The 288,358-nt window shown below is 47.3% G+C and overlaps 1 protein-coding gene across 3 annotated transcripts; it reads right to left on the bottom strand.

The window, feature by feature from the left end:
- Positions 1-121,934: 121,934 nt before the first annotated feature.
- On the bottom strand, positions 121,935-258,196 carry OCRL (OCRL inositol polyphosphate-5-phosphatase). Of its 3 annotated transcripts, XM_068249990.1 has the most exons (24): positions 258,100-258,196; positions 254,056-254,138; positions 252,504-252,583; positions 246,960-246,998; positions 224,137-224,250; positions 218,837-218,950; positions 212,629-212,752; positions 202,949-203,110; positions 187,046-187,147; positions 174,155-174,269; positions 169,372-169,488; positions 168,541-168,722; positions 165,730-165,841; positions 163,993-164,102; positions 156,424-156,559; positions 151,937-152,047; positions 147,076-147,241; positions 145,541-145,776; positions 141,861-141,884; positions 135,281-135,400; positions 133,835-133,919; positions 127,939-128,066; positions 125,706-125,817; positions 121,935-122,773 (listed from the first exon to the last, which is right to left on the bottom strand). In XM_068249990.1, exons 1-24 carry the CDS (start codon positions 258,142-258,144, stop codon positions 122,649-122,651), a joined length of 2,742 nt encoding a protein of 913 aa, XP_068106091.1. In that variant the 5' UTR covers positions 258,145-258,196; the 3' UTR covers positions 121,935-122,648. The 3 variants fall into 3 exon arrangements, with proteins under 3 accessions (XP_068106091.1, XP_068106092.1, XP_068106093.1); XM_068249991.1 differs by lacking the exon at positions 141,861-141,884; XM_068249992.1 differs by lacking the exons at positions 246,960-246,998; positions 252,504-252,583; positions 254,056-254,138; positions 258,100-258,196 and adding an exon at positions 228,423-228,501.
- Between the last annotated feature and the right edge of the window lie 30,162 nt (positions 258,197-288,358).

Raw genomic sequence — 288,358 nt, 5'->3', positions numbered from 1 at the left:
TAGCCTAATAGTTTGGTAATTTACCGAAAAACTGCATAACAACTGTCATAAGATGTTTACCTCATGCGGTATTGCATTCAGTATTTTCTGGATGGAGGTGCGGTCCATCAGGTAGAACGCATTCCTCTCTTTCTCAGCCCATCCTAAACACTGGCACGGATCTGGCCCTCCAGGCCTGGAGTTCAAGCAGTGTTCCCTAACCCTGTCCTCAAGGCCCACCAACAGTGCATGTTTTGTGGAAATCCACAGAGGTAGATAATTAGCTCTGCTGAGACACTAATTACCCCACCTGTGCATGATTGTGGTTTTCTGCAAAACATGTACTGTTGGTGGGCCTTGAGGACAGGGTTGGGAAGCAGGGGCGTAGCAATAGGGGTTGCAGAGGTTGCCACCACACCGGGGCCCTTGGCCAGAGGGGCCCCGAAGGGCTCTCCCGGGTCTCCCCCAACTACAGTATTAGTTCTCTTTTGGTCCTGTGCTGGTAATAATCACTTCTATAGATACTTTGAATAGTGGTAATCAGTAACAAACTGCTCCCCATCCCCTTCCTGCACCTCTGACACTGTAGTTGCCATCAGGGCAGGGCCGAGGCATAGGCTGGAGAGGCTCCAGCCTCAGGGCGCAGTGTAGGAGGGGGCGCAGAATTCATTCAGCTGTCATTCCTAATTGTGTTTGAAGCAGAGAGAAATAATAAAAGGGGATACATAGCAGTGATTGCAAGCCAGATATCTAGATATTAAGGTGTTGGGGAGGTTGTGGGCAATGTAGCGCCTCTTAGTCTAATAGCAATCAGTGTGTGATGGCTGGGGAGGCCGGGATGGAGGGGCGCACTTTTCTGTCTCAGCCTCGGGTGCTGGAGGACCTTGTCCCGGCTCTGGTTGCCAATGCCATTGGCAGGTTTTGGTGCGCCGTATCAATTGCTATGTATAGAGTGATTGGGGGACCCCATTGTAAAACTTGCATCGGGGCCCATAGTTCCTTAGCTACGCCACTGGTTGGGGAGCTCTGATATAGGCCCAGTGCAAACCAAAAACCGCTAGCAGATCCGCAAAACGCTAGCGGTTTTTGAAGCAGATTTTAGAGTGATTCTAGGCATGTTTAGGGCCCGTTCACACATATAATCGCAGAACTTGCGGGAGTGATTTTCCCGCGATTAGCGCGGAAAAATCACTGGACACTGCGGCGGTTTTGGAGCGATCGCGATTAGCGTGCTTTGCATGCTAATCACGTTCGCTAATCGCGGAACGCTCGTCGCCGGCAAACCGCTGCATGCAATGAGAACACTGACCCTCACTACATTGTGTAGAGGTTTTTGCAGAACCACTAGCGGTTTGCCGTGAGCGGGAATCGTGCGATTCCCGCTCAGGTGAGAACAGGCCCTTAGAGAGGTTTTCTAAACATGCCTAGCGGTTTTGTGCAGCAGATTACAAATATTGTTACAGTAAAAGATGTTCCTGAACAGCTTCTGTAACAAAAACGCCTGGAATACCGTTCTGATCTAGCGTTTTTCAGAGCGGTTTTCCACTTTCCTATACTTTAACATTGAGGCAAAAACGCCTCAGAAATCTAAAATATGCTGCAGACCCGGAGTTTGCGTTTGTGGAAAAAACTAACCGCTCTGGTGTGCACTGTCCCATTCACTTTCATTAGCCAAGTGGTTTTCCACCTGCAAGCGTTTTAAACAACGCTCCATAACTGTTCTGGTGTGCACCAGCCCGCAGAGAGTTTACCCTGTCTAATTCAGCCTCATCTGTGACTAATCACCAGTTGTAATTTGATCTCTCAGCTGTTTAAGTTCGGGAATCTCCTCTGCAGAGCAGTTAATATGTAACCACAGGATGTTAACCCTATGTCTGCTTCCATGAAAGCAGGAAGTGGACACATTGGCGATTTAGTGCAGGATTTTTATCAGCTGTAACAAAGAAATGTTTTTCTCTAAAGGTTATTCTGCTGTTGCTTATCTTAGAGCAGAGAGGAAGTTCTGAGTTCAGGTCCACTTGAACTGACACTATTTTCCTGAATAGTGTTATTAGCTTCCCTTTTCTCTGTTGTTTCCTCCCTTCTATAACCTCCTGAATGGCGATTACTGTAGTGATTGGAAACAATCGATTCATCACCCGCTGCATTGTATTGTTAATGGGCATTCTTAGTGGATTGACATTTCACAAAATGCTCAGTAAAATCAGTCATTTGTTGCTTTACCGCAGGCAATAACGCTCAGTGGATTGAAGCCGATGCTTTCGCCCATCATTGGTTTATCGACAAACATGACACAGCCATACACACACTTGGTTCTTAGCTAAGATAGCACAAATCGATCGTTTTTTTCACGGTTTCACCAGCGGGTGTAGGACACTTCGCTGCCACCCTGAATAAGGGCCGGTGCACACCAAGAGCGCTTCTGAGCGCTTTTGAAAATGCTAGCGCTTCAATAAGCGCTTGGCTAATGTATTTGGATGGGATGGAGCACACCAGAGCGATGTGATTTTTTCCCAAATGCAAACTCGGGTCCTGCAGCATTTCTGCTGATTTTTGAGGCGTTTCTGCCTCAATGTTAAAGAGGAACTCCAGTGAAAATAATGTAATAAAAAAGTGCTTCATTTTTACAATAATTATGTATAAATGATTTAGTCAGTGTTTGCCCGTTGTAAAATCTTTCCTCTCCCTGATTTACATTCTGACATTTATCACATGGTGACATTTTTACTGCTGACAAATGATGTAGCTGCTGCTTGCTTCTTTAGCAGTTGGAAACAGCTGTAAACAGCTATTTCCCACAATGCAGCAAGGTTCACAGACAGGAAACTGCCAATGTGTACGTACTCAGAGTTTCTTGTGGGAGGGGTTTCACCACAATATCAGCCATACAGCGCCCCCTGATGGTCTGTTTGTGAAAAGGAATAGATTTCTCATGTAAAATAGGGTATCAGCTACTGATTGGGATAAAGTTCAATTCTTGGTCGGAGTTTGTCTTTAAGTATAGGAAAGCGGAAAATCGCTCTGAAAAGCGCTAGATCAGAGCAATTTCCCAAGCGTTTTTTTTTTATACAAAAGCTGTACACTCCCAGCTCTGCTGTACAAAAAAAATAAAAGATTGCTGCACCAAAACGCTCCAAAAATCGATAGACACATGCCTAGAAAAATCACTTCTAAAAACGCTGAGCATTTGCGATGACGCCAGCACTTTTAGGTGTGCACTGGGCTGGCCCTGAGACATGATTGAAGTGGAGCAGTGACTGTAGATGCAGTCACATCAGAGGCTGGGATAATTGCTGCCATTGTCACAGTAAATAGTCCCTCCTCCAGTGGTGACCGCATCATGATGGACAGAAGGTGCTGTTTGAAGATCACAGGCTGTATGTGTCCCTCTCAGCGGGGGTCATCCTCTCTGGCCCACAGATAAAAGTCCTGTGAGGAAGGGGGGCAATGATGTCACCTGGACATGGGACAACGTGGGGTTTCCTGTTGACTTTTCTCTTAAAAACGAGACATATTACTGACCCGAGAACCACTCTGGTTTCACCGGAGGTCATAAAATTAGCGCACAGCGGTGAGCACAACATCCTCCATGGTGGCGATCGTCCGAGGGGGTCTCAAAGCACCGCCAAAACGGGCCGTAAAACAAAAACCACAGCCCATCTGCAAAGCGTCAGATCTGCAGGCAGCCAATGACAGAGCTCCGATCCTGGAAACATTGGATTCTCCGATTGGCCGGAGAAAATCGACTGCAGGGATCAGAGCAACCAATCACAATAATTATCAGGGCGTCCGCGGAAGATTCGCCATTTAATGTTGTTAAGAAATGTTTTTTGCTCACATAACATAACATGAAAGGCTGAGTTTTATGTCATGTTTTCATTTAATGTTGTGTGCATTTTTGGTGTGTTTGCGTTTTTTTACAGCAGATGCGTTTTTCAAGTGTTTTGCGTGCGTTTTAATGCGTTTGACTTGTGCTCTCCAGGGCCCCCGAATGCTGCTGCCCCCCAACCCCGGGTCTCCCCCGACTCGTGCTCCCCAGGGCCCGCTAGCAGTGCCGCCCTCCCAGGTTTCCCCCAACTGGTGCTCCCCAGGGCCCGCTAGCACTGCTGACCCCCCAGGTCTCCCCCGACTGGTGCTCCCCAGGGCCCGCTAGCAGGTCTCCCCCGACTGGTGCTCCCCAGGGCCCCCGAGCACTGCTGCCCACCCAGGTCTCCCCCTGACTTGTGCTCCTCTGGGCCCCTGCAAAGTTTTATCAGCATAGCAACTCACCTGTCCAGGCACGCTGCTCCATCCGTGTTCCCAGTCTTAATCCCTGCAGGCTACCTCCTCAATCATTACGCAATAACATGTGCTGGATCACTAAGAAGAGGCGGCCCTGCAAGGGTGAGGAGGAGAGAACAGACTGGAGCAGTGCGCAGGACAGGTGAGTGAGAAGAGACGACCCTGCAATGGTGAGGAGGAGAGCACAGACTGGGGCAGTGCGCAGGACAGGTGAGTGACAAGAGGCTGCCCTGCAAGGGTGAAGAGGAGAGCGCATAGACTGGAGCAGTGCGCAGGACAGGTGAGTGACAAGAGGCAGCCCTGCAAGGGTGAAGAGGAGAGCACAGACTGGAGCAGTGTGCAGGACAGGTGAGTGAGAAGAGGAAGCCCTGCAAGGGTGAGGAGGAGAGCACAGACTGGAGCAGTGCCCAGGACAGGTGAGTGACAAGAGGCAGCCCTGCAAGGGTAAAGAGGTGAGCACAGACTAGAGCAGTGCGCAGGACAGGTGAGTAAGAAGAGGCGGCCCTGCAAGGGTGAAGAGGAGAGCACAGACTGGAGCAGTGCGCAGGACAGGTGAGTGAGAAGAGGCGGCCCTGCAAGGGTGAAGAGGAGAGCGCACAGACTGGAGCAGTGCCCAGGACAGGTGAGTGAGAAGAGGCAGCCCTGCAAGGGTGAAGAGGAGAGCACAGACTGGAGCAGTGCGCAGGACAGGTGAGTGAGAAGAGTCAGCCCTGCAAGGGTGAGGAGGAGAGCACAGACTAGATCAGTGCGCAGGACAGGTGAGAGAGAAGAGGAAGCCCTGCAAGGGTGAGGAGGAGAGCACAGACTGGAGCAGTGCGCAGGACAGGTGAGTGAGCAGAGGCAGCCCTGCAAGGGTGAAGAGGAGAGCACAGACTAGATCAGTGCGCAGGACAGGTGAGTGAGAAGAGGCGGCCCTGCAAGGGTGAGGAGGAGAGCACAGACTGGAGCAGTGCGCAGGACAGGTGAGAGAGAAGAGGAAGCCCTGCAAGGGTGAGGAGGAGAGCACAGACTGGAGCAGTGCGCAGGACAGGTGAGTGAGCAGAGGCAGCCCTGCAAGGGTGAAGAGGAGAGCACAGACTAGATCAGTGCGCAGGACAGGTGAGTGAGAAGAGGCGTCCCTGCAAGGGTGAGGAGGAGAGCACAGACTGGAGCAGTGCGCAGGACAGGTGAGTGAGTAGAGGCTGCCCTGCAAAGGTGAAGAGGAGAGCACAGACTGGAGCACTCAGGGGCGTAGCAATAGGGGGTGCAGAGGTAGCGACCGCATCGGGGCCCTTGGGCCAGAGGGGCCCCGAGGGGCCCTCCCACAACTACAGTATTAGCTCCCTATTGGTACTGTGCTCATAATAATCACTTCTATAGATACTTTTAATATTGGTAATCATTAACAAACTGTTCCCCATCCCCTTGTTGCACCTCTGACACTGTAGTTGCCATTGGCAGGTTTTGGTGCGCCGTATCAATTGTTATGTATAGAGTGCTTGGGGGGCCCCATGTAAAACTTGCATCGGGGCCCACAGCTCCTTAGCTACGCCACTGGGAGCAGTGCGCAGGACAGGTGAGTGAGAAGAGGCGGCCCTGCAAGGGTGAGGAGGAGAGCACAGACTGGAGCAGTGCCCAGGCCAGGACAGGTGCGTGAGAAGAGGAGGCCCTGCAAAGGTCAAGAGGAGAGCACAGACTGGAGCAGTGCGCAGGACAGATGAGTGAGAAGAGGCGGCCCTGCAAGGGTGAGGAGGAGAGCACAGACTGGAGCAGTGCTCAGGACAGGTGAGTGAGAAGAGGCAGCCCTGCAAGGGTGAAGAGGAGATCGCACAGACTGGAGCAGTGCGCAGGACAGGTGAGTGAGAAGAGGCGGCCCTGCAAGGGTGAAGAGGAGAGCACAGACTGGAGCAGTGCGCAGGTCAGGTGAGTGAGAAGAGGCGGCCCTGCAAGGGTGAAGAGGAGAGCACAGACTGGAGCAGTGCTCAGGACAGGTGAGTGAGAAGAGACGACCCTGCAATGGTGAGGAGGAGAGCACAGACTGGAGCATTGCCCAGGACAGGTGAGTGAGAAGAGTCAGCCCTGCAAGGGTGAGGAGGAGAGTGCACAGACTGGAGCAGTGCCCAGGACAGGTGAGTGAGAAGAGGCGGCCCTGCAAGGGTGAGGAGGAGAGCGCACAGACTGGAGCAGTGCCCAGGACAGGTGAGTCGCATTGCTGCCAAAAACAGTGGAGGGGCCCAGGAGAGCACAGTAAAGTTAAAAAAAGGCGAGATGTGGGGGAGTAGAGGGGTTACTATGCTTCAGGGGAGGGGCGAGGGGGCATACACCCCCCCTCCCCCCCCAGTAACTTTGACCCAGGGCCCCATTATGGCTCCGACCGGCCCTGGACACAAGGAAGGTAATATTGTCCTATTTCCGATCCTGATTGTTAGTGCTGATGGGAGGTATTTCAGGCCGGCGGGTGTAAAATGTCATATAACAGAGAGGCGCACATGACAAGCAAACGCCATTCTCTAACAGGGAAACATCAGAGGACGCTAAGGGGACAACAAAGACCCACCCGACTCCTCATCTCCCAACTCTCACCAAACACGTCAGTGCCGAACGGCTGATGCAGGGAACCCCCCGGGGGGCGGTCCAGGGGTGCTCAGCTCAAAGTCCACATAATCTTCATTTGGCATCATAATAACAATGCAAGAATCGTAATGCGCAAATTCCAGCAAATAAATAATTAACGTCACGTGTAACTTTAATTATGTTTCGTAATTTTAGCATTTTGTGAAATTACGTAGCAATGCCTTCCCCACCTCTTCCTCTTTCTCTGGATCATGTACAGCCCCATTTCTAGGGGCAGGCAAGGCGCAGGGAGTAGTGATGGGTCGTTCGCGAACGAGCCGGCTCTTTGCTGCGAACGACAAGAGCCGGTTCTCAGTTTGGAAAGAGCCGATGCCTCAGTCAGCCGCAACCCACACAGCTCTGATTTGCTGTGTAATAAAGGGCGCTGAGGCATGCTCTGAGATGTAGTCCTCCTCTTGCAGCTTGTAGGAGTGTATGGGGCGGAGCCAGGGCCGGATTTGGACTTCCCAGTGCCCTAGGCCCGGTACCACCAACCCCCCCCCCCCCCCCACCACCACACACACACACACACACACACACACACACACACACACACACTCAGGGTACATACACACATCAGACCATAGTCTTTTGAAAATGAAGGATCACAGACCAATTTTACCCCCTTCCATGTAGTATGAGGGCCATACCTACAAAGTCTATTCTATTGAGCTGAACTCCCCATCAGATAGAAATCTTTGCAAGATGCTGCACACAAAGATGCTGTACACATGCAACAGATCAGTATCTGCAAAAGATCTGTTCCTGCAAAAGATCAGTTTCTGCAAAATGCATTCATAGTCTATGATATCTGCAGATCCTCATACACACCTTGTTTAACAAACATTCATCTGCAGATCAGATCCACCAGGATGGATCTTCAGATCTGCAGATGATTGTCTGATCTGCAGATAATTGTCTGTTAAACAAGGTGTGTATGAGGATCTGCAGATATCATAGACTATGAATGCATTTTGCAGGAACGGATCTTTTGCAGGAACAGATCTTTTGCAGATATTGATCTTTTGAACGTGTTCAGCATCTTGCAAAGATTTTTATCTGATGGGGAGTTCAGCTCCATAGAATAGACTGTCTAGGTATGGCTCTCGGACTCCATGGAAGGGGGTAAAATTGGTCTGTGATCTTTCATTTTCCAAAGACTGTGGTCTGATGTGTGTATGAGCCTTTAGGAAAATTAAAGATCACAGACCAATTTTACCCCCTTCCATGTAGTATGAGAGCCATACCTACACAGTCTATTCTATGGAGCTGAACTCCCCATCAGACAGAAATCTTTGCAAGATGCTGCACACATGTAACAGATCAGTATCTGCAAAAGATCTGTTCCTGCAAAAGATCCGTTTCTGCAAAATGCATTCATAGTCTATGATATCTGCAGATCATCATACACACCTTGTTTAACTGACATTCATCTACAGATCAGATCCACCAGGATGGATTTTCAGATCTGCAGATGATTGTTTGATCTGCAGATGAATGTCAGTTAAACAAGGTGTGTATGATGATCTGCAGATCTCATAGACTATGAATGCATTTTGCAGGAACGGATCTTTTGCAGGAACAGATCTTTTGCAGATACTGATCTTTTGTGTCTGTACAGCATCTGTGTGTGCAGAATCTTGCAAAGATTTTTTCTGATGGGGAGTTCAGCTCCATAGAAAAGACTGTGAAGGTATGGCTCTCATACTACATGGAAGGGGGTAAGATTTCTGTCAGATGGGGAGTTCAGCTCCATAGAATAGACTGTGTAGGTGTGGCTCTCATACTACATGGAAGGGGGTAAGATTTCTGTCTGATGGCGAGTGCAGCTCCATAGAATAGACTGTGTAGGTATGGCTCTCATACTACATGGCAGGGGGTAAGATTTCTGTCTGATGAGGAGTGCAGCTCCATAGAATAGACTGTGTAGGTATGGCTCTCATACTACATGGAAGGTGGTAAGATTTCTGTCTGATGGGGAGTGCAGCCCCATAGAATAGACTGTGTAGAGTATGGCTCTCATACTACATGAAGGGTGGCAAGATTGGTCTGTGATCTTTCTTTTTCCAAAGACTATAGTCTGATATGTGTATGAGCTTTAACGATCACTTGTTTGCAGGATACCTATAAATGTTTTCTCTCTGAAAAATGATGAATGATTGTTTTTCCTGTTAGAGCAGTGAGTCCCTAATGCCTGGTACACACCAGATAGATGGGTTGAATCGATTTTCCGATCACTTATACAAAGTCGATTAGAAAAATGATCAGAAATCAGATTAGACCTGCCAGAAATAATCAATTTGAACCCATCTATCTGATGGCAAATTGCATGGTGTGTACCAGGCATGAAGTAGCAGAGCGGCATTCATCTCCCTCTCTGCTCTTCTGTAATCACAGATCTGTTGCATTTATTTTATAGTATTTATTGTACTGATTCTTTCACAGGTGTTTTTTTTACTGTTTGCCAACACGGTACAAATATATATTTTTTTAATTTTTAGTGTATGTTATTACTTTTGGTATACAAAACAGAATGTAACAATACAAAAGTATACAACAGTACATTTGTAATTATAATTATAGAGAAGTTGTCTATCTCATACTAGACTACTGCTGCCTTTAAAATGAGCCAGCAAGGGGTTAAGATTTAGCTTAGAAGGGGCTGCCATAAATCTCTCTAAGGAAAAAAAAACCCTTATCTGTTTAAGATTTACAATCCAGGGGGAGAGAGGAGAAGGAATGGCTCAAGTCATTAACAGAATCTGACCAGCAATACATTGTTTAGCCCAGCTTGAGTTGTAAAGTGGAAATAATTCTGTTAAAATGTTTACTTTTACTGGATCAGAAATTGTCTACATTGTGATCCATGTTTCTCTCACCCCTGGCAATAAACTGAAGCGTGTATGTTCAGTAGATAGCACTGTCTCATCGCACACCACGAAGTAAGGAAAATACACGGAGCTCTGGAATTCTGACTGTGTGTGTGCAGCAAAGCCGGGGCGCTTCGGAGCAGGAGAAATGATTTATTTTGACATGCAGCCTCTTATCTCTCTCAGGTCCTGCCGTCCTTTTATCCTTCTGATTTTTTTCCGCCCTAGGCCGTGACCTTTGTGGCCTTTGCAGAAATCCGGCCCTGGGCGGTGCAGAGCAGTAGCAGGAGGGATTGCCCCAGTCAGAGAAGCAGTCTGGAGTTGTCATGGAGACGGGGGCGGGGCTTTTCCTCCGATTCTGAGTGGTATCTAGTGATATTTAATTAAGAGCTGTAAGAGCCGGCTCTTTAATGGGAGCCGATTCAGAAGAGCCAATTCTCCGAGAAGAGCCGGAATTCCCATCACTAGCAGGGAGGGAGGAGAGCGCTCCCGGCGCAGTGATGGAAGGGGGTGCAGCGGCACACTGGAACGGGAGGAAGTAGTAAGAGTAAGCAGGGCGAGACAGAACATCGTGGCGGTAGCGAACCTCGCATGGAGCCTGGAAGGTAAGTCGTTACTACACCGCTCCCTCCTGCTGCCATAAATCTCTAATGGGAGGAAGGGGGAGGAGAGGGAGGGAGGAGTCAGGCCACTTTCCCCGCATCTGAGTCCCAGTGTACTACTGGGGGAGGGGGGGGGGGAAGAGAGGTGCACCCATAGCTGGCTAACCTATACTCGGGCCACCTATGCCTGGGTACCTATACTGACCTATACTGGGGCCACCTATGCCAGGCTAACCTATACTGGGGCCACCTATGCCTGGCTAACCTATACTGGGGCCACCTATGCCTGGCTACCTATACTGGGGCCACCTATGCCTGGCTAACCTATACTGGGGCCACCTATGCCTGGGTACCTATACTGACCTATATTGGGGCCACCTATGCCTGGCTAACCTATACTGGGGCCACCTATGCCTGGCTAACCTATACTGGGGCCACCTATGCCTGGCTAACCTATACTGGGGCCACCTATGCCTGGCTACCTATACTGGGGCCACCTATGCCTGGCTACCTATACTGGGGCCACCTATGCCTGGCTACCTATACTGGGGCCACCTATGCCTGGCTAACCTATACTGGGGCCACCTATGCCTGGCTACCTATACTGGGGGCACCTATGCCTGGCTACCTATACTGGGGCCACCTATGCCTGGCTAACCTATACTGGGGCCACCTATGCCTGGGTACCTATACTGACCTATACTGGGGCCACCTATGCCAGGCTAACCTATTGTTATGATCGCTTCTGCAGCGTTTACTGCTGACTGCAGTGGTATTGCAAACCAAGCAGTTCTAATGTCATTACATGCATTTGCTTGCATAGTTTGGTTTGCACTTAAACTAGTTGCTGATTCCATCTGCAGTCGCTCTGAAGTTAATGACAGTTTAATATGCTTTTGTGTAAACAAACATTGTCTGCTGCAATGGAGGGGCAATCCCTTTCCTGCAGGCTGCATATCATTGTCTGCCTTTTCCTGCTATCAGCCTGTGATTAATTACCATTCACTTGTGTGGGAATCTGCAGGTCTGCTCCCATTGGATGACCTCAGTATAAAGAACTGCTTCCTGCAATGCCTCATGGGCTACCATAGTCTCAGATTCTGTCTGTTACTCTGCCCGTGCCCCACCTCGTTCCTAGTCCGTGTGGACTGCGCTGACTCCTGCGAAGGGGTCAGCGAGTCCTCCTAGTTCTGCTCTTGTTCTAGAAGTTGTTACTCTGCTTGTCTTGTGTCATATATTGGTTCATCGCCAATATATACGCATACTTGCGCATTTTGTTATTTTCTTTGTATTCGTGTTACGTTGATACATCAGTGTCGCTGATATATACGTACACAAACTGTTTATTTCCTGTGTTCAGTCAGTCAGCCTTCCAGCACGCTTTGGTAGTTTGCGCGTATCGTGAGCACCCGTGCTGAGCTAGTATCCTGTTCCTGGTCCTGTTTGTGGATTGCGTTCATCTCTGCGAAGAGATAGCGAATCCTTCTGAGTCCTGTTCCCTGTATTACTCCAGTCTTAGTCAGAGTTCCTGCTTATGTCATATATCGGTTCATTGCCGATATATACATATGTTAGTCAGACGTTACAAATAGTTTCATTGATAGCTGTAATTGTAATACGCTAGGAAATCATACTTATTGTATATTTATCTGTGTTACGTTCATCTATCTTGATCCTATTTCCTGACTATCCTGTCCTGTCTTTGTGAGGCACGCCATTGCTGCAAACGCATTGGCTGCCTCATTCCAGTCTGTTTTATTGTGGACGCTTGCTGTCACTAAGTAGTGGCTAGTTAAGCAAGCGTTCATTCTGTCTACCTGTCCTGATCTCCTCAGTCCTGGTTTATGCGCTCAGCGCTACTTTGCGCTGAGACGTTATTACGAAAGTGTTGTTTGTGGCTGTTCGGCACCACAATCTCCTATTGGAGTCAGTCCTCTCCTCCACTAAACTGGGGATATCCTGATTCCTTGTGCTAGTGTGTGTACCTCCTTCACGTCAGCTTATGTGTTGCATGCTGACTGTGGAGAATACACCTCCAAGCTTAACATTATGGTAGCCCCATTACCAATCCCCATTGTGTGTGTGGGGGGGGGGGGGGTTTCCCACCAAAAATGACACTGTTTGTTATGGTTCCTGTTCCTTTAAGAAATTTGAGAAACTCAATTCTGAAACAGAAAATGAGTTTTTTTTCTGAATGTACCAGGTTCCTGGCCAATCCCAAGCTCCAGGCTACTCCTGTTTCAACGTGGGCCCCCCAGCTAGTTTGTTTTATTTAAGGGAAGATTGTTTCAGTGGGCCTACGATTTCTTGGATCATACCAATTTAAAAGAGAGACCACTGGAATTTCTAGCGTTTGTGATCCATAACTGGCTGCGCAAAACCGATTTGCCTAGCCCTTTTGATAAGCTCCTGGCAGCTTGTCAATCAGCTGCTCCTTCTACTGCCTACAAAAATAATCAGCAAGCAGATAATTGTTCTGATAACTTTTCTTCTGCTAAGGCAGTAGGGTCTAAAGCCAAACGTAAACGCTCCAAAAGAAAAGCGTTACAATCAGCGGAGTCGTTGCCCTTGGCGACTGCGCATCAGATCTGTAATGAGACTCCGCCAGTAGCAGATAATGAAATTCAGTCACCATTCAGGGGAGTCAAATGGACCTATGAAACTACTAATGAACTTTCATTGCTAGCCAGGGAAAATAAAAGTTCTTGTTTAAATGAATTATCTGAATATGATTATGAAGATATATTACAGAGTATTGAACAGATCAATTTATTCGTGCAGCAAGGGAAATTTGCATACACTACAGTTCAACACTTGCTACAGGTATTGGAGATCCTTAGGAATAAGAAATCTGCCAATCACCTGCTAAATAACCCAATGTATGTTTCTGCCACTAACACATTTGCAAACTGTGATCAGCCGGAATGCTCAGCTGTTAAATAATACAATACAATATACAATAACATTTCTATAGCGCTTTTCTCCCATAGGACTCAAAGCGCTTAGGCTCTCTCAGATTCAGTAATTAGTAGGATGAAGTATTCACACAACAAAAGTTATATTTCTGCAAATGCCAAACTGAACAGGTGGGTTTTCTGGATTTAAACACGTCCAGGGATGGAGCTGTCCTGATCTGTTGAGGTAAGGAGTTCCAAAACGTAGGGGCAGCATGACAGAAGGCTCTGGGACCAAAAGTTTCCAAGTGGACTCTGGGTATGACTAGATTATTAGAACCTGTTGATCTGAGAATGCGGGGATTGCTACGCAGCTGCAACATATCTTTCATGTATCCAGGGCCTAAATTATTCAGGGATTTAAATGTCAGTAGGCCGATCTTGAATAGGACCCTCCATTCTATAGGTAGCCAGTGAAGGTAGTGCAGGACTGGCATTATGTGGCAGTGACGGGGTTGGTTGGTTAGCAGTCTGGCAGCAGTATTCTGTATCAGCTGTAGTCGGTACAAGACCTTTTTTGGAAGGCCAGTGTAGAGAGCATTGCAGCAGTCCAGTCGGGATGTGATGAAGGCGTGGACTAAGGTTGGCAGATCTTCTGGGGGTATGAGGTGCTTGATTTTTGCAATGTTCTTCAGGTGAAAATAGGATGATTTCACCACAGCAGAGATTTGAGTTCTGAAGTTTAAATCCAAATCAATTAGAACTCCCAGGCTACGCACATGATCAGAGCTGCGCAGATCCGTGCCTCCTATTCCCAGTGGTGAAGACTGCAAGTTAAGTTGCAAATATGCATGGGATCCTCCATTTGAGAAAGGAGAGATGGAAGCCCTGGTCTATGAATGGAAGAAAGATGCAAGTTCATTTTGTCAGTTTTACAGTGCAAAAAGTGAATTAGTATTGAATGCATGCATCTATCTATATATATAAAATCGGATGTATGTGTGTGTGTGTGTATGTGTGTATGTGCCGCGATCACTCGAAAACGGCTGGACCGATTTGAACGAAACTTGGTATACAGATCCCTTACTACCTGGGATGATATGTTCTGGGGGTCTTGCGGCCCCCCTGCACACCTGGGCGGAGCTACAAACAGCAAATCAGATTTCACCCATTCAAGTCAATGGAAAAAATGGAAAAGGCTGCCATTCTCACAGTAATCAAGCCAGAGTCCCCACACTTGGCACAGTTGGTCACTTGGTGACTGAGGTTACAAAGCCAGGAAAAGTGGGCGGAGCATAAAACAGCCAATCAAAATTCAGCCATTCATTTTAAATGGGAAAATGTAAACTGCAGCCATTCTTACACTGTTAATCGCAGGGTTCTCAAACTTGCCACACTTGGTCACTGGGTGAATAAGATTACGATTTAGGAAAGTGGGTGGAGCCTACAACAGCCAATCAAAATTCACCTATTGCGTTTAAAGGGGAATATTTAAACTGCTGCCATTCTTACACTGTTTATGGCAGAGGTTTCAGACTTGCTGCAGTCAGTCATTGGGTGACTGGGGTCCAAATTCACTAAAGGGGCGGGGCCAAAAACAGCCAATCAGATTTCTTTGCTGGATAAACTGCTTCCATTCACAGATTGTTGATGCCAGGAACCTGAAAGCTTACAAAATTGGTCATTGAGTGACTGTGTGACAAAGTTACACAAAGTGGGCGGAGCCAAAAACAAATTTTACTGGGAAAATATAAACTGCAGCCATTCTTACACTGTTAATGGCAGGGTTGTCAAACTTTGCACAGTTGGTCGTTGGGTGAATGAAATTAAGATTTTGGAAAGTGGGTGGAGCCTCCAACAGCCAATCAAAATTCAACTTTTGATTTTCAAAGGGAATATTTAAACTGCTATCATTTTTATACTGTTAATAGCAGATGCCTCAACCCTGGTACAGTTGGTTACTGGGTGACTGGGGTTCAAATTCAGAAAGGGGTGGAGCCACGAATAGCCAATCAGATATACAAAGTATTGATAACAAGTACCCCAAAGCTGATAAACTTGGTAATTGAGTGACTATATGTCAAGGTTACAAAAAGTGGGCGGTGCCAGAAACTTAATTTTTTACATGGCAGGGTTCCCAAACTTGACGCAATTGGCCACTGGGTGCCTGGGATTATTATTCAGAAATGTGGGTGGAGCCTACAACAGCCAATAAAAATTCACCTATTGATTTTCATGGGGAATATTTACATTGCTACCATTCTTACACTGCTAATGGCAGAGGCCTTAAACCTGATACAGTCAGTAAATGGGTGACTTGGGACCAAATTCACTAAAGGGGGTGGAGGCACAAACAGCCAATCATATTTCTTAGATTGATTTCAGCCATTCTGTTATTGGCAGGGTTCTCAAACTTGACACAGTTGGCCACTGGGTGACTAGGATTAATATTCAGGAAAGTGGGTGGAGCGTACAGCGGCCAATCAAAATTCATCTTTTGATTTTCAAGGGGAATGTTTACATTGCTGCCATTCTTGCACTGTTAATGGCACAGATTATTATACAGATAAGTGGGTGGAGCCTAAAAAAAGCCAATCAGAATTCACCAGTTGATTTTCAAGGGGAATATTAAAATTACTGCCATTCTTGCACTGTTAATGGCACAAGCCTCAAACTTGATACAGTTGGTCATTGGGTCTCTGGGGTTCAAATTCAGAAAAGGGGATAGAGCAGGCACGGGCAAACTTGGCCCTCCAGCTGTTGAGGAACTACAAGTCCCACAATGCATTGCAGGAGTCTGACAGCCACAGTCATGACTCATAAAGGCAAATGCATTGTGGGATTTGTAGTTCCTTAACAGCTGGAGGGCCAAGTTTGCCCATGCCTGGGATATAGCCACAAACCGCCAATCAGATGTGTTTCATTTCACTGGGAAAATACAAATTATTGATGCCAAGGACCAAAAGCTCACAAAAATGGTCATTGAGTGACTCTGTGTCCAGGTTACAAAAAGTGGGCGGAGCCAAAAACAAATTTCACTGGGAAAATGTACACTGCAGCCCTTCTTCACTGTTAATGGCAGGGTTCTCAAACTTTGCCAAGATGGTCACTGGGTGACTGAGATAAATATTCAGGGAAGTGGGTGGAGCCTATCATAGCCAATCAAAATTCACCTGTTGATTTTCAAGGGGAATATTTAAATTGCTGCCATTTTTACACTGTTAATAGCAGATGCCTCAAACCTGCTATAGTTGGTCATTGGGTGACTGGGGTTCAAATGCTGGAGAGGGGCGGAGCCACAAACAGCCTATCTGATTTGTTTAATTTCTATGGGAATATACAAATTATTGATGCCAAAGACCCCAAAGCCAGGGGCGAAGCAATAGGGGTTGCAGAGGTTGCGACCGCATCGGGGCCCTTGGGCCAGAGGGGCCCCGAAGGGCCCTCCCTCAACTACAGTATTAGATCTCTATTGCTCCTGTGCTCATAATAATAACTTCTATGGATACTTTGAATAGTGGTTATCATTAACAAACTGTTCCATCCTTCTTGCACCTCTTCCATCCCCTTCTTGCACCTCTGCCACTGTAGTTGCCATTGGTAGGTTTTGGTGCGCCGTATCAATTGTTATGTATAGAGTGTTTGGGGGGCCCCATTGAAAAACTTGCATCGGGGCCCACAGCTCCTTAGCTACGTCACTGCCCAAAGCTCACAAACTTGGCCATTGAGTGTCCGTGCATTAGGGTTAGAAAAAGTGGGCGGAGCCAAAACCGGTCAAATACATACACGGGCAGGCAGTTCCAGGTCATTAGTGGGCGGAGACAAATACAAATTTCACTGGGAAAATGTATACTGCAGCCATTCTTACACTGTTAATGGCAGGGTTCTCAAACTTTACACAGTTGGTCACTGGGTGACTGGGTTTAATATTCAGAAAAGTGGGTGGAGCCTACAAAAGTGAATCAAACTTCACCTATTGCTTCTCAAGGGGAATATTTAATTGCTGCCATTCTTGCACTGTTAATGGCACAGGCCTCAAACCTGCTACAGTTGGTCATTGGGTGACTGGGGTTCAAATTCAGAAAAGGGGGTGGAGCCAGAAACAGCCAATCAGATTTTTTTTTCATTTCAATGCAAATTATTGATTCCAAAGACAGCAAAGCTCACAAACTTGGTCAGTGAGTAATTGTGTGTTAGGGTTAGAAAAAGTGGGCGGAGCCAACACTAGCCAAATACATTCCCGGGCAACGCCGGGCAACCAGCTAGTATATATATAAAATCGGATGTATGTATGTATGTGTGTGTGTGTGTATGTGTGTGTGTATGTGTGTGTGTATGTGCCGCGATCACGCGAAAACGGCTTGACCGATTTGAACGAAACTTGGTACACAGATCCCTTACTACCTGGGATGATATGTTCTGGGGGTCTCGCGGCCCCCCTGCACACCTGGGCGGAGCTACAAACAGCAAATCAGATTCCACCCATTCAAGTCAATGGAAAAAATGTAAAAGGCTGCCATTCTCACAGTAATCAAGCCAGAGTCCCCACACATGGCACAGTTGGTCACTTGGTGACCGAGGTTACAAATCCAGGAAAAGTGGGTGGATCATAAAACAGCCAATCAAATTTCAGCCGTTCATTTTAAATGGGAAAATGTAAACTGCAGCCATTCTTAGACGGTTAATCACAGAGTTCTCAAACTTGCCTATTGATTTTCAAGGGGAATATTTAAACTGCTGCTATTCTTACACTTTTAATTGCAGAGGCTTCAAACTTGCTACAGCCGGTCATTGGGTGACGGGGGTCCAAATTCACTAAAGGGGCGGGGCCACATACAGCCAATCAGATTTCCTTGGTGGATAAACTGCTTCCATTCACACATTTTTGATGCCAGGAACCTGACAGCTCACACACTTGGTCATTGAGTGACTGTGTGTCAAGGTTACAAAAAGTGGGCGGAGCCAAAACAACTTTTACTGGGAAAATATAAACTGCAGCCATTCTTACACCGTTAATGGCAGGGTTCTCAAACTTTGCACAGTTGGTCATTGGGTGACAGATTAAGATTTTGGAAGGTGGGTGGAGCCTACAACAGCCAATAAAAATTCCCCATTTGATTTTCAAAGGGAATATTTCATCTGCTACCATTCTCTTATACTGGTAAAAGCAGATGCCTCAAACCTGGTACAGTTGGTCACTGGGTGACTGGGGCCCAAATTCAGGAAGGGGGCAGAGCCACAAACAGCCAGATTTGTTTATTTTTCAATGGGAATATACAAAGTATTGATACCAAGGAACCCAAAGCTGATAAACTTGATAATTGAGTGACTGTATGTCAAGGTTAGAAAAAGTGGGCGGTGCCAACAACTTCATTTTTTACATTGCAGGGTTCTCATACTTTACACAATTGGCCACTGGGTGACTGGGATGAACATTCAGAAATGTGGGTGGAGCCTACAACAGCCAATCAAAATGTACCTATTGATTTTCAAGGGGAATATTCACATTGCTACCATTCTTACACTGTTAGTGGCAGAGGCCTCAAACCTGATACAGTCAGTCATTGGGTGACTGGGGTCCAAATGCACTAAAGGGGTGGAGCCACAAACAGCCAATCAGATTTGTTAGATTGATTTCAGCCATTCTGTTATTGGCAGGGTTCTCAAACGTGACACAGTTGGCCACTGGGTGGCTGGGACTAATGTTCAGAAAAGTGGGTGGAGCCTACAGCAGCCAATCAAAATTCACCTTTTGATTTTCAAGGGGAATATTTACATTGCTGCCATTCATACACTCTTAATAGCAGAGGCCTAACATTTGCTACAGTCAGTCACTGGGAGACTGGGATTTAAATTCTGAAGGGAGCGGACCAAAAACAGCCAATCAGATTTGTTTAATTTCAAAGGTAAAATGCAACTTATTGATGCCAAAGACCCCAAAGCTCATAAACTTGGTCATTAAGTGACTGTATGTCAAGATTAGAAATAGTGGGCGGAGCCAAAAACAACTAACTTTTTACATGGGAAAATGTAAACTGCAGCTTTTCTTACACTGTTAATGGCCGGGTCCTCAAACTTCACACACTTGGTCACTGTGTGACTAGGATTAATATTCGGAAAAGTAGGTGGAGCCTACAAGAGCCAATCAAAATTCACCTATTGCTTTTCAAGGGGAATATTGAAACTGCAGCCATTCTCACACTGTTAATAGCAGAGGCCTCAAACCTGCTACAGTTGGTCATTGGGTGACTGGGGTTTGAATGCTGGAGAGGGGCGGAGCCACAAACAGCCTATCTGATTTGTTTCATTTCTATGGGAATATGCAAATTATTGATGACAAGGACCCCAAAGCTCACAAACTTGGTCATTGAGTGTTTGTGCATTAGGGTTAGAAAGTGGCCGGAGCCAACACCAGTCAAATACATTCCCGGGCAACGCCGGATGTTAAGTGTTTGGGGTTCAAATTCAGTAAAGGGGCGGAGCCAAAAAGAACCAGATTTCTTTGCTGGATAAACTGCTTCCATTAGCACAATTTTGATGCCAGGAACCCAAAAGCTCACAAACTTGGTCATTGAGTAGTGACTGTGTCAAGGTTATAAAAAGTGGGTGGAGTTAAAAACAGATTTTTCTGGGAAATTGTAAACTGCAGCCCTTCTTCACTGTTAATGGCAGGGTTCTCAAACTTAGCATAGCTGGTTACTGGGTGACTGGGATTAATATTCAGAAAAGTGGGTGGAGCCTAAAAATGCCAATCAAAAATCACATGTCACTTTTCAAGGAGAATATTAAAATTGCTGCAATTCTTGCACTGTTAATGGCACAAGCCTAAAACCTGGTACAGTTGGTCATTGGGTCACTGAGGTTCAAATTCAAAAAAGGGGACAGAGCCACAAACAGTGAATCAGATTTGTTTCATTTCATGGGAAAGTACAAATTATCGATGCCAAGGACCCCAAAGCTCACAAAATTGGTCATTGAGTGACTTTGTGTCCAGGTTACAAAAAGTGGGCGGAGCCAAAAACAAATTTCACTGGGAAAATATAAACTGCAGCCATTCTTACACTGTTAATGGCAGGGTTCTCAAACTTTGCCCAGATGGTCACTGGGTGACTGAGATTAATATTCAGGGAAGTGGGTGGAGCCTATAATAGCCAATCAAAATTCACCTGTTGATTTTCAAGTGGAATATTTAAATTGCTGCGATTTTTACACTGTTAATAGCAGATGCCTCAAACCTGCTACAGTTGGTCATTGGGTGACTGGGGTTTGAATGCTGGAGAGGGGCGGGGCCACAAACAGCCTATCTGATTTGTTTCATTTCTATGGAAATATGCAAATTATTGATGACAAGGACCCCAAAGCTCACAAACTTGGTCATTGAGTGTTTGTGCGTTAGGGTTAGAAAGTGGCCGGAGCCAACACCAGTCAAATACATTCCCGGGCAACGCCGGGTCATCAGTGGGTGGAGACAAATACACATTTCACTGGGAAAATGTAAACTGCAGCCATTCTTACACTGTTAATGCCAGGGTTTTTAAACTTTGCACAGTTGGTTACTGGGATTAATATTCAGAAAAGTGGGTGGAGCCTACAAAAGTGAATCAAACTTCATCTGTTGCTTTTCAAGGGGAATATTTAATTGCTACCATTCTTGAACTGTTAATGGCACAGGCCTCAAACCTGGTACAGTTGGTTATTGTGTGACTGGGGTTCAAATTCAGAAAAGGGGTGGAGCCACACACAGCCAATCAGATTTGTTTCATTTCAAAGCAGATTATTGATACCAAAGACCGCAAAGCTCACAAACTTGGTCAGTGAGTAATTATGTGTTAGGGTTAGAAAAAGTAGGCGGAGCCAACACCAGCCAAATACATACCCGGGCAATGCCGGGCAATCAGCTAGTAACCTAATAAAAACTGGTGTGTGTGGGTATGACCTTGTGGCTCCATTGATCGATGTGTGGAAGATGATTTTGGACGATTTTTATGCGATTCAATCAGTTGATACCAGGGAAGACACACTGTCAATTGGAGACTGTCCCACTTCTCCAGTTACTGAGTCCCTGCCATGTCTTGTGAATGTTCCTGTAACTCCACCCTGTACCATGGATAACTCAGTGTTACTTCCCAGTAAAACAGAAGCCACTGATACTTTCTTAACTTTGCCGTGCACAAATTTCTCAGCAGAGAATCCAGAGGTCCTGCTGACTTCTGAGTCCAGCCTAGCCAGTACTCATGAGTCTTTGTTCAGTGAAACAGACATTAGAAAATCTTTGCCTGCCTCTGCAAACATTTCTGTAGAATTTACCTGTGTTAATAAAGTTCAACTCCTGTCTGATCCAGCAGATGCCAATAGATGCACTACATTAGTTTCTGAGTCCCAGCAATCCTGTCTAGAAACCTCAGAACCCCAGCATCTGAATTTTCCAATTTTACAATTGAATAGTGCTTCAGATGCACAAACTTTGTGTCTTGATCTTCCTGTCTCTACACCTCGCTCTAGTTTCGTGAAAAGCTCAGAGCATCTGCTATGTGAACCTGAAATCGTAGAATTATTACCTTGTTCAGAAAATGTTCCAGTAAATTTGCCCTGTACCATGAATTGTGCAGTAGATCTCTCCAATGAAACTCAGGTCACAGAATCATTATGCTGTCCAGCAGGTGCTTCCATGGTTGTGCCCTGCAATATGGACTGTTCAGTGATCCTGTCCAGTGAAGCTGTGGTCGCAGAGTCTTATGCTTCACCCAGTACTTTGGATACTTCAAACCCTCTAGCAGAGGAGTCTGAGGCACTGCTTACCTCAGTTGGTGTTGCAGTAATATTCACTTGTCTAGCAGCTGTTTTGGAATTACAGTCTGCTCTAATAAAACTTGATGAATTTCTGCCCAGCAAAGCAGAAGCCATTGAAATATTGTCCTCGTCAGCAAGTGTGTTAGATACCTTGCCCTGTACACAGTCTGATTTAACCAATATTGTTGAGTCCCTCTCCAGTGTTGTAACAGCCAAGGAACTCCAGCCCTGTCCTCTGAATGTTTCAGAAGTCTTGCCCTGTAACATGGATAATTCTGACTCGCTGGAAAAAATAGTAGAAATCTCAGAATTTCAGTCCGGGTTAATGAGTGTTTCTGAAACCCAGCCCTGTATCCTGGAAAATTCTGGTTTTCTGCCCGGTGTGGCAGTAGTTCCAGAGTCCCCTTCCTGTCCAGTGAGTTTCTCAGTTTTGACTAGTTCAGTGGGGATTGCTGCAATATTGACTTGTTTTGCAGCCCTTCATGAGCTCCAATCCAGTGTATTTGATGAGTCTCTTTCTAGTCCAGAAGAAGCTATGGGAACCCTGTCTAGTTCAGTGCATACATCAGAAGATTTGCCCTGTCTTGTAAATGCCCCTGAACATGATTTGTTAATAACCCTGCTGGAATCAGCGACATCTAAGTCTGATCCTGCAGTTTTTAGTGAGAATCCAGTAACTGTGAAGTCTAGTCATGATGAATTTTTTTTGCCCAGTTCTGGTTTCGGTCCTGTCTTGACTGACTTTGAGGTTCGCAGTTCCTTGACATGCCCAGAGGTTTCTCTTGTGCCGGTGTGCCCAGATGTGCTTCGTGTGCCAGAGTGCCCAGATGTGTCTGTGTTAGCGTGCTCACATGCTTCCCTAGTGGAGACATGTTCTGATGTTGCCAGTTGGCCTGCATGCCCGGAGATGGTTCTGGTCCCTAAAAGCCCTGATCTTGATGTTTGTCCTTGTGACCCTGACTCTGGAGTTGCCCTGGGTTCCATAGGGGTTCTTGATAGTTCTCCATGTGAGCCTAAGGGGCGTTCTGACCTGTGGGGATCTCTTTGGAGCTTCCAAGTGTTCTGGGAGATCTCTGAGCAAACTTGTCCTGGTACCTTGGACTGGTTCAACAGTGGGTTTTGTGTTGGTAAGGACAGTTCCGGTGGGCATTGCAAAGGCTTTGGCGTTTTTGGACAGTCCTTGGAAGGCGGTGGGTATCGCTCAGAGAGTTTCTTGGGGTTGTTTTCTGGAAGTCGTGGTTCTGATGGGTGTCACACTGAGGCTTGTAGTGCTGACGGGCATGGTTCGGTAGGTTCTGGTTCCAATTGGTCTAGTTTTGGTGAGACTGATTCGGGAATTTGGTTTTGTCGGGCTGATCCGACCTTCATGAATTTTCAGTCAGATCAGTTTGCTGGATTTCCCACTTCTGATTTTTTGGTTTGGGTGGTTCAGGAGAAATATGTCAGTTTTCATAGGCGTCCAGAGGCCGCGTTTAAGGGAGGGGGTACTGTTATGATCGCTTCTGCAGCGTTTACTGCTGACTGCAGTGGTATTGCAAACCAAGCAGTTCTAATGTCATTACATGCATTTGCTTGCATAGTTTGGTTTGCACTTAAACTAGTTGCTGATTCCATCTGCAGTCGCTCTGAAGTTAATGACAGTTTAATATGCTTTTGTGTAAACAAACATTGTCTGCTGCAATGGAGGGGCAATCCCTTTCCTGCAGGCTGCATATCATTGTCTGCCTTTTCCTGCTATCAGCCTGTGATTAATTACCATTCACTTGTATGGGAATCTGCAGGTCTGCTCCCATTGGATGACCTCAGTATAAAGAACTGCTTCCTGCAATGCCTCATGGGCTACCATAGTCTCAGATTCTGTCTGTTACTCTGCCCGTGCCCCACCTCGTTCCTAGTCCGTGTGGACTGCGCTGACTCCTGCGAAGGGGTCAGCGAGTCCTCCTAGTTCTGCTCTTGTTCTAGAAGTTGTTACTCTGCTTGTCTTGTGTCATATATTGGTTCATCGCCAATATATACGCATACTTGCGCATTTTGTTATTTTCTTTGTATTCGTGTTACGTTGATACATCAGTGTCGCTGATATATACGTACACAAACTGTTTATTTCCTGTGTTCAGTCAGTCAGCCTTCCAGCACGCTTTGGTAGTTTGCGCGTATCGTGAGCACCCGTGCTGAGCTAGTATCCTGTTCCTGGTCCTGTTTGTGGATTGCGTTCATCTCTGCGAAGAGATAGCGAATCCTTCTGAGTCCTGTTCCCTGTATTACTCCAGTCTTAGTCAGAGTTCCTGCTTATGTCATATATCGGTTCATTGCCGATATATACATATGTTAGTCAGACGTTACAAATAGTTTCATTGATAGCTGTAATTGTAATACGCTAGGAAATCATACTTATTGTATATTTATCTGTGTTACGTTCATCTATCTTGATCCTGCTATTTCCTGACTATCCTGTCCTGTCTTTGTGAGGCACGCCATTGCTGCAAACGCATTGGCTGCCTCATTCCAGTCTGTTTTATTGTGGACGCTTGCTGTCACTAAGTAGTGGCTAGTTAAGCAAGCGTTCATTCTATCTACCTGTCCTGATCTCCTCAGTCCTGGTTTATGCGCTCAGCGCTACTTTGCGCTGAGACGTTATTACGAAAGTGTTCTTTGTGGCTGTTCGGATCTGCACCGGCTCTGTGCACCACAATCTCCTATTGGAGTCAGTCCTCTCCTCCACTAAACTGGGGATATCCTGATTCCTTGTGCTAGTGTGTGTACCTCCTTCACGTCAGCTTATGTGTTGCATGCTGACTGTGGAGAATACACCTCCAAGCTTAACACCTATACTGGGGCCACCTATGCCTGGCTAACCTATACTGGGGCCACCTATGCCTGGCTACCTATACTGGGGCCACCTATGCCTGGCTAACCTATACTGGGGCCACCTATGCCTGGGTACCTATACTGACCTATACTGGGGCCACCTATGCCAGGCTAACCTATACTGGGGCCACCTATGCCTGGCTAACCTATACTGGGGCCACCTATGCCTGGCTAACCTATACTGGGGCCACCTATGCCTGGCTACCTATACTGGGGCCACCTATGCCTGGCTAACCTATACTGGGGCCACCTATGCCTGGGTACCTATACTGACCTATACTGGGGCCACCTATGCCTGGCTAACCTATACTGGGGCCACCTATGCCTGGCTACCTATACTGGGGCCACCTATGCCTGGCTACCTATACTGGGGCCACCTATGCCTGGCTACCTATACTGGGGCCACCTATGCCTGGCTAACCTATACTGGGGCCACCTATGCCTGGGTACCTATACTGACCTATACTGGGGCCACCTATGCCTGGCTAACCTATACTGGGGCCACCTATGCCTGGCTAACCTATACTGGGGCCACCTATGCCTGGCTACCTATACTGGGGCCACCTATGCCTGGCTACCTATACTGGGGCCACCTATGCCTGGCTAACCTATACTGGGGCCACCTATGCCTGGGTACCTATACTGACCTATACTGGGGCCACCTATGCCTGGCTAACCTATACTGGGGCCACCTATGCCTGGCTAACCTATATTGGGGCCACCTATGCCTGGCTAACCTATACTGGGGCCACCTATGCCAGGCTAACCTATACTGGGGCCACCTATGCCTGGCTAACCTATACTGGGGCCACCTATGCCTGGCTACCTATACTGGGGCCACCTATGCCTGGCTAACCTATACTGGGGCCACCTATGCCTGGGTACCTATACTGACCTATACTGGGGCCACCTATGCCTGGCTAACCTATACTGGGGCCACCTATGCCTGGCTAACCTATACTGGGGCCACCTATGCCTGGCTAACCTATACTGGGGCCATTATGCCTGGCTACCTATACTGGGGCCACCTATGCCTGGCTACCTATACTGGGGCCACCTATGCCTGGGTACCTATACTGACCTGTACTGGGGCCACCTATGCCTGGCTAACCTATACTGGGGGCACCTATACCTGGCTAACCTATACTGAGGGCACCTATACCTGGATAACCTATACTGAGGGCACCTATACCTGGCTAACCTATTCTGGAGCACCTATACCTGGCTAACTTATACTGGGGGCACCTATACCTGGCTACCTATACTGGGGGCACCATACCTGGCTAACCTATACTGGGGGCACCTATACCTGGCTAAGCTATACTGGGGGCACCTATACCTGGCTACCTATACTGGGGGCACCATACCTGGCTACCTATACTGGGGGCACCTATACCTGGCTACCTATACTGGGGGCACCCATACCTGGCTACCTATACTGGGGGCACCATACCTGGCTACCTATACTGGGGGCACCTATACCTGTCTACCTATACTGGGGGCACCATACCTGGCTAACCTATACTGGGGGCACCTATACCTGGCTACCTATACTGAGGACACCTATACCTGGATAACCTATACTGAGGGCACCTATACCTGGCTAACCTATTCTGGAGCACCTATACCTGGCTAACTTATACTGGGGGCACCTATACCTGGCTACCTATACTGGGGGCACCATACCTGGCTAACCTATACTGGGGGCACCTATACCTGGCTAAGCTATACTGGGGGCACCTATACCTGGCTACCTATACTGGGGGCACCTATACCTGTCTACCTATACTGGGGGCACCATACCTGGCTAACCTATACTGGGGGCACCATACCTGGCTACCTATACTGGGGGCACCTATACCTGTCTACCTATACTGGGGGCACCATACCTGGCTAGCTTATACCGGGGGCACTTATACCTGGCTATACGGGGGACACCTAAACCTGGCTAACCTATACTGGGGCACCTATACCTGGCTAAGTTATACTGGGGGCACCTATACCTGGCTAACCTATACTGGGGGCACCTGTACCTGGCTAAGTTATACTGGGGGCACCTATACATGGCTACCTATACTGGGGGCACCTAAAACCAAACTGCCCTGATTGTGTATATTGTATCTGTGGATTGCGTATATTGTATTTGTGGATTGTGTATACTGTATGGAGTGTGTATATTGTATCTGTGGAGTATGTATATTGTATTTTGTGGATTGTGTATATTGCTTCTATCTGTGTGCGCTCTAGTGGCTGCCTCGCAAGCGCTTTGAGTCCGACAGGAGAAAAGCGCTATACAAAAAAAGGAATTATACAAAAAAAAGGAATTATCTGTGGATTGCATAGATTAGTAGATGAAGCATTAGGAGTGTCTCCATCTCTGTCTGCATTCCGGCTCGCATTGTATTTACAGACCATCGGAGGAATTCGCAGTCTGACGCCCGGGATGCATTATCACCGCCGCTCATCACAGGGGCAGCGGGCCCACTCCTCGTCATATCTACAGATAGCATCATCGCTTATCCAGAAAAATAGAAACTTATGAAGGTATTTACATCAAGCAAATAACACAACCGGCTTCTCAGAGAGCGAGGAAGGATTTATCTGTTTGTTGTATTGCAAGCTGCTGAGTTCTGACCTGATTACTGGCCCAGCGCTGTCGTTGTGCAGCAGCCTACCGGGCCCGCAGGTAGGACTGATAATCCCCCTATCTGTTCCTGTGCACTGGGCAGACCCCGGACCATTGGCTCCACACCTGAGATTCCTTCTTAAGGCCTATACCCACTACGCAATTTTCCCGGTGATTTTTCAGATGACTGGTAATCGTTTCCGCGATCTCGTGACGTGGGTACAGCCACACAATCATGCAAACTACGCTTAGTGGCGTACAGCGATAATGGCCGTCATGGGGGATCGGATCTTTCAGATCCGCCAAGACTCCATGCAAGTTACCACTATCGCTTGCCTTCCCGTTCATGCCCGTCGTGTGCGGTCGCATGTACCCGCCGGACGGAAGATGGATCGTGGAACGTCGCTGGATCCATCTTACTCTGTCGGGAGGTCAGTATTTAGCTTTAGGAAGTGATTGATGGTGAGGATAGAGATACAAAGGTGAAGTGAGAGAGAGGAGGCAAGAGATGAAATAGAAGGAAGAGAATTTATGAGATGAAATATGAAGGGGGGGGGGGGGGGGTAACAGGACTCAGGAGGGAGAAATAAAGGAAAGGAGAGAGAAGGCATGGCATAGTGGTAGGAGATAATAATGCAGAGGGTACAAAAGACATGAAATAGAGGAAAGTGAAGAGAGAGATGAAAAGGAGATGAGAGAGAAGAAATAATATTCAGTCATGGCCCAAAAGTTTTGAGAATGGCACAAACACTGATTTTCACAACTTTTGTCTAAGACCACAGCCATGAAGGAAGAATGGTACCAAAACATCCTCTGAACTTCTTCCAACCATTGAAGAAGAGTTTGGTGAAGAACAATGCCTTCTCCAGCATCATGGAGCACCGTGCCAGAAGGCCAAAGTGATAACTCAATGGCTTGGGGAACATAAGATTGAAATGTTGGGTCCATGGCCAGGAAACTCTCCAGGTCTTAATCCAATTGAGTTGGTCAATCCAGCGCCGTTTCTTGGCCAGTGTGGGCAGGGCGACTGCACTGGGCACAGACCGGGAAGTAGAAGAAGGGGGGCGCAGGCAGAAGGACATTACCGCTAGGGAGCTGGTGACGCACGGTGCAGCCAAATGGAAGAAGAAAGAAGATTACCAGTGCGATCACCTTCCCTGACTCCTCCTAGGCTGCCTGCGTCAGACGTCAAGTCATCATCACGTCACCACCGCGTGATGTCACCTGATGTCCTGTAACGGTACTGCAGGCTGTCAGTGCGCAGCGCCCATGGATGAGTCGTCTTTCCGGGCTCTCTTCGCCTGTGTGTTCTCCTGTTCCCTGCTTCCTCCTGGATGAGTGGCTGGTCACTAGTAAGTAGGCAGATATACTTGTGACCTGTGGCTGTGTGACTTTCCCTAAAGAGTAAGAGTTCCCGAGTCCATGGGGGTGAGGGGGAAAGGGGCACAATTTTTACGCCCTCGCCCTGGGTGCAATTTAGCCTACAAACTGCCCTGGGTCAATCCTCAAGAGGCAGGTGGACAAACAAAACCTACAAATTCTGGCAAACTCCAAGCATTGATTATGAAAGAATGGGCGGCCATCAGTCAGGAGGATTTGGCCCAGAAGTTGAGTGACAGCGTGCCTAGGAGAATTGCAGAGACCTTGAAGAAGAAGAGCTAACACTGAAAAGATTAATGCTTTGCATAAACTTGATGTAATTATCAATGAAAGCCTTTGAAACATATGAAATGTTTGTACTTATACCTCAATACGCCACAGAAACAACTGACAAAAAGATCTAAAAACACTGAAGAAGCAAACTTTGTGAAACTGAAAACCAATATTTGTGCCATTCTCAAAATTTTTGGCCAGGACTGTAGAGGCAATGTCATTTCAATACTGCATGCTCTTGAACATTCTGGCTTGAATGGCGTTGTGCACGCCCGGCAAACTGCACGATATCTGCCCAACAGTTGTTTGAGTTGATCCGCCAGTTGGATCAGGCAAAATACCCGGTATCAGTGGTTCATCGTTCTCATTTTACATCGTTTTGCTACATTTTTCCCAATGATTAACCTCCGATAGCACAATGTCTCTCGTTCATTGGACGTTTCCAACGACTTTATTCTGGCATGAACAAGCCTTTAGATACCAGAACACTTTCCCCAGCGCTGATCGGGTTAAATAGCCTGGCTGATGCGATGCGAAGCTCTGTGGCTCGTGATAAGGATCAGTTTGCCTCGGCCACATCTGCGGTAAGCTGAGATCTTCCTGGGGACGGTATCGGGATAATTAGCGGCCCGCAAAGTGCATTGGGACAACTGTTATTCCAAGTTTTAATTGGTAGTAAAGCAGGGCATCCTTGGGGGAATTTCCGGACATTTCTGAGTGATAATAAAGAATGTAACAAGAATGTTTCTTAAGTCGGGGATGGAAGGAAAACTGAATAAGCTTTGTGACGAGACAAAAGCATCAACCGGGGCCTGGAGGCAAAGTCACTTTTAATCGTACAAATATAAAATGTTTCAGCAGCTTTCAAATACAATCTAAGAATTTTATTAAGTCATCAGTCAAAACAAGAGGTTGAAGAATCATGTGAGGTCCTTGGAGGACGTCTAAAGTTTGTTTAGCCATTAAGCCTCATACACACGTGTGAGGAACGACGCCTGGCGTTGGGCATTGCTACCAGGGTTGGGGGACATTGCAGTCCGATCCTGCTCCCGGGGGGATCGCCCGGGGAAGGAGTGCGTTTTGTGCTGACGATGAATGAGTTGGGCGCTGGGTGGTGCCACTAGTAAAAAATATTCGTCATTTACATTACTTGCAGTAAATATTTCTATGCACTTACCTGGCTGACACCCACTCTCCCTTTAAGGGTTCCTCCTAACACTAACCCTAACACACCCATTGGGTGACTGCGATTAATATTCAGGAAAATGGGTGGAGCCTACAACAGCCAATCAAAATTCACCTATTGATTTTCAAGGGGAATATTTAAATTGCATTCTTACACTGCTAATGGCACAGGCCTCAAGCCTGATACAGTCAGTCATTGGGTGACTGGGGTTCAAATCCAGAAAAGGGACGGAGTCACAAACAGCCAATCAGGTTTGTTTTATTTCTATGGGAATATTTTAATTATTGATGCTCACAAATTTGGTTATTGAGTGTTTCTGTGTTAAAGGGACACTCAAGGCAACCTAAAAAAAATGAGTTTTACTCACCTGGGGCTTCTACCAGCCCCCTGCAGCTGTCCGGTGCCCACGCAGTCTCGCTCCGATGCTCCTGTCCCCGCCGGCAGCCACTTCCGTTTTCGCCCACAGGCCTGGGAATGCGAGTGATTCTTTGCGTTCCTGCACGTAATAGCAATATAAAGGGCGCATTACCAGGCCTGTTGTCGAAAACGGAAGTGGCTGCCGGCGGGAACAGGAGGATCCAAGCGAGACTGCGTGGGCACCGGACACCTGCAGGGGGCTGGTGGAAGCCCCAGGTGAGTAAAACTCATTTTTTTTTAGGTTGCCTTAAAGAGACACCGTAACAAAAATTGCATCCTGTTTTTTATCATCCTACAAGTTCCAAAAGCTATTCTAATGTGTTCTGGCTTACTGCAGCACTTTGTACTATCACAGTCTCTGTAATAAATCAACTTATCTCTCTCTTGTCAGACTTGTCGGCCTGTGTCTGGAAGGCTGCCAAGTTCTTCAGTGTTGTGGTTCTGTGATGAACTCCCCCTTCCAGGCCCCTCTATGCACACTGCCTGTGTGTTATTTAGATTAGAGCAGCTTCTCTCTTATCTTTTACAAGCTGGATAAATCTCCTCTGAGCTGGCTGGGCTTTCACATAGTGAGGAATTACATACAGGCACAGCTGTTTGCAGGAAGAAAAGAGCAGCCTGAAACTTCAGTGCATGAGAACTGCAGGGGGAAAGAAACACACAAATGAACTCTTGAGATTCAAAAGGAAGGGTGTATACAGCCTGCTTGTGTATGGATGTATTTTCTATGTGTGGACATACTGTACATCAACCTACTTCCTGTTTTGGTGGCCATTTTGTTTGTTTACAAACAAACTTTTTAAAACTGTTTTTAACCACTTTTAATGCGGCGGGGAGCGGCAAAATTGTGACAGAGGGTAATAGGAGATGTCCCCTAACGCACTGGTATGTTTACTTTTGTGCGATTTTAACAATACAGATTCTCTTTAAGTGTACCTTTAAGGTTACAAAAAGTGGGTAGATCCAACAACAGCCAAATACATACACTGGCAACGCCGGGTCTTCCTCTAGTCCTATATAATAAAACCCCTGTCCCTGCATCCTCCTGAGGTGCATGCGCGGCACGTGGGCGGACTTCGGTCAGCGGTGGAGAGACACGTTCAAGAGTGTGCGGATATGTGCACGTGGGTAGTGGGCGAGTGCACAGGCATGCGTGGGTAGTAACCTTGCGTGTGCTGTGGGGAAGGGGGGGGCGCGGCTGTGGCCTAGTGCCCGTTTTTTATCGGACTTATTTATCATAAGTAAAATGTACATTTTCAACACAGAAAATAATTAATGAGTAATAATAAAAGCCTCCCCTCCTTCGATTTGTTCTTTATTAATAGTATTGACACCAAACACATTTGCTTCCCCGCTGCCGGCGGATTCTGCTAACATGCAGTGATGTTCCGGCGGACGCCAGTGGTGCTCAAATACCCCTTTTTAAAATTCGAGTTTGGTCGAATTCGAATAGTAAATTATTCGAGGTCAGTCGAATATTTGAGTCGAATAATTTTTACTATTCGATTCGACCTCGGACTTCGAGCTCACTATTCGAGTCGGTATTCGAGCTCATTATTCGAGCTGACTATTCGAATTGGCCTTAAATAGCTTCCAACACTTGTTTTAAGGGTGAATGATGCAAGAAACATCTTTTTTTCCAAGTAACAACAGCAAGTGATTATGTGGGGATGTTCCTTTAAAAAAAAAAGGTGAAAAGAGAAGTTGTGTCCAGAATTTTGTTCAGTACTGTATATACTTCTTCTTCTTCTTCTTCTTCTTCTTCTTCTTCTTCTTCTTCTTCTTCTTCTTCTTCTTCTTCTTCTTCTTCTTCTTCTTCTTCTTCTTCTTCTTCTTCTTCTTCTTCTTCTTCTTCTTCTTCTTCTTCTTCTTCTTCTATATCTTCTTCTTCTATATCTTCTTCTTCTATATCGTCTTCTTCTATATCTTCTTCTTCTATATCTTCTTATTCTTCTATATTGTCTTCTTCTTTATCTTCTTATTCTTCTATATTGTCTTCTTCTTCTTCATCATCTTCTTCTTCTTCATCTTCTTCATCATCATCTTCTTCATCTTCTTCTTCTTCTTCTTCTTCTTCATCATCTTCTTCATCTTCTTCTTCTTCATCATCTTCTTCTTCTTCTCCTTCTTCTTCATCTTCTTCTTCTTCTTCTTCTTCATCTTCTTCTTCTTCATCTTCTTCTTCTTCTTCTTCTTCTTCATCTTCTTCTTCTTCATCTTCTTCTTCTTCTTCTTCTTCTTCTTCTTCTTCTTCTTCTTCTTCTTCTTCTTCTTCTTCTTCTTCTTCTTCTTCTTCATCTTCTTCATCTTCTTCATCTTCTTCATCTTCTTCATCTTCTTCATCTTCTTCATCTTCTTCTTCTTCTCCTTCATCTTCTTCTTCTTCTCCTTCATCTTCTTCTTCTTCTCCTTCTTCTTCTTCATCTTCTTCTATATCGTCTTCTTCTTCACTTATTTCTCTTTTCAATTTTTTTTTTTTAAAGAAATGCAGCTATTTTTGAGTGTAACAAATAGCTGGTGGCGCACGCATGTTGGAAGCGCCATTGTATGTGCTCCCTGGCAGTGGAAACACACAGACAGCAGGAGGTAAATTCAGCAGCAGGAGGAGGATGAGTGTGTGGCAGCAGGCAGTCAATGAGGCAGGCAGCGTGACATAATAGCCCTGGTACCTAGCGGTGATAACAGGGCTGTAAATAAACACAGCAGGCAGGAGGTCCCAGACAGCAGTCGTGCAGCCCACATCGTGTCCAATACACAACTGGGACAACACAGTTTTCAACCCGGGCACCTCAGAAAAATTAAACCTTTTTTTTTTTTTAATGGTTTTTTGGTTTTGCTTGTACAACCAATTACACAGATATATAGCTATTGTTTGACGTAATAGCTGGTGGCAGAGTGGCAGCAGAATGTAATTCTGTGTACCCTGGCAGTGGGAAACACAGACCGACAGCAGCAGCAGCAGGAGGAATGGAGGAGTAATGTGAGCAGCTATTGTTTGACGTAATAGCTGGTGGCAGTGTGGCAGCAGAAGGTAATTCTGTGTACCCTGGCAGTGGGAAACACAGACAGACAGCAGCAGCAGGAGGAATGGAGGAGTAGTGTGAGTGTGGCAGCAGGCAGGCAGCGTGACATAATAGCCCTGGTACCTAGCGGTGATAACAGGGCTGTAAATAAACACAGCAGGCAGGAGGTCCCAGACAGCGGTCGTGCAGCCCACATCGTGTCCAATACACAACTGGGACAACACAGTTTTCAACCCGGGCACCTCAGAAAAATTAAACCTTTTTTTTTTTTTTTAATGGTTTTTTGGTTTTGTTTGTACAACCAATTACACAGATATATAGCTATTGTTTGACGTAATAGCTGGTGGCAGAGTGGCAGCAGAATGTAATTCTGTGTACCCTGGCAGTGGGAAACACAGACAGACAGCAGAAGGGCAGTACACAGCAGCCCACTGTAGGTGTAAAATGTGTGGCTGCAGGCGACGTAATAGTCAAACTGAACCAGGCTGGCTTAGTGAGCAGGAGCCAGGAGGTGGTAAAGGGTGGTAAGGCACATTAACGATGGTTCCGGCAGCCAGTTCATGTCCCCCTCTCGCCGACAACAGGGGCCAGGAACTCGCCTTCCACCCACGCCTGGTTCATCTTGAGAAACGTCAGTCTGTCCACAGACTTGTGAGACAGACGTGAGCGTTTCTCGGTGACCACGCCACCAGCTGCACTGAAGCAGCGCTCGGACAGCACGCTGGAAGGGGGGCAGAACAGCACTTCCAGGGCGTACTGCGCCAGCTCGCTCCAGATCTCCAGGCGCTTGACCCAATACTCCATGGGATCAACAGGGGCATCGCTGTCAAGCCCGCTGTAGGACCCCATGTAGTCAGCCACCATGCGGGTCAGGCGCTGGCTGTGACCGGAGAAGGATGCTGCTGCATGCACCTCCTCTCTAGTCACTGCTGCCTGAGCCTCTACAGTCCTGTAGAGCTCGTGGCTGAGAGACAGCAGGTCTGTGGGGCGCTTGCTGCTGGATGCAGGCACCTGCTGCTGCCTCTGTGCTGGCTGCTGGACAGTGGGGGTGGAAGGCTGGGGGAAGGCTTCCTCCAAGCGCTCAACAAGGGCCTGCTGCAAGCTCCTTATTTGTTGCGCTGGGTCTCCTCCTGCAGGCGGCAGGAACTGGCTCAACTTCCCCTTGAGGCGTGGGTCCAACATCATGCTGATCCAGATGTCCTCCCTCTGCTTCATCTGGATCACCCTGGGGTCCTTGCGCAGGCACGCCAGCATGTGCGCTGCCATTGGGAAGAGGCGGGCCACGTCTGCTGGCACATCGACGGCAGTGCTGCTGTCCTCATCCTCCTCCTCTGCCTCGTCAGCCTCATCCTCTCTCCACCCCCGCACCAACTCAGCTGCACTGTGCTGCTCCCCCTCATCAGCAGCAAGGTCAGGGACCTCCACCAAGTCCTCCTCCTCCTCCCCCTCAGAGGTGGACTGTGCAGCTGCTTGCCGCTCCTGCTGGTCCAAGGCTGCCGCTCCCTGTTCCAGCAAAGCATCGAGGGCCCTGTTCAGCAGACAAACCAGGGGCACCCACTCGCAGACCATAGCATGGTCCCTGCTCACCATGTTAGTGGCCTGCAGAAAGGGAGCCAGCATTAAGCACACCTGCTGCATGTGCCTCCAGTCATCATCGGGGACGATGGACGGGATGTTGCTGGTCTTGTCCCTTCTCCGAGCGGCGGAAACAGTGGCCAGGGCAAGGTACTGGTTGACAGCGTGCTTCTGTTCAACCAGACGCTCCAACATCGCCAGGGTGGAGTTCCAGCGAGTCGGAACGTCAAGGATCAGCCGAAGGCGTGGCAGCTCCAGCTCCTTTTGCACGTCTTCCAGGCTCGCACAGGCTGCAGCCGAGCGCCGGAAGTGACGCACAACGTTCCTTGCCGTTTCCAGCAGTTCGCCCATCCCCTGGTAGGTGCGCAAGAACTTTTGCACCACCAGGTTCAGCACGTGGGCAAGACAGGGGATGTGGGTCAGGTTTCCCCTGTCTATTGCGGCAACCAGATTGGCCCCATTGTCGGCCACCACCTCTCCGACTCTGAGGCCTCTGGGGGTCAGCCAAATCCTCTCCTGCTCCTGGAGTTTGGCCAACACATGGGTTGCCGTCAGCTTGGTCTTCCCAAGGCTGACCAAGTGCAGCAGCGCTTGGCAGTGGCGGGCCTTCACGCTGCTGCTGAGGCGGGGGGTTTGGCCAGGTGTGCCGGAGGATGGCAGAGGATCGGAGGAACCTGCTGCAGTTCCCCTGACCCTGCGGGGGGGCACCACCCACTGTGTTGCTGCTGCTGTGCCCGCTGCTGCTCTCCCATCCTCACCCCCTTCCACCAAGCTGACCCAGTGGACAGTGAAGGACAGGTAGCGGCCTGTCCCGAAGCGGCTGCTCCAGGAGTCCATGGTGACGTGGACCCTTTCACCAACCGCGTGCTCCAGCCCTCGCTCCACATTGGCCATCACAAAGCGGTGCAGTGCAGGAATGGCCTTGCGGGCGAAGAAGTGTCTGCTGGGGAGCTGCCAGTCTGGGGCTGCACAAGCAAGCAGCGCACGAATGTCGCTCCCCTCCTGCACGAGCGTGTACGGCAGGAGTTGGGAGCACATGGCCCGTGCCAGCAAGCCGTTCAGCTGCCGCACGCGACGGCTGCTGGGAGGCAGAGCCCTAACCACCCCCTGGAAGGACTCGCTCAAAAGGCTCTGGCGTGGCCTTTTGCTGGCACGGGAATCAGCAGACACAGCAGAGGAGGCCACTGAGGACTGGCTGCCACACCGGCCTCAGTGTCGGCGGCAGGAGTTGCAGAGGGGGGAGGAGCAGTGCGTTTCCGCACTCCTGCTGGTGCTGCTGGAGGAGCAGGAGGGCGGGTGGCTGCTGTTGCTGCTGCTGCTGCTGCTGAAGGCTGTGCAGTGATGGGTGTGGTGCCACTGCCAGCACCAGATGCCTTCAGCCTCTGGAACTCCTCATGCTGGTGGAAATGTTTCGCAGCAAGGTGGTTGATGAGCGAGCTGGTGCTGAACTTTAAGGGGTCTGCACCTCTGCTCAACTTCCGCTGACAGTGGTTGCAAGTGGCGTACTTGCTGTACACTGTGGGCATGGTGAAAAAACGCCAGATTGGTGACAAAAACAACCCCCTACTGCATGGAACCGCTGCTGCCTGTCTCCCTGTGGTGGTTGGGGGGGGGGGCTTGGGTGCGGCTGGTGGTGGTACTGGCAGATGCTGCTGCTGCTGCTGCTGAGCCTGAGACACCAGCAGGCTGTGGGACCTGCCTACTGCTGCCAATGCTTGCAATGATGCGCCTCCTTGCAAGGCCCACAAGCGCATCCTCCTCCTCCTCCTCAGAGCTGCTGAGGACGACATCCCCTGGAGGTGGTGGCACCCAGTCTCTGTCTGTCGCCGTGTCATCATCATCCTCCCCCTCCTGAAACATGTCCTGCTGGGATGATGACCCCCCAAACTCCTCTCCTGATGCATGGATGGGCTGCTTGACTGTCGCCACAGTCTTGCTGTCCAATCCCTCATCCCCCAAAGTGCCCATCAGCATCTCCTCCTCCAAATCGCCAACAACAGCAGACAATACCCTGATGGTGCCTGGGGTAAAAATACTGCTGAGTGACAGGTCGCCAACTTGTGACGGTGAACTGGCCTCCTCCCCAGGCCCTGCTGGGCGGCTGCTGCGAACAGGGGTGGTGGTGGTGGTGAGGGTGGAGGCCTCGGATGCAGAGCTGATGGCGGGCTGCTCATCCTCCGTCATCAGTTGCACCACAGTGTCTGCATCCTTTTCCTCAATGGGACGTTTCCGACCCGGCTGGAGGAAAATCGGAGCAGGTGCTACACGCTGCTGCTGCTGTGTCTCTGCAGCGTAAGTTGCAGATGCTCCTGCTGTGCGGCGCCCAAGGCGTCCACGGCCAGTGGCTATGGGAGGAATGTTAGCCACTGACGCTGCTGCTGCGGAACTGTGCATGGTGGCGCGGCCGCGGCTTGCCACAATGCTGCTCCCTCTCCTCCTGATTCCCTTGCTGCCCTTCCCCTTGCCCAAACCGCGCTGGCTGCCACTTCCAGACATCTTCGATGTTTTGGGCGTAAACACAAAAGTTTTTGAAAAGGGCGGGAGAAAAGTGGGGTACTTTGCCTGATGCCTGGTGATTGATCATTGTTGGTTTATATATAAATGTGCTTGTATTTTGTATCACTCATATGTCTGCACTTATCTGATGAAGGGGACCCTCCGCGGCCCCGAAACAATTGTCATGTTGTGCATTCAATAAATGTGCTTGGGAACTTGATTGGTGTGCCGACCGACCTTGAATCGATAGTACAGTAAGTAAGTAGAAACAGTCAGGAAGTACAACTAGCAGCAGTTACAATAATCAGTAGTAATCACAAGGAAATAGAGTGTGTGTACACTACAGACAGTGAGTGCACGCACGCGCAAACACGCGCAGGAGCTGGCCTATGAACAGAGAGTGAGTGAGTGTCCCTAGTACAGTAAGTAAGTAGTAACAGTCAGGAAGCACAACTAGCAGCAGTTACAATAATCAGTAGTAATCACAAGGAAATAGAGTGTGTGTACACTACAGACAGTGAGTGCACGCACGCGCAAACACGCGCAGGAGCTGGCCTATGAACAGAGAGTGAGTGAGTGTCCCTAGTACAGTAAGTAAGTAGTAACAGTCAGGAAGTACAACTAGCAGCAGTTACAATAATCAGTAGTAATCACAAGGAAATAGAGTGTGTGTACACTACAGACAGTGAGTGCACGCACGCGCAAACACGCGCAGGAGCTGGCCTATGAACAGAGAGTGAGTGAGTGTCCCTAGTACAGTAAGTAAGTAGTAACAGTCAGGAAGTACAACTAGCAGCAGTTACAATAATCAGTAGTAATCACAAGGAAATAGAGTGTGTGTACACTACAGACAGTGAGTGCACGCATGCGCAAACACGCGCAGGAGCTGGCCTATGAACAGAGAGTGAGTGAGTGTCCCTAGTACAGTAAGTAAGTAGTAACAGTCAGGAAGTACAACTAGCAGCAGTTACAATAATCAGTAGTAATCACAAGGAAATAGAGTGTGTGTACACTACAGACAGTGAGTGCACGCACGCGCAACTACAATACAAAATACAATCACTAAGTAGTAAAGGGACAGCAGAAATACTGTCTAATACTATCTAATACTGTCTAATACTGTCTAATACTAATGAGAAATAAACTAACAGAGGACAGGAGGACAGCTGCCCACACAGGCAGGCCCTGAGGCCTAAAGCTGTAAGCCTGCAGCAGCTGGCCTGTCTCTATGTAACACAAAAGCTACTAACTAAAATACAATGTCTATCTAACTAACAACAATATAGGTGTGTATAGGAGGTGTATGTGAGCAAAAACGCTAGGTAAATGACCACAATAAAGCTCTTGCTAAGCCAAAGCACAAAGGAGCAACTCTCTCTCTATGCAAGTCTCAGGCAAGGACGGAGAAACGGAACATGGCGGCCGCTATTTATAGGGTAGGGGCTGGCCAGGGTCCCCCTCTGTGATTGGCTGCCGTCAGAGGGCCTGGGAGCCCTCTGATTGGCTCTAAGGACATCAATCTGGGCTATGACGCTATTCGAGCTCGGTATTCGAGCTCGAATAGCGCCGTTTGCTCGAATAGCGCGAATAGTGAATGAGCTATTCGAGTTTACTCGAATAGCCCATTCGAATACCTGCAGCTATTCGGAGCTCGAATACCGAGCTCGAATAGCTGAAAAAGAGCTCGAATATTCGAGCTACTCGAATATTCGAGCTCTGCTGAGCACCACTGGCGGACGCTGCCTGCGAATGTGCGGTGACGTTATGTTGGTTGGCGGATGCTGCTAACATGCAGTGATGTTCCGGTGGATGCTGCTAACATGCAGTGATGTTCCGGTGGATTCTGCTAACATGCGGTGATGTTCCGGTGGATGCTGCTAACATGCAGTGATGTTCCGGTGCATTCTGCTAACATGCAGTGATGTTCCGGTGGATTCTGCTAACATGCAGTGATGTTCCGGTGGATTCTGCTAACATGCAGTGATGTTCCGGTGGATGCTGCTAACATGCAGTGATGTTCCGGTGGATGCTGCTAACATGCAGTGATGTTCCGGTGGATTCTGCTAACATGCAGTGATGTTCCGGTGGATGCTGCTAACATGCAGTGATGTTCCGGTGGATGCTGCTAACATGCAGTGATGTTCCGGTGGATTCTGCTAACATGCAGTGATGTTTCGGTGGATTCTGCTAACATGCAGTGATGTTCCGGCGGATTCTGCTAACATGCAGTGATGTTCCGGCGGATTCTGCTAACATGCAGTGATGTTCCGGCGGACGCTGCTAACATGCAGTGATGTTCCGGTGGATTCTGCTAACATGCAGTGATGTTCCGGCGGACGCTGCTAACATGCAGTGATGTTCCGGTGGATTCTGCTAACATGCAGTGATGTTCCGGCGGATTCTGCTAACATGCAGTGATGTTCCGGCGGATTCTGCTAACATGCAGTGATGTTCCGGCGGACGCTGCTAACATGCAGTGATGTTCCAGTGGATTCTGCTAACATGCAGTGATGTTCCGGTGGATTCTGCTAACATGCAGTGATGTTCCGGTGGATGCTGCTAACATGCAGTGATGTTCCCGTGGATTCTGCTAACATGCAGTGATGTTCCGGTGGATGCTGCTAACATGCAGTGATGTTCCGGTGGATTCTGCTAGCATGCAGTGATGTTCCGGTGGATTCTGCTAACATGCAGTGATGTTCCGGCAGACGCTGCCTGCGAATGTGAGGTGACGTTATGGCGGTTTGCAGACGCTGCTAACATGGGGTGATGTTCCCGCGGATGCTGCGAACGTGCGGCGGTGTTATGGCGGACACCTGTAACATGCGGCGGATTTATGGCGTAAAGCGATAGTCACTGTATATAATCCTGAGCGATCAGCACTGACATAAATAATCGCACGTTCTGCACATTCTCTGCTCACCTCGCATGTCAGGCAGACATTAAATAAGCTGCGATTTATATGGAAAACGATCCGCCAGGCAGAACCGTAACGCAGCCCAGATGTCCCCCAACACGGCCTATAAAACACGGATTACATGCCTGTCACGGGCAGGAAATTGTCAGCAATTCAGCGGAATTCAAATAGATCCTGAAGTTCTGGATTTATAAAGTTTATGATAAAGTCTCTGCTGAATAAAGAAATTATCTCGGTTTATGGCCTTGTTAACAGATACGTCCAATGCGGAAAGCTGGGAATATTTGTCTAACTCTCCTCTCTGTGCTGCTGGAGGACTCTGCTCCTTCCTCTAACTCTCCTCTCCTGATATACTCTGTGCTGCTGGAGGACTCTGCTCCTCTCTCTAACTCTCCTCTCCTGATATACTCTGTGCTGCTGGAGGACTCTGCTCCTCTCTCTAAAGGCTTGTTCACACTACAAGAGCTTTACTGAGCGCAATGTGATTTGAAAAGCTCTTGCTAATGTTATCCTATGTGTGTGTTCACACTGGAGAGATGTGACTTTGTAAAAATCCCCCACAGTGTTGCATTAGCAAGAGCTTTTCAAATCACTAGCGCTTAAACAGCTCTTGCAGTGTGAACAAGCCCTAACTCTCCTCTCCTGATATACTCTGTGCTGCTGGAGGACTCTGCTCCTTCCTCTAACTCTCCTCTCCTGATATACTCTGTGCTGCTGGAGGACTCTGCCCCTTCCTCTAACTCTCCTCTCCTGATATACTCTGTACTGCTGGAGGACTCTGCTCCTTCCTCTAACTCTCCTCTCCTGATATACTCTGTGCTGCTGGAGGACTCTGCTCCTTCCTCTAACTCTTCTCTCCTGATATACTCTGTGCTGCTGGAGGACTCTGTTCCTTCCTCTATCTAACTCTCCTCTCCTGATATACTCTGTGCTGCTGGAGGACTCTGCTCTTTCCTCTATCTACCTCTCCTCCCCTGATACACTCTGTGCTGCTGGAGGACTCTGCTCCTTCCTCTAACTCTCCTCTCCTGATATACTCTGTGCTGCTGGAGGACTCTGCTCCTTCCTCTAACTCTCCTCTCCTGATATACTCTGTACTGCTGGAGGACGCTGCTCCTTCCTCTAACTCTCCTCTCCTGATACATTCTGTGCTGCTGGAGGACTCTGCTCCTTCCTCTAACTCTCCTCTCCTGATATACTCTGTGCTGCTGGAGGACTCTGCTCCTTCCTCTAACTCTCCTCTCCTGATATACTCTGTGCTGCTGGAGGACTCTGCTCCTCCCTCTAACTCTCCTCTCCTGATATACTCTGTGCTGCTGGAGGACTCTGCTCCTTCCTCTAACTCTCCTCTCCTGATATACTCTGTGCTGCTGGAGGACTCTGCTCCTTCCTCTAACTCTTCTCTCCTGATATACTCTGTGCTGCTGGAGGACTCTGCTCCTTCCTCTAACTCTCCTCTCCTGATATACTCTGTGCTGCTGGAGGACTCTGCTCCTTCCTCTAACTCTCCTCTCCTGATATACTCTGTACTGCTGGAGGACTCTGCTTCTTCCTCTAACTCCCCTCCTGATATACTCTGTGCTGCTGGAGGACTCTGCTCCTTCCTCTAACTCTTCTCTCCTGATATACTCTGTGCTGCTGAAGGACTCTGTTCCTTCCTCTATCTAACTCTCCTCCCCTGATACACTCTGTGCTGCTGGAGGACTCTGCTCCTTCCTCTAACTCTCCTCTCCTGATATACTCTGTGCTGCTGGAGGACTCTGCTCCTTCCTCTAACTCTCCTCTCCTGATATACTCTGTGCTGCTGGAGGACTCTGCTCCTTCCTCTAACTCTCCTCTCCTGATATACTCTGTACTGCTGGAGGACTCTGCTTCTTCCTCTAACTCCCCTCCTGATATACTCTGTGCTGCTGGAGGACTCTGCTCCTTCCTCTAACTCTTCTCTCCTGATATACTCTGTGCTGCTGGAGGACTCTGTTCCTTCCTCTATCTAACTCTCCTCTCCTGATATACTCTGTGCTGCTGGAGGACTCTGCTCCTTCCCCTAACTCTCCTCTCCTGATATACTCTGTGCTGCTGGAGGACTCTGCTCTTTCCTCTATCTACCTCTCCTCCCCTGATACACTCTGTGCTGCTGGAGGACTCTGCTCCTTCCTCTAACTCTCCTCTCCTGATATACTCTGTGCTGCTGGAGGACTCTGCTCCTTCCTCTAACTCTCCTCTCCTGATATACTCTGTGCTGCTGGAGGACTCTGCTCCTCCCTCTAACTCTCCTCTCCTGATATACTCTGTGCTGCTGGAGGACTCTGCTCCTTCCTCTAACTCTCCTCTCCTGATATACTCTGTGCTGCTGGAGGACTCTGCTTCTTCCTCTAACTTTCCTCTCCTGATATACTCTGTGCTGCTGGAGGACTCTGCTCCTCCCTCTATCGAACTCTCCTCTCCTGATATACTCTGTGCTGCTGGAGGACTCTGCTCCTTCCTCTAACTCTCCTCTCCTGATATACTCTGTGCTGCTGGAGGACTCTGCTCCTTCCTCTATCTAACTCTCCTATCTCCTGATATACTCTGTGCTGCTGGAGGACTCACCTCCTTCCTCTAACTCTCCTCTCCTGATATACTCTGTGCTGTGAGATAATAGTGTTTATTGGTTGCAGTGAGAGATCTAAGCAGCAGTGAGATGATAAAAGACAGAATGTTTCTCTTAGATCGGTGCTCTTATTAAGGTAAACATTTCTGTAGAAGTGACAATGTTCGTGAAGAATGAATGGCATCAAGTAATAGGCAGCACATGGCTTCATGTTTCAGTGTATATATTTTATGAGGTCTTTAAGCATTGTCCGTTTGTCAGAACAGAATAAATATGAAGATGAAGTCTTCGTGGGAAGTTAAACAAGAAACGGAGTGTGAAAACTCTATATCGGAGGTAATTCCCAGCTAGGAAGGGCTGGAAGATTGATGATTAATGATGAAGTTCACATGCAACAGAGTCCCTCTATACCAGGGGTCTCAAACTCGCGGCCCGCGGGCCATTTGCGGCCCTCGATACAATATTTTGTGGCCCTCGCCGGCAAAAGCTTCCTTATAGTTCACTTCAGTGCTCCCAAATAATCCGCCGCATCCCGCCGCTAAACGAGGGCTGCAGAGCCCCCAAATCGCCCGGGGGGTAATCCGCCGGAATTTCCTGGAAGGGGCAGAGCTTTCAGCTTCAGCTCTGCCCCTCCTGACGTCAATCGCCGCATGGATCGCCGCCTCTCCCCGCCCCTCTCTGTGAAGGAAGAGTGAGAGGGGCGCGCAGAGGCGGCGATGCGCTGCGATTGTGAAATTCCTTATGCGGCCAGCCTGATCCTGACTTTGCCTCCTGCGGCCCCCAGGTAAATTGAGTTTGAGACCCCTGCTCTACACCCTCCGTAATCCACTCATAATATCTCGTTTCTTCTAAGGAGGCCATTATTGACAAATAACATCTCATCCCTTCTACACTCTCCAAAGTCCACCTATACCATTGTATCTATTCTAGGGAGGCCGTTATTATTGACCCATATGACCAACTTACAATAATGGCCAACACTTTCCATGGAACAAGATGATGGAACTGTAACAGACCAGGCCTTCCTGATGCTCTATAATGCATCTATTATACCCATCACTTTCCAGATTCATAATCACCAGTCCACCACACATTACAGCGTCTATATCCACCATCCATCTGTAACATCTCAGACCTTCTACCCCCTCCATGATTAACCCATAATATCTTGTAAGGAAGCCATTATTAACATATAACATCTCATCCCTTATACACTCTCAGAAATCCACCCATTATATCTAATATATTCTAGGGAGGCCGTTACTGACCCATAACATCTCATCCCTTCTATGTCCACCATATTCCACCCATAATATCTTGTTCCTACTAAGGAGGCCATTATTGACACATAACATCTCATCCCTTCTACACGCTTCAAAATTCACCTAATATATAACATCTTATTATGTTTTCTAGGGAGGCCGTTATTGACCCATAATATCTCATCCCTTCTATTAGAGTGACCAGATTTTTGTAGGTCCAATTGGTACAGGGAGGGTGGGTGCAGGGGGGGGGGGCGCGCGCAGCGAAAAGTGGGGAGGACTGAAGAGTGCACAGCGATGAAGACCGGGGAGGGGCTGCCGCGGTGAAAAATGGGCGTGGCCATGACATTGTATGGGCGGAGCTAACGTAATGAAGTAACACCGAGGCATAAGAAAGCAGTGTTTACGCCATGGTGTGGACAAACAAGACTTTGCATCATGGGTGTGCAGAAACTGTGTGATGCTAATAGTATACCGTAACCACAAAGCAGCAAACATAGCCATCTATGACCATTAAATAATAAATGCAGTAACAGTTACCCCGGACACCAGAAACTAAATGCAATGGGCAACATGTCAGCACAAAATAAACGCAATGCGGGCAAACAGGTCAGTACAAAATAAATGCAATGCGGGCAACATGTCAGTACAAAATAAACGCAATGCGGGCAACATGTCAGTACAAAATAAACGCAATGCAGGCAACATGTCAGTACAAAATAAACGCAATGCGGGCAACATGTCAGTACAAAATAAACGCAATGCAGGCAACCATGTCAGTACAAAATAAACGCAATGCGGGCAACATGTCAGTACAAAATAAAAACGCAATGCGGGCAAACATGTCAGTACAAAATAAACGCAATGCGGGCAACATGTCAGTACAAAATAAACGCAATGCGGGCAAACATTTCACCAGAAAATTATTGCAATGCGGGCAAACATTTCACCAGAAAATTACTGCAATGCGGACAAACATTTCACCAGAAAATTAACGCAATGCGGGCAAACATTTCCCCAGAAAAGAAACGCAATGCGGGCAAACATTTCCCCAGAAAAAAAACGCAATGCGGGCAAACATTTCCCCAGAAAAGAAACGCAATGCGGGCAAACATTTCCCCAGAAAAGAAACGCAATGCGGGCAAACATTTCCCCAGAAAATTAAACGCAATGCGGGCAAACATTTCCCCAGAAAAGAAACGCAGTGCGGGAAAACATTTCCCCAGAAAAGAAACGCAATGCGGGCAAACATTTCCCCAGAAAAGAAAGAATGCGGGCAAACATTTCACCAGAAAAGAAACAATGCGGGCAAACATTTTACCAGAAAAGAAACGCAATGCGGGCAAACATTTCACCAGAAAAGAAACGCAATGCGGGCAAACATTTCACCAGAAAAGAAACAATGCGGGCAAACATTTCACCTGAAACAGAAACAATGCGGGCAAACATTTACCTGAAAAAGAAAGCATTTACTCACCTGGCAGAAGTCTCCGGCCTCTGGCGCGCTGCTCCCGGGACCACATTCCTCCTGAAGTCTCCCGTGCTGACAGCCTGGCAGAGCAGGGCTACGGCAAGATGGCGCCCGAAGCCCTGTACTGTAGACAAATAGTCTCCAATACAGGGCTTCGGCAGCCATTTTGCCGTAGCCCTGCTCGCCTGCCGGTATCGGAACAGACACCAGAAGAGGAGGCTGGAGCGGGGCTGCGGGCAATGAACTGGCACGGCGTCTATAGACGCCGCTGCCAGTTCATAAGCATAGAGTGGCCAGAGTCCCGAGGCCGGGACGTCCCGCTGCTGAAAGCGGGACGTTTCCCGGGACCTCATGCAGCCTGGGACAGCGGACCCCGAATCCGGGACGTGTGCCGGGCAATCCGGGACGTCTGGTCACTCTACTTCTATGTCCACCATATTCCACCCATAACATCTCATCCCTTCTATGTCCACCACATTCCACCCATAACATCTCATCCCCTCTACAATCACTATATTCCACCCATAACATCTCATCCCTTCTATGTCTACCATATTCCACCCATAATATCTTGTTCCTTCTATGTTGTCCATCACATTCCACCCATAACATCTCATCCCTTCTATGTCTACCATATTCCACCCATAACATCTCATCCCTTCTCTGTCTACCATATTCCACCCATAACATCTCATCCCTTCTATGTCCACCATATTCCACCCATAACATCTCATCCCTTCTATGTCCACCATATTCCACCCATAACATCTCATCCCTTCTCTGTCTACCATATTCCACTCATAACATCTCATCCCTTCTATGTCCACCATATTCCACCCATAACATCTCATCCCTTCTCTGTCTACCATATTCCACCCATAACATCTCATCCCTTCTATGTCTACCATATTCCACCCATAACATCTCATCCCTTCTATGTCCACCATATTCCACCCATAACATCTCATCCCTTCTCTGTCTACCATATTCCACCCATAACATCTCATCCCTTCTATGTCTACCATATTCCACCCATAACATCTCATCCCTTCTATGTCTACCATATTCCACCCATAATATCTTGTTCCTTCTATGTTGTCCATCACATTCCACCCATAACATCTCATCCCCTCTACAATCAATATATTCCACACATAACATCTCATCCCTTCATGAGAATATATTTTATTTATGAACTCCAAATATGCAACGCGTTTCGCAGGTTTTTTTTTTTTTCCCCAAAAAAATTGTTTACTTGAAATTTGAATTAAACATTATTATTGCAAGATTTTATGTGAAAAGAATATTAACAGTTTTGCTCATCACTGCTCACAATTACCTTTTCCACTGTTTTTATCCTAATCACCCCCACTTTTTAATACCAATTTCACCTCTGATGTTTGATATTTATTTATAATTTTTATATATATTTTATTTTTATACAATTTAATGACTGTATGACTACACATGGGTTATGAGCCAATTATCTCTGTTTACAGCTATTGCTCCGTTGTTATTGCCTGATGAAGCGGGATCAAACCTGCGAAACGCGTTGCATATTTGGAGTTCATAAATAAAATATATTGACTGTGTTTACTACAGTCGCTGTGTGTCTACTTGGAGGAGGTAAGTCCACCACTACCTCCTTTATTTACCAAGAATTTGTTTTTTAAGCTCATTTAGCTTCTTTTTATCCTTTTGGCGCCTCTGTTCTCCTGTATAATATTGAGTCCACCCTGGGTGGAGTGTTGAACCCCCTTTTTTCTCATCTACAGAGAGCGACTTCTTATTCCTGAGTGGGGTCAGGAAAATCTCCCCACCTGCCTTTACAGTGGTTGCCTAATGGTAACCCTGGTGTGTGAGTATTAATATTTACTCTATCTAGTAACCATTTACCAGTACATATTACACTATTGGGGCTCTTGGTGTTCCTTGTTTTTATCTTCATGAGAAGCCCGCTATTGACCCATAACATCTCATCCCTTCTATGTCCACCATATTCCACCCATAGCATCTCATCCCTTCTATGTCCACCATATTCCATCCATAACAGCACTGCCTAATATGTTGGCGCTTCATAAATACAATAAATAAATAATAAATAAATAAACATATCATCCCTTCTACAATCACTATATCCCATCCATACCATCTCATTGCTTCTACACCTACCATATTCCACCCATAACATCTCATCCCTTCTAGGGAGACCATAACTGAAGTCTCAAGCGCTCTGGTATGGCTTCTTTTTAATGGATTTTGACCACCTTTGCCTCATAATATTCCAGGCACCTCCTAGGGGCACCATAATCCATCTCTGATGCTATACATCTTTTAAACACAACAGTCCACCCATAACATCTCATCCCTTCTTGGGAGATCATAAGCTCTCCATAACAACTCACACCATTAAGGTACAGCCAAATCTGCCCACAATGCCCAACACTTTTCAGACAGATGAAAATCTAGGAGCAACATATACTGCAAATAGTTAGGTTGGTCGGTCTCACATCCGCTGCTTGCTTTTGCCACCCTTCCTTGCTTCACTGTGTGTCACATTTTGATCAATAAATGGAAATATCTGAAGTCTCAAGTGCTCCAGTTTAGCTTCTTCTTGATGGATTTTGACCACCTTCTATGTGCCCCATAATCTGTCCTTCGTGCCAGACACCTCCTAGGAGCACCACAATCCTTCTCTGATAATAAGCATCTTCTAGGCACAACATAATCCATTTATATCATCTCATCCCTTCTTGAGAGCTTACAATCCATTTGTAACATCTTGTCCTGCCTTGGGAGACCATAATCCATCCAAAACAGCTCACACCAGAAGGGTGCAGCCATATCTACCCATAATATCTAAAGCCACATCAACACCATACCATTTTTGTCCAATTCAGTTCGATTTAATTTGCCATTGTTTTGCAACGAATCGAATCCCCATCGGACATGTCGGATTGAATTGAATCGGACAAAAAAAATTGTATGGTGTACATGGGGCTTAACACTTTAAAGTGAATGGGAACTGCATTTAAAAATATGAGACAGATACTTACCCAAGGAGAGGGAGGGCTCTGGGTCCTATAGAGCCTTCCCGCTCCTCTCCTGGTCCCCTGGTTCCGGTGCTGGCTCGCCCGGTAGCAGTATTTGACTAATTTTGTCAAATACTGCTTTACCCGGCTGAATGAGGCTTCAGAAGTCTTCAGGGAGCCCGAGTGCTCCTGAAGAAGGGCGGCCCTGTACTGCGCCTGCGCAAGCACGCTCTCTTGCACGCTCACGCCTGTGCAGTATGGAGCCGCACGTCTTCAGGAGGACACGGCTCCCGAAGACCTCCAAATACCCTTTCGGTGGGGGATTGAAATAGGGTGAGCCAGCACAGGATAGAGAGCACTGAGAGAGGAGACAGAAGGGTTCTATACGAGGTATTTGTTTCATTTTTTTTAAAATGCGGTTCCCATTCACTTTAAAGACAGACCGAAATCTAGAAGCAACATGCACTGCAAATAGTCAGGTTGGTGTGTCTCAGGACCAATAAATCAATAAATGGAGATAGGTGAAGTCTCAAGTGCTCCAGCTTGGCTTCTTCTTAATGGACTTTGACCACCTTCCAGGTGACCCATAATCTATCCTTCATTCCAGACACCTCCTAGGAGCAGCACAATCCTTCTCTGATGCTAAACATCTTCTAGACACAACATAATCCATCCATAACGTTTCATATCTTCTCGATGGACCATAATCCATTCATAACGTCCAACACCTTCCAGGCCCAACATAATCCCCCTCACAGGTGCATCATAATCCATGGGTGTTAAGGGTGTCCATTTAGAAGATGCGTAGATTAACTTAATGTGAGAAATGTGTGTTGGACTTAGCAGTAGAAGGTGAGGTAGACTATGGTGACTCCCCCCAGATCACTCTGCAGTCTTATATCTTCTCGGAGGCTCTCGTGTGGATTATAGGGTGAGCCCATTACACGGAGGGGTCACTCTCCACATACATGAGAGCAGGCAGAGCGTTACATTAAGTGGTGACTGATCACTGAGATATTACCCAGTGTGCAGACATAAAACACATTCTTCTACTGGAGAGCATTTTACAAAACTTGATTTATTTCCGTAAGGGCTGAGTCAGCATGGGAAAAATACATACATAATAATAATAATAAAGCTAAGAGTAAAAATAGACTGAGAAGTGATGTGTCTGGATAATCTCAACCTTTGTAAAGTGCCAAACCAAAGGAGGATTGGTGGTAAAACGCCTGATTCAGGCTTTGCAGCAAGATACCGAACAACGCTTTCCCCAGTTAGTCAGCCTGCTTTTCATATAGATCCAAATTCAAAGAAGTAGGTAAAGCAAAGGTTTTACAGGGTCTACTTGAAAAGGGCGCCTGGTGGAGCCCATATACCAACTTTGGTTACAAAGGGCACCTGGTGTAGCCCATATATATCCCGAATTCGGCTACAAAGGGTGCCCTTTGTAGCCCATATATGTCAAATTCAGCTACAAAGGGCACCAGTTGTAGCCTATATATGCCATATAGTTTTAGTTTATAAAAAGGATGCTGTTATAGGCAACATTTGTTGGGCTATAAAAGGGCTCTAGATATAGCTGAGAAAAGTGATTACTATGACCTAACTTCTCCCTACTCTCACACAGAACTCTCCCCTAACCCCCCCAGGTGGTGCCTAACCCTAAGACACCCCAGGTGGTGCCTAACTCTAAGACTCCCCAGGTGGTGCCTAACCCTAAGACCCCCCAGGTAGTGCCTAACCCTAAGACCCCCCAGGTGGTGCCTAACCCTAAGACCCCCCCAGGTGGTGCCTAACCCTAAGACCCCCCAGGTGGTGCCTAACCCTAAGACCCCCCAGGTGGTGCCTAACATTAAGACTCCCCAGGTGGTACCTAACCCTAAGACCCCCCCAGGTGGTGCCTAACCCTAAGACCCCCCAGGTGGTGCCTAACCCTAAGAATCCCATGGTGGTGCCTAATCCCCAGAATCAAAAACCTTGTAGTCGAAAATCTTGTAGCCAAATAAAACATATGGGCTACAAAGGGGCGTCCTACTGTAGCCCGAAAAAATATGGGCTACATAGGGGCGCCTGCTTGTAGCCTATATCAAAACTAGGGCGCCCTTTTCACCACCTTTTAGCCCATATTTCCAGAAATAACATTGATGTCTATGGAGGTGCCCTTTTCATACAGGCAGCTCAAGCGCCCTTTTCAACTGATCCCGTTTTACATGTGACAAAGTATTATTATTTAGTATTTATATAGCACCAACATCTTCTGCTGCACTTTACATAGTACCGTACATAGTCATATCCTCAGAGGTAGGGATGAGCGTAATGACCTAATTACGAATTTCCGAAATTTCGCGAAATTACTACAATTACGATTTCAGCAGTAATCGAAATTTCGTAATTTTCGCAAATTACGCAAATTTTCGTAATTACGATTACGAAATTTAGTATTTTAAAGTTTGAAAAGGTTTCTATCCCTCTAGATGCCTAAAATGAATAACCAACCTCCTCCTCTCTCTCTCTCTCTCTCTCTCTCTCTCTCTCTCTCTCTCTCTCTCTCTCCAGAGATCTGTAGTATTTCAAAACCATACTCACAGTCAGTGACATGACTATGTACTCTGTAATGTGCTGCAGAAGATGTCAGTGCTATATAAATACATAATAATAATATGGTAGGACATTAGACTATGACTATGGTAGGGATTAGAGTGTGAGCCCCTCTGAGGACAGTCAGTGACATGACTATGTACTCTGTATTATGCTGCAGAAGATGTCAGTGCTATATAAATATATAATAATAATATGGTAGGACATTTGATTATGATTATGGTAGAATTTGATTGTGAGCTCCTCTGAGTAGAGATGAGCCGAAATTTTCGAAATTTCGAACTGCTTTTATTACGAATGCGAAATTTAACATTACGACCCAAATTCGTAATTTCGTAATTAATTTTCAAATCGTAATTTACAATTTCGTAATCGAAATTTCACTCCCGTAATGACGAATTTCGTATCTCCAACCGAAATTTTACTTTTTCAGGTTTGTAAGGGTTTCTATCCCTCTAGATGCCTAAAATGAATAGCACAGCCCCCCTCCTCCTCCTCCTCCTCCTCCTCCTCCTCCTCCTCCTCCTCCCTCTCTCTCTCTCTCTCCAGAGATCTGTAGTATTTCAAAACCATACTCACATTCATGACATGTCCAGGGATCAAACCCAGGCCAACCACATGGAAGACAGCTATGCTCACCACCATACCACCAAACACACACTAAATAGACTGCTAACCTAAATCTTACTTGTAGACAGTCATATGAGACACATGCTGGGTGCAGGGCTTTGTGATTGGACCATGCGATAGAGTGAGGTGCAAAAATGAAATCATGCCTAGCAGAGGATGGTTTCACAGTGCTAAATGCTAGCCTGGCTGTGGTGCAATTGGTTAGTGTGTCTGGCTGGTAACAGCAAGGTTACAGGTTCGATTCCATCCAGGCATGTCTTTTCCTTTTGCGTTCAACAGTTGTCCAAACAGAGCCAACAGAGCCCCAGATAGCCATGTAGAGTTAGGTCACAGCTAGCCTGGCTGTGGTGCAATTGGTTAGTGTGTCTGGCTGGTAACAGCAAGGTTACAGGTTTGATTCCATCCAGGCATGTCTTTTCCTTTTGCGTGCGCGCGCTGCGCCATTGAACCCCATGGGGTATTTTGCGTGCGTAAAACTTTACGCATGCAAAACTTTGTGCTCGGTGTTTGGACAACTGTTGAACTCAAAAGGAAAAGACATGCCTGGATGGAATCAAACCTGTAACCTTGCTGTTACCAGCCAGACACACTAACCAATTGCACCACAGCCAGGCTAGCTGTGACCTAACTCTACATGGCTATCTGGGGCTCTGTTGGCTCTGTTTGGACAACTGTTGAACGCAAAAGGAAAAGACATGCCTGGATGGAATCGAACCTGTAACCTTGCTGTTACCAGCCAGACGCACTAACCAATTGCACCACAGCCAGCCTAGCATTTAGCATTGTGAAACCATCCTCTGCTAGGCATGATTTCATTTTTGCACCTCACTCTATCGCATGGTCCATGGTCCAATCACAAAGCCCTGCACCCAGCATGTGTCTCATATGACTGTCTACAAGTAAGATTTAGGTTAGCAGTCTATTTAGTGTGTGTTTGGTGGTATGGTGGTGAGCATAGCTGTCTTCCATGTGGTTGGCCTGGGTTTGATCCCTGGACATGTCATGAATGTGAGTATGGTTTTGAAATACTACAGATCTCTGGAGAGAGAGAGAGAGAGAGAGAGGAGGAGGAGGAGGAGGAGGAGGAGGGGGGCTGTGCTATTCATTTTAGGCATCTAGAGGGATAGAAACCCTTACAAACCTGAAAAAGTAAAATTTCGGTTGGAGATACGAAATTCGTCATTACGGGAGTGAAATTTCGATTACGAAATTGTAAATTATGATTTGAAAATTAATTACGAAATTACGAATTTGGGTCGTAATGTTAAATTTCGCATTCGTAATAAAAGCAGTTCGAAATTTCGAAAATTTCGGCTCATCTCTACTCAGAGGAGCTCACAATCAAATTCTACCATAATCATAATCAAATGTCCTACCATATTATTATTATATATTTATATAGCACTGACATCTTCTGCAGCATAATACAGAGTACATAGTCATGTCACTGACTGTCCTCAGAGGGGCTCACACTCTAATCCCTACCATAGTCATAATCTAATGTCCTACCATATTATTATTATGTATGTATATAGCCCTGACATCTTCTGCAGCACATTACAGAGTACATAGTCATGTGACTGACTGTCCTCAGAGGAGCTCACACTCTAATCCTATCATAGTCATAGTCTAATGTCCTTCCATATTATTATTATGTATTTATATAGCACTGACATCTTCTGTAGCACATTACAGAGTACATAGTCATGTCACTGACTGTCCTCAGAGGAGCTCACACTGTAATCCTACCATAGTCATAGTCTAATGTCCTACCATATTATTATTATGTATTTATATAGCACTGACATCTCCTGCAGCACATTACAGAGTACATAGTCATGTCACTGACTGTCCTCAGAGGAGCTCACAATCTAATCCTACCATAGTTATAGTGTAATGTCCTACCATATTATTATTATGTATTTATATAGCACTGACATCTTCTGCAGCACATTACAGAGTACATAGTCATGTCACTGACTGTCCTCAGAGGAGCTCACACTCTAATCCTACCATAGTCATAGTCTAATGTCCTACCATATTATTATTATGTATTTATATAGCACTGACATCTCCTGCAGCACATTACATAGTACATAATCATGTCACTGACTGTCCTCAGAGGAGCTCACAATCTAATCCTACCATAATCATAATCTAATGTCCTACCATATTATTATTATGTATGTATATAGCCCTGACATCTTCTGCAGCACATTACAGAGTACATAGTCATGTCACTGACTGTCCTCAGAGGAGCTCACACTCTAATCCTACCATAGTCATAGTCATATGTCCTACCATATTATTATTATGTATTTATATAGCCCTGACATCTTCTGCAGCACATTACAGAGTACATAGTCATGTCACTGACTGTCCTCAGGGGAGCTCACAATCTAATCCTACCATAGTCATAGTCATATGTCCTACCATATTATGATTATGTATTTATATAGCACTGAAATCTTCTGCAGCACATTACAGAGTACATAGTCATGTCACTGATGGTCCTTAGAGGAGCTCACAATCTAATCCTACCATAGTCATAGTCTAATGTCCTACCATATTATTATTATGTATTTATATAGCACTGACATCTTCTGCAACACATTACAGAGTACATAGTCATGTCACTGACTGTTCTTAGAGGAGCTCACAATCTAATCCTACCATAGTCATAGTCTAATGTCCTACCATATTATTATTATGTATTTATATAGCACTGGCATCTTCTGCAGCACATTACAGAGTACATACTCATGTCACTGACTGTCCTCAGAGGAGCTCACACTCTAATCCTACCATAGTCATAGTCTAATGTCCTACCATATTATTATTATGTATTTATATAGCACTGACATCTTCTGCAGCACATTACAGAGTACATACTCATGTCACTGACTGTCCTCAGAGGAGCTCACAATCTAATCCTACCATAGTCATAGTCTAATGTCCTACCATATTATTATTATTATTATGTATTTATATAGCACTGACATCTTCTGCAGCACATTACAGAGTACATAGTCATGTCACTAACTGTCCTCAGAGGAGCTCACAATCTAATCCTACCATAGTCATAGTCTAATGTCCTACCATATTATTATGTATTTATACAGCACTGACATCTTCTGCAGCACTTTACAGAGTACATAGTCATGTCACTAACTGTCCTCAGAGGAGCTCACAATCCAATCCTACCATAGTCATAGTCTAATGTCCTACCATATTCTTATGTATTTATACAGCACTGACATCTTCTGCAGCACTTTACAGAGTACATAGTCATGTCACTGACTGACCTCAGAGGAGCTCACAATCTAATCCTACCATAGTCATAGTCTAATGTCCTACCATATTATTATTAGCCATATTGACTTCCATGCATTTTCATAAAATTTCTCATGGTCGTAAACATTTGCAAAAATATCAGTGAAGGGAAAAGGACCCTTTTTTCCCCGCTCAAATGAAAAATTATACTGCTGCAGATGGAATAAATTTTTAAAGCTATTTTTTTTCACCTTGAGTTCTACTTTACTTAGGGCCTATTCCATTTTTTATCCTACCCAGAATTCCTTGCTGCAGACCCGTATAGAATCTCTCTCCCTCTCTAGCATTGTCATGATAGTTTATACAGATGGGCGATATTTTTAGACACACGCATTTCAGGAAACATATAAAAAAGGAAATTATGATGCGTAGGAATGCGGATAATGGTGATGCTGTGAGAGCGCGGGAAATTATCGAGCTGTTTCAGGCGCAGAGGAGCGAGCGGCCGGCGTTCTACAAACATCGTAACCGACACTTTCTTGGCTGGGTTTACACTGTGGCGGTTGCATAAACCTCTGGCGAGCTTTGTATAATTACACCTCTATGGACAGCCGTGCAAGCAGGACATGATTACACACCTAGAATAATGCAGATTACAGAGAAATGTCAGCCTAATAGCTGAATCACTGCATACACAGGTTCTCCCAAAAATTCTGTATATTGGGAAATAGTGCCAGGAGCTGGTCAGGGCAGGGAAAGGGTAACATAATACAGGTTTGTTCTGTTCCATCCTATAGCCCACTATGGAGCCAAAGTAAGTCTGGCCACACACGATACAATAAACGGATCCGATTTTATGGCAATTCAATAAAAACAATTAGATTTCCTGAAAAATCGAAAGCTTTTTTTATTCGAGTAAGAAATTCAGTCAGATTTCCTGTTTTTATTAGATAAAAGTTGATCGGAATGGTGGATTTTTCTGATCAATTTTTATGAAAATCGAATGGTGTGTGGTAGATTAACAATTTCCTTATATATACTCCCAAGCAATTCAGAGTTTTCAATCACTTTTTTTCCATAATTGGGGAAAGATTGAACATAGGTGTGTGGTAGTGGTCAGATTTTCGAAAAGTTACAATCAGTCAGTAAAATTGATTGCAATTTTAGAATTGAAGATATAGAAAAATTGTATGGTGTATATGTATACCTTTTAAAGTGGCCACACATGATACAATAAAATGATCCGATTTTACGGCAATTTAATAAATATGATCGGATCTCCCGAAAAAAAACGAAAGCTTTTTTTTCATTTGACTGAAAAATCTCATAGGATTTCCCATTTTTATCGATCTGGAATGCTGTAAATTTTTCCTCAATTTTTCTAAAGATTGTATGGTGTGTGTTAGATTGTCAGTTTATTAATATACACTCCCAAGCAACTTTCTCAGAGTTTCCAATCATTTTATCAAAATTGGGGAAAAATTGAACATAGGTGTGTGGTACATTGGTCATATTTTTAAATTGTTACAAGCAGTCAGAAAAATTGATTGCAATTCTTAAACTGAAAAGATATTTAATGGTATGTGTGGTGTGGCCACATTTAGGCTGGTTGCGCACCTATTATTAGTGGTGCAATGTACCGGTGCAATCATCACATTGCACTGCAAAAATCAGCCTACAGATGACCCTACGCTACGGTGTGGCTACAGGGTCATATGCACAGCACCTCCCTCAGCTCCTGACGTACTCCCGTCGGTCCTGCATGGACGCTACGTCGCTCTGCGCTCCCGTCATGCTCTCTTACTGCTTCACCCATTGACTTGCAAGCGGATCAATACTTTCCTCTAGATATATATTAAAATATACAACATTCCACCCCATATGTGACTTATTGATATTTCGAGCTCATACATCAGATGTATAATATCTCTTTGTTCCTAGGTCTCTGTTTATGATATTTTTCCGGCTTGTGTTTTGGGCGGCCACCATACCAGTCCATTATTCAGAATTATAGTCCATATTTATAGAAGTAGATCACTATTTTTACAGAAACCCTTCCTGATGGCGGCACATCCCGGTGGAGAGCTGTTTTATTTGAGACACTTTTAATTACTGCATGCTGTATTGAGCACTGTGTGCAATTTTAATGATAGGGTAATCCAGGTGCACTTCAGCTGCGATTTTGAATTACAAGTGTTTGGTGACTTTTTAAGTAGCCTCTGGATACTATCATTGGAGCGCAGTCTCTTCTACAAATTACAAGCTACTTTTTTATCCTCTGAAAAAAACCCTTCACACCGAGTGGGCCAATTACCATTATAGACAGCATGGTGGCGTAGTGGTTAGCACTCCCGCCTGGCAACGCTGGGTCCCCAGTTCCAATCCCAGCCAGAGTTTTTGTCATATCTGCACAGAGTTTGTATCTTCTTCCCCCCTGTGTTCATGGGTTTCCTCCGGGCTCTCCAGTTTCCTCCCACATCCCAAAAAAAAACAGACAAATTAATTGGTTTCCCCCTAAAATTGGCCCTAGACTTTGATACATACACTCTGTAACAATTCAATCATATAATACTTAAATTCTTACAGTCCCCCCTGAAAAGGCTTGATCTGCAGATCCCTTCTACTGGTTCAGACAGCACCAGTTTTCTTTTCTTTATGTTTCACTTTTCTTACACACTCCAGATACATACATAGACATAGGACTATGGGAGGGATTAGATTGTGAGCCCCTCAGAGGGACAGTTAAGGACAAGACAATATACTCTGTACAGTGCTGCGGAAGATGTCAGTGCTATATAAATACTAAATACAGTAATAACAATAATAATTCTTCCCCCACAGTGAGGGCCGGTTTTGCTTTTTTCTGCCTGAGGATGCCCCCACCCCCTTGATTTGGAATGATCGCACAGCGCCTACACAATATACTTGTTCTCACATGACATGCTGCAGCTCAACAATAGCACACTAGTTGGCTGTGAGTCTGTGACAAAAAACTGCTCACCCTCAGCCACTCCATTCCTCCTCAGAGAGGTACACACAGTACAAACATGCTGTCCCTGAAATCTCTGCACCTGACGCAAATGTTTCACCTTGCTTCATGACAGAACCGGCCCTGCCCCCAGTCTATGAGTTATTACATCCCATTGTCCTACTTCATATTTTGCCCCCCAAGAGTTGTGTTGACATAGCTTTGATATTATATCGGATAGATTTTTCCATTTCCCGTCATTAAACGCTCGGAATGCGGCCCGTGGCTTGCGCACAGCGTGGAACAATAGCTCCGCACCTGAGGATGAAGATGACGTGCAGCGGAGGAATTCAGGGCTGGAAGGAGATGCCTGCAAGTTATAGAGAGAGAGATCTTCAAGGATGAGATAGGAAACACATGGAAGTGTGGAATAGCTCCTCTGACGATGGCCTCATAGGCCGTCAGACAGGAAGTGGCCCTTTGACTTCCTGTGCCGCTGCAGGATCTCTGCACATGTCCCAGTGGAAGGAGATACGTTACAGGAAACAATCTCTATATAGAAAACGTGTTGCTTTAAATAGACTCTTTACCTTTAGCCAGTGATGTAATGCTGCAAGTCACACGTCCCGGAGATGGAGTATCGCTGAGGCAGACAAAACAAAAATCACCTCAACTCTCAAACGCTTGAAAACTTTTACTCAGTATTTCCTCTTTTGGTTAAAAATTGATGTGACAAATGCAAACAACTTGGAGTATAAGGGCTGGTTCAGACGGACGTTTGGAGGCGTCGCGTTCGTTGGCGTTGCGTTCGTGATGCGTTCAGGCTTTCAGCAGTGTTCGCATTGCGTTCGGATGCGGTCGCGTTTTTTCTTCCCCTAGAGGGACATTACCCGTCGCGGTTAACCGCCCCTGGAAGCAACATGTAGCTTCCAGGGGCTCCTTAAACGCCAGTGAAAATCGGGACCCGAACGCTGCGTTTGTGCAAACGCGCGTAAAAGCTTGGTACAAACGCGCCCATTCACTTGAATGGGAGCGTTTAACGCCAAGCCCCGAACGCTGGCGGTAGACGCTGCACAAACGTCCGTCTGAACCAGCTCTAAGTAGAACCTTTATTATTTTACTCTGCTAATTGTGAAGACACCTGGTGCCCATAAATGGTACCATTTTTTCATTTTTTTTTCTCGATTAGATAATTTTGTTCGATTATTCTGTTAAATCGAATAAAAAGATTTTTCCAACATGTCCAATCGGGTATTTATTGACAAAACAGGGTGATTGTTGGTTTTTTTTGATAAAAAAAAAAAAAAAAAAAAAGATTATTTTCAACTTTCATTGAATTGGATCAAACGAGATAATTGAATATTTTTATTGTACCATGTATGGGCCCCATAAAGGAGGAACTTTACCAAAATATTGTAGTAGGGGAAAAGAATGAAGACATTGCAAAGTGAGAAGTTAAAAAATGGAAGATAGACCAGGAAATGATTGATACTCGCCTTGTAATACTTTCATGTTGTTTAATCCACCAGGAGTCTGCAGGTCATCAACTTTACCTGCCCTTATGTATAACCACAGCCACTAACAATGGGATAGGCTAAAGTTTTATATAGACACAGAGGGAGATACTTTGGCAGTTGGAAACAGCCGTTTTCCGATGCAATGAGGTTCACTTAAAGGAATTTGCCATGGCCATGGCATGACATCACACTCTGTGTGTGTGTGGGGGGGAATTCACCATGATATCAGCCATACAGACAGGGGCGTAACGAGGTCCCACCAGGCCCCCCTGCAGAAATACGAAGCGGGCCCCCTCCTCAGGGCCCGCTTGGGGCCGTTTTGGGGGGCTGGAGGGGACACAACATGAGGGGGAAGCCATGCTGCACTTCGATGGGGAGGGGGGGGCGGTCTCCCTCCCCCCCCCCCCTCACCTCGGGCTCTCCCCTCTGCGCTCCCCTCCAGCGTTGAATAGTTTGTGTGTGCAGCAGCAGATGCTCCAGCGTGGACGTTCCTCTCTCTAGCCTCTGGCGCGACTTCCTGTTTACACAGGAAGTCACGTCAGACACTAGAGGGAGAAACGTCTGCGGAACGGACCGTCCCCCTCCCCGAAGTGCAGCATGACTTTCCCCTCATGCTGCGACCCCTCCGACCCCCCAAAACGGCCCGAGTGGGCCCCCCCGCGGGGGCAGGGGCTGCATGCCCTATTGTTATGGCAGTGCATACAGACCCCCTGTTATCTATTAGAGACAAGGTAAAGATTTATGGTAGTAATGGGGGTATCAGCTACAGATTGGAATGAAGGTCAAACTTGAGTTAAAGAAAAAAAAAACCAGATACGGAGAGGGAAGGCTCTGGGTCCTGTAAAGCCTCCCTGTTGTACTTATGGTCCCCGCATTCACTGGGTCGGAGTGCTGCCTCCCTCAGCAGCAGAAATGAGCAGTCTGCGACCCATTGGCGCTTAATTGCGGGGAGCATAGGAGGAACAGGAGGGCTTTACAGGACCCAGACCCTTCCCTCTCCTTAGGTGAGTATCTGTTTGTTTTCTGTTGACACTTCAGACACCATTCAGGCCTCTTTCACAGTGGGACGTTGCGTTTGACGTTAAAGTCGCACAACGTGCCCCTAATGCAGCGCATGCAGGTTATGAAATTGGACGTTATTTTGCACTACGTTATGTGTCTCTTGGTGCGCCATTTTCATTGCATACTGATGGAACGAAAACGGCGCATGCGTTACATTTAAAAAAACAAAAAACCTTACTGAGCATGTGCAACACACATAACGCAGCAAATTTATCGCTAAACTCACAGCATGCAGCACTCTCTAAATATTGCTACACGTTACACACAACACAACGTGAGCACTGTGAATGTCGCACAGACTTTGTGTTGCTGTGCGTTACTCTGCGTTATAATATTTTCGAACGTGCGACTTTAACATCCCGCTGTGAAAGAGGCCCTAATCCCCAAACTCATTGTAATAGACTGAATATGAAAAGCTCCATTACCGGAACCCAAACTAATAGCATGCATGTCATTCATATGTTCAAAACTTAGGGCTTACAGCACCGCCTGCTGGAAGGGTGGCCAAATGACTATGCTGAGCACATTGTGTTTCATGGAACTTCTAAAGGGAGCTCCTGGTTTATAGCACAATACTGATGATGATGAGATGATGATGAGCTAATATGGACTTTTTCATTTCACCATAACTGTTGCATTTTCACACAATTGAGAATATTCATAGAAATATATGGGCATGAGAAGACTCATTTTCAAGATAGTTCTATATTTGGCGATAATGTATCTCTTGCCGAAATTTCATTATATTTTTGTGAAAATTGTGTGCAAATGTTGGTGTGAGGAAAATGACTGTGGCTAAAATCTCAAGCTCATCCTCCCTATATGTCAGTAGAGACGAGGTGGAACTGCAGAGTAATGCGCTGCATTGGGCATGCGTTTGCGTTAGTACACGTTAGTGCGCTCTTAGGCTCGGTTCACATTTGCGTTTTTTCCGGAACGTATAATGTACAAACGGAACTGATGTGAAAGGATCCAATGTTAACCTATGGATCCATTCACATGCGTCCGTTGGTACGGATACGTTCCGTACGTTCCGGTCCCCGGACCTAAAAATTTCTGCAGGCCCTAATTTTTCTGACCGTTCTGCCCAGCGGAACGGATCCGGACAAAAATGCTGCAGCATTGGGGCAATGGGAGACGGAATGTTTATTCACACTAGTGAAGAAACGGACCATTCCATGGGGGAGGGGGGCATGAGCCGACGCAAATCTAGCGACGGGAGGGTGAGGAGAGGGGTGGGTGCAGCAGCCGGGCGGGAGGGTGATGGAGGGTGCAACAGCCAGGCGGGTGGATGAGGGAGGGTTTATACATACCTAATCTTCCGTAGCAGCCGGCGGTAGAGGCTTCTGTCTTCTTCCGCGTCATGTGACTACATGACGCGCCATGTGACTAGTCACATGACGCGCTGTGTAGTCACAGCGGAAGAAGAGGAAGCCTTTACCGCCGGCTGCTGCTGAAAATTAGGTATGTATTTGCTGAGTGAAAACAGATCCGGTCAATCATTGATCAGATCCGTTTTTACTATGTGAACCCGGGCCACGGACAGAGCCATCCGGATCCGGTGAAGTGGAGACCGGATCCGCTCACCGGATCCTTTTGGCTCCAAACACAGATTTGAACCGGGCCTTAGTGTACTCTCGTACTGTACTGTCGGCATGCCAGCATGTAGGGATTGCAACAAACAGGTTCTCTATTACATTTGGGGAAAAACGCGTACTAACACAAACGCATGCCGAATGCAGCGGATTAAGGGGCCTTAGTACAGGGCATAACAACGGCAAGACGGGCAATAACGCCCAGCCAGCCCAGCAGACGGGCCATAGCAGATAAGAGCAGACAGAGTCCAGGACGGTGGCCCCAGGTGCGGAGGGTGGACCATGTTTGGCCATCATACATTTTGGCTCCTGTCCCAGGACATCTCCAGGCCGCCGTATATCTCCCCCTCTGCACGCTCCTGTAGAAGGATCTAGGAAATCACATGGCTGGAAGCTTGTATGGAGCTGCATGTTGTACAGTAATACTCGGCATTCCTGGGCTCTCAGCCAGTTTACTCTCTCTCCATTCCACTGATTGCTCTACCTCAAGCAATGCCACAGCTTAAAGGAACAGCACAGTCTCTCCGATAATTCATACAACATATGGAACTGCTGGATCAGGCAATGTGAATGGCAGGAAACTGTGCTGTGTCCTTCTGAAGCCAACTGTGGCTCCTAACGACCAAGAATAAGATCTCATAGCCGGGTCATTGGGGCCAAATCTGCAGATTATTATCCCACCATCCACACTTAATACTTAATAGACATGTGTATGTACAGTGCCTAGCACACAAATAACTTTGCTAACACTATGTTTCTTTTTTACTTTCTCTGCCTGAAAGAGTAAAAAAATCAGGAATGCAAGTGACAGTTTCTGTTTGGGTCGCATTATAATGTGACCCTCGCTGATAAGGAATTACAGCCATAAAACACTTTCTTGGCAGAAAATGGCTTCTGAGAGCAGAAAAGAGATAAAAAGGGACAATGGTTCATACATTTTAGCTCTGGCATTCTTCAAGGAATGTGTAATTGAGAAGGGGCCACGAAACAGTAAAACTTAAAAATTAGATATTTAAGTATAAAATAAAACTGTGGGATAGCTAAAAAGTCATTTTTAGGAGAAAGAGGATTGATACAATTGATTATCTCATAATTTTTTTTTCAACTTGGGTGTCCTTTAAGACAACTGTACAGATACAACTATATAAAATTGTTTGTAGACATGTAGACAGTGGTTGATGTATTGTAAATATTCAGAGTCAATACTGACAATGATAATGAAATTTGAGGTAACAGTAACAATGAAAATATAATCCAGGGGCGCGACCATAGCGATCATGTGGGGGTGAGGGGGGGTGGGGTTAGGCAAGAGCTAGGAGGGAGTGGTCCTCCCAGAGCAGCAGTGGACCGACACTCGTGACCGATAACATTTCAGGCACTTCCATAGACCTGAGGAACAGGCCGCGACCAGTGAAACGCGTTGTCTATTGTGCATGAATGAATACCTTTCCCATTAATTATTGTTTTTTCCTTTTGAAAAGGTAAAACATTACATTTCCCACTTACAGTATATAGTAGTTTTAGTTATTGTCTATCAAGGGCGCAGCCTCTGGTGTTTTCAGCATGTGATCTGAGGCAACGCTGACAATGATCATGTGATCTGAGGCAACGCTGACAATGATCATGTGATCTGAGGCAACGCCGACAATGATCATGTAATCGGAGGCAACGCCGACAATAATCATGTGATCGGAGGCAACGCCGGCAATGATCATGTGATCTGAGGCAACGCCGGCAATGATCATGTGATCGGAGGCAACGCCGACAATCATCATGTGATCAGAGGCAACGCCGACAATGATCATGTGATCAGAGGCAACGCCGACAATGATCATGTGATCAGAGGTAACGCCGACAATGATCATGTGATCTGAGGCAACGCCGACAATGATCATGTAATCGGAGGCAACGCCGACAATGATCATGTAATCAGAGGCAACGCCGACAATGATCATGTGATCGGAGGCAACGCAGACAATGATCATGTGATCTCAGGCACCGCTGACAATGATCATGTGATCTGAGGCAACGGCAACAATGATCATGTGATCTGAGGTAACGCCGACAATGATCATGTGATCAGAAGCAACGCCGGCAATGATCATGTGATCGGAGGCAACGCTGACAATGATCTTGTGATCTGAGGCAACGCCAACAATGATCATGTGATCGGAGGCAACGCCGGCAATGATTATGTGATCTGAGGCAACGCAGACAATGATCATGTGATCTGAGGCAACGCCAACAATGATCATGTGATCTGAGGTAACATTGACAATGATCATGTGATCTGAGGCAATGCTGACAATGATCATGTGATCTGAGGTAACACTGACAATGATCATGTGATCTGAGGCAACGCTGACAATGATCATGTGATCTGAGGCAACGCTGACAATGATCATGTGATCTGAGGTAACGCTGACAATGATCATGTGATCTGAGGCAACGCTGACAATGATCATGTGACCTGAGGTAACGCTGACAATGATCATGTGATCTGAGGTAACGCTGATAATGATCATGTGATCTGAGGCAACGCTGACAATGATCATGTGATCTCAGATCTGAGGAAACTCAATCATCATGAGGTCTGAAGCAACTCTGACAGTCAATAATCATGAGATCTGAGCACCAATGAAGACATAAACTGCTATAGTTGGAGGGCCCCGCTGATCCAGAGGCCCCAGTGCAGTTTGGTACACTTGCGTCCCCTGTGGCTACGCCTTTGACAAAAGAGGTATAACTACAAATTGGGCCCCTGGATCCTATTTTCATTGTTGCTGTTCCCTCACATTTCATGATCATTGTCAGTATTGACTCTGAATATTAACAATACATCAACCACTGTCTACATGTCTACAAACAATAAGTGGAATGTGGGGAACCTTTGCTTCTTGCAAATCCTCCCCTTCCCAGGCCCCCCCAAGCTGGTCGCCAAACCCTCCTCCCCCCAGGTCTCACCCCAGCTTTATTGTGGTCCCCGAGGCCCTTGCAGATTTATCGGCAGTCCATTTTACCTGCTCGGTATTTGGTGTTTGCCATTGTCTGTATTATTATGTACCACATGTTTGCTTCTTACTCAGCTGTACAATGCCACAGAATATGTTGGCTCATTATAAATCAACTAGTAGACCTAAGCCCGTTTAAAAACCGCCTCTAGTGCACACATGCGTGCACGCGCACCTGCTGCACATGCGCGTGCGCACCCGTCCCCCAGCGCCAGCCCACCCGGCTAACTGGCCCCATCCTCCTGTCCCAACGGTCCGTGGTGCGCACATGCGCAGTGACAAAAAGCACGGACCCAAGGACACAGAGACAGGAGTATGCAGGGACAGTTAGGTTTTATTAGGTAGGATAATAACAAAAATAATAATTTTTCCTGCTGCTACCAGGGCTGCCATGAAGTCACATTAGCGGCAGAGCTATGGACAGGAGGGGTGTCAGAGTGATGCAGACAGATGGACCTCCCGCATATTCTGCAATGGTGGCTATCTGGGGGGACTTGGCCCCCAGAGCCCTTGTGTCTGCCGGCCCTCCTCCCCCCACTTCTTGTACCTCTCCATTCTCATGATCATAGGAGACGCTGTTCTTGCTTTATATGGCTATTTTCTTACGATTTATGATTTATCTCCATAATTATTGCGGTTTGAAGCAGATCTCGGTGGAGAGCCTGGAAATTCCGGACACACGAGGTTTGATTTGACCCAGACTGACCCGTAATCTGTTCTGTGACGAGATAATTGTCCCATCAGCATGGAAAGATAGAGCGCTACATCTCAACCGGCCAGCTTCCAGGAGAGCCGGGGATAAATGTGATCTCACCGGCCATCATCAGTCAGGAGGGGCCCCGTGGGGCCCAGACCGGGAACACGAGATTATATACAGGGGATAATGGTAGAGATTGGGGGAGGGGTGATCTCACCGGCCCTCATCTGTCAGGAGGAGCCCCTCGGGGCCCAGACCAGGAACACGAGATTATATACAGGGGATAATGGTAGAGATTGGGGGGAGGTCTGTAAGGAAGCCAAGACAAGGGGCTAATATTGTTTATCTGTGTTATCTCTGTTTATGTCTATTATACTTAGATAAGACATTTATTAGGTCATTATTTAACTATACATGAAAAATATTTATAAAAAAGAAAAAAAAATTGAAGCGTTTTCAAAGTAGAGGTACAAATACTTGCTTCGTCAACTCTTATTTCACCAGACGTCTGACCACTCCCCTTCAGTCAGTCTGAAGATCTGCTTCCTGATAGGCCATGAATCAGCAGAGCAGAGAGGCGTGTCTTCAGCTGAGAGAGCAATCACTCCTCTCCCTGCATGCCCATGTGACTGAAGAGGGCGTGTCTTGGGCTGAGAGTGAATCGGCCGCTGTGGGTTTCTGAGGTGGAGATCTCAGAAGCAGCGGTTCTCCATTCATATTTTATAATTTCATAATTCATTTTACATAGTGCCCCATTTCCTGCATTAAAAAAAGTAACTTTCACAGCTACATTCTTGTTGAGGTGAATAGTATAAAGTATAACGATTAAACTCTGAACTGCTTTTCTGCTCTCAAAGATATGCAACAGTATAATAACCTTTAAAGAAAAGAATGTATTTGTTACAGCTGATACAAATCCTGCAATACGTTTTAAGTTTGTCTACATCCTGCTTTCATGGAAGCAGACAAAGGGTTAACATCCTGTGCTTTCTAATGAGCTTATCTGCCATGGCAGTCAGCTGACACAGCCGAGGGATCAAATGGCAACTTGTGATTAGACACAGATGAGAGGGAATTAGACAGGATAAACTCCCTAAATACTGTACATACAGGGTGCATTTCTCTATGTTTCCCTTCTGTCCTGTGCAAGAGTTCAGGTTCACTTTAACAACCAAACTTTTCAAAAGGAAAAATCCTCTGTGCAGCTGTGTTCGCTGCAGTCATATAGTCTTAAAGAGACTCTGTAACAAAAATTTCATCCTTTTTTCTACCATCCTACAAGTTTTCCTAAACCTATTCTAATGTGCTCTGGCTTACTGCAGCACTTTCTACTATCACCGTCTCTGTAATAAATCAACTTATCTTTCCCCTGTCGGACTTGTCGCCCTGTGTCTGGAAGGCTGCCAACTCTTCCGTGCTGATCTGTTATGCACACCCCTCTCCAGGCCCCTCTATGCACACTCCAGTGTGTGTGTTATTTACATAAGCCAGCAGCGTCTCTGCTCTCTGATATCAGTGAGATAAGAGAGCTGGATAAAAATCCTCCTCTGTTAGGCTGTGAAAGGAGCTGGGCTGACACATACTGAGGAATTAGAGACAGGGCAGAGCTGTCTGCAGGAAGCCTGTCACTTCAGTGTGTGAGAGCTGCAGGGGACAGAAGGTAAACACACAAATGATCTCTTGAGATTCAAAAGGAAGGCTCTATACAGCCTGCCTGTGTATGGATGTATTTTCTATGTGTGGACATACTGTACATCAACCTACTTCCTGTTTTGGTGGCTATTTTGTTTGTTTGTTTTTTTGACTACTTTTAATGCGGCGGGGAGCGGCGAAATTGTGACAGAGGGTAATAGGAGATGTCCCCTAACACACTGGTATGTTTACTTTTGTGCGATTTTAGCAATACAGATTCTCTTTAAGACTTTCAGCCTTTTATTTCCTGTGAAAGTAGGTCTTATACCCACTTCCTGTGAAGTACAATTCCTTATGCAGACACAGTTGGGCCCTTATTTAATTCATTTTTTCTACAGAGTTTTCTCCAAGGTGATATATTCACTCCTTGTCAATAAAATGCCCTTTGAGCCACCAGCAAGCAAGAAAATACTCAGAATACATTTGTAAGTATTCGTTCACCTACCTTTTTGGTACTTTTTCAGCTTCAGAGGGCTAAAACGTTATTTTAAACACAGAAGATGAACAATTATCTCCTAAGGGAAAAGTAAATTGAATTTGTGCTCTGGTTTCTATAGTAACTGAGAAATGTAGACAGGCATCTATTGTTCTTCCTACCCTGAGTGTCACATGGTCACACCTGTATGCCCCTCCCACCAGCTGAATGCAGAGAGAAGAGGAAACACGCTGTACTGCAGTGACAGACACATCTGGCCCCAGAAGCGGACATTCTCTGCAGCGATGTGCTTTTATACTCTGTTTACATTCACTGGTCACTCTGATAGAATTTGCCTGGTCCTGTTTCGCAGTGATCACATTTGGCAGCTCCGCTATCAGATTATATTTCTGTCCTTGAACAGAATTGGGCTTCCAATGAACCGCAGAAGGGTCAGAAATTCGATAAAGTCCTAACTTCATTCCACCGGCAGGAACATCTGGCGGGCAAATTACCGCGGCGCTCCTGCCGGTGTTCCGACGTGATAACCTACACGTCGAATTTGCCTACATCCACTATCAAACGTATACCAGGAGGGTTAGGGGTTAGGGTTGGGGGAGGGGAAGGGATAGTAAAAGTCTATGGGATGTAGGTTAGTTCGACGTGTAGGATAAAGTGTTGGAGCACCGGCCCTCTCCATGTCACAGCTGCTTCCAGGCTCCCCGGCTGATGCAGGAAATCCAATTTATCTGCGAATAAAGAGAGCGGGATTGTCTGCGCTGCGGTCAGGCGATGTCAGTGTGATTTATGGCTACGAGAACGCAGCCGGGCGCACGATAAATTTATATATAGAAGAAGAAGAACGCGGCGGCAATCTCTGATCTACCCCAAGTCAGCCAATATTTACTACACGCCTGGTGATATATCAGCGTACTGCAGTGGTCTTTTTAGCATATCTCTTTTATTGATTTATTTTACTAAGTACTACAATTCACACTTTTAAAAGTATAAGGCTAGGGAAACACTAGGCAGAATCACTAGCCTTTTTGCCGCTAATTAAAAGCCTATGGGCCTCATGTAAAAATGCCTATATGTTCGTTTTACAGTGTACATTTTTGAAAACGCAGAACTTGCTGCGTACTTTCTAAAAATGCACATAATGTATCTCAATGGAGGCGCAGAGAAAAGTGTTTTTACATGCATTTTTTTAAATATGTTACTGCATTTTACTCCATTGATAAGGGAATAAAAAAAAAATGCAAACACGAAACGCACACAAAAATACAGCAAAAAAAAATAATGCACATAGCAGACACACGGTTTTCGGCACTGCCTAGTGTGCTCCCAGCCTTACAAAAACCTGTGGGGGGGGGGAATAAAGTTATATATACCTTCCTCAGTAGACGGGCGCTTATGAATGCTCCATGGGCGTCGCCGATCCTACTGCAGACCAGCGATGCTCGCTAGACCCTCCCTTTCTTTGCGGCTAGCCAATGGGTGGGGTGGGGTGGGGGGAGGTGCCCAAGATACAAAATAGGGTAAGAAAATGTATCGAAATAATCTGAGGAGAGATATCTTGCCCCTCAAGATGCAAAATCAAGACAAAGAAAGGGTTTAAGTGGATAAGATGTATTCAAGCACGATTATAAAAAGAGAACGCGTTTCACAGGTCCCTGCCTGCTTCCTCGGGTCAATAAGACAACAAGTGCCTATAAACAAACATAAGAATACTCAGCTACCATTCACTTTGCGGCCCCGCTCCCATCTGTAGTACGAGTGTGGTCGCCTGGGCCGGATTTGTGCTCATTACCGCCCAAGGCCACTGTCAGCAGCCGTCGCCCTCCAGTATAGGTAACCCATTGACCCCTCCCTCTAGTATAGGCAGCCAGATGACCCTTCCACCCACCTTTAGTATAGGTAGCCAAAAAACCCTTCCCCCTCCCCTCCTCCAGTTTAGATAGCCCCTTCCCTCTAGTATTAGAAGCCAGATGACCCTCCCCCACTTTCGTATAGATAGCCTGATGAGTGACTCCCCCCTCCCTCTACCATTGGTAGCCTGGTGACCCTTCCCCTCCAGTATAGCGTGCTACCCACCCGCTTTTGATCCTGTAGTGCACTAGGCCATGGCCTTTGGGACCTTGGCTTAAATTCGGCCCTAGTGGTCGCACTGTGCCGTGCCAGGAAGGAGGAATGGGCCTTGGACGAGTGGCTCCATGTGACTGCGCAGGCGTATGCTGTACTAACAGTGCAACTATGCTCCTACATGGACGGGAGTGCAGCTCTTGCCGGATGTTTGAAGGGTCCCAGCCAGTGGCGTAGCTAAGGAGCTGTGGGCCCCGATGCAAGTTTTACAATGGCCCCCATCCATCCCCACCCCCCAAGCACTCTATACATAACAATGGATACAGCGCACCAAAACCTGCCAATGGCAACTGCAGTGTCAGAGGTGCAAGAAGGGGATGGGGAACAGCTTGTTACTGATTACCCCCAAGCACCCTATACATAGCAATCCCTGCCAATGGCAACTACAGTGTCAGAGGTACAAGAAGGGGATGGGGAACAGCTTGTTACTAATTACCCCCAAGCACTCTATACATAGCAATCCCTGGCAATGGCAACTACAGTGTCAGAGGTGCAAGAAGGGGATGGGGAACAGCTTGTTAATGATTACCCCCCAGCACTCTATACATAGCAATCCCTGCCAATGGCAACTGCAGTGTCAGAGGTGCAAGAAGGGGGTGGGGAGCAGCTTGTTAATGATTACCACTATTCGAAGCATCTATAGAAGGGATTATTGTGAGCACAGGACCAATACAGAGCTAATACTGTAGTTCAGGGAGGGTTCTCTGGGGCTCCTCTGGCCCAAGGGCCCCGATGCGGTGGCTACCTCTGCACCCCCTATTGCTACGCCCCTGGTCCCAGCGCTGTATTGGTGCAGTGAAGGAGGATTATCTAAAGCCTACTGTAACTGAGGTAAGTATCTAGCGTTAATCTTTTTTTCTCACAAGTACCCTTTAAGATAAGGTACTTGGCAGAGAAAGCGATTGGACGCAATCGCACTGCTTGCCACAGTTTTCCTACAATTGGGTTTACGTTGCAGCCCATAGGAAATCACAAATGTGCCCTACATAATGACAAAAATCACACCGCAATGCACAGAAGGTCATGTGTGAAAGCAGCTGTAAATCGCTATTAAATCGCAGCACGGTTGCAATTTTCAGAGGGAAAGGGCTCTAAATGTACATTTTATAGTTTAACTTCATGTTTCTGCCTGGAACTTGCCTGTCACTCAGTTCCCAGATGCCCACAAGGCACAGCCATTCCGAAGGGTTCCCTCTGACAGCAAAAGTCCAGTCCTAGAGTAGTCGGTGCGATCAGCACTGAAAACATTCTCTGCCAGAACACCATCTCTGTCGTTCTATGAAATCTGTGCGGTCTCCTGTAAGCTAATCTCAAGCCTGGGAAAGTTGACAAAAATGCAAAGTTACCAATTACAAACACACAGAAGAAAATGGGCCAAAATGATGCGTTATTATCATAATGATCAGAGGGCAGCGCTGATTGCCGGTGCAGTGATAGAAGCGAGGACACAGGAGGGTAATAACTGCAATATAATAGCAATAACTATGAATGGTAGAGGAATGTGGAAGATTTTGTTACCTATGTCAGGTTTGACTAAAGTGAGAGAAATAGAGTGAGAGGGGGAGGGGGAGTTTCGATCTGGGCAAGTTGCGCTGCATTGTGACAGGCAGTGGGCTTGAAACTAATAACTTGCAGCAGCAGTGAATATCTACTAGTACAATATCTAGCCACCATTCCTGACCTCGGCCTGAGACCTAGAGCCTGCTCTGCTAACTGCCGGTCTTGACCTCGGCCTGAGACCAAGACCCTGCTCTGCTAACTGCCAGTCCTGACCTCGGCCTGAGACCAAGACCCTGCTCTGCTAACTGCCAGTCCTGACCTCAGCCTGAGACCTAGACCCTGCTCTGCTAGCCGCCAGTCCTGACCTCAGCCTTAGACCCTGCTCTGCTAGCCACCAATCCTGATCTCAGGCCATGGTCTCGACCCTGCTTTGTTAGCCGCCAGTCCTGACCCGGCCTGTGACCTTGAGCCTGTTCTGCTAACTGCCAGTCCTGACCTCGGCCTGAGACCTAGAGCCTGCTCTGTTAGCTGCCAGTCCTAACCTCGGCCTGTGACCTAGACCGTGCTCTGATAGCTGCCAGTCCTGACCTCAGCCTGAGACCTAGACCCTACTCTGCTAACTGCCAGTCCTGACCTCGGCCTGTGACCTAGACCCTTCTCTGCTTGCTGCCAATCCGGACCTTGACCTGAGACCTACACCCTTGCTCCTCTAGCTGCCAGTCCTGACTTCGGCCTGTGACCGTGAACCTGCTCTGCTAGCTTCCAGTCCTGACCTCTGCCTGAGACCTCGACTCTGCTCCTCTAGCTGCGAGTCCTGACCTCGGCCTGAAACCTAGACCCTGCTCTGCTAGTCCAGACTTCAGCCTGTGACCTCGATCCTGTGATCTTGAACCTGCTCTGCTTACTTGCCAGTCTGGACTTTGGCCTGTGACTTCAACCCTGCTCTCCAAGCTGCCAGTCCAGACTTTGGCCTAGATCCTGCTCTCCAAGCTGCCAGTCCAGACTTTGGCCTAGACCCTGCTCCTCTAGCTGCCAGTCATGACCTCGACCTAAGACCTGAACCCTGCTCCTCTAGCTGCCAGTCCTGACCTCTGTCTGAGACCTGAACCCTGCTCCTCTAGCTCCCAGTCCTGACCTCGGCCTGAGACCTGCACCCTACTCCTGTAGCTGTGAGTAGTGACCTTGGCCTGATACCTCAGCCCATAGGGAAGAGAGAGGCTGAAGACAGATAAGGGAGGACTAAGATAGAGGGAGGATAAGATAAAAAGAGAAATGAGAGGACAGGTATAAAGGTTGTTTCATACTCACCTCTCTGGGCTCTGTGTCGCACTCTGCTCTGGCGCCCCCAGACTGCTGCACTAGCTTCTTCTCTTCACTGTAAAGCTCTGCACAGAATTCATCAGCTGACAAACATTTATTTTATTACTCTGGAATCCCAATCACTGCAGCTGCAAACATCCAGATCATCCTGCTATTCCGCTACAGTCTGTTAGCTGACTAAATAAGATTTATTGTGTAATCAACAGAAACCCTCCTCCATTACTGGCCCCCCCACCGACTGACATCCCCATCTCTCCACAGCAGACAGGACCGGATCGTGGGGGGCTCCGGGGGAATGCCGGGGGGGATGGAAGGACGCTGGGGGGCTCCAGGGGAAGGGGGGATGGAGGGACGCCGGGGGGCTCCGGGGGAAAGGAGGGATGGGGGGACGCCGGAGGGCACAATGGAAGGGAATAGACTTGGGATGTACCTGCAGCTGCCTCATCAACAAGTCATTAGGTAACCCAATATGTGAGCCGATTTCTGTCTCCGCTCTGCGCAACTGGAACGTGACGACCGCCACAAATCTGCTTTTCCTGGAACGGCCGGCCGACTACCTGAGAGCTGCAATTAATTCATGAATTCAGAGCAGGTGCTGCCGCCTCGCACTGCGCAGGATAAATCCACAGCGGCCGCCATGCTGGGAACACATCGTCAGAGAGAACCAAACTCACCAATATATATTCATGGGGGGGGGGCAGGCTGGGGTTACAGAGGAAGTTCTGAACGCAGATTGCTATAGACATGTGGAGGCTGCACAATCATCTCTGCCACTTATTGCTTTTTCATCCACCTTTGCATCTGTAGCAAGCTGCGAATGCCCAGAACTGACTGCAAGAACCAAGTTGCATTACAGTGGCATAGCTAAGGAGCTGTGGGCCCCGATGCAAGTTTTACAATGGGGCCCCCAAGCACTCTATACATAACAATTGATACGGTGCACCAAAACCTGCCAATGGCAACTACAGTGTCAGAGGTACAAGAAGGGGATGGGGAACAGCTTGTTACTGATTACCCCCAAGCACTCTATACATAGCAATCCCTGCCAATGGCAACTACAGTGTCAGAGGTACAAGAAGGGGATGGGGAGCAGCTTGTTACTGATTACCCCCAAGCACTCTATACATAGCAATCCCTGCCAATGGCAACTACAGTGTCAGAGGTACAAGAAGGGGATGGGGAGCAGCTTGTTACTGATTACCCCCAAGCACTCTATACATAGCATTCCCTGCCAATGGCAACTACAGTGTCAGAGGAGCAAGAAGGGGATGGGGAGCAGCTTGTTACTGATTACCCCCAAGCACTCTATACATAGCAATCCCTGCCAATGGCCACTACAGTGTCAGAGGTGCAAGAAGGGGATGGGGAGCAGCTTGTTACTGATTACCCCCCAAGCACTCTATACATAGCAATCCCTGCCAATGGCAACTACAGTGTCAGAGGTGCAAGAAGGGGATGGGGAGCAGCTTGTTACTGATTACCCCCAAGCACTCTATACATAGCAATCCCTGCCAATGGCAACTACAGTGTCAGAGGTGCAAGAAGGGGATGGGGAGCAGTTTGTTACTGATTACCCCCAAGCACTCTATACATAGCAATCCCTGCCAATGGCAACTACAGTGTCAGAGGTGCAAGAAGGGGATGGGGAACAGCTTGTTACTGATTACCCCCAAGCACTCTATACATAGCAATCCCTGCCAATGGCAACTACAGTGTCAGAGGTGCAGGAAGGGGATGGGGAGCAGCTTGTTACTGATTACCCCCAAGCACTCTATACATAGCAATCCCTGCCAATGGCAACTACAGTGTCAGAGGTGCAAGAAGGGGATGGGGAGCAGCTTGTTACTGATTACCCCCAAGCACTCTATACATAGCAATCCCTGCCAATGGCAACTACAGTGTCAGAGGTGCAAGAAGGGGATGGGGAGCAGCTTGTTACTGATTACCCCCAAGCACTCTATACATAGCAATCCCTGCCAATGGCAACTACAGTGTCAGAGGTGCAAGAAGGGGATGGGGAACAGCTTGTTACTGATTACCCCCAAGCACTCTATACATAGCAATCCCTGCCAATGGCAACTACAGTGTCAGAGGTGCAAGAAGGGGATGGGGAACAGTTTGTTACTGATTACCCCCAAGCACTCTATACATAGCAATCCCTGCCAATGGCAACTACAGTGTCAGAGGTGCAAGGAGGGGATGGGGAACAGCTTGTTACTGATTACCCCCAAGCACTCTATACATAGCAATCCCTGCCAATGGCAACTACAGTGTCAGAGGTGCAGGAAGGGGATGGGGAGCAGCTTGTTACTGATTACCCCCAAGCACTCTATACATAGCAATCCCTGCCAATGGCAACTACAGTGTCAGAGGTGCAAGGAGGGGATGGGAAGCAGTTTGTTAATGATTACCCCCAAGCACTCTATACATAGCAATCCCTGCCAATGGCAACTACAGTGTCAGAGGTGCAAGAAGGGGATGGGGAGCAGCTTGTTACTGATTACCCCCAAGCACTCTATACATAGCAATCCCTGCCAATGGCAACTACAGTGTTAGAGGTACAAGAAGGGGATGGGGAGCAGCTTGTTACTGATTACCCCCAAGCACTCTATACATAGCAATCCCTGCCAATGGCAACTACAGTGTTAGAGGTACAAGAAGGGGATGGGGAGCAGCTTGTTACTGATTACCCCCAAGCACTCTATACATAGCAATCCCTGCCAATAGCAACTACAGTGTCAGAGGTGCAAGAAGGGGATGGGGAGCAGCTTGTTACTGATTACCCCCAAGCACTCTATACATAGCAATCCCTGCCAATGGCAACTACAGTGTCAGAGGTGCAAGAAGGGGATGGGGAGCAGCTTGTTACTGATTACCCCCAAGCACTCTATACATAGCAATCCCTGCCAATGGCAACTACAGTGTCAGAGGAGCAAGAAGGGGATGGGGAGCAGCTTGTTACTGATTACCCCCAAGCACTGTATACATAGCAACCCCTGCCAATGGCAACTACAGTGTCAGAGGAGCAAGAAGGGGACGGGGAGCAGCTTGTTACTGATTACCCCCAAGCACTCTATACATAGCAATCCCTCCCAATGGCAACTACAGTGTCAGAGGTGCAAGAAGGGGATGGGAAGCAGCTTGTTAATGATTACCCCCAAGCACTCTATACATAGCAATCCCTGCCAATGGCAACTACAGTGTCAGAGGAGCAAGAAGGGGACGGGGAGCAGCTTGTTACCAATTACCCCCAAGCACTCTATACATAGCAATCCCTGCCAATGGCAACTACAGTGTCAGAGGTGCAAGAAGGGGATGGGGAGCAGCTTGTTAATGATTACCCCCAAGCACTCTATACATAGCAATCCCTGCCAATGGCAACTACAGTGTCAGAGGTGCAAGAAGGGGATGGGGAGCAGCTTGTTAATGATTACCCCCAAGCACTCTATACATAGCAATCCCTGCCAATGGCAACTACAGTGTCAGAGGAGCAAGAAGGGGATGGGGAGCAGCTTGTTAATGATTACCCCCAAGCACTCTATACATAGCAATCCCTGCCAATGGCAACTACAGTGTCAGAGGAGCAAGAAGGGGACGGGGAGCAGCTTGTTACCAATTACCCCCAAGCACTCTATACATAGCAATCCCTGCCAATGGCAACTACAGTGTCAGAGGAGCAAGAAGGGGATGGGGAGCAGCTTGTTACTGATTACCCCCAAGCACTCTATACATAGCAATCCCTGCCAATGGCAACTACAGTGTCAGAGGTGCAAGAAGGGGATGGGGAGCAGCTTGTTACTGATTACTCCCAAGCACTCTATACATAGCAATCCCTGCCAATGGCAACTACAGTGTCAGAGGAGCAAGAAGGGGATGGGGAACAGCTTGTTACTGATTACACCCAAGCACTCTATACATAGCAATCCCTGCCAATGACAACTACAGTGTCAGAGGTGCAAGAAGGGGATGGGGAGCAGCTTGTTACTGATTACCCCCAAGCACTCTATACATAGCAATCCCTGCCAATGGCAACTACAGTGTCAGAGGAGCAAGAAGGGGATGGGGAGCAGCTTGTTACTGATTACCCCCAAGCACTGTATACATAGCAACCCCTGCCAATGGCAACTACAGTGTCAGAGGAGCAAGAAGGGGACGGGGAGCAGCTTGTTACTGATTACCCCCAAGCACTCTATACATAGCAATCCCTCCCAATGGCAACTACAGTGTCAGAGGTGCAAGAAGGGGATGGGAAGCAGCTTGTTAATGATTACCCCCAAGCACTGTATACATAGCAACCCCTGCCAATGGCAACTACAGTGTCAGAGGAGCAAGAAGGGGACGGGGAGCAGCTTGTTACTGATTACCCCCAAGCACTCTATACATAGCAATCCCTCCCAATGGCAACTACAGTGTCAGAGGTGCAAGAAGGGGATGGGAAGCAGCTTGTTAATGATTACCCCCAAGCACTCTATACATAGCAATCCCTGCCAATGGCAACTACAGTGTCAGAGGAGCAAGAAGGGGACGGGGAGCAGCTTGTTACCAATTACCCCCAAGCACTCTATACATAGCAATCCCTGCCAATGGCAACTACAGTGTCAGAGGTGCAAGAAGGGGATGGGGAGCAGCTTGTTAATGATTACCCCCAAGCACTCTATACATAGCAATCCCTGCCAATGGCAACTACAGTGTCAGAGGTGCAAGAAGGGGATGGGGAGCAGCTTGTTAATGATTACCCCCAAGCACTCTATACATAGCAATCCCTGCCAATGGCAACTACAGTGTCAGAGGAGCAAGAAGGGGATGGGGAGCAGCTTGTTAATGATTACCCCCAAGCACTCTATACATAGCAATCCCTGCCAATGGCAACTACAGTGTCAGAGGAGCAAGAAGGGGACGGGGAGCAGCTTGTTACCAATTACCCCCAAGCACTCTATACATAGCAATCCCTGCCAATGGCAACTACAGTGTCAGAGGAGCAAGAAGGGGATGGGGAGCAGCTTGTTACTGATTACTCCCAAGCACTCTATACATAGCAATCCCTCCCAATGGCAACTACAGTGTCAGAGGTGCAAGAAGGGGATGGGGAGCAGCTTGTTAATGATTACCCCCAAGCACTCTATACATAGCAATCCCTGCCAATGGCAACTACAGTGTCAGAGGAGCAAGAAGGGGACGGGGAGCAGCTTGTTACCAATTACCCCCAAGCACTCTATACATAGCAATCCCTGCCAATGGCAACTACAGTGTCAGAGGAGCAAGAAGGGGATGGGGAGCAGCTTGTTACTGATTACCCCCAAGCACTCTATACATAGCAATCCCTGCCAATGGCAACTACAGTGTCAGAGGTGCAAGAAGGGGATGGGGAGCAGCTTGTTACTGATTACTCCCAAGCACTCTATACATAGCAATCCCTGCCAATGGCAACTACAGTGTCAGAGGAGCAAGAAGGGGATGGGGAGCAGCTTGTTACTGATTACCCCCAAGCACTCTATACATAGCAATCCCTGCCAATGGCAACTACAGTGTCAGAGGTGCAAGAAGGGGATGGGGAGCAGCTTGTTACTGATTACTCCCAAGCACTCTATACATAGCAATCCCTGCCAATGGCAACTACAGTGTCAGAGGAGCAAGAAGGGGATGGGGAACAGCTTGTTACTGATTACACCCAAGCACTCTATACATAGCAATCCCTGCCAATGACAACTACAGTGTCAGAGGTGCAAGAAGGGGATGGGGAGCAGCTTGTTACTGATTACCCCCAAGCACTCTATACATAGCAATCCCTGCCAATGGCAACTACAGTGTCAGAGGAGCAAGAAGGGGAGGGGGAGCAGCTTGTTACTGATTACCCCCAAGCACTCTATACATAGCAATCCCTGCCAATGGCAACTACAGTGTCAGAGGTACAAGAAGGGGATGGGGGGCAGCTTGTTACTGATTACCCCCAAGCACTCTATACATAGCAATCCCTGCCAATGGCAACTACAGTGTCAGAGGTGCAAGAAGGGGATGGGGGGCAGCTTGTTACTGATTACCCCCAAGCACTCTATACATAGCAATCCCTGCCAATGGCAACTACAGTGTCAGAGGTGCAAGAAGGGGATGGGGAGCAGCTTGTTACTGATTACCCCCAAGCACTCTATACATAGCAATCCCTGCCAATGGCAACTACAGTGTCAGAGGTGCAAGAAGGGGATGGGGGCAGCTTGTTACTGATTACCCCCAAGCACTCTATACATAGCAATCCCTGCCAATGGCAACTACAGTGTCAGAGGTGCAAGAAGGGGATGGGGAACAGCTTGTTACTGATTACCCCCAAGCACTCTATACATAGCAATCCCTGCCAATGGCAACTACAGTGTCAGAGGTGCAAGAAGGGGATAGGGAGCAGCTTGTTACTGATTACCCCCAAGCACTCTATACATAGCAATCCCTGCCAATGGCAACTACAGTGTCAGAGGTGCAAGAAGGGGATAGGGAGCAGCTTGTTACTGATTACCCCCAAGCACTCTATACATAGCAATCCCTGCCAATGGCAACTACAGTGTCAGAGGTGCAAGAAGGGGGCGGGGAGCAGCTTGTTACTGATTACCCCCAAGCACTCTATACATAGCAATCCCTGCCAATGGCAACTACAGTGTCAGAGTTGCAAGAAGGGAATGGGGAACAGTTTGTTACTGATTACCCCCAAGCACTCTATACATAGCAATCCCTGCCAATGGCAACTACAGTGTCAGAGGTGCAAGAAGGGGATGGGGAGCAGCTTGTTACTGATTACCCCCAAGCACTCTATACATAGCAATCCCTGCCAATGGCAACTACAGTGTCAGAGGTGCAAGAAGGGGATGGGGAACAGCTTGTTACTGATTACCCCCAAGCACTCTATACATAGCAATCCCTGCCAATGGCAACTACAGTGTCAGAGGTGCAAGAAGGGGATAGGGAGCAGCTTGTTACTGATTACCCCCAAGCACTCTATACATAGCAATCCCTGCCAATGGCAACTACAGTGTCAGAGGTGCAAGAAGGGGATAGGGAGCAGCTTGTTACTGATTACCCCCAAGCACTCTATACATAGCAATCCCTGCCAATGGCAACTACAGTGTCAGAGGTACAAGAAGGGGATAGGGAGCAGCTTGTTACTGATTACCCCCAAGCACTCTATACATAGCAATCCCTGCCAATGGCAACTACAGTGTCAGAGTTGCAAGAAGGGAATGGGGAACAGTTTGTTACTGATTACCACTATTCAAAGTATCTATAGAAGTGATTATTATGAGCACAGGACCAATAAAGAGCTAACACTGAAGTTCAGGGAGGTCCCTACGGGGCCCCTTTGGCCCAAGGGCCCCGATGCGGTCACGACCTCTGCACCCCCTATTGCTATGCCCCTGTTGCATTGCATTTTGACCAATTCGATCAGAATGTTCTCACTTGTTTAGTCAAATTAGGGAATCACCGGGTAGAATACATGTAATTAAGGTAATTCAATTTGGGCGCAGGGCAAAGCCAAAAAACGTCTCCCCTTGCTCCTGCAAAAGTCCCAGAGGTGTTAATTACTATTGGGCGGGTTCACACTTGTTTTAACAACGAATCCATGGGATACGTCTTTAACCTTCCTGGCGGTAACCCCGATTTGAATAATTTTATTTTTGCTGAACGCAGCTAGCACTTTGCTAGCTGCGTCAGCACTTCGATCGCCGCCGCCCCGCGCTCAATCGCCGCTATCCGCGTCGCAAGACAGCCCCCCCCCCTAGACCCCTGCGCTGCCTGGCCTATCAGCGCCAGGCAGCGGCAAGGGGTGGATCGGGACTCCCTTAGACGTCACGACGTCCATGACGTCGGTGAGGTCATCCCGCCCCGTCGCCATGGCGATGGGGGGAGCCCTCCAGGAAATCCCGTTCTTTGAACGGGATTTCCTGATCGCCTATCGCCGGAGGCGATCGACGGGGCTGGGGGGATGCCGCTGAGCAGCGGCTATCATGTAGCGAGCCCTAGGCTCGCTACTTGATTTTTAAAAAAAAAATCAAAAAAACGGCTGCGCTGCCCCCTGGCGGTTTTTAATAGACCGCCAGGAGGGTTAAAGCTCTGCAAAAACGCAGGAAGCGGATCCTATGTTAAAAACAGGACCCGCTTCCACTCGTGCACAAACACAGATCCGTGCTGCACGGAAAGAAAACGTCACACAGTCCGGATGATTTGAAACTTTTTCCCGGACTGGATGGGAAATTGTTTCCAATGCAAGCCGATGAGAATGGACACTGTCCGCTCTCGCTAGGCTGGTCACCGCATCCCGTCGTCGTTGTGACGTCATACTCACGTGACCCCGGAGGCTGACAGAAGCATGGGGATTGCAACAGACCAATAGGAATCCTCAGCAACAGAGAGAATTCTAATTGGTTCATAAATCAATGAAAATTCTCCCTGTTGCTAGGCAGAATTGGGCTGTTGCAACCAATGGAGAGCGATGCTTCTGCTGGCCTCCAGGCTGTGGAAAGGACCGAGCGGCGGGACAAGTGGTGGCGGCGATACAGGTGAGCAGCCGATGCGTACGTACCGACGCGATTGACGCGCGGACGCAGAACGTGCTCTACATCCAGATCAGATCCAGATCAGTATTTCAGAAAAACAGAACCATTTGACACGAATCCGATCTTGGAACGGACCGAGCCTTTGGGGTAAAATGTAATTCAGCTATTATGCTGTTTTTACAGTTATTTCGCCTCTGTCCTTTGATGGCGCCCAAATTACTGTCTGAGTGCCGCTATAGGTGTAAATTACATTATGACCTATATCGGCGCATGGTGCACCTAAATTTCCTGCCCCGTTTTTGCCTGTCTCGCACTGGCTAACAGTAGAAGATACACGTGATCCAGCAAACCTATGATCTGATATGACCCAGGTAAAAGCCTGGAACCTAATTTCAATCATGATTGGCCAACCACTGACCAATATTACCCCTTCTGTGTAATATGATGGCTTACTACACAGGCTGCTCATAGTATTCATGTCTTTGATCAAAAATACAATTTTAATTATGATCTAATAAAATAACATATCACAATGGCCTAAAATCGATCACAAAATCATAGTTCTCATCTAATGTGGCCATTTGGGGAACTTGCTAAATGTGGCCATACGCACCTGGCAGCCAGTATGCACAGATTTATCAATAGAATTCATGCTGAAATCTATTGAAATTCCATGTACAGTGTGTGGAGGGATTAAATCAGATACAGTATAACAAGTTAGAACTCTTTACTGAAGAAAACATGCAGAAATATGTCATATACCACCATCAGGAAATGCAGCTTACTTAGAGCAGAGAGAATACAGAGTGAATACAAGAAATAACAATCCCATAAAGATCATCACATTTTACACACAGCGACATCTTGTGGTTGTTTTACTATACTGCAGTTTAGGTAATAATCCTGTTGAGACTTCCAACAGCCATCACCCCTCCACCCCATCCAATAATCCTTTTATTATACACATGAGACCTGATGCAATTGTCAGACTCCTCAGTGATCCAATTGCATTTAACCCTAGGCAGGGTATTAAAAACCTTGCTAGGGCGATATTATCGCCCAGCGAGTTCTTTACATCCTTTCCTATTACACTTATCATGCTGCTGGTAAGCGATGCCTCTCATCAGACAGGAGCGTTAGCTTAGGCCTACAAAAAGCAGGTCTAAACCAACTAACACACGTCTTCTGCTGCATCTGGGGGACCCCCAGAGCTCTCCGTCGGTCCGTCCGTGCAGTGCCAAACACCCCCATCCGCACCCCCCCCCCCACCCCAAGCAATTCTCCCCACAGTGTCACCAAACATCTGCTGCCCTCACCATAACTCCCGTTCCTGCAATACTCTCTGAGCCCCGGCAAAGCATCTTCAAAGCTCCATCTGGGGCTCCCCATTGGTCCACTGCTTGGACCTTCTTAAAGGAGACCTCCAGATGCAGCTGCGGAAGATGGTGTTGGATGTTCGGTGGGTGCGTGCACGTACCTCCCAACTTTTTTGAGATCACAAAGAGGGACACGTAAGCCACACCTCTAACCACGCCCCTGACACACACCCCATCACACACACTATAAAGATTTCATAAGAAAATTATGATGTTTTATAATTCAAACCACACTCGTGCTTTCTTCTGGTTTAGTTTCCTTCATATTAATAATTTAACAATATTTAACAATAAGAAATATATCAATTTAACCTCCCTAGCGTTCTGGACGAGCTGAGCTCGTCCCGAGACGCTAGAGGGCACCGCTCAGGCCCTAGTGGGCCGATTTTGATAATTTGTTTTTTCAAACACGCAGCTAGCACTTTGCTAGCTGCGTATTTGCTTCGATCGCCGCCGCTCACCACCGATCCGCCGCTACCCGACGCAAAAGAGGCCCCCCCGGCCCCCGCATACCCTGTGCACAGCCTGGCCAATCGCCGCCAGGCTGCGCTTTGGGGTGGATCGGGAGTCCCTGTGACATCACGACGTCGATGACGTCACTCCGTTCGTCGCCATGGCGACGGGGGAAGCCCTAAAGGAAATCCCGTTCAGAACGGGATTTCCTTATGGGCGTGATCGCCTGTGGCGATCGGAAGGGTGGGAGGGAGGGAGCAGCAAGGGGAGAATAGCCTAGCACTAGCTACATGATATAAAAAATAAAAAAAAAAATCGGGCGAAAAAAAACCCTCCCACGGCCGCAGGAATCAGAACGCCCAGCAGGTTAATGGATGGGAATAAAGTTTACAGTCAAACACTTTCTTTTTTCAATTCAATTCAATTCACTTTATTGTCATTGTGTAACACAACAAAATTACTTTTCATGACAACCCCACGGTGCATATAGGGAACATAGTGATAGTAACAAGGAAGAGAAGAAATTATACAAGTATGCCAGGTATTACAGATGTTTAAACAATTTGTACACAGTGTTAATTATTTCAGAGAGGATTCAGAGTTCATCAAGTTTATGGCGGATGGGAAAAAGCTGTCTTTCAGTCTGTTTGTGTGTGTGCGGATTGATCTAAAACGTTTACCTGATGGAAGGAGCTCAAACAAGGCATTTCCAGGGTGAGTGTTGTCCTTGATAATGTTTTTGGCCCTTCTCACGCTGCGAGTATTATACAAGAGTTCCAGTGATGGTAGTTCAGTGCCAATAATGGCTTCTGCTGTTTTAACAACTCGCTGCAGGGCTTCTCTAGTAGCCTTCGTGCAGATGTTGTACCAGAAATGAGGAGGAAAGAGGGACAGAGGGACAGGGCTCCCAAAGAGGGACTGTCCCTCCAAAATGTGTGGGGAGCAAGGCCATGGTCCTGACGTTCAGCACCATAGTGCAAAACCTCGCTGCCCATTGATCGCCCGGGACATAGAAGCATCGCTCAGGCTTTCACCTGAGTAACGCTGCCTAACGATCATCTATTGCGCGAAGGAAGCCGTCAACAGGATTTGCCGGTAATCCTCACGCGATGGCAAGGTGATAAGAAGCTCCCATCTGCAAGCTACCTATCACCTGGAATAGGATACGGCCCATAGAGTTGTCACATCCTGCAGGCTGATTGGCTGAGAATGGCCAACACATCCGCAGTTTCCTCTACAGAGAGATGAGCGGGACCCATGAGCACTTGCAGAAGAAGTAACACGTTTCTCCTGGGGAAGGAATTCCGAGTCACGCAGCTGGCTTCCAATGAAGTTTAGCGTCTTCTGGACTTATTTTTCCAGCTGAAGAGAACTGAGCTGATTTTGAGCCTCTGAGGAGCGCTCTGGTTCCATGGCGTGATTTATGTGGCGTGTCGCAGAACGGTGACCTCTCTGTAAAAGGTGAAATTAGGGAAGCCTTCGGGCTTCTGTCCATCAGCGCGTTGTCAGCCGCGCACGCAGGACGGGGACAGATCGGTTATGGGAGAAGGCGACTTCCAATCAGATATTGTGATGGATCAGCAAAATACCAACAAAAACATCACATGGGGAAATGTACAGCTGCGCTTGCAGAAAACTAAAAACAGTCTATAAACAGCTGCACTGCGGTGGTGCTCATCACTTCAGGACCTGTCTGACCGCGGGGGCTCTTCCAATCAAACTTGCTCACGGAAGTAGACATTCCCGATTGTCAGTGAGTGCCTCTAAAGCCCGCTCTACACCATTCAATTTCAGGCGCGATCGATTGAATTCGATTAGATCAATTAAATCCGACATGTCCAATCAGGATTCGATCGATCCCATGATCAATTTTGGCTAGTTTTCAATGCAAATCGATCACACGACATGCCAGATTTAATCAATCCAATTAAATTCGATCGATCGCTCCTGAAATTGAATGGTGTAGAGGCAGCTTTAGTGTTATCCTGAATTTTACTCTATGCAAGGTGAGAGGATCTCCACCCATTCCCATCATCATCTGCTCTGCTCAGTTTAAATCCATCCTCTTAAATTAACTACCAGGAAAGGTAGGGGAGTGTCACGGACGATTGCGGGGACGCAGGCGCGTCCTGGAACCGCCCGTGAAGAAAAGCGATCGCACTCGATTCTCTGCGTCGATTGCGCTTCAAATCGATAGAATCTGGATTTAGGGTGTAGGAGGTCTGCAGTCCTTTCTTAGCAGAGGAATAGCATCACCTTAACTGCAGGATGGCTCTTTTGATATGCTAATGAGCCTGGGCCCAGAGAGTCCCTGGCTTCAAGCTGTGCTGATGGCCCATCCATCAGGTATAAGGTGACAAACACCATGACAGAACCAAATTTAGAGTGAGGGAACTCAGACACTCCGACTCCTTTTCCCAGCAGGGAGCCGACATGTGGCTTGCTGCTGCCAACTTCAAAGAACCTTTGCCTGGGAATGACCTGGTATAAATCCCAGGGGTCTCTCATATTCCATAAATGGCTATATGTATCATATTTTCGGTGTTGCCAGGCTGGCAGACCCTCCAAACTAACAGAGCAGGTAGGGCCCTGCCTGGCGTTGGGTCTGAGAACATTTCAGAACCTTCTGAGGTAAAGACTGCCCGTTAGGCAGTCCAACAGTGCCCTAATGGTACCACAGGGGTCCCACCCCTCATGTTTGGTATCAGACTGCTGGGTACATCGAGGCAGATCTGAAAATATTAGTAAATCTGCCCTGACCTGTACGGTTCTGTGAGATAGAGCCCATATATGGTTAAGGCATGATTTCTGGTCTCCAGGACAAGGGCAGGACTCATCTCATGTTCTAAGGGGGTGTGTGGGCCCGCCCTCACTTCCTCCTACTGAATCAGGGGCATAAGAATGGGAGAGGAGCCAAAACTCAGAGTCCTCCACACTGAACCATCTTGCACTCATCAGATGCCAGCTTGAGGATATGCTGGTATCCACCTGGTCTGAACTCTGGACTTTGAAACCAAGGACTTTATGATTCTTCCCACAATAAGGACATCTTTCCAGGAACTAAGTAATTTTCTCCCTTCTTTTATTTTTCATACTGGCTATTACTGTTTTCATAATTGTTGATTTTCATAATTGTCTGTATATATTAATTATTTATATTGCGTGAATAAACGACTTTCTCCAAGTCATTCACTTTCCGCTACCCTGCTTATCAGCACACACAGAACTGATCCCGGGTCTCTGAAGATACGCTACTGTTTGTTTGTTGTTGGCTAGACAGAATATCGTGTGTTTAACCGTTTTATTCGCAGGATTAGGCAGTCAGTTAGTGGGCCCCACGGTCCCATAGTAACCGCGGTGGTGGCAGTTTACTCTGAACCAGTGGGTGACGTTGTAATCACCCGTGTCTCACAGGCTCCCTTGTGAGCTGTCTGCGGCTAATTCTTAACGGTTCCTGCGCATTGACTGCGACCAGAGTTCGCACCGTTTAGAAGGCTAAGTGCGGTCAGCCACTGAGGGCTCCTGTGACAGGGAGTAACTATAAATCAGGGGCCCCCAGCAAAATGGGGCCCCCAATGTACATACCCTTTCCCTTGCCTCCCCTGGTGACCCTCACAGCCTGGGGGCCCCTCTCAAAAGGGTCATAAAATCTTCTCACCCATAACAAGTGTAGCCACAAACACACCTGATCCATTTTTCTCCAAGGTGATATTTTTATAATTTGTCATAAAATGTCATTAAAGCCATCAGCAAGTAAGAAAATACTCAAAAATAAATTTGATAGCACTTTTTCAACAACTTTTGGATACCTTTTCAGTTTTAAAATGCTGAAAAAATAGTTTAAAGAGAAGATGATGATTATCTCCTACCTAGGAGATAAACTCAGGTGAAAAATGTAATTGCATATGGGCGCTGATCTGAAGAATATATCCCTTTATCAGAGGGAGTGGAGTATTAGTTGGGGCCCCCAGGTCCCCTGTAGTTACAGTATGCCCCTGGGGGTTGGAGTAGTACTAATTAAAATCAGTGGGCACTGGTTGTGTTGGGGGGAGATTCTGTCCCTGTGCACATCTCTATTTTTCAATGACCAGGTTGCCAGGGCTGGCGCTACCATAGAGGCAAAGGAGGCAATTGCCCCAGGGCCCCAGAGCCTGTAGGGGCCCCCAGTGGCTACAAGAGGAAAAACGTTTTTCAAAAAGACCTTATAGTTTTTGAGCAAATCGATTTTAAAGTTTTAAAGGAAAAAAAATACACATTTCAAAAACCTGCTGATTTTAACGGTTAATAGCAAATCCATCTTAAGTGCTAGAAATCCCAAATTTGCAGGATATGTTAAGGAGATCATTAGGAACAAGAGGAAAAAACTATTTTTCAAAAAGACCTTATAGTTTTTGAGAAAATCGATTTTAAAAGTTTTGAAGGAAAAAGTATACTTTTAAATGCGGTAAATGTCACTTTTAGTAGCAAACCTAACGGTAGTGTAATTTTACATGCATCAAACGAAAGCGCAATAAATTTCCTGATGGGGTTTCCAGGGGGTCTATACGCAGCCGCAGTGCTTTGGCCAGGGATCGTTATACAGCCGCAATATGGCTGCATGAAGATCCCTGACATTTTTTCCCATTTTCCCAATTTTTTTTTTATGTTTAGAGTGTGGGAAATTGTTTTTTTTTTTAATTATGTGGGGTCCCCCCTCCTGAAACTTTTTAACCCCTTGTCCCCCATGCAGGCTGGGATAGCCAGAATGTGGAGCTCCGACTGATTGGGGCTTCACACCCTGACTATACTAGCTGCAAAAAAGGTCCCTTAATGCCGATTTTTGTTCCGGGGTATCTGTTGGGAGGCCCCATTGTTGCTTAAACCGGCCCTGCAGGTTGCATAGGGTGCTTGGCTAATAATACAACAACGAAGCACTTTTCTCCCAAAGGACCCAAAGCGCCTAAGCTTGTCTCAGATCAGTACATAGTGATGTGCACAGGGGGAAAATTATGTGATCATACAGGGGCGTAACTAGACATCACTGGGCCCCCCTGCGAAACTTTGGATGGGGCCCCTCCCACCCCTACCTTCCTCGCTCTCTGCACAGGAAAACAGGACCAATGTGTTTTCCCAATGCAGATAAAAACACTTAGACTTAAAGGAAACATCAGGCAATCCATGCTACCCCCAGATCTACTTACCCGGGGCTTCCTCCAGCCCCTTGCAGCCGACAAGTCCCTTGTTGCAGCTCTTCTCCCAGTACATACATATACACACAGCCTTATTATTTTACTACATGAGAGCACATGCTATGTGGAGGAACAATAGTGACATGCTGAACATAAGATATAGTATTCACTGTAACTTTGGCAAAACATTCAGAATGTCACTGATTGATACTTTCATTACGGGATCTTGGACTGAGGCAACAAGTTCTCAATGAAGCAGCAACAGTAAGACAACAATCTCTACTCCATTGCATTGTAAAAGTATTCAGAGGTCATAAAGACATTAGCTTGTGTGATAAGAATCTAGGAATCCTTTTGCTGAAAAGGGAAAGTCTACAACTTTTTTTTCAAAACGTGACTCCTTTGTTTGTAAGGTTGTGCATGAAGTCATCAGAACTTTGCAGCAGTGAGAGACAGATGTTTTTTACGAACCCTAGGGAGCAGGGACAGTGTACAAATTCCAAAGTGTGTGTGATTTCTTATCTGTGTGGTGGACACATGCAGTCAATATAACAATGCTGTGAGAGCAGACTACGTTTTTTTTTCTCCATGCCCTTAGCTGTCAGTCTCTCTAACTTTTCCCCCCACAGGCCCCCTGTGGCTTCTGGGCCCCCCTGCGGAGGCATCCCTTGCAGGGTCTATTGTTACGCCCTTGTGATCATATAAATGCCAGACTACACATTTTTCTGTAAAATCAGCAACATTTAAACAGTGTCTTGACTAAGAAAAATATATTCAATCCAGGTTTCTTAGATCCCCCGAGTTTCAACCTAAGGAAATTGATCCCATAATGCCTGCTAACATGGTCTCCAGCTGGTGGCCATATCTGCATCTCAGTGGTCCACTGGTGGCCTTCACATCTATAGATGATGTACAAAGCCCTTTATCAATATTCAGATGCACAGCTGTTGTATGTGCATGTGAGATGTGGCTGCTCCCTCTGATTATTTATCCTTCCTGGTTTTCAGGTGTTCCCAGCTTCACGGACCATAAATGTTTCTCAGCTCCTTGCCGTTTTGAGCCTGATGGGAGATCCAGGCCTGATGGCTGATTTACAATGAGCTGGCCGATGTCCTCCGGCAGGATCTGACATATTCTATTCAGGGATGGCTGACCCGGACAGAAATCGACCTCGGACATCAGTGAGGCCTCCTAACAGCACCATAGATGTTCTATTCATCTCTGAAATCCAGGCCTGATGGCTGATTTACAATGAGCTGGCCCGATGTCCTCCAGGATCTGACATCTTCAGCGATGGCTGACCCGGACTCTGGATGGAAACTGACCTTGGACATCAGTGAGGCCTCCTAACAGCACCATAGATGTTCTATTTATCTATTTCTATATCTGGCCTCTAATTTACTGAATCTTGTTTTTGCCATTTTTATAGGAATGTGCAGATTCCAGAACTCTTTGAAGGGACCCAAGGGACGAGGACTTAATGGAGGATGGGGTGTTGCGGAGGATGCGGAGATGAAGATGACTGGGTCATTTATGGTGTGATAATCCCAGGATAAAAGGAAGGAGGACTTTGATCGAATAGAGAACAGATGGACATGGCAGAGAGAGAACATTCTGGCTTTGGAGATTACTTGCCCTGATGCTTCCCCCCTTCCTTGTGGTCCATTCAACAGTTTTAAAGGACGACTGTAGAGAGAGGCATGTGGAGGCTGCCATATTTATTTCCTTTTAAACAATACCAGTTTTCTGGCAGTCCTGCTGGTCTATTTAACTGCAGTAGTGTCTGAATCACACCAGAAACAAGCATGCAGCTAATCTTGTCAGATCTGACAATAATGTGAGAAACACCTGATCTGCTGCATGCTTGTTCAGGGGCTATGGCTGAGAGTATTAGAGGCAGAGAGGATCAGCAGGGCTGCCACTGCCAGTCAACTGGTATTGCTTAAAAGGAAGTCAATATGGCAGCCTCCATATCCCTCTCACTTCAGTTATCCTTTAACCTCCCTGGCGGTAAGCCCGAGCTGAGCTCGGGTCATGCCGCGCAGGAGGATATCTCTGCCTCTAGTGGGGCGATTCACCCCATTCAAAGTGCTGTACGCGCAGCTAGCACTTTGCTAGCCGCATGTACAGCTCGATCGCCGCCGCTCTGCCCCTGCCCCCCCGCCAGAGCCCTGCGCTGCCCGGACCAATGAGTTCCAGGCAGCGCTATGGGCTGGATCGGAGGCGTCTGACGTCAGGACGTCGGCTGACACCCATGACGTCATTCCGATCGTCGCCATGGCGACAGGAGAAGCCAAACGGGAATGCGTTATATACGCGTTCCCATGTTTGCTATTGATGCCGGCGACGATCGCACTAGAGGGACACATGCGCCCTCTAGTGGTGTTTCATGTAGCTACCACTCTGGTGGCTTTACATGAAACAAAAAAAATAAAAATAAAAAAAACATGGATTTCTGCCTAATTGGCAAAAAAAATTAACCGCCAGGAGGGTTAATAAAAACCTCTCATAATGAGAATAATCTATTTCCTCCATACATTTCTTCGCACATTTCCAGATACCACCCAGAGGTGTAACTATAGGAGAGCAACCCATGTGTCTACAGGGGCTCCGCCCAGAGGTGTAACTACAGGAGAGCAACCCTTGTGTCTACAGAGGCTCCACCCAGAGGTGTTACTATAGGAGAGCAACCCTTGTGTCTACAGGGGCTCCGCCCAGAGGTGTAACTGTAGGAGAGCAAGCCTTGTGTCTACAGGGGCTCCGCCCAGAGGTGTAACTGTAGGAGAGCAACCCTTGTGTCTACAGGGGCTCCGCCCAGAGGTGTAACTATAGAAGAGCAACCCTTGTGTCTACAGAGGCTCCGCCCAGAGGTGTAACTATAGGAGAGCAACCCTTGTGTCTACAGGGGCTCCGCCCAGAGGTGTAACTATAGGAGAGCAACCCTTGTGTCTACAGGGGCTCCACCCAGAGGTGTAACTATAGGAGAGCAATCCTTGTGCCTACAGGGGCTCCACCCAGAGGTGTAACTATAGGAGAGCAACCCTTGTGTCTACAGAGGCTCCGCCCAGAGGTGTAACTATAGGAGAGCAACCCTTGTGTCTACAGGGGCTCCGCCCAGAGGTGTAACTATAGGAGAGCAACCCTTGTGTCTACAGACTTTACAGAATTATTAGCAAGTTATTGGCCTTCTCGGGTGTCGCTGAACTTGTCAGCACCAATGATCTGCACAATCGTCCGAGCATGGCAGAAACACCCGCTCCTCATTAGAGATGGCCTGAACTGTTGTGCCAGCGAATAGTTCGCGGCGAACAACAGGTGTTCAGGCGAACACATGGCGTGTTCGATTCACCCCCTATACATTATAATGGAGCCAAACTTTGACCCCTGACCCCTGAGTCAGCACGCACATGGCAGCCAATCAGCTATCCCTCCCCACCTGGACCGCTCCCACTCCTATCAGAGAGCAAGCACAGCAGCCATTCTACACTCTGCCTGTGGCTGCTGTGAAGGAGACTAGGGACAGAGCTGTACTGCTATTAGGGAGAGCGTTAGTTAGGCCTGTGTTGTGTCCCCAGTGGAGTTTCTTGCTGCTACACAACTAATTCACAATCTACAAAACTCCAGAGACCTTCTAAAGGCTCTGTTTTGATCTTGTGGTATTGCTGTTCAGTGTCCACACAGTGCAGTTTAGCTGTTGCAGACAAGTGCAGTCAGTGCTACAGTAGTTCACTCTTCTAAGGGCTGTTTTTCTTTTTCTTGCTATTGTTATATTGCAGTCCTGTGTGTCCAGTGCACACATTAACTGTTGGAAGACTGGTCTACTGGTCCTAGCAGTGCACTAACCATAACCCAATAATCCTTCACCACCACTACTGGCATCTAGTATCCACTACTGGCCCCTGTATAAGGCCTCAGTGCAGAATCAGTAGTTTGGTTTTTTTTTGGTCACTTAACTATCATTGAACTACCTCAGGCCGGCCGTAGGGGCTAGAAAACTGTCATCGTCTGCACTCCCGTGAACGTGCGCACAAGCACTGCGGCCACTACACACCACTGCACAAAGATTGTCGCCGAGAGGACTAACATTTATGTCCTGGAGGTGTCAACTAGCAAAAACAATGATTTGCTCACCTGATGTTATCACTAGTTCTTTACGGTTGATTGCGGTGCATTAAACATGGCGTTTCATGTGTCAGTGTGAACCCTTACATGCTGGACGTTTTAATGCACTTATTTCACAAATTTAGGAATGTACTGTGATTTCTGCCCTTTAGAGATTCAAACCCGACCCTGCGTCAATTACGTAATTCTTGGTAGGACTTTTGGCATGCCCCCCTCCAGGTATTAGGCCCCTTTAACAACTTTAACACCACTTTTGTGGCCAGAAACAGTCCCTATAGGTTTTAAAATCCGCCTGCCCATTGAAGTGACCAGATTCTACTGTTCGCTAACTTTTGTGGAAATTCAGGTTTTGAGATTCACGAACCGAAAATGTCATGTTTGCTACATCACTACTCCTCTTCTTCTGTAAATACAAGCGTCTTCTTCCGGCGTCCGAGCGTGCCAGACACGCCCGCTCTCTTCTTGGTGGTAGTTCAGGCGCTCTTCCTGGTGTAATTATCATTAATGCTAATCTCTCGGACATTCTAGCCTAGCCAGCGAATAATGTGGTCAGATCTGCAGCTGATCTCTGCGCCACGTCTGATGGTAAACAGAGTAAGGTAATGACCATAATGATCTTCACTCTCGTAGACCATTGCCAGGAGAGGATGAGAGCAGCGAGGTCAGGCGGAGAGCGCGATTAAAATACTGACGTCTAAATCATCATATTCTTGTTGTTACACTTCTACGTGCAGCCCCCTCTTTAATGTATGTATAGCAGTCCCCCTTTCTTTTTTTTTTTTTTTTTCCAATAAAATTTTTATTGAGTTTTGTGAAACAATTGAAATATAATCATAACGTACATTAACATAAACGAAGATAAATTGACAATGAACTGGAAGTATTTAAGTGCAATTCCATGGCAAAATCACTCATATCGTGCAAAATAGATGGAAGCTAAAGTGCGTCAAGTTGTGTTATTCTTAAATGATGATGAGCTCACTATTAACACTTTTTCTTTACTGTTGTTATAAACAGGCATAACTGACATGAGAAATATCTCAGGATGACACCCCTGCCCATTCACAAACCACAAAGTGGCTGGACAAGGGCCCACCCCTTGCTCAGGGTAGCATTACTGTTGACCGCCCCCCAGTGGGGGCAGGCAGGATTTTCTGATCAGTGTAGTGTAAGCATGCTATAGATGCAAAGATGCCAATGTTGGCGTAATCCCGCAATGGAAATGTATGGAGCTAAAGAGAAGAAGAAACAGAAAGGGTAAACAAAAGAGAAGGAAAGAGGGAGTCTAGTCAGTGGGAAGGAAAGAAGAAGAGATAGAGGAAGTCTTAGGATAGAGGTAGAGAAAGATATGAGGCAGGGAGACCACACAGCCCGACCAATCCTAGCTTGAGAAAGGAATGAACCAAAGATTTAGGCTGAATTATAGGTAGAGTTGGGCCGAACGGTTCGCCGGCGAACGTGGTTCGCGCGAACGTAGGTGGTTCGCGTGCGGGTACCGCACGCGAACCTTTTGCGGAAGAAGTTCGGTTCGCCCCATAATGCACTGAGGGTCAACTTTGACCCTCTACATTACAGTCAGCAGGCCCAGTGTAGCCAATTAGGCTACACTAGCCCCTGGAGCCCCACCCCCCCTTATATAAGGCAGGCAGCGGCGGCCATTACGGCCACTCGTGTGCCTGCATTAGTGAGAGTAGGGCGAGCTGCTGCAGTCTCTCATATAGGGAAAGATTAGTTAGGCTTAACTTCTTCCTGGCTGCATACCTGTTCTGTTCAGTGAGCCCTCAGCCCACTGCATACCTGTACTGTGATCCTGCCACTGCATACCTGTTCTGTTCAGTGAGCCCTCAGCCCACTGCATACCTGTACTGTGATCCTGCCACTCCATACCTGTTCAGTGATCCTGCCACTGCATACCTGTTCAGTGATCCTGCCACTGCATACCTGTTCTGTTCAGTGAGCCCTCAGCCCACTGCATACCTGTACTGTGATCCTGCCACTGCATACCTGTTCAGTGATCCTGCCACTGCATACCTGTTCAGTGATCCTGCCACTGCATACCTGTTCTGTTCAGTGAGCCCTCAGCCCACTGCATACCTGTACTGTGATCCTGCCACTCCATACCTGTTCAGTGATCCTGCCACTGCATACCTGTTCTGTTCAGTGAGCCCTCAGCCCACTGCATACCTGTACTGTGATCCTGCCACTCCATACCTGTTCAGTGATCCTGCCACTGCATACCTGTTCAGTGATCCTGCCACTGCATACCTGTTCTGTGAACCCGCCACTGTATACCTGTTCTGTTCAGTGGACCCGCCACTGTATACCTGTTCTGTGAACCCGCCACTGTATACCTGTTCTGTTCAGTGGACCCGCCACTGTATACCTGTTCAGTGAACCCGCCACTGTATACCTGTTCTGTTCAGTGGACCCGCCACTGTATACCTGTTTAGTGAACACGCCACTGCATACCTATTGTGTTCAGTGATCCTGCCACTGCATACCTGTTCTGTGAACCCGCCACTGTATACCTGTTCTGTTCAGTGGACCCGCCACTGTATACCTGTTCTGTGAACCCACCACTGTATACCTGTTCTGTTCAGTGGACCCGCCACTGTATACCTGTTCTGTTCAGTGGACCCGCCACTGTATACCTGTTCTGTTCAGTGGACCCGCCACTGTATACCTGTTCAGTGAACCCGCCACTGCATACCTGTTGTGTTCAGTGAACCTGCCACTGCATACCTGTTGTGTTCAGTGAACCTGCCACTGCATACCTGTTCTGTGAACCCGCCACTGTATACCTGTTCTGTTCAGTGGACCCGCCACTGTATACCTGTTCTGTTCAGTGGACCCGCCACTGTATACCTGTTCAGTGAACCCGCCACTGCATACCTGTTGTGTTCAGTGAACCTGCCACTGCATACCTGTTGTGTTCAGTGAACCTGCCACTGCATACCTGTTCTGTGAACCCGCCACTGTATACCTGTTCTGTTCAGTGGACCCGCCACTGTATACCTGTTCAGTGAACCCGCCACTGTATACCTGTTCTGTTCAGTGGACCCGCCACTGTATACCTGTTTAGTGAACACGCCACTGCATACCTGTTGTGTTCAGTGAACCTGCCACTGCATACCTGTTGTGTTCAGTGAACCTGCCACTGCATACCTGTTCTGTGAACCCGCCACTGTATACCTGTTCTGTTCAGTGGACCCGCCACTGTATACCTGTTCTGTTCAGTGGACCCGCCACTGTATACCTGTTCTGTTCAGTGGACCCGCCACTGTATACCTGTTCTGTTCAGTGGACCCGCCACTGTATACCTGTTTAGTGAACACGCCACTGCATACCTATTGTGTTCAGTGATCCTGCCACTGCATACCTGTTCTGTGAACCCGCCACTGTATACCTGTTCTGTTCAGTGGACCCGCCACTGTATACCTGTTCTGTTCAGTGGACCCGCCACTGTATACCTGTTCAGTGAACCCGCCACTGCATACCTGTTGTGTTCAGTGAACCTGCCACTGCATACCTGTTGTGTTCAGTGAACCTGCCACTGCATACCTGTTCTGTGAACCCGCCACTGTATACCTGTTCTGTTCAGTGGACCCGCCACTGTATACCTGTTCAGTGAACCCGCCACTGTATACCTGTTCTGTTCAGTGGACCCGCCACTGTATACCTGTTTAGTGAACACGCCACTGCATACCTGTTGTGTTCAGTGAACCTGCCACTGCATACCTGTTGTGTTCAGTGAACCTGCCACTGCATACCTGTTCTGTGAACCCGCCACTGTATACCTGTTCTGTTCAGTGGACCCGCCACTGTATACCTGTTCTGTTCAGTGGACCCGCCACTGTATACCTGTTCTGTTCAGTGGACCCGCCACTGTATACCTGTTCTGTTCAGTGGACCCGCCACTGTATACCTGTTTAGTGAACACGCCACTGCATACCTATTGTGTTCAGTGATCCTGCCACTGCATACCTGTTCTGTGAACCCGCCACTGTATACCTGTTCTGTTCAGTGGACCCGCCACTGTATACCTGTTCTGTTCAGTGGACCCGCCACTGTATATCTGTTCTGTTCAGTGGACCCGCCACTGTATACCTGTTCTGTTCAGTGGACCCGCCACTGTATACCTGTTCTGTGAACCCGCCACTGTATACCTGTTCTGTTCAGTGGACCCGCCACTGTATACCTGTTTAGTGAACACGCCACTGCATACCTATTGTGTTCAGTGATCCTGCCACTGCATACCTGTTCTGTGAACCCGCCACTGTATACCTGTTCTGTTCAGTGAACCCACCGCATCAGTGCGCATACCTGTGCAGTTAAGTGAACCCACCTACCTACGTGAGTGCACGCAGTGTGATATACCACTCCGTGCATACCCAATATGGACAAAACAGGTAGAGGAAGAGGAAGAGGTAGTGGCAGAGGCAGAGGAAGGCCACCCGGCAGGTCTGCGCGAGGTCGTGTAAATGTAATTTCGTGTGGACCTGGCCCACAGTACAGTGCTCGGAAGAAGGCACGTCCCATCACCTCCCAAGATTGTCAGGACGTGGTTGAGTATTTAGCGACACAGAACACCTCATCTTGCTCAGCCACCAGCGCTACTACTAGCACCACTTCCGCTGCATTTGACACTTCGCAAGAATTATTTAGTGTTGAAATAACTGATGCACAGCCATTGTTGTTACAGCCAGATGAATTTTCACCAGCTAATATGTCTGAGTTACGCGGCAACACTATGGATGTAACGTGTCAGGAGGATGAAGGACCTACTGATGGTGCAAGTTTGGATTTGTCTGAGGCAAGCGAAGCTGGGCAGGATGACTACGATGATGACGGTAATAGGGATCCTCTGTATGTTCCCAATAGAGGAGATGAAGAGGGGGACAGTTCAGAGGGGGAGTCAGAGAGTAGTAGGAGGAGAGAAGTTGCTGAAAGAAGCTGGGGCAGCTCTTCGTCAGAAACAGCTGGTGGCAGAGTCCGGCACCATGTATCGCCACCTATGTACAGCCAGCCAACTTGCCCTTCAGCATCAGCTGCTGAGGTCCCCATAGTGCCCACATCCCAGGGTGGCTCAGCGGTGTGGAAATTTTTTAATGTGTGTGCCTCAGATCGGACCAAAGCCATCTGTTCGCTCTGCCAACAAAAATTGAGCCGTGGAAAGGCCAACACTCACGTAGGGACAAGTGCCTTACGAAGGCACCTGGAGAAAAGGCACAAACAGCAATGGGATGGCCACCTGAGCAAAAGCAGCAGCAGCACACAAAAGAAAAGTCACCCTCCTTCTCCTCTTCCTCCTTCAGGTGCATCATCTGCTTCTGCCGCTTTCTCCCTTGCACCTTCACAGGCACCCTCCTCCACTCCGCCTCTGCCCTTGAGCGGTTCCTGCTCCTCTGCCCACAGCAGCGGTCAGGTGTCCGTGAAGGAAATGTTTGAGCGGAAGAAGCCAATTTCGGCCAGTCACCCCCTTGCCCGGCGTCTGACAGCTGGCGTGGCGGAACTGTTAGCTCGGCAGCTGTTACCATACCGGCTGGTGGACTCTGAGGCCTTCCGTAAATTTGTGGCCATCGGAACACCGCAGTGGAAGATGCCAGGCCGCACTTATTTTTCGAGAAAGGCCATACCCCAACTGCACCGTGAAGTTGAGAGGCAAGTGGTGTCATCTCTTGCGAAGAGCGTTGGGTCAAGGGTACACCTGACCACGGATGCCTGGTCTGCCAAGCACGGGCAGGGCCGCTACATTACCTACACAGCCCATTGGGTGAACCTGGTGGTGAACGATGGCAAGCAGGGCGCAGCGGACCAAATTGTGACACCTCCACGGCTTGCAGGCAGGCCTCCTGCCACCTCCTCTCCTCCTGCTACATGCTCGTCGCTGTCCTCCTCCTCCTCCTTGGCTGAGTGGCAGTTCTCCTCTCCAGCTACACAGCCCCAGCTCCGCAGGGCCTATGCTGCATGCCAGGTACGACGGTGTCACGCCATCTTAGACATGGCTTGTCTCAAAGCGGAGAGTCACACTGGAGCAGCTCTCCTGGCTGCTCTTAAGAAACAGGTGGATGAGTGGCTGACCCCGCACCACCTGGAGATAGGCAACGTGGTGTGCGACAACGGCAGCAATCTGCTTGCCGCTTTGCATATGGGGAAGCTGACACACATACCCTGCATGGCACATGTCATGAATCTAGTGGTTCAAAGATTTGTGGCAAAGTACCCTGGCTTAGCGGATGTCCTGAAGCAGGCCAGGAAGTTCTGTGGGCATTTGAGGCGCTCTTACACAGCCATGGCACGATTTGCAGAAATTCAGCGTAAAAACAACATGCCGGTGAGACGCCTCATTTGCGATAGCCCCACTCGCTGGAACTCGACCCTGCTCATGTTCTCCCGCCTGCTAGAACAGAAGAAATCCGTCACCCAGTACCTCTACAACTGGAGTAGAACGAAACAGTCTGGGAAGATGGGATGTTCTGGCCCGACAACTGGACACTGATGAAAAATGCATGCAGGCTCATGCGGCCGTTTGAGGAGGTGACCAACCTGGTGAGCCGCAGTGAGGGCACCATCAGCGACTTAATTCCCTACGCGTACTTCTTGGAACGTGCTGTGCGTAGAGTGGCGGATGAAGCTGCGAATGAGCGTGACCAGGAACCGTTACGGCAGGAACAGGCATGGGACCAATTTTCATCAGACCCAGCTGTTTCCTCAACACCTGCGGCAGCACAGAGGGGGGAGGAGGAGGAAGAAGAGAGGTCGTGTGCAGAAGACGAGTCAGACTCAGAGGATGATGAGCAAGGTGTTTCTTTGGGGGAGGAGGAGGAGGAGGGGACGGCGGCAGGAGAACAACCGCAGCAGGCGTCGCAGGGGGCTTGTGCTGCTCAACCTTCCCGTGGTATTGTTCGCGGCTGGGGGGAGGAGGTTGACTTACCTGACGTCACTGAGGAAGAGCAAGAGGAGATGGAGGATACTGGATCCGACTTTGTGCAGATGTCATCTTTTATGCTGTCCTGCCTGTTGAGGGACCCCCGTATAAAAAAACCTCAAGGGGAATGAGCTGTACTGGGTGGCCACACTACTAGACCCTCGGTACAGGCACAAAGTGGCGGACCTGTTACCAACTCACCGGAAGGTGGAAAGGATGCAGCACATGCAGAACCAGCTGTCAACTATGCTTTACAATGCCTTTAAGGGTGATGTGACGGCACAACGCCAGCAAGGTACCACTGCCACTAATCCTCCTCCCGTGTCCACGCAGTCAAAGACAGGACGCTCCAGCGATCTCATGGTGATGTCGGACATGCGGACGTTCTTTAGTCCAACGCCTCGCCGTAGCCCTTCCGGATCCACCCTCCACCAACGCCTCGACCGGCAGGTAGCCGACTACCTGGCCTTAAGTGTGGATGTAGATACTGCTGTGAACAGCGATGAGGAACCCTTGAACTACTGGGTGCGCAGGCTTGACCTGTGGCCAGAGCTGTCCCAATTTGCCATCCAACTTCTCTCCTGCCCTGCCGCAAGCGTCCTCTCAGAAAGGACCTTCAGCGCAGCTGGAGGCATTGTCACAGAGAAGAGAAGTCGCCTAAGTCACAAAAGTGTTAAGTACCTCACCTTTATCAAAATGAATGAGGCATGGATCCCGGAGGGCTGCTGCCCGCCCCAAGACTAAGTCAGTCCCCGCACACACAGCATCTCTGCCTGCACGCCGTGTGACTGGCTGCCTGGCCTGCCCCAAAAAGACTAAGTCGCTCCCAGTCCCTCCACACAGCATGTCTGCCTGCATGCCGCTTCACTACCTTCTCCGCCACCACCAACAGGGTCCGGGACTCCAGGCGGATTGCTGAATTTTTTAGGCCGCTGCTAGCAGCGGCCGCTGTAATAATTTTTATGGTGCGTGTACATGACTGCCTAATTTTTCTGGCTGCACTGAGGGCAGCTGCAACAACAAAAGAAAAGGCATGTACATGCGCCCATTCCCCTTCGTGATCATTACCTTGCCGTGGTGAAGGGGCTTGCGTATCACAATGAAGCAATGACCGGCGCCTAGATGAGTGTCTCGGGGGGCACACAAAAGATAATAAGGTCGTTGCTTCATTGTGGTCAGACCAAATTTGATCAGCTGGACAGTCACTGTTCTGTCATTCAGCTACATCAGCCAGGCCGACCATATGGGCTGTAAAGCCACCAAAACCTGCACTCTCGCCATGGTGCGCACCAGTCCAGCACGGCCGTCACTAGTACAAACAGCTGTTTGCGGTGCGTTACACGGTGAGTTTGGTGTGTCAGTGTGAAGCAGTACCTTAATTACACTACCTGATTGATGTATACACATGCAAGATGTTTTAAAGCACTTTAGGCCTGTCATTTAGCATTCAATGTGATTTCTGCCCTTAAAACGCTGCTTTGCGTCAAATCCAGATTTTTCCCGGGGACTTTTGGCGTGTATCCCACTCTGCCATGCCCCCCTCCAGGTGTTAGACCCCTTGAAACATCTTTTCCATCACTTTTGTGGCCAGCATAATTATTTTTTTTTTTCAAAGTTCGCATCCCCATTGAAGTCTATTGCGGTTCGCGAACTTTAACGCGAACCGAACGTTCCGCGAAAGTTCGCGAACCCGGTTCGCGAACCTAAAATCGGAGGTTCGGCCCAACTCTAATTATAGGTTGTTCACCCTGGAGTTGCCCTCTGATCCTAGAAGATATTGCATATAGGGTAGCCATATTTTGTTGAATTTAGTTATTTTGTCTAACATTCTAGCTCTTAGCTTTTCAAAGAAGAGTATATGGGATAATCTGGTTTTGACCAAGTCAAATGATAAGGAAAGTGTTTGCCAGGCAGCAGCTATGGTTAATTTAGTAGCAGTAAAAATGTAAAAAATGAGAGCGTTTTGTGCCTTAGTTAGATCAGGGTATGGAAGCCCTAACAAGACATGTGCTGGGTCTCTGGGAACTGGTTTGTTAATTAAGGAAGAGGCCCAGGTGCAGACTCTCATCCAAAGTCGGCGGACCTTGGTACATTTCCACCAAATGTGGTTCTGAGTCCCTGGGATATTACAACCCCTGAAGCAAAGTGGGGAAGCGTTTCTGTTAAATTTTGCTATACGGGACGGGACCAGATACCACCTAAGGAGGAGCTTATAGTTGACCTCGATTAGATTAGCATTAACGGAGATTTTGGGTATATTTGTCCATATAGCTGACAAATCGTCAGGTTCTAGGTTGATTCCCAATTCTTTTTCCCAGGCTATAATGTAGTTCGGTTTGTATCGGGAGAATTCATGGGTTAGTGTTTTATACAATAGGCAGTGGCGTAGCTAAGGAGCTGTGGGCCCCGATGCAAGTTTTACAATGGGGCCCCCCAAGCACTCTATACATAACAATTTATACGGCGCACCAAAATCTGCCAATGGCAACTACAGTGTCAGAGGTGCAAGAAGGGGATGGGGAACAGTTTGTTAATGATTACCACTATTCAAAGTATCTACAGAAGTCATTATTATGAGCATAGGACCAATAGAGAGCTAATTCTGTAGTTAAGGGAGGGCCCTTCGGGGCCCCTCTGGCCCAAGGGCCCCGATGCGGTCGCTACCTCTGCACCCCCTATTGCTACGCCCCTGACAATAGGGAAATTACGCCAGGGGTACATGGATCTGTTGAGCATAAATGTTCAAATGCAGTTTTAGTTAAGGGAGAATTAGTATGGTAGAGATGTGTTCTGACAAAATGGGCTATTTGCATAAAGCGAAAAGCCTCGGCCGCTGGAATATGGCGGTGCTCACGTAGAGAAGCAAAGGATTTTACACCCGTGTCAGAGGAGAGACTGAGTACTGTGGTAAGTTTTGCTTGGGACCACCAGTGAAAACTGGCTGGGGAGCTCAGTGCTGCTGGAAAGGACGGATTCCCCATGAAGGACAATAGGGGTTTATGTGGAGAGATTAGATTCCCTGAGTATTTATAGTTGTCCCAGGTGGCGAGGGATAATTTAAGAATTGGGTTGCTAATCGATTTTCTATCTGAAGGGGAAAGCCAAAGGAGGTTGGGGAGATATATTGGGCTAATTAGCTTCTCTTCAATGTCTACCCAGGTGGGTCTGCCGGAATCAAGATGCCAGTGTGTTAGGGGGGCTATTTGTGCCGCTACAAAATAGTATTTTAAGTTTGGAGCTCCCAGGCCTCCATCATGGCATAAACGATATAAATTTAAGTTGCGGAATCTGGGTTTTGTGGAGCCCCAGATGAATTCATTTATTTTATTTTGGAGATTGCCAAGGAAGGAGGGAGGCAGAGGTACAGGAAGCAATCGAAATACATATAATAGTTTTGGAAGAAAGGTCATCTTGACTGCGGCGATCCTTCCGAGCCAAGAAATCGAGTATTTTTTCCAGCACTCTAGAAGTGAGAGTAGATCTTTAGCTAAAGTGGGGTAGTTGTAGTGAAACAGGGTATCATATGAGTTAGTTAAAAATATACCCAAATATGGAAGTTTATGTTGGTCTAGAATAAATTCGAAAGTGTCCTGAAGGGCTATCATTAGATTATGAGGTAGAGAGATATTTAGGGCTCTGGACTTATTTGGGTTGACCTGGAGTCCTGAGAATTTTCCAAAGGTGTCTAGGAGTTTGTTAAGGGCTAGGATAGAGCCTGTGGGACGTGATATACAGAGAATTAAATCATCCGCGAAGAGGCTAAGTTTGTGCATTTTATCGCCTAATTGAATGCCCTGGATATCAGGAGAATTTCTGACTTGGATGGCCAGGGTTTCAATAACCATTGCGAACAGGAGCGGAGAGAGGGGGCAGCCTTGCCTGGTGCCTCTTGTAATTTTAAAGGGAGAAGATTTGAATCCATTATATTTGATAAACGCTACTGGGGTAGAATACAAAGCCTTGATCCATGTGATGAAGTGTTCCCCAAAGCCCCATTTTCGTAGGGTAGCAATCAGAAAGGGCCATGAAACCGAGTCAAAGGCTTTTGTGATATCGAGAGAGAGCAGCATTGAGGGGATCTGGTGGGAGCGAGCGAGGTGTATCAAGTGCAGCAATCGCCTAACACTATCATTTGCTTGCCTATTTGGCATAAAGCCCACTTGATCGTTGTGGATGATAGAGGAGATTTCTGTGTTAAGGCGTGTTGCTAAGATCTTTGCTAAAAGCTTCACATCTATGTTGATAAGTGAGATGGGGCGGTAATAAGACCAGAGGGAGTGGTTAGTATTGGGTTTGGGAAGCATACTAACTGATGCCGTAATAGAGTCTGTGTGGAACTTTGCCCCTTTCTTATACAGCCCCTTGTGCAGCATTTTTTTGGGGGATTGGAACGGACTACAAAAAATGTATTCAATTATTATTTAGTATTTATATAGCGCCGACATCTTACGCAGCGCTGTACAGTATATATATATAGTCTTGTCACTAACTGTCCCTCAAGGAGCTCACAATCTAATCCCTACCATTGTCATATGTCTATGTATGCATCATGTAGTGTATGTATCGTAGTCTCGGGCGAATTTAGGGAGGAGCCAATTAACTTATCTGTATGTTTTTGGGATGTGGGAGGAAACCAGAGTACCCAGGGGAAACTCACGCAGACAAGGGGAGAACATACAAACTCCTTGCAGATGTTGACCTGCCTGGGATTCGATCCTGGGACCCAGCGCTGCAACGCGAGAGCGCCATTGATATCGTATTGCTTTCAGTACTAATGTGCATTTTTGCAATGCAAATTTGCTCTCAATGGAAACCTGTCAAAGGATTTCAGCCGTGCAACTTTCATTTATGTGCAGAGTCCCGTTTTACGTAAAACCAATTTCATGTACGCACACAAGAACGCAGCTCGGATCTTGGAACAAAGTTTGACACAATGCTTATAATGTATATAAAGGAGTTGTAGGATCTTTGCCCCTCCCCACCAGGACAGCGGAATACCCCTTTATCAGTCTTCTAGCACCTTGCCGGGTAGACGGTGCTGACCAGATCTAGGAGGAGTACGGCACGTGCGGTGTTAACCGTCAGTGCAGGCCGCCTTGCGTGGCCTATCTGCTGGCAGCGCAGACCTGGCCAGAGGGAAAGCAAACAGTTACACAATTCTGCAATAAATAGACAGGCTGCACGCTGCCACACTCTGCCTTGGCCGGTCGCTGTTTATTCCCGATCCCTGAGGAAGATCATTTACTACGAAACTGTCCTGAAAATACTCCAGAGAATCCAGCGACCTTCCACCGGCTTCAGCAGAAGCAAAATATCCCCGCAGTCAGCCAAGAATCAAGCCGAACTACTTAAAGGACACCTGAAGTGAGTGGGGTATGGAGGCTGCCATATTTATTTCCTGTTAAACAATACCAGTCCTGCTGATCCTCTGCCTCTGATACATTAAGCCATAACCCCTGAGCAAGCATACAGCAGATCAGGTGACTGAAGTGTGTCTGGATTAGCTGCATGCTTGTTACTGGTGTGATTTAGACTCTACTGCAGCCAAAGAGATCAGCTGGGCTGCCAGGCAACCGGTATTGTTTAATGGGAAAAAAAATATGGCTGCCCCATATCACTCTCACTTCAAGGTGTACCTAAAGTGCATTTTTACACTGCATGTTTTTTTGTTCGATTATCAGAACATATGATAATGTAAATCGCGGTGCACCGATTCAGCTAGTATGATCCCATTTTTACACAAATGCATTTAATTCCTTCCAGGCTGCAGTGTTTAAGCATGTACAGTTCTATGGGAGCAGAAAAGTTCTATGAAAATCAAATTAAAAATAACAAACATGGGGGAATAAAAAAAAAAAAAAAAGCTCAAAAGTTGGTAAAAATCACAATCGGATCGCTGTGCCAGATGCAGCATTGGGTTGGTGTCGCCCCTTTCTTACCCCACAAACCTCCAATCTCACCAGGCTAAACAAAACCAATAATATCGGTACTTTATGTGTAGTAAAAAAAAGGTCTATACTTACTCCACTCTTCCTTAGCCCATAGCTTGCTGTCACCCCCTCTGCTGGTGACACCTGGGGCAATCCGCACCTACCACACCCCCCTAGTGACGCCACTGCGCTGTGTATTTGTGATTTTTAGTGGAAATGAGAGCTATTTCAACTCGATAAATTGATTTGACATTTATCACGGTGACACAAAACATTATATATACAGTATATCTCTCTCTAGGAAATCATAATGATGAGTGTCTGTGATAAGTATTACTTTTTATGCTTAAAGTGGGATAAAACTCTGATATAACATTCAGTAAAAATGGATTTTCCTACTTTTTATTACCCATACAGTTATCATATTTGATTTTGTGCACAAGTAATATTGTCTGTTTACAAATTCCCAAAGTACAGTTTATCAGCTCTGAAAGCTGCCATGGCATTTTATTGTATAGCTGCTGTATTCATCTATTAAAATCTATCTAGTGATCACTTCCCAGCTCAGTTATACTGGGAATACTCGGCTCGATTTTGAGAAATTTAGATGGCTCGATAGATCATTTCCGACATGTCCGATCTCCCGCCCGATCGTTTCGCCGCTCGATTCTGGATTTAAGTGAATGGAAAAAGATAAGAAAAACAAGTGGAAGATAAGAGACTTGACTGCGGAATCAAGCGGCGAAACAATTGAGTTGGAGAATCGAGTGGCAAAATCGAATCGTATGCCCAGCATTACAGCTCAGTTGCTATTGTTTGCTAATTGTATCTGACAAAGGAATGTAAACAAAAGATAATGTTATCACCTCTTTGGATGTGACCAGAAGCTGCCCACTGAAGCAAGGGGCTTTCCTCTGATGAACAAAGAGCTGTTTAACTGTTTGAATGCTGTTCTGCTACAATTGTTTGTTTTTGTGGTAGTAGATTTTATGCTGTAAATAATCGTTTAGAACAAAGAGGAAATGCTGAGTTTCAGACCACTTTAAACATCTCTTTTGAAGCTCTGCTTGCCTGCTGCTGTGCATCTATCCAAATAGGCTTAGGACCTTCATTGTCTGGTTAGCTTCCTATTAGCAGATTGTGGTCTTACAATGGCACACCACTCGCTTCCTGCCTACAGACACTGCAAGCCGCTAGGTGATTGGCTACATGGCGGCTACACTGAAAAGGAAGTAGAGAGGACCTGTCACACTGCCAGAAAGAGGTGCAGTATAAAGCTCTGCTCCCGCACTACTCTGCACCCCAGTAGGGGACCCCTGCACACCCAGACCCCCTCACAACTGCAGGGGGTCGCACTTGCAGTGGCTATTGTTACGCCATTCCATATTGAACCACTCTGTGAGGAATAGTTTGTGATGTTGTCCATAAAGTGATGAGAATGTATCAGCGCTGCCGCTGTATGAACATATTAATAAAGCTATAAAAAAAATTGTCCTTTTTATTTTTGTCTGTAGTTGTTCTCAGGACAAAATGTTTGGAAAGGCTTCCCAGGCCCAGGGAGGGCGGCTGCTGTCCAAAGGGAGTCTGTACATGGAAGAGGGGTCGCTATGTATGGAAGAGAAGACAGTCAACGGGAGGCAACACAGGAGGGAGCCTCTGGCCAAGAGGGCGGCATACGGAAGGCAACTCTCAGGTTGTTTTTTCTGTGTTTTCAGTTTCAGACAGCTTTTTTGTGCCCAATCTGCGAGCTGTTTTTCAATTCAAGTCATGTATGTAGATGCAGAAAAAGCCCTCCCCCCCCCCCCCCCCCCAAAAAAAGAAGAGAATTTTAAATACAGTTAAGAAAAAACAAAAACAAAAAAAACACACATACACACAAAAAAGTCCCAAAACAAATCTGCAGAAAATGCTGTGACGAGTGCGATTATCAGTTTGCTGGGAAAAGGCAGCATTTTTCTCCCCTTTATTACTTGTGGAGTGGGGTGAAGCGCTGGGGTCGTGGAACCGATAGAGAGATTGTTGTTTTATCAACCACAATAAATTTGAAATGAGTCAAAGTTTAGAACTTGTTAGTAAGAATTGTAACATTAAAGCAAAGAGAGATTTCCTGGCAGGAGTCTCCGGGCAATGCAGCCAATATGCCTTCTCTCTATTGGGCAGCATGTTTTCCCAAGAAAAGTGATGACAATAACTGGTATGATGCCGGGAGGAGGACAATAATGATAATAATGTGCGGAATTCTGTATAAGAGTAAGAGGGAATACAATGTGAAATGCAAACACAGAGACAAAACACAGGAGGAGCTGCAAACACAGAGACAAAACACAGGAGGAGCTGCAAACACAGAGACAAAACACAGGAAGAACTGCAAACACAGAGACAACACACAGGAGAATCTGCAAACACAGAGACAACACACAGGAGAAACTGCAAACACAGAGACAAACACAAAGGAGAAACTGCAAACACAGAGACAAAACACAGGAGGAACTGCAAACACAGAGACAACACACAGGAGAAACTGCAAACACAGAGACAACACACAGGAGGAACTGCAAACACAGAGACAACACACAGGAGAAACTGCAAACACAGAGACAAACACAAAGGAGAAACTGCAAACACAGAGACAAAACACAGGAGGAACTGCAAACACAGAGACAACACACAGGAGAAACTGCAAACACAGAGACAACACACAGGAGGAGCTGCAAACACAGAGACAACACACAGGAGGAACTGCAAACACAGAGACAAAACACAGGAGGAACTGCAAACACAGAGACAACACACAGGAGGAACTGCAAACACAGAGACAACACACAGGAGAAACTGCAAACACAGAGACAAACACAAAGGAGAAACTGCAAACACAGAGACAAACACAAAGGAGAAACTGCAAACACAGAGACAAAACACAGGAGGAACTGCAAACACAGAGACAACACACAGGAGGAACTGCAAACACAGAGACAACACACAGGAGAAACTGCAAACACAGAGACAAAACAGAAGGAGCTGCAAACACAAAGACAACACACAGGAGGATCTGCAAACACAGAGACAACACACAGGAGGAACTGCAAACATAGAGACAAAACACAGGAGGAACTGCAAACACAGAGACAACACACAGGAGGAACTGCAAACACAGAGACAACACACAGGAGAAACTGCAAACACAGAGACAAAACAGAAGGAGCTGCAAACACAAAGACAACACACAGGAGGATCTGCAAACACAGAGACAACACACAGGAGGAACTGCAAACATAGAGACAAAACACAGGAGGAACTGCAAACACAGAGACAAACACAAAGGAGAAACTGCAAACACAGAGACAAAACACAGGAAGAACTGCAAACAAAGAGACAAAACACAAGAGGAACTGCAAACACAGAGACAACACACAGGAGGAACTGCAAACATAGAGACAAAACAAAGGAGGAGCTGCAAACACAGAGACAAAACACAGGAGGAGCTGCAAACACAGAGACAAAACACAGGAGGAGCTGCAAACACAGAGACAACACACAGGAGAAACTGCAAACACAGAGACAAAACAGAAGGAGCTGCAAACACAAAGACAACACACAGGAAGAACTGCAAACACAGAGACAACACACAGGAGAATCTGCAAACACAGAGACAACACACAGGAGAAACTGCAAACACAGAGACAACACACAGGAGGAACTGCAAACACAGAGACAACACACAGGAGAAACTGCAAACACAGAGACAAACACAAAGGAGAAACTGCAAACACAGAGACAAAACACAGGAGGAACTGCAAACACAGAGACAACACACAGGAGGAACTGCAAACACAGAGACAACACACAGGAGAAACTGCAAACACAGAGACAAAACAGAAGGAGCTGCAAACACAAAGACAACACACAGGAAGAACTGCAAACACAGAGACAACACACAGGAGAATCTGCAAACACAGAGACAACACACAGGAGAAACTGCAAACACAGAGACAACACACAGGAGGAACTGCAAACACAGAGACAACACACAGGAGAAACTGCAAACACAGAGACAAAACGCAGGAGGAACTGCAAACACAGAGACAACACACAGGAGAAACTGCAAACACAGAGACAAAACACGGGAGGAACTGCAAACATAGAGACAACACACAGGAGAAACTGCAAACACAGAGACAACACACAGGAGAAACTGCAAACACAGAGACAACACACAGGAGGAACTGCAAACACAGAGACAACACACACAGGAGGAACTGCAAACACAGAGACAAAACACACAGGAGGAACTGCAAACACAGAGACAACACACAGGAGGAACTGCAAACACAGAGACAACACACAGGAGAAACTGCAAACACAGAGACAACACACAGGAGAAACTGCAAACACAGAGACAAACACAAAGGAGAAACTGCAAACACAGAGACAACACACAGGCGGAACTGCAAACAAAGAGACAACACAGGAGGAACTACAAACACAGAGACAAAACGCAGGAGGAACTGCAAACACAGAGACAAAACACACAGGAGGTATTTACACAGGTGTACTAAACCCTAAATTCCTTCTTAATCGTGTGCAGAACTCATTTTCTTGTGGGGGCAATTGGCGGCAGGGGGCAGTTACAGTTACTGCCTCAAGCAAGAAGCTGGTGCTGGGGGGGGGATGGGGTAGTGTGTGTGTTAGGGTTAGTTTGTGAGGGGGGGGGGGGGTGGAGGATAGGGAGGTTTGAGGTTAGGCATCAGGTAGGTAGTGTGTGCAGGGGGGGGGGGGGTATTACTGGGTTGTTTAGGGTTAGGCAGGAGTCGGGGGGAGGGTTCTGTGTGAGAGTAGGCTTAGGTTTAGCCATAATAAAATATCTGTATTTAAGGAGCAGTATGACTTCACAGAAGCATCTTGGTTGGCCAGTGAGCCCTTGTGTCTCATTTGAAAACAACTCCGACTCCTCAGTTTATGAAAACACCGACTCCAACTCCAGGTACCCAAGATGGCTCCGACTCCTCGACTCCGAGTTCAAAGCACTGATAGCCACCACTATGATCTTTTTTCTAAGCCTCTTTTACACGTGAGGCTGAACTGTTTGTTGGGCAGTTCGGCCTCCAATCTGCGCTATACAATGAGCTCCTACCAGCGGCAATTTAATGCAAATTACTGTGCAGTTACCCAGCAACAGGAAACCACACCGTGCTGTCTGCCTGCGTCTTCGCTCGGGGTGACTCATGCAACAAAAGTCTGATAACTTCCTGTGCCAAACACTGGCAAGTGCCCCGCCGCTGCAAGTCTGACAGGTGCTGAATGGCCACGTAAAAGCAGGGCTGTGGACTCGGAGCAATTTTGGGTACCTGGAGTCGGTGATTTCATAAGCTGAGGAGTCGGATGATTTTGTACAAAATCCACAGCCCTGGTAAGTATTAGACTAAGGAGTCGGAGTCAAAGCCATTTTGGGTACCCGGAGTCACAACAAAAGGAAGACACGGCACTCAGGAGCTGTATGCAGCAACAAGCTGTATTGAAGCAGACAGTACACTACATATTTCGGGCAGAGCCCTTCATCAGGTGGGTTTTGGGTACCCGGAGTCAGCGTCTGAGTCGGTGGTTTCATAAACTGAGGAGTCGGAAGATTTTTGTAACGAATACACAACCCTGCATAAAATTAACATAAAATGTATGTCAGATCGAACTGACTGGTATGAGAAATATGGAGGCTGCCCTTACGGAACTGCTCATGCAAGGTGTGAGATATCCAACTTGTCATGGTGATCCTCTGTAGACTGAGAGCACCTGATCTGCACACTTGTTCCCAATATTGCAGCCAGAGGATGGACATGAGAAGCAGGAGTCTAGCATGAGGCAAGCGAATCACCAGATCAGCCTTGGAGCAGGATTGACACACAGGCTGCCCAGACAAAATACAAATTCCCAGTCATTGCACAGTATAGAGAAATATTGTACATCGGTAGGCTGAGCTGACTCACACAATGGATACAGCAATAGCACCATCTTGTGTTCAGGAATGTGCATTACAAGTCCTCATGAAGATAGTCTGGATACAATTGTGTATTTTAAGGCACCAACTGCGGGCTTAAAGAGACACTGAAGGGGAAAAAAAAATTATGATATTATGATTTGTATGTGTAGCACAGCTAAGAAATAAAACATTAAGATCAGATACATCAGTGTAATTGTTTCCAGTACAGGAAGAGTTGAGAAACTCCAGTTGTTATCTCTATGCAAAAAAGCCATTAAGCTCTCCGACTAAGTCTAGTCGTGGAGAGGGCTGTTATCTGACTTTTATTATCTCAACTATTCCTGGACTATTTACTTTTCCTCTGCTAGAGGAGATGTCATTACTTCACAGACTGCTCTGAAAGAATCATTTTGAATGCAGAGTGTTGTGTAATCTGCACATATTATATAATAATGCAATGTTAGAAAAAACACTATATACCTGAAAATAAAAGTATGAGAATATTTTCTTTGCTGCTAATCTTCTAGTAATTATTCATAGTACACAACCAATTCACTATATCATATTTTTTTTTTCGCTTCAGTGTCTCTTTAAATTCTGACATAACAGTCAATAAAAACGTGTTTTCCTACATTTTATTACCCGTACAGTTATCATATTTGCTTTTGTGCACAAGAATTATTGTCCATATACAAACTACAAGTTCCCAAATAACAGTTTATCTGTTCTGAAAGCTGCCATTGCATTTTCATGCATAGCTTCTGTACTTATATATTATAATGTATCATCAAACATCAACAAACTTGCAAAACATACCCGGGCCTGTTGAGGCTGTGGGGCATTATCATTGTCCAGGCTTACTTGCCCCAACTGACACCGCCCCACAGCCTCAACGCTGCCTGCTGCTATGGCAGATCCCTTCTGATCTGAAGCATAACTGGGAGGGGACATATGCCGGCCACTGATCCAGCATCTGACAGGAAGAGCATCCTCCACCCCGGCCATGCGCCGGCACAGGCATCGTCCGCCCCAGCCACCCTCTACCCCAGCCATCCTCCGGCCCTGCCATGCTCCAGCACAGCCATCCTCCGGCTCTGCCATGCTCCAGCACAGCCATCCTCCGGCCCTGCCATGCTCCAGCACAGCCATCCTCCGGCCCTGCCATGCTCCAGCACAGCCATCCTCCGGCTCTGCCATCCTCCGGCCCTGCCATGCTCCAGCACAGCCATCCTCCGGCTCTGCCATGCTCCAGCACAGCCATCCTCCGGCCCTGCCATGCTCCAGCACAGCCATCCTCCGGCCCTGCCATGCTCCAGCACAGCCATCCTCCGGCCCTGCCATGCTCCAGCACAGCCATCCTCCGGCTCTGCCATGCTCCAGCACAGCCATCCTCCGGCCCTGCCATGCTCCAGCACAGCCATCCTCCGGCCCAGCCACCCTCCACCCCAGCCATCCTCCGGCTCTGCCATGCTCCAGCACAGCCATGCTCCAGCACAGCCATCCTCCAGCACAGCCATGCTCCAGCTCAGCCATCCTCCGGCCCTGCCATGCTCCAGCTCAGCCACCCTCCGGCCCAGCCACCCTCCGGCCCTGCCATGCTCCGGCACAGCCATGCTCCGGCACAGCCACCCTCCGGCCCAGCCACCCTCCACCCCAGCCATCCTCTGGCCCTGCCATGCTCCAGCACAGCCATGCTCCGGCCCTGCCATCCTCCGGGCCCAGCCACCCTCCACCCCAGCCATCCTCCGGCCCTGCCATGCTCCGGCACAGCCATCCTCCGGCACAGCCATGCTCCGGCCCAGCCACCCTCCACCCCAGCCATCCTCTGGCCCTGCCATGCTCCAGCACAGCCATGCTCCGTCCCTGCCATCCTCCGGGCCCAGCCACCCTCCACCCCAGCCATCCTCCGGCCCTGCCATGCTCCGGCCCTGCCATGCCCCGGCCCAGCCACCCTCCGGCCCAGCCACCCTCCGGCACAGCCATGCTCCGGCCCTGCCACCCTCCGGCCCAGCCACCCTCCGGCCCAGCCATGCTCCGGCACAGCCATGCTCCGGGCCCATGCACTGAGTATAAGCTAATGCACAGAGTATAAGAGAGCAGCACATGTGCCCTGTAGATAATTTTAATATTTTGTCCTACTTCCCGTGCTGAATGGGACGGAGAGGTCACCTCTCTCTTGCGGGTGCTGTCCTGAGATGACCTGGTAAAATACAGGTGATGCACATGGGGTGAGAGTGCTCAGAGTCACATGACCTTGTGAAGTAGAGTAACTGACGTCTGGGGGTGACTGCACACGGGCTGTGAGCACACATTTTGGATCTTGATATACCTTTGGCTGTGAGCAGCCCTCCCTGCGTGAAACTCACTGCAGAGGTAAATGGGGATGCAGAAATGAGAACTGGGAGTGGTTATGTTTATCAAGCACTGGGCAGTTGCCATGGATGCAGATCCTCACAGCTGGCTGCAGAGCCGTATGGAAAGGTAATTCTCACATTACAAACAGGTCTGGGCATCACAATCCAGGGGAATAGAGATTTCAGATTGCATGCAGTTTGAAATCGGGACAATGACATGCCCCTTCTGCTGATTTTGATTGGCTGCAGACATCTCTCTCTTTTATTCCTCATGTTCACTCCATAACCAGCTCCTGTCATCTCCAACTCAAAATCATCTCACATCCGACCTTTTCTCACTCAGGGCACAACCAAAATGTTAATACATGCTCTTATAATATCTCGTCTGGACTACTGCAACATACTACTTTGTGGACTACCTTCTAACAGACTGACACTGCTCCAATCTGTACTGTATTCAGCTGCTCGTCTCATTCATCTCTCTTCTCGCTCTTCCTCTGCTGCTCCTCTCTGTCAAGCTCTTCACTGGCTGCCAATTACCCAGAGGATCCAATTCAAACTCCTAACCCTAACCTACAAAGCTCTCCACAATCTCTCCCCCCAGTACATATCCTCACTAATCTCCAGATACCAACCCAACCGCAATCTCAGATCTGCACATGAGCTCCTACTATCCTCCTCTAGAATCACCTCTACGCATTCACATATGCAAGATTTCTCACATGCTTCACCCCTCCTCTGGAATCCTCTGCCACAACACATCTGTCACTCTCCAACCTTTGATATTTTTAAAAACTCACTTTTTCCGTCAAGCATAAGCTCTACCTTAGGCCAGTTCCCCTTTGACCTCTGGCCTAATTGCACTCCTACTAGATAACCTAAAACACACTGCCTCTGGGTATGTTAACTGTATACTACCCCTCCTCTTGTTACTCTATTCCTTTAGTTTGTAAGTTTGCAAGGGCAGGGCTCTCTCCCCCTTTTGTGTCTTGGAATGTGTTACACATTTATTCATATTAGTACTATCATTGTAATTACCAATTCTGTATTTAGTACTAATTCTGTATTTCCTATATTAGTGTACACCATTGTCTGTATTATTATGTTCCCCATGTTTGTTTCTTACTTTGTACAGCGCCACGGAATATGTTGGCACTTTATAAATTAATAAATATAATTTACATGCAATCTAGAATTCATAGCAGATCATTGGCTATAACTGCAGAGGAATGACACAGAGAGGGAGGTTGTACGGAAATTATGCAGACACACATTTATAAATACATTTACGGTATATAATACAGATATATTTTTACATAAGGACAAGTCGATGAAATGGACACTATTCGTTGCACAATGTCATTTATTTTGTCAATACATATTCTGTACCAAATAAATTAAACTACATATAAAAAATAATCAGTGACCCAAAAAGATACATGTAAGAATAATCACCGGGCGGCCGCGGTACAACAGAGGCAGCTGTACGGCGAGGAGGGTACCTCGGGGGCGGGCACATATGATGCAGGGGGAGGGGCTATGAGGGGGCAGCATGGAGTGTTTGGAAACTGATAGGAAACGCACCTCAGCCACACCACACTGACATCAGCGGGGACACAATGACACAGTCGCTGCCCAAGTACAGATTCTTATTTTATTTTTTTTTTACATTTTGAGGTATGAACGGTGTGGAACTGGTGTTAGTAACTTGTATGCATTTTTATTGTTGTCTGTGCTCTCTTTGTGGGATTTAAACTTGCAGTCCTGGGAGCAGGAAATGAGAGACTGCAATAAAAACTGTCTGTAGGTTCTAATTCTCCGCCCACGCTGCAACCAATGTTCTGTCAGTTTCCTCTACACAGGAAGTGATGGAAACAGACAGGAAGCACGGACAGATATAAAACCCCAGAAGAGAGTCTAACTTCCTCATCACACTATTCACAATCAAAACACAATGTTGTCCCTGGAAGTGATCTGTCATGTGAGCGGGATGATCCACTCCGCCTGAAACGGAAATGTGTGTGTTTGGGGGAGGGCGGGCATCATAATGGCCAGCCAATGAGATGCCAGCAATTCAGAGCTGCTGCGCCTGATTGGTTCATTTCCAAGCTGCATAAATTTGCATAGACCCAGATTAATTAGCATCTCATTGATCCTCCCTTTCTCCGAGGCAAACAAGAACTGTGTCCCGTGCCCACCCTCCATCTCTGATCCCCAAACCCCCCCCCCAGATTCTCAGCATAGGCGGCACAGACCTGCTAGCGTGTGTACAGCATTATCTATGGTCAGATTAAGGGGTCCTATTGCCTTCAGGACGGTACAGCTGAACGTAAGCTGCCTAACTTTACACTACTAACGATGCCAGCCACTGATCCGTAACTTCATTTGCTGCATGCTGGTTCCAGGCGTGACTCTACTAAAGCCACAGGATAAGCATGACAGCCAGGTAATGAGAACAAACACAACAGCGCCCCCTGGTTGGGAGTGGCTAGTAAGTGCTCAGTGCTTCCTTTGGCAAACAAGAACAGTAAAGTGGACTTAGGTGATTTATTGTGCAGTGAACAAATGCTGTTTAAGAGACACAAGATATAGAGATATTAATAGAGAGATACTAGCAGGTGGTAGTTTCAGGGAATAACTTAACACAGAACACAACTGCCTCAATTTTACATTGTTCCGTTTTGGACACAAAGTGATTGGCCTAAAAAAAAACTGAGATTTTCATATTTTTATTTCTGTCAAAAACCTTTGAAACCTCCACAGCGGGGTCAAAGATAGAAGAAAAATCCACACAGGAGTTCTGACGCCTCCTTGCACCGCCCAAAAACTACAATATCCCATGGAGGCGGGGCTTGATAAATCTGCATAATGTAAATAAACACGCCCCCTCTAAGAACTGTTCTGGATGTCGGTATCACCGAAACATTTGTGATGCTGAAACCATGAATACATCTCAGAACTCTCCCAACTTGTTTAAATCTTTAAACTAGAAAATATAAATAATCAATGATTTTTTAATATATATATTTACAATGCATTACAAGTGACAGAAACAGGAAAGTTACAAAGCATTATGGGTGATAGGGGAACGCACAGATGCCAGGGAGTCAATTACAAAGCATTATGGGTGTTCGTTCATTAACGCAATGCATTAAAGTCAAATTCTGCTTTCAAGGAGTAGAAAACAATCCCATTAAGTGCAGAACGATGAGAATTTGGGCAATATTATTGCAGATTTCTTACCTCGATTTAATCAGCAGAGATAGCAACCGCCACTCCACAGTTAGCGGATTACTCCAGGTGTGCAGGAAGAGCTGAAATGTGTCCTGCTTTGTGCAGTTAGCTATACTTTCCGAAAGACAAGGCTTACTGCACCGTCTAAAGCCTGGTACACATCATGCAATTTCCTGTCCGATCGATGGGTCGAATCAATAATTTTCGTCAAGTTTGATCTACCCCCGATCAACAACGAGGTAGATTTTGTGCAGTAATGATCTGAAAATCGGTCCCGTTCTCAATCGGAAGCAGATCGGATTTGCTGGAGACTACTGATCTGACCTGTCAATCTAACGGGAAATCGCATGGTGTGTACCGGGCTTAAATTTTAAAAAAATGCATCAAAGGAGTACTGATGGAGGACTTGTTTTTCTTGGGCAGAGGTACCTGTGAAAATATCCTGTCCAAGTTCCATCCACCTAATGCTGGAATACACAATGAGATTTTTCAGCAAATTTACCGTCCGATCGTTTTTCCAATCGATTTCCATTCACTTCCATAAGAAATCGATCACAAAAATGATCGAAAATCAGATCGGACATGTCGAAAATTATCTATCGAACCATCTATCTGCCAAAAAAAAAATCTCACGGTGCATTCCCAGCATAAGACACACAGCTTTGAAACAACATCTAAATAGCATAAAAAGCCATTGTAATACATATTAACAGAGCAGTACAGCTCATCTGTGTCTAGAAGCTGGGAGTCTGTGTTTTCTGGCAGCTCAGGCACATAACAGAGGCGTGGCTTTCTCCTCCCTCATTTGCATTGCAGCTCCCCCTCCTCTCATCAGCCTGATCAGTGGACAGAAGTCTGCACAGTAAGTGGCAGCTACGAGTCCCGCGAGAAAACACTTGCAGACGAGACAAGCAGAAACCACGCAGCGGTTACAGCTGCCACATTTCACCGATTCATTTCCAAGCTCTGTAACATTCCCGTACTGACTGCCCAGTAACCCCCTTCTTCCTGACTGAATAGTGAGCAGCAGAGAGCAGGAAGCTCCGCCCACACGGCTGGAGAAATCAGCATCCGTCACACACCCGTCTGGCATTAGGAACACTACGGGATGGCTGTGCCTCTCAACACAAAATCAAGGTAAGAAACAAGAAATAACCTCCAGTAAGATTCTAACGAATGAGAGGTGTGGGTATTGACTTTTCCCAGACAAAGGTAGAATTCTACTTTCATGCAACTGTTATGGATCTTGTGTAGTGTTTTCAAAATGGCCGAAGCTGATGATTATTTTTTCTACAAATGGGGGAAAAAACAAACAAACAGGACAACATGTACCTCCAATACTGTGCGTCTATATGTCCACCCTATCATTATTAGATATGGTCATTGGGAGGCTATAAGTTCCATCTTGCATGCAAATTGTATGCTACTTGGTATTCGGGCCAATAAAATGCACTTCCTGTTGGTTTTAGCTGTTCCAGCTCACACCTGCATACAATTTGCATGCAAGCACATCAGTATTAGCACAACACCCACCATCTCCGTTCCTTGCGATCTTCCACCTTTCTCTGGGTTCTGAAGGTCTGACTAAAATCTGGACAATCACAACAGCCCCTCCCCCTGAAAGTCTTCTGTCTACCTATTGGACAGAAGGATTTCGGGAGTGATGCTACCATTGGCTTCTAGAGATGCTAAGCTCAGTCTAACGCTCTCAGGATCATTTTAAAGAATGACTCCGGCCTAACAGCAAAGCAAGACAATGGTTTAAGATGGACAAGAGTTGAAATAGTCACATCTGGTTGGTTAAAACTGACTGAGAGGTTACCCGAGAGTTCTGTGCCTGACACCAGGACAAATGTTGTGCCCATCGGTGTTCTCTTCTTTCCTGCAGGAAGTGGAATTAGCAGGGAGTAAACCTTGTGAGGGCTAATGACCTCTCTGGATGGCCACACGATTACCCAGCAGTCACTGACTAGTAGCGCCACTTATCTCCAGTTCTGGATGTCCCCTCCACCGACAGCCAGGCAAGAATAACTGACTAAACTGGAATAACTATGGCAGATTTACCCCACACTCACTATAAATTACAAGCAAAATTACCATGAGGGGAGAAACCGAAACTCACATAAGCAGAGGATCTCTGGAGCCCAGGCCTCAATTACCCCACCCTCCATCATTACTATATATGGAACCCACCTCCTCAGCACCGTCTGCCCCGCCCCTGGAACAATAAGAGGGTGGTGGCTCTATCAGAGGCACTCCCCCCTACATTCCCACAGTACCAGGTACCTATAGGTAAGGGTAGTGGCTACATAACAATTGTACTCCACCAGTTGGGGGGCTGGCGGAAGGTTTGGCCTGTGAAGGAAAAAGGGGAGGAGGTTACTTGGAGCCCGCCCGGTGGAAGGTGTGTCCTGTGCAAGAAAAAGGGGAGGGGTAACTTGGAACCCGCCGGTAGTAGGTGTGGCCTGTGCAGGAAAAAGGGGAGGGGGTAACTTGGAACCCGCCAGTGGAAGGTGTGGCCTGTGCAGGAAAAAAGGGAGAGGTAACTTGGAACCCGCCGGTAGTAGGTGTGGCCTGTGCAGGAAAAAGGGGAGGGGGTAACTTGGAACCCGCCAGTGGAAGGTGTGGCCTGTGCAGGAGAAAGGGGAGGGGGTAACTTGGAACCTGCTGCCGTAGCCTTACTGGGGAAGCGAGAGGGGAGAATATGCGTACTGATCCACACAGGATATGTTATCTCTCCCCAAAGTTCTGCTCCAGAGGCCCCCCTGAAATTTCCCTACAGATGAGTCAGCGGCACGCAAATATTTTAAATCCGCGTTCAGACCTCATTTAAACTGTATACAGCTGGAAACTGGATGAAAGGAAATCAACAGGAAGTTATTTCGATTGGGCCAATTTCAGACTGCATACAATTTATATGGAATTTGAACGCAAGTCTAAATTATTTGCATCTCTGCGGAGGCATCCACAAATTGACGTGAAAACTGTGTGAGGTGTGAAGCGCATAGTTTGGACCCCAGGCAGCCATTTTGTACCATGTCCGAGTTTTGTGTCTATGGATGTATAAGCAGAGTGACGTTGTATTATGTAGATGAGCTGACGAGCTTCCCTGGACCAGTGAGGAGGAGGGAACGTATACGAGGATGAGATGAAATCGCCGGACCCCAATAACAGGAAATAGCGGACAGTACTCTGGTTTGCTGCCCCCTCTCGTACCGCACTGAGTGATGCAGACAATAGAATGGGCGGGTGAACGGGGAGAGGTAACCAGATAGTGTTGTGAATAGAAACGGTCGAGCAGCACGTATAAAGGCTGAGAGAGGAGGGGCTGAATATATATGGACCATACCAAATAGAAAACAGGCTATAAAACAGACCTGGGTTCATCACTACATATACCCTTCACATATGTCACCTCAATGGTACGGACTGCCGGAGGGGTCACGCCAACTACTGAAGACAGGATTCTGCAGAGAATAAAAATAGCAAGGACACTTTAAGGGGAGCCCCACAGATTCTCAATGGTTGTAAACTAGTGCCTGCGAGTACTTTTCTTCAAGCTCCTCCCCCTTCTCTAGTTGTGTAAGATAAATGAGGTGTTAAAAAAACAACCAAAATACCTCGTCTTCCTTGTCAGCACTAGAGCATTTATCCAAAATTACCTCCTGTTATGTACCTGTTCCCTCCCCCAATATTCAGCAACTTGCTCCCTCCTCCCTCCCATATGCAGGCTGAAGTTATAGTTACAACCAGCGCAACCACCACCTATAGCCACTAGGCGGTGCTGTGGAGGAAAATGCAGACAGCTTCTTCAGTCCTCCCAGTGGAGAGGATGTGTAATTTCTACTGCAAAGTGCGTGAATTTAGGGTTATAGGACCATTGTCATGAAAATGTTAAAATTCTAAATATATATAAACATACAAATAAGTTGCATGTTTCTTCCAGAGTAAAATGAGTCATAAATTACTTTTCTCCTATGTTGCTGTCCCTTACAGTAGGTAGCAGACATCGGCTAGAACTGACAGGTTTTGGACTAGCCCATCTCCTCACGGGGGGGAGCGGGGGCATTCTCAGGGGTTTCTTGATTTTCAAACGCACTTAGTGAATGACAGTTGGTCCAACCAACTGCCAAAAAAGTGTGCTGCGAACAGGGGGGCTGGCCAGCATCCTTGTATAAATCTTTTGCAGAGAGTGTCTTTATAAAAGATAAAGGCCATGCTGAGAATCCCCCCCTATGGAGAGATGGACTAGCCCAAAACCTGTCAGTTCTGTCAGATTTCTACTACTTACTGTAAGTGACAGCAACATAGGAGAAAGTAATTTATGGCTCATTTTATTCTTGAAGAAACGTACTTCTTATTTATATGTGTTTAAATATATTTAAAGTATTAAGATTTTCACAACATTGGTCCTTTAAGAGTGGCATTTCTAATAACTAAGCGCAGTAATCCTGTAGGAGGCGCTATGCTATTGACTTACTAGAGAGACACCCCTTCAGTGTAGGAGTGAGAGGGGAGGAGCAGTCTGGCGCTGAAGAGTGGGATCCGCAGAGAGGTTATGTATCGATTTCTTGTCTTTCTTTTCCTGCCCTGAAGTATTGGGGTGTTGGGGAGAGCTTCGGGGAAGTTTATTAAATCTCCGGAGGGCGGCTTTAAGTGACGACAGTTTACAAACACTGAGAAGCCTGACGGGATTGGTTTATAGAGGAGGGGTTTGCGCACAGAACGTACAAAGACCATGGCACCAGTGTTTAGAGCTGAAAACCGACAAAAAGTGAGGACTAAAATGTCCAAAGTAATACGCGACCGCCTCGGTGGACTGGAGACCTCTCTGTACAAACCATCCGCCCGTGTGCAGGGGAAGATCCCGGCGCCACTACTGTCCATCCAGTGACCGCTACAACCAATGACTTCAGTCAGAGATTCCCTCCCGTTCCTGCAGAGGGCGCCACATCCCCAAACAGGCCCACAGGAAGAGCCCATTACACACTTCCTCCGAAAGAACGTCTCGGCGCCGGTCCTGGGAAGAATGGCTCAATCCTCGTCGCTGGCCAGCAGGAAGCCCAGGATGAAGGTGCTGCCCCTCTGACGCTCGCTGGCGGTCTGCTTTCCCACGAGGTTCGGGGGAGGTCGCAGCAGGAGACTCGTGAACACGGTGGCTGAGAAGAAGGAAACGTTTCTGATTAATTGGCTCCTAAATGTAATACAAAGGGATTGATTCACTATAACAAATAGCATGCCTTATCAGAGGTATCAAGCCTTATCAGAGGTATCAAGCCTTATCAGAGGTACCATGCCTTATCAGAGGTACCATGCCTTATCAGAGGTACCATGCCTTATCAGAGGTATCAAGCCTTATCAGAGGTACCATGCCTTATCAGAGGTACCATGCCTTATCAGAGGTACCATGCCTTATCAGAGGTACCATGCCTTATCAGAGGTACCATGCCTTATCAGAGGTATCAAGCCTTATCAGAGGTATCATGCCTTATCAGAGGTACCATGCCTTATCAGAGGTACCATGCCTTATCAGAGGTACCATGCCTTATCAGAGGTACCATGCCTTATCAGAGGTACCATGCCTTATCAGAGGTACCATGCCTTATCAGTTACCATCAGGGCCGGATTACCGACCAGGCAACAATCTCTTTCCAATGATATATAAACCGCCGCCCTACGCATTTTATTTTTTGCTATTTTCGCGATCGAAATCGCGGCCACGGCAATTTCAATCGCGAAAATAGCGAAAACTAAAAGGCGTAGGGTGGCAGTTTATCTATCATCGGAAAGAGGAGAAAGAGAGCTTCAAAACGATATGCATCTTTCCATAGTTACATTGTATTACACAGGACGACTTTTCTCCAAAGTCAGCAGCTTGATTCAGCACAATGCAATGAAATATAAGGAACCCAGGGGGATATAATTACAAACATCATGCTGGTAGGTGTGAGGATGTAATTAGTTGTGGGTATGCTTAAAGGCATACCCACAGGCACTGCTCGGAGTCCCTTTAAGGGCTCTGCCTCTGACACAGAAGACTAGGGTTCGAATCTCGGCTCTGCCTGTTCAGTAAGCCAGCACCTATTCAGTAGGAGACCTTAGGCAAGTCTCTCTAACACTGCTACTGCCTATAGGGCGCGTCCTAGTGGCTGCAGCTCTGGCGCTTTGAGTCCACCAGGAGAAAAGCGCGATATAAATGTTATTTGTCTTGTCAAATGATGCCGTGCGCTGCTGATTGTCTTCAGAGCCAGGCTCTCCTCCTAGGTCCCGCTCCTGCTACTGTGCGCTCTGCCGCTGCCCACTCCTCCCTCCCTTCCCACAGAGAACCACAGCTGCAGCAAGAATGATAGCAGCAGATGGCAAACGCTTACTCACCTATCCATGATCCAAGCGATAGAGATCCCGTCATCTGAAACCCATCTGTCTCTTCTACAGTGCAGCCGCTCGCTCTGAACGTCCTGATTCTCAGATCAGACAGGAAGTAGGGAGTAGTAATAGTAGTAGTAACAGAGCGGCAGCACTCTAGAGGAGACAGATGGGCTCCGGATGACGGGACCTCTATTGCTTGGATCGCAATAGGTGAATGTGAGTCATCTGGTGCTGTAATTCTCCCCCACTGCGGCTGCCTTCTCTGCTGGACTATCATATTCACTGGGATGGAGGCTGCATGGTGGCTGTCTAGTTTGGGAGGAAATCGGTTGTTCAGTGGTGGGAGTGGTTATGTAATTCTGTCTGGGGAATGGCTTCCGGTTTGGCGACATGATGGGGAGGGGGGGGGGGGGGGGGAATCAGTTACTTTGCTTAGGGCCCCATTTAGCCTTAATCCGGCTCTGGTTACCAAGCCGTATCAGAGTTAACGTGCCTTATCAGAATTAACGTGCCTTATCAAAGTTAATGTGCCTTATCAGAGTTTATGTGCCTTATCAGAGTTAACGTGCCCTATCAGTTCATATGCCTTATCAGAGTTAAGGTGCCTTATCAGAGGTAAGGTGCCTTGTCAGAGGTAAGGTGCCTTATCAGAGGGGTAAGGTGCCTTATCAGAGTAACATAGCGAGCGCTACGAACTTATGCCTGCTAATTGGCAATGACGAGAGCTCCAGTCGTCCTGCCCTGAGCCCCTGCGGGTCCAATTATCCCCGCACTTTAATTGGCCCAATAGACTGCCTGTCACTTGCCGGTGTAATGACAGCTTGCACAGCCCTGTTCATTGTGCTGCCTGTCACTACCGCTCCCCCACCTCCTCTATATCGCGGCTCCCCACCTGCGTCCCTTCCCTCTCCGCCTCTATAAGCTGATTGGAAGGAAGGGACGCGGGCGGCGATATAGAGGAGGCGGGGAACGCCGGTGACAGACACCACAAAGGTAAAGAGCCTGCTAGTGACAAGGTGCATGTCGCTAGCACACCAGGTTTTTTTTTCTGGGGGACAGCAGGGCGCAGGGGGGGCACAGTACAGACACAGAGGCTGGTGACAGTATGCAGAACCAGCCTCTGTGTCCTAATAGCATTCTTAAAACCCACCTCGGGTTCTCTTTAAGTTGACCTTTTCAGTAACTAAGCGGGACATTCCTCTGCTTTTCCACTGATCAGTCAGATGAGATGTCCCCCATCCTAACATTCAGCCAATCAGAGGGTCAGCAGCCACACGGGACATAGCGCTGCACAGCGCAAAACTTTTATGATGTGCAGCAAAAGTCTAAAGCTTAGAATTGTTGCCGCTTTATAAATAGTATTGTATTTCTATGTGATCATTCATCAGCAGGTAAATGTGGGTCTCTGGTCAAATTATTTTTTTAAGTGGACCTGAACCCTTGCACAGGACAGAAGGAAAACAGAGAGAAATGCACCCTGTATGTATTTAGAGAGAAGAGCCTAATTATCCCTTCTCTTCAAGTATTTACAAGTGTAATTTGGCAGTCCCCGGCAGGCACAGCTAATATGTCGACACAGGATGTTAACCCTATGTCTGCTTCCATGAAAGTAGGAAGTAGACACACTACAGATTTATTGCAGGATGTGTATCAGCTGTAACAAAGAAATGTTTTTCTGTAAAGGTTATTATGCCGTTGCTTATATATGTTATTGATTCTTACCAATCAAGTTGGCGGTCAGATTGTTGTCACTAGTGTACTTCAACAGTTCCTTTAGAAAAGCCATCAGATATCGGAAAACGTTGCGGTGGGATCGGGAGAGCTGAGAGATGACCTGGGGACAGAGAGGCACAATGGCATACAGATGAGGTGGCAGAGTGTCTGTATGATGCCATCTTATACTCAGTCAGCGACATGGCACTCTGTGTAGCAGCGCACAAGCACTCTGTGTAGCAGCCCGCAAGCACTCTGTGTAGCGGCGCACAAGCACTCTGTGTAGCGGCCCACAAGCACTCTGTGTAGCGGCCCACAAGCACTCTGTGTAGCGGCCCACAAGCACTCTGTGTAGCGGCCCACAAGCACTCTGTGTAGCGGCCCACAAGCACTCTGTGTAGCGGCCCACAAGCACTCTGTGTAGCGGCGCACAAGCACTCTGTGTAGCGGCGCACAAGCACTCTGTGTAGCGGCGCACAAGCACTCTGTGTAGCGGCGCACAAGCACTCTGTGTAGCGGCGCACAAGCACTCTGTGTAGCGGCCCACAAGCACTCTGTGTAGCGGCCCACAAGCACTCTGTGTAGCGGCCCACAAGCACTCTGTGTAGCGGCCCACAAGCACTCTGTGTAGCGGCCCACAAGCACTCTGTGTGTAGCGGCCCACAAGCACTCTGTGTGTAGCGGCGCACAAGCACTCTGTGTAGCGGCGCACAAGCACTCTGTGCAGCGGCGCACAAGCACTCTGTGCAGCGGCGCACAAGCACTCTGTGCAGCGGCGCACAAGCACTCTGTGCAGCGGCGCACAAGCACTCTGTGCAGCGGCGCACAAGCACTATGTGCAGCGGCCCACAAGCACTCTGTGTAGCGGCGCACAAGCACTCTGTGTAGCGGCGCACAAGCACTCTGTGTAGCGGCGCACAAGCACTCTGTGTAACAAGCACTCTGTGTAGCGGCGCACAAGCACTCTGTGTAGCGGCGCACAAGCACTCTGTGTAGCGGCGCACAAGCACTCTGTGTAGCGGCGCACAAGCACTCTGTGTAGCGGCGCACAAGCACTCTGTGTAGCGGCGCACAAGCACTCTGTGTAGCGGCGCACAAGCACTCTGTGTAGCGGCGCACAAGCACTCTGTGTAGCGGCGCACAAGCACTCTGTGTAGCGGCCCACAAGCACTCTGTGTAGCGGCCCACAAGCACTCTGTGTGTAGCGGCGCACAAGCACTCTGTGTAGCGGCGCACAAGCACTCTGTGTAGCAGCGCACAAGCACTCTGTGTAGCGGCGCACAAGCACTCTGTGTAGCGGCGCACAAGCACTCTGTGTAGCGGCGCACAAGCACTCTGTGTAGCGGCCCACAAGCACTCTGTGTAGCGGCCCACAAGCACTCTGTGTAGCGGCCCACAAGCACTCTGTGTAGCGGCCCACAAGCACTCTGTGTGTAGCGGCGCACAAGCACTCTGTGTAGCGGCGCACAAGCACTCTGTGTAGCGGCGCACAAGCACTCTGTGTAGCGGCGCACAAGCACTCTGTGTAGCGGCGCACAAGCACTCTGTGTAGCGGCGCACAAGCACTCTGTGTAGCGGCGCACAAGCACTCTGTGTAGCGGCGCACAAGCACTCTGTGTAGCGGCGCACCAGCACTCTGTGTAGCGGCGCACCAGCACTCTGTGTAGCGGCGCACCAGCACTCTGTGTAGCGGCGCACCAGCACTCTGTGTAGCAGCGCACAAGCACTCTGTGTAGCAGCGCACAAGCACTCTGTGTAGCAGCGCACAAGCACTCTGTGTAGCAGCGCACAAGCACTCTGTGTAGCAGCGCACAAGCACTCTGTGTAGCAGCGCACAAGCACTCTGTGTAGCAGCGCACAAGCACTCTGTGTAGCAGCCCACAAGCACTCTGTGTAGCAGCCCACAAGCACTCTGTGTAGCAGCCCACAAGCACTCTGTGTAGCAGCCCACAAGCACTCTGTGTAGCAGCCCACAAGCACTCTGTGTAGCAGCCCACAAGCACTCTCTGTGTAGCAGCCCACAAGCACTCTGCGTAGCAGCCCACAAGCGCTCTGTGTAGCGCACAAGCGCTCTGTGTAGCACACAAGCGCTCTGTTTAGCACACAACCGCTCTGTTTAGCACACAACCGCTCTGTTTAGCACACAACCGCTCTGTTTAGCACACAACCGCTCTGTTTAGCACACAACCGCTCTGTTTAGCAGCACACAAGCGCTCTGTTTAGCAGTAGCGTTTCTACAGACCTGGCGGCACAGGCGAGTGTCGTGGGAGCAGTCGATGCATCGCTGGTAGAGCTCATAGCAGATCACCGGTTCCGGCAGAGCTTCCAGGAATATGAGCAGAGCCTCGGCCACAGAATGGTTACTGCCCGCTGGAGGGGGTGTAGTTAGGGGAACTCAGAACAACAGAATGACAGAACATAAAGGATGATCACTTGGGGTGCAGCTGAACACCTGTCACTTGCCTTCCCTTACAGCGTCTGTACGGTGAACGGCCTGATCCTTACACAGCACTCTATACATACGTCTGATTAGCAAACACAGGGCCCAAATCTTATCTCTCTGTGCCACGCCCCAGTATCCTCTAGTGAACGTTCACTCTTTTTTAACCTATATGTGTCAGTTTTTATATAAGCAAAAAGTTGATGTTTACTTTGATTACCTCTGCTGAGGGAATAATAAACGCCATGTTAGACCAGAGACCCACATATGTGTTTAGTTTTGGTTTGTTGAAGTTAAAGAATAACTGAAGTGAGAAGAAAACGGAGGCTGCCACATCTATTTCCTTTTAAACAATACCAGTTGCCTGGCAGCCCTGCTAATCTATTTGGCTGCAGTATTGTGTGAATCACACCTGAAACAATCCAGTCAGATCTGATAATAATGTCAGAAACAGCTGATCTGCTGCATGCTTGTTCAGGGGCTATGGCTAATAGTATTAGAGGCAGAGCATCAGCAAGGCTGCCAGGCAACTGGTATTCCTTAAAAGGAAATAAATATTGCAGCCTCTATATAACTCTCACTTCAGGTGTCCTTTAAAGGATACCCGAGGTGACATGTGACATGATGAGACAGACATGGGTATGTACAGTGCCAAGCACACAAATAACTATGTTGTGTTCCTTTTTTTCTTTCCATGTCTGAAAGAGTTAAATATCAGGTATGTAAGTGGCTGACTCAGTCCTGACTCAGACAGGAAGTGACTACAGTGGGACCGTTATTGATAAGAAATTCCAACTATAAAACATTTCCTAGAAGAAAATGGCTTCTGAGAGCAAGAAAGAGATAAAAAGGTTCAATAGTTCATAGATGTATTAGCTCTGGCATACTTCAATGAATGTGTCATTGAGCAAAAACAATAAAAGAGTTAAAAAACTTAAAAAGTAGATTTTAACAAATTAAAAACCGTGGAATATCTTAAAAAGTGATTTTTAGGAGAAGGAAGATAGATACAATGGTTTATTTCATTAGTTTATTTTTGCTTCGGGTGTCCTTTAAAGGGAAAGTTCAGGGACTATGAAAAAAAAAATCCTTATCCACTTACCTGGGGCTTCCTCCAGCCCGTGGCAGGCAGGAGGTGCCCTCGGCGCCGCTCCGCAGGCTCCTGGTGGTCTCCGGTGGCCGACCCGACCTGGCCAGGCCGGCGGCCAGGTCGGGCCTCTTCTGCGCTCCATTGTGCGTTCCACGCCGGCGCGCTGACGTCATCGGATGTCCTCCGGCCTGTACTGCGCAGTAGTTCTGAGCCTGCGCAGCACAGCCCGGAGGACATCCGATGACGTCAGCGCGCCGGCGTGGAACGCACAATGGAGCGCAGAAGAGGCCCGACCTGGTCGGGTCGGCCACCGGGAGCCTCCGGAGCGGCGCCGAGGGCACCTCCTGCCTGCCACGGGCTGGAGGAAGCCCCAGGTAAGTGGATAAGGATTTTGATTTTTTTATTTCATAGTCCCTGACCCTTCCCTTTAAAGAGGAGCTGTTAGGTATAGGGTCTCAGAGAAAATAAACACATATCAGTAGCTAAAGATTGGCTGTACTTACATTACATATGCATTTCTCTGTCCAGGTTTGTACTTCACAGAATCTTTATATAGTATTTGCAGAGAATGATGCTCCTGACAGCTCATGGCAGGTTCCATGTTTGTCTGTCTCCTATGAAGCCAAATGTGTCATCATGTCCTGCCTGCTTCCTGATGATTCCACTCACAGAAAAGCTTGTACTGAATAACAGTACTGTGCAGTGAATATTAATTAGCCATGTGGCTAGGAACAATAGCGTACTCCTGCAGTGTACTCTGCCCCGAGATTTTTCAATGTTGTGAGCTGCTGCTTTTGTAACATGAGCCCTGTAACTTATCAATAGCAGCCGAGGGGAGGGCCCCAGAATGCTTTGCAGTATGGTATGCGGCTTGCGGCCTCTTAAGAGCTTGGGTCTTATAAGCACACATCAAATGAAAGAGAGATTTTTATCTTCAGTGTTGCCTTTTTGGCTTCCTTCTAAACTGTTTAACACAGGAGAATAGAGGTTTAAATTAGCTTTTGCAGCCTGACAGTTACTCTTTAATGTGTTGGTGCTCCTCCCCCTTCACGGGTGAGTCAGGTATAGTCCTATTTTATAGAATGAATTGCACATTAGAATTCTGCAGGTAAAAACCCTCTGTACCGTATATACTGGCGGATAAGGCGACTGGGCATATAAGACGACCCCCCAACTTTTCCAGTTAAAATGTAGAGGTTGGGGTATACTCGCCGTATAAGACTACCACAGTAGGAGTGTCAGGGAGTGCCGGGTGTCAGGCGGAGCTGTAATTACCTAATCCTGCAGTCATCCGGTGAAAAGAACGATAGATTGCGCTCTCGGTCTAAAAAAATAACTTATAGTAATAGATTCTTGCGAGCAGCCGCTCGTGGGGGTAGCATTGCAGCTTCCGGTGTCCCCTGACTGGTGACGTGTGCGCTCCACTGATGACACTCATGCAGCACACACATCACCAGACAGGTGACCTCGGAAGCTGCACTGCTACCTCCACGAGCGGCTGCTCACAAGAAGCTATTACAACAATTGTACTGTTACAGCGCCACCTGGTGCCACTACTGTGAGGAGGAGGTCCTTCCAGCCCTGCTACGGATAATGATAACCTCTAGAGTTACAGCGCCACCTGGTGCCACTACTGTGAAGAAGGAGGCCGTTCCAGCCCTGCTACTGATAACAGTGATCACCTCTAGAGTTACAGAGCCACCTGGTGCCACTACTGTGAGGAGGAGGTCCTTCCAGCCCTGCTACTGATAACAGTGATCACCTCTAGAGTTACAGAGCCACCTGGTGCCACTACTGTGAGGAGGAGGTCCTTCCAGCCCTGATACTGATAACAGTGATCACCTCTAGAGTTACAGCGCCACCTGGTGCCACTACTGTGAAGGAGGAGGTCCTTCCAGCCCTGATACTGATAAAAGTGATCACCTCTAGAGTTACAGCACCACCTGGTGCCACTACTGTGAAGGAGGAGGTCCTTCCATCCCTGCTACTGATAACAGTGATCACCTCTAGAGTTACAGCGCCACCTGGTGCCACTACTGTGAGGAGGAGGTCCTTCCAGCCCTGATACTGATAACAGTGATCACCTCTAGAGTTACAGCGCCACCTGGTGCCACTACTGTGAGGAGGAGGTCCTTCCAGCCCTGATACTGATAACAGTGATCACCTCTAGAGTTACAGCACCACCTGGTGCTACTACTGTGAAGGAGGAGGTCCTTCCAGCCCTGATACTGATAACAGTGATCACCTCTAGAGTTACAGCGCCACCTGGTGCCACTACTGTGAAGGAGGAGGCCCTTCAGGCCTGCTACTGATAACAGTGATCACCTCTAGAGTCACAGCGCCACCTGGTGCCACTACTGTGAAGGAGGAGGTCCTTCCATCCCTGCTACTGATAACAGTGATCACCTCTAGAGCTACAGCGCCACCTGGTGCCACTACTGTGAAAGAGGAGGTCCTTCCATCCCTGCTACTGATAACAGTGATCACCTCTAGAGCTACAGAACCACCTGGTGCCACTACTGTGAAAGAGGAGGTCCTTCCAGCCCTGCTACTGATAACAGTGATCACCTCTAGAGTTACAGCGCCACCTGGTGCCACTACTGTAAGGGGGAGGCCCTTCAGGCCTGATACTGATAACAGTGATCACCTCTAGAGTTACAGCGCCACCTGGTGCCACTACTGTGAGGAGGAGGTCCTTCCAGCCCTGCTACTGATAACAGTGATCACCTCTAGAGTTACAGCGCTACCTGGTGCCACTACTGTGAAGGAGGAGGCCCTTCAAGCCTGATACTGATAACAGTGGTCATCTGTACTGTTACAGCGCCACCTGGTGCCACTACTGTGAGGGGGAGGCCCTTCAGGCCTGATACTGATAACAGTGATCACCTCTAGAGCTACAGCGCCACCTGGTGCCACTACTGTGAGGAGGAGGTCCTTCCAGCCCTGCTACTGATAACAGTGATCACCTCTAGAGTTACAGCGCCACCTGGTGCCACTACTGTAAGGGGGAGGCCCTTCAGGCCTGATACTGATAACAGTGATCACCTCTAGAGTTACAGCGCCACCTGGTGCCACTACTGTGAGGAGGAGGTCCTTCCAGCCCTGCTACTGATAACAGTGATCACCTCTAGAGTTACAGCGCTACCTGGTGCCACTACTGTGAAGGAGGAGGCCCTTCAAGCCTGATACTGATAACAGTGGTCATCTGTACTGTTACAGCGCCACCTGGTGCCACTACTGTGAGGGGGAGGCCCTTCAGGCCTGATACTGATAACAGTGATCACCTCTAGAGCTACAGCGCCACCTGGTGCCACTACTGTGAGGAGGAGGTCCTTCCAGCCCTGCTACTGATAACAGTGATCACCTCTAGAGTTACAGCGCCACCTGGTGCCACTACTGTAAGGGGGAGGCCCTTCAGGCCTGATACTGATAACAGTGATCACCTCTAGAGTTACAGCGCCACCTGGTGCCACTACTGTGAAGGAGGTCCTTCCAACCCTGCTACTGATAACAGCGATCACCTCTAGAGTTACAGCGCTACCTGGTGCCACTACTGTGAAGGAGGAGGCCCTTCAAGCCTGATACTGATAACAGTGGTCATCTGTACTGTTACAGCGCCACCTGGTGCCACTACTGTGAGGGGGAGGCCCTTCAGGCCTGATACTGATAACAGTGATCACCTCTAGAGCTACAGCGCCACCTGGTGCCACTACTGTGAGGAGGAGGTCCTTCCAGCCCTGCTACTGATAACAGTGATCACCTCTAGACTTACAGCGCCACCTGGTGCCACTACTGTGAGGAGGAGGTCCTTCCAGTCCTGCTACTGATAACAGTGATCACCTCTAGAGTTACAGCACCACCGGGTGCCACTACTGTGAGGAGGAGGTCCTTCCAACCCTGATACTGATAACAGTGATCACCTCTAGAGTTACAGCGCCACCTGGTGCCACTACTGTGAGGAGGAGGTCCTTCCAGCCCTGATACTGATAACAGTGATCACCTCTAGAGCTACAGCGCCACCTGGTGCCACTACTGTGAGGAGGAGGTCCTTCCAGCCCTGATACTGATAACAGTGATCACCTCTAGAGCTACAGCGCCACCTGGTGCCACTACTGTGAGGAGGAGGTCCTTCCAGACCTGCAACTGATAACAGTGATCACCTCTAGAGTTACAGCGCCACCTGGTGCCACTACTGTGAAGGAGGAGGTCCTTCCAGCCCTGCTACTGATAACAGTGATCACCTCTAGGGTTACAGCGCCACCTGGTGCCACTACTGTGAAGGAGGAGGCCCTTCCAGCCCTGCTACTGATAACAGTGATCACCTCTAGAGTTACAGCGCCACCTGGTGCCACTACTGTGAAGGAGGAGGTCCTTCCAGCCCTGATACTGATAACAGTGATCATCTCTAGAGTTACAGCGCCACCTGGTGCCACTACTGTGAGGAGGAGGTCCTTCCATCCCTGCTACTGATAACAGTGATCACCTCTAGAGTTACAGCGCCACCTGGTGCCACTACTGTGAGGAGGAGGTCCTTCCAGTCCTGCTACTGATAACAGTGATCACCTCTAGAGTTACAGCGCCACCTGGTGCCACTACTGTGAAGGATACGGATGGTCTCGGGAATGCTAGTGTCCAGGCAATCGATAATCTGCTGCAGCTCTTCCTGTCTTCCAGGCGTTTGGAAGAGATCTTCCTGCAAGACAACAAGCAAAGCAAACACAATCAAGCAGGGTACCCCGTGCAGGAGTCTTACAGGAATACCGAGGTGACAGGTGACATGATGAGATAGATATGTGTATGCACATATGTAATAACTATGCTGTGTTCCTTTGCTCATTCTGCTTGAAAGAGTAAAACATTCAGATATGCAAATAACAGTTTCTCTCCAGTACAGCACTCAGTACGCCTCTGGAAGGGTCAGTGAATGAGCGAAGCAGCACAGGACCCCTTACGCCTGCAGTAGCACAGACTAACTGGTTTTTGTCCTGCAGGGCTTGCGTCTGCACAGTGTGGCTCATTCACATACGGGAACGCAGCCGCAAACTTTCATAGGGATCCGGCGAGAAGCTGTGGTCGGAAGGACGGCGGAGAGCTCTGGGGGATCCACAGCTTCCTTCTGCTGAGTTAAGTACTGTATATACTCGCATATAAGCCGACCCGTATATAAGCCGAGGTACCCAGTTTTCACTCATAAACCAGAAAAAGTGATTGACTCACGTATAAGCCCCCTTCAGGATGATACAGCTGTGTCTCAAGAAGCCACTAGGTGGCGTCATAGGTATGAGACACAGCGATTGCACGCTCCGCTCCACAAGCCAGGGGACACAGCAGGTAGTCATGAGCAGCACACTCTGCACACCATGTTGCAGGGGATGGGGGGGGGGGGGGGGGCACAGACACAGCAGGGAGCCAGCTGGCAAGATTAGGATCACTAATGCATGATCCTTACACTCCTCTGCCAGTAACAAAATCTGCACAACCATCCATTCTGTTCCACTGACTCGCATATAAGCCGATGGGGTAGCTTTTCAGCACATTTTTTGTGCTGAATAATTAGGCTTATATGTGAGTAAATAAGGTATCTGTTTTTTTTCCTCCATTTTAAACTTACAGGTTTGCTTTAAAGGAAACCTGAAATTCTGAAAAAAACAACAAAAAAAAGCAAAACATACCTGTGGCTTCCTCCAGCCCATTCAGGCTAATTGGTCTCTGGCCATCCTCCTCCGCTGCCTGGATCCTCCACTAGGCAGCCCAGTAAATCCTCCACTCAAGTGGGGGGAGGGGGGTACTGTGCATACGCGGCAGTAATACAGCGCAGGTGCAGAACGAACCCAGCCACGGGGAAGTGCATGCGGCCGGACTGCACCTGGCTAAATTATCGGGCTGCCAAACGGAGGATCCAGGCGGCCTGGGAGGATTGGTGAGGAACCAGCATAGAGGGGGCTGGAGGAATCCCCAGGTATCAGCGTCTCAGGTACCCTTTAATAATGGCCCCCGAGCAGCAGCTTTATAGTGACTGTACACAGAATGTATTATTATAAGCCGTGTACGCACCTGATGGCAGGCGTTCTTATACAGATGATCCACCAGCAGCCACACCTCCTTCGGGATTTTCAGGGGTTTCTCCGCCGCGTCATCTCCATCCTCCGGCAACATATGCAGAACGGCTTTCTCCTGAGGATGACATATCAGGAAGTGTGAGGACTGTGAGGTAACATGAGTAACAGATGAGGGCTGGAGTGGGCGGAGCTCTGGACAAGCTGCTCTATTCATAGGATTAACAGGTGACGGCTTTAGAGGGCGGAGCTCAGGACAAGCTGCTCTATTCATGAATAACAGATGAGGGCTGGAGGGGGCGGAGCTCTGGACAAGCCACTCCATTCATGAGTAACAGATGAGGGCTGGAGTGGGCGGAGTTCTGGACAAGCTGCTCTATTCATGGGAGTAACTGGTGACGGCTGGAGAGGGCGGAGCTCTGGACAAGCCTCTCTATTCATGAGTAACAAATGAGGGCTGGAGTGGGCGGAGCTCTGGACAAGCTGCTCTATTCATGAGTAACAGATGAGGGCTGGAGTGGGCAGAGATCTGGAAAAGCTGCGCTATTCATAGGAGTAATAGGTGACGGCTGAAGGGGCGGAGCTCTGAGCCTCCATATCCCTCTCAGGTCAGGTGCACTTTAAAGCGGACCTGAACTCATAACTTCCTCTCTGATCTAAAAGATAAGCAACATCATAATATTTACAGAAAAAAACATTTGTTGCAGCCCACAGAACTCCTGCAATAAATCTGCAGTGTGTCCACTTCCTGCTTTCATAGAAGCAGACAAAGAGTTAGTATCCTGTGTTTACAAATTAGCTGAGGCTGCCGAGATTCCTGTGCTGGCACAGCTGAGAGCTCAAATTACAATTGTGATTACTTGCAGTTAAGGATAATTAGACAGGCTCTTCACTCGAAACATAAACAGGGTGGATGAATCTTTGTTTTCCTTGTGTCCCAAGCATGAGTTCAGGTCCACTTTAAAAGCTGCTCTCAGGAGACTAGCAAAGCACCTCAAAGCCAAATATTCATAGTGATCTACAAAGGCCTGTGTGCACAAGACTCTGACAACTGCAGAATGAATGGAGAAGCCATGCCTGGACAGAAGAGTTACCCTGGACCGCGGGGGTGGGATCAGGGAAAAGGGGTGGGGCAGGACGGGGAAAAGGGGTTGGGCAGGAGAGGGGTGGGAGCGGCAGAAAGAGGGGTGGGAGCGGCAGAAAGAGGGGTGGGGCAGCAGAGGGGTGGGGCAGAAGGAGAAGAGGGGTGGGGCAGGAGAAGCGTGGGAGCGAGAGAAGAGGGTGGAGCAGGAGAAGAAGGAGCGGGAGAAGAGGGGTGGGGCAGGAGAGGGGGAAAGAGGGGTTGGGCAGGAGAGGGGTGGGGCAGGAGCGGTGGAAAGAGGGGTGGGGCAAGGGAGGGGGAAGAGGGGTGTTACAGGAGACCACTTGTTTATAAAAACTGGTACAATGTGAAAGTGCGACACATACAAACTCTCACTGACTTTCAATGTACGTTTTTATCTGTAGGTTATAACATACAACAACCCAAGTAGCCAAACGTGACTACCGAGAAGGGACTTTGGCCCAAACTTTTTCTTTATCTGAAAAGCACTAAAAACATCTGTCTCTTTCTAATGCCACCTGTGCTCCTGTTCTGGATTCACACTTCCTGCCATGTGACACGAAACAGGAAGTAAGGAAGACACTCTAATAAGCACAAAAACGGTAGGTGAAAAGAGAAAAAACCTTTTTTTTTTATGCAAGAAAAACCATATATTACAAAATATACTTCATAATTGTTTGCAGTACTAAGTACCGTAACTAACTGGAGGAACTGGCCAGTTTTGTTAGTAGAAAAGCTTCTTGCTTAAAGGAATACTATCGATGTATGCATTTATTTTTAAATGCTGTATGTTGTAGCACACATTAGGACAAGTACTAGGAGCAATTTGATTCCTCACACAGCTGTTCCTCTCAGCTGTAAAATCCTCCGTCAGTTTTGGCCGTCAGTGTTTGATACAAATGTATCTATATGCTGAGGGCTCCCAGAGGGCTAAGCCCATGTCTGCACAGGGGAGTTGCTATCAACTCCTCAGTTTATAGTTTAATTATCACCTTGCTGAAAGAATCTTATTGATATGGTGGTAAGGGGTTAAAGATTCTAGCAATGTGTGTTTATTATCTTTGCTTCTCTTGACTGATAAAGATACTAATAATGCTAATTGTAGACAGTGGTCTGCCCCTCTCAGCAGCTTGTAAAGTGGATGCAGCCTGGAGTGAATCTCCTCAAGCAGGCAGCCAGTCTGAGTGTAAACACAGACTAGTGTTATAGCGAGTTATATTCCAGCAATATTCCAGCTCATTTAGTTACCTGTTACCACCTCAGATCAGCCTATTTCTCCTCATGTCTGCTGATTGCTGTGAGTGACACTGAAATATATTTGTGAGCTGTGTGACAGAGTAACCAAGCAGCTCAGGGTGACCCAAACTACTATGAGCTGTGTGAGAAATGAATTTTTAAGCAGGGATAGCAAGAGAGAGACCTGGGTGAATAAATAAAGTGCCCCTAGCACTAGTGGTAATGTGTACACTAATATACAGTATTAAAAAAAAAAGTCGTTTCAATCGATAGTACTCCTTTAAAGGGATACTGTAGGGGGGTCGGGGGAAAATGAGTTGAAGTTACCCGGGACTTCTAATGGTCCCCCTCAGACGTCCTGTGCCCACGCAACCACTCACCGATGCTCCGGCCCCGCCTCCGGTTCACTTCTGGAATTTCAGACTTTAAAGTCAGAAAACCACTGCGCCTGCGTTGCCGTGTCTTCGCTCCCGCTGATGTCACCAGGAGCGTACTGCGCAGGCCCAGTATGGTCTGTGTCTGCGCGGTACACTCCTGATGACATCAGGGGAAGCGAGGACATGGCAACGCAGGCACAGTGGTTTCCTGACTTTAAAGTCTGAAATTCCAGAAGTGAACCGGAGGCGGGGCCGGAGCATCGGTGAGTTGCTGCGCGGGCACAGGACGTCTGAGGGGGACCATTAGAAGCCCCGGGTAACTTCAACTCATTTTCCCCCGACCCCCCTACAGTATCCCTTTAAGAGAGACTGAGACTAAGTCACTTAAAAAACTTGATTTTCCTTGTTATTTACCTTCAGGCTCAACACACACCATACAATCTTGGTTGTTCAATCTTACCACTTTCATGTAGCATAAAGGTGCGTACTGCACGACAGCAGCCAACGACAGGTCCGTCAGCACCTCCCGCTGGGCGGGTTTTCAGCAGACCGTAGTGTGTGTGTACGCACTGTCGGCGGACTGATAAGGCTGTTCCTGAACGATCCGCCAGCGGGAGGTGCCGACGGAACCCATCGTTGGCTGCTGTTGTGCGTGTGTTTGTGAAGCTGCCGCCGCCCCCCTGCATATATTACCTGATCCGGCTGGCGCGAGTCCCGGTCTCCACTGTCTTCTTCTCCGTGCTCGGCTCCAGCTTCACTTCCTGTCCGGGGAAATTTAAACAGTAGAGGGCGCACTACTGTGTAAACTTCCTGTCCGGACAGGAAGAAGTGAAGCCTCCTGGAAACCAGCGGAGAAGGAGCAGCGGTGACAGCGGGGACAAGCGCCGGCGGAGCAGGTAATGTATTGCCGCTAGCGTCGGTTGTCGGACATTTGCTATCGACGCACTCCCGACCTGCCGGCGATCGAGTGAAATCTTCCGCATGGACGGAACGACGGGAACGATCGATTTTGGACGGAAATCGATAGTTCGGCCAGCGTTTGCTCAACGATTTTACAGCAGATTCGATCACAGTGATCTAATCTACTGTATAGCGGCGAGAAAATCGTTAGGCGTATGGGCCCCTATAGATTTGGTAAATCTGTACAACCAAGATTGTATGGTGTGTGTTTGAGCATAAGCAATATGTGCAGTGCTAAAATGCCGCATTCCCGCGGCCGAACGAGTGTTTTATAACCCCCAAATCCCGCGGCAAAAACTGGGGAGCGCTTCCTGGTAGAGGCAGGGCTTTGTGCAGTAGCTCTGCCTCTACTGTAGTCAATCTCCGCTGATCACCGCCTCTCCCCGCCCCTCTCAGTCTTATCTCACTGAGAGGGGCGGGGAGAGGCGGAGATCTGCAGTGCATTGACGCGAATGGAGGCAGAGCTACAGTACAAAGCTCTGCCTCCCCGGGCAGCAAAATGCACGACTTTGAAAGTTGTGTATTTTTGCCCCAGGATTTGGGGGTTATAACACCTTTTTCTGCGGTGGGAATATGGTGTTTTAGCACTGCACATATTGCTTAAAGGGGATCTTTCGCGAAAAAAGTAGGCAGTTAAAAAATGTGACAGATGACAGGTTTTGGGCCAGTCCATCTTTTTAATAAGGGGGATTCTCAGGGATTTCTTTGTTTTCAACAGCATTTCCTGAACAACAGTTTAACTGCCAAAATAGCAAGATACCAGCCGGCCTCCCTAATCACTTGCACACTATTATGTCAGTTAGATTTTGCAACTGTTGTTCAGGAAATGCTGTTGAAAACAAAGAAAGCCCTGAGAATCCCCCTTAAAAAGATGGACTGGCCCAAAACCTGTCATCTGTCACATTTTTTAACTGCCTACTTTTTTCGCGAAAGAACCCCTTTAAGGTAAATAACAGGGAAAATCAAGTTTTTAAAGTGGCTTCAATGTCTCTACCTCGAATGTGTCTACCTGATCCGGGGGAGCTGAGCGGATCAGGTGGCCGCAAGAACCGCCGCACCTGTGGGCCACACTGGCCCACTTCTCACTTTGGTGATCTATAGGTCCCAATGATGCACGGATAGACTGTATGTCTCTCATAGCGTGCAAGGAGGCGGGGGATCGGCAGGGGGCGTGGCCAGGGAGAGAGAGCTGCCCACTGGCAGCTCAGGAAACCCTGCAGGGACGCCCCTGGCAGGAGTTTTGAACAGGGAATCCCTCTCCTTTTGTTTACCTCCGAGATAGCGTCAAATATTGTCGCTAATCTTGGGGGGCTATAGCAGTGAGGGGACGGACAGAGAACGGCGGTGTGGGGACACAGAGACATGTCATGAGGCAGAGAACGTCTCTGTGTCCCATCTGCCCGCCTCGGTTCTCTTTAAGACAACTGCAAGATAGAAAGAGCTAATTTATTTAGCTTCAATATAACTGGAATTTGTTTAAAAAAATGTCCAACCACTGATGGGAACACGTTGAAAATAAGCGACCCCAGACGTTTAGTGACGGGTGAATGATGTCCGCACACATTTGACTCCACCGACGAGTCTCTCAATCGGATCGTTGCCAGAAGCGCAAAAATGAGGACCCCAAAGTGGGAAATTCGTGGCATGTGAGTATTCTGAATGAATCGGTCATTTGCCAGCATGCGATACAAACAATTAGCACAGAATATCGTCTGAACCGATCTGCCAGGCCGGATCATCTACATCAGTCTTTTTTAAAGAGACTCTGTAACAAAAATTTCAGCCTTATTTCTTCTATCCTATAAGTTCCTATACCTGTTCTAATGTGGTCTGGATTACTGCAGCCTTTCCTAGTTGCACAGTGGCTGTATTATCTCTGTTATATGATCTAATCTTCTTTCCTTTGACGGCTTTGTCGGTCTCAGCTCAGACACTCAGGCTGCTCTGCTTGTGATAGGATAGAAGCTATACACACCCTCTCCACGCCCCCTTCAGGCTCCGTATGAGTCACAGACTGAGCTCCTCTCAGCCTATCACATGCCATGTCTTTTGTTTGTAAACACTGCCTAAAACTGGCAATTACCAGGATTACAGCAGGGAGTGGCAGAAACAGCACGGAGGGGCCCAGGAGAACATAGAAAATAGAATGGTATGCTTTTTATTGTAAGACTTTTAGAGTACGGGTTCTCTTTAAACTTTTCACCCTGGAGGAATCCTTCAAATCATTTTTGGATCTCGGGGAACTCCTGAAAAAGCACCCCTGTTCATGTTCCTCCTCTATTACAGTAACCTGTGGTAGTGGTTCTTCCTCACCATCTGGCCTCACCATCATACTGCTTTTACTACTGCCCTCCTCATTATTCTGACCCCCAATATAGCCCTTCTTTCTACAGAGAAGCCAAGGGGGTACTTTTTCACACCGCCAACTGAGGCCAATCTCACCGGAGGGAGAACCGCCAGGGAACCCCTGCCATGTCCTCAAGGAACCCTGGTTGAGAAACCCTGGTCTACGTGGACGATAATCACTCTCTTATAACGTCTTGGGGACACTTTTTTTCAGCAGTTCTTTGGCAACCCATTGTTTATCATCATTTCTTCCCGCCGATCGCGCTGGTGTTTGAACGGAGCTAATCGTCACTTCCTGTCTGTGTGCCCTGCGGGTCGGTCTCTCTCACGTCCTCATCCTTGCGGGGAGATCTTTCTGAAGACACAGATGGCAATAAAAACCTTGATCTACATAAAACAGATTCAAGAAAAAGTTTTGGCCAGAGTTGAGAAGTTTGACTCCAGTTTTTATAAAGGCGTCCCCTGGATGACAGCACAGCACACTACACCACGCTACAGACACCAGGGAGAAAGGACACAAAGTCAGGAATATAACCCAGGTCAAAGGGGAATGTTACCTTCTCTGAGAAATTGTCTTCTCCCTGCAGGCACAGGAGGCGGAAGAGGAGAGAGAAGAGACAGATCACTGAGAGGGAAGGAGGAGAACAGAGAGTTCCGCAGAAAGGAGGGAAAAACAAACGACCAAAGAACAATAACAAGCATCCCGATTTAGAGGAAAAGCTTCTCTCTCTCTCTAAAGGACACCTGCAGTGAGAGGGATATGTTAAAGTGTAACTGTCGGGCACAAAATCAAAAATCAATTCTTTATTTTTATCTGGTAAACAAGTAATAAGGATGCTAACCAGGCAATCCAAAAGTTAACATCACTACTACTTTTCTTGTTTATAAATGATCATTCCCCATTGTACCTGACTCTTACTTGGTACGTTGCCGCATAAAGGAAGTTGCAGTGCATGCTGGGTTGTCCTTTTTTGCTTCTGTGCATTAGTTAAGTCTGAGGGGAAATAAAGAAGCAAAAAAAGACAACCCAGCATGTCCTGCAACTTCCTTTATGCGGCAACGTACCAAATAAGAGTCAGGTAAACTGGGGAATGATCATTTATAAACAAGAAAAGTAATAGAGATTTTAACTTTTGGATTGCCTGGTTAGCATCCTTATTACTTTTTTACCAGATAAAAATAAAGAATTGATTTTTGATTTTTTGCCCGACAGTTACACTTTAAACAATACCAGTTTCCTGGCAGCCCTGCTGCTCTATTTGGCTGCAGTAATGTCTGAACCACACCAGAAACAAGCATGCAGCTAGTCTTGTCAGATCTGACAGTAATGCCAGAAACACCTGATCTGCTGCATGCTTGTTCTGGGGCTATGGCTAAAAGCACTAGAGGCAAAGGATCCGCAAGACAGCCAGGCAATGTGCATGGTTTAAAATTATATAAATATGACCTCGGTTGAGGTGTCCTTTAGGCCTGGAACCCACTAAAAAGCCCAAAGCGCTATCCGTAGCGATTTGTGGTAGCGTTTTGCAAGCGATTTCGGGAGCCATTTTCCTGCTCCTATTCATTAGAATAGAAATGCTCCCAAAATGCTGCATGTCCAGCGACTGCGATTTCTCTAATCGCTCCAGTGGAATCTGTCTCATCCACTTACATTGGCAGAGCATTTAGGGAAATCGCTAGCAATTTCCCTAAATGCTAAAAAAGCGTTTCCCTAAACGCTAAACCCCCCCCCCCCCAAAAAAAAAAAACGCTCTAATGGGTTCCAGGCTTCAAAGTGGTACTAAAATGTAAAAAATGTAAATCTCAAAAACACTGTATTGTGTTAAAGTAATATCTATAAGATCCTGCCTGACGATCATTTTTTTTCTTCAAGTGTAGAAAACATTTTACTTGGAACACATTACCTGACCTAAAGTGTAGATGACATTTTTTGTCACATGACTTGTGTCCGGAGCTGCAACTAATCTCTGCGTGTCGGAGGCCAGCCAGGGCCACTGTGAGCAGCGCTTGCAATCACGCTCATGATTTACGTAGCATTTTGTAAAGTGAATTCTGGCGTAATTTGTATTGCGATTGGAAGCGGTGAACAATCTACTGCCAGTGATTGTACAACGTTTCCAAATTAGCAATTTTCTTTTAACCCTGTGAAAAATAGCGTTTAAACTACCTGCTGGGTCTCCGGAGGTCCATGTCTGCCCGCGTCTGGCGCCCCGCCCCCTTGCACAAAAGGTAATCACCACTTCTTTATATCCAGATTCCAGAAGGCGGCAAGCACAGACCTCGAAAGGTAGTTAAAACTTTATTTAAAAGACCACTATTGCGAAAAAAAAGTAGGTCGTTAAAATCTGACAGAGCGGACAGGTTTTGGGCCAGTCCATCTCCCCATGGGGGATTCTCAGGGATTTTAATAGCATTTCCTGAACAGCAGTTTAACTGTCAAAATATTAAGATAACAGCCAGCCTCCCTACTCATTTGCACACTATAGACTTTGCAACTGCTGGTCAGGAAATGCTGTTGAAAACAAAGAAAACCCTGAGAATCCCCCATAAGGAGATGGACTGGCCCAAAACCTGTCAGTTCTTTCAGATTTGAACTGCCTACATTTTTCACGATAGTGGTCCTTTAGCGCAGGAAAATCGCCCAGAAAGTTGCTTCTTTACATTAGAGCGTAATCACTCCAAAAAAGCTGCACGACCCCCGATTACGATTTGGCCAAATTGCAATCGCTCCTGTGGAATCACCTCTGTATACTTACATTGGTGGCCCCGGCCTTATTCTGCAAACCGCTGCAGTCACCTCGTACAGAAGACAGAGGATAGAGCTTCTCCCTCTCCCTGACCATCATCAGCTTCCTGTCTAAGAGCTACTGTTAGAAGCAGGGCTGTGGAGTAGGTACTAAAAGCACCCAACTCAAACTCCGACTCCTCAGTTTATGAAACCACGACTCCGACTCCAGGTACCCAAAATTGCTCCGACTCCGACTCCACAGCCCTACTAAACAGACCCGACTGCGTGGCTATCGCTGGCCCAAACCCGCCATCAGCCACAGACGACCAGCACAGACGTGGCAATCTCTTATCAGCCTCTAGATATGCTGGGTACACACAATGTAATTTCCTGCCCAATCAACGGGTGATCAGACGGGAACTTGCATTGTGTGTGCATGTCCAAAGTGCACCCAATCGATAAAGCAATCGATATTCCAATTATAAGTAACCAAAATCGATCACTTTATCAATCAGGAGCCGATTGGACATGTCAGAAATAATTGCCTGATTCCCGTGAATCGGGCAGGAAATTGCATCGTGTGTATTAGGCATTAGACCACACTAGTCTCAGCAGATGTGTGTGGTGTCCCCATTTAGCTGCTTGCTGGATCTGTTTGCTCCCTCCGCCCCAGTTTGGGTGTAAAGCTGCTCCATTTCAATAATCAGAGCTGTTTCTCAGCCCAGCAAACCCTACCCACATCTAGGCAGCAGCAGCCAGTGATGTCACATTGTGGGAGTGTCACTTACAGTTCCAGTGCGAGCCTCCAGCAGGCTGAATAGCAGTCAAAGGACAGTAGTGAAGGCCTCCGGAGGGGACAGCCAAGTGACACGGTTGTCCCCTGTACAGCGCTGCCTTAGATCACAGCGTTGTACGTAGTAAATAGAGGGCGATCGCCGCTGGGACACTGAAAGCGGAGCGGAGCCAGCCCCAGGACTTTACGCCGATCGGGGTAAGCGGTCCTGCGGCTGCCCCCGTGGTCCCGCCCATTCGGCATGAAGCGGTCCTTGAGTAGTTGAAGGGAACCTGAACCTAGTAAAATTATTTAAAATAAGTACATTATATACCTGACAGAGAAAATTACATACTTACACCAGTTTGTGTCAGAAGCTCACCCTTTTCTAACAGTGATCCCTTACAGTTCTGACAAGATTTTGGCAGAACTGAAATATATCAGTTGCTGTCAGTTATAACTGAAAGGACAACTGATGTGCAAGGTAATATCCATGTATCACTATGGCTCAAGTTGGCGATATTACAGTTTAACAGTGTGCTGACCAGGAAGCTGTTAGGGGGTTTATGGACATTTTTAAAATTGAGGACGGAGAATTCCCTTGATCACAGTCGACAAACAGGACGCAGGAGAGGAGAGAGAGATTGAGGAGTAGACTACAGGAGGTAAGTATGTCCTGTGTATGTTTATTTTGACTTTCCTCAGTTGAGGTTTGCTTTAATAAATAATGGTCTCACCAGGTCGATGAGTCTGGTGACGGGGATCTCTCGGATGGGCCTCTTCATTCGGCACAGGGCCTCCAGGGACGTGCCGAACGCGCTGACCAGGTAACTCCCGGTGACGGTCAGGAAGTAATCTTTGCCTCGGTCCAGGTGAAGGACTAAGATGTCCTCGATGGTGTCCTGCCCCGAATTCAGCAGCGTGACGGAGTCCTTACTGACGTACACCTCCAGGCTGATCTCCACCGACTCGTCTGTGGACAGGAAGTGTTCAGAGAGTGAATCCTGGGAATTATGGGTAGGAGGAGCAGGATACAGACAGCTTCTAAAATAAGATAATACATCTACATCTCAGAGCTAGCAGTCCTAGCAAGAGTCCTCGTCACCCTTATAATTATGACATACAAGACATTTAGCTGCAGAAAAGATAAAGGTGGTCACACACAATACATTTTTGACTCGGCTACAATATATCTCGTCCTCTGTGACTTCATCTAAGCCACGAGGACGTAGATATACGTCTTGTAGCAGAAGTACAGCTGTGCACGGTTGGGCATTGCTCCAGTGCAAACCTCCGGCACTATCTGATGCAGAATTAATTGGTGAAAGGGAATATACGATCCCTGAGCCAATAAGAATACTTTTATTTTCTTAGTTCATAGTGAAAAATACCCACTGTAGCATTATTTCAGAATCAAATATCCTCACCATGAATTGTGACAGTAACATAATCTAAGTTTTGTGATAAACTATAGAAATAGCCAAACAAAATGTGTATTTATTATCTACAGAAAAACTTTTTAAAATGGAATTGGTAAAACTTAGAAATAATGTGTTTTTTCAATTTGTTTTCCCATTAAAATGCATAGAAAACAAAATTGTTTTATGGAAAAAAAATGCCTTACTATGACAGCCTGGTTTCTCTTGAAAGAAACAATAGATGTATCATTTAGATGTTATAAGTAGGAATAAAGATATTGCTGATGAAGTAGAGACAAAGCTAAAACATAGAGCGGCAGGGCCTGGCTGTAGCTGCCCCATCTGCATCTTACGTCAGTAATAAGGGGGATCGGTACTCACTGGGCTCCAGGTACCCCTCGCATGGCTCCGCCCTCAGCCAGGGCATGCAGTACTGAGTGTTGTTCAGCTTGGGGATGAAGGAGAAGTCACAGGTCACCTGACACCTATGCAGGGCGGAGCACTGGGTGTGGCAGGCCGTGGCTGTGATCGGACACATGCTGGGCGGGGCCCTGGGAGTGGCAGGCCTGGCAGTAGCCAGCGTCTTACGTCAGTAATAAGGGGGATCGGTACTCACTGGGCTTCAGGTAGCCCTCGCATGGCTCCGCTCTCAGCCAGGGCTTGCAGTACTGCGTGTTTAGCTTGGGGATAAAGAAGTGACAGGTCACCTAACACATATGCTGGGCGGGGCACTGGGTGTGGCAGGGCGTGGCTGTGACCGGACACATGCTGGGCGGGGCCCGGGGAGTGGCAGGCCTGAAGGTAGCTGCCCCGCCCGCATCTTATGTCAGTGATAAGGGGGGATCGGTACTCACTGGGCTCCAGGTACCCCTCGCATGGCTCAGCCCTCAGCCAAGGCTTGCAGTACTGCGTGTCGTTCAGCTTGGGGATGAAGGAGAAGTGACAGGTCACCTGACCGTCATTCTGGATGTGAAACTTCTCGATCTGCAGCTGCCGGAAGCGAACCCGCTCAAACTTGAACTGTGGGGAGAAAAGACAAACAACAGATTAAACCTGTAGCTAGCTACAGACTTCCTCCTCCCCCGCTGCACCCCAATATAACACAACTGAGTGTTCTCCAGTTCCACAAATATCCACAGATACTGGGCACCCCTTGAAGCTGGAGTTTCTGCCTGGGCCTCACTGGGCTCCGGAGGAGAAAGCTGGTTTGGGAAGGATCCAGGGGTCTGAACTTGTGGGGGTCAGCTGGATAGTGTACTAGTAAGGCTGTACGTAATACAGTAAGGAGTTGTTGGGCAAGGCTCCCTAATGATCCTGGTCGCCCATGGAGTGCGCCTTAAATAGACGCAGCCCTGAAGCGCTTTGAGTCTGTCTGGAGAAAAGCACAATATAAATGTTCTGTGTCTTGTACTAATGTGTGGGTAGAGTAGGGAGCCTTTTGAACTGAGGAAACCTCAACGCTGGTGTAAGGGTCTAGCACAGAATGCTTTGCATGCAGTCCATTTCGGAAGTAAATATCCTCCATGTGTACAACCAGCAATCTAGTTGTTTTATCATTACTAGAGTTGTGGTTTGTTGCGAGTGTTATGAGTGGAAAGAGTTGATGATTGATTCCATGCACTCCCCTCAGCACCTAATTTCCCATTTATTCCTGGACCTTTTAAAGTATTTGATGTAACAGCCATTGTGGCCTGGCTGCAGGCTGTAGCCAGTTTGTTGCCCCCTGGAGATCATAGACTGGTTAATGAACAAGCATGTGTTCCCTAGAGTGGTAGAGCCAGAAAGGCCTCAGCGTGAATCCCAGGTTCATGAGAATGAAATGTTTCCTTTCTTGCTGACTGGTGTGAGTAGAGTAGGGACCCTTCCTACAGAGGAAACCTCAGCGCTGGTGAAAGGGTTTAGTACAGAATGCTTTGCACGCAATACATTTTGGAAACAAATATTCTCAGTTAGTACACTCAAATCTAACTTGCATTTAAGATGTTTTTTATCATTACTAGAGTTTCAGCTTGTTGTGAGTGTCTGAGTGCAGAGGATTGGTGTTTGTATGCAACTACCCTCAGCTTTGAAGCAAAGAAAAACCGAAGATTTTGGCGCAGCCATAGGCCGCAATAGTAATTACGGCTAAAGCGGCGCTCAGACAGTAATTTGGGCGCCGTCAAAAGACGGAGGCCAATTTAAAAAAAAAACAAAAAAAAAAAAACAGCGTAATTTGACCGCCAGCAGCAACTGGCAGCCAAATTACATCTTAAGGCTAGTACACACTAGCAATTTTGATTGACCAATGATTGCTCAATTTTACCACCTCCATGTAGTATGAGGGCCAAACAGATTTTCAATTCTATGCAGATTATATAGGTAAATGGTCATACTACATGGAGGTGGTAAAATTGAGCAATCATTGGTCAATCAAAATTGCTAGTGTGTACTAGCCTTTACTCTCCGAGTCCACGGCAGCCCGGAACGGGATTAGTAATGAACGCCGCTGGGACTTTTGCAGGAGCAGGGTGAGCAGTTCTTCATATCCACCCTGTGCCAAAATGTTGCAACAGCTTAATTATATTAACACCTACATACACAATGCAAGCAAGCTAAAACTATTAGTATCTCTAGGAGTTGGTCTGGATTCCCCAGCGTTGGGCACATGCAGCGGTAGAGGTGTGTAAGGAGGTGACATCACACAGCTCTCTGCAGTAAGGTGAGAAATTAGCAGTTTTGTTTAATTGTCTATTTGAGAAAGTTTTGAAATAGTTTTTCAGTAGTTTCCCCCCTACATTTCCATCTATATTTATTGCATGCTGCAGTCACTAGCTGTGTCCAGCAGGTGGCGAGCCACACCAGGAAAAGCAGCTGACAGAACAGCTCAGTCAGTCTCAACAAATATGTGACAAGTAACCTGTAGTGTGGGCGGAGCCATGACTCCTCGCTGGCCACAAAAACGTCAGCAGCCTTATGGGGGAGCTCCGACCTGCAGGGCGCTCTACAGCAGGACTATACAGGAGCACTGGAGAGAGACTCACTCTCAGGAGATCTCAGTGTGGTTCACAGGAAAGTACTGCCTTCAGTGGGGCTACACATTAGAGCAGCCTTTCTCAACCTTTCTACCCTGGAGGAACCCTGCAAGTAACTTTTTGATCCCAAGGAACCCCTGCAAACAACGTTTTGACCTCAAGGAACCCCTGCAGTTATTTTGCAGGAGGCACGGTCTTTAAAAATCTGTGTGGCTGTTTATTTCACTACCGCCTATTACACTGACACTCATTATACTGTCTCCTGCCCCCCCAAATTAGTGCTTCTTGTTACAGAAATGCGGGTTGGGTTTGGGTACCTGTTTTGATGGTCTCGGGTTGTGGGTCAGGTGGGGGTAGCGGGTCTGCGGGTTCCCAATTCACCAGAAAGCAGGTTACGGGTCGGGTGCGGGTCTGAAAAATTAGACCCGTGCAGGCCTCTACTCTACATACTACAAGCACAGCCATTCCACAGGGTTCCCAACAGAAACTGGGAGGTAGGAGTCTGCTGTCCGTTAGAGGAATAGAGCACACGTCAACAATGAGCCTCAAGGCAACAGTACTCCAAACACGGAGTCTCAGGGCAACAGTACTCCAGAGAGCCTCAGGGCAACAGTATTCCAAACACAAAGCCTCAGGGCAACAGTACTCCAAACACAGAGTAGTCTTGCAAAGGCTGCAAAGCAAAACAAGAGTTTGCCTTCTTAAAACAGAAGGTATTTGTGATCATTCAGATTGGAGTGAGCATTTGATTATTCCCACAATGCATCACTGCTGAATATGCAAATCCTTTGTTGTCCTTGAAAGCTAAACACGTCCTCCAGAACCGATGGAATGCAGCCAATGATGTCAGATTGTTAATATTACAGAGCCACAATAATCCAACATGCATACAGGGATGATCACCGGATGATGTCCGAATTGGATTATTCGGATTTCATCCAGGTAAGTAAATCACCTGTAAGGGTGGGCGAGGGGGGGGTGATTCTTACCCAGCAGGTGTCTTCACTGATCCGTGCCTCGGTGCCTCCCACGCTGTGTTCCAATCCGGGGGTCACGTATTTACAAACACTTCCTCCTTCCGGGTTGAAACCTAATGGGAACCCAAATTTAAATAAAAAAAGTCAGATACTCACCTAAGGAGAGGGAGGCTCTGGGTCCCATAGAGCATTTCCTCTCCTCTCCCGGTCACTGCTGTTGTCCTGGCTCCACGGTAGCGGTATTCGACCGTTTTGGTTTCCCCGCCGAAGGGAGGCTTTGGAAATGCTACGGGAGCCCGAGTACTAGCGAAGACGGGCCGCTCTACACTGCGCACTCTATGACGCACTCGCGCCACCTGTCTTCGGGAGGGCTCGGCTCCTGAAGACTTCCGAAGTCCCTGCGACGGGGGATGTGAGCGGTGGAGCCAGCGCAGCACCGAGGGCACCGGGATAGGAGAGGGAAGGCTCATTAGGACCCTCTCCTTAGGTGAGTATCTGACTTTTTTTAACTTAATTATGGATTCCCATTAGATTGAAAGAAGAAGTGTATAGTCACGTGACGGCGGATTGGAAAGCAGTGTGGGAGGCGCCGAGGAACGAGTGAAGAAGACGCGTGCTGGGTAAGATTAACCCCCCTCGCCCACCCGCACAGGTGATGTAATTACCTGGATGAAATCCGAATAATCCTATTCCGATTTCTTCTGAATTTGGTTTTTTGAGCACCCCTGATCATCAGTGCATGGCATGGATTAATGTGGCTCTATGAACCTGAAGCCCCCAGTGTTACAGAGTACGCAGCAAGCTGATGGTGAAACAGAACTCCCAGGAGTGTGTCAGGGGCTGCAAAGGACCAAAAAGCCCTCCTCTAAGGCTGCAAGGGAGAGACATTTGTGCGATCGTTCCCGGCTGGCTCAGACAGAGAACAACGTAATGACATTACACTGCAGAAATAATCTCCCCGCACTGGCCTAACGTTATATAATGAGGGCACATTACCCAAATCATCCAATTACAGAGTTATAGAGAGGACTGCGTCTGACCCGGCAGCCTCCCTGCAGAGCTTCCAGCAATGCGTTACACATGCTTCAGGGAAAAGGACTAGAAATTGTCAGCAGCCTCAAACGCTATACACAAATAATAATGATAATTGTACATATTTTTCAACAGGTAAGAGTTGTCACTGCAGCGATCGCACATGGCAAATATATCTCACTTCACAACACCAGTGGCCTGGCAGCCCTGCTGATCTCTTTGGCTGCAGTAGTGTCTGAATAATACCTGAAACAAGCATGCAGCTAATCCAGTCACACTTCAGTCACCTGATCTGCTGCTTGTTCAGGGTCCATGGCTAAACGTATTAGAGAGGAGCAGCAGGGCAGCCAGGCAATCTGCATTGTTTGAAAGTAAATAATATGGCAGCCTCCTCATCCCTCTGCACTGGAGGATTGCCGGCCCCCTGACTTACAATGCAGCTGCCTCCCCGGCCAGTAGGATCGGTCAACAAGATACTAATTACTCCAACATACAGGCACATTGTATGCCGGCTGTAACTGGGCCAAACGCACAACTTTGATTGGCCCATGTAGAGCGGTAGCACATCGTGTAGACAATGGCGGCAATGTGGACACAGCACCGCCCTTACTCATCTGAATGTGACGGATGAGGGGGTCGCACGTTTTACCATCCCCCCCCTCTCCATCCCCCGCTATGACACGAGCGTTACTCACTTCTCTCCTGCTGAGGTTTACTGACGGCAGGAATTCGTTCTCCATCCTGTCCATCATCCGCACGATGTCCTCAAACACCTTCCGGTACCGCCGCTCGTCCACCACTTTTACCTGAAAGACAGGAAGAGGCGGAGCTGTCAGGAAGGGACAGAGGAGGAAGAGGAGGGGCTTGCATTGGGCATTTTATTCATTTACACATTTAAAGGACCGCTATCGGGAAACATTTTAAAATGCATGTAAACATATACAAATAAGAAGTATTTTTCTTTCAGAGTAAAATGAGCCATAAATTACTTTCCTCCTATGTTGCTGACACTTACAGTAGGGAGTGGAAATCTGACAGAACCGATAGGTTTTGGACTAGTCCATCTCTTCATGGGGGATTCTCAGCATCGCCTTTATTCTTTATAAAGACACACCCTGAAAAGGATTTATACAAAGATGCTGGCCAGCCTCCCTGCTCGCTTCACACTTTTTTGGCAGTTGGACAGAGAAACTGCCATTCACTAAGGCCTCGATTCATCATTGTCTTTGCGATAACTTTTTCTAGTTCGTTAAATTACCGAATTCGAAGTTTATCGATTTCTAGTTGTATTCATTAAGGTTTTTCCGCATTGGGTGTGACTTCGATAAAATATCGATAACAATTCGGTAACGTGTCGCTATTTCTATTTTACAGCGGTAATTTAAAGCGAACCTTAAGTCACCTAAAAAAAATGAGATGAACTCACCTGGGGCTTCCCTCAGCCCCCAGCAGACGATCGGTGCCCTCGCAGCTCCGCTCCGATGTCCCAGGACCCGCCGGCGACGACTTCCGGTTTCGCCGTCACCGGCCGACAGGCATGGGAACGCGAGTGATTGTTCGCGTTCCCAGCCTGTATATCGTCCCCTATGCTGCTATTGCGGCCTCCTGGCCGATCGTCGAGGGCACCGATCGTCTGCAGGGGGCTGAGGGAAGCCCCAGGTGAGTTCATCTCATTTTTTTTAGGTGACTTAAGGTTCGCTTTAACACAAGGCCATAAGATTCCCGTGGAATTGTGGGTAAAAGGCAGTCCTTTGAACACCACGTAGCAACATTCTAAATAGGGCTTAACACCTGGACCAGGATTCTGGGAGTGGTTTGGGACAATCCCACAATTTCACCAGCTACGGCTTGATAGGAGCCTTTTCTGTAAAAATATAGTGCAGCTAGCAATTTAGTTATTCCCTGGCACTGCCTGTGTTCTCTTACAAGATGATTCAAGAGAAATGCAGATGTCCTGTTATAGCAAATAAATCCATTCTCTTGCAAATTGATATGGTTCTAGACCTTATTTTTGCCCTTCTGCGCCTCTGAATCACTCAGCTGATATATAACCACTTCCAATGGCTCCATCTTCTCTGTCAGCAATGATCTGACAGGAATAACCACAGAGCAGTGAAGGAGAGAACTAATCCGAAATGTAATGCTAAACCACGCCCACTTTCATTTTCATGAATTGCACTTTCTTTCGTTTTACCGCATCACTACTGAATGATTACCAAATTATTACCGAATGCTCGCTAACAGCTGTAGATAACTTTGATGAATCCTGAAATCAACTGATTAGCTGATAGCATTCGGACCATTTTGTTCTGGAATGGAATGCTATTTTATCTGATTGTTCCTTAAAGTGAACCTTAAGTGTAAAAAATAAATTGAGTTTTACTCACCTGGGGCTTACCTCAGCCCCCTGCAGCTGATCGGTGCCCACGACGAGTCGCTCTGATGCTCCGAGTCCCGCCGGCGGCCACTTCCGGTTTCGCCGTCAGGACTCGTCAGGCTGGGAAGGCGGCCGTTTCTACGCGTAGTATCAGCCGCGTTCCGCATCAGAGCGACTCGTCGTGGGCACCGATCAGCTGCAGGGGGCTGAGGTAAGCCCCAGGTGAGTAAAACTCAATTTATTTTTTTACACTTAAGGTTCACTTTATGACTGATGAAGCTAATTATTGTCTATGAGGAACAGCGTTTGGCTGATTTATGTTTGCAGGTGTCAGAGGTTGAAAAGACTCTATTTAGGTTTAATACTCTTCAACAATACGATGAGTTAAATAAGAAACGACAAGCTAATATATCAAAGCTGGAGTCCTTCATCACTGACACCAAACGCTAAAAATATTTGCGAGATGTGGAAGACTATAAGAAGGGAGCAGTGTATGAATGGGGGCGGTGGGAGGGTAAATTTAGATCTCCTCGACAAACCACACGTCGTGGTAACTCGGGACCGCCTAAAAAGGTAACCTCTAGTTCCCCTGAAACACTCTTAATCGGAAAGTGACATCTCCTTCATTGTCATATATTGTTCTTTATAATGTTTTTAATATGCACCATGTCCTCCCTAGCACAGGGGACCGCTCCTAATAATAAAAACATTTATTTGCTACAGCAGATACAAATCCTGACATAAGGAAGTTATAGAGAAATGCTCCCTGTATGTATGTAGATAGTTTAGCCTGTCTAATTCCCCCTCATCTGTGACTAATCACTACTGTAATTTGATCCCTCAGCTGTATCAGCTGCCTGCTTCAGCAGAACAGTTAAGTGGTAAACACAGGATGTTAACACGATGTCTGCTTCCATGAAAGCAGGAAGTAGACTCCCTGCAGATTTATTGCAGGACTTGTATCAACTGTAACAAATAAATGTTTTTCTGTAAAGCTTATTATGCTGTTGCTTATCTTTTAGAGGAGAGAGGAAGTTATGAGTTCAGGTCTGCTGAACAAAAGGGAGGCCAAGAAGCTGTCAGCGCTGCCCGGATGGCCTTTAAATACTCACGTAATGGATCAAAATGATAACTCATATGCTGGGTACACACGTTGCGATTTCCCGCTCGATCCGCGGGATCGATTCGATTATTTCCAACATGTTCGATCGTGTTTCGATGGATACAGCCGTCGATTTTGCAACTTAATATGCAAAATCGAAGGCTGTATCCTTCAAAACCCGATCGAACATGTTGGAAATAATCGAATCGATCCCGCGTATCGAGCGGGAAATCGCAACGTGTGTACCCAGCATTAAAGTGGATCCGAGATAAACTTTTACTCATTGCACAGTTGTGTTCCTTTCATATAGTTTATAGGGCATTCCTCGAGCCAAATACTTTTTTTTGTTTTGTTTTAATACTCTAATTCCCTATAATCTAAACAAGCCCGCCCACAGCTTTTTCATAGTGCCTTAGCTCAGTCTGGGCAGGAGGAGGAGGTTACTAGCCAGAGATTTCAGAGGCAGAGGGGAGGAGGAGAGGGGACTGAATTTACACACAGGCAAGCTGATAGCATCTCCAGCCCTCAGCCTGTGACAATGTGACAAACAGAACATGGCTGCCCTCATTGTATCACAGGAATAAATCATCATAAACTAGCTGTTTGCAGATAGATATGCTGTGTAAACTATCTAAACTTTAGATAAGATATATAGACAAGTTACTTGTTATAGTTAGTTTTTCATCTCAGATCCGCTTTAAAGTGAACCTAAAGCCGATAAAAAAAAATGAGATTAACTCACCTGGGGCCTCCCTCAGCCCCCTGCAGCCGATCGGTGCCCTCGCAGCTCCGCTCCGATGTCCCAGGACCCGCCGGTGAGCACTTCCGGTTTCGCCGTCACCGGCCGACAGGCATGGGAAAACGAGTGATTGTTCGTGTTCCCAGCCTGTATATCGCCCCCTATGCTGCTATTGGGACATCGGAGCGGAGCTGCGAGGGCACCGATCGGCTGCAGGGGGCTGAGGGAGGCCCCAGGTGAGTTAATCTCATTTTTTTTTTATCGGCTTTAGGTTCACTTTAACCACCAGATGTAATAAACGCCTGACGTGTTTATTACATCTGCTTATTTAAAACGTTATTTGGAGGCTGTGGCCACGAATGGACGTTTGTAGCAGCTGCAAATTGCCAACGTCAGTTGCTTCTGGAAATCGGTGTACAGAAACCGTTATTGCTGGAGACTAGGGGTGATCTGGCTTGATATGAGATATATATATATTATAATACAGTAATTGATGATATGCAATTTTCTTCCGAGTTTATGCAAATTTACACAAATTTTGTACAGAAATATAAGCACCTTGAAAATGAACCAGTCAAGTCCCACTAAGGTTTAAAATGATTGGTTCATTTTCAAGTTGCATATATTTCCATAAATACTTGCAAAAATTTCCATAAACTCTGAAGTGTTTGCAACTTCTTGATCATCCCTACTGGAGACTCAATATGATGCCATATAATTCTGGCTTGCATGCAAATTCAATGCAAATGCTGTGCGGCTTGGCATCGGGCCGATCACCATCAAAAGGAAGTGCATTTGCCTGGCCTGAATCCAATCAGCATGCCAGCCTGAATCATTAGCATCTCACTGACGGTCTATGCTAATCAATAACGGCAGCTTTCACAGACGGGTTCCTCAGTTCTGAGAACAGACGCTGCTGTTACCGCTGAGAAGCCTTCCCTGTGTTAGGAGGAGAGACAGTTACCCCGATGCTGAAAAGAGAGCTGACAGGCTTGTGGTCGCTGGTCTTCAGCTCCATGTGGCTGCGATACTTCATCTGCTTAATGTTAGTTCCCCTCCAGAGAACGCGATCACACCAGGCAGGAACCCGACACTTACCGCTGGGAGAAAGAGAGAATATCGGTTACACAGAGGAGGAAACGCGACATCATCCACCCTACGCCCCGCCTCCTCCAATACATCACAACTCTCTACATGGAAGAATGAGGGCTGACCGCAGAGCGCTGGCCACACACTATTCAATCATCACTCAATTCTTATGAGCACAACTATCTCTTTCCTTTTATTTAAGTCCATAATATCGATTGTAATATCAATCAAAAACAAAGTCGAGTTGAATTGAATAGTGCATGGCCACCTTTAGATACGCGTCATGCAGAATCTCTAAAGGTGGCCACCAACTGTCCAATTTCCATAGCGAAACATTGTTTGAGTGATCAGAAATTCTGATCAGATTGGTTGTAAATAATCTCAGTTGGTGGGCACAATCGATTACAAACTATTATAAAATCAGTCGTTTAATTGGATTTTCTTGTTGGTTGTAATAGAAGCAAAGATTGGTTTGTTAATGTTGTAGTGAACGATTTTTCTTTCGATCAAAATTTTCTGATCGCTCGAACAATTTTTCACTAGAAATTGGACCGTTAGTGGCCACCTTAAAGAGGAACTGTAACGACAAAACGTCCCCTGGGGGGTACTCACCTCGGGTGGGGGAAGCCTCAGGATCCTAATGAGGCTTCCCACGCCGTCCTCCGTCCCTCAGGGGTCTCGCTGCAGCCCTCCGTGCAGCGGTGACGTCAATATTTACCTTCCCGGCTCCTGCGCAGGCGCTCTGACGGCTGTCGGCTCTGAAGTAGGCGGAAATACCCGAACGTCGTCGGGTCTGCTCTACTGCACAGGCGCAAGTTTCCGGCGCCTGCGCAGTAGAGCGGACCCGACGGAGATCGGGTATTTCCGTCTATTTCCGTGCCGAAAGCAGCCACAGCGCCCCCGCTGGAGCCAGCAAAGGTAAATATTGATTCTACAGTCGGGCCTGTCGCCGGCTGTTCGGAGGGCTGCAGCGAGACCCCCGTGGGACACAGGAGGACGGGGGAAGCCTCATTAGGATCCGGAGGCTTCCCCCACCCGTGGTGAGTACCCCCCAGGGGAGGTTTTTCATGTTACAGAGTCTCTTTAAGTGATGTTGTAGAGCGCCTGAACCAACGCCGGAGCCTCAGCTGAGATTCCCCTGCAGGGCCGCTTCCGCTGGGGTCCCCGAGGCGTCTACGAGGCTTACAAGTGACACAAGCGGTGTGTGATACAAACACACAGATCTCCATTGTTCCCTGAGGTGTCCCCACTATTTGCAAATGTGATTTGTGATTACGATTTTCCCAGAATGCTATCAACAGAAAAACGCTGAAAAAAAACCGCAGCATGCAGTAACGATTAAAAATCAGAATCATATGCAGCGTGCAGGGAGCCTTCATTAGATTGTTTTCTGATAAAAAGCCAGTTTGCCTTTTATAAATGGGACTTAAAGAGGAACCCAGAACTGAACTTCATCCCAATCAGCAGCTGATACTAACGTTTTATCACAAGAAATCTATACCTCTTCTCCAATAGATCATCAGGAGGGTCTGTATGGCTGATATGTTGAAACCCCTCCCACAGTGTGATGTCATGACCATGGTCCTGACAGTTTCCTATCTGTAAACCTCATTGCATTGTGGGAAATAAAAGCTGTTGCCAATTGCCAAGCATGCAGTGTTTGACAGTTTGTACGGCGGTGCAATGCTTAGCACTGTCAAATCCCAGCCAGGGCTTTATCTGCATGAAGTTTATATGCTCTCCCCGTGTATACGTGGGATTCCTCTGGACACTCAAGTTGCCTCCCACATCCCAAAAACATACAGATAAGTTAATTGGCTTCCCATTAAAAATTGGCCCTAGACTACGATACACACACTACACATAAATTGGCTCTAGACTTTGATGTAGATATGACTATGGGAGGGATTAGATTAGACTGTTAGCCCCTCTGAGGACAGTTAAAGGCAACCAGAGAGAAAGCACCCTTGTGTATTTTACCATATATATCAGTAAGCACATTTGAGAAAACACCTACCCTGCTCTCTGTTTCATCCTCACTGCTAAAAGTGTCTGTTATCAGCTGTGATAAGAATCCCGGACTGAGCATTCAGTCTGGCTTTGCTGGGAATAATTATAGCTGAGTCATTATAGCACAGCCACAAGGGGGCAGGCTTGGGCTTGAAAAGACACCAGAGAAGACAGACTCCGCTATAATCTTTCTGTAGCAAAGCTAGACTGAGTGCTCAGTCGGGGATTCTTATCAGAGGTGATAACAGTCAGATTAAACAGAGAACAGTGAAACAAAGAGCAGATTAGGTGTTTACTGTCATGTTCCCACTGATTTATAAGGGAAAATACAAGAGGGTGCTTCATCTCTGGTTCTCTTTAAGTGACAAGACAATATACTCTGTACAGCGTTGCGGAAGATGTTGTGATATAAATACTAAATATTAACATATACATATATACGGTTGTGTAAAGGTAGCCATACACTGGTCGATTTGCCATCAGATTCGACCAACAGAAAGATCCCTCTCTGATCGAATCTGATCAGAGAGGGATCGTATGGCTGCCTTTACTGCAAACAGATTGTGAATCGATTTCAGCATGAAACCGATCACAATCTGTGGAGCTGCCCCCCCCCCCCGCATACATTACCTGCTGCGCCGGCGCGACTCCCCTGGTCCCCGCTGTCTTCTTCTCCGCTCTGGTCTGGTCTCCGGCATGCTTCACTTCTTCCTGTCTGGGGGAAGTTTAAACAGTAGAGCGCCCTCTACTGTTTAAACTTCCTGCCGGGACCGGAAGAAGTGAAGCATGCCAGAGACCAGACCAGAGCGGAGAAGAAGACAGCGGGGACCAGGGGAGTCGCGCCGGCGCAGCAGGTAATGTATTGCAGCTCTATTGCGACGGTCGTCGGGCATTCGAACGCCGCTAGCGACGCGCTCCCTACCCGCGGGCGATCAACGGTAATTTCCCGCATGGAGCGATCAACGGGATCGATCTATTTCGGGACAAAATAGATCGAAATTTAGTGTGTAGCGTGAACGATGTGACAGCAGATTCGATCTCAGTGATCGAATCTGCTGTCGGTCGGCGGGGAATGGGCCTAGTGTATGGCCAGCTTTATTAGATAAGAGTAGTTGGTGCTGGCTGTTTTTTGTTTTTCCCTTGTCTGCCAGTAGTAAAGATGCTGACCTGCATGCTCCCTGTAAATCAAGCAACAAGAATAAATGACATAGTGAATATCAATCATTTTTTTGATCCTCTATTTTTTTATATTTCACTTTGCAATGTATTGATTTTAGTTCCCCCCTTTATCTTCAAGTTCTTGTTTAAAGGGGTTCTCCGGTACATAAAAAGAAGCTAAAACTGACACTTACCTGGGGCTTCTATCGGCCCCCTGCAGCGGTCATGTCCCGCGCCGTCCTCCTACAATGCGCCAGTCCCCACCGCCAGCACCGGGCTAATTATTCGTGTAACGAGACGAATAGAAGTGCGGCTGTGCGGGTGCTCGCTCCCGTACGCGTCAGCTGGAGCTTACAAGAAAACTTTGCACTGCGCCTGCGCATTAAGCTCCTGCTGACACGTGCGGCCGCACAGCCGCACTTCTATTTGTCTAGTTAGACGAATAATTAGCCCGGTGCCGGCGGTGGGGACTGGCGCATTGTAGGAGGACGGCGCGGGACATGACAGCTGCAGGGGGCCGATAGAAGCCCCAGGTGTCAGTTTTAACTTCTTTTTATGTACCGGAGAACCCCTTTAAGAAGCAGAGTAAAGTGAGTCAGGAAGATAATTCTGAAATGATAATAATTGCGGAGGCGTTCTTCCTAGTTATAGAATACACACAGATAAGATCTGTTAACACAAATGCTCCATTATAAGCAGCGATTTGCACGCTGTGTGTGTAGCGGACGACATTTTGGTCAGACGGTTTGCGGTGCGACTCTCGGATGAATGGCGCCTTTCTTCCCGCCGGGGTCAGCAGACAAGCGCGTCCGTTCATCAGAGCGTCATGCCACTTTCCTTACACACACATGAGCCGCGGGCGTAATGGCACACATCCGGCTGGGTAAACATGTTTTCCCATCAGCTGGGGGCGGGGGGGGGGGGGGGGGGGAGGGGGACGACGACACACTGATAGAATCTCCCATAACTGGAGTTACATAAGAGAGTCAGGAGAAAGTACTACAACACTGGAACTTACTCAGAACAGATAATAAAGAGTCTTCTCCCAATTCAAAACGTTCTACCCAAACAACTAAGGCAGGCACACACTATGCAACTCCCATCAGATCGACAGGTTGAATCAATTTCCAGTTTGTCCGATCCACTCCTGATCGATAACATGATCGATTTTGTGCATTAGTGATCGGAAAATAAATCCCGTTTTTCATCGGAAGCGGATCGAACCTGATGTAAATTATTGATTCGACCAGTCCATCTGACGGGAAAATGCATAGTGTGTGCCTGCCCTACAGCATTAAAGAGAATCTGTACTGTAAAATTCTTACAATAAAAAGCATACCATTCTATTCATTCTGTTCTCCTGGGCCCCTCTGTGCTGTTTCTGCCACTCTCTGCTGCAATCCTGGCTTGTAATTGCCAGTTTTAGGCAAACAAAAGACATAGCTTGTGATAGGCTGAGAGGAGCTCAGTCTGACTCATACAGAGCCTGCAGGGGGCGTGGAGAGGGTGTGTATAGCTTATATCCTATCACAAGCAGAGCTGCACATTCCAGCCTGAGTGCCTGAGCCCGACAAAGCCGTCAGAGGAAAGAAGATTAGATCATATAACAGAGATAATACAGCCACTGTGCAACTAGGAAAGGCTGCAGTAAGACACACCACATTAGAACAGGTATAGGAACTTATAGGATAGAAGAAATAAGGCTGAACATTTTGTTACAGAGTCTCTTTAAAGAGGAACTCCAGTGAAAATAATGTAATAAAAAAAAAGTGCTTAATTTTTACAATAATTGTGTATAAATGATTTAGTCAGTGTTTGCCCGTTGAAAAAGCTTTACTCTCCTTGATTTACATTCTGACATTTTTACTGCTGGCAGGTGATGTCACTGGAAGTAGCTGCCGCTTGCGTTTTTTGGCAGTTGGAAACAGCTATTTCCCACAATGCAACGAGGTTCACAGACAGGAAACTGCCAGGACCATGGTCCTCACAGTTTTCTCTGGGAGGTCTTTCACCACAATATCAGCCATACAGCGCCCTCTGATGATCCGTTTAAAAAAAGGAAAAGATTTCTCATGGGAAAGGGGGTATCAGCTACTGATTGGGATGAAATTCAATTCTTGGTCACGGTTTCTCTTTAAATACAAAGTATAGGATCGCTGCAAAATCGCTTTTCAACCACTGCACAAAGCAATTTTGCAGCAATTTTACTACCCAGAACCACAAAAAGAAAAAAACAAACAGGACATCGCTGTACACATTACTAGCATTAAATCCAAAAGTGCTTCACAAACCAGGGCTGTGGAGTCGGAGTCGAGGTCTTGGAGTCAGTGGTTTCATAAATTGAGGCGTCTGAGTTGGATTATTTCTGTACCGACTCCGCAGCATTTGTAAAATTAAGACTAAGGAGTCAGAGCCATTTTGGGTACCGGCAGTCGGTGGTTTTATAAACGGAGAAGTCGGAGTCGGATGATTTTTGCACCGGACTCCACAGCCATGTCAAAAACACCAGAAATCTCTCAAGAAAATGCTACAAAAATCACTACAAAAAGTGTTTGGCAAATGTAATTTCTAGCGGGCCCAGCCTTTATGCTAAGTACACACCTTCAATTATAATTGGCCAATAACCGACTGAATGTTACCCCCTCCATGTAGTATGACGGCCAACAGATTATGAATAGTAAAGCTGGTTACACACAAGATAAATAAATGGTGATTGGGCACGTAGTCGGTCACCTGACTGCCAGTAGGGATGGTGAATGGCATGCAAATAATTTCAAGTTGATGCGACATACTGCAAATTTTGTATGCAAATGTATGCAGATTGAACATGAACCATTCGAGTCCTGCTGAGGTAAAATTTGATTGGCCCATTTTCAAGCAGCCTACATTTGCATAATCTTGCATCAACTCAAAACGATCTGCATCTCACTGAGCATCTCTGAGGGCTCATTCACACTATAAATCATTAAATGCTAGAGCTTAGCGCTACCAATTTTGCGCAGGTGATTTTACCGTGATTAGCGCGGTAAAATCCCTGCTCACACTTCCGCGATTCACAGTGATCTCGGTCAGCACATTTTGCAATTGGCACTAATCGCAAAACACCGTGATCGGCGCCAATCGCGGCAGTGAGATCACTTTCATAGCATAAAATAGCACTAGCGCTTTAAAGAGACTCTGAAGCCACTATAAAAATCAGTTTTTAACTTTTATTTTCGTTTAAGGATGATTGCCAGACATAAAACGCTGCATCCCCAAAGCAAAAAGAGGGGTTTATACCCCAAAATCCCCTGTGCAGAATCCGCAACTTTTCTGGTCGTGGATGTTGCTGCCCGGGGAGGCAAGGCTTAGCGCTGTAGCTCCGCCTCTATTTGTGTCAACGCACCACGGATCTCCGCCTCTCCCCACCCCTCTCAGTGAAAGAAGAGGGGCGGGGAGAGGTGGCGATCAGCGGGGATTGATGCAACGAGAGGAAGAGCTACAGCGGAAAGCTCTGCCTCAATCAGGAAGTGCACCCCCAACCTTGCCCCGGGGATTTGGGGGTGATAGAACCCTCGTTCTGCCACGGTATAGCGGCGAATTAAGCTCCATCTACACGGAGTGATCAACTCTTCCGCATCCCCGCGCGTACCTGCCGCGTCCCCGCTCGTCCGCGCGTGCGTCAGATTCGATACCCGCTCGTCCCCGCCGGCGCCATTTATCTTCCGCTCGATTCCCCGCTATTGTCCGCTCGCGGGGAACAAGCGGGGAATCGGCAGCAGCGAGATCGGACCTGTTGGATGTTATCAATCGAGCCGCATCGGCGGCTCGATTGATAAGATACATCGGCACGTGTAGACCCAGCTTTAGGTCTTGCAATGATCCTTAAAAGAAATAAAAGGTAAAAAATGATTTTTATAGTGGCCTCAGTCTCTCTTTAAAAAGTGCTAGACCTTTGGCGATTAGCGGGAATTGCCTGCTAATCGCTTTAGTATGAACGGGCCCTAACCGCCATATTCAAGCTAAGAACTTCATTTACAGCAGTTTATCAGAACTATCACATATGTTTATCTAGTGTAATGGGAAAGATGCAAGAACTACACTGCAATATTTTTACTGAAGAGCAACTTTAAAGTACAACAGAATAGAATGGCTTCATAGTGGTCAGCACGGAAAGAAAATGCCTTTGTAGAGTTCATCTCCACTTGCGGGTAGCTAAAAAACAGTTTTCAGCGACTGACCCTCCCTACAGCAGCTGCACAAAGCATGTGTAAATAAACGTGAGTGACTTATTTACCTGGAATCCCAGCGGTCGGTCTTCGGGTCGTACTTGTACGTGGGGATAAAGGCGATTGGGCCTTCAGTAAAGTCAGAGAATACGTTTTTCAGACCCCTCTGGATGTTCAGCTGCAGGAAACGACAACACAATTATCTACCGCCCATCAGCAGCACACAGACCGGAACAGGGAGGGGAACAGTCATAAATTGTACAAGGACCCATAAACATCAGATCTGTCAGCTGTGTGTGCAGCATCCAATCCCACAGGGGGCTAATCATTCTGCTGCCTAAACTGATCAAACGGACATCTCACCCCTACACCACCATGCAATTTCTATCTGATCGAGAAATGAGGGGTGTGTGTGTACACACACACACACACACACACACACACACACACACACACACACACAGAGACACACACACACACACACACACACACTACACACTGTACACACACTACACACACACACAGAGAGACACACACACACACACACACACACACACACACACACACACACACACACACACACACTGTACACACACTACACACACACACACACACACACACAGAGACACACACACACACACACACTGTACACACACTACACACACACACACACAGAGACACACACAGCACACACACACTGTACACACACACACACACACACACACACTGTACACACACATACACACACACATACATACATACACACACACACATACACACACACACTGTACACACACACATACATACATACACACACACATACACACACACACTGTACACACACACACAGACACACAGACACTGTACACACACACACACTATACACACACACACACACATACACACACACACACACACACACATACATACACACACACACACACACACACACACACACACACATACATACATACACACATACATACACACACACACACACACACTGTACACACACACACACACACACTGTACACACACTGTACACACACACTGTACACACACACACTGTACACACACACACACACACACTGTACACACACACACACACACACACACACACACAGTACACACACTGTACACACACACACACACACACACCCTACTGATTGCCAGTGACCAATTTCTGCTCATACTCAATCTCTTTCTCGATCAGGCATGCTGAATATTACTGATCTAAATACTGGCTCTCGTCGTGTGTGTATATCCTTTCCGATCACCCACCAAAGTTTTCCGTCAGGTCCGATCAATACTTTTAGGCAGAAATCGATTGATTAGGCATTTTGTTGGCATTGATTTCCAGCTGATTTGTTTTGCACACTGCCATGACATTTTGAAAACCGATCTTTAGGGAATAGAAAGATAAAGTACACCTCAAGCAAGAAGGATATGGAGGGTGCCATATTTATTTCCTTATAAGCAATACCAGTTGCCTAGCTGTCCTGCTGATCCTCTGCCTCTAATACTTTTAGCCATAGCCCCTGAACAAGCATGCAGCAGATCAGGTGTTTCTCACATTGTCAGATCTGATAAGATTAGCTGCATGCTTGTTTCTGGTGTGATTCAGACACTACTGCAGCTATATAGACCAGCAGGGCTGCCAGGAAACTGGTATTGCTTAGAAGGAAATAAATATGGTAGCCTCCATATACCTCTAACAAGTCAGGTGTCCTTTAACAGGAAATACTGTAAATATGGCAGCCTCCATATACCTCTCACTCCAGGTGTCCTTTAGAGGTTTTGTTTACCTGATCGAACTGCAGCAGAGTGGCGATGTCGTTCTTGGTGATCAGGGTCTTCACTTCAGTGGCGTCATATTTACACAGCCTGTAGTTCAAGTCCCCCAACCAAATGACGACACTGCGGAGGAGGGACAAAGGGCAGAGCTGGTTGACTGGTCACAGCTGCAGCATAGTCACAGTAGAGTCCTGATTATTATATAAAGATACTAGAAGTACAAAGGTCATGAGGTCACTACAGAGGAGAGGGGATCAGAGGGGATGCCTGAAGATAGAGGTGGATGTGGGGTAGGGGGGGGGGGGGTAGAGGAAAAGGGAGTGGTGGTGGGGATTGGAAAGAAAGGAAAAAAGGGGATGAAGGGGTAGGAGGCGAGGCGAAGGATGAGGGGGAGGAGTAGGCGAGGAGGAGTGGAGGATGGAGCAGAAGGAGAGGGGCAGAGGATGGGGAGGGGCAGAGGATGGGCAGGAAAAGTAGATGAGGAGGAGGGGCGGGGGATGGGGAGGGGAATACACAAGGAGGAGGGGCGTAGGAAAGATGAAGGATGGAGGGGTGAAATATGCAAGGAGGAGGAGCAATGGACAGAGGAGTAAGCAAGGAGGAGGGGGTGAAGGATTAAGGGGAGGAGTCAGCAAGTAGGAGGGGCAAAGGATATGGATGATGTCAGATTTTTTGCAAGGTGGCGAGGGCTGGGTGGAAGATGCCGGCACCAACAATCAAATGTAGGCATGGAAAATCGAATGGGAAAACATAAGTAACATATAATATGAAGTTAAGTAGTTGGGGAAGTAGAGAAAGTTGGAAAGATGAAGAGAAAAGAATCAAATAACCAATAAATGACCAACTGGAATTGTATGAAGTATGGATAAATGGATGGAGGAATGTGTAGTCACATGGATATACGTTGTAGTATAGAAGGCACCTGTATGGATGTGTATGAAGGTGGAATAAGAGGGATTGCTTTTTCCTTATGTCGTTTGTTTAGATATGTGACCGGTTTATGCTTGCGGCCTGTCCGCCCCGTTGGAGCTTTTCCGAAGCCCCCGGCTCTGTGCGGCATCCGCCGTGGGCGCGCACACCGGGGCAGCATGGTCTCGGGAGGGTTCTGGCGGCTTGCCGATGACAGGCGCTCTCAGGTCGGCCCAGCCGGGGGGGCTCCCGCGTGGAGGGTACGCCCATAAATAAGTGGGTAGCCGGAAAGGGTTATTAATCATTTAATGTTAAGATGGGTAAGTGGAATTTTTCAACTATAATTTGTTTGATTTGCGACACTGGTGGAGTGCTTATCTTTATAAATGCTTCCATTAATTCGTCTATAACTTTATTATTGCTTATCGCAATGAAATGAAATATATCTTTTTTTTTTTCGCCACCAATTAGGCTTTCTTTAGGTGGTACATTATGCCAAGAATTATTTTATTCTAAATGTGTTTTAATGGGAAAATAGGAAAAAATGTGGGAAACAAACCATTATTTTTCAGTTTTCGGCCATTATAGTTTTTAAATAATGCATGCTACTGTAATTAAAACCCATGAAATTTATTTGCCCATTTGTCCCGGTTATAAAACTGTTTAAATTATGTCCCTATCACAATGTTTGGCGCCAATATTTTATTTGGAAATAAAGGTGCATGTTTTTCAGTTTTGCGTCCATCCCGAATTACAAGCCCATAGTTTATAAAGTAACAGTGTTATACCCTCTTGACATAAATATTTAAAAAGTTCAGTCCCTAAGGTAACTAACTATGTTTTGTTTTTTTTTAATTGTCATTTTTTTTTTATTAAAAAAAATAAAAAATTGGGGAGTGTGGGAGGTAATGAGTTAATTTTTAGTGTAAAACTATTGTATTTGTGTATGAAAATTGCTTTAGGGTGTAGTTTTACTATTTGGCCACAAGATGGCCACAGTAACTTTTTGTTTACGTGACCTGCAAGTGTACAGGAAGTACGCTTGCAAGAAGTGTTATGAGGTTGGGAAACAGGTTTTTTTTTTTCACAATGATCGCTGCTTCTCATAGAAGCAGTTGATCATTGTGGGGGCTTAGATCAACAAACGGGAACGGTTTTTCCCGTTCATTGATCTCCAGGCGAGCGGGCGGCGGCGTGCACGAGAGCGGGAGCGCGGGCAGCGGCGGGAGCGTGGGAGGTGCGGATATCTCCATCCCTGGGGGTGAAAGGATGGAAAAGGGGATGGAGATATCACCACCGCTGGGGGTAAAGTGGTTAATGGGAAATTATAATAAAAATAAATGAATCAAACTATGATGCAAACCTGGGACTCGCGTATGATGAATTCACGGCTGTCACATCTGGGTCACATACCGGCTGAGTAGGTTGTTGGTGTTGAGTAGCTAAACACCTCTCAGGCTTGGGACCCACCAGGAGCGATTTTCTGAGCGCTTTGTGATTTGAAAAGCTCTTGCCAATGTAACGCTACCCGCTTGAGAAATGTGATTTTATAACAATCCCCCATAGCATTGCCTTAGCAAGAGCTTTACAAATCACTAGCACTTAGAAAAGGCTGCTGGTGGGTTTGAGCCCTCACACAACAGGCACTTTTTTTCATAATGCAAAAACTACCCAACAGTGGGGGCGATCTATCAGAACCCCGGCAAGGAAAAGTGGAGCAGACCCAGAGCAAGAATGAACCTGGTATCCAGATCCAGGCTTCTGATTGGCTGCTCTCAGTAGCTCCGCCCCATACTCCTGCACCAGATTTGCTTCTATTTGCCCAGCGCAGATTGTTACAGATCTTCCCCGAAGTCGTCACCACTGCTCCGCCCCTCTATTCCCCGTGGCGGATTCCCGATCGGCAGACTCACTCGTGCTTCATGATGTTTAAGGTGTTCTGGTCGGTCAGAGAAAAGTTGAGCCGTGCGCAGATTTCTTTATAGTCCTGATTGCGCCTCTCGAAGTCTTCCACGTGTGCCGCCAAATGTGAGTTCACGAAACAGAAGGACGTGTTGTGGAAGACGAATCTGACGGCCACGCCTCCCTTGTTACCCTGCGGCGGGAGAGAAAAGCGTTAGCGGGACCGGTCAGCTTCATTGTACTAATCTTCAGCATTCCATTTATGTATTGCTTACATAACATTTGTTGGCTACCATACTACATGGAGGTGGTAAAATTGGCCAATCAAGATTGGATGTGTGTACTAGGTTAAGAATTTACACATTTCCCTTCTAACATTCTATTTTACAGTATTACATTGTCACTATATACCACACACCATATATGGCCACACACCATATAACTTTTTAATTTCCTTTCAAAGATTACAATCATTTTTTCCTGACTGATTGTAACATTTGAAAAATCTGACCAAAGTTCACTTTTTCTCCAATTGAAAACACTAAGAAAATTGCTTCGGTGTATTAAGAAAACGACAATCTACCCTACACCATTCAATTTCCATAAAAATTGATCAGAAACAAAAACAACACTCCCGATGAACTTATATCGAATACAAATATGAAATCGACTCGAAAAAAGAAAACCCAAACTTTAGATTTTTTGGAAAATGTGATCATTTTTATCGAATTGCCGTTAAATTGGATCATTTTATTGTATGATGTGTGGCCACCTTTACATACACACCGTGCCCACCTCATCAGGTGCCACGGCAGGACACAGGGCCTGGGTACGTCACTCACCATTTTTCCCATGATTCCCGTCCCCACGGACTCCGCCATCACCTCCTGAATGTGCCGGAAATGCTCCTTCTTTGCGAACACGATCATCATCATCCCCACCAGCCGGATCAGGCGGATCTGAAACACACGATTGGTTATGAGGGTCAGCGCTGTGTACTGCCATCACCGGGGGTGACAGATAGTTGACCTAAGCCTGTTTAAAGAGTAACTGTCAGGCTGCAGAAGCTAATTTAAACCTCTATTCTCCTGTGTTAAACAGTTTAGAAGGAAGCCCAAAAGCCATTAGTGAAGATAAAAATCTCAGTTACCTTTGATGTGTGCTTATCAGCAAACTGTTAGACCTAAGCAGGACGCAAGCCGCATACTATACTGCAAAGCATTCTGGGGCCCTCCCCTCGGCTGCTAATGAGACGTTACAGCAGCTTGTGTAATCAGTCCAGCGTGTAGCACTGATAAATCTCGGGCAGAGTACACTGCAGGAGTCAGCTATTGTTCCTAGCCACATGGCTCATTAATATTCACTGCACACTGTGTTGTTCAAGTAGGAGCTTATCTGTGATCAGGAAGCAGGCAGGACATGACGACACATTTGACAGAAAAACATGGAGCCTGCCATGAGCTGTCAGGAGCATCTATCTCTGCATATACTATATACAAATTCTGTGAAATACAAACGTGGACAGTGAAATGCATATGTAATGTAAGTACAGCCAATCTTTAGCTACTGATATATGTGTTTATTTTCTCTGAGACCTTATACCTAACAGCTCCTCTTTAAAAAGGGCCTCTAGTTCTCTTAAAGCGCCACCAGTTGGTGTGCACGAGCGCCCCCGCCCGTCCGCCCTGCTCCCTAGCCCGTACTCCTGTCCTAATGGTTGACTGTACTGCGCATGTGTACAAAAAAAAACACGGACACACAGACAGGGAAAGAGGATGACGCAGTGGCAGTTAGGTTTAATTGTATAGGATATACTCAAGGAGAAATCTCTGCTGCAAATACTACCGAGTAACTCCACACTGATCAGATAAAATGATAAAGGCCACCTGCCTAATATTGTGTAAAGGTTTCGTTGTTATTTCCTCCAGACCCCTGTAGTATCTGAGGTCCTTCAGTGTCCTCCGGGTCACTGTCACCCCACAATCCAGGACTGGCTGACTACTATGCGTGGACTATCTGCGCATGCGCACCCTGGCCGTGCGCCTCATCAATCCCGGATATGGGAGCATTCTGCGCATGCGCAGCTGCACATTTCTTATGAACTACGCATGGCCATGGGAGTGTGAACGAGGAGGAGCGCAAGGCCGGGACAGTGCATGGGGATCGGGAGGTCACAGAGGGACCTCAGATGCTTGGGGAAGGGGGGGGGCTGTAAAATGCTTGGGGGAGGGGCTGTAACATGCTTGGGGGGAGGGGCTGTAACATGCTGGGGAGGGGCTGTAAGATGCTGGGGGAGGGGCTGTAACATGCTGGGGGAGGGGCTGTAAGATGCTGGGGGAGGGGCTGTAAGATGCTTGGGGGAGGGGCTGTAAGATGCTTGGGGGAGGGGCTGTAAGATGCTTAAGGGGAGGGGGCTGTAAGATGCTCCAGGTAAGCAAAATCTCTTTCCCTGACTTAACGTGAACCCTGAGATGAGGACACTAGGCATTATTATACTTACCTGGGGCTCCCTCTAGCCCCCTGAGGTGTCATCGCTCCCTTGCCAGCCCGCTCGGTTGTCCAGGAATCAGCCCCAGTAATCTGGCCAGTCGTGGGCCCCTCTGCTGTGCGTGCCCGCCCCTGTTCTAGGAAACTTTGTGCACCTGCGCAGTATGCTCCCTGAGACGAGAGCACAGCCAGGCCACGCATGTGCAGAAGAGCGTGGCTGGCTGTTGACTGGGGATGATTCCTAGACAACTGAGCGGCTGGCCAGGGAGCGATCGCACCTCGGGGTTAGAGGAAGCCCCAGGCAAGTATAAATATGCCCTATGTCCTGATCTCAGGTTCACTTTAAAGGACAACTGAAGTGAGAGGTATATGGAGGCTGCCATATTTATTTCCTGTTAAACAATACCAGTTGCCTGGCAGCCCTGCTGATCTATTTGGCTGCAGTAGTGGCTGAATCACACCAGAAACAAGCATGCAGCTAATCTTGTCAGATCTGACATTAACATCAGAGACACGGTGTACATGCGGATAGCGCTCAGCCTTCCTATTATATCCGTCACCGGTCACCCCGCGTGGGACAGAGCTCACTCTTCTGATGCGACTGCTGCTAGATTGGTCGTAAACAGCTTATTGGAGATTCCCCCGATCAGTTCCAATCCGCAAAACCTTCTTCCTTTTATTTGCTCACTGATAAAGAACTTGGATCTTTGTTGTATATACCTCAGAAAATAAACGCTAACATAATGTGATCCTATATAGCAAATAAAACTTTATTGTATAAAAGCATATGCATGGGATCACGTTATGTTAGAATTTATTTTCTGAGGTATATACAACGAATGCTGACTGCAACACACACAACTGCTCACTCCTAGCTCCAGCAATGGGACTGAGCAGTTGTGTGTGCTGCAGTCAGCATTCCGTATAGAGGCAGTGGGGGTGAATTCCCTTGTGCTGAGAGGTCCGGGGCTTACCGGCACTTCCCTCTGGGTATCGCATGGTGGTTTGGGGGCCCCGGCCAGTGAGAGAGCCCAGGGCCCCCGGCTGTCGTGTGAACCAGTGTCTGTGGTTTTAAATTCTATTTTTTGCAGCTTCCAGGAAGCGGGTGACAGGTGAGTAGTTAGGGAGTGACCCCTTTGGGAGCAGTGCCTGCATGGGGTGTCCCTGCTAGTGACATAATCTACTATTACGTCCAACCGAAGCCTCCCACCTGAATGCTGCCTAATTTATGCAAAGGGTGTATAACTGTGCACTTGATTAGCTGACTGACCCCTGCTGACCAGATTAAAGAGAACCCGAGGTGGGTTTGAAGAATATTATCTGCATACAGAGGCTGGATCTGCCTATACAGCCCAGCCTCTGTTGCTATCCCAAACCCCACTAAGGTTCCCCTGCACTCTGCAATTCCTCATAAATCACAGCCGTGCTGCTGACAAACAGCTTGTCAGAGCTGGCTGTGTTTATCTCTATAGTGTCAGTCTGCTGCTCTCCCCGCCTCCTGCAGAACTCCAGTCCCCGCCTGCATCCCTTCCCTCCCTGCTGATTGGAGGGAAGGGACGGGGGCAGGGACTGGGGAGCAGCCGAGACTGACACTACAGATGTAAACACAGCCTCACAGCATGGCTGTGATTTATGAGGGATTGCAGAGTGCAGGGGGACCTTAGGGGGGTTTGGGATAGCAACAGAGGCTGGGCTGTATAGGCAGATCCAACCTCTGTATGCAGATAACATTCTTTAAACACACCTCGGGTTCTCTTTAAGGTAGGTAAGCGCTTTACCTGGTAGAGAGCATTTGTGTGTGTTGCAGTTAGCATTCAGTATAGAGGCAGTGGGGGTGAATTCCCTGGTGGTGAGTGGTCCGGGGCCCACCGGCACTTCCCTCTGGGTATCGCATGGTGAGAGAGTCTGGGGCCCCTGGCTGCCATGTGAACCAGTGTTTGTGGTTTATACAACAAAGATCCAAGTTCTTTATCAGTGAGCAATTCAAGGAGGAAGGTTTTGCGGATTGGAACTGATCAGGGGAATCTACAATAAGCTGTTTATGACCGATCTAGCAGCGATCACATCAGTCGGGTGATTTCTCTCCCATGCGGGGTGACTGGTGGCGGATATAATAGGAAGGCTGAGCGCTCTCCGTATGTACACTGTGTTACTGGCTGTTACTCGGAGTTGTGTGGAGCGCGTACCTGCGTGGCTTAGAAAGCTGCCTGTTGGGCTAAATGAACTGTAGTTGGGAACCAACAAGTGGACTGTTTATGCCTCATATGGATCTGTGTTAGAAGTGTATAAGACTGTAGCGCGCTTTTTGATATATTAGAATTAATATCAGAAACACCTGATCTGCTGCATGCTTGTTCAGGGGCTATGGCTAAAAACATTAAAGGCGGAGGATCAGCAGGACAGCCAGGCAATGTGCATTGTTTACACGGAAATAAATATAGCAGCCTCCATATCCCTCTCACTTCAGTTGTCCTTTAAAGCGGATCCGAGATGAAAAACTAACTAACAAGTAGCTTGTCTATATATCTTCTCTAAAGTTTAGATGGTTTACACAGCAAATCTAGCTGCAAACAGCTTCAACAATATATGATTATTTATTCCTGTGATACAATGAGAGCAGCCATATTCTGCTTGTGATCAATACACACAGATAAGCTGATCTGCATCTCCACCCCTTAGCCTGTGAAAACGCCACTCCCCTCTCCTCCTCCCCTCTGCGCCCCCTTGCCTCAGAATCTGGCTAGTAACACCTCCTCCTCCTGCTCAGACTGAGCTCCCATAAGCCCTTCCTACCTGGGCCTCAGAGTGCCAAGGCGCTGGAGGAGCTGTGGGCGAGGCTTGTTTAGTTTATAGGGAATTAGTGTAAACAAAACAAAAATAGCATTTGGCTTGAGGAATGCCCTATATACTATAAGTAAAGGGCACAATTATGCAATGAGTAAAAGTTTATCTTGGATCCACTTTATGGTTTACCTGCAATGGAAAGTTACTGTCTAGGAACATTAATCTACAATGTGACTTGCTAAGTACACGTAATGACAGTGGGTGTGTCCCTATAAATGTTATGCCTGGTTAGTGGCTCTCGGTGTTGCACAAGCAGCACTGGCACGGGCTCTGCAGGCTCCTCCAGCAGCTCACCTTCCTGTATTTGCCTTTAGGGTGGAGGTTCTTCTCCACGGCCTCCAACCATTCCTGCTCCTTCCCAGAGTCAAAGTAGAAGAAGGCCTCTGTGCTGAGATCCAGCTCCTGGAACCTGGAACCAAACAGAGTGTTACTACAAGAGCCTGCGCAGACAAGCATGCTCTGTGTGACAGCAGCTGTGTGCAGGGTCAGGATCTAGCCGTGCTCATCCCTCGTTACTACAGGATCCTGCACAGACAGACAGCTTTCTATATTACGATAAATAACAATGGCCACAACTTTTTCAGCTGCTCCTTGCCCAGTGGATTGACTTGGCACTTGCTGAAGGTATCACTTGCCCAGCCCACTCTACTGCACACTGTGCCCTCAGCTACCTCCGGCCAACCTGGCATTGCAACAAACAGGGAGCAGAAAGCATTGCTGGTCTCTGTACAGACATGGCCCTGATTTGTCACTCGAGGATTGAAGTCCCCATGCCTGATGGGCAACAGTTGTCCTTCGTGTGTACCAGGCTTAAAGAGAACCAGAGATGAAGCAACCTCATGTATTTTACCTTATAAATCAGTGGGAACATGACAGTAAACACCTAATCTGCTCTTTGTTACATTGTTCTCTGTTTAATTTGCCTGTTATCACCTCTAAGATAAGAATCCCGACTAAGCAGTCGGTCTGGCTTTGCTACAGAATAATTATAGCTGAGACTGTGTTCTTTGCTGTCTTCAAGTCCAAGCCTGCCCCCTGCTGGCTTTGCTCAGGAATCATTATAGCTGAGTCATTATAGCAAAGCCAGAATCAATGCTCAGTCCGGGATTCTTATCTCAGCTAGATAACAGACACTTTTAGCAGTGAGGATGGAACAGAGAGCATGGTAAATGTTTTCTCTAATGTTCCCACTGATTTCTATGGTAAAATACACAAGGGTGCTTCGTCTCTGGTTCACTTTAAAGAGGAACTCCAGTGTAAATAATGTAATGAAAAAAAAAGTGCTTAATTTTTACAATAATTATGTATAAATGATTTAGTCAGTGTTTGCCCATTGTAAAATCTTTCCTCTCCCTGATTTACATTCTGACATTTATTACATGGTGGCATTTTTACTGCTGGCAGGTGATGTCAGTGGAAGGAGATGCTGCTTGCTTTTTCCGCAGTTGGAAACAGCTGTTATTTTCCACAATGCAACAAGGCTCCCACAGTATGATGTCAGCACCACGGTCCTGACATCACACTGTGGGAGGGGTTTCACTGCAATATCAGCCATACAGCGCCCCCTGACGATCCATTTGAGAAAAGGTAAGGATTTCTCGTGGGAAAGGGATATCAGCTACTGATTGGGATGAAATTCAATTCTTGGTTACGGTTTCTCTTTAACACACCACAGTCATATGATAGCGGCGCACTGGTGAGATCACACACTGCTGACTGATGGGAGGAATTTCTGCAGCTAAGATTTCTCTGCTCACTCGAGCCTGCTGCTCCCTGTCACTGGCCTGACGAAGCACAAACTCCCGCTGTCACAGAGGAGCAGCACTGCAGCTGTCCCCAGAGTACTGACAGCAGAAGGGTGATATGCTGGCCCCCACACTGCTGACATTCAGCCTCACATCACAGAACACCCCATCCTTGTGTCACCGGAGTCCATGCTGGCCAATCAAGCGTACTTTTAGGTGTCACTGGTGCGGAAATGATCTGTGTGATGTAAACCTAACAGTACGAATGGAGGAACTGGTATAACTGGTTCACAGAAATCATTTGTGTGCAGCCCAATGCCACGTTCCCAGTCGCTGCTGACTGACGTACCACTGCGCACAGCTGCTGCACAACCCTCCCCAATCCGAACACAACCAGCACAGCTGCTGCACAACCCTCCACAATCCGAACACAACAAGTACAGCTGCTGCACAACCCTCCACAATCCAAACACAAGCACAGCTGCTGCACAGCCCTCCACAATCCAAACACAAGCACAGCTGCTGCACAACCCTCCACAATCCAAACACAAGCACAGCCGCTGCACAACCTTCCACAATCCAAACCCAAGCACAGCTGCTGCACAACCCTCCACAATCCAAACACAAGCACAGCTGCTGCACAACCCTCCACAATCCAAACCCAAGCACAGCTGCTGCACAACCCTCCACAATCCAAACACAAGCACAGCTGCCGCACAACCCTCCACAATCCAAACACAAGCACAGCTGCTGCACAACCCTCCACAATCCAAACACAACCAGCACAGCTGCTGCACAACCCTCCACAATCCAAACACAACCAGCACAGCTGCTGCACAGCCCTCCACAATCCAAACACAACCAGCACAGCTGCTGCACAACCCTCCACAATCCAAACACAACCAGCACAGCTGCTGCACAACTCTCCACAATCCAAACACAAGCACAGCTGCTGCACAACCCTCCACAATCCAAACACAACCAGCACAGCTGCTGCACAACCCTTCACAATCCAAACACAACCAGCACAGCTGCTGCACAACTCTCCACAATCCAAACACAAGCACAGCTGCTGCACAACCCTCCCCAATCTGAACACAACAAGTACAGCTGCTGCACAACCCTCCACAATCCAAACACAAGCACAGCTGCTGCACAGCCCTCCACAATCCAAACACAAGCACAGCTGCTGCACAACCCTCCACAATCCAAACACAAGCACAGCTGCTGCACAACCCTCCACAATCCAAACACAACAAGCACAGCTGCTGCACAACTCTCCACAATCCAAACACAACAAGCACAGCTGCTGCACAACCCTCCACAATCCAAACACAAGCACAGCTGCCGCACAACCCTCCACAATCCAAACACAACCAGCACAGCTGCTGCACAACCCTCCACAATGCAAACACAACAAGCACAGCTGCTGCACAACTCATCACAATCCAAACACAAGCTCAGCTGCTGCACAACCCTCCACAATCCAGACACAAGCACAGCTGCCGCACAACCCTCCACAATCCAAACACAAGCACAGCTGCTGCACAACCCTCCACAATCCAAACACAACCACAGCTGCTGCACAACTCCCCACAATCCAAACACAAGCACAGCTGCTGCACAACCCTCCACAATCCAAACACAAGCACAGCTGCTGCACAACCCTCCACAATCCAAACACAAGCACAGCTGCTGCACAGCCCTCCACAATCCAAACAGAACAAGCACAGCTGCTGCACAACCCTCCACAATCCAAACACAACCACAGCTGCTACACAACCCTCCACAATCCAAACACAACCAGCACAGCTGCTGCACAACCCTCCACAATCCAAACACAACCAGCACAGCTGCTGCACAACCCTCCACAATCCAAACACAAGCACAGCTGCTGCACAACCCTCCACAATACAAACACAAGCACAGCTGCTGCACAACCCTCCACAATCCAAACACAAGCACAGCTGCTGCACAACCCTCCACAATCCAAACACAGGATCAGCTGCTGCACAACCCTCCACAATCCAAACACAAGCACAGCTGCTGCACAGCCCTCCACAATCCAAACACAACAAGCACAGCTGCTGCACAACCCTCCATAATCCAAACACAAGCACAGCTGCTGCACAACCCTCCACAATCCAAACACAAGCACAGCTGCTGCACAACCCTCCACAATCCAAACACAACCACAGCTGCTGCACAACCCTCCACAATCCAAACACAAGCACAGCTGCTGCACAACCCTCCATAATCCAAACACAAGCACAGCTGCTGCACAACCTTCCACAATCCAAACACAAGCACAGCTGCTGCACAACCCTCCACAATCCAAACACAAGCACAGCTGCCGCACAACCCTCCACAATCCAAACACAACCAGCACAGCTGCTGCACAGCCCTCCACAATCCAAACACAACCACAGCTGCTGCACAACTCTCCACAATCCAAACACAAGCACAGCTGCTGCACAATCCTCCACAATCCAAACACAAGCACAGCCGCTGCACAACCCTCCACAATCCAAACACAAGCACAACCGCTGCACAACCCTCCACAATCCAAACACAAGCACAACCGCTGCACAACCCTCCACAATCCAAACACAAGCACAGCTGCGGCACAACCCTCCACAATCCAAACACAAGCACAGCTGCTGCACAACCCTCCACAATGCAAACACAAGCACAGCTGCTGCACAACCCTCCACAATCCAAACACAACCACAGCTGCTGCACAACCCTCCACAATCCAAACACAAGTACAGCTGCTGCACAACTCTCCACAATCCAAACACAAGCACAGCCGCTGCACAACCCTCCACAATCCAAACACAAGCACAGCCGCTGCACAACCCTCCACAATCCAAACACAAGCACAGCCGCTGCACAACCCTCCACAATCCAAACACAAGCACAGCTGCTGCACAACCCTCCACAATCCAAACACAAGCACAGCTGCCGCACAACCCTCCACAATGCAAACAAGCACAGCCGCTGCACAACCCTCCACAATCCAAACACAAGCACAGCTGCTGCACAACCCTCCACAATCCAAACACAACCACAGCTGGTGCACAACCCTCCACAATCCAAACACAAGTACAGCTGCTGCACAACCCTCCACAATCCAAACACAAGCACAGCTGCTGCACAACCCTCCACAATCCAAACACAACCACAGCTGCTGCACAACCCTCCACAATCCAAACACAAGTACAGCTGCTGCACAACTCTCCACAATCCAAACACAAGCACAGCCGCTGCACAACCCTCCACAATCCAAACACAAGCACAGCCGCTGCACAACCCTCCACAATGCAAACACAAGCACAGCCGCTGCACAACCCTCCACAATCCAAACACAAGCACAGCTGCTGCACAACCCTCCACAATCCAAACACAACCACAGCTGCTGCACAACCCTCCACAATCCAAACACAAGTACAGCTGCTGCACAACCCTCCACAATCCAAACACAAGCACAGCCGCTGCACAACCCTCCACAATCCAAACACAAGCACAGCTGCTGCACAACCCGCCACAATCCAAACACAAGCAAAGCCGCTGCACAACCCTCCACAATCCAAACACAAGCACAGCTGCTGCACAACCCTCCACAATCCAGACACAAGCACAGCTGCTGCACAACCCTCCACAGTCCAAACACAAGCACAGCCGCTGCACAACCCTCCACAATCCAAACACAAGCACAGCTGCCGCACAACCCTCCACAATCCAAACACAAGCACAGCTGCCGCACAACCCTCCCCAATCCAAACACAAGCACAGCTGCTGCACAACCCTCCACAATCCAAACACAAGCACAGCTGCTGCACAACCCTCCACAATCCAAACACAACCAGCACAGCTGCTGCACAACACTCCACAATCCAAACACAACCAGCACAGCTGCTGCATAACCCTCCACAATCCAAACACAAGCACAGCTGCTGCACAACCCTCCACAATCCAAACACAAGCACAGCTGCTGCACAACCCTCCACAATCCAAACACAAGCACAGCTGCTGCACAGCCCTCCACAATCCAAACACAAGCACAGCTGCTGCACAACCCTCCACAATCCAGACACAAGCACAGCCGCTGCACAACACTCCACAATCCAGACACAAGCACAGCTGCTGCACAACCCTCCACAATCCAAACACAAGCACAGCCGCTGCACAACACTCCACAATCCAAACACAAGCACAGCTGCTGCATAACCCTCCACAATCCAAACACAAGCACAGCTGCTGCACAACCCTCCACAATCCAAACACAAGCACAGCTGCTGCACAACCCTCAACAATCAAAACACAAGCACAGCTGCTGCACAACCCTCCACAATCCAAACACAAGCACAGCTGCTGCACAACCCTCCACAATCCAAATACAAGCACAGCCGCTGCACAACCTTCCACAATCCAAACACAAGCACAGCCGATGCACAACACTCCACAATCCAAACACAAGCACAGCTGCTGCACAACCCTCCACAATCCAAACACAAGCACAGCCGCTGCACAACACTCCACAATCCAAACACAAGCACAGCTGCTGCATAACCCTCCACAATCCAAACACAAGCACAGCTGCTGCACAACCCTCCACAATCCAAACACAAGCACAGCTGCTGCACAACCCTCCACAATCCAAACACAAGCACAGCTGCTGCACAACCCTCCACAATCCAAACACAAGCACAGCTGCTGCACAACCCTCCACAATCCAAACACAAGCACAGCCGCTGCACAACCTTCCACAATCCAAACACAAGCACAGCCGCTGCACAACACTCCACAATCCAAACACAAGCACAGCTGCTGCACAACCCTCCACAATCCAAACACAAGCACAGCTGCTGCATAACCCTCCACAATCCAAACACAAGCACAGCTGCTGCACAACCCTCCACAATCCAAACACAAGCACAGCTGCTGCACAACCCTCCACAATCCAAACACAAGCACAGCTGCTGCACAACCCTCCACAATCCAAACACAAGCACAGCTGCTGCACAACCCTCCACAATCCAGACACAAGCACAGCTGCCGCACAACCCTCCACAATCCAAACACAAGCACAGCTGCCGCACAACCCTCCACAATCCAAACACAAGCACAGCTGCTGCACAACCCTCCACAATCCAAACACAACCAGCACAGCTGCTGCACAACCCTCCACAATCCAAACACAACAAGCACAGCCGCTGCACAACCCTCCACAATCCAAACACAAGCACAGCTGCTGCACAACCCTCCACAATCCAAACACAACCAGCACAGCTGCCGCACAACTCTCCACAATCCAAACACAAGCACAGCTGCCGCACAACCCTCCACAATCCAAACACAAGCACAGCTGCTGCACAACCTTCCACAATCCAAACACAAGCACAGCTGCTGCACAACCCTCCACAATCCAAACACAAGCACAGCCGCTGCACAACCCTCCACAATCCAAACACAAGCACAGCTGCTGCACAACCCTCCACAATCCAAACACAAGCACAGCCGCTGCACAATCCTCCACAATCCAAACACAAGTACAGCTGCTGCACAACCCTCCACAATCCAAACACAAGCACAGCCGCTGCACAACCCTCCACAATCCAAACACAAGCACAGCTGCTGCACAACCCTCCACAATCCAAACACAAGCACAGCCGCTGCACAATCCTCCACAATCCAAACACAAGTACAGCTGCTGCACAACCCTCCACAATCCAAACACAAGCACAGCTGCTGCACAACCCTCCACAATCCAAACACAAGCACAGCTGCTGCACAACCCTCCACAATCCAAACACAAGCACAGCTGCTGCACAACCCTCCACAATCCAGACACAAGCACAGCTGCCGCACAACCCTCCACAATCCAAACACAAGCACAGCTGCCGCACAACCCTCCACAATCCAAACACAAGCACAGCTGCTGCACAACCCTCCACAATCCAAACACAACCAGCACAGCTGCTGCACAACCCTCCACAATCCAAACACAACAAGCACAGCCGCTGCACAACCCTCCACAATCCAAACACAAGCACAGCTGCTGCACAACCCTCCACAATCCAAACACAACCAGCACAGCTGCCGCACAACTCTCCACAATCCAAACACAAGCACAGCTGCCGCACAACCCTCCACAATCCAAACACAAGCACAGCTGCTGCACAACCTTCCACAATCCAAACACAAGCACAGCTGCTGCACAACCCTCCACAATCCAAACACAAGCACAGCCGCTGCACAACCCTCCACAATCCAAACACAAGCACAGCTGCTGCACAACCCTCCACAATCCAAACACAAGCACAGCCGCTGCACAATCCTCCACAATCCAAACACAAGTACAGCTGCTGCACAACCCTCCACAATCCAAACACAAGCACAGCCGCTGCACAACCCTCCACAATCCAAACACAAGCACAGCTGCTGCACAACCCTCCACAATCCAAACACAAGCACAGCCGCTGCACAATCCTCCACAATCCAAACACAAGTACAGCTGCTGCACAACCCTCCACAATCCAAACACAACCACAGCTGCTGCACAACCCTCCACAATCCAAACACAAGCACAGCCGCTGCACAACCCTCCACAATCCAAACACAAGCACAGCTGCTGCACAACTCCCCACAATCCAAACACAAGCACAGCTGCTGCACAACCCTCCACAATCCAAACACAAGCACAGCTGCTGCACAACCCTCCACAATCCAAACACAAGCACAGCTGCTGCACAACCCGCCACAATCCAAACAAGCACAGCTGCTGCACAACCCGCCACAATCCAAACACAACCACAGCTGCTGCACAACCCTCCACAATCCAAACACAAGCACAGCCGCTGCACAACCCTCCACAATCCAAACACAAGTACAGCTGCTGCACAACCCTCCACAATCCAAACACAAGCACAGCTGCCGCACAACCCTCCACAATCCAAACACAAGCACAGCTGCTGCACAACCCTCCACAATCCAAACACAAGCACAGCCGCTGCACAACCCTCCACAATCCAAACACAAGCACAGCTGCTGCACAACCCTCCACAATCCAAACACAACCACAGCTGCTGCACAACCCTCCACAATCCAAACACAAGCACAGCCGCTGCACAACCCTCCACAATCCAAACACAAGCACAGCCGCTGCACAACCCTCCACAATGCAAACACAAGCACAGCTGCTGCACAACCCTCCACAATCCAAACACAAGCACAGCTGCTGCACAACCCTCCACAATCCAAACACAAGCACAGCTGCTGCACAACCCTCCACAATCCAAACACAAGCACAGCTGCTGCACAACCCTCCACAATCCAAACACAAGCACAGCTGCTGCACAACCCTCCACAATCCAAACACAGGCACAGCTGCTGCACAACCCTCCACAATCCAAACACAAGCACAGCTGCTGCACAACCCTCCACAATCCAAACACAAGCACAGCCGCTGCACAATCCTCCACAATCCAAACACAAGCACAGCTGCTGCACAACCCTCCACAATCCAAACACAAGCACAGCCGCTGCACAATCCTCCACAATCCAAACACAAGTACAGCTGCTGCACAACCCTCCACAATCCAAACACAAGCACAGCTGCTGCACAACCCTCCACAATCCAAACACAAGCACAGCCGCTGCACAATCCTCCACAATCCAAACACAAGCACAGCCGCTGCACAATCCTCCACAATCCAAACACAAGTACAGCTGCTGCACAACCCTCCACAATCCAAACACAAGCACAGCTGCTGCACAACCCTCCACAATCCAAACACAAGCACAGCCGCTGCACAATCCTCCACAATCCAAACACAAGCACAGCCGCTGCACAATCCTCCACAATCCAAACACAAGCACAGCCGCTGCACAATCCTCCACAATCCAAACACAAGTACAGCTGCTGCACAACCCTCCACAATCCAAACACAACCACAGCTGCTGCACAACCCTCCCTAATCCAAACACAAGCACAGCTGCTGCACAACCCTCCACAATCCAAACACAAGTACAGCTGCTGCACAACCCTCCACAATCCAAACACAACCAGCACAGCTGCCGCACAACCCTCCTCAATCCAAACACAACCACAGCCGCTGCACAACCCTCCACAATCCAAACACAAGTACAGCTGCTGCACAACCCTCCACAATCCAAACACAAGCACAGCTGCTGCACAACCCTCCACAATCCAAACACAAGCACAGCTGCTGCACAACCCTCCACAATCCAAACACAAGCACAGCCGCTGCACAACCCTCCACAATCCAAACACAAGCACAGCTGCTGCACAACCCTCCACAATCCAAACACAACCACAGCTGCTGCACAACCCTCCACAATCCAAACACAAGCACAGCCGCTGCACAACCCTCCACAATCCAAACACAAGCACAGCCGCTGCACAACCCTCCACAATGCAAACACAAGCACAGCTGCTGCACAACCCTCCACAATCCAAACACAAGCACAGCTGCTGCACAACCCTCCACAATCCAAACACAAGCACAGCTGCTGCACAACCCTCCACAATCCAAACACAAGCACAGCTGCTGCACAACCCTCCACAATCCAAACACAGGCACAGCTGCTGCACAACCCTCCACAATCCAAACACAAGCACAGCTGCTGCACAACCCTCCACAATCCAAACACAAGCACAGCTGCTGCACAACCCTCCACAATCCAAACACAACCAGCACAGCTGCTGCACAACCCTCTACAATCCAAACACAACCAGCACAGCTGCTGCACAACCCTCTACAATCCAAACACAACCAGCACAGCTGCTGCACAACCCTCTACAATCCAAACACAAGCACAGCTGCTGCACTACCCTCCACAATCCAAACACAAGCACAACCCTCCACAATCCAAACACAAGCACAGCCGCTGCACAATCCTCCACAATCCAAACACAAGCACAGCTGCTGCACAACCCTCCACAATCCAAACACAAGCACAGCTGCTGCACAACCCTCCACAATCCAAACACAAGTACAGCTGCTGCACAACCCTCCACAATCCAAACACAAGCACAGCTGCTGCACAACCCTCCACAATCCAAACACAAGCACAGCTGCTGCACAACCCTCCACAATCCAAACACAAGCACAGCTGCCACACAACCCTCCACAATCCAAACACAAGCACAGCCGCTGCACAATCCTCCACAATCCAAACACAAGCACAGCTGCTGCACAACCCTCCACAATCCAAACACAGGCACAGCTGCTGCACAACCCTCCACAATGCAAAGACAGGCACAGCTGCTGCACAACCCTCCACAATCCAAACACAAGCACAGCTGCTGCACAACCCTCCACAATCCAAACACAAGCACAGCTGCTGCACAACCCTCCACAATCCAAACACAAGCACAGCCGCTGCACAATCCTCCACAATCCAAACACAAGCACAGCTGCTGCACAACCCTCCACAATCCAAACACAAGCACAGCTGCTGCACAACCCTCCACAATCCAAACACAACCAGCACAGCTGCTGCACAACCCTCCACAATCCAAACACAAGCACAGCTGCTGCACAACCCTCCACAATCCAAACACAACCACAGCCGCTGCACAACCCTCCACAATCCAAACACAAGTACAGCTGCCGCACAACCCTCCACAATCCAAACACAGGCACAGCTGCTGCACAACTCTCCACAATCCAAACACAAGCACAGCTGCTGCACAACCCTCCACAATGCAAACACAAGCACAGCTGCTGCACAACACTCCACAATCCAAACACAAGCTCAGCTGCTGCACAACTCTCCACAATCCAAACACAAGCACAGCTGCTGCACAACCCTCCACAATGCAAACACAAGCACAGCTGCTGCACAACACTCCACAATCCAAACACAAGCACAGCTGCTGCACAACCCTCCACAATGCAAACACAAGCACAGCTGCTGCACAACACTCCACAATCCAAACACAAGCTCAGCTGCTGCACAACCCTCCACAATGCAAACACAAGCACAGCTGCTGCACAACCCTCCACAATGCAAACACAAGCACAGCTGCTGCACAACCCTCCACAATGCAAACACAAGCACAGCTGCTGCACAACACTCCACAATTTTCTGAGCTCTTTGGCTCAATGGAAGGTATAAAGAAATCGCTAAGCGCTTGTAAAAGCGATATGTATAGCCATTTCCCCAGCGCTTCTAAGAATAAATACATTGTAATTATTCTTTTCCAGGTCAAAGAGTTCACTTCCTGACTGACGTCGGGAAGTGAAAAAAAAAGAGTCGCTCTGCAATGGCGATTAGAACAGCACTTAGGCAGCGCTTTGAAAAGCGGCTAAAAAAATGTAAATAAATTGCAGCGCTGGCGATTGATAAATGTGAACATTGCCTAACCAAGGACTGAACTTCATCCCAATCAGTAGCTGATACCCCCTTTCCCACGAGAAATCTATTCCTTTTCACAAACAGATCATCAGGGGGCGCTGTATGGCTGATATTGTGGTGAAACCCCTCCCACGGTGTGATGTCACAACCTAGGTTCTGACAATTTCCTGTCTGTGAACCTTGTTGCATTGTGAGAAATAACAGCTGTTTGCAACTGCTGAGCAACCAGTATCTCCTTCTGTGCATATGTATATTTATATAAAAAACAAAAAACAAAAAAAACACAACAACCTTTTAACCTATCGCATTGTTAGGGGGTGTGGTTATAAATAATGGCAGTTGGGGCTGTGTTTTTTTCCATGTCTGCCAGCAGTATAGATGATGACCTGCAAGCTCATTGTGGATCAAGCAATATGAACTAATTAGATGGCGAATATTAATCATTTATTGATCTCTCTTCTATTTTTTCACTTCTCACTTTGCAATGTACTGACTTATTTTTCGCTAAAGTTCCTTCTTAAAGTGGATCCGAGGTGAACTTTTATTCATTGCATAATTGTGTTCCTTTCCTACTGTTTATAGGACATTCCTCAAGCCAAATACTTTTTTGTTTTTGTGTTAATACACTAATTCCCTATAAACTAAACAAGCCACGCCCACAGGTTTTCAGAGAGCCTTGGCAGTAGCAAGGGCTCATGGGAGCTCAGTCTGGGCAGGAGGAGGGGGAGGTATTACTAGCTAGAGATTTCAGAGGCAGAGGGGAGGAGGAGGGATTAGGTTTTTTTGCTCAGGATACAGATAAGCCTGCCTCTGTGTAATGTTTACAAACAACATGGCTGCTGTCATTGTATCACAGGAAGAAAGAATCATATTCTATTAAAGCTGTTTGCAGCTAGATTGTGTGTAAACTATCTAAACTTTACATAAGATATATAGACAGGTTACTTGTTATAGTTAGTTTTTCATCTCGGATCCGCTTTAAGTAAATCAGTGTGTCATAGTGACTGGAACATACAGAACGGACACTCTCGCATATAGAACGGTCGGTTCTCACCCAACGACGTAGACATCTGGGGGATCCGGATCGGCGCACAGCCACGGCTCCAGGCCGCCATCTGGAGACTGACCGTTTACATTCCATGTTCCTATAAAGAACCTGTAAAAGGAGAGGAGACATTCCTCAGACGCTGCTCACACACAGATGGGTCGCATCAGGATGACAGACAGACATACACACAGGCGGGAAACATGTGATCATGTCTCCTATAAATAAAGCCATTCTGCCTTCCCAAACCCAGAAAACACCCCAGAGAGGGAACACTGCATACACACAGGCTTCCAACACTCAGCAAGAGACCCTGCTGTACATACTGGAGCAGTATATACTAGAACAACATATTTTTATGCCACACCCCCCCCCCTGGAAAAACAGACAGTCAGTGTTCTCCCCAGAATTTTTTTTCCAGTGGCATGAAAAAATAGCCGGGTAGGGCAAGATATTGCTTATAGCAGAGGAGGAGTTGAGTAAATAATAGCTGGGTGCTCACCAAAACTAGCCGGGTGGAGAACCCGGCTAAAAGAGCTTGGGGAGAACACTGACAGTCAGTGCTGCTCATCAGGATACCGGATATCCGAATAGACTCGGATATCCGAACTTTTTAGGCCTATCCGATCGGATCCGGATTCCGGATAGCTGGACGGAAATCCGGATAGCTCTATGCGGATAGTTGGTCGCATAACCCGGATATCCGCGGATACCGATCGGATATCCGAATCCGGGTACTGTAACCATGGACATGATGTCCATGACGTCATTCAGCCAATCAGAGCGCTCCCAGCCTAAGCCCAAGCACCCAATCACAGAGGGGAACCTTGGCCAGTCCCTCCTGTATATAAGGAGGGGGGCATGTTAAGAATCTCGTCCTTGCTTTGTGACTGCCACTGAGATAGTTTGTCCAGTGTGTTTGGCTGAAGCAAGTACATTATCCCAGTGATAACCCAGCGTTTTAACACTAAAACACCTTCTGGTTTTACTGTTTTACTGTGTTGTAGTTAGCTTAGCTAGTCTGTGTAATTTGTTAGTGTCAGTCAGTCTTGTCAGTCAGTCTTTCAGCTGCAGCAGCTGCCTGTGCCTGCTACTAGGTCCTGTGTCTTTGTGTGTGCTGTGTCTGTGTGCACACACTCCAGGCTCCTTGCTGCTGGCTGGGCTGCTATTACTACTGCTACTAGGTCCTGTGTCTTTGTGTGTGCTGTGTCTGTGTGCACACACTCCAGGCTCCTTGCTGCTGGCTGGGCTGCTATTACTACTGCTACTGTGGTTTTATATTGTGTAGTTGCAGACAGTGCTAGTACTACAGATTATTGCTGCTGTGCTGCTGCTGAGTGAGCAGTGTCAGTGTGTTTAGTTGTTGTACTCCTGTCTGTCAATCTGCTGATCATTTCCAAGCCCGCCGCCAATAATAAAAGTGCACCAAGTACCCCACACACATCATCTGTGACGTCGACTCATCAGTGACAGTGAGTCTTGTACTATGTCTGGCACTGGCAGTGTGAGACGGGGGAGGGGCAAGGCCAGAAGGAGAGTGAGCAACATTGCGGCCTCTGGCAGCAGTTCTGCCGCATCAGTCATTCCGCCGCTACCCACTGGCAGTCACGCTGCAGAGACGCAGCAGCGTGTTGCGTCCATTTTCAAGCAGGGTCAGCGGCGCAGATTGGAGGAGAAGGACGCCGCGTCTGTGATGCAGCAGATGGCGCATGACGAGGAGCAAGCCAGTGACAGTGAGGCCACCACCACCAGCCCTAGCCCTAGAGAAAATATTCTCAGCAAAATTGGCTTTACAGAAGAGTCTGAGATGCTGACAGTAATTGTTGGGGGGGAGCCCGTCCATGATGTGTCAGCAGAAGAGGAGTTTGAGGCGGGCTCATCATCCCAGCAGTTTTACGAAGGGGAGTTTGATGATGAGGTGAAGGACCCGGACTACCAGCGACCGGAGGGGCATGTCAGCTCTGACTCTGAGGAGGAGGAGTCAGTGTGTATGGCACGCAGGTTGAACATTGCAGGGATTGGCAGGAGCAGCAGTGGGCATGGAGTACGTGACCCGCAGGCTGCTGCTCCATCTGTCAGTGGCACGACTACCACCAGCCGCACCACTCAACCCCAGGCCCCAACCACCACCGGGAGAAAATCCACAGCAGCATCCCGTTCTGAGCCACGTAAGGGAAAACTCCAATCCCCAATATGGCAGTTTTTCCATCTGCCCTCACTGGATAGCAAATTTGTAACGTGCAAATTATGCCATGTGAAGCTGAGCAGAGGGTCTCACCCCTCCAGTTATGGCACCTCCAGCTTCATCAACCATCTGGGCAATAAGCACAAACCTGAGCATCAGGAATTCAAGCTGCTGAAGGAAGCTGGCGCTGGCCCTTGCAGAGGTCAGAGCACTATAACCAGCTTTGCCACTCCTGCTGACACTGAGGCCTGTTCAGGCAGCCAGTCCTCCTCAGTGGTCTCCTCTGTTCCCTCCTCAGCTTCCCGTGCAAGCCTAAAACGCCCCCACCACCAGACCCTGCTGAGTGACTCTTTTGTGGTCAGGGCTCAGCCTCCCGGCAGCCGTCGCATACGCCAGCTGAACGGCTTGCTTACACGGGCCATGTCCTCCCAGCTCCTCCCGTTCTCGTTTGTGCAGGAGGGGAGCCGGATGCGTGCGCTCCTGCAGTGCGCAGCGCCGGATTGGCCAATCCCCAGCCGGCACTACTTCGCACGCAAGGCCATCCCAGCACTGCACTGCTTTGTAAAGGCCAACGTGGAGCGTGGGCTGGATCATGCGCTTGGTGCGCGCGTCCATGTGACAATGGACTCATGGAGCAGCCGGTTCGGGACAGGCCGCTATTTGTCCTTCACCGCGCACTGGGTCAGTTTGGTGGAAGGGGGTGAAGAGGAGACAGCAGCATCATCACCACGGTGGGTGGTGCCACCCCGCAGCAGGGTCAGGGGAAGTGCAGCAGCTTCCAGCTCTGATCCGGTTCCATCCGCCGCCAAACAACCCCGCCTCAGCAGCAGCGTGAAGGCCCACCACTGCCAAGCGCTGCTGCAGATGGTCACGGTGGGCAAGAACAAGCTGACGGCAGACCACGTCTTGGCCAAGCTCCGAGAGCAAGAGAGGAGTTGGCTGACCCCCAGAGGCCTCAGAGTCGGAGAGGTGGTGGCCGACAATGGTGCAAACTTGGTTGCCGCCATCCAGCGGGGAAACCTCACCCACATCCCCTGTCTGGCCCACGTCCTGAACCTAGTGGTGCAGAAATTCCTGCACACCTACCAGGGGATGGACACTCTTTTGGGAGCGGCAAGGAAAACGGTGGGTCATTTTCGCCGCTCGGGTGGTGCCACAGCGACCCTTACAGCCGTGCAGATGGAGCTGAACCTCCCACAGCACCGCCTCATTATAGACGTTCCAACACGCTGGAATTCCACCCTGGCGATGTTGGAACGTCTGGTTGAACAGAGGCGGGCTGTCAACCTGTACCTGGCCAGAGCCACCATGGATGCCAACTTGTTGGGGACCGGCACCACCCACCTCCCAGACATCATCCGCCCTGCTGAGTGGGGAAAAATGCAGCTGGTGTGCTTTGTGCTGGCACCCTTCCTGGAGGCCACCAACATGGTCAGCCGGGACCATGCGTCGCTGTGTGAGTGGTTGACCATTGTGTGCATGCTGGACAAGGCCCTCGATGCTCTGCTGGAAGTGGGAGAGGAAGCCTTGATCCAGCAGCAGGAGCAGCAGCAGCACACTTCACAGTCCACCTCTGTGCAGCAGGAGGAGGATTCGGAGGAGTTGGAGGAGGACTTGGAGGAGTTGGAGGTCCCTGACCTTGAAGAGGAGGGGGCACAGCGGAGTGCAGCTGCAGTAGTGCGGGGGTGGAGAGAGCAAGATGAGGCTCCGGAATCAGAGGAGGACGACAGCACTGTCAGCGGTGCAGAAGATGATAGGTCAGCAGAGATGGCAGCCCTCTTCCCCATGGCAGTGCACATGCTGCAGTGCCTGCGCAAAGACCCAAGGGTGAAGGAGATGAGTGCTCGGGAGGACATCTGGATCACCCTGATGCTGGACCCACGGCTGAAGGGGAAGCTGGCTCAGTTCCTGCCTGTAGGAGGAGACCCTGTGCGCCGAATCAGGGACTTGCAGCGGATTCTGGTTCGGCGCTTGGAGGAAGCCTTCCCCCGGACTCCCACCCCCCCTGCTGTCTCAGTCCAGCCAGCACAGCAGCAGGTGCCTGCATCCAGCATCAGCAGGCGCCCAACAAACCTGCTGTCTCTGACAAAGGCGCTCTATGCCACACCAGTACCGCTGCCTACAGAGGAGGTGCCTGCAGCAGCATCCGGCTCTCAAAGCCAGAACCAGCACCTGACCCGGATGGTGGCCGACTATATGGGGTCCTATAGCGGGCTTGACACCGACACCCCTGTGGACCCCTTGGAGTACTGGGTGAAGCACCTGGATATCTGGGGCGAGCTGGCGCAATACGCCCTGGAAGTGCTGTCCTGCCCGCCTTCCAGCGTTATGTCGGAAAGGTGCTTCAGTGCGGCCGGTGGCGTGGTCACTGAGAAGCGCTCTTGTCTGTCAGGCCAGTCTGTGGACAGACTGACTTTTTTAAAGATGAACGAGGCTTGGGCAATTGGTGAGTTCCTGGCCCCTGTTGTTGGCAAGAGGGGGAAATGAAGTGGCTGAGTGGTTATCACTATGCCTGCTTGCTGCTTAACCACTCTTTACCACCACAACCTCCTGACTCCATCTTCATGAAGCCAGGTTCTTATTTTTTGAACTGTGCCGTGGTACCTGCCATGGTCAACTATGTAAACACGATAGCTGTGTAATTTTTTTGGAGGTGTCTGTGCTGTGCGAGTTGTGGGGAGGCCCCAACTGCGTCAGTACGACCGCTTCCTGGAACCTCTCCTAATTTTTTACTGTGCCGTGGTACCTACAACAGTGCCATGGTCAACTATGTAAACACAATAGCTGTGTAATTTTTTTGGAGGTGTCTGTGCTGTCCGAGTTGTGGGGCCCCAACTGCGGCAGTACGACCGACCGCTTCCTGGAACCTCTCCTAATTTTTTGTTTCAATAGTTTTTTATTGGATTTTTGAAACAAAGTTAACAAACAATTGCTTATAGTTTGAAAGCATATTACTATGCACATGGACATACAATAATGACAATGGCAGTGACAACACACTTGGCAGGACAGAACTGCGTCCTGCTATTTAGCAGATCAACAATATGCAAAATTACACAAGAGTAAAACATTGCCGGAGAATACAGAGCTAATGACTCTAGGCTAAAGCATAAAAAGTTTATATTCATATTGATTTTGATCTACCTATCTGATGTGGTAGTTGAGCTGTTCCAAGACGTGTCTCGTGAGGATTGACACGAATGACAGCTGGCTAAGTTTGTTCTATCTATTCCAGACGGGAGGGGGGGAGGGTAGGCTAATATGTGGGCTGCAGGAAGGGAGGGGGGGGGGGGAATGGGGAGAATAGAGACCTAGGCCAGAACTGGTACTTAGAGTTGATTACCAAGTTTTGCTCAACAATGCGAGAATTTTTAGTTAGGTGTTAGTTGTGGGAAGATTATGTCCCAGGGTACTTTTAGGTGGTCTGTTGTTCTTCCTGGGAGGGAGCGTTTCAGAAACAAAGCCTCCATGTTTAGGTTTAGATCTACCTGTCTTCGGAGCTGGGATAACGTAGGTATTTGGTTGTGGCCCCAATTAGATAGGATCAGCTGGCGAGCTGCACATATAATATGGGTGATTGTTGGTCTTTTGGGAATCTGGAATGCATCTAGGCCTACTAGTAGGAGTCCTAGTGCATAGTTTGGGGGAAGGGTTTGTCCCGATATTATGGAAATTATTTTGAAAATGTTTGTCCAGAATGTTTTAATAAGGGGGCATTCCCACAAGATGTGGAGTAGTGAGCCTGGGGAATTGCAGTTCCTCCAGCATAGTGGGGAGTGTTGAGAGGAGAATTTGGACAATTTTAAGGGGGTCATATACCAGTTGAATAGTATTTTTTTTGAGGTTTCTAAGTGGGTTATACATTTTGAGTTACGTTTTAAGTCAGCCAGGGCCCTTTGGAGGTGTTCTACTGTTAATGGGGTGCGTACCTCTATATCCCTTGTTTGTACTGAGCGTTGGAGAGGGTTTTCGGAGTTGGAGCTTAACAGTTTATACCACATCGATATTTGACCTCTGACTTTGATAGGGCAGGATTGGGGGTGTATTAAGTCCCAAACTACCTTGTGGAGAGGTTTAATTCTGATAGGACTTTTTTTATGTAGGTGTGCGATCTGTAAGTATTTAAATGTCTCTTGGTCATTGAGCTTAAATTTCCATTTTAGGTGTGAAAAAGGGATTAGGTTTGATTGGTCAAACATATTATTGAGCCAGAGGATGTCGGCCTTTATCCAGGATTGCGGGTTAAAGTTGGGAATTAAAGATTTTAGAATCGTTATAGGGATGTTAGCTGGTATTGGGTCTTTTCTGGGCTGACTTTTTTTGCAAAGTGTGTTCCAGGCCGCTACTGTTGCTGAGATAGTTGGATGTGTGATTTTAGGGGGAGGCTGTGATGCCCAGGTTATATAAACATAGTCAAGTAGAGGGATATCTGCTAGGTCTCTTTCTAGTGTTGCCCAAGTTTTTTCAGGAAATTGAGGCCACCAATATTTTGACATGTCTAGGATTGAGGCTGTGTAGTAGGAAAAGGGGTCTGGTAGGCCAAATCCACCTTGGAGCGGAGAGGAAATTAGGATTTGATATGATATTCTATGTTTTTTGTTTTTCCACAGGTATTGTAGTACTATCTTGCGGAGCCTGTGGAAGAATTTATAATGTAATGGGATGGGGAGCGTCCTGAAGAAGTAGAGGATCTTAGGGAATGTTGACATCTTGTATGCTGCAATTTTGCCTGATAGGGATAACTCAAATTGTGCTAAATGATCTAGTTCGACTTTGATATTTTCTAAGAGTGGAAGGAAATTACAAGAGTAGAGTTCACTCGTTTTTGGTGGGATATTAACCCCTAAGTATGGGATTGTGTGTTTGGCCCAGGGGAAAGGCGAAATTTTTGAGATTTCATCTCTAAGTTGGGGAGAGATGTTTATTCCCATTAGAAGTGATTTATTGTCATTAACTTTATATAGTGAGGCCTCAGAGAATTCTTTAAGTGTATTGCAGATATGCGGGATGGTAGTTAACGGATCTGTGATTGATAGTAAGACGTCATCTGCAAACAGATTGATTTTCTGTTCCATTCTGGAGAAGGGGATGCCTCGGATATTAGGGTTAACCCTTATATGCTCAGCTAGAGACTCCATCATTAGTACAAAAATTAGAGGAGATAGGGGGCATCCCTGTCTCGTACCATTTGTTATAAAAAACTGGTTAGAAATGAACCCGGAAACATTAACCTGAGCCGAAGGGGATTGATATAGGGCTAATATTGCTCTTAAGAAGGACCCTTCAAATCCGAATTTAAGTAAAGTTTGTTCTAGGAAACCCCAGTGAACCCGGTCGAAGGCCTTCTCCGCGTCTAAGGCTAGTAAAATAGAAGGCCTTCGCCCGGGTTCTAGAGCATGTAGAATGTTAATAACTTTTCGAGTACCATCTGCTGCTTGTCTTCCTTTTGTGAACCCTACTTGGTCTATATGGAGTAGGTCTGGTAATATGTCAAAAATGCGGTTTGCAAGTATTTTGGAATACAATTTAAGGTCACAATTTAAAAGGGAGATCGGGCGGTAATTAGAGGGAGAGGAGGCATCTTTCCCAGGTTTTGGGATCACAGTGATAATTGCTTTGGTGAGTTCCTGAGGTATTTGGCCCTGAGCAATAAAGTCATTGAATAGGGAAGTAAGTTTTGGTGCTAGGATTGTGGAGAAGGTCTTATAGTATTCATTGGAGAACCCATCAGGGCCCGGGGCCTTCTGTGGTTTAGATTTGTTAATTGTGTTGAGAACTTCCGATATGGTGATTGGGGAGTTTAGAGTGATTTTTTGCTGGTCTGTGATGGAAGGGAGGTTTATCTGGTTAAGGAATTTTCCAATGGTAGAGGAGTTTGGTTGGGTGGTGGCCGGGTCTTCTCTTAGATTGTATAGGGAGCTGTAGAAGTCTCTAAATGCGTTAGCTATATCTTGGGGGTTAGTGAGGTGTCTTTTTGTGAAGGGATGCACTAGTTTGTGTATTTTCGCCTTGGCCTGTCTATTTTTAATTAATTTTGCCATCAGGGGGCTAGCTTTATTGTGCTGATGGTAATAATTAAATCTCATTTTAGAAATATGAAATTCGTATTCCTCTGATAATGCTATTCTTAGCAGATGGCGTAGCGTAAATAATTCTTTGATAAGATTGGGGTTGGGGGTTATTTTATTTTCTGCCTCTTTTGTTTTAATTTTTGTTAGAAGGTCTGATATTTTTTTGGTTTTATCCCTCTTAGCCCTTGATCCCATTTTTATCAAGATGCCTCTAATGAAGGCTTTATGAGCCTGCCATATAGTGCTCCCTCTGATTTCCCCCGTATCATTGATTTTATAAAATTCTTCAATTTGTTCAGCAATTAGTTTCGCATTATCTGGGGGGAGAAGTAGAGAAGTATTTAGTCTCCATAAACCGGGTTTTTTTGTTTCTGGAGAGAGGGTTAGTATCATGGATACTGGGGCATGGTCTGACCATGTGATGGGATGAATGTCAGATTTTTGAACCAGTTGTAACGTGTATCTGTCCGTGAGGAAAAAGTCAATTCTTGAGTAGCTGTGGTGGATGTGTGAAAAAAAGGTATAGTCTCTTTCCGCGCCGTGAGTGGCTCTCCAGGTGTCGTATAGATCTTCTTTGTGAAGAAGGCTGGAAAGGGTGTTATACGCCTTGGCACGGCGGTTGGATGTGTCTAGTGAATAATCTGAGATTGCGTTGAAGTCCCCACCGATTATTAGTTTTCCTTTCTGGAGTGCTTTAGCTTTTAGGATAAGTTTTTTAATGAATTTGCATTGTCCTGTGTTCGGGGCATATATGTTGAGGAGGGTGACTTCTGCATTGTTGATGGTGCCGGTTAGAAGGATGAATCTACCTTGTGAGTCTTTTTCCACGGTCTGGATGGATACTGCTAGGTTGTTATGGAAGGCTACAAGGAGGCCTCGTTTCTTTTTGGTATAATTGTTGAAGATGATGTTAGAGTAGGATGAATGCTTACATAGTGCGGATGTGGAGTCCAACAGGTGGGTCTCCTGGACAAAAAGCAGGTCTGTTTTAAGGGTGGTGGCTTCCTTCCAGAGAGAATGTCTCTTTATAGGATTGTTGAGCCCTTTGGCATTTATAGATGTTATTTTAATTGCCATCTCTATGTAGGGTGGTGATGCATGAGCTGTTTATGAAGAGATATTTTAGTGCATAGGCCTGGCCTGGGGTTGGGAGAGATAGGGGAGACAGGTAAGGGGCGTAGAACAATCATGTAAGCCAGGTTGGCGACTGGAGAGATATAGGTAGCTAGCTGAATGGAGCTCTGCAGTAGTACATTAGCACTGTAACATAGTTCTCCATTGGGGAGCATTAGCCGGGGATCTGGAGTTTCAGAAACGGTATCCGGCTAGGAGGATAGAGAATAAGCAAGAGACCTGAGCTTCCAAGGCCTCTTAAGATATGCGCTGCCAGGTTTGAGGAATTTTGGAGACCTCCTTAGGGTGAGCAAGTTTATTTGCAGTGTCAGAGAAGGGAAGGTTCCAAGATTTTAAGAGCTTAAATCCTTCCACAGTTGTGGTGATAGCAAGGATTTTCCCCTCATTAGGGATTAAAAGCTTGGTCGGGAAACCCCAGCGGTACTTTATGTTGTTATCTCTTAGGATTTTGGTGATAGGCTGAAGTTCTTTGCGTTTAGCCAGAGTGGCTTGAGAAAGATCTCCATATAGAGTAATGTGGCTAAAGGGATCTGGAAGAGAACCTTTTGTTCGGATGAGCTGGAGCAAGCTATCTTTGGTAGTGTAGAATTGATAGCAGCAGATGACATCTCTGGGAGTAGACGCCGGCAAACTGGCAGGTTTTGGGAGCCTGTGCACTCTCTCTATGGCTGCTTCAATGTCTGCTAATTGAGGCAGGGCAGATTTGGTTAAATTAGTGACATATTCCCTTAGCTCGGCTGGGGAGATGGCTTCTGCAATCCCTCTAAACTTTAGATTACAGCGGCGGTTCCTATCTTCTAGGTCTGCGGCCTTGGATTTTAACCACAAGATGTCTGCCTGTGTTTCTTCTATGCAGTCAACTGTTTTATTATGCTCTGAGGTGAGGGCTGCAATGTGCTCTTCATTGTGGGCTATTCTGTCTCCCAGAGCAGAGATGGAGACCTGGAGGTTGTTTGTAATTGCAGAGTATTCCAGGGTCAGAGAGGATTTGAAAGAGAGCAGCATCTCTTTCATGTAGGCTTGTGTCAGAACCTGGTCTGAGGCAGGGAATGTTTCAATCAGGGCTGCCGCTGTGTGAGGCTGTGAGCATGGATGCTGGCCTACCTGTTCTTCCAGAACCTCTATGCGCTGGCGGGACTTGACCGGGCTGCAAGAGGAGGGAGATGCCGTGTCTGGTGATGTGTCATCACCGCTATCACGCGTCTGACCTGATGCGGCTGCCGCTGTTGTGTTGCTCGGGAAGGTCGCTCCGGGAGCTGTCAGGGGGAGGGTTCCGGCGCCATCTTTGCTCGCTGAGCGCGCCTGGATGCCTGCGAAAAGCTCCGGTAATTTCTGGACCTTTGTCCTCCCCATCTTCCTCTTGTTGTTGGTCTCTAGGACCATCGGGGTTTCCTCCATCTGTGGGGTCCGTTTGGGATGCTTTCTGGCGGCTGAGAGTGTCGCTTTGGAGGCCTGGGAAGCAGAGCTCTGGTCCTACACGTCTAGCATGGACGCGTAGCAGACACGCCCCCCTCTCTCCTAATTTTTTACTGTGCCGTGGTACCTACAACAGTGCCATGGTCAACTATGTAAACACAATAGCTGTGTAATTTTTTTGGAGGTGTCTGTGCTGTCCGAGTTGTGGGGCCCCAACTGCGGCAGTACGACCGACCGCTTCCTGGAACCTCTCCTAATTTTTTACTGTGCCGTGGTACCTACAACAGTGCCATGGTCAACTATGTAAACACAATAGCTGTGTAATTTTTTTGGAGGTGTCTGTGCTGTCCGAGTTGTGGGGCCCCAACTGCGGCAGTACGACCGACCGCTTCCTGGAACCTCTCCTAATTTTTTACTGTGCCGTGGTACCTACAACAGTGCCATGGTCAACTATCTAAACACAATAGCTGTGTAATTTTTTTTGGAGGTGTCTGCTGTCCGAGTTGTGGGGAGGCCCCAACTGCGTCAGTACGACTGCTTCCTGATACCACTCTGATGTTGATTGACAGCCATTTTTTTTAGGGGGGGGATTTTAAGTCCACTCCCCACATCATCAGTGTTTCCATTTTCAAAATTATGATGCTACATGCCTCATATACCCTAAAAAACCTTTTTAAAGCAATTTAAAGGCCACTTCCGGGATTAAACACGGATATCCGAATCCGATCGGATACTAGGGTCGGATATCCGAATCGGATTCGGATCGGAAAATTTTGAATTCGGATATCCGACCCGGATCGGATAGCGGGGTATCTGGATCCGAATCGGATCCGGATTTTGAAAAGGGGTATCCGAGCAGCACTGCTGACAGTCAGGGCTGTGCAGTCGGAGCAATTTTGGGTACCCGGAGTCTGAGTAATTTTGGGTACCCGGAGTCGGAGTAATTTTGGGTACCCGGAGTCTGAGTAATTTTGGGTACCCGGAGTCTGAGTAATTTTGGGTACCCGGAGTCGGAGTAATTTTGGGTACCCGGAGTCGGAGTAATTTTGGGTACCCGGAGTCGGAGTAATTTTGGGTACCCGGAGTCGGAGTAATTTTGGGTACCCGGAGTCGGAGTAATTTTGGGTACCCGGAGTCGGAGTAATTTTGGGTACCCGGAGTCGGAGTAATTTTGGGTACCCGGAGTCGGAGTAATTTTGGGTACCCGGAGTCGGAGTAATTTTGGGTACCCGGAGTCGGAGTAATTTTGGGTACCCGGAGTCGGAGTAATTTTGGGTACCCGGAGTCGGAGTAATTTTGGGTACCCAGAGTCGGAGTAATTTTGGGTACCCGGAGTCGCAGCAATTTTGGGTACCCGGAGTCGCAGCAATTTTGGGTACCCGGAGTCGCAGCAATTTTGGGTACCCGGAGTCGGAGTTGGAGTCATGGTTTCATAAACTGAGGAGTCGGAGTTGGAGTCGGAAGATTTTTGTACCGACTTTACAGCCCTGCTGACAGTGTTTCTCATGTACCCCCTTATTGTGCTATATATCATCCTAAGTACCCTCTCACACATGAATATTTGTTAAGCTTAACCACCTTACGACCGCCTACACCGATTGGCGGCAACAAGGTGGTTCCCCAGGGCCGCCTAAAGCAGAAAGGCGTCAAGTCCTGGGGAAGACGATTAGCAGGAATCGCATGCACCGATTTGCGCGCATCTCCGCTTGAAGTCTGCCAGCGGCTATTGCCGCTAGCAGACTCTTAGACAGGGGTTTATTTACAGTGTACAGGGCTGCGATCTACTGCAGTGCTGTACTGGGGACAGCCGTGACACTCGACTGCCCCCTGGAGGGGAGAAAGAAAGGATCACTCTCATAGGCTGATGTCTAAGAGACGATCCTGCTGATTGGCTATCGGGGGAGGGCGAAAATGAAAAAAAAAGGGAAATGCTTTTATAAATTTTTTTTTTTTTTTAATAAAAATACAACAAAGCCCTGCAGCAGCGATCAGAGCCCACCAACAGAAAGCTCTGATGGTAGGCAGAAAAGGGGAGGAGGGGGGGAGAGATCGGTTTGTGTGCCTGTGCAGCGAGCTAGTAAAGCTGCAGAGCATGAATTGTAAAAAAATCGCCTGATCACTAGGGGGGTGTAAGCCTGTGGTCCTTAAGTGGTTAAAGGGTCCTGCGACAGGATACATACATACATACCTGGGGCTTCCTCCAGCCCCCTCTCCAGGCTGATCGCTCCCGCACCGTCGCATACATATGAAGTGGCCGCCGGGAGACTTGGGCGCAGGATACGGCCGATATGCTGCTTATCCTGCTGCTGCACAAGTCCTGGCGGCGTTAAATACTATTCCCCCTCCAGGTCCATGTGGATGGTGGGGAACAATGTCATTCGGCTTCCAGATATAACTGGAGGCCGAATTACAGTGTTTTAAATGTAACTTTAGCTCCGTCTTCTGACGGCGCCGAAGTTACTCCCTGTGCGCCGCTACAGCTGTAATTCCTATTACAGTCTATGGTGGCGCTGGCTGCGCCCAAAGCTCCTGCACTGTAATCACAGCGCTGTCCTCCCCCTCCTGGATCGATGGCAATTCAGCCCCAATAGTCCTCCAGTCTGGAGTGTTCTTCACATGCACGGCCCAGGGAGGCGTATGCCCCGTCACGATCGCACTGCATGACGGCGGAGCCAACTGACCCCAACTGAAGGACTTTCGGGGCCGCATTGTGACAATCCAGGAGGTGCAGATGGACAGCGAGGGAGCGATCAGCCTGGATGGGGCTGGAGGTCGCCCCAGCAATGTATATTTTTTCCATCTCAGGTATACTTTAAGATGGCCATTAACAATACAATCCCAGACGATTCATCAGTCGGTCGTACTCACAATCGGAAAAAAACTGATCGATTCTATTAATCCGATCTAATTAGTTAGTGGATTTTACAACAATTAGCGGGCATTTCTGACAAATTGTGCATTTTTTGCACTCATTCAAGATGAATTACTCTAAAAAAATGCTACAAGCAGCGCGTTTGCAAATTTACAGAATGGCAACGCTGCTGTGGAGACCCCCTCATAAGGTGACACTGCACTAGTAATTAATTGATTGTCAGCGATCACTAAGGCCCGGTTCACATTAGCGGTGGCCGTCCGGAATCGCCGTGCCGGAGCCGGACCGCTTGCAGAACGGACGGAACGGACGCACGGCATAGCAATGAAAGCCTATGCGTCCGTTCACATGCGTCCGTTCTGCCGGACCGGAGCCGGACCGGATCCGGACTCCGGCGTCCGTTCCAACATGCGCTATTTTTTGGTCCGGCTCCTCCGGCAGCCGTATCCGGGGCGGAGCCGGACTGCACCATCCGGCCAATGCAAAGCTATGAGAACCGGAGAGCGCACAACACACTGGCTAAAAATCCGGATGTTCTACCCCACTTCCTATGCGTATTGAAGCGGCGATTTTGGATGGGGACACATGGGCAAGCATTTTGGAGTGGAGCAGCAGTGACTTTACACGTGCTGGAGATGTTGGCAGTATGTCGGAGGTGGAGGTGAGTGCTAAACAGCGGAGGGCCTGATTCCACAGGTCCACCTTCTGCTGACCTCCAAGACCCCAACATTTTTATTCCTTTTCTACTATCTTTTGCCAAACGGATCCGGATCGCATCCTGATGAACACCTGATGCAAACTGACCGGATCCGGATCGGATCGGGATCAGAACCGTACGGTTCCGATCCGGATCCGCTCCGGATCCGGTCAGGTCATCCGGTCCGTTTGGCAGAGAACCGCAAGTGTGAACCGGCCCTAAGCGCATAGCAATTGCCCCTGGTGTGAAGCAGCCCTTAGGAGTGCCCCTCCCCCGAGCATCTTGATGAATGCCCCTTCCTCGAGCATCTTGATGAATGCCCCTTCCTCGAGCATCTTGATGAATGCCCCTTCCTCGAGCATCTTGATGAGTGCCCCTCCCTCGAGTATCTTGGAGTGCCCCTCTCTCGAGTATCTTGATGAGTGCCCCTCCCTCGAGTATGTTGGTATGCCCCTCCCCCGAGTATCTTGATGAGTGCCCCTTCCTCGAGTATCTTGGTGTGCCCCTCCCCAGAATATCTTGATGAGTGCCCCTCCCTCGAGTATCTTGGAGTGCCCCTCCCCCGAGTATGTTAATGAATGCCTCTCCCTCGAGTATCTTGGAGTGCCCCTCCCTCGAGTATCTTGATAAGTGCGCCTCGCTCGAGTATCTTGGAGTACCCCTCCCCCGAGTATCTTGAGGAGTGCACCTGTTATTAAACATGTGGAAGTTTTAATTGCATAAGTGTGTTGCTCCTGGAAACTGTTTCTTTGAGTACAGTATCTTTAGGATTAATGCGGGGGTCCGTGAAATATACTGGGGGAGGATGGGTGGGTGGAGCTTGGACAGTTCTGTTAGAAGCCAGGGTGGCTTTGTGCCGCTTCATACATAGGAAGCGACTGACATTAGTGCCTTAATGTGAAAAAATGAAAAAAAATCTTCACCTAAAATATATATTTTTTTAAAGAAGCCCATGCAAATTGCAAACATGCACAAACCCTGTGATAATTCAGCTATAAATGACAACTGTAGCAATAGGTACAGGGAGGCTGCCATATTTATTATCTGTTAAACAATACCAGTTGCCTGGCTATCCTGCTGATCTATTTGGCTGCAGTTGTGTCTAAATTACACCAGAAACAAGCATGCAGCTAATCTTGTCAGATCTGACAATCATGTCAGAAACACCTGATCTGCTGCATGCTTGTTCAGGGGCTATGGCTAAAAGTATTAGAGGCAGAGGATCAGCAGCGTAGCCAAACATGTGGCAGCCTCCATATACCTCTGGCTACAGTTGTCCTTTAAGTGAGCGGTTTCCCATGATGCATCACTACTGAATATGCAAATTATCTCTTTATGCCTTTGAAAACCAGGCTGCACATCCAGAGCCGCTGGTGTATAGTGAGCCTGTAGCTTATACATTTTACAGACCGTTCCTTTTAGTAGGAGGGCTTTTTGGTCTCTTTTAGCCCCTCCTCATGGTTCTCGGTCACCATGCACTCTCTATTCTGAAAAACTCTCCAAAACACAGTTATAGCTGTACTGAGGGCGGCCGTACCTGTAGTTCTCGATGTTGACGTATTCGGCCTCCCGCTTGGTCAGGAGGTGCTTGATGAGCCCCTCCCTCTGCCCTGATTGGCTGGCCGGGGTGAAGAGCTTACGCATGCTGTTAGTCACTCGTGGTTTGTCCCATCCAGCGGAATCCCTTTCCCGAGACGGCCTGTGAAAGAGAGACAGTCATTATTACACCTGTGATAGAGAGACAGTCATTATTACACCTGTGATAGAGAGACAGTCATTATTACACCTGTGATAGAGAGACAGTCGTTATTACACCTGTGATAGAGAGGCAGTCATTATTACACCTGTGATAGAGAGACAGTCATTATTACACCTGTGATAGAGAGACAGTCATTATTACACCTGTGATAGAGAGACAGTCATTATTACACCTGTGATAGAGAGACAGTCGTTATTACATCTGTGATAGAGAGACAGTCATTATTACACCTGTGATAGAGAGACAGTTGTTATTAAACCTGTGATAGAGAGACAGTCATTATTACACCTGTGATAGAGAGACAGTCATTATTACACCTGGGATAGAGAGACAGTCATTATTACACCTGTGATAGAGAGACAGTCGTTATTACACCTGGGATAGAGAGACAGTCATTATTACACCTGTGATAGAGAGACAGTCGTTATTACACCTGTGATAGAGAGACAGTCATTATTACACCTGTGATAGAGAGACAGTCGTTATTACACCTGTGATAGAGAGACAGTCATTATTACACCTGTGATAGAGAGACAGTCATTATTACACCTGTGATAGAGAGACAGTCATTATTACACCTGTGATAGAGAGACAGTCATTATTACACCTGTGATAGAGAGACAGTCGTTATTACACCTGGGATAGAGAGACAGTCATTATTACACCTGTGATAGAGAGACAGTCATTATTACACCTGGGATAGAGAGACAGTCACTATTACACCTGTGATAGAGAGACAGTCACTATTACACCTGTGATAGAGAGACAGTCATTATTACACCTGTGATAGAGAGACAGTCATTATTACACCTGTGATAGAGAGACAGTCGTTATTACACCTGTGATAGAGAGACAGTCGTTATTACACCTGTGATAGAGAGACAGTCATTATTACACCTGGGATAGAGAGACAGTCACTATTACACCTGTGATAGAGAGACAGTCATTATTACACCTGTGATAGAGAGACAGTCATTATTACACCTGTGATAGAGAGACAGTCATTATTACACCTGTGATAGAGAGACAGTCATTATTACACCTGTGATAGAGAGACAGTCATTATTACACCTGTGATAGAGAGACAGTTGTTATTAAACCTGTGATAGAGAGACAGTCATTATTACACCTGTGATAGAGAGACAGTCATTATTACACCTGGGATAGAGAGACAGTCATTATTACACCTGGGATAGAGAGACAGTCATTATTACACCTGGGATAGAGAGACAGTCATTATTACACCTGGGATAGAGAGACAGTCGTTATTACACCTGTGATAGAGAGACAGTCGTTATTACACCTGTGATAGAGAGACAGTCATTATTACACCTGTGATAGAGAGACAGTCGTTATTACACCTGTGATAGAGAGACAGTCGTTATTACACCTGTGATAGAGAGACAGTCATTATTACACCTGTGATAGAGAGACAGTCATTATTACACCTGTGATAGAGAGACAGTCATTATTACACCTGTGATAGAGAGACAGTCGTTATTACACCTGGGATAGAGAGACAGTCATTATTACACCTGGGATAGAGAGACAGTCATTATTACACCTGGGATAGAGAGACAGTCACTATTACACCTGTGATAGAGAGACAGTCATTATTACACCTGTGATAGAGAGACAGTCATTATTACACCTGTGATAGAGAGACAGTCGTTATTACACCTGTGATAGAGAGACAGTCGTTATTACACCTGTGATAGAGAGACAGTCGTTATTACACCTGGGATAGAGAGACAGTCACTATTACACCTGTGATAGAGAGACAGTCATTATTACACCTGTGATAGAGAGACAGTCATTATTACACCTGTGATAGAGAGACAGTCGTTATTACACCTGTGATAGAGAGACAGTCGTTATTACACCTGTGATAGAGAGACAGTCGTTATTACACCTGTGATAGAGAGACAGTCGTTATTACACCTGGGATAGAGAGACAGTCGTTATTACACCTGGGATAGAGAGACAGTCACTATTACACCTGTGATAGAGAGACAGTCATTATTACACCTGTGATAGAGAGACAGTCATTATTACACCTGTGATAGAGAGACAGTCATTATTACACCTGTGATAGAGAGGCAGTCGTTATTACATCTGTGATAGAGAGGCAGTCACTATTACACCTGGGATAGAGAGACAGTCATTATTACACCTGTGGTAGAGAGACAGTCATTATTACACCTGTGATAGAGAGACAGTCATTATTACACCTGCGATAGAGAGACAGTCATTATTACACCTGAGATAGAGAGACAGTCATTATTACACCTGGGATAGAGAGACAGTCACTATTACACCTGTGATAGAGAGACAGTCATTATTACAACTGTGATAGAGAGACAGTCATTATTACACCTGTGATAGTGAGACAGTCATTATTACACCTGTGATAGAGAGACAGTCATTATTACACCTGTGATATAGAGACAGTCACTATTACACCTGGGATAGAGAGACAGTCATTATTACACCTGTGATAGAGAGACAGTCATTATTACACCTGTGATAGAGAGACAGTCATTATTACACCTGCGATAGAGAGGCAGTCATTATTACACCTGTGATAGAGAGGCAGTCGTTATTACATCTGTGATAGAGAGGCAGTCACTATTACACCTGGGATAGAGAGACAGTCATTATTACACCTGTGATAGAGAGACAGTCACTATTACACCTGTGATAGAGAGACAGTCATTATTACAACTGTGATAGAGAGACAGTCATTATTACACCTGTGATAGTGAGACAGTCATTATTACACCTGTGATATAGAGACAGTCACTATTACACCTGGGATAGAGAGACAGTCATTATTACACCTGTGATAGAGAGACAGTCATTATTACACCTGTGATAGAGAGACAGTCATTATTACACCTGCGATAGAGAGGCAGTCATTATTACACCTGTGATAGAGAGACAGTCATTATTACAACTGTGATAGAGAGACAGTCATTATTACACCTGTGATAGTGAGACAGTCATTATTACACCTGTGATATAGAGACAGTCACTATTACACCTGGGATAGAGAGACAGTCATTATTACACCTGTGATAGAGAGACAGTCATTATTACACCTGGGATAGAGAGGCAGTCATTATTACACCTGTGATAGAGAGACAGTCATTATTACACCTGCGATAGAGAGGCAGTCATTATTACACCTGTGATAGAGAGACAGTCATTATTACAACTGTGATAGAGAGACAGTCATTATTACACCTGTGATAGTGAGACAGTCATTATTACACCTGTGATATAGAGACAGTCACTATTACACCTGTGATAGAGAGACAGTCATTATTACACCTGTGATAGAGAGACAGTCATTATTACACCTGTGATAGAGAGACAGTCATTATTACACCTGGGATAGAGAGACAGTCATTATTACACCTGGGATAGAGAGACAGTCATTATTACACCTGGGATAGAGAGACAGTCATTATTACACCTGTGATAGAGAGACAGTCATTATTACACCTGTGATAGAGAGACAGTCATTATTACACCTGTGATAGAGAGGCAGTCACTATTACACCTGGGATAGAGAGACAGTCATTATTACACCTGTGATAGAGAGACAGTCATTATTACACCTGTGATAGAGAGACAGTCATTATTACACCTGCGATAGAGAGACAGATAGAGAGACAGTCATTATTACACCTGCGATAGAGAGGCAGTCATTATTACACCTGTGATAGAGAGACAGTCATTATTACACCTGCGATAGAGAGACAGATAGAGAGACAGTCATTATTACACCTGCGATAGAGAGGCAGTCGTTATTACATCTGTGATAGAGAGGCAGTCACTATTACACCTGGGATAGAGAGACAGTCATTATTACACCTGTGATAGAGAGACAGTCATTATTACACCTGTGATAGAGAGACAGTCATTATTACACCTGTGATAGAGAGGCAGTCACTATTACACCTGGGATAGAGAGACAGTCATTATTACACCTGTGATAGAGAGACAGTCATTATTACACCTGTGATAGAGAGACAGTCATTATTACACCTGCGATAGAGAGACAGTCATTATTACACCTGCGATAGAGAGACAGTTGTTATTACACCTGTGATAGAGAGACAGTCGTTATTACACCTGTGATAGAGAGACAGTCATTATTACACCTGTGATAGAGAGACAGTCACTATTACACCTGTGATAGAGAGACAGTCATTATTACACCTGTGATAGAGAGACAGTCATTATTACACCTGTGATAGAGAGACAGTCATTATTAAATCTGTGATAGAGAGACAGTCATTATTACACCTGTGATAAAGAGACAGTCACTATTACACCTGTGATAGAGAGACGGTCATCATTACACCTGTGATAGAGAGACAGTCATTATTACACCTGTGATAGAGAGACAGTCGTTATTACACCTGTGATAGAGAGACAGTCATTATTACACCTGTGATAGAGAGACAGTCATTATTACACCTGTGATAGAGTGACAGTCATTATTACACCTGTGATAGAGAGACAGTCATTATTACACCTGTGATAGAGAGACAGTCATTATTACACATGTGATAGAGAGGCAGTCGTTATTACATCTGTGATAGAGAGACAGTCATTATTACACCTGTGATAGAGAGACAGTCGTTATTACACCTGTGATAGAGAGACAGTCGTTATTACACCTGTGATAGAGAGAAAGTCACTATTACACCTGTGATAGAGAGACAGTCATTATTACACCTGTGATAGAGAGACAGTCGCTATTACACCTGTGATAGAGAGACAGTCGTTATTACACCTGGGATAGAGAGACAGTCGTTATTACACCTGGGATAGAGAGACAGTCATTATTACACCTGTGATAGAGAGGCAGTCGTTATTACACCTGTGATAGAGAGACAGTCATTATTACACCTGCGATAGAGAGGCAGTCATTATTACACCTGTGATAGAGAGGCAGTCGTTATTACATCTGTGATAGAGAGGCAGTCATTATTACACCTGTGATAGAGAGACAGTCATTATTACACCTGTGATAGAGAGACAGTCATTATTACACCTGTGATAGAGAGGCAGTCACTATTACACCTGGGATAGAGAGACAGTCATTATTACACCTGTGATAGAGAGACAGTTATTATTACACCTGTGATAGAGAGACAGTCATTATTACACCTGCGATAGAGAGGCAGTCATTATTACACCTGTGATAGAGAGGCAGTCGTTATTACATCTGTGATAGAGAGGCAGTCACTATTACACCTGGGATAGAGAGACAGTCATTATTACACCTGTGATAGAGAGACAGTCATTATTACACCTGTGATAGAGAGACAGTCATTATTACACCTGTGATAGAGAGGCAGTCACTATTACACCTGGGATAGAGAGACAGTCATTATTACACCTGTGATAGAGAGACAGTCATTATTACACCTGTGATAGAGAGACAGTCATTATTACACCTGCGATAGAGAGACAGTCATTATTACACCTGCGATAGAGAGACAGTCGTTATTACACCTGCGATAGAGAGACAGTCGTTATTACACCTGTGATAGAGAGACAGTCATTATTACACCTGTGATAGAGAGACAGTCACTATTACACCTGTGATAGAGAGACAGTCATTATTACACCTGTGATAGAGAGACAGTCATTATTACACCTGTGATAGAGAGACAGTCATTATTACATCTGTGATAGAGAGACAGTCATTATTACACCTGTGATAAAGAGACAGTCACTATTACACCTGTGATAGAGAGACGGTCATCATTACACCTGTGATAGAGAGACAGTCATTATTACACCTGTGATAGAGAGACAGTCGTTATTACACCTGTGATAGAGAGACAGTCATTATTACACCTGTGATAGAGAGACAGTCGTTATTACACCTGTGATAGAGAGACAGTCATTATCACACCTGTGATAGAGAGACAGTCATTATTACACCTGTGATAGAGAGACAGTCATTATTACACCTGTGATAGAGTGACAGTCATTATTACACCTGTGATAGAGAGACAGTCATTATTACACCTGTGATAGAGAGACAGTCATTATTACACATGTGATAGAGAGGCAGTCGTTATTACATCTGTGATAGAGAGACAGTCATTATTACACCTGTGATAGAGAGACAGTCATTATTACACCTGTGATAGAGAGACAGTCGTTATTACACCTGTGATAGAGAGAAAGTCACTATTACACCTGTGATAGAGAGACAGTCATTATTACACCTGGGATAGAGAGACAGTCATTATTACACCTGCGATAGAGAGACAGTCATTATTACACCTGTGATAGAGAGACAGTCGTTATTACACCTGTGATAGAGAGACAGTCGTTATTACACCTGTGATAGAGAGAAAGTCGTTATTACACCTGTGATAGAGAGACAGTCGTTATTACACCTGTGATAGAGAGACAGTCTCTATTACACCTGTGATAGAGAGACAGTCATTATTACACCTGTGATAGAGAGACAGTCATTATTACACCTGTGATAGAGAGACAGTCATTATTACATCTGTGATAGAGAGACAGTCATTATTACACCTGTGATAAAGAGACAGTCACTATTACACCTGTGATAGAGAGACGGTCATTATTACACCTGTGATAGAGAGACGGTCATTATTACACCTGTGATAGAGAGACAGTCGTTATTACATCTGTGATAGAGAGACAGTCGTTATCACACCTGTGATAGAGAGACAGTCGTTATTACACCTGTGATAGAGAGACAGTCATTATTACACCTGTGATAGAGTGACAGTCATTATTACACCTGTGATAGAGAGAGAGTCATTATTACACCTGTGATAGAGAGACAGTCATTATTACACATGTGATAGAGAGGCAGTCGTTATTACATCTGTGATAGAGAGACAGTCATTATTACACCTGTGATAGAGAGACAGTCATTATTACACCTGTGATAGAGAGACAGTCGTTATTACACCTGTGATAGAGAGAAAGTCACTATTACACCTGTGATAGAGAGACAGTCATTATTACACCTGTGATAGAGAGACAGTCGTTATTACATCTGTGATAGAGAGACAGTCGCTATTACACCTGTGATAGAGAGACAGTCGTTATTACACCTGGGATAGAGAGACAGTCGTTATTACACCTGTGATAGAGAGGCAGTCGTTATTACACCTGTGATAGAGAGACAGTCATTATTACTCCTGTGATAGAGAGACAGTCATTATTACACCTGGGATAGAGAGGCAGTCATTATTACACCTGTGATAGAGAGACAGTCATTATTACACCTGTGATAGAGAGGCAGTCGTTATTACATCTGTGATAGAGAGACAGTCACTATTACACCTGTGATAGAGAGACAGTCATTATTACATCTGTGATAGAGAGACAGTCACTATTACACCTGTGATAGAGAGACAGTCATTATTACACCTGCGATAGAGAGACAGTCATTATTACACCTGTGATAGAGAGACAGTCATTATTACACCTGTGATAGAGAGACAGTCATTATTACACCTGCGATAGAGAGACAGTCATTATTACACCTGCGATAGAGAGACAGTCATTATTACACCTGCGATAGAGAGACAGTCATTATTACACCTGTGATAGAGAGACAGTCACTATTACACCTGTGATAGAGAGACAGTCATTATTACACCTGTGATAGAGAGACAGTCATTATTACACCTGTGATAGAGAGACAGTCATTATTACACCTGCGATAGAGAGACAGTCCTTATTACACCTGTGATAGAGAGGCAGTCATTATTACACCTGTGATAGAGAGACAGTCATTATTACACCTGTGATAGAGAGACAGTCATTATTACACCTGTGATAGAGAGACGGTCGTTATTACATCTGTGATAGAGAGACAGTCACTATTACACCTGTGATAGAGAGACAGTCGTTATTACACCTGTGATAGAGAGGCAGTCATTATTACACCTGTGATAGAGAGGCAGTCGTTATTACACCTGTGATAGAGAGACAGTCACTATTACACCTGTGATAGAGAGACAGTCATTATTACACCTGTGATAGAGAGACAGTCATTATTACACCTGTGATAGAGAGACAGTCATTATTACACCTGTGATAGAGAGACAGTCATTATTACACCTGTGATAGAGAGACAGTCATTATTACACCTGCGATAGAGAGACAGTCATTATTACACCTGCGATAGAGAGACAGTCATTATTACACCTGTGATAGAGAGACAGTCATTATTACACCTGTGATAGAGAGACAGTCATTATTACACCTGCGATAGAGAGACAGTCATTATTACACCTGTGATAGAGAGGCAGTCATTATTACACCTGTGATAGAGAGACAGTCATTATTACACCTGTGATAGAGAGACAGTCATTATTACACCTGTGATAGAGAGACAGTCGTTATTACATCTGTGATAGAGAGACAGTCACTATTACACCTGTGATAGAGAGACAGTCGTTATTACACCTGGGATAGAGAGACAGTCATTATTACACCTGTGATAGAGAGGCAGTCGTTATTACACCTGTGATAGAGAGACAGTCACTATTACACCTGTGATAGAGAGACAGTCATTATTACACCTGTGATAGAGAGACAGTCATTATTACACCTGTGATATAGAGACAGTCATTATCACACCTGTGATAGAGAGACAGTCATTATTACACCTATGATAGGGAGACAGTCATTATTACACCTGTGATAGAGAGACAGTCATTATTACACCTGTGATAAAAAGAAGCAACTGCCATGTGATTGGTTGATTAGATAATTGCATTAATGAGAAACTGAGAAACTGAACAGGTGTTCCTAATAATCCTTTAGGTGAGTATATATATATATATATATATATGTATCAGCTCGGGTCCCAACACTACATAGATGCATCGCTGTGCTGTTCCTTACTGACGTATGTATTCAGCACTGGGGTCCCCGCACATTGCTAGCGATCGCATGCTGCCGCTACAGACACACAGGCTGCTGGAAATGGAACCCTACATGCCCAACCAGTACTGCAGTATGGCATGTGTGGTATAATATGGTATGGTATCATTTTATGCAGGACGGGCCAATAAATATATTGTGAGGTGTTTCATAACTGTGGCATTTGTCATGTAAAAATTAGGAAGGGTAAAACATGAAAAATGTGTATTTTCTGCATTTACACCTAATTCTTACATGCAGACTGGCTATAGAATTAAGCAACTCTTTGAAAAGAAATATTATGTTATCCCGAAAAAAAAAAATTGTATATATATATATATTTGCTGGCGTAAGTATTACAAAAGTTATTGCTGTAACAATGGGCGACACAGATGAAATGCCAAAATTGGCGGGACCCTTATGGGGTAAACCCCTCCGGACCTGAAGCGGTTAACATAAAAAGTAACATAAATAATGATCACATAAATAGCACACGCAGGAGTACTTACTGGCGGTTCAGAGGGGGCGGGGGAGGGGGCGGAGGCTCCCGCCGGGCCACCTGCTGCTGGTTCTGCAGGTTCCTCTTTTCTTCAAGTTTTCTGGAGCTAAAGTTGTCTTCAAACCCCAATTTGCCTGAAAGGTAAGAAAAGGTAAGTCATATAGAAGTCATAGAAGTGAAGGGTGCAGACAGCAATCACTAGGTGGCAGCGCTGCGCTCCCTGTTCCCAGGATCCATAGCTGCTGGTTGGGGGAGGCAATACATCCTACAGAAAAAGGAATTACAGGTACACATCAAGGGTTAAAAAGACACCTAAAGTGAGAGGGATATGGTGGCTGCCATATATTTATTTCCTATGCAGATTGCCTGGCAGTCCTGCTGAACTTGTGTCTCTAATATCTTTAGCCATGGCCTACAGTCTATCCTAATACTAGGCTCTTGGAAACTTACTGGTAATTGAAGTTGAGGTACAAATTCTCTCACAAGAGACCAACTATTTTAAGTTAGATTTACTCTACTTGATAATTTTCATATCAGTACTAAGTAGAGCAGGGGTCTCAAACTCGCGGCCCGCGGGCCATTTGCGGCCCCCGATACAATATTTTGTGGCCCTCGCCGGCAAAAGCTTCCTTATAGTTCGCTTCAGTGCTCCCAAGTAATCTGCCGCATCCCTGCCGCTAAACGAGGGCTGCAGAGTCCCCAAATCGCCCGGGGGCAATCCGCCGGCATTTCCTGGAAGGGGCAGAGCTTTCAGCTTCAGCTCTGCCCCTCCTGACGTCAATCGCCGCCTCTCCCCGCCCCTCTCTGTGAAGGACGAGTGAGAGGGGAGGGCAGAGGCGGCGATGCACCGCGATTGTGAAATTCCTTATGCGGCCCGGCCTCATCCTGACTTTGCCTCCTGCGGCCCCCCAGGTACATTGAGTTTGAGACCCCTGAAGTAGAGTATTGCATTTTCAGCTTAATACAAAAATACACGGAGGAAACAAGTACACTGTAGAACAGACTAGATTAGTGTTAGTTTATTGTACCCTTAGTTTTAGTTTAGTTTTAGCTGAGTTAGTTTAAAGACCTTATATTTTGGGAAGTTATCCACAGAAATATTTGATAACTAAAGTATTATTTTTAGTATGTTTATAAGAATAAGACATTATATGGTAAGCTGGATGCATCCTCTGGGAGCTTAGTAAGGTGGTACCGGTCCCCCAGCTTCCCAGCAGGTCCTGCTCCGGATAAATGCTAACATATATATATATATATATATATATACAATGTCTTATAAATACAGATATGTGTTAATTAAAGTATTTTATCAAGGAAATATAATTCCGTATCTATAGTGTTGTGACCGCTTGTATACAATTTTATAATATACAATATATTATATTGTCAATGTCATTGCATAAGTTTATGTATGTAGATGTAAACAACTGTTATGCCTAAAGTGGGCACTGTTTGTTTTGAAAACCCAATAAAAATATTGTGAAATAATATCTTTAGCCACAGCCCCTGAACAAGCATGCTGCAGATCAGGTACTCTGACTGAAGTCAGACTGGATTAGCTACATCGAGATAAAAACAAGGAACACCAAGAGCCCCAATAGTGTAATATGTACTGGTAAATGGTTACTAGATAGAGTAAATATTAATACTCACAAACCAGGGTTACCATTAGGCAACCACTGTAACGGCAGGTGGGGAGATTTTCCTGACCCCACTCAGGAATAAGAAGTCGCTCTCTGTAGATGAGAAAAAAGGGGGTTCAACCCTCCACCCAGGGTGGACTCAATATTATGCAGGAGAACAGAGGCGCCAAAAGGATAAAAGGAAGCTAAATGAGCTTAAAAACCAAATTCTTGGTAAACAGTGGAGGTAGGCAGAGGTGCCTGGCGCTTCTACTGACCACATATGCTATTGCTCCGTTGTTATTGCCCGATGAAGCGGGATCAAACCTGCGAAACGCGTGGCATATTTGGAGTTTATAAATAAAATATATTGACTGTGTTTACTACAGTCGTTGTGTGTCTACTTGGAGGAGGTAAGTCCACCACTCCCTCCTATATTTACCAAGAATTTGGTTTTTAAGCTCATTTAGCTTCCTTTAATCCTTTTGGCGCCTCTGTTCTCCTGCATAATGGATTAGCTACATGCTTGTTTCTGGTGTGATTCAGACACTACTGCAGCCAAAGAGATCAGCAGGATAGCCAGACAACTGGTATTGTTTAAAGGACAGCTGAAGCAAGAAGTATATGGTGGCTGCAATATGTATTTCCTTTTAAGCAATACCAGTTGCCTGGCAGCCCTGCTGATCCTCCTGCATCTAATACTGTTAGCCATAGACCCTGAACAAGGGATTAGCTGCATGCTTGTTTCTGGTGGGATTCAGACACTACTGCAGCCAAGCAGAGCAGCAGGGCAGCCAGGCAACTGGTATTATTTAAAAGAAAATAAATATGGCAGCCTTCATATTCTAATCACTTCAGTTGTCCTTAAAAGGAGCACTCCAGCAAAGAAAAAAAAAAAAAAAGTAAGCAGTTAAAATCTGACAGAACCGACAGGTTTTGGACTAGTCCATTTCCTTATGGGGGTTACCTCAGGGTTTTCTTTGTTTTGAAAAGCATTTCCTGAATGGCAGTTTAACTGGCAAAATAGTAAGATACCAGCCGGCCTCCCTCCTCACTTGCACACTATTTTGTAAGTTAGACTTGGCAACTGCCATTCAGGAAATGCTTTTGAAAACTAAGAAAACCCTGAGAATCCCCCATGAGGAGATGGACTAGTCCAAAACCTGTTGGTTCTGTCACATTTAACTGCTTACTTTTTTCGCTGGAGTGCTCCTTTAAAGTGGACCTCAACTCTTGCATAGGACAGAAGGAACACAGAGGAGTGCACCCTGTATGTATTTAGAGAGTTTAGCCTTCTAATTACCCATCATCTGTGTCTAATCACAAGTTGTAATTTGATCTCTCAGCATTGTCAGCTTAGGAATCTCCTCTGCCATGGCAGAGCAGCTAATTTGTAAACACAGGATGTTAACCCTTTGTCTGCTTCCATGAAAGCATGAAGTAGGCACACTGCAGATTTAAAGAGGAGCCGTCAGCCATACTAGCTCAGAACTCCCCTGCCGCCCCCCCCCCAAAAAAAACCAACACCACCTATATAAGTAGATAAATACTTGCTCTACTTACATAACTTGTGTATTGTACCGTCCACGTTTTGATTTTAGTGATTTTTCTATAGTAAAATAAAGGATTCTCCATTTTGTATCAGGATCGTATCGGCTGTAACAAATATTTTTCTTTTAAGGTGATTATGCTGTTGCTTTTCTTTTAGAGCAGGGAGTTCTGAGTTCAGGTCCACTTTAAAAGGAATCCAATATGGCAGCCTCCATATAGCTCTCAGTTCAGGCATATATATTGTAGAGAAAGGCTTGAGGTCAATGTGCGGCTGGTTACAATGTACAGATCTGTAGGCACAGGTCACACGGCTTCTGCAGATTACAGGCCTGAAGGTAAACGTACAGTAACCACAATAAACGTAAAGCGGATCACCTCCTGTTAATGCGTAACCTGCGGCCTGCAGTATAACTTACAGCTTATCTGATGATGAGAGATAACTGTGTACAAACAGCAGCACCAGATTTATACGCTGGCAATATAACCAACCGGTGTCTGAGCAGAAGCAGAACCAATCTCGCTACAGGTACATGTCACAAGACAAGCGGGACAAGAAATCCCCACAAACTGACCATCAGCGACTCCTGCTTCACATGTCATCTGGAAATACAAACTTAATGGACCACTATCAAGCAAAATGTAAAATACATGAAAACACAAATGAATACATTTCTCCCAGAATAAAATGAGCTACAAATTATTTTCTCCGACATTGCTGTCACAGTAAGTAGAAGAAATCCGACTGTACTGGCAGGTTTTGGACTAGCCCATCTCCTCATGGGGGGGGGATCATGTTTTTTTTATTTTTATTATTTTCAAAAGTACTTAGTGAATGGCAGTTGCTCAGTCCAAATGCCAGACTAGTGGGCAAGCAGGTAGTAAGGTCGGCTGGCATCTTTGTATAGATTATTTCCAGGGAGTGCTTTTGTAAAGAATAAGTGAAATACTGAGAATCTCCCATAAAGAGATGGACTAATCAAAAACTTGTCAGTTCTGTCAGATTTCTACTACCTCCTGTAAGTAACAGCAACTTAGAAGAAAGGTAATTTATAGCTCATTTTACTCTGGGAGAAATGTAATTCTTTAATTTATGAAAGAAAGAAAGCTTCTCATTTGCATGTGTTTATATGTATTTTAAGTTTTATTTAATTTTTCACGATAGTGGTGCTTTAAACGACGGCTTAAGGGAACGATAAACGAACGATCCACACGGTACGCAGGCATTTTGAACGGCCGACATGAAGGATCACTCCGGCAGATAATCGTTTATCGCCAGCAGTGTGTGCAGACCTCCGAGCAATTTTTAAACGACGTGTTTGCACGTCCTGCATCAGTTAAAGAGAACCCGAGGTGGGTTTGAAGAATATTATCTGCATACAGAGGCTGGATCTCCCTATACAGCCCAGCCTCTGTTGCTATCCCAAACCCCCCTAAGGTCCCCCTGCACTCTGCAATCCCTCATAAATCACAGCCATGCTGTGAGGCTGTGTTTACATCTGTAGTGTCAGTCTCCGCTGCTCTCCCCGCCTCATACAGAACTCCAGTTCCCGCCTGCATCCCTTCCCTCCCTGCTGATTGGAGGGAAGGGACGTGGGCAGGGACCGGAGCTCTGCAGGAGGCGGGGGAGCAGCGGAGACTGACACTACAGATGTAAACACAGCCTCACAGCATGGCTGTGATTTATGAGGGATTGCAGAGTGCAGGGGGACCTTAGGGGGGTTTGGGATAGCAACAGAGGCTCAGCAAGCAGTTATCAGGCAGCAGTGAGCAGCTGCCAGGCAGCAGTGAGCAGCTGCCAGGCAGCAGTGAGCAGCTGCCAGGCAGCAGTGAGCAGCTGCCAGGCAGCAGTGAGCAGTTGCCAGGCAGCAGTGAGCAGTTGCCAGGCAGCAGCGAGCAGTTGCCAGGCAGCAGCGAGCAGTTGCCAGGCAGCAGCGAGCAGTTGCCAGGCAGCAGCGAGCAGTTGCCAGGCAGCAGCGAGCAGTTGCCAGGCAGCAGCGAGCAGTTACCAGGCAGCAGCGAGCAGTTACCAGGCAGCAGCTAGCAGTTATCATGCAGCAGTGAGCAGTTACCAGGCAGAAGCAATCAGTCACTGCCTATCAACTGTCCGTGGAAAAGAGGCCTCAGAGCAGAGAGAAAGCTCTAAGTTCAGGTCCGCTTTAAAGTGATTGCAGCGATTTGCAGCAGTTCATCGCACTCGATTTCAGACAGGGAATCGCAGCCTACTGGAATCAATAGATTGCTTTCAAATTTGCGTGCAGAGAAAAAAAAAAAAACAGTGCAGCAGCATTTTTTTTTTGGAACGACACATCTGAAGTTTATCCGGTTATCCTACCTGCACGTGACCCAAAGTAATGGTGTTATCTGTGTGATAATCATAACTCCTCTACTGGTCATAGTCATCTAGTACTAAAAGCAGCCTTCATGCATAATAATGCTATATCCAGTTGAATTTGTAAGCACTGCTATTTTCAGACTACACAGTTTTGTATCAGTGTAGCTTGCACACAAAAGCTCCCTCAAGCCTTATATCCACAGGCTGGAGAACTCTTTAAAATGTTGAAAATAAACCAATTAACCATGCCAGGCACAAAACAAGAGTCTCGTATTATTACTGTTATTGATTTATAGATGTTCTTACAACTTATATTGGCATGGAAATGCCAGTCACGGCATACCAAGACGTGGCCATGCACCTTAGCACCACGCCAGAAAAATGTTCCTGTCACCAAGAAAGAAAGTTTCTAGCACACGTGTGGAGAAGTCAGTGGGTGCTGCAATACCAAGATACAACAGGAGGTAGAGCTAGGTCAGATAGAGGAGGTCAATGAAATGCAAATGATTCCAGCATCCATGAAAGTGCATTGCAAATTGTGTGCGGCGTGGAGTTGGGCCAATGCAAATCAGCAGGAAGTGCGTCTGATTGGCCCAATCCAAAGCTGCATATGTTTTGTATTAAATTTGCATGCAAGACAGAATTATCTGTAATTAGTGGGAGCGCTCTGTACAATCGCCCCGCGGACGCAGTGACAGCGTGTTCCATAATACCTGAAGGGGCCGTCCTCGCGGTGGTCCCGGACGTAGAGCCCACTCTCTCCGCAGGTTGGTACCAGTTAGCTGACTCTTTCCTGTCGGGTCGGACTGGCTTCATGCTCCCCGCCCCTGGGATAGATGGAGAAATAAGGCATTGGTGAAAAACCTGCTTAATCTGTACATTCATATCTATGGTGTCATGGGGATGGGGGGATAGAGAAGGGAGAGGAGTGGGGAGGAGGAGGAGAGAAGAAAGGAGAGGGGGAGGAGAGAAGGGAGAGGGGGAGGAGAGAAGGGAGAGGGGGAGGAGAGATGGAGGGAGGGGAAGAGGAGGGGGGGAGGGAAGGTAAGGGGAGCGGAGAAGGGATGGAGGTGAGAGGAGGGGAGGAAGGGAGAGGAGGAGAAGCAATTGGGAGCCTCCTGCCTTTACTGCGTCCCCCTTCCTCCATCACAGTACATTCATATCTATGGTGTCGTGTGGGGGGGGGGGGGATAGAGAAGGGAGAGGAGTGGGGGAGGGTAGAGGAGGGGAGGAGAGATGGAGGAGCAGGGTGCGAGAAGAGGATGGGGGGAGAGGAGGAGAAGCAATTGGGAGCGTCCTGCCTTTACTGCGTCCCCCTTCCTCCATCACAGTACATTCATATCTATGGTGTCGTTGGGGGGGGGGGATAGAGAAGGGAGAGGAGGGGGGAGAGGAGGGGGGGAGGGGAGAGGTGGGGGGAGAGGAGTGGGGGAGGGGAGAGGAGGGGGGGGAGAGATGGAGGAGCAGGGTGTGAGAAGAAGAAGGGGGAGAAGAGGATGGAGGGCGATAGGAGGATGGAGGAGGATAGGAGGGGGAGGAGAGGAGGAGGGGGAGGAAAGGAGGAGGGGGGGAAAGAGGGGGGAGGTGAGAACAAGAGGTGGGGAGATGTAATTGGGAGCCTCCTGTCTTTACTACCCCTATCTCAGCTCTACAGGACAGTATACAGGTAGTCCCCGGTTAACGAACGAGATAGGGACTGTAGGTTCGTTCTTAACCTGAATCTGTTCTTAAAGAGACACTGAAGCGAAAAAAAAACTATGATATTATAATTTATATGTGTAGTACAGCTAAGAAATAAAACATTAAGATCAGATACATCAGTCTAATTGTTTCCAGTACAGGAAGAGTTAAGAAACTCCAGTTATCTCTATACAAAAAAGCCATTATCTCTATGACTTTCAAAAGTCGTGGAGAGGGCTGTTTTCTGACTTTTATTATCTCAACTGTTAGTTAACTATTTACTTTTCCTCTGGCAGAGGAGAGGTCATTAGTTCACAGACTGCTCTGAAATAATCATTTTGAATGCTGAGTGTTGTGTAATCTGCACATATTAGAGAATGATGCAATGTTAGAAAAAACACTATATACCTGAAAATAAAAATATGAGAATATTTTCTTTGCTGCTAATCTTCTAGTAATTATTCATAGTACACAACCAATTCATTATAGCATATATTTTTTTTCGCTTCAGTGTCTCTTTAAGTCGGAACATTCTGTCCCCTGTACCTCCTCTGTACCCCCTGTGCCTCCAGTGTCCCTCTCTGTGTCACCTCTGTCCTCTGTACCTCCTCTGTACCCCCTGTGCCTCCAGTGTCCCTCTCTGTGTCACCTCTGCCCTCTGTACCTCCTCTGTGCCCCCTGTGCCTCCAGTGTCCCCCTCTGTGTCACCACTGCCCTCTGCACCTGCTTATACAAGCTTAAAAGCCATTTTTTCTTTGAATTTTTTAAAATCGATTTTCTCAAAAACGACAAGTCCAATTTGGGGAAAAAATTTTTTTGTCTTGTTCTCATGGAAACACAGAATCCATGCCGTTCGTATCGGCGGTCGTTCGTAAGTCGGGGACTACCTGTACAGCTTGGCTGAACACACACAGCTGTCGGGACATGCCATCTGTTCTCATCACACCTATGTAAGCCCCGCCCCCTCTCCTGACTGCCACCGGACAGCTCTGTCACAGCTCTTAGGCAGCCTGGCATTTCCCTGAAGTATTTGAGGTATGTTAATCCTGGAGATACACAGAAGGAGGAAGCAGAAGTCACACTGATGGGCAGGAAGTCATAATAATAGAAGTCCTTCAGCAGAAACCCTGCAACCGGCGTCACACCAATAATTGCCGGCAGACTGCAGCGCTAAAGCCAACTGGCACAGGGCAGCTCACAGGACCACTTTTGTCACACTCTGTATAGCTTAAAGAGGAACTGTCACAAAAATCTTAAAATGTAAAACACACACAAATAAGAAGTATGTTTCTTCCAGAGAACAATAAGCCATAAATTACTTTTCTCCTACTATAATGCTGTCACTTACAGTAAGTAGTAGAAATCTGACATTACGGCAGGTTTTGGGCTAGCCCATCTCTTCATGGGGGATTCTCAGCAAGGCCCTTATTCTTTATAAAGACATTCCCTGTAAATGATTACTACAAAGATGCTGGCCAGCCCCCCTGCTTGCTGCACACTATTTTGGCAGTTGGACGGAGCAACTGCCATTTACTAAGTGCTTTTTAAAAATAAAGAAAGCCCTGAGAACCCCCTATGAGAAGATGGGCTAGTCCAAAACCTGTCACTTCTGTCAGATTTCTACTACTTACTGTAAGTGACAGCAACATAGGAGAAATGTATGGGTCATTTTAGTCGGGGAAAAACCTATTTCTTATTTGTATATGTTTGCACATATTTTACATTTTTTTTTCCATAGTGCCCCTTTAAAGGGGTTCTGTGGATAATAAAAAAAAAATAAAATAAAAATAAACTTACCTGGGGCTTCTATTGGCCCCCTGCAGCTGTCACGTCCCGCGCCGTCCTCCTCCGATCACCCGTTCCCCGCCGCCGGCACTGGTCAATTATTCGTCTAATCAGTCGAATAATGCTCGCTCCCATTTGCGTTTCCGGGAGCTTTTTGCGCAGGCGCAGTACAAGGTTCTCTCATAATGAGCCTGCGCAGTAAGCTCCCAGGAGCGGGAAGTGGGTGCGAGCAAGCGAATGGCCGCACAGCCGCATCAGACGGATAAGTGGACCGGTGGCGGGGAACAGAGCATTGTAGGACGGCGCGGGACATGTCAGCTGCAGGGGGCCAATAGGAGCCCCAGGTAAGTGTCCGGTTTTGTTTTTTTAATAATCCACAGAACCCTTTTAAGGCCTGGGATCCACTTGCAAAACACTCTAAAAAACGCTAGTGGTTTTTATAGCGGTTTTGCCACATAAAAGCAGAACGATTTCTGAAGCAATTCCAAGGAAAGGGATTTTGGTTCCTTCTTCCCCTTAAAGGGAACCTGCAGCGAGTAAAAGGATTTAAAATAAACACATTACGAAGCTGCAAATGCATATTACACACTAACCTCACCGTCAGTTCCTCTCAGAAGCTCACCATTTTCTTCTGCCAATAATCCCTTCCAGTTCTGACAAGATTTTGTCAGAACTGAAATATATCAGTTGCTGTCAAATACACCTGAATGTGCAAGGTAATGTCCATGTTTCCCTCTGGCTCAAGTGGGTGATATTACACTGTAACAATGTGCTGACCAGGAATCTGTTATGGGGTAATGGCCATTATTAAACTGGAGGACGGACACATTTGTTACAGAATAAAAGGCAGTATAAATGTATTTATTTTTTCCTCCATCCCCGTCACTTACTGAAGTGTATATAAATCTGACAGAACTGACAGGCTTTGGACCGCTTCATCTTCTCATGGGGCATTCTCAGGGTTTCCTTTATTTTCAAAAGCACTTAATGGCGGTTTCTCAGCCCAACTACCAAAATAGTGAGCAAATGAGCAAGCAGGCTGGCCATAAGAGATCCTTTCCATAGAGGGCTTTTGTATAATAATAAAAAAAAAAAAAAAAAAAAAAAAGGACCTGAACTCACAGGACACGAGGAAAACAGAGAAATGCACCTTGCATGTTTTAGAGAGGAGAGCCTGTCTCATTCCCCCTCATCTTCAAGTAACAAGTGTCATTTGATCTTTCAGCTGTGTCAGCAGACGCAGCTAATATTTAAACAACAGATATTAACCCTTTGTCTGCTTCCATGAAAGCAGGAGGTAGACACACTGCAGGTTTATTTTAGTATTTGTATCAGCTGTAACAAAGAAATGTTTTTCTGTAAAGGTTAATATGCTGTTGCTTATCTTTTAGAGTAGAGAGGAAGTTCTGAGTTCAGGTCCGCTTTAAAGGACACCTGAAGTGAAAGGGTTATGGAGGCTGCCATATTTATTTCCTGATAAACAATGCACATTGCCTGGCTGTCCTGCTGATCTATTTGGCTGCAGTAGTGTCTGCATCACACACCTGAAACAAGCATGCAGCTAATCCGGCCACACTTCAGTCAGAAACACCTGATCTGCTGCATGCTTGTTCAGGGGCTGCGGCTAAACGTATCAGAGGCAGAGGATCAACAGGACTGCCAGGCAATGTGCATTGTTTAAAAGGAAATAAATATGGTTGCCTCAATGTCCCTCTCATTTCAGGAGCAGTCCAGTCCAGAACGATTGTTCCGTGTACCAAAAATCTGGCACGTCACTGGCCTTAATTCACTGAGCAGTTTAGACTAGTCTACAGATGGTTTTTAGTCTACAGATGGTTTTTAGTCTACAGATGGTTTGGTGTGATGTTTTAGACCTGGTCTAACATTCAGTAATTACAAAATTCCCAAAGGCAAACAAGCTGTAACCACGCCCACTTTCTCTGACAGAGATGAGACCAGCTGATTTCTGTGGGTAAAGTAATTCTGTGAGGTATTTTAGAGGTGAGGATGGAACCTTTAGAATGAATTAATTATGCAGAAGTGTAATTGTTTGCAGAGGAGAGGCCAAAGGAGAAGGATGTCAGTCATAGCTACTCGTTTGTGAATTGCATCTTTTGATCAGTTCCCCTGCTTTACCCACCTAATTACCAAATGGTTTAGACCAGGTCTAAAAAACAGGTCTAAAACATTTGGTAACAGTGAATTCCCTTTTCATGCAACTGACCAAACCATCAGTAGACTAAAAACCATCAGTAGACTAGTCTAAACTGCTTAGTGAATTGAGGCCATGTCTCCACAGCGCTGCTGTCCTCAGGATATACGAGACTTCAGCACATGGCACCAGCTCAAGAGACGCCAGCTGTATATTGCCACTTCTGGGTGGAGCGCACTCCTCCTACCCTCCTATCCAGCGTTGTGGAGTCAGTACAATAATCAACCGACTTCAACTCCAACTCCTCAGTTCATGAAACCTCTGACTCCAGATACAGAAAAATGACTTCGACTCCGCCTCCACAGCCCCCTTCCCCCATTCCACCCCATTTCTTACCTTCTTGGATGAGCCTCATCTCCGCCAGCAGCTCTATACACTTCTCCTCGTCGGGGATCTCAAACAGCCGCTCTGCAGACCACGGATCAGCCTGGATCCTCACCTTACACCCACCTGCAGGGACAGAACACAGCGTCAGACTCCCCGCCCACTGACAAGCATCAAACAGCGTCAGACTCCCCGCCCACTGACAAGCAGCAGACAGCGTCAGACTCCCCGCCCACTGACAAGAATCAGACAGCGTCAGACTCCCCGCCCACTGACAAGCAGCAGACAGCGTCAGACTCCCCGCCCACTGACAAGCAGCAGACAGCATCAGACTCCCCGCCCACTGACAAGCATCAGACAGCGTCAGACTCCCCGCCCACTGACAAGCAGCAGACAGCGTCAGACTCCCCGCCCACTGACAAGCAGCAGACAGCGTCAGACTCCCCGCCCACTGACAAGAATCAGACAGCGTCAGACTCCCCGCCCACTGACAAACAGCAGACAGCGTCAGACTCCCCGCCCACTGACAAGCAGCAGACAGCGTCAGAATCCCCGCCCACTGACAAGCAGCAGACAGCGTCAGACTCCCCGCCCACTGACAAGAATCAGACAGCGTCAGACTCCCCGCCCACTGACAAACAGCAGACAGCGTCAGACTCCCCGCCCACTGACAAGCAGCAGACAGCGTCAGACTTCCCGCCCACTGACAAGCAGCAGACAGCGTCAGACTCCCCGCCCACTGACAAGAATCAGACAGTGTCAGACTCCCCGCCCACTAACAGCAGACAGCGTCAGACTCCCCGCCCACTGACAAGAATCAGACAGCGTCAGACTCCCCGCCCACTGACAAACAGCAGACAGCGTCAGACTCCCCGCCCACTGACAAGCAGCAGACAGCGTCAGACTCCCCGCCCACTGACAAGCAGCAGACAGCGTCAGACTCCCCGCCCACTGACAAGAATCAGACAGCGTCAGACTCCCCGCCCACTGACAAACAGCAGACAGCGTCAGACTCCCCGCCCACTGACAAGCAGCAGACAGCGTCAGACTCCCCGCCCACTGACAAGAATCAGACAGCGTCAGACTCCCCGCCCACTGACAAACAGCAGACAGCGTCAGACTCCCCGCCCACTGACAAGCAGCAGACAGCGTCAGACTCCCCGCCCACTGACAAGCAGCAGACAGCGTCAGACTCCCCGCCCACTGACAAGCAGCAGACAGCATCAGACTCCCCACCCACTGACAAGCAGCAGACAGCGTCAGACTCCCCGCCCACTGACAAGCAGCAGACAGCGTCAGACTCCCCGCCCACTGACAAGCATCAGACAGCGTCAGACTCCCCGCCCACTGACAAGCATCAGACAGCGTCAGACTCCCCGCCCACTGACAAGCAGCAGACAGCGTCAGACTCCCCGCCCACTGACAAGCAGCAGACAGCGTCAGACTCCCCGCCCACTGACAAGCATCAGACAGCGTCAGACTCCCCGCCCACTGAAAAGCAGCAGACAGCGTCAGACTCCCCGCCCACTGACAAGAATCAGACAGCGTCAGACTCCCCGCCCACTGACAAGCAGCAGACAGCGTCAGACTCCCCGCCCACTGACAAGCAGCAGACAGCGTCAGACTCCCCGCCCACTGACAAGCAGCAGACAGCGTCAGACTCCCCGCCCACTGACAAGAATCAGACAGCGTCAGACTCCCCGCCCACTGACAAACAGCAGACAGCGTCAGACTCCCCGCCCACTGACAAGCAGCAGACAGCGTCAGACTCCCCGCCCACTGACAAGCAGCAGACAGCGTCAGACTCCCCGCCCACTGACAAGCAGCAGACAGCGTCAGACTCCCCACCCACTGACAAGCAGCAGACAGCGTCAGACTCCCCGCCCACTGACAAGCATCAGACAGCGTCAGACTCCCCGCCCACTGACAAGCATCAGACAGCGTCAGACTCCCCGCCCACTGACAAGCAGCAGACAGCGTCAGACTCCCCGCCCACTGACAAGCAGCAGACAGCGTCAGACTCCCCGCCCACTGACAAGCAGCAGACAGTGTGAGACTCCCCGCCCACTGAAGCAGCAGACAGCGTCAGACTCCCGCCCACTGATAAGTGTCAAACAGCGTCAGGCTCCCCGCCCACTGACAAGCAGCAGACAGTGTGAGACTGCCAGCCCACTGACAAGCAGTGCAGGGGAAGGAGAGGGAAGCTTTCAAGGGTGAAACTGCTTCTGTTTAAAGAGAAGGTAAAAAAAGGAAATCTGCAGTAGAGTACTATGGGTTATGCTGGGGATACACGGTACGTTTCTGTACCGTGTATCGACCAGCTGATCCGGCCAGCTGATAATATTCAGTTGGCCCAATCAAGCCGCTCGACCTGCGCCCGCTCGATCCCCGTTGGCGGACAATGGCACGGAATCGAGCGCTGTAAGGAAGCGCCGGCGGGGACGAGCGGTAATCGATCCGCGCAGACGAGCGGGGACGCGGCTGGGGTCGATTCAGTGGCTAATCGAGCCGCCGGTCGACCTGTCTATTCCCAGCATAACACACAGCGTGCCTGAAACTCTCTCTCTTCACTGCGGATGGCCAATCGCACACTTATCACTCAAGCTTGCATGCAGATATAATGCAGACTGGAACTGAGCCTGCTACACACACAGTTTGCCAACCTCCATGTAGTATGAGAACACATCTGCGCAATCTGCTCAGAATATCCCGGATCCATTAGGATTAAACAACAAATGCCCATTTCCCAGAAAACAAGCAAGTTATATACCCGTTTAATCAATGGAGCTACCTCATAGGGACAATAGAGAACTACATTAATTGTATTTAAAACTACACTGCAAGTAATATTTAGAGTGAACTATTTACAGTGAACCCGAGGCTGGACAGATGGTACAGAGGCATGTTCCCAGGTCCATGACATGCCTCTGTGTAGCGCCCCCCCCCGGCGCTATCACCCCCCGAAATAGCCGACATTCAGCCTGTCCCCAATCTCAAGGGGTAAGGGAGTCCCTATCAGGAGAAGAACTCCTGCAAAGTGTCCACTGGGGGCGTTCCCGATTACCGTTCCCCAGCTGCCATTGGGTAGCTCTGCCTCTCCATGGCCACTCCCCCTGCCACTGCCCCGCCTCCCTGCACTCCGCTCTGTGGGAGACACAGAGCAGCTCTTCCAGCGGCGTGACCCCAGAAGGTCGCAAAAATGAAACTACTACATATCTGGCCACAGGAGCGGCGCTGAGCAGCGGGGAACGGGACTACCTGATCAGCCCAGCCCCCCCCCCCCCCCCCCGGGATCAGGTAGCATGTTCCCCACCTTGGGTTCCCTTTAAAGGAACCATCAGCCAAATTACATGAAAGCCAATTTACTTACCTGGGGCTTCCTCCAGCCCCTTGCAGCCGACTGTTCCACAATGAGCTCCAATCTCCGCCAACGGCCCGGGATCCCCGCACAATGCAGAGGCCGACCTCCTCTACTGTGCCTGCACAGTACACCACGTACAACGTGGGCTTGATTGACAGCGGCGCTCACGCAGGCGCAGTAAGGACGACCTCGAGGTGCGGGGACCCCGGGCTGGCGGCAGAGAGCAGAGCTGTCGTGTGGGACAGTCGGCTGCAGGGGGCTGGAGGAAGCCCCAGGAAAGCAAAGCGGATTTCATGTAATTTGGCTTATGATTCCTTTAAGGCACACCTGAAGTGAGAGAGATATGGAGGCTGCCATATTTGTTTCCTTTAAAGCAATACCAGTTGCCTGGCAGCCCTGCTGATCCTCTGCCTCTAATACTACTATTAGCCATAGCCCCTGAACAAGCATGCAGCAGATCAGGTGCTTCTGACATTGTCAGATCTGACAAGATGAGCTGCATGCTTGTTTCTGGTGTTATTCAGACACTACTGCAGCCAAATAGATCAGCAGGGTTGCCAGGCAACTGGTATTGTTTAAAACGAACTGGGTCTTACTTTGTTATTCACAAAGCATTACATTTGAGATGACCAGCTATGATGTGAAAGGTAAACCAGCCCAAGAGGGTGGCGATGAAGTCGATCGGTTGGGTATAATGGGTGTGCGCCACTGCCTGTATTATTTTGTACCGCACCACGGAATATGTTGGCATTTTATAAATCAATAATAATTCTACCAGAGTCAAGATGGAAGAATAAAAAAAAAAAAGGTAAATGTTCTGTTTGAAATTCCGCTTTATGTGTGAGGCATCTGTATAGCAATCTGTCTCCACACTGTGACAGGCAGCTTATCTCAATGAAAATAGACTCGAAGTATAACCCGAAGTATCTTTACTTGCATTAGAAGCATACAGGGATGTTTCTAGAGCTTTTCCATAGATGCGACTGCAAGATACACACAGGATTACCTCACTGATTGACTCAAACCTGTAACTGAATAGCTTACAAAATGGCTGCTGAGCAGAGAGTGACAGTTGGGACATGCTAACTAGTTACATCCTGCAGGGGAACTGGAATATTCTATTAGGGCCTGAGCCCACTAACGCAGTTGTGTCTGCATTTCAAGAGAAACTCCGACCAAAAATTGAACTTTATCCTAATCAGTAGCTGATACCCCCTTTTACATGAGAAATCTATTATTTTTCACAAACAGACCATCAGGGGGCGCTGTATGACAGATATTGTGGTGAAACCCCTCCCACAAGTAACCCCTCCCACAAGAAAAGTTCGAACTTTTGTGGGAAATAGCTGTTTCCAACTGCCAAGAAACATGCAGCAGCTACATCACCTGCCAACAGTAAAATGTTCACTGGAGTTCCTCTTTCAGCATCTGTAACATTGATGTGTTGCTGAAAAGCAGACGCAACTGCGCACAACTGCGTTAGTGGGCTCAGGCCCTTAGGGCGCTTTCACACCAGAGGCAGTTTTCTGCGGTGTAAGGCCAAGTCGAAACTTTGTGTTAACCAAGGTAGAATGAAAGTCCATAGACTTATTTTACCTTTAACACCCGACGCTGTGTTTCGGTACGTCGCAGTTCGACGCACCCGGGAGCTTTTAATCGTCAGTTTTCCCATCAGGTTGAATTTATAGCTACCGCCGCTGACTGAGTCGCACCGCAGCATCCCAACGACACACCGCAGGCTATTCAGCGTGTGCAGGAAACCGGCTCCTACACACGTTGTTAGATATGAAAGAGCCCTAAATAAAGAATGCTAAATAACACTCAGAAAGGCTGTTGTGACAGCACAATAAAGCAAACTGTGGACTGTTGTATAAAAACTTGTCAAACGAACATCCACCTAAATGAGGTTCTTAAGGGAAGATCCAAGGGAAAAAACAAAACAAAAAACAAGTTCTGCTTACCCGCGGCTTCCTCCAGCCTCTGGCAGCCGATCTGTCCCTCGCCGCAGCTCTGGTGGCCTGGGGTCCCCTCCGTTGCAGGTCGGCATCTTGTGCGCAGCCGCGCCGCTTGCGCTCCAGCGGCCGGGAGTGTTGGCATCTGCAGCAGAAGGGATCCTGGGACACCCAAGCTGCGGCGAGGGACATATCGGCTGCCAGGGGCTGGAGGAAGCCGTACGTAAGTAGAACTTTTCATTTGGAACCACAGCCTTTGGGCCCTTTAAGGACCAGAGACCTTTTTTTATAAAAAAATAAAAAAATTCTCTACTTTATTGGCTCGCAGTGATCAGGTGATCAGTCAATGAAAAAAGCTCCAGTGTTCTCCCCAGGCTCTTTTATCCAGGTGCAGCACCCAGCTACCTTTGGTGAGCGCCCGGCTGTCAGTGGCTCGCCTCCACCTCCTATGCTGTAAGTGGAGTTGCGCCGGTCCTGCATTCCCCTGGTTGCGCCCCACCCGGCACTTTTTTAAGCCACCCGGCTGGAAAAAAAAGTCTCTGGGGAGAACACTGGGCTCCTGCTGACCGGGGCACGGAACTCAGCTTCTGTGCCGGGGGCAGTGTGGGCTGTGGGGGTTGCAGCAGACATTTACTTACCTATGGGAAGCTGCCCCATAGCCAACCCGTCTATATGGAGGCTTTCATTTTCTATCCCCCAACGCCCTAGCCCCCCCCCCCCCCCCCGTGCCGCAGGTTCACACAGTTCTATACTATGTCTCTGGCTGCCACAAAGCATGCTGGGGTCACGTGATGCCTTCTGGGAGATGTAGTTCCCAATGATGTGACTACATCTCCCGGCATGCATTGCAGCGGCCAGGCAGACAGGATATGACAGCTGAAATTTTAATTTGTGACACGGGGACACAGAAAATGGCATCCTCCATATAAACAAGGGGGCTATGGAGCTACCCTCCTTAGGTAAGTGCAGAAAATGCCTGCTGCACCCAACCAAAGCCCACACAAGTTCAAAACCTCCCTTAGGTGGAAGATCGTTTATAAAAAATAGTGCACAGTTCACTTTAAGAGGAAATAAATATGGCAGCCTCCACACCCCTCTCAGTTCAGTGCCGGGGAATAGGTGCCAGTGTCCTATGAATGATTAAAGTGGAGCTGAACTCTTACACAGGACAGAACGAAAACAGACAGAAATGCACCCTGTATGCATTTAGAGAGTTTGGTGTCTAATTCCACCTCATCTGTGACTAATCACCAGTGTAATTTGATTGCTCCCCTGTGTCAGCTGGCTGCCTTGGCAGAGCAACTAATTGGCAAACACAGGATGTTGACAATATGTCTGCCTCCATGAAAGCAGGAAGTGGAAACACTGCAGATTTATATCAGCTGTAACAAAGAAATGTTTTTCTTTAAAGAGAAACTCCAACCAAGAATTGAACTTCATCCCAATCAGTAGCTGAAAACCCCTTTTACATGAGAAATCTATTGCTTTTCACAAACAGACCATCAGGGGGCGCTGTATGACTGATTTTGTGCTGAAACCCCTCCCACAAGAAGCTCTGGGACCGCTGTACTTTTGGCAGTTTGTTACAATGTAACAAGGTTCACAGACAGGAATTAGCTGTTTACAGCTGTCTCTAACAGCCAAAACAGCTAGGAGCAGCTACATAACCTGCCCACAGTAACAATGTCACCATGTAATAAATGTCAGAATGTAAATCAGGGAGAGGAAAGATTTTACAGTGAACAAACACTGACTAAATCATTTATACTTAATTATTGTAAAAATGAAGCACTTTTTTAATGGCATTATTTTTACTGGAGTTCCTCTTTAAAGCTTATTATGCTGTAGCGTATATTTTAGAACAGAGAGGAAGTTCTGAGTTCAGGTCCGCTTTGATAATACTGCTTACAGCCCGGACAGGCGTGGGGCCATGCTGTTTCCCTCTTGCAGTGACCGGAGAGATTGTCACTAGCCGTGTTGGCGTACATACAGGCCGGGTCAGAGACGGGCGAGGATGTGGTCTGACCTCTGACATTTGTCATTCAGCCAGATCTTCTGCATGAATTGGGAAGTCCGTGACATTTGGGCGGTTTCGGGCGAGGTTATATTTAGATGTAAATGTCATTTCGCAAGCATGCGTTTCCCACGTGGCAGGACCGTAATTATCTGTTTACAAAACATGTCGGGTTCCTAAGCCCAGCGTAGCCCAACGCATATCCCACGCTATAGCCTGCTATACACCTTCAATTCCAATTGCCCAATCACTGACGGATTTTACCAGCTTGCATAGTATAAAAAAAATGCTAATTCTTTGGAGTAGATGCAAATGTAAGAGTTCCCCTTTAGCATACAGAGTCATTGTGGATGCACTATTTCCTCTTCCTGTGTGATAACATTCTGCAGAATAAGCCATCGATGACCTCGCGGCCTGCAGCGTGGATTACCGCTGTGAGTCGCTCAGTACGGAGGAGGATGTCACAAAGCGTTAGCCAACAGCAGGATTAATACATCCCATGACTGTAGAGACAGGTGACCCGCTCTGCAGTCCCCCCTCATTGCACTGCTGCAAAGACCTATTTCTACTGGGAGCCGCGTGAGATTTGGGCCCCCGTGCTGTTGTGAAGACACAGCCAAAACGCTGCATGGCATGCCTATAGGGATTCTAATGCACACTACAGAAAACTGCAGCATGCCGACCAGAATTGCCACGGCGGACGGACGGCGAGCCTAAGGCCGCATCTCCCCATTCAGCCCGCATGCAGGGAAACGCTGCGTATTCCGAGGTAGCAGAAACCGGCCCTAAAGCTAAGGACACACTGCTAGATAAACCAAGTGAAACGACTGATGAACGGCCACTCCACGATTAAAGAGGTTATAGCGATGTGGACGACAGCATTAGATTGCAACCCAAATGGCAAACGATTGCCAATCGATGGGATCGTTAAACGATGCAGGATGTAGTGCAGGGGTCAGGAACCTCTTTGGCTGAGAGAGCCATAAACGCCATATATATTAAAATGTAATTCCTTGAGAGCCATACGATATGTTTCAAACTGGGACAGTGCGCATGTACAGCAGAGGGCTGTCCCTGTTGCCATGGTGATGTGTTTACAGTTGATCCTCTGGGCAGCGGAAGTGTCAGACACGTCTTCAGCTTCTCTTTGGTTTCAGCAACATCAGCAATTTCCCCCGAGAGTCGGACAGGAGAAATACCGACTAACAGCTTGTACAATCTCGACCTACAAAGTCACTGGACCTGACAGGGTCCAGGGTGGGACTATTGGAGCGACCGTTAGTTTTGGGGGGAGTACGAGTAAATTACTAGCACTTGCTACAGCATTAGCGTGCCTACTTTGAAAATGTTACTTGCGCTGCCACACTAAGCTGTGCTGCTTGAGCAATGTATATTAGTGAATCAAATTCTACTGATTTGTATGTGAGCCAGATGCAGCCATCAAAAGAGCCACATCTGTCTCCCGAGCCATTGGTTCCCTACCCCTGATGTAAAGGAAGGTGTCGATTGGCTCATATCGCTGCACACACTGCTGATGAACGAATATCTGCTGAAACGATCCGTTACGTCGGCCGTTCAAAATGGCCCAGCACCGCCGCGGATCGTTCGTTTATCGCTCCCTCAAGCCGCCGTTTCTGCTTTGGACATCTGAAATAAGAGTCATTCATCGTGTTCGTTTATAACGATGTTTACAAAGCTTTATGTCAGAAGCTGGAAACTCTAGTCCAGCGGCTCTCCTGTGATGTCATTGTCACCATACAGACTGAGGAACAAAAGGACGGATTGGAAAGAGTGAGTCACACCTGCCTTGTCCACAACATCTCAGTGCAGATTTCCTGGGAAGAGTCATATTTCAGGACACCTCTAACAAACAGGGGGGGTTACTGTAATCCTTTAAGTCAAGATTATACGTTCCTGGGGCGTTTCACAGCAACGCTGACCTGACCGTAACCCGATATCCCCAGACGAAGCAAAGCTCCACACGTTGGCAATCCTAACATCTCCGCTCTCCAGACTCTGATTATACAGGCGCTTATCAAGGGGATCAACACCACGATACATGATATTAAAGGACTGCTACCACAAAAAATGGTAAAATACATGTAATCACAGGCAAATAAGAAGTACGTTTCTTCCAGAGTAAAAGAAGCAATAAATTACTTGTCACTTACAGTAGGCAGTAGAAATCTGACAGAACCGACAGGTCTTGGTGTAGTCCATCTCTCTATGCGCTACAAAATGTCGCATTTGATTGCCATATGTGACTATATCAGCAATAAAAGAGCAGACTAAGTCGATGGTGTCGGTCCTATTCCTCTGCATCAGTGCGCGATCCCGAGCGCTGCCGGATCGACCGAGGCACGCCGCAACCGATATCCTGGTGGTGAGCTCCTTTTCCCTCGCATCATTTTTCAATACTCGCAAAAATTGGTGGCTAAAACATGCTAATTCTAAATGGAGATAATCGCGATTGCAGCGCATTTGTGAAGCTGGCTGCAATTTTCGGGGGAATCGAGACTCTGTATGAGAATTCTCACGCGTTTTAGAAAATATCAGGACGATCTTGTCCATAAAGTACAATGAGGGTAAAAAAGCACCCCGGGGTTTATAAAACTGAGTTAAAGACAACAGTAAAAACAATAAATGAGGTGGCTTACCTCAATAAGGACATTCTCATCAGAAAAAAAAGAGGAGAAAAGAGAAAAAATTAAATTCTCTTTTTTTTCCTATGAGAATATCCTTATTGAGGTAAGCCACTTCACTTAGGCTGCTTTCACAGTGGGACGTTACAGGCGCACGTTAGAGCAGCCTGTAACGCAGCCCCACCGCACAGCAATCATAAATCAATGGGCTGTTCACAGTGCCCACGTTGCGTTACACAGTAACGCTGCGCCATCAGACAGCGTACTGCATGCAGTACTTTCTAAGTGGCAGAGCCGCGTTAGACTGGTTGCACATGCTCAGTAACGTTGGGGAGGAGCGGAGAGCGGCCAGGCACATGGCTAATTAATATTCACTGCACTGTGTGACGTGCAGTGTTTACTTCCTGGAGCGGCGATTGGCCGGGCGGGACCACAAGATGCAACATGCGTCCAAGAGTGCGCATCACGGCATCACGGACACCAGAGTGAGCTGCACAACGCGGCTCACTCCGACGTCCACAGCAGGGAGCACCAGGCGTTGCGTTAGGGGCACGTTATGCGACCATAACGTCCCCTAAAACGCAACGTCCTGGTGTGAAACCAGCCTTAGAGTTTTTACTGTTGTTTTTAACTCAGTTCAGTGTCCTCCCCAGAATCTTTTTCCTCCAGCCGGGTGGCATGAAAAAGCAGCTGGGTGGGGCAAAATGGGAGAATGCAGGGCTGGTGCTTTTGTGTGCAGCTCTGCTTACAGAATAGGAGGAGGTGAACTGATAACAGCCGGGTGCTCACCAAAACTAGCCGGGCGGAGCACCCGCCTAAAAGAGCCTGGGGAGAACACTGCAGTTTTATAAACCCCGGGGCGCTTCATTACCCTCATTGTGCTTTATGGACAAGACCGTCCTGATTTTTTTTAAAACACGGGGGAATTCTCATAGCTTCTCATCCCCAGTAACCCACCTTTGTGAGTAGCCCTTTTATCATTATATTGTTTCAGTGTTACTGACATACGACACCATTTGGGCTCATGAGTTTCATTTTGTCTCTTCTTTCCAGGGTGTCCCGACACCCCATCCACTGCGTTGTCCATAAAGTACAATTCGATCTATACGTTACAGCAGACATGACGGGAATGATGGACGGTGGGCAGGGTCCGGCGTTTCCACTATAAATCACCCCAGCAGTGATACGCATTCCTCGTATATTGCCATCACCAGCTAATATGGATAAGAATGTACACAGCCCCGCCCCCAGCATGCCTCGGGAACTATGCTGTATACATAATCTATAGCCAGTCTACACTCAGGACAGATATCAGGACACAGTTACAGCGTAACTTCAGCTATGTTATAACGTATAACAATTATAAACTACAACGTTACACAGAAAGATACAAAACCCTGGAGTTTGCTGACATGTCTGCACAAGCCTGGCCACAAACTGAAGGATCAGTACCTGATCCGGTCAGTCCGTGTGTAGAAGGCATAACTTCCCCCCAATAACACTAAGGGTTCGTTGACATCATTGAGGCAGACTGGGGGTGCGACTGAGACACAACACGCCCGATCACATGCCATCTGCGCTGCTGATCCTATTCACTACAGTGCATGGGTCAGCGCTGCGCTCGGCCAAAAGACGCATGCAGCAGTACATTAGTGCAGCACAGCGCACGTGATCTGAACAGCAGAAGGGCTGTCTATGCACTTCTGACGTTCTTGCGTCAGAAGTGCAGTTCTGAGAGCACGTTTAAAGATATCAGAGGTTGGAGAGTGACAGATATGTTGTGGAAGGGCATTCCAGATGAGAAGTGAAGCATTTGAGAAGTCTTGTATATGTGAATGTGAGGAGGTAATTCTAGAGAAGGACGACAGAAGATCATGTGCAGATCTGAGATTGCGGTTGGGTTGGAAACTGGAAATTAGTGAGGAGATGTACAGGGGAGAGAGATTGTGGAGAGCTTTGTAGGTCAGGGTTAGAGCTTGAACTGGATCCTCTGGGTAATTGGCAGCCAGTGAAGAGCTTGACAGAGAGGAGCAGCAGAGGAAGAGCGAGAAGAGAGATGAATGAGACGAGACGAGTTCAGTACAGATTGGAGCGGTGCCAGTCTGTTAGCTGGTAGTCCACAATATAGTATCTTACAATAGTCCAGACGAACTATTATAAGTGCATGTACTAACATTTTAGTTGTGTCCTGAGTGAGAAAAGGTCGGATGCAGGATATTTTTTTTGAGTTGGAGATGACAGGAGCTGGTTAGGGAGTGAATGTGAGGAATAAAAGAAAGAGAAGAGTCAGATATTACCCCTAAGCACCGTGCTTTGGAATTGAAGTTATGGGAGTGTAATTAACATTTGTTGTTATTTCAGGCAGAGTGGTGGACAGAGATGGTGGAAAAATAATCTGTTCTGTTTTACTCATTTTAAGTTTTAAGAATCGAGAGGACATGAAAGAGGATATAGCAGTCAGGAACATGTGTGAGGAGGGAGTTAAAGAGTAACTGATAGGCATTACATCCAAATTCAAGTCTCGATTTACATATGTTAAATAGATACTAAACAGGCAATGCAAACGTTCATAATCAATGTGACATTTTTTATTTTAGGTGAGTAACAATCCCGTTGTCCCAAAGCTCTAACCTCATACATCAGTCGCAAAAGAGAAGTTGCAGTGCATGCTGGGTTTTTTTTTCCTCCTCTCTTCCTCCTTCCCGCAGGCTCCCACAGGCTGAAGCTAATCGTGATGTCATTTCCTCCCTTACGGCATCCCCTCCTCCCTGCGGTACCCCTTGTGGACTTGGTGCCCAGTCTGGACTTAAGGGCAGCATGGTCTTTAGAAATTTATTTAAATTAGTGCCCTTGAAATGAATACGCTTTCATATGTCCCCCGCATCACTACAGTGCGAAGCGGGGAGGAATTAAGGCATCGCACAAAGACTCACCTACTCATGGTTCCAGGTGCTGAAGTTCCCGTCTAAATTCTGCACTAACACTACCACTGCCGAGTTTAGACGGGAACTTCAGCTGGACACCGGCTGCATTATACCACTGTCAACTGGCCTGAAATGACCACACATCAGGGCTGTAATTTACACAGCTGCTTATTCATACAGATTGTTGCACAACAACGCTGATCCAACAATTAAACCAGCAGCAGCTAACAGAGCACAGAGCTCCCTCTCGTCTGCACTTATCGTACACATTCCAAGCATTGCACTGCAGCTCACATACACACCGGCGTCTGTCCCGCAGATCATACAGGCGTGGAACGCAGAGTCCAAACATGCAGGATAAGCTTTTATTCTCTAAACATTAATTAAAGAGGAGCTGTCAGCTATACTATCTCAGAAAAAAAACAACACATATATAAGTAGATAAATACTTGCTCTACTTACATAACAGATGTATTGCATTGTCCACGTTTTGATTTTAGTGATTCTTCTATAGTAAAAAAAGAAAAAAAATCCTTCTTAGGATTCTCCATTGCCCATTCACACTTGCTGATCGCAAAACGCTAACGATTTTGCTAGCGTTTAGCTCTGGCGTTTTTGGGTGATTACCGCAAAGCAATCACTATTCACACCTGTCGATTTTTTAGCGATCGCGTTTTGCGCTTCTATAGCACTAAAACGCGATCGCGGGAAAATCGTCTGAAAATGGTGCAGGCTACGCGTTTGCGTTTAGCAAATCGCCCAAGGGGGAACAGCCCCTTAAAGTTTCATTGCGCTAGCGTTTGAGCGTTTTGCCGAAATCGCAGCAAAACGCTCAAGTGTGATTGGGTCCTAACTGTGTCTATCTTGAAGCCAATCCTGATGTCATTTTCTCCCTTACTCTCCTCTGCCTGATTGTGTGCGCCACCCCTACCAGTTATCAGGCACTACCACCCAGCTCTGCAATAGAAAGTGCATTGTCTCAGCATGAGAAATATTGGCCAATCAGAGAGGAACAGAGGTGTGGGAGGGGAAAACAGGAGGGAAAGAGGCTTCAGCCAATCAGGCTGCATTAGTTAAGTCTGAGGGGAAATAAAGAAGCAAAAAAAGACAACCCAGCATGCCCTGCAACTTCCTTTGTTCAGCAATGTACCAAATAAGAGTCAGGTAAACTGGGGAATGATCATTTAGCAACAAGAAAAGTAATCGTGATTTTAACTTTTGGTTTGACTGCTTAGCATCCTTATTACTTGTTCATCACATAAAAAAAGATTAGATTTTTTTATTTTATGCCCGACAGTTACACTTTAAATAACTACTGCTCGCGGTAGCACAATATAAAAAATGAAAAACCAGAAACAGAATGCTAAGATAGGTAGACTCCGGTTAACAAATGAGACGGACTGTAGATTTATTCGTAACCTGAATCGGAAGTAAGAGTGATTTGGGGGCTGCCATATTTATTTCCTTTTAAACAATACCAGTTTCTTGGTAGCCCTGCTGATCTATTTGGCTGCAGTAGTGTCTGAATCACACCAGAAACAAGCATGCAGCTAATCTTGTCAGATCTGACAATAATGTCAGAAACACCTGATCTGCTGTATGCTTGTTCAGGGGCTAGGACTAAAAGTATTAGAGGCAGAGGATCAGCAGGACAGCCAGGCAACCGGTATTGCTTAATAGGAAATAAATATGGCAGCCTCCATATACCTCTCACTACAGTTGTCCTTTAAGTCAGAACAATGTGCCATCTCTGTCCCTGAGCCTCCAGTGTCCCCCTTTCTGGCACCTCTGTCCTCCACGCTTATCGCATCACCAGAGACTCACACATTCGCTGATAATCGGCTGATCTCAGCGACGTTCAGACACATGGCACTGTGAGCCAGACACAGGATACACACTGCACATCTGCACATCATTAGCAGCTTTCAGCACGATCGCTCCGCTGTGCAGCAACATTCACAAAGCGGGAGCCAAAAAACATCACTGCGGAAACCACAAACATGCAGGAAGTTGGGCAAAATACGATGCGAGAGATAATACAACTGCCAGATCTGCAGCGTCACTCCACTGACAGGATAAACAGGATGCTACACATGCAATGCCGGAAGCACGCAAAGCACAGGTTACATGTATGTGCACAACAGTTATCCCACACTGGAGCGCTGATCACTTTCCATTAAAGATTTTACATCCAGGTACTGGTGTGTTCCCTTCAAGATACACAGTGCAAGCGGTGCCTTATTGCCTATACTGATAGGAAACTAGCTGCAGAGTGTGCTGATCTCTGCTGCCTTCAGTATGTACAGTATAAGCTGTTACTGTGTGCCTGTACTGATAGTAAACTAGCTGCGGCGTGTGCTGATCTCTGCTGCCTCCAGTATGTACAGTATAAGCTGTTACTATGTGCCTGTACAGATAGTAAACTAGCTGCAGCGTGTGCTGATCTCTGCTGCCTCCAGTATGTACAGTATAAGCTGTTACTCTGTGCCTGTACTGATAGTAAACTAGCTGCAGTGTGTGCTGATCTCTGCTACCCCAGTATGTACAGTATAAGCTGTTACTCTCTGCCTGTACTGATAGTAACCTAGCTGCAGTGTGTGCTGATCTCTGCTGCCTCCAGTATGTACAGTATAAGCTGTTACTCTGTGCCTGTACTGATAGTAAACTAGCTGCAGTGTGTGCTGATATCTGCTACCTCCAGTATGTACAGTATAAGCTGTTACTCTGTGCCTGTACTGATAGTAAACTAGCTGCAGTGTGTGCTGATCTCTGCTGCCTCCAGTATGTACGGTATAAGCTGTTACTCTATGCCTGTACTGATAGTAAACTAGCTGCAGTGTGTGCTGATCTCTGCTACCCCAGTATGTACAGTATAAGCTGTTACTCTCTGCCTGTACTGATAGTAAACTAGCTGCAGTGTGTGCTGATATCTGCTACCTCCAGTATGTACAGTATAAGCTGTTACTCTGTGCCTGTACTGATAGTAAACTAGCTGCAGTGTGTGCTGATCTCTGCTGCCTCCAGTATGTACAGTATAAGCGGTTACTCTGTGCCTGTACTGATAGTAACCTAGCTGCAGTGTGTGCTGATCTCTGCTGCCTTCAGTATGAACTGTATAAGCTGTTACTCTGTGCCTGCACTAATAGTAAACTAGCTGCAGTGTGTGCTGGTCTCTGCTGCCTCCAGTATGTACAGTATAAGCTGTTACTCTGTGCCTGTACTGGATAGTAAACTAGCTGCAGTGTGTGCTGATCTCTGCTGCCTCCAGTATGTACAGTATAAGCTGTTACTCTGTGTCTGCACTGATAGTAAACTAGCTGCAGTGTGTGCTGATCTCTGCTGCCTCCAGTATGTACAGTATAAGCTGTTACTCTGTGTCTGCACTGATCGTAAACTAGCTGCAGTGTGTTCTGATCTCTGCTGCCTCCAGTTTGTACAGTAGAAGCTGTTACTCTGTGCCTGTACTGATAGTAAACTAGCTGCAGCGTGCAGATCTCTGCTACCTCCAGTATGTACAGTATAAGCTGTGACTCTGTGCCTGTACCGATAGTAACTAGCTGCAATGTGTGCTGATCTCGGCTACCCCCAGTATGTACAGTATACTATACATAGTTACTCTGTGCCTGTACTTATAGTAAACTAGCTGCAGTGTGTGCTGACCTCTGCTACATCCAGTATGTACAGTATAAGCTGTAACTCTGTGCCTGTACTGATAGTAAACTAGCTGCAGCGTGTGCTGATCTCTGCTGCCTCCAATATGTAAAGTATACGCTGTTACTCTGTGCCTGTACTGATAGTAATTTAGCTGCAGTGTGTGCTGATCTCTGCTGCCTTCAGTATGTACAGTATAAGCTGTTACTCTGTGCCTGTACTGACAGTAATCTAGCTGTTGTGTGTGCTGATCTCTGCTGCCTCCAGTATGTGCAGTATAAGCGGTTACTCTGTGCCTGTACTGATAGTAAACTAGCTGCAGCGTGTGCTGATCTCTGCTGCCTCCAGTATGTGCAGTATAAGCTGTTACTCTGTGCCTGTACTGATAGTAAACTAGCTGCAGTGTGTGCTGATCTCTGCTGCCTCCAGTATGAACAGTATAAGCTGTTACTCTGTGCCTATACTGATAGTAAATTAGCTGCAGTGTGTGCTGATCTCTGCTGCCTTCAGCATGTACAGTATAAGTTGTTACTCTGTGCCTGTACTGACAGTAATCTAGCTGCAGTATGTGCTGATATCTGCTGCCTCCAGTATGCACAGTATAAGCTGTTACTCTGTGTCTGTACTGATAGTAAACTAGCTGCAGTGTGTGCTGATCTCTGCTACCTCCAGTATGTACAGTATAAGCGGTTACTCTGTGCCTGTACTGATAGTAACCTAGCTGCAGTGTGTGCTGATCTCTGCTGCCTTCAGTATGAACTGTATAAGCTGTTACTCTGTGCCTGCACTGATAGTAAACTAGCTGCAGTGTATGCTGATCTCTGCTGCCTCCAGTTTGTACAGTATAAGCTGTTACTCTGTGCCTGCACTGATAGTAAACTAGCCGCAGTGTGTGCTGATATCTGCTACCTCCAGTAGGTACAGAATGAGTTGTTCCTCTGTGCCTGTACTGATAGTAAACTAGCTGCAGTGTGTGCTGATCTCTGCTGCCTCCAGTATGTACAGTATTAGCTGTTACTCTGTGCCTGTACTGATAGTAATCTGGCTGCAGTGTGTGCTGATCTCTGCTGCCTCCAGTATGTACAAGATAAGCTGTTACTCTGTGTCTGCACTGATAGTACACTAGCTGCAGTGTGTGCTAATCTCTGCTACCTCCAGTATGTACAGTATAAGCTGTGACTCTGTGGCTGTACTGATAGTAAACTAGCTGCAGTGTGTGCTGATCTCTGCTGCCTCCAGTATGTACAGTATTAGCTGTTACTCTGTGCCTGTACTGATAGTAATCTGGCTGCAGTGTGTGCTGATCTCTGCTGCCTCCAGTATGTACAAGATAAGCTGTTACTCTGTGTCTGCACTGATAGTACACTAGCTGCAGTGTGTGCTAATCTCTGCTACCTCCAGTATGTACAGTATAAGCTGTGACTCTGTGCCTGCACTGATAGTAAACTAGCTGCAGTGTGTGCTAATCTCTGCTACCTCCAGTATGTACAGTATAAGCTGTTACTCTGTGCCTGTACTGATAGTAAACTAGCTGCAGTGTGTGCTGATCTCTGCTGCCTCCAGTATGTACAGTATTAGCTGTTACTCTGTGCCTGTACTGATAGTAATCTAGCTGCAGTGTGTGCTGTTATCTGCTACCTCCAGTATGTACAGAATGAGTTGTTACTCTGTGCCTGCACTGATAGCAAACTAGCTGCAGAGTGTGCTCATCTCTGCTGCCTCCAGTATGTACAGTATAAGCTGTTACTATGTGCCTGTACTGATAGTAAACTAGCTGCACTGTGTGCTGATCTCTGCTACCTCCAGTATGTACAGTATAAGCTGTTACTCTGTTCCTGTACTGATAATAACCTAGCTGCAGTGTGTGGTGATATCTGCTGCCTCCAGTATGTACAGTATAAGCTGTTACTCTGTGCCTGTACTGATAGTAACCTAGCTGCAGTGTGTGGTGATATCTGCTGCCCCCAGTATGTAAAGTATAAGCTGTTACTCTGTGCCTGTACTGATAGTAAACTAGCTGCAGTGTGTGCTGATCTCTGCTACCTCCAGTATGTACAGTATAAGCTGTTACTCTGTGCCTGTACTGATAGTAAACTAGCTGCAGTGTGTGCTGATATCTGCTACCTCCAGTATGTACAGTATAAGCTGTTACTCTGTGCCTGCACTGATAGTAAACTAGCTGCAGTGTGTGCTGATCTCTGCTGCCTCCAGTATGTACAGTATTAGCTGTTACTCTGTGCCTGTACTGATAGTAATCTAGCTGCAGTGTGTGCGGTTATCTGCTACCTCCAGTATGTACAGAATGAGTTGTTACTCTGTGCCTGCACTGATAGCAAACTAGCTGCAGAGTGTGCTCATCTCTGCTGCCTCCAGTATGTACAGTATAAGCTGTTACTATGTGCCTGTACTGATAGTAAACTAGCTGCACTGTGTGCTGATCTCTGCTACCTCCAGTATGTACAGTATAAGCTGTTACTCTGTTCCTGTACTGATAATAACCTAGCTGCAGTGTGTGGTGATATCTGCTGCCTCCAGTATGTACAGTATAAGCTGTTACTCTGTGCCTGTACTGATAGTAACCTAGCTGCAGTGTGTGGTGATATCTGCTGCCTCCAGTATGTAAAGTATAAGCTGTTACTCTGTGCCTGTACTGATAGTAAACTAGCTGCAGTGTGTGCTGATCTCTGCTACCTCCAGTATGTACAGTATAAGCTGTTACTCTGTGCCTGTACTGATAGTAAACTAGCTGCAGTGTGTGCTGATATCTGCTACCTCCAGTATGTACAGTATAAGCTGTTACTCTGTGCCTGCACTGATAGTAAACTAGCTGCAGTGTGTGCTGATCTCTGCTGCCTCCAGTATGTACAGTATAAGCTGTTACTCTGTGCCTGTACTGATAGTAACCTAGCTGCAGTGTGTGCTGATCTCTGCTGCCTCCAGTATGTACAGTATAAGCTGTTACTCTGTGCCTGTACTAATAATAAACTAGCTGCAGTGTGTGCTGATCTCTGCTGCCTCCAGTATGTACAGTATAAGCTGTTACTCTGTGCCTGTACTGATAGTAACCTAGCTGCAGTGTGTGGTGATATCTGCTGCCTCCAGTATGTGCAGTAGAAACTGTCTTGTAGCATGCTTGTTCCGTAACACAACACACATCAGAGCAGGTGTCCCTGGTGAATAAGCAATACCAGAGAGTACAATGTGAGTGGCGCCCCGGCCTCTGTATGCTTACAGTGATAACACATGAACACTGTGTACAGCTGTGCACTTTACATGCCACACATTACACAGAACGTCGCGCTGCGTACTTTCCTGTGCCCGGATACTCGCTATAAAGCCAAACGGAAATCATTTGTGTGAGATTCCACTTCCACTGCAACCCCCACAAACATTCACCGGAGGGGTTTCATCCATTAACATTCTTACAAGTATCTCCAACCAATAACATTTTCACAAACTGATTAAAGCAGATATTTACCCTTCACCCGTCTGGAATCTGTATTCTGTATGGCCTGCTTTACACTTCACATCTGCCTGGAGGAGTCATTAGCTGGACAGAGCGGGAGCCATTGTTACTCACTTTCCAAACCTGGACTCACCCGCTGGCTGACAGCACACTCAGACACCCCATATCACCTCAAACCCTCCTCCTGGGCGTTGCCCTCAACTCAGCACTCTCCCCCAGCCCCCACATCCAGAACATTTCCGGGTCCTGCTACTCCCCTCTCTGCAACATCGGCAACATTCCCCCTACCCAACCCCCAACACCACCAAATTCCTGGCCCATGCTATGGTCATCTCCCGCCTGGACTACTGCAATGCCCTCCTCTCCGGACCTCCCAAGACCAGACTCAGCCCCTTGCCCAACCCCCAACACCACCAAACTCCTGGCCCATGCTCTGGTCATCTCCCGCCTGGACTACTGCAATGCCCTCCTCTCCAGACTTCCCAAGACCAGACTCCACCCCTTGTCCAACCCCCAACACCACCAAACTCCTGGCTCATGCTCTGGTCATCTCCCGCCTGGACTACTGCAATGCCCTCCTCTCCGGACCTCCCAAGACCAGACTCCACAGAACAGTTGAGGACTGCTAAGAGGGTAGACTGCAGGGTAACTTGGAGACCGGGAGGAGACCAGGAAGGCTCATTAGAACCCAGAGCCGTCTCTCTCCTTAGAGGAGTATTTGTTTTGTATTTTTATTTAGGCTTCAGACTCCCTGTAACAAAATGTTGAGCCTTATTTCTTCTATCCTATAAGCTTCTATGCCTGTTCTGATGTGGTCTGTCTTACTGCAGCCTTTCCTAGTTGCACTGTCTCTGTAATAAATCTTATCTTCTTTCCTCTGTCGTCTCTGTCGGGCTCAGGCTTGAATGTGTGGAATGTGCAGCACTGCTTGTCATTGCCAGAAGCTTTACACACCCTCTCCAAGCTCTGCATGAGTCACACAGTAAGCTGTTCTCAGCCTATGATACTCTGGTTAGAAGCCACTACCAGGCTTCCAGCCAGAACCCCAAGCTTTCAGCCAGAGCCTCAGTCCATCACCACCAGGCCTCCAGCCAGGGCCTCAGTCCTTCCATCACCAGGCCTCCAGCCAGAGCCTTAGCCCATCACTACAGAGTTCAGCCAGAGCCTCAGCCCTACCATCACCAGGCCTCCAGCCAGAACCTCAGCCCACCATCACCAGGCCTCCAGCCAGAACCTCAGCCCACCATCACCAGGCCTCCAGCCAGAACCTCAGCCCACCATCACCAGGCCTCCAGCCAGAACCTCAGCCCACCATCACCAGGCCTCCAGCCAGAGCCTCAGCCCTACCATCACCAGGCCTCCAGCCAGAGCCTCAGGCAGCGAGGTGGCATCACTAGGCCCATTCCTGGGAAGATTTCATGCTGAAATCTATTGGGAATCGGCTTGTGGTTTATGGCGCCCAACAGATTTCTCTCCAATCAGATTTGATCAGAGAGAGATCGGTCTCTTGGTCAAACGGCCGCCAAAATCGCTTCATGTATGGACAACTTTAAATCCCCGTTATCCAGAACTCAGTTAACCAGAATTTTTAAGCAATTAGAAAAAAAATCCCGTACTTGGGCCCCCCTGCACACCTGGGCGGAGCTACAAACAGCCAATCAGATTTCAACCATTCACGTCAATGGAAAAAAGGTAGAAGGCTGCCATTCTCACAGTAATGAAGCCAGAGTCCCCACACTTGGCACAGTTGGTCACTTGGTGACCAAGATTAAAAACTCTGGGGAAATGGGCGGAGCATAAAACAGCCAATCAAATTACAGTCATTCATTTTAAATTTGAAAATATAAACTGCAGCCATTCTTACACTGTTAATGGCAGGTTTCTCAGACTTGGCACAGTTTCTCACTGGGTGACTGGGATTAATATTAACTCAGGGAAAGTGGGTGGAGCCTACAACAGCCAGTCAACACTCACCGATTGGATTTAAAAGGAGAATATTTCAATTGGTGCCATTCTTGCACTGTTAATGGTAGATGCCTCAAACCTGCTACAGTGGATCATTGGGTGCCTGGGGTTCAAAGCCAATCAGATTTCTTTGATTGATTTTAGTCATTCTTGCACTATTAGCGGCCGGGTTCTCAAACTTGGCACAGTTGGTCAATATTCAGGAAAGTGGGTGGAACCTACAATAGCCAATCAAAATTCACCTGGGTTTTCAAGAGGAATATTTAAATTGCTGCCATTCTTACACTGTTAAAGTGAACCTAAAGTCTGGCCAAAAAAATGAGATCAACTCACCTGGGGCTTCCCTCAGCCCCCTGCAGCCGGTCGGTGCCCTCGCAGCCCCGCTCCGATGGTCCAGGACCCGCCGACGAACACTTCCGGTTTGGCCGGCACCGGTCGACAGGCATGGGAACGCGAGTGATTGTTCGCGTTCCCAGTCTGTATATCGCCCCCTATGCTGACTATTGCGGCCTCCTGTCGGAATTCCCATGCCTGTCGGCTGGTGACGGCCAAACCGGAAGTGTTCGCCGGCGGGTCCTGGACCATCGGAGCGGAGCTGCGAGGGCACCGATTGGCTGCAGGGGGCTGAGGGAAGCCCCAGGTGAGTTAATCTCATTTTTTTGGCCAGACTTTAGGTTCACTTTAATGGCAGAGGCCTCAACCCTGGTATAGCGCTGTGGTATACATATCATGGTATGTATATAGAGTGGGGTATAGCACTGTATTAGCTGGCCTATAATACAGAGGGCATGGTCTGTATATAAAGTGGGATATAGCGCTGTATTGTTTTTGCCATAAATAAAGTAACACTCCGCACTTACTGTTGGTGGGGATGTCGATCAGAAGAGGCTCCTCCGCTTCTGCAATGAAGAGAACAGGAGAGATGAGAGAGGTGATAGAAAGAGGAAGGATGAGAGTGATGTAAATGTTCTGTATGACTGATGATCACAGAGTTACACATTAACCAGATAATGAACACAGCTGCTGCAATCCAGCGTTCCTGGCTCCGGCCCTGTAACCGGAATACAGGAAAATGCCCTAACGCTTGGTACAGACCATGCAATTTCCCATCAGGCAGATGGGTCGGATAGAATCATTTCTGATCTGATTTCCGATCATTTTTCTGATCGACTTGCATAGAAGAGATCAGAAAATCGATGAGAAAAAATTATCGGAAATCGGATTGGATCTGTCGGAAATGATCTATCGACCCACCTGTCTGATGGGAAATTGCACGGTGTGTAACGGTCATTAAAGGGGACCCAAATTAAAAATACAAGATTTCAGAAATAAAATGTATTTTCTTAATTATAATAAATAGCAGCCTTTTTCCAGCTGCATGATGACAAATATAAAATATTTTACATTTATTGGAGGAACCCCTCCCTTCCTTTCATATTGCCGGGCCAGAATCCGGCACACTGGTGGAGTAGGTGGTGCCCGGAAAAGGAGGAATTGCGAATGGCTGCCACCTGTATAACCCTAGTTATGAAAAGAGAAGGGTGAAAAGCATGTACTGAAATGCTCATAGGCTTGAAGGAGTGTTTATTTATCTTTGGATGTGTCAGAGTGCTGCAACTAAATATTTCGAATAAAAAAAAAAAAGTTTGGTTTGGGTCCGTTTTAAAGTGAATATGTATTGTAAATAAAACAGATACTTACCTAAGGAGAGAGAAGGCTCTGGGTCCTATAGAGCGTTCCCGTTCTCCTTCCGTTGTCCTTGTTCCCTCGCAGGCTCCTCCGACGGAATCTTCCAAAGCAGAAGACCTTAGCAGTCTTCAGAAGCACTCGGGCTCTGTGATACACATGTGACATGTATGTTCTGTATGGACTATACGTATTGTATGGATGGATTAGATTGCTGTTCCCATCCCATGTGATGTATAAAGTTACATTTGAGCCCCTGGAGTTACCCTCGAGCTGGAGTTAGCTTCAGGCCAGCATAACATGTTACATTGCAGTTTTATCTGGTTTTGAAGGCCAAAATCATTACTTGTGAATGAGGTGTCCACGCTCGGCTGTGTTGTATTGCGCAGAAGTGGATATTATAGGTTTGTACTGTGATCACGCGCCTACAACAGTGACCGTATATGCGCTTGCGTGTGTTATGGTTTAGGGAGTATAATTGGGTTGGGAAAAAGCCTGGACTCTGGGACTTTTGCAGAGACCAACAGACATGATGGATTGTGTCGCCAGGTGCTTTCCCCTACGGAGGATTGACGGAGTCCCCTCTTCCTTGGGTGATATTGCTACACTTGGGAAAGAAATGTTGATGCATGTTTACTAATTATTACTAACCCTTAAACTATGATTCTGCAAGCCTAGATAATTATTATAACAGGATTGTAGCTCAATAAATATTATTATTGAACCTTTCCTCATGTTTTGCTGCAATTCATTTTACCCACTATGGTGGTGAACGAAGTTAGAGGGTTTAAAAACCCTTCCCGTGAGGCAAAACAGGCTCCCAAAGACCGGCAGCTCTGTACTGCGCATGTGCCAGTGAGGGCGCTGGCTCGGACATAGTACAGATCGGCCCGTTTTCGGGAAACACAAGTGGTTCCGAAGACTCCCGAAGCCCACCCAACGTGGAAGAGAACAGTCTCCGACCCATCGGTCGTGGACTGCTAACGGGTGAGACTGCGGGGAACGCAGACACCGGTAGGAGAACGGGAATGCTCTATAGAACCCAGAGCCTTCCCTCCCATTAGGTGAGAATCTGTTTTTTTATTTTTACTTCAGACGCCCTTTAGTCACTTTACCCCCAGCCGTACGGATTTCTCTGTCCCTTTTTCCATCCTTTTACCACCAGGGACGGAAAATCCGTACTTCCCGCGCTCCCGCTTGCTCATCCGCGCACTCCCGCTCGCATGCACGCCGTCGCCCGCTCGCAGGGAGATCAATGAACGGGAAAAACCATTCCTGTTCGTTGATCTAAGCCCCCGCAATAATCTGCTGCTTCTATGAGAAACAGTGCGATCATTGTGATTTTCTCAACCTCATAGTGCTTCCTGTAAGCGTCCTTCCGGACGCTTACAGGTCGCATGAACAAAGCATCACTGTGGCCATCTTGTGGCCAAATAGTAAAACTACACCCTAAAGCATTTTTCACATACAAATACATTAGTTTTACACAAAAAATTAACTCATTACCTCCCACACTCCCCAATTTTTTTTTTGCAATTAAAAAAAATAAAAAAATTTACAATTAAAAAAAATACATAAAATAGTTACCTTAGGGACTGAACTTTTTAAATAATTTATGTCAGGAGGGTATAACACTGTTACTTTATAAACTGCGGGCTTGTAATTAGGGATGGATGCGAAACTGAAAAAAATGTACCTTTATTTCCAAATAAAATATTGGCGCCAAACATTGTTATAGGGACATCATTTAATTTATAACCGGGACAAATGGGCAAATACATTTCATGGGTTTTAATTACAGTAGCATGCATTATTTAAAAACTATAATGGCCGAAAACGGAAAAATAATGAATTTTTTTCCCACATTTTTCCTATTTTCCCATTAAAACATTTAGAATAAAATAATTCTTGGCATAATGTCCCACCTAAAGAAAGCCTAATTGGTGGCGGAAAAAACAAGATATAATTCATTTCATTGCGATAAGTAATGATAAAGTTATAGATGAATGAATGGAAGGAGCGCTGGAAGGTGAAAATTGCTCTGGTGGTCAGGGGGTAAAACCCCTCAGTGGTGAAGTAATTAAAGCGGTATCGTCACCATAAAAATCAAATTTTAACAGCAACTGGTCTGACAGCACCGTGGGTTAAGTTACGGTCTTCCCCATATTGCTCACCATTACCTTTGCGCACCCGCTCTACCACGACGGCCCGACATCTTGCAGCATGCTCTTGGCAGCACCAATTTTCAACCAATTACACAATTATCGAATCTGACGGTCAATCGGCCGTCAAGTTGAGTAGTGTATGGCCACCTTTACTCCTCTGCAGAAATCTGCTGACCTGACCGGAGTAATGGTTGTTAGAAGCCCAGCTGTCAGATATTGCACTACACAACGTACAGTATGCAGTACAGGGATGATACAACAACTGCTTCTCATCTCATAAACTATGGCGTCCAACTATCAAGCCAAATGCAAACTGTCCGCGTCAATCAATTTGCTGTAACAATCACATAATAAAAAAGTGCTTCATTTTTACAATAATTATGTATAAATGATTTAGTCAGTGTTTGCTCATTGTAAAATCTTTCCTCTCCCCGATCTACATTCTGACATTTATCACATGGTGACATTTTTACTGCTGGCAGGTGATGTCAGTGGAAGGAAATGCTGCTTGCTTTTTTGGCAGTTGGAAACAGCTGTTATTTCCCACAATGCAACAAGGCTCCCACAGCGTGATGTCAGGACCATGGTCATGACATCACACTGTGGGAGGGGTTTCACCACAATATCAGCCATACAGCGCCCCCTGATGATCCGTTTGAGAAAAGGAATAGATTTCTCATGGGAATGGGGGTATCGGCTACTGATTGGGATGAAGTCCAGTTCTTCGTCACGGTTTCTCTTTTAAAGGACAACTGATGCGAAGGGGATATGGAGACCACCATATTTGTTTCCTTTTAAAGGAGAACTGTAGTGAGAGGTATACGGAGGCTGCCATATTGATTTTCTTTTAAGCAATACAAGTTGCCTGGCAGCCTGGCTGATCTATTTGACTGCAGTAGTGTCTGAATCACACCAGAAACAAGCATGCAGCTAATATTGTCAGATCCGGTAATAACGTCAGAAACACCTGATCTGCTGCATGCTTGTTCAGGGGCTATGGCTAATAGTATTAGAGGCAGAGGATCAGCAGGGCTGCCAGGCAACTGGTATTGTTTAAAAGGAAATCAAAATGGCAGCCTCCACATACCTCTCACTACAGTTCTCCTTTAAACATTCTCATTGGTTAACTGAGTAGTGGACCAATCAAAATCCTCTCTGGTGGTCAGGGGTGATCCCCATCCAGCTCTTTCTGTGTGCACAGATCACCTGACTCCCGCCCACCCCCTCCCTCTGCTGAGTTACTCTTTGCAGCCAGCACTGCAACTATAGCTGAGCAGTCTTCCCTCCCCTATCCCTACTCAGTGTGTACAATAACTCTTTGTGGCCAGCACTGCAACTACAGCTGAGCAGTCTTCCCTCCCCTGTCCCTACTCAGTATGTACAATAACTCTTTGTGGCCAGCACTGCAACTACAGCTGAGCAGTCTTCCCTCCCCTGTCCCGACTCAGTGTGTACAGTAACTCTTTGTAGCCAGCACTGCAACTACAGCTGAGCAGTCTTCCCTCCCCTGTCCCGACTCAGTGTATACAGTAACTCTTTGTGGCCAGCACTGCAACTACAGCTGAGCAGCCTTCCCTCCCCTGTCCCTACTCAGTGTGTACAGTAACTCTTTGTGGCCAGCACTGCAACTACAGCTGAGCAGCCTTCCCTCCCCTGTCCCTACTCAGTGTGTACAGTAACTCTTTGTAGCCAGCACTGCAACTACAGCTGAGCAGTCTTCCCTCCCCTGTCCCTACTCAGTGTATACAATAACTCTTTGTGGCCAGCACTGCAACTATAGCTGAGCAGTCTTCCCTCCCCTGTCCCTACTCAGTATGTACAATAACTCTTTGTGGCCAGCACTGCAACTATAGCTGAGCAGTCTTCCCTCCCCTGTCCCTACTCAGTGTGTACAATAACTCTGTGTGGCCAGCACTGCAACTATAGCTGAGCAGTCTTCCCTCCCCTGTCCCTACTCAGTGTGTACAGTAACTCTTTGTGGCCAGCACTACAACTACAGCTGAGCAGTCTTTCCTCCCCTTCCCTGTGTGTAGAAAACAAAAGAAAAAAAAAAAAAACAACTTAGGTTTGGAGTTTTTTTTTAAGATTTGCACAGCACTGAAAGAGATTTGTAGGGAATTTTAGAGAGGTTTCACTGCTATTTGTGTCACTATTAGCTGTGTCTGAGATGTACACAGAGATCTGTGGATTTATGTGAAAGTCAGTGGTCCACTGAAAATAGGGACAGCAGTGACAGTTAGTCTGGGATGCCAACTCTTCCCCCTCAGCCATGTTTTATTTTCAGGCGTGTCCATCAGTCCCTCATTTCCTGTGTGAACAGGAAGTGTTGGAAATGCTCAGATAGGGACACAGGATATCTCTCGTGCCGTTACTATGCTATCTGAAACTAAACAGACTTTTCCCCAGAATTCACATCTCACGGGAGTAGCAGACAGTTTCATATTTAACATTTATTAACATATTAATTTCATTATTTAGCATATTCACATTTATCGTCTGCCTGGACTTCAGTGCCACACAAGTGCAGACGTATCAGACAGAGAGACTTCTCACCTTGGACACACTTGAGCTGATTGGTGATCGGCAGAACTTCCTCATTGGCCAAATTCTTCCCGGGAGTGCGAATCAGAAGCCTGAAGGAAAGGCAGAGAAGGGAGAATACATGATATACTCCAGAACAGAAGACTGAGCAAATGTTTGTATAAAATAACAAACATTTGCATACGAGAAAAACACGCTAAGCTGGGTGACAACGAACGCTGCTGCCTGCTGATACAAAAATCTCGCTGCTGAAAACGGACGCCGCAGAATCAGATTTCTGACATTCGGGAGACAGCGACATAGATGGGATAATTCAGCTTTCAATGAAAATCTGTGGTTACCCACAATGCACCACTACGGACGCAAGCCTGGCTTCATAAAGAGATAATTTGCATATTCAGTAGCGGTGTATTATGGCTAACTAGACACGTTCACTTAAAGCTGAATTATCACAACTACCTTCTGTTTGAAGGCAAACTACACACTTGGGTGGCGGAAAAAAACAAGATATAGATCATTTAGGTGTGATAAGCAGTGATGAAGTTATTGGAGAATGAATGGGACGTGCGCTGCCAGGTGAAAATTGCACTGGTCTCTAAGGGGAACACCACATGTAGTGGTCAAGTAGTTAAAGAGGAGCTGTTAGGTATAAGGTCTCAGAGAAAATAAACACATATATCAGTAGCTAAAGATTGGCTGTACTTACATTACATATGCATTTCACTGTCCACGTTTGTACTTCACAGAATCTTTATATAGTATTTGCAGAGAATGATGCTCCTGACAGCTCATGGCAGGTTCCATGTTTGTCTGTCTCCTATGAAGCCAAATGTGTCGTCATGTCCTGCCTGCTTCCTGATGATTCCACTCACAAAAAACCTCGTAATGAATAACACTACTGTGCAGTGAATATTAATGAGCCATGTGGCTAGGAACAATAGCGGACTCCTGCAGTGTACTCTGCCCAGAGATTTATCAGTGCTGTGAGCTGGGCTGCATTACATGCTGTTGTAACTTGAGCCTGTAACTTCTCACTAGCAGCCGAGGGGAGGGCCCCAGAATGCTTTGCTGTATGGTATGCGTCCTGCCGGCCTTTTAAGGGCTTGGGAATACAGAGCCTTGCTGTCAGCACACATCAAAAGTAAGAGAGATTTTTAACTTCAGTATTGCCTTTTTGGCTTCCTTCTAAATTAGCTTTTGCAGCCTGACAGTTACTCTTTAAGGGTTTGTTCACACCTAGGGTGTTCCGCCTATTTTCTAGTTCCGGCGATTTTAAAAAATTGTCCTAAGGCTCCCTGCACGCTGCATGCGATTCCGATTTTTAATCGTTTCTTACATTCGATTCCGATTTTTAATCGTTACTGCATGCTGTGTTTTTTTTCTGCGTTTTTCTGTTGATAGCATTCAGGGCAAATCGGAATCGCAAGTCAGATTTGCAGTGTGCAGGGAGCCTACGCATTGCTTTTTAGTGGGAGGGCTTTTTGGTCTCTTTTAGTCGCCTGTACTCTCCTGGAGGTTTTGGTCACCCTGAACGTTGGTTACTCAGAAGCAACGAGATACTTACGTGTACTGTCCGTCCTTCTGATGGTTGAGGATCAGCATGCAAGGCACCCGGGACCCCGACGTGACCTCCGTACCATCCACAACATGCACAGGAGTCAAGGAAACACAAAACACTCATCGCCAGGGGAAAAACACCAATAATACAGAATATTACAATGCAGTAAACTCACAGTACCAGAACTATACCGGGGCAAGTGCCCCAACATCTGCTATGTGTACCCCAACTCTTCATCTAGGGGTACAGCCGTTAAGAGCGGCATTCTTAAACTAAACTTGATGGACTTTCTCACATGTTTAGGAAATATGACACCTTCCCCTAAATTACATGTATTTATTACTTTACAGGAAAATTACAATTATGTTTAAAAAAATGCAATGCTTCTTGTTCAGCCAAAAAAACAACGCCTAGGGGGCGCAATGACTGCAGACACACACGGGGGAAGGGAGGGGGCCCACTGGCCGCAGACACACACAGGGGGGCACTGGCCGCAGATACACACAGGGTGCACACTGACCGCAGACACACACACAGGGTGCACACTGACCGCAGACTAGGCCTGAACGATTCTAGGAAAAAATTGAATTGAGCGATTTCTGTATGAAATTGCGATTTCGATTTGATTCACGATTTCCTTCAAATCAAGCTTTGTTCCCCCACTTTGCCTGTTTGTTCCCAGTTTGTCTCTTTATGCCTCCTCTGGGTCTTTCTCTTGCCCCGTCTGTGTCTCTGTGCCCGCTGTGTTTCTCTCTGTGTCTCCTGTGTCTGTCTCTGTACCTCCTCTGTCCCCCAAGCTGCATCAGGTCCAGCAATCCCCGTCTATCCACTTCGCCTCCTGCAGGCTCTAATGCACGGAATAATTCCTGTCTGTCATGTGACAGAGGAACCGGGAGTTCTGCCAAGCACAAGAGCCGGCAGACGGCGATAGAGGTCGGAAAGCGTTTTGACTCGTGCAGAAGGTATGTCCAACGCTGTGGGCCGCATGCGCCAGGACTTTGGGGAAGTTTGAAGCCACTTCTTCAAACTTTCCCCATGTGGGAAGACGTGATCACGATAATTGTCGATTTGACGATTCCGAAATTGTGATCTTGGTGATCGCGATTTCGATTTAAATTCGATTTATCTTTCAGGCCTACCGCAGACACACACACACAGGAGGCACACTGACCGCAGACACACACGGGGAAGGGGGGCCCACTGACCGCAGACACACACACACAGGAGGCACACTGACCGCAGACACACACACACAGGGGGCACACTGACCGCAGACACACACACACACACACACACACACACACACACAGGGGGCACACTGACCACAGACATACACACACACAGGGGGAGCACTGACCGCAGACACACACACACACAGGGGGAGCACTGACCGCAGACACACACACAGGGTGCACACTGACCGCAGACACACACAGGGTGCACACTGACCGCAGACACACACACAGGGTGCACACTGACCGCAGACACACACACAGGGGGCACTAACTGCAGACACACACACGGGGCACTAACTACAGACACACACACAGGGCACTAACTGCAGACACACACACAGGGGGCAGTGACCGCAGACACACACACGGGGGGGCACACTGTCTGCAGACACACACACACAGGGTGAGCACTGACCGCAGACACACACACACAGGGGGCACACTGACCGCAGACACACACAGGGGGCACTAACTGCAGACACACACACACAGGAGGGGCAGTGACCGCAGACACACACACACACACACACAGGAGGGGCAGTGACAGCAGACACACACACACACAGGAGGGGCAGTGACAGCAGACACACACACACAGGAGGGGCAGTGACAGCAGACACACACACACAGGAGGGGCAGTGACAGCAGACACACACACAGGGGGTCAGTGACAGCAGACACACACACAGGGGGCACTGACCGCAGACACACACGGGGGAAGGGGAGGGGGGCACTGGCCGCAGACACACACACAGGGGGGCACTGACCGCAGATACACACAGGGGGCACACTGACCGCAGATACACACAGGGGGCACACTGACCGCAGACACACACACACACACAGGGGGCACACTGACCGCAGACACACACACACAGGGGGCACACTGACCGCAGACACACACACACAGGGGGCACACTGACCGCAGACACACACACACAGAGGGCACACTGACCGCAGACACACACACACAGAGGGCACACTGACCGCAGACACACACAGGGGAAGGGGGGGCACTGACTGCAGTCACACACACAGGGGGGCACTGAATGCAGACTCACACACAGAGGGCACACTCACCGCAAACACACACACAGGGGGCACACTGACCGCAGACACACACACACAGGGGGAGCACTGACCGTAGACAAACACACACACAGGGGGAGCACTGACCGCACGCACACACACACACACACACACACACACACACACACACACACACACACACACACACACACACACACACACACACACACACAGGGGGAGCACTGACCGCACACACACGCACACACACAGGGAGCACTGACCGCAGACACACACACAGGAGGGGCACTGACCACAGACACACACAGGGAGCACACTGACCGCAGACACACACAAAGGGGGCACTAACTGCAGACACACACACATACAGGGGGCAGTGACCGCAGGCACACACACAGGGGCCACACTGACCGCAGAGACACACACACACACACACACACGTGGAGCACTGACCGCAGACACACACACAGGAGGAGGGGCAATGACCGCAGACATACACACAGGGGGACAGTGACAGCAGACACACACACACACAGGGGGAGCACTGACCGCAGACACACACACAGGGGGAGCACTGACCGCAGACATACACACAGGGGGAGCACTGACCGCAGACATACACACAGGGGGAGCACTGACAGCAGACACACACACACACACACACAGGGGGGGCAGTGACCGCAGACACACACACAGGAGGGGCAATGACCGCAGACATACACACAGGGGGACAGTGACAGCAGACACACACACACACACACACACACACACACACACACACACACACACACACACACAGGGGGAGCACTGACCGCAGACATACACACAGGGGGAGCACTGACAGCAGACACACACACACAGGGGGGGCAGTGACAGCAGACACACACACACAGGGGGGGCAGTGACAGCAGACACAGACACAGACACACACACACACACACACACACACAGGGGGAGCACTGACAGCAGACACACACACACACAGGGGGGGCACTGACAGCAGACACACACACACACACACAGGGGGGGCAATGACCGCAGACATACACACAGGGGGACAGTGACAGCAGACACACACACACACACACACACACACAGACACACACACACACACAGACACACACACACACAGACAGACACACACACACACACACACACAGTACACACACACACACACACACTGTACACACACTATACACACACACACAGACACACACACACACACACACACACAGACAGACAGACACACACACACACACACACAGACACACACACACACACACACACACACACAGGGGGAGCACTGACAGCAGACACACACACACAGGGGGGGCACTGACAGCAGACACACACACACACACACAGGGGGGGCAATGACCGCAGACATACACACAGGGGGACAGTGACAGCAGACACACACACACACACACACACACAGACACACACACACACTGTACACACACACACAGACAGACACACACAGTACACACACACACACACACACACACAGACACAGTACACACACACACACACACACACAGACACACACACACACACACACACACACACACACACACACACAGACACACACACACACAGGGGGCGCACTGACCGCAGACATACACACACACACACACACTATATACACACACACACACACACACTATATATACACACACACACACACACACACACACACACACACACACACACACACACGGGGGAACTCTCACTGGCAGAGGAGGGGGGATGATACAGGGAAGGATACTGGGAGTCCCCCGGGCCGGGTGGGAGGAGGTCGCGGCCTCTCCATCTCTCCCCGCTGCGTCCCCGCCGGTCCCGGCTCTGCGACCAACACCTGACGTCATCATGCCGCGCCTTCCGTGCCACCGTCCCATCTCTGTGTGTCACAGCAGCTCCACCTGCCGGTAACCGAGCGGAACTGCAGCCGAGTGCGTACAAAGGGGAGCCGCTGCCACCCGGCGGAGATCCGCGGAACTGCAGTCTGCGCTGTATCATATCACCTATAACTGATGTATTATTATTAATTATTATTATTATTATTATTATTATTATTATTATTATTATTATTATTATTATTATTATTATTATTGGTACCCATCTCTTCTCTGAGTGTGATACTGCCCGAGGCTGGAGGCTCTCTGCAGCCAAAAGCAGCGGACACACCTTTTTCAAACCTCCCTAACTTGAGAATGAAGTATTACTCCGACACGGGACCTGGTGCAAAGGAAAGCCGGGGCTTTCAGCTTTCAGAAAATGGTTAGATTGTGGTAGGACAGCAAATAGAACTTTAACAAGAGGCTGCCACACTCTGCAGACGGGATAAAACGTAAGCACCTTATGATGATTATTATTTACTAGCTGGTCGTCCGGCGTTGCCCGGGTATGTAATTGGCTAGTGTTAGCTCTGCCCACTTTTTCTAATCCTAACACACAATTACTCAATGATGACCTAGTTTGTGAGCTTTGCGGTTTTTGACATCAATAATTGGCATTGAAATGAAATAAATCTAATTGGCTGTGGCTACACTCCTTTGAAAATCAATAGGTGAATTTTGATTAGCTTTTGTAGGCTACACCCACTTCTCTGAATATTAATCCCAGTCACCCAGTTTAAGTTTAAGAACCCTGCCATTGACAGACAGTGTAAGAATGGCTGCAGTTTACATTCTGGCAGTGAAATTTGTATTTTTCTCCACCCACTGATGTCCTAATGTTTCCCGGGTATGTATTTGGCTACTGTTGGCTGTGGCCACTTTTTCTAACCCTAACACACAATTGTCAATAGTCAATGACCAAGTGTGTGAGATTTGTGGTCTTTGGCATGAATAATTTTCATTGAAATGAAACACATCTGAATGGCTGTTTGTGGCCCCACCCCTTTTCTAAATATTTTACCCCAGTCACCCAATGATCAACTGTACCAGGTTTAAGGCTTGTGCCGTTAACTGTGCAAAAATGGCAGCAATTAAATTTTTGCCTTGAAAATCAATAGGTGAATTGTGATTGTTTTTTTAGGCTCCACCCACTTTTCTGAATATATATCCCAGTCACCCAGTGACCAACTGTGCAAAGTTTTAGAACCCTACAATTCATAGTGTAAGAATGGCTGCAGTTTACATTTTCCCAGTGAAATTTGTGTTTGTCTGCGCCCACTGATGACCCCGCATTACCCAGGTATGTATTTGGCTGGTGTTGGCTCTGCCCACTTTTTCTAACCCTAACACACAATTACCTAATGACCAAGTTTGTGAGCTTTGCGGTCTTTGGCATCAATAATTTGCAATGAAATAAAATAAATCTGATTGGATGTGGCTCCACCCCTTTTCTGAATTTGAACCTCAATTGCCCAATGGCCAACTGTACCAGGTACAGGTGATTAACAATGCAAGAGGCTTGTGCCATTAACAGTGCAAGAATGGCATCAATTAAATATTCCCCTTAAAGATTAATAGGTGGATTTTGATTGGCTTTATAGGCTCCACCCACTTTTCTGAATATTAATCTCAGTCACCCAGTGACCAACTGTGCAAAGTTTGAGAACCCTGCCATTAATAGTGTAAGAATTGCTGCAGTTTACATTTTCTCAGTGAAATTTGTATTTGTCACCGCCTACTGATGACCCAGCATTGCCCGATTATGTATTTTACAGGTGTTGGCTGCGCCCACTTTTCCTAACCCTAACACACAATTAATCAATTACTCAATGACCAAGTTTGTGAGCTTTGCGGTCTTTGGCATCAATAACCTGCATTCAAATGAAACAAATCAGATTGGCTGTTTGGGGCTCCACCCCCTTATATAAATTTAAATCCCAGTCACGCAATGATCAACTGTACCAGGTTTGAGGCTTGTGCCATTAACAGTGCAAGAATGGCAGCAATGAAATATTCCCATGAAAAATCAATAGGTAATTTTTGATTGGTTTTTGTAGGCTCCACCCACTGGCCCTGCGTTGCCCACTTATGTATTTGGCTGGTGTTGGCTGTGCCCACTTTCCTAACCCTAACACACAATTAATCAATTACTCAATTACCAAGTTTGTGAGCTTTGCGGTGTTTGGCATCAATAATTTGCATTGGAATGAAACAAATCTGATTGGCTATTTGTGGCTCCACCCCCTTTCTGAAATTGAACCCCAGTCACCCAATGATCAACTATACCAGGTTTGAGGCTTGTGCCATTAACAGTGCAAGAATGGCAGAAATGTAAATATTCCCCTTGAAAATCAATAGGTGAATTTTGATTGGCTTTTATAGGCTCCACCCACTGTTCTGAATATTAATCCCAATCACCCAGTAACCAACTGTGCAAAGTTTGAGAACCCTACCATTAACAGTGTAAGAATGGCTGCAGTTTACATTTTCCAGTGAAATTTGTATTTTTGGTTATGGGAATAAAAAGTATCCTATACTTTATTCCAGGTAATGTACTATGTGTGTGCCAAATTTCATTCAAATCCGTTCAGCCGGTTTTGCATGATCGAGTAACAAACATCCAAACATCCGAACTTTCCCATTTATTATACTCAGACCCGTTTCTAGGGGCCGTGCAGCCGTGCGGCAGCCCTGAGCGCAGACAGCCAAAGGGCGCTGTGAACTCTCCCTCCCTCTCCCCAGGGGACTGCCAAGTAATTAGTTCAGGGAAGCACTGTATACAGCTACACTGACTGGCCAGGGGGGAAGGGGGGCAATCTCCCCCCAGGCCACCTTTCATTCAGTGATTTAGGGCAGGTCTGGTGTCTGGTGTATTTGGGTTTGTTCAGGGGCGTAGCAATAGGGGTTGCAGAGGTAGCGACCGCATCGGGGCCCTTGGGCCAGAGGGGCCCCATGGGGCCCTTCCTCAACCAAAGCATTAGCTGTTTATTGGTCCTGTGGTGGTAATAATCACCTCTATAGATGCTTTGAATCGTAGTAATCATTAACAAACTGTTCCCCATCCGATTCTTGCACCTAATACTATGTATGACCAAGGCAGGTTTGGTTGCGCCGTATCAAGTGTTATATATAGAGTGCTGGGAGGGGCCCCATGTAAAATTCGCACCGGGGCCCATAGCTCCAAAGCTACGCCACTGGGTTTGTTGTAAGGCAATGTGAAACTTGAGGCTAGCTGATAAAAGTGCAATCAGAGAACAGGCAAGCTGGCAAATATACACAGCATGAATGATGCAGAGCTTGCCTGAAGGGTCTGTGGGAAAACATCTGTCTGGTCTCTCCCCATTGTTATTATGACTGCATGTGTGGATAAGGTGTTATACAAGTTGAAAAGTTTTTGACAGTCCCTAGACTCCAGGAGGGCTGCTTTCTGACTTGTGTGAGGGACTGTCAGGGACAGGAGTCCTATGATAGGCAAGTAGCCTCTGTGTGATGTGCAATACAGATAAGCTCTCTGCTCCATCTCAGGCTATTCTCAATTTCTCTCCACTCCTCTGGGCTAGTGCACGCCAAAATCGCAATAGCAATCGCTAGCAATTTGTGAGTGTGATTTTGTGAAGCGATTTTCAGAGCTATTTTTTAATGAATTGCTCCAAAAAAATGCTACACACTGCATGTAGCATTTTTTGGAGCAATTCATTAAAAAAAAACGCTCTGAAAATCGTTTCACAAAATCACACTCACAAATTGCTAGCGATTGCTATTGCGATTTTGGCGTGCACTAGCCCAGAGAGAGGAGGAATGGAGAGAAATTGAGAATAGCCTGAGATGGAGCAGAGGCTACTTGCCTGTAATAGGACTCCTGTCCCTGCCAGTCTCTCACACAAGTCAGAAAGTAGCCCTCCTGGATTCTAGGGACTGTCAAAAACTTTAACTTGTATAACACCTTATCCACACATACAGTCATAATAACAATGGGGAGAGACCAGACAGATGTTTGGACACGGACCCTCCAGGCAAGCTCTGCATCATGCTGTGTATATTTACCAGCTTGCCTGTCCTCTGATTGCACTTTTATCAGCTAGCCTCAAGTTTCACATTGCCTTACAACAAACCCCAATACACCAGACACCAAACCTACCCTAAATCACTGAATGAAAGGTGGCCTGGGGGGAGATTGCCCCCCTACCCCCTTGGCCAGTCCGCCCCTGAACTATACTGGATACCTATACTGGAGGCACCTACCTGGCTAATCTATACTGGTGGCAATTATACTGGGGCACCTATGCCTGGCTACCTATATTGGGGGGACCTATAGCCCACTACCTATACTGAGTGCAACTAGACCTAGCTAACCTATACTGCAGGCACCTATACCTGGCTCTGGCACGGGGGGGGGGGGGGCGCAATTTTTACACTCTCGCACTGGGTGCATTTTAGCCTAGAAACTGCCCTACAGGCTACAGGAATATCACCCATAGTCAGGGGTGAATTCCTCAGGAGTCTCAGGCCGCCAGCTCCTTTGGTGGTCCCCACTCAGAGTTGTTACTGTTGCACCAAACACTTAAACTCTCTCAGGTGTCTAGAGGTTAGACATATCTGATTATTGACGATTCTGCAGATCCTCAATAATCGGGTATATCTGTATTCTTGGGGATACTGCGGATCGCCAAGGATCAGATTCTCTCTCTGGTTGCTGACACCGATCGTTACACTCAATAACCAAGTTTGTGAGATTTGCGGTCTTTGGCATCAATAATTTGCATTGAGATTAAAGAAATCTGATTGGCTGTTTGTGGCTCCACCCCTTTGTCTGAATTTGAACCCCAGTCACCCAATGACCAACTGTACCAGGTTTAACCTTCCGTAGTTCGGGATAAGCCGCGCAGGAGGTTTTCTCAGGCCCTGCTGGGCCGATTTGCTTACTTTTTTTTTTTGCTGCACGCAGCTAGCACTTTGCTAGCTGCGTCAGCACACCGATCGCCGCCGCCCCGCGCTCGATCGCCGCTATCCGTCGCGCCGCCCCCCCCCCAGACCACGTGCGCTGCCTGGCCAATCAGTGCCAGGCAGCGCTGAGGGGTGGATCGGGACTCCCAATGACGTCACGACGTCGCTGACGTCGGTGATGTCATCCCGCCCCATCGGGGGAAGCCCTCCAGGAAATCCCGTTCTTTGAACGGGATTTCCTGATCGGAGATCGCCGAAGGCGATCGAGCAGCGGCTATCATTTAGCGAGCCCTGGGCTCGCTACATGATTAAAAAAAAAAAAACTGCTGCGCTGCCCCCTGGCGAAATTAATTAGACCGCCAGGAGGGTTAAGGCTTGTGCCATTAACAGTGCAAGAATGGTAGCAATTACATATTCCCCTTGAAAATCAATAGGTGAATTTTGATTGGCTTTTATAGACTCCACCCACCTTTCTGAATATTAATCCCAGTCACCCAGCGACCAGCTGTGCAAAGTTTGAGAACCCTGCCACTAACAGTGTAGAATGGCTGCAGTTTACATTTCCCAGGGAAATGTGTATTTGTCTCCGCCCCCTTTTTTGGTTATGGGAATAAAAAGTATCCTATACTTTATTCCAGGTAATGTACGATGTGTGCGCCAAATTTCATTCAAATCCGTTCAGCCATTGTTGCGTGATCGAGTAACAAACATCCAAACTTTCCCATCTATATATATAAAATCGCGTGTGTGTGTGTGTGTGTGTGTGTGTGTGTGTGTGTGTGTGTGCCGCGATCACGCGAAAACGGCTTGACCGATTTGAACGAAACTTGGTACACAGATCCCTTACTACCTGGGATAATATGTTCTGGGGGTCTCGGGTCCCCCCTGCACACGTGGGCGGAGCTACAAACAGCAAATCAGATTTCACCCATTCAAGTCAATGGAAAAAATGTAAAAGGCTGCCATTCTCACAGTAATCAAGCTAGAGTCCCCACACTTGGCACAGTTGGTCACTTGGTGACTAAAGTTACAAATCCAGGAAAAGTGGGAGGAGCATAACACAGCCAATCAAATTTCAGTCGTTCATTTTAAATGGGAAAATGTAAACTGCAGCCATTCTTAGACTGTTAATCGCAGGGTTCTCAAACTTGGCACACTTGGTCACTGGGTGACTGAGATTAAGATTCAAGAAAATGGGTGGAGCCTACAACAGCCAATCAAAATTCACCTATTGATTTTCAAGGGGGAATATTGAAACTACTGCTATTCTTACACTTTTAATGGCAGAGGCTTCAAACTTGCTACAGTCGGTCATTGTGTGACTGGGGTCCAAATTCACTAAAGGGGCGGGGCCGCATACAGCCAATCAGATTTCCTTGGTGGATAAACTGCTTCCATTCACACATTTTTTTATGCCAGGAACCTGAAAGCTCCCAAACTTGGACATTGAGTGACTGTGTGTCAAGGTTACAAAAAGTGGGCGGAGCCAAAACAACTTTTACAGGGAAAATATAAACTGCAGCCATTCTTACACTGTTAATGGGAGGGTTTTTAAACTTTGCACAGTTGGTCACTGGGTGACTGGGATTAATATTCAGAAAAGTGGGTGGAGCCTACAAAAGTGAATCAAACTTTACCTATTGCTTTTCAAGGGGAATATTTACATTGCTGCCATTCTTGAACTGTTAATGGCACAGGCCTCAAACCTGGTACAGTTGGTCATTGGGTGACTGGGGTTCAAATTCAGAAAAGGGTGTGGAGCCACAAACAGCCAATCATTTTTTTTCATTTCAATGCAAATTATTGATATTAAAGACCGCAAAGCTCACAAACTTGGTCATTGAGTAATTGTGTGTTAGGATTAGAAAAAGTATGCAGAGCCAACACCAGCCAAATACTATACATACCCGGGCAACGCCGGGCAATCAGCTCGTTTATTATATTAGTAGGATTGATACCATTGTTTATGTGGCAACCAGGGATGGTCGTAGTCAGCCAACTTCGCTACGCTGGAACTACGCGTAGTTTTACGCAATTACGCTTCGCCAAACTACGTCTTCACAATCAAATATTTGCTTCGTATGCATTTCGTAGACTATGCGTTAAAATACGCAATTACGCGTAGTGCGTAGCGTAGTACATGTGGACGTTTATGCCATTATGAATAAAAATGTACGCATGAATTCCTCTGCAAATTGCTTGACCAGTAACTCTTCTATGCGTACATTCCCCTTTCCAATGCGTAATTTTGTATGCATACAATCGTACGCGTAAAAATAGACGCAAATAACGCAGTCGTAGTTTACTTCGCAATACACATGAGAACTACATGTAGGGGCGTAAACTACGCGTAACGGTACTTCGGTAAAATCGTACGCGTAGTTTTGAGACTTCGCCTACGAACTACGATGCGTAGATGCGAACTACGATGCGAAAATCCGCACTGGCGTAGTTTCTGCTCATCCCTGGTGGCAACATATTCCGTGGCGCTGTACAAAGTAAGAAACAAACATGGGGTACATAATAATACAGACAATGGTGTACGCCAATATAGAAAATCGGTAACAAAAGACAGAACCGATACAATATACTGAATTGGTAATTACAGTGATAAAAGTAACATGATGAGTAAAATGTATAACAAATTCCAAGAGACAAAAGGGGGAGAGAGAGCCCTGCCCCGTGAGCTTACAATCTAAAAGATTAGAGGCTGTGGGGGACATTTATCAAGAGTGTCTGAGATAACATATTAGTAGGTTTTTAGAAATCCATGCAGAACTGTCTCAGACATTCTAAGAAGTCACTAAATAGCAGGGCTGTGGAGTTGTTACAAAAATCTTCCAACTCCGACTCCGACTCCTCCGTTTATGAAACCACGACTCCGACTCCGGGTACCAAAAATGGCTCTGACTCCTCGACTCCGAATCCTTAGTTTAATACTTAACAGGGCTGTGGATTTTGTACAAAAATCATCCGACTCCGACTCCCAACTCCTCAGTTTATGAAATCGAAGACTCCGATTCCAACTCCGGGTGCCCAAAATTGCCCCGACTCTGACTCCTCGACTCCGACTCCAACTCCGACTCCACAGCCCTGCTAAACAGTGCAGATTCCTTCTTAAACTGTAAGGAATAGGAGGAGCTAGGAAGGTCTCTCAGGCAGTGCAGTGTGTGAGGGGAATTGCTGTTGCTGAGGTAACCAATACATCTGCTGTATTGCATTAATGCCCAGCACTGGAAGGGTTAACTGGATGGGTAGGACCCGGCAGTGGGCTCCTTCCTGCGTGCTCTCCAGAGCTCCTGGGGGGCGTACTCCATGACCTGGGGGGCGTACCCCATGACCCAGCAGCGTGCTCCTTCCTGTGTGCTTTCCAGAGCTCCCGGGTGGTGTACCCCATGACCCGGCAGCGTGCTCCTTCCTGCGTGCTCTCCAGAGCTCCTGGGGGGTGTACCCCATCACCCGGCAGCGTGCTCCTTCCTGTTTGCTTTCCAGAGCTCCTGGGGGGCGTACCCCATGACCCGGCAGCATGCTCCTTCTTGCGTGCTTTCCAGAGCTCATGGGGGGCGTACTCCATGACCTGGGGGGGCGTACCCCATGACCCAGCGGCGTGCTCCTTCCTGTGTGCTTTCCAGAGCTCCTGGGGGGCGTACCCCATGACCCGGCAGTGTGCGCCTTCCTGCGTGCTTTCCAGAGCTCCTGGGGGGCGTACCCCATGACCCGGCAGTGTGGTCCTTACTGTGTGCTTTCCAGAGCTCCTGGGGGGTGTACCCCATGACCCGGCAGAGTGCTCCTTCCTGCATGCTGTCTATGTCCCCGCTGCGTTCTTCTTCGTGCGTGCTTTCCAGAGCTTCTGAGGGGCGTACCCCATGACCCGCTCTGTGCTTCTTCCTGCGTGCTTTCCAGAGCTCCTGGGGGGCGTACCCTATGACCCGGCTGTGTTCTTCTTCCTGCGTGCTTTTCAGAGCTCCTTGGGGGCGTACCCTATGACCCTTTGGCGTGCAGCTACTCAGTACGAGCACCAGGAGATGATAAAAGCATACAGCACGTGCTAGCCAAACTGGGGAGTGAGAGTGCACTTCTCTGCCTCTACCCTGCAGGGGCCCCTGTGGAAGCAATACAGCTGCGGGGACACCAGGAGGCCCATCACTGACTCTGGAGGAGCGGCAGTACTACTGATTTTCAATAGACTTTATGTTAAAGTTGTATGGCAGCAATAGATCTCTTGCTGATCAGATGTCGGTCAGAGAGGGATCTGTCTTGTGGGGTACGTCGGGGGGGTATGGCAGCAATAGATCTCTTGCTGATCAGATGTCGGTCAGAGAGGGATCTGTCTTGTGGGGGACGTCGGGGGTGTATGGCAGTCCTGGCAGGCTTTAGCTCCTGAACATGTTCTGCTGTTGGCACTAAAAGTTTTTCGTTTTCATAAACTAAATGTAAATCTATTAAAGGCAATTATTAAAATTGTTCCTTAATGAAGGCTTTAGCGCCTGCTGCGATTTCTGTTTAAAAACATCTTCACTGCGTCTCCGGCGGATACAGAACCCCAGGAAAGTGTGAATATTTCCTGAACGACTTCCTGGAGACTCTCGTCATCCTCAGACTCATTCCCTGGAGACCGCAGATCAGAAACACACAGCTGGGAGATGCTGGAGGGATTGGAGGGCCTCAATGGGATCTCAGCGACATCAGGGATCTCTGTCTGCCATGGAAGAGTCTGAGCAGTCAGTAAACTCTCTCAGCATTTTATTTAGCTTATAGCTTAGTTACACTCTAGTGTAGCTCCTGCTGTGCAGGTATGGCCACAGTTTAGCACCTAATGATAGAAGGATTACACACTACCCTCTCTCTCTGCTCCTACGACACTCTTCGGAAGTCCACCCCTTGCATAACTTGCCCACTCGTAGGGCTCCAGGACTTCTCCAGAGGATCTCCTACTCTAGAGAACTCCCTCCCTCCACCCATCAGACTCGCCCCCACTTAAAGGAAAACTGAAGCAAGAGAGATATGGGGGCTGCCATAGTTATTTCCTTTTAAAATGAACCTTTTAAAGTGAAAAAAAAAAAGTTTCCCTTATATCCACCGTCCTGTGCCCATGCCAGAACAAACCGATCCTCCGGTCCCCCGCAGTCAGCCGGTTTTCGTTTTCAATCGCCTTGCCAATGCGCCTGCACGACCCTGGCCGCGCGTATCCTCAGGCTACGTTTCCACTAGTGCGGTACGATTTCTTGGCTTTATCCCAATCAGTAGCTGATACCCCCTTTTACATGAGAAATCTATTCCTTTACACAAACAGACCATCAGGGGGCGATGTATGACTGATATTGTGGTGAAACCCCTCCCACAAGAAACTCTGAGTATGTACTCCTGGCAGTTTCCTGTCTGTGAACCTTGCTGCATTGTGGGAAATAGCTGTTTACAGCTGTTTCCAACTGCCAAAACAGCATGCAGCAGCTACATCACCTGCCAACAGTAAAAATGTCACCATGTGATAAATGTCAGAATGTAAATCAGGAATTTAAAATATATTACAATGGGCAAACACTGACTAAATCATTTATACATAATTAATGTAAAAATTAAGCACTTTTTTTATTACATTATTTTCACTGGAGTTCCTCTTTAAGTTTAAAAATGAAGCTTTTGTTTAGAAGACAAAAACCCGCTTGGGCCTGGCTGGACAGACAAGAGTCCTTTTAGTGAATTGGTCCCCTCTGACTCTCTGCAAAACTCCAGCAAATAAAAAACCGCGTGAATAATGAATTCGGCAGGTAAAGCGCGGAGGACGCAGCTAATGGAATCGCAGAGACTGGCGTTGCGTCGGCGATGAAATAACTCATCAGTGATTGAGACGCAGCAGATGGTTTGGTTCGGCTCGGAGATAATAATTACATTCTAAAGTTTGGCAGAGCACCAGCTCATTGTAAAGGGCAGACAAAGTGCTTTATTGATGATGATCCGATGAATTGGCAGCGCATCCCGCGGCCCAGATGGAGGGGACGGTTCTGTCCGCCGCAATAGATGTGAAAGAACGGAATGCTGTGAGCTCTTCCCAATATCCCAGGAACTCGTTTACGGCCTACGTCTGCGTGTGAAACCGTCCTACGTCACATGGGAGGGAGGGGGACACATGTCCAGCATAACTCCCAACTGTCCCTCTTTTGGAGGGACTGTCCCTCTTTGGGAACCAATTCCCCTGTCCCTCTTTCTCTCTAATTTGTCCCTCTTTCAGGACTGATTGTAAATATATGTATTTTTCTACTGAAAATTGACTCCTGACTTTATTCCCACCGTTTGAATAGATACGGTATATTTCTTATTTTCACATATTGATATTAAAGGGAACATGAAGTGAGTAAAATGATTTAAAATAAACACGACGTAGCTGCAAATGAATATTACATCCTTACCTCACCGTCAGTTCCTCTCAGAAGCTCACCATTTTCTTCTTACAGTGATCCCTTCCAGTTCTCACAAGATTTTGTCAGAACTGAAATATACCAGTTGCTGTCAGTTATATATCAGCAGCTGTCAGTTACAACTGAATGTGCAAGGTAATGTCCATGTTTCCCTATGGCTCAAGTGGGTGATATTACAGTTTAGCAGTGTGCTGACCAGGAAGCTGTTAGGGGGTAACGGCCATTATTAAAATGAAGGACTGAGAATTCCATTGATCACAGTGGACAGACAGGATGCAGGAGAGGAGAAAGAGATTATGGCGTAGACTACACAGGAGGTAAGTATGACCTGTGTATGGTTATTTTTACTTTTTATTTTCAGTTCAGGTTCTCTTTAAAGAAAAACCAGGATAAAAAAAGACCTATGTGGTTTGAATTATAAAACATAGATTTCATGATTAGGGGTGTCCTGGGGGCGTGATCAGGGGTGTAGCAGGGGTGTGGCTTAAGTGTCCCTCTTTCTGATCTCAAAAAGTTGGGAGGTATTTGTCCAGTGACAAAAATAGGGTGGCATTGCGGCCTATGTGGTCAGGCAGCTGTAATCCATCAGCTTATTATTAGTAGCAGTACTTTGTTTTATTACATACAGAAATTTTGATGCATTACTGATGTATGAGTGTCCTCTCTCCCCCGTCCAGCAAACATTGTTTTTTATATTTTTCTTTATGTCATCTTACAAAAGTCCTCATGTGTGATTCATACAGAGGAATGAAGGTGGTTCCTGATTAACAAATGTAACAGAGACTGTAGGTTAATTCTTAAAGGGAACCTGAAATGAGAGGGATATGGAGGCTGCCATATTTATGTCCTGTTAAACAATACTAGTTGCCTTGCAGCCCTGCTGATCTCTCTGGCTGCAGTAGTGTCTGAATCACACACCTGAAATAAGCATGCAGCTTGTTCAGGGGCTATGGCTAAAAGCATTAGTGGCAGAGGATTAGCAGGAGAGCCAGGCAATCTGCATTGTTTAAAAGGTAACAAATATGTCACCTTCCATAGCCCTCTCAGTTCAGAAGTGATAATCGTAATCAGCAAAATTACGATTTCGCAAAATTTCATGTAAATTTTCGCCATTACACCTATGTGTAATTACGATTTGCAAACTAAATTGATTCATAGTCGTCATTTCGCATACAAATTTGTGTAATTTTCGCAAAATTCCGCATAATTTTGTGCCGACTTTGCAGGTTAATAGCAAATCCCCCATACATGTTATTGACACCAAAATTACTACCTATGTTAAACCGAATAGTGGGTACAAGGGAAAGAAAGAATTTTCCAAATAGACCATATCGTTTTTGAGAAAATCGATAAAAATGCAAAGAAAAAATGGTTTTTAAACTTGGAAAAATGACAGTTTAAAAACAATTTTTTTTTGCATTTTCGAAATCGATTTTCTCAAAAACTACAAGGTCTTTTAAAAAAATATTTTTTTGACTTGTACCCACTATTCTGCTTAACATATGTAGCAATTTTGGTAGCAATAGCATGTATGGGGACTGTGCTATTCACTGCCAAATTCGGCACAAAATTTTGCGAAATTGCGCGAAAATTATGCAAAATTATTAAATACTAACTATTACATACAAAATCAATTACGATTTTCCATGAAATTTTGCATTACAATGCAAAATTTCGGCCCATCACTGCAGTTGAGGTGTGCGTGACATAAAATGTGTATGTATATCAGAACACTGTGCCCCCCATGCCTCAGATGACCCCCTCTGTGTGCCCCCCAGCAGTGATTAGCAAAAATGTCCATATTCATTTTGTATTAATTTTAGCGAACATAATGAAATATTTGTATTTTGAGTGAAAATGCCATTGAAAAATTATTCTATAGTACTAATGTACACTTCTTTTGACGTTAGATGCAAGAACTGCCCTTTGGATGGTGGCCTAATTTCTGATCTTTATGGTATACTCACTGAACATATATCTTCTAATAAGCTGAAAGCGCAAATGGATTGGGAAAGAGGTTGCAATCTTATCCTTTCAGAATCAAAATGGGCCCATTGTTGTTCCTCCTTGACTAAGGGCAGCCTGTTTTTCTCCTCCATCGAGACATCTCTCAAATTGCTCCATCGTGTTTACTATACACCAGTAAAATTACACTTATTCTCACCCCTTAACTCAGACTTGTGCTTTCGGGGTTGCCAGCACAGAGGTACCACGTGGCACATATGGTGGGAATGCCCGAAAGTTCACTCTCTCTGGACTACAATATGGTCAAAAATCACTCTCATGTTGAACCTCCAATTACCCTTAGAACCTTAGAACAGCTATCTTAGCTAACCGACCACACTCTCTTCCATTCGCAGCTCACAAGTTGGTTCAATTTTTTATGGCACAAATCAAAAGACATATTGCCCATCAATGGAAAACCCCTGATTTATCTGTTGACACGGTGCTCCAGGAGGTCAACAAAACGATGTTAGCCGAGCATATCAAGGCAAAAATTATGGATAGGCTTGATAGCTTTCTTAATGTGTGGACTCCATGGATAGAGTGGCAAGATAACCAAGGTTTGACTTATACACTACACACGTTTTGAGTTCCTCGCCCCCCGAATGCCTCCTGTCTTACCCATTCTACGTGTATCGTGTTCTGGACTGGGAAAGGATAGAGAGACAGTTCTTTGTACGTATGTGTTCTCCCCTGGGCCCGCTGGTTTGGGCCCGTGGGACTTATTATAAACATTAAAAATCCTCGGCATACTGCTATTATTTAAAACTACCCCTATTCCCGCCTTTCCTCCCCTTCTCCCTCTGGGTGCCCCCATTGGAATGATGTGGTATTACCACCCATGGTGACATCCTTGTATCCCCTGCCCTTACCCTTTCCTTTTCCCCACCTTTAAAACTTCCCCTCTTTTTCCCTATATCCCCCCCTCTTTATGGTGAAGCAATTGAGCACCACTATTTGATGTTTATACTATACTTTTATTCTGATTTTCCTACTTACTCTGCTTTTCCTTTTCATATTATTCGAACTGTTATGACATTTCATACACCTGGCAATTATTTTTGTTTCCCCACATGTGGGGTCTGGTGTGCACTTGATATTTGTGTAATGCTTATTGCTTCTAATAAACACCCTTGAAACGAAAAATTATTCTATAATACTTTTTTACGGTTTCCCGCTGTTTTGTTGCATTTTTCATTTAAAAAGCGCAATTCACTGTCGCAATCACGGACGGTGTGTAAGTGGACTGTGATTGGCTGCCTGTGCCCACCGAAGTGGCTGTAGAGAACCAACTGTTTTCACTCTGAAGCTGCACACACTCGTACATATCCCAGCTGATACACTCCAGAACAAACAAATGTGCGGTTACCAGGATAATACAGTGGGTTGCAAAAGTATTCAGCCCCCTTGAAGTTTCCACATTTTGTCACATTACTGCCACACACATGAAACAATTTTATTGGAATTCCACGTGAAAGACCAACACAAAGTGGTGTACATGTGAGAAGTGGAACGAAAATCATACATGATTCCAAACATTTTTTACAAATAAATAACTGCAAAGTGGGGTGTGCGTAATTATTCAGCCCCCTGAGTCAATACTTTGTAGAACCACCTTTTGCTGCAATTACAGCTGCCAGTCTTTTAGGGTATGTCTCTACCAGCTTTGCACATCTAGAGACTGAAATCCTTGCCCATTCTTCTTTGCAAAACAGCTCCAGCTCAGTCAGATTAGATGGACAGCGTTTGTGAACAGCAGTTTTCAGATCTTGCCACAGATTCTCGATTGGATTTAGATCTAGACTTTGACTGGGCCATTCTAACACATAGATATGTTTTGTTTTAAACCATTCCATTGGTGCTCTGGCTTTATGTTTAGGGTCATTGTCCTGCTGGAAGGTGAACCTCCGCCCCAGTCTCAAGTCTTTTGCAGTCTCCAAGAGGTTTTCTTCCAAGTTTGCCCTGTATTTGGCTCCATCCGTCTTCCCATCAACTCTGACCAGCTTCCCTGTCCCTGCTGAAGAGATGCACTCCCCGAGTAAGATGCTGCCACCACCATATTTGACAGTGGGGATGGTGTGTTCAGAGTGATGTGCAGTGTTCGTTTTCCGCCACACATAGCGTTTTGCATTTTGGACAAAAAGTTCCATTTTGGTCTCATCTGACCAGAGCACCTTCTTCCACATGTTTGCTCTGTCCCCCACATGGCTTGTGGCAAACTGCAAACAGGACTTCTTATGCTTTCTGTTAACAATGCCTTTCTTCTTGCCACTCTTCCATAAAGGCCAACTTTGTGCAGTGCATGACTAATAGTTGTCCTATGGACAGAGTCTCCCACCTGAGCTGTAGATCTCTGCAGCTCGTCCAGAGTCACCATGGGCCTCTTGACTGCATTTCTGACCAGCACTCTCCTTGTTCGGCCTGTGAGTTTAGGTGGATGGCCTTGTCTTGGTAGGTTTACAGTTGTGCCATACTCCTTCCATTTCTGAATGATCGCTTGAACAGTGCTCCGTGGGATGTTCAAGGCTTTGGAAATCTTTTTGTAGCCTAAGCCTGCTTTGAATTTCTCAATAACTTGATTCCTGACCTGTCTTGTGTGTTCTTTGGACTTCACAGTGTTGTTGCTCCCAATATTCTCTTAGACAACCTCGGCTCTGTGGCCCTCACAGAGCAGCTGCATTTGTACTGACATTAGATTACACACAGGTGCACTCTATTTAGTCATTAGCACTCATCAGGCAATGTCTATAGGCAACTGACTGCACTTAGATCAAAGGGGGTCAAATAATTATGCACACCCCACTTTGCAGTTATTTATTTGTAAAAAATGTTTGGAATCATGTATGATTTTCGTTCCACTTCTCACATGTACACCACTTTGTATTGGTCTTTTATGTGGAATTCCAATAAAATTGATTCATGTCTGTGGCAGTAATGTGACAAAATGTGGAAAACTTCAAGGGGGCCAAATACTTTTGCAACCCACTGTATGCAGTTTCCATTGTATTTGTTTTTCATTGACTATGTCATGCATTGCGCTGCATATAGTAAAGCATATAGTACAAGAAAGATATGCTTCACTGCAACTGCTCACATTGCCCGATACCGTACTGCATGCCTCGCATTATTCTGAAGGGTTCCCCAGCATGGCACTGTTAACGCGCCAATAGCAACTTACCATAATATCTCATTGGCTATGCCATTATATTGTCCAACGCAGCATAATGTACAGAGTGAAGCAGTCGCGGATCCAGCTTCACATTTTTGGGGGGCACAAAGGGGGCATGATGGCTGGCTGGTGGGGCCTATTTGGGTGATCAAAATCGATGTTTTTATGGCAAGCTTTAGATATTTTTTGCCTAACTCAGACTAACTAGTACAGCAATGATAGGAACCAAAATGTAAACATCACAAACAGAGCTCAGAGGCTTTTGAGTAGAGCAGATTGTCCAAATGATGGTGCTATTATGGAAGAAACGTTTACTGACTAGCAAGCTGCTCCTGTGTGGACAGATCACAGACAAATCATTCCAGTCCCCAGCCAGTGTCTGACAGCTCAACAAGCAAGGGGAGGGGGGGAAGAGGCAGAAGAGAGGGAAACACTGTGTGTGTAATTCCTCATCTTAGTAGTTAAAGGAGTCATCAGGGGAAAAAGGTAAGTGGTACTTACCGGGGGTTTCCTCCAGCTCCAAGCTCCCAGCATGTCCCTCGCCGCAGCTCTCCTCACAACCGTTCGCCGCAGGTCCGTCCCGGTCCCCGGCGATGACGTCAGAGCGACTTCCAGGTACTGCGCCTGCGCGAGCGGCGCTGTCAATCACCGCCACGTGGGCCGGAGCAAACTGGAGGTCGCTCTGACATCATCGCCGGGGACCGGGACGGACCTGCGGCGAACGGCTGCGGGCAGAGCTGCGGCGAGGGACATGCTGGGAGCTTGGAGCTGGAGGAAACCCCCGGTAAGTACCACTTATTTTAGCCTTTTTCCCCTGATGACTCTTTTAAGCCTTGCTGGAGAGTACAGCTTGTATTTTACAGACAGGAAGTAATAAATCAGGATAGAACCATTTATGGGCTAATTTATAAGAAAATCAGAAAGCTTTCAGCTTGTAAGCATTCTTCAGACTCTTTTCCTGTTGACTGACAATGTTAGAACATAGAATCAGAAGGAGGAATATTTCTTTATAAAGACACACCCTGAAAAAGATTTATACAATGATGCTGGCCAGCCTCCCTGCTCGCTGCACAGTTTTTTGGCAATTGAACAGAGCAACTGCCATTCACTAAGTTCTTTTGAAAATAAAGAAAACCCTGAGAACCCCCCATGAGGAGATGGGTTATTCCAAAACTTGTCGGTTCTGTCTGATTTCTACTAACTCCTACAAGTGACAGCAACATAGGAGAGAAGTAATTTATGGCTCATTTTACTCTGGAAGAAATGTACTTCTTATTTGTATGTGTTTACATATGTTTTAAATTTTACGATTTTTACGACAGTGGTTCTTTAACCTCTATATAGACTCAGGCTGACATGGACAGATTTTTACACACCCTATCCTGTTCACTGTATGCTGCTGGAGCCTGGAAACCGTTACCTGTATGTTACTGAGCAGGGGGCATTAAGGGGGCACAGGGGTTCCCAGGGGGATGGGGGGGGGCAGTACCCCAGCATGCCCTAGTGTAGCTCCGCCACCGGAGTGAATGCAGCCTGATAGAAATGCCTCAGTTTCCCTGCTTTCCCCTCCTTGTGACAGATTTGCGTCGTGCGCAGAATTCCTCGCACGGTTCTCCTCCGCTCGTCCATTTTCTCCACCTGAGCTGTTTTCGGGCCGCGGGCCAGCGCAGAGTACAATTTGTGTTTTCACCTTCCTCCATTATAGTTCCTGCCGTCGTCAGTGTCTCCGGGAACCTGGAAATTGCTGAGTGCGCTGACAGGCGGCGGTTCTGCGTACGGCACTCCGGGGGGCTGTGAAATAACGCTGCTGCTGCTGCTTCTTTCCATGCGTTCTGAAGAGACAAAAGCGGGAGAGGGCTTTTACCGCAAGGAATGAGGCCAGGATGCTTTTATCATCGGAAAGTGCGAATCCTCCCCCGGCCGCGTCCGCCAGGATGTCACGCAGAGTCCTGTCATCGCTAAGAGGGGCGATGCATTGTGACAGCCACTACAGCCGCCGCCATTAACATTAATAGCGACCGCGGCCCTGACTGATCAGCACTCTCCTGTGATTGGACAGAGAGATGAGCGCGTTTCACCGGCCGCCATCAGGAAGCTGTGATTACGGGAGATCTCAATAACGCATTTCACGTACAGCATTGTTTATAGGCAATGGAACATGGCTTAAAGAGGCCCTGTAGTGACATATAGCAGAATGCAGTAGATTATTCAGGATTCCTGGTTTCAGCATCAGAAACACTTCCTAAATGTATATATTGCTGTATATTGGTATGTATGTAGCCCCACCCTCCCAGTGATGTCAAAGCCTAGGCTGCTTAGCTATGCAGAATTATCTTCCCAGAGCATTCTGGGAGACCAGGCATATTTTGTACTGGGTTCGGAGCTCTCAGTAGACAAACATTCCATAGAGATCACCTGACAGGTATAAAGATGTCACCACCAGTGATGAATGTCAGAATGTAAATAAGGAGGTTATTCAGACACTACTGCAGCCAAACAGATCAGCAGGGCTGCCAGGTAACTGGTATTGTTTCACAGGAAATAAACATGGCAGCCACCATATTATTCTTACTTCAGGTGTCCTTTAAAGCGGATCCGAGATGACAAAGTAACTATAACAAGTAACTTGTCTATATATCTTATCTGAAGTTTAGATAGTTTACTCAGCATATCTAGCTGCAAACAGCTTTAATAGAATATGATTATTTATTCCTGTGATACAATGACAGCAGCCATGTTGTTTGTAAACATTACACAGAGGCCGGCTTATCTGCATCTTGAGCCATCAGCCTAATCCCCCCTCCTCCTCCCTCCTCCCCTCTGCCTCTGAAATCAACACCTCCCCCTCCTCCTGCCCAGACTGAGCTCCCATGAGCCCTTGCTACTGCCAAGGCACTCTGGAGAAGCTGTGGGTGTGGCTTTTTTAGTTTATAGGGAATTAGAGTATTAAAACAAAAACAAAAAAGTATTTGGCTTGAGGAATGCCCTATAAACAATAGGAAAGGAACACAATTATGCGATGAGTAAAAGTTCATCTCGGATCCACTTTAACCTTTTAGGGGCCGACGTAGTTTGAATCTACGTCCAGCAGGTGGTGCTGCCGCACTGACTGAACGTAGATTCGACGTCCACGATAACAAACCGTCCCGATGCGATCGTGCGCACTGGAGAGGGGAGATTAAGCTGTCATAGGACAGCTGACATATCCCCTCAGTGATGAGCAGCCATCGCGCATGGCTGCTGATCACATGATCACAATGATAAGAGGGGGTAGGCAGCCGGTCCTGAAGGGGTTAAAGAGGAACTCCAGTGAAAATAATGTAGTAAAAAAAGTGCTTCATTTTTACAATAATTCTGTATAAATGATTTAGTCAGTGTTTGCCCATTGTAAAATCTTTCCTCTCCCTGATTTACATTCTGACATTTATTACATGGTGACATTTTTACTGTGGGCAGGTTATGTAGCTGCTGCTAGCTGTTTTGGCTGTTACAGACAGCTGTAAACAGCCATTTCCTGTCTGTGAACCTTGTTACATTGTAACAAACTGCCAAAAGTACCACGGTACTCAGAGCTTCTTGTGGGAGGGGTTTCAGCACAAAATCAGTCATACAGCGCCCCCTGATGGTCTGTTTGTGAAAAGCATTAGATTTCTCATGTAAAAGGTGGTATCAGCTACTGATTGGGATAAAGTTCAATTCTAGGTTGGAGTTTCTCTTTAAGTGAGTCTGAAGCTAAAAAACAAAACAAAAACAGATACTTACCTAAGGAGAGGGAAGGCTCTGGGCCCTATAGAGCGTTCCCTCTCCTCTCCCGGTGCCCTCATCTGGCGCTTGCTCCTCTGTCTCGCGCCTGCGCAGTATGGAGCTGCCCGTTTTCGAGAGCCCACGGGCTCCCGAATACTTCCGAAGTGTCTGGCAGCGGGAGATTTGAACAGGGGAGCCAGCATTGGAACATGGGGACCGTGAGAGGAGCGGGTAAGGCTCAATAGGACTCCAGTCCCCTGCCATGGCTCAATTTCGCTTTTGGCAGTCCACCTGCATGGCTCTGGCGTGCGTGTCCTTGATTGCGCTCCCATCCCTGTGGCCGTCTTGTGCCTGTGCAGCACGGATAAGTACATAGTGTCAGGAACCGGCCCCAAGCCAGCAGAGACGGTTCCCGACTGGGGGTTTTGACCAGATCGAGAGGGAAAACAGCCTTAATCAGACCACAAATAGCTGCTACTTAGCAGCTTCCTTCATCTTAGTAGGCTGTAGTGTCTGTCCAGAGGAAACGGAATGCAAATGTACTTTACACTGCCATACAGAAAATCAAATTAGCAGCTTCCTTCAGCCAGGTGACAATTATTTCCAAAGCCAGACGGCTTCTAACAGACATACACATATGACATAGTACACAGCAGACAGAAAATGAAACATTTCTTCCAATGGGTACAAGTTATACAAAATGGCTGCTGTATTATATACAACATTACACATAGTACTACGCATTCATACTTACATAGTACGCGTATTCCGCAGGTGCAAGATGGCCGCAGTTACGGGAACGTGAACGATGATGTGTGCGGCCAGAGCCACGCAGGTGCACTGCCTAAAACTAAACTCAGCCATGGCGGGGGACCGGATGATCAGTGAGTGACGCCGCGGGCACAGGACGTCTGCAGGGGGATGGCGGAAGCCCCAGGTAAGTGAAACTTTTTTTTTTAAAGAGAACCAGAGATGAAGCACCCTCTTGTATTTTACCTTATAAATCAGTGGGAACATGACAGTAAACACCTAATCTGCCCTTTGTTTCATTGTTCTCTGTGTAATCTGACTGTTATCACGTCTGATAAGAATCCCCGACTGAGAAGTCAGGCTGCTCCGTCTAGCTTTGCTACAGAAAGATTATAGCTAAGTCTGTATTCTGTGGTGTTATTTCAAGCCCAAGCCTGCCCCCTTGTGGCTTTGCTATAATGACTCAGCAATAATCATTCCCAGCAAAGCCAGATTTAATTGCTCAGTCTGGGATTCTTGTGACTGCTGTTAACAGACACTTTTAGCAGTGAGGACGAAACAGAGAGCATGGTAAGTGTTTTCTCTAATGTTCTTACTGATATACATGGTAAAATACACAAGGGTGCTTCCTCTCTGGTTCCCTTTAAGGTTCAATTAATGTTCCCTTTAACCACCTTAGCTCAGCTCGTCCATTACCGCCAGAGAGTGCCGTTCAGGCCCTGCTGGGCCGATTTTGATCAAATAAAAAGCAGCACATGCAGCCGGCACTTTGCCAGCCGCGTGTGTGCTGCCTGATCGCCGAAAGAGGGTCCCCTCAGCCGCCCGAGCCCTGCGCAGCCGGAACAAATAGTTCCGGCCAGCGCTAAGGGCTGGATCGGAGGCGGCTGACGTCAGGACGTCGGCTGACGTCCGTGACGTCACTCCGCTCGTCGCCATGGCGACGAGGTATGCGAAACACGGAAGGCCGCTCATTGCGGCCTTCCGTGTTACTTCTGGCCGCCGGAGGCGATCAGAAGAACGCATCCGGAGCGCCCTCTAGTGGGCTTTCATGCAGCCAACTTTCAGTTGGCTGCATGAAATAGTTTTTTTTTTATAAAAAAAAAAAACCTCCCGCAGCCGCCCTGGCGATCTTATCAGAACACCAGGGTGGTTAAAAGGCCTTTTATTGATACGATGTGAAAGTATCAGCTACAAGAAAAACCCAGGAGAAAACGTGAATTTGGATGGAGCTTTCTGTGTGTAAATGATGTGATGTCACCACTGGGTGTCACTGTTGCCACATAAAAGGAAAGCTGCATTTTGCGCCTCACTGGGTAATGTGCAATGTGCCTGCTGTATTCTGTCATATGTAAATTGTCTTGCAAACAGCTAGGCCATACTTTGAATGTACGACTTGTCATTACCTGACTCACCTTTGGCTTTACCCCGATGCAATCACATTCAGCCGGGACTCCAGCGGTGTGACTGAATACAGCTTAAACACTGCTAAAGATGTAACATGGGAGATTGGCTTTCCACGCTGAGCCCTTCTGTAGTCTAAAGTGGAATTTGTTCCTCTGCAGGCTATTAAATGTGATGAATTTCAAGAGCGGCTTTCACTAGAACAAAACTTTTCAAAGAAAACAGCTGAATATACAGAGGTGATCGTAATGATTCGATGGTTAGGAGATACAGGCACTTCCTGTCCATAGTAGCATTGCAGGAAATATAGGCACTTCCTGTTCATGGCAGCATTGCAGGAGATAAGGCACTTCCTGTCCATGGCAGCATTGCAGGAGATACAGGCACTTCCTGTCCACAGATGCATTGCAGGAGATACAGGCACTTCCTGTCCATGGCAGCATTGCAGGAGATACAGGCACTTCCTGTCCATGGATGCATTGCAGGAGATACAGGCACTTCCTGTCCATGGCAGCATTGCAGGAGATACAGGCACTTCCTGTCCATGGCAGCATTGAAGGAGAGACAGGTACTCCCTGTCCATGGACGCATTGCAGGAGATACAGGCACTTCCTGATCATGGCAGCAGATACAAGCACTTCCTGTCCATGGCAGCATTGCAGGAGATACAGGCACTTCCTGTCCATGCCAGCATTGCAGGAGATACAGGCACTTCCTGTCCATGGCAGCATTGCAGTAATCCCACTTCCTGTCTGCAAGTACTGAACTGATAAGAAAGGACTTGGAGATACAGGCACTTCCTGTGCATAGTCGCATTGCAGGAATCTCTCTTCCCTTCTGCAGGTACTGAACTGATAAGCAAGGACTAAGGGCCCATTTCCACTACCAGTAAGCAAATTTGCATGCTATTTTCTGGCTATGAATTTGCAGGCATATGTGAATTCATATGTATTTGCATGCAAATTTGCATGTGTAATCAATGTTTTTCTCATTTTTTTTGTCTTTATCTCTATTGACATACGCAAAAACACAAACACAAAAACGCTCAAAAAACACTAATGCGAAATGCATGCAAAAACGTGGCATACGAAAAATGAAAGCACTTCTGTCTAGATTTTTTTTTTTTTGTGTGCGAATTCTGGATACAGTGGGAATAGGAATGCAATCAGCAAATTGTGTGCAATCCTAAAACGTGATTGAAACACACACCTGGTTTATACACACACTAGATTAATCTCAGCCAAGGTGGCTGCTAAAAATCTCCCTCCCCAAAGATGACTAAACTGAGACAATCAAAAGAGGAGGAGAAAAACATTCTGACCCTAAGAGCTTACAATCTACGAAGAAAAGCAGAAAGGGGGAGCAGTGGCTCAGACTTGTGTGATCCATTAATTTGATCTCTGAACCTCTTGTCTGCACCCTGTGTATATAACAGCTAATAGTTAATATTTACTTGAAACTAAAAACTTTTTTAAAACTCTGTTTTACAGCTTAACCACTTAGGTCTGCTGCAGCTGAGATTGGCGCGCTCCCATGCATGCTCCCGCTGCCCCGGAGATCAATGAATGGGAACACAGATCCCATTCATTGATCTATGTCTCCATAAGAAAAACTGACGGCTTCTCTGAAAAGCCGCGATTTTTCTATGTTTCACGTCATCCCTTCAAGTCCTGTAAAGCGAAAGCTCTCACTTACAGAATGAAAAAACAAAAAATGACTGTGGACATCTTGTGGCCAAATAGTAAAACTACATCTACATACTTTTGTTTTTTAAAATATACACAATAAATTACATTTTAAATTACCTGTTTACCTCCTCACTCCAAAAAACCCCCAAATAAAATGTTTAATTAAAAAAAATACAATAAAAAAACCATAAATAGTTACCTAAGGGTTTGAACTTTTTTAATATGCATGTGAAGAGAGTATATTACAATATTTTTTTTTAAATTATAAGCTTGTAAATAGTGATGGACGCAAATTGAAAAAATGCACCTTTATTTCCAAATAAAATATTGACACCATACATTGTACTAGGAACATAATTTAAATGGTGTAATAACCGGGACAAATGGGCAAATAAAATATAAGCTATAATGGCTGAAAACTGAGAAATAGTTATTTTTTTTTATTTTTTTCTTAACCTCCTTGCCGTACTAATTCCGCGGGAAGGTTTTTTTGCATTTTTTTTTTTTATCATGTAGCTAGCCTAGCGCTACATGATGCCCCCTCCCTGCGGCGTCCCTCCCACCCCTCCAATCGCTGCCGGCGCACTCGCCCATAAGGAAATCCCGTTCTGAACATTCATAGGGCTTGGCGACGATCGCGATGACATCACCGACGTCGTGACGTCAGCGGGAGTCCCGATCCACCCCTCAGCGCTGCCTGGCACTGATTGCCCAGGCTGCGCACGGGTCTCGGCAGGGGGGCCCTCTAATGCGGCGGGTAGCGGCGAATCGCTGGCGAGCAGCGGCAATCGCAGGTAACACGCAGCAAGCAAAGTGCTTGCTGCATGATTTAAAAAAAAATTATGTAAATTGGCCCAGCAGGGCCAGAGCAATCCTCCGCGGCGGGTTACCCTGAGCTCAGCTCGGGATAACCGGCAAGGAGAATAATATTCCCGTTAAAATGCAATTAGAAAAAAATAATTTATAGCAAAATGTACCACCCAAAGAAAGCCTAATTGGTGGCAGAAAAAAACAAGATATAGATTATTTCATTGTAATAAGTAGTGATAAAGTTATTGGCGAATGGGAGGTGAAAGTTGCTTGGATGCAAAAAGTGAAAAGACACGGAAGGCTGAAGTGGTTAATGTAATAAATTAATAGAAATGTATCCTAAAAACATTGCACATTCCCTTCATCTGCAAACTGTGATGGTTTTTCATTGGACAGCTGACATTTTCACGTCATGCACATCGTAAAACTCATCCCGCCCTTGGCTCCTCCCACTCTTCCGTATGTCTGATGCCCTGGCGTGACATTAGAAGCTGACAGAGAGGCCAAAAATGGGATGTCATTATTTTAATATCAAATATTTACAAAATGAAGCATTGGAATTTAGAGGGTGTAATAAATTACAGATGGTATATGCGATCCCCATTCCCCACCCACAATGGGTGTTTCAGCTTTTTCTCCTTTAAAGTGTTCCTCCTTTAAAGTGAACGCGAAATGAAAATAAACTGATAAGATAAACAATTGGATCTGTCCTCCTAATCCTAAAAATGACCTTTTTTTTTTCTTTAGAATCCTGCAGTTTTATTTTCTGTATAAACAATTACAAAAGTAAATGTAATATTTTATTGTCTGTTCTCAATTGCAGCGCCTCAAGAGTCCCAGAGTGAAAATGCGTGAACTGCTGACCTTTTTATTTTCATCCCTTGCAGTCAGAAGCCCAGTTATCTGCTTAGGAAAGAGTTTTTTAGCTGTAATTTATCAGTGAGCCTCACTGGATCCCGACTGGAGAACAACTGTCAGATGCATAGCTGAATATTAACTCTTTCAAGCAGGGAAAATGAAAAGGAGCACAGCATAAGTGTCTGTATGCTTGCCACTGTATATACACATGTCTATCTCATCACTTCACATGTCATGTTGGGTATACTTTAAAGGAGTACTGTAGGGGGGTCAGGGGAAAATGAGTTGAACTTGCCTGGGGCTTCTAATGGTCCCCCTCAGACCTCCTGTGTCCGCGCAGCCACTCACCGATGCTCCAGCCCCGTCTCCCGTTCACTTCTAGTCCGTGCCTGCGCAGTACGCTCCTGGTGACATCAGCGGGAGCAAGGACACGGCAACGCAGGCGGAGTGGTTTTCAGACTTTAAAGTCTGAGATTCCAGAAGTGAATCGGAGGCGGGGCCGGACCATCGGTCAGTGGCTGCGCGGGCACAGGATGTCTGCGGGGGACCATTTGAAGTCCCGGGTAACTTCAACTCATTTTCCCCTGACCCCCCTACAGTATTCCTTTAAAGGATACCTCAACTGACATGTGACATGATGAGAGAGACATGTGTATGTACAGTGCCTAGCACACAAATACCTATGCTGTGTTCCTTTTTTTCTTTCTGTGCCTGAAAGAGTTAAATATCAAGTATGTAAGCGGCTGACTCAGTCCTGACTCAGACAGGAATTGACTACAGTGTGACCCTCCCTGATAAGAAATTCCAACTATAAAACACTTTCCTAGCAGAAAATGGCTTCTGAGAGCAAGAAAGAGATAAAAAGGGGAATTTCTTATCAGTGAGGGTCACACTGCAGTCACTTCCTGTCTGAGTCAGGACTGAGTCAGCCACTTACATACCTGATATTTAACTCAGACAGAGAAAGAAAAAAAAGGAACACAGCCTAGTTATTTGTGTGCTAGGCACTGTACATACACATGTCTATCTCATCATGTCACATGTCACCTCAGGTATCCTTTAAGTTCCTAAATATTAACAGAAATGTCAGCAGCTCTTTATAAATACAGAATAATAATAACAATACTTACTGTAACTTCCTTATTTCAGGTAAGCAGGAAATACTCTGTCGTCTATTATCGGTGAAACGCGCGCTGGTACAGTGACGTTACTGCCTGACAATTAATTTCCTTTATTACTCTTCAGATGGAGAGTAAATTAATTGCTTCAGCAGAGATTCGCCGTTTCAGCAAAGCATCTTCACATCTAATCAAGAAATGTCATTTTTGTTCTTAAATAACCAAATTATGAATGATCAGATCTCGGAGTGTCTCCGGCCGGCGCAGAGCACAAGATGGATATAATATTCGCCCGCAGAGCTCGCCAGACGTCGTGGTGGTGGCTGGGAAACGATGCTGCGTGCTGACCTGGATCTGGACAGAACTTGTATTTAAGGTGAACCCGAGATGAAAGGGATATGGAGGCTGCCATATTTATTTCCTTTTCAAGTGAACCAGAGACAAAGCACCCTCATGTATTTCACCATATATATCAGTGGGGACATTAGAGAAAACACCTACCCTGCTCTCTGTTTCATCCTTCACTGCTCAGCCTGCTTGTTAGCAGCACTGATAAAATCCCCAACTGATCATTCAGGGCCCTTTTCCACCAGCGCGTTTGCGCTGGCTGAATCGCAAAAACGCAAACCACTAGCGATTTTATAATCGCTACGGTTTGCTTTTTAACATAGGAATCGCGGTAGGTCATTTCCACTACCGCAATTCGTTTTTGCCGGGAACGCGAACGCGCGGCGGAGCGATATTTGCCGCGATTTTGCTATGCAGTGCATAGCATAGCAAAATTGCGGCCGTGAACGTCGGGGAATCGACGGTAATTGCGATTCAGCAATCGCTAGCGTTCAGCGTGAACGCTAGCGATTGCTAGTGGAAAAGGGCCCTCAGTCTGGCTTTGATCAGGAATCATTATAGCTGAGTCTGTCTTCTCTGATGTTTTGCAAGCCCAAGCCTGCCCCCTTCTGGCTCTGCTATAGTGACTCAGCTATAATGATTCCTGAGGAAAGCCAGACTGAACGCTCAGTGGGGGATTTTATCAGAGCTGTTAACAAGCAGGCTGAGCAGTGAAGGATGAAACAGAGAGCAGAGTAGGTGTTTTCTCTAATGTTACCACTGATGTATATGGTAAAATACATGAGGGTGCTTTGTCTCTGGTTCACTTTAAGCAATGCCAGTTGCCTGCCTGTCCTGCTGATCCTCTGTCTCTAATACTATTAGCCCTAGCCCCTGAATCAGAATGCAGCAGATCAGGTGTTTCTGACATTATTGTCTTATCTGATAAGATTATCTGCATGCATGTTTCTGGTGTGATTCAAACACTACTGCAGCCAAATAGATCAGCAGGACTGCCAGGCAACTGGTATTAACAGGAAAATAATATGGCAGCCTCCATATCCCTCTCACTTCAGTTGTCCTTTAAAGCTGTGCACACACTTGAGACTATAGTTGTTTGAACCGGCTACGGTTACAAAACAACCGATCGTTTGATAGCCGTGTGCAAATCATTCACAAAAGATCATTTAAACTAACGACCAATGACAGACGTCGCTGGAAAATGCTGATCCATCTTGCTGATTGTATGACAATTGTTTATATTTCCAACAGTGTGTGTGAATATTGTTAGATAACGATTGGTACGACACGTGCAAAATCCAGCATCCAACGAACACCGACATGACTTTTGTATGCGTGCGCAATATTCAAAACTGCTCATTCGCTTTACCATAAAGCCAGTCGCATATAAAAAATGCATGCAAAATGTGTACAAAATGCACTTGCAATTTATATTTGCAAAATGCAAACGCATTAAAATGCAAGTGCGAAACGCAAACACAAAACACAAAGGCACTTTAAACGCACAAAGGCATCTGCAGCAAAACGCAACCTTTCACGCAACGCCTCGTGTGTTCCCAGCCTTAGAGAGAGAATTAACTTCTGCCAAACAAGGACTTTCTGCCAGTTAAAGAGGAACTCCAGTGAAAATAATGTAATAACAAAAGTGCTTCATTTTTACAATAATGATGTATAAATGATTTAGTCAGTGTTTGCCCATTGTAAAATCTTTTAAATCCCTGATTTACATTCTGACATTTATCGCATGGTGACATGTTTACTGTGGGCAGGTGATGCTTTTTTTGGCAGTTGGAAACATCTGTAAACAGCTATTTCCCATAATGCAACAAGGTTCACAGACAGGAAACTGCCAAGGTACTCTCAGAGTTTCTTGTGGGCGGGGTTTCACCACAATATCAGCCATACAGCGCCCCCTGATGGTCTGTTTGTGAAAAGGAATAGATTTCTCATGGAAAAAGCAAACGGATCACCTGCTGATAGTTTGGATTAGATCGTTTTACTTCCCTCCCGCAGTGAATAGAAATTGATGAGTTATGCCTAGTACACACGATGCAATTTTCTGTCAGATGGACAATCGAATCGCTTATTTCTAACAGGTCCAATCTGATTTCCGATCTTTTTCTGATCGATTTTGTATAGAAGTGATCAGAAAAACGATCAGAAATCAGATCAGACAAGTTGGAAATAATCGATTTGACCGTCACTCTGATGGGAAATTGCATGGTGTGTAGTAGGCATTAGGGGAACTCTCTGCTCAGTACACAGATCCCGATTATCCAATCCTCGCTGTAGTCAGATGAGGGCCGGTGATTTCGGACAGACCGCGGCGCAGCAGATAGTTCAGGCGTACGCCTTGCAGCAGGTATGTTTGTTCAGCGCTTCCGCTGTGACATGGTCTTGTTTAATTAATGTAATGGTAACTGGTTCAATTAAAGGAATTTGCTCAGTGGAAAAAGAACACTGATTATGGGGTCCCTATGCAGGCGCTTAAATGCTGCTAAATTATGCAAACAGGATTGGTAATTGAGGTCTGTGACAGAAGCCGTATGGGAACCTCTCAGTGATTGTGACTATATCAGCATCGCCTGCTTAACACAGAAGCCAAATACACCACATGTACAAGAGGGAAGACCATAATGCACTGCAACAGCAAAATGGCGGGAACCAGTGGCATAGCAACAGGGGAGGCAGAGCTTGCAACTGCACTTAGGCCCCTAGCTCAGAGGGGCCCTCCTTCAACTGCTGTTTTAGTTGTTTATTGGTGCTATTCTGGCAATGATATATGTGCTTTGAATACTGACAATTATTAACAAGCTTCTCCCCTCCCCTGCTTACACCTCTCTGACACTGCAGCTGTCCCTGGCTGTTCCCCTCCCCTG

This window comes from Hyperolius riggenbachi, chromosome 8 (genome assembly GCF_040937935.1).
Source record: "Hyperolius riggenbachi isolate aHypRig1 chromosome 8, aHypRig1.pri, whole genome shotgun sequence".
Classification (NCBI taxonomy): Eukaryota; Metazoa; Chordata; class Amphibia; order Anura; family Hyperoliidae; genus Hyperolius; species Hyperolius riggenbachi.
The sequence above is the reverse complement of the archived record's forward strand: the minus strand, read 5'-3'. Positions and strand labels throughout refer to the sequence as shown.

Coding starts and splice junctions, on each gene's coding strand:
- OCRL (XM_068249990.1), bottom strand. CDS start 258,144: ATGGAGAGGCCGCGACCTCCTCCCACCCGGCCCGGGGGACTCCCA. Junction 246,999..252,503: donor TCAGCTCAAGTGTGTCCAAG/GTGAGAAGTCTC, acceptor TCTTCATTGCAG/AAGCGGAGGAGCCTCTTCTG. Junction 212,753..218,836: donor CGCGAGGACGGCCCCTTCAG/GTATTATGGAAC, acceptor CTTACCTTTCAG/GCAAATTGGGGTTTGAAGAC.